This window comes from Neovison vison, chromosome 1 (genome assembly GCF_020171115.1).
Source record: "Neovison vison isolate M4711 chromosome 1, ASM_NN_V1, whole genome shotgun sequence".
NCBI classification, from domain to species: Eukaryota; Metazoa; Chordata; class Mammalia; order Carnivora; family Mustelidae; genus Neogale; species Neogale vison.
The window spans coordinates 121,014,215-121,251,843 of NC_058091.1; the positions used below are offsets into that span (position 1 = coordinate 121,014,215).

The 237,629-nt window shown below is 43.1% G+C and overlaps 2 protein-coding genes and 5 pseudogenes across 2 annotated transcripts; 4 read left to right on the top strand and 3 right to left on the bottom strand.

The window, feature by feature from the left end:
* Positions 1-2,916: 2,916 nt before the first annotated feature.
* On the bottom strand, positions 2,917-41,632 carry LOC122905460 (butyrophilin-like protein 1). The gene is given in 11 exon segments (XM_044247058.1): positions 2,917-3,584; positions 4,008-4,034; positions 7,522-7,548; positions 24,547-24,573; positions 24,666-24,686; positions 24,949-25,149; positions 25,264-25,545; positions 28,585-28,932; positions 29,980-30,157; positions 40,743-40,876; positions 41,557-41,632. Coding segments are annotated over 11 exon segments (1,989 nt in total).
* Positions 41,633-45,083: 3,451 nt separating this feature from the next.
* On the bottom strand, positions 45,084-48,280 carry LOC122905564 (annotated as a pseudogene).
* Positions 48,281-57,322: 9,042 nt separating this feature from the next.
* On the top strand, positions 57,323-68,930 carry LOC122905720 (annotated as a pseudogene).
* An 8,560-nt stretch (positions 68,931-77,490) lies between these two features.
* LOC122905860 lies at positions 77,491-168,005 on the top strand (annotated as a pseudogene).
* Positions 168,006-174,938: 6,933 nt separating this feature from the next.
* On the top strand, positions 174,939-192,883 carry LOC122905917 (butyrophilin-like protein 1). The gene is given in 11 exon segments (XM_044247330.1): positions 174,939-174,970; positions 175,282-175,303; positions 175,786-176,008; positions 178,290-178,637; positions 182,962-183,243; positions 183,358-183,558; positions 183,811-183,831; positions 183,924-183,950; positions 187,625-187,651; positions 191,772-191,798; positions 192,213-192,883. Coding segments are annotated over 11 exon segments (1,881 nt in total).
* Positions 192,884-201,215: 8,332 nt separating this feature from the next.
* On the top strand, positions 201,216-202,997 carry LOC122905978 (annotated as a pseudogene).
* An 11,463-nt stretch (positions 202,998-214,460) lies between these two features.
* LOC122906042 lies at positions 214,461-216,242 on the bottom strand (annotated as a pseudogene).
* Between the last annotated feature and the right edge of the window lie 21,387 nt (positions 216,243-237,629).

The following is a 237,629-nucleotide window of genomic DNA, read 5'->3' on the forward strand; positions in this document are numbered from 1 at the left end:
ATCTCTTCCAGTCCCGTCCATGTTGCTACAAAAGTTGGGTATTCATCCTTTCTGATGGAGGCACAATACTCCATAGTGTATATGGACCACATCTTCCTTATCCATTCATCCGTTGAAGGGCATCTTGGTTCTTTCCACAGTTTGGCGACCGTGGCCATTGCTGCTATAAACATTGGGGTACAGATGGCCCTTCTTTCCACTACATCTCTATCTTTGGGGTAAATACCCAGGAGTGCAATGGCAGGGTCATAGGGAAGCTATATTTTTAATTTCTTGAGGAATCTCCACACTGTTTTCGAAAGTGGCTGCACCAAATTGCATTCCCACCAACAGTGGAAGAGGGTTCCCCTTTCTCCACATCCTCTCCAACACATGTTGTTTCCTGTCTTGTTAATTTTGGCCATTCTAACTGGTGTAAGGTGTTATCTCAATGTGGTTTTGTGTGTGTGTGTGTGTGTTTTTTGTTTTTTTGTTTTATTATTTTTTTATGCTATGTTAGTCACCATACAGTATATTATTAGTTTTTTTTCTCAATTTATTTATTTTCAGAAAAACATTATTCATTATTTTTTCACCACACCCAGTGCTCCATGCAAGCCGTGCCCTCTATAATACCCACCACCTGGTACCCCCAACCTCCCACCCCCCCGCCACTTCAAACCCCTCAGATTGTTTTTCAGAGTCCATAGTCTCTCATGGTTCACCTCCCCTTCCAATTAACAAATAGAATGGAGGACAAGGGGCATTAGAGAGGAGTAGCTAACACATTTTGTATGTAATTTATTAACTTTGATTCTACCCATTCATGGTGGGAGGTTAGAGGCCCTTCCTTAGTATTACAGCAGGTGGCAGAAGAGAATGAAAACATTACTCTAGACACCTTCATAGGAGAAAGGAGAGGCCTGGGGATCAGACACCTTAGTGGCAAAAGACCTCAAGCCAAGCTTTATCTCCAGTTTCATTGGGGTCATATCAATACACAAAGCACAAACACAAAGCAAGGAGGAAAGTGTAGCCTTAATGGTCAGGACAATAATATATGGGGCAGTGTGTGAGAAGGGCAAGGAGGCCAGGACTTTATGAAGTACATGAGCATCACATGTGCCTGTTTCTTCTTGAAATTTATACATATACTCCCTAGATGAGAGCCTTGAACCACAGTAAGAATGTGGCTGCTTTCAACCAAGAAATTTCAATGGAGGCATAATGTTCTGGGCAATCCTCCTTTGTTTTTCAATTAGTCTTATCCAGGGAGGTGTATACAAGTCAGATTTTGTCTATGTAGACACTGAATTCCTACAGGGCACCAGAGGGAACACAACAAGACGTAGCAGGAGTAAAATCTTTTTTTTTTAATTTTATTTATGTATTTGTCATAGAGAGATTGAGTGAGCACACACAGAGTTTGCTGGCCAAACCCAACAGTGCACTAACTGACAAAGGCAGTGCCAAATGTGCCACATGGCAAAAAGGAAACATTTATAACCTCCAGTATCAACAAGTAGGGCACATACAGGGAAGATCAGAATCAAAAGGCAATGAATTGATAAGGGGAAAATTTCACACTTCTAGTTCCTCAGCTTCCACATACACCATTTACTCACACTGGAACTTCCATATAACAACACAACAACTCCACATTTTCACCCATCTATAGGGCTACACTTAAAAGTGAAAAAGTTCTCACTCTTTCCCCAAAATGGAACAAACAGGCAGTCTCAGGCATTGAATCAGTTATATTTATTCCTTAAGTCCAGCCACACTCAATTGACTATTCTGTTACCTAGAGACTGTATTTGAAATATTACCATGGACAACTTGCATAAAATCACACTGGTAAGAAGGGAGAAGGAAAATAGATAATTAACAAATGTCACATCTACATGACAAGATAAAAAAATATGCAAAGAGACTCCAGTCCTTTTCCTGTTTTTGGTCACAGGCAGGAGTTGAGAACTGTGACCCCCTTCTTCCACTTCCAATTCTGTGTCTTCCTCATCTCTCCAGAACCACAACAGATAGGTGTTCTCTACTTCAGGAGCCAACAAACCTTTATTCATTAAGGTCTGAGTCCTCAAAAGTCTGGCTTCCTTCTGTTTCCTGTGGGTTCCATCCACTGTTACAACTGGACTAGAAGTACTGAGAAGCTTTACATAGATCCTGGAACTGTGCTCATGGTCAAAGTTTTCTGCAATTCACCCAGGGTCTGAAAACACTCATCTTCATTTACCTCTTTATTCTGGTAGCAGCTCTGTTCTTTCCAACTGCTGTTGACTCACAAGGAAACCCAAACTCTCATTTTTTCCATTCCCTGAATTAATGCAGCACCAGTATTTCAGAAAAAAAATAAATATTTACTAATGTTCGTTAAGATAAGTATGTCTCATCCATTCCAGAATAGGAAGCATGTATAATAGAATATTACACTCCACTCTTTTTCAAGTCCATTAGCCATACATTTCTTCAGAAATGTTTAGAAGGACAAGGTTTTTTAGTCAGAGTGCACATTACCTAAAGAGAGCAGGTAACCCACCTGTAGTCTCTGGGTTCATCTGCACAACTCAAACTATATAAAATAAAACCCATTTAATTCTTCAGAATAATCAGACCTCATCTCATTACATATCAAAACAATACAAAGACTCCATGAAATAATGTTCATGATCAAAAGAAACATGACTTCCAATACCAAAAATTCAGCCAAACCCATTACAGCTGAAAAAGTCAACAGTTATCTTCTAATACCTGAAAATAAGGCATGAACCAACTATTCTCATAACCTCATCCCAACAGTCTATACGAGAAAAGAAGGGCAAGACACCCGGTCCTTCAGGACTAATTTCAAAGGCTAGTACCCCTGGGAATCTGCAGCTCCAGGAGAAGCCACCATGAGGAATCTGGGACAGGGTTGGAGCATTATGGGGACATAGCTTCAGGACCACAGGGGAGTAATGGGGATTCAGCCCCTGGGACATCACCATCAACACCACAGCCTGAACTGATCCCCTGCCCTGAGAGGCTCACAGGCTCTTCTGAAGAACAAGGAGGGTTGTTAAGGGGTACAAGGGTCTGCACAGGCCCGCCCATCCCAGAGCAGATGGTCAGGGACACATTTCCTGACCTCAACCTGAAGTATGGAAACAGAGTCCCAGAGGAGGAAGAGAGAGGGAAGGAGAAAAGATGGGAACCATCAGTCATGTTGTAGAATGAGACATCCCCTTCCTTCAGGTCCAGGAAAACCCCTACCCTCCGGGGAATTGGCTCAACACGTTCTCCATTAGCAGGGAGGGAGCAGAATCCATTTTCATACATCCCCACAACCCAGAACCCCTTTTCTGGCCCTTCCTGGTACCATTCTTTCCTCTCCACATCTCTCCTACAGACCCCCAGTGCCCACTCACTTTTTTCTGCATTCCTGATCTCCACCTCCCAGTAACAGCACCCTGATGTGATGCCTTCATGACCAAAGACACTATAGACTCCATCATTTGAGCCACTGTATGAGTTCTTGAAGGTCACACTAGTCTTGTCATCAGAGACAGCAAGGTTGGAATGGGCAGACTCTGGATCCAGATTGACAGACACTGCAGAGACAGTTACCAATCATTCAAGGACTTGCCCCACCATAAAGCAAGGCACACAACCACCACCCCACCCCAAGACTCCTAGCTGCATGCAAGGAGGGCTAAACCTCCTGAGATGAGAGCCTTCTGCCTCAAGCACACAGCCTCCAACAGGAAGAAGTAAGCATAAGACTGATCTGGGGGTTAGACATGTCACAGGGCACTTGAGTCCAGACAGGACTCCAACACTAAAGAATACCCATATATATCCAGTATCAGTCACCCAGTAATTACACCCAGTAATCTTAGCTACATGATTTCACCGCCCCATCCCACCCCACCACCACTGATGATGCCAGCATCTGTATCACCACAGCAAGCTGAAGGATATGTCAGCAGCCATGGGATAGCAGTAGGAGCACCCAAACGACAGAAGTAACTCACAGGCCTGGAACTTCTCCTTCCGCCAATCTATAAGAAAACCACATTGCACAAATGTGAACAACAAATTGGAGACTTGAGGAGACTGTACAGACCAGTGTTGGTACCTATCTCTGAAATACACTGAACCAAGAGTTATAGGGAAAAATGTTTTGGAAGCATTCATCTGATGGATTTATTTTTCACTCACAGTCTGTCTCTCTCTCTCTCTCTCTCTCTCCCCTCTCTCGGACACACACATGCTAACACTCTCTCTCATACACCCACCATCATGCTACAGTATTCCCATGAAACCCAAGCCATAAAGCTTAACACCATTGAGGGACTGGGTACTGTCCTAAAAAGAAGACTTTTTGCACATATTTCATTATCAAAATATTCTTTCTCAATCCCTAGCCACATAACCATCCTGAAAACTAAGTTTTCTTGAGAAAGAACTGAGGAGATCAAAATTTCTGAGGCCTCCATTTACTTATAACAAACTGGCTTAACTGAACTTGCAGACTGATTCAAAACCATGGTAGAGCAATAAAACTGGGTGGAGCTGCACTTGGAGGATGACTCTCAGCTATGGGTGAGGAGAACTCAGGATATGGTACCAGATAAATCTTGCCCCATCAAGAGGTAATGGAGAAGATTCAAGGAAGGAAAGAAAAAAGTTCAAAGCAAGAAAGACATACATCTAGTGAAAGAATTTAATGAATTTACTTCCCTATATCATGAAGTATTGCAAGGAGAAACATCCCTGCTTCTCCCTATAATCACCGAGAGAGATCAAAAGCAGCAGGAGACACCACAAATCATCAGCCCCAAAGTATGGCTGTGTCCTATGCCCCAGAAACTGTGAATATGTTTTGGCAGAGAGGACTTTACAGATGTGAGTAAAATTAACAAACTGGAGATATGAATGGGGCAGGGGTAGAATAACAATTTCTTCAGAAACCTAATTGGAACCTCAAACCCAATTATCCTAAGGACTATATCAAGCTACCCTCTATAAAGTGAGGTCCTGAAATGAGCAAGAGAAGAATTCAGGGACCCTGTCCCTCAGTGACACAAAGCATGAACTCCTCCAACCTTCATACTCCCTTTTGGGAAGAAGAAAAGAAATTAACTGATCACAGCAAATGTATATCTGTCATAAGACCCTGAAAAGTCTGCATGATAGAGCTGTTACCTTCAATAGGACAGAGACTCCAGAACAAAATTAGAACGAGTATAAAACAAGAATGGGACACCTTCTTGAATATTTGCTGACAACATGGGACAACTATTCTCCCACAGGTTTATTCAGATAAAGTAGTATGTCCGGCTCTGTTGATTTGCTTATACCAACAGATCACATGAAGTGGGTGGACATGTCACATTTTGAGAAAAGGGAACTTTACTTGTTCTTTTTTTTTTCTTTTTTTTACAGGTAGAGATCACAAGGAGGCAGAGAGAGAGAGAGAGAGAAGCAGGCTCCCCACTGAGCAGAGAGCCTGATGTGGGGCTCGATCCCAGAACCCCAAGATCATGACCTGAGCTGAAGGCAGCGGCCTAACCCACTGAGCCACCCAGGCGCCCCCTTGTTCTTTACTAAGACATTAGCTGACAGCAAACTCTACATTTCTGTATGACAACTGACACAGATTAGCAAACAGGAATCAGGAGGAGGAAAAGAAGGAAGAGGAGCAAGGGAGTTGGTGTTCCATTCTAAGACTCTACAGTGAACCTAGAGCTATGCTTTGCCCTTCTGTGGTCCAAGCACATTCTTCACCTCATTTCCAGAGCAAGCTGCTCGTTAGAAATTATTCTTCCAATTTCATTAATAATATCAGATTAGATATTTGTTCCCATCACATTATGAGCCCACCAATGTGAAAGTGTTGATTCTATTCTAAGTGTGTCTGTCCTTACAAAATAAAAAGAATGCATGAAAGGTATACTTTAAAACACAGGCATTTCAATCCAGTAGAGAATGGGGTGATGCTAAAAGAAGGCTATTTAATCCACATTTTTAACAGGTAAGTCCCAAGATTCAGTGAGTCTCTCTAAAGAATTTTCCTCATACATCTTAGACTCTTAGACTCTTACACCCCTGGTTCCCCCTTTTCTGTTCTCACAAACTGTGTCCCTGATTATAAATACAAAGAGCCAGGACAGAAAAGGCACATGTTATGGATTCAAAAGGCCAAGATTCATAACCCACTCCAGTGCTAGAGGGTGCTCTGGAAAACCTTTCATAGCATTAGCAACCCAAGGATCACATTCCTTCCCCAACTACAACTGGAATGGTGAGATGGCCTCATTATGTGAAGCCAACCCAGTTAGAAAATTACTTCAAAACACCTGAAAATAAATACAAGTCTTTTCAGAAATCTCTCAAACATGGACCAAGTATTTTTTTATTTTTTCCACACCCAATAACTTGCATGTCCTCTGTGTACTTCCCACTCTAACCACCATGGCTGTCATTTGTGGTCTGTCATCTACCCAAAGCCACCCAAAGTATCTCTTCTACTGTCAGCCACCCAAAGTGTCTCTGAGAGGAATCACAGGCTCTCTACTTTCCTTCTCATCTCCTCCTCTCTTCTCCAACCACCTTTTCTTTCCCTGATTTACTCCCAAATTTTCTCTGGTTAACAATTTTCACTCCTCTGAGCTTCTCCTATTGCAGTCCTCACACATTGCCCCTCATAAATCTAACCAGTACTGAGCCCATCAAGTAAACCCAGAATTCTCTTAAAAGGAGAGATAATGGTTGCAAACAATTATATGTTACTATTCTTTAAAAAATTAATTTCTTAATGCTGTAATACAAACACATACATAGGATTTTGTTTATAATGGCGAGCATCTCACAAACCAACTACTAGGACTCCCTAAATATCCTGGAGGCTCTGGACAAAAGAGAATAAGAACAGCTAAGCTAAAGATAACTACTTGCAAAACAACCATGGAGGTTTAGAGGAAGATACCTGGCTTGGACAAGGAGTAAGAGCATGCAGAAGCAAAATGAAGACCATCACTTCAGAGATACAGAAAAAAAAAGCAAAAACAAACAAAAAAAAACAACAACAGGAAAACCAAAGCAAGATCCAAAAAGAGGTAGGAATTTCACAGTGAAATGGATTCAGAAAAAAGGATCCCTTATGGAAGACCTGAGTCCTAAGCAAGCAAGCTTGATTTCTGAAATCTTCCAGAGATAGCAAATTCTGAAGTACATCATCAATGCCATGGTCCAACCGCCCTTACAAATGACCACTCTGTTGTCACTGGTCCCAAAAAACTCTCTGTTGAACAAGGTGTGTCCAGAGGGTGTTGCTAATTCTAAGAGTGACCTACAGTAGAGGATGGGTCAGAAAAGAGGAAGATCTGTGATCCCAAGGACTTTCCCTGCAGTCTTCAGAAGGACACAACAAACATAACAAGGAGATCAGGGACATCAACCCCATCCTGGTGTGTGGTTCAATGAGAGATAAGGTGGCATAGTGGAGGCTGGGGAGGTAAAGCCACATGAAACTGAGTCACTTACCTGCATACAGTTTTGCTTTCTTCAGGGCTGAAAGGGAAGACACCCTGGTGAGACATGAGCCAGAACAAATCTGCATAGTATTGATCTACTGGGACTTGACTCCTCTCTGTGCTACAGGTGACACTATCAACAGAGTAAGGAAAGAGGCTAGAGAGGAGATACCCTTCTGACATAGGCAAAGAATAGGATGTTTTGGGAAATTTCCTGGACCACAGGACCACAGGACCACAGGTCAGAGAGCCGGCATTGGAGGCTGAGTTCCATGCTTGCCTCTTGTTGCTCTATGACCTTTGCCAAGTTATTGTCCTGAGTCTTAAAAACCACAACATTAAAAATAAAAACACTGAGAAACTAACTGAGGGTTTTGGAGGGGAGAGGGGTAGGAGGTTGGGTGAGCCTAGTGGTGGGTATTATGGAGGGCACATATTGCATGGAACTGGGTCTGCTACATAAACAATGAATTCTGGAACACTGAAAAGAAAATTTTTTAAAAAAAGAAAGAAAATGTAGTTGAATAGCAAAACCATCAAAATGACAGTTAAAATAAAAATCAAAAGAACTTTTGAGAGGAGTCAAGATGGCAGAGAAGTAGCAGGCTGAGACTACATCAGGTAGAAGGAGATCAGCTAGATAGCTTATCAAACCATTCTGAACACCTACAAATCCAATGGGAGATCTAAGAGAAGAGCAGAAATTCTAGAAATAGAAAATCGACCACTTTCTGAAAGGTAGGACCGGCGGAGAAGTGGTCCAAAACAACAGGAAGACAGACCACAGGCGGAGGGGCAGGCTCCCTGCAAGGGGTGGAACACAGAGCACTAAATCAGGACTTTTAAAAGTCTGCTCCACTGAGGGACATCACTCCAGAGTCTAAACCATGGTGAAGCCCACGTGGGGTCAGTGTGGCTCCAGGTCCTGCAAGGTCACAGAAGGATGGGGGAATCTGATTGTCTCAGAGCTCGCAGGTATTAGAATGGGGAAACCAGCTACAGAGACAGAGCCAAGGAGTGAGGCTCAGGTCAGGGTTACCTTGAACTGGTCACAGGCTGGGTGAGCTCGGAGCGCAGCCAGAGGCCAGAGAGACGGGAGTGATTGAGCGCTTTTCTCTGAGGGCACACTGAGGAGTGGGGCCCCCGAGCTCTCAGCTCCTCCAGGCCAGAGATTGGGAGGTCGCAATTTTCATTCCCATCCTCCAGAACTCTATGGAAAGCGTTCAGGGAACAAAAGCTCCCGAAAGCGAACTCTAGCGGATTACTTAGCCTGGCCCCTGGTAAGGGCGGTACAATTCTGCCTAAGGCAAAGACACTTGAGAATCACTACAACAGGCCCCTGCCCCAAAAGATCAATAAGAAATCCAGCCAAGATCATGTTCACTTACCAAGGAGAGCAGCGAAATTCCAGAGAAGGAGAAAGCAAAGCACGGAACTCATGGCTTTCTCCCCCTGATTCTTTAAGCTTGCAGTTAATTTTTTTCTCTACTAATTTTTTTTAACTTTTAACCTTTTCTTTTTTAACATTTTTAACTAGTTTACCTTAACATACCTTTTATAAAAAACAATAAAAATAATAATCTTTTTTGAACCTTCATTATTATACTCATATTTTATCCTTCATTGTATTTAACTTTATTTTTTGTATACACATAAGGTTTTTCTTCTAAGAAATTTGGGGTACAACTTATTCTAATAGATCAAAATATACCCTAAATCTAGCTCCGGTCTTGTTCTAGTCTCCAGCCTGAGAAAATTCTCTCCACTTTCTTTTTCTTTATTCTCCCAAAGAACTTGCTTTATCAATTCCTTTTTCAGATATTTAAAAAAAAATTTTTTTCATCTTTATAGGCATATTCCATCCCTTTACTGTATTTACCCTTATATACCTTTTTCATTCTTTAAAATTTGGGGAGGTAGTTTCTTCTAAGAGACCAAAATACTCCCAAAATTAAGTGAGGGACCCTGTTCTGGTCCCCAGTCTAATATATATATTTTTTTCTTTTTTTGTATTTTTTTCATTATTTTTTTCTTTTTTTTAAAATTTTTTTTCTGAACTTCTTTTTATCCTCTTTCTCCCCACCCCCCATGATGTACGGTCTCTTCTGATTTGGTTAAAGCGCATTTTCCTCGGGTCTTTGCCACCCTTCTAGTATTTTATTTTCTCCTTTATATACTCTTATCTGGACAAAATGACAAGGTGGAAAAGCTCACCACAAAAGAAAAAAAAAAGAACAAGAGGCAGTAACAAAGGCTAGGGACCAATAAATACAGACATTGATAATATGTCAGATATAGAGTTCAAAATGACGATTCTCAAGGTTCAAGCTGGGCTCATAAAAGGCCTGGAAGATATTAGAGAAACCCTTGCTGGAGATATAAAAGCCCTTTCTGGAGAAATAAAATAACTAAAATCTAACCAAGTTGAAATCAAAAAAGCTATTAATGAGGTGCAATCAAAAATGGAGGCTCTTACTGCTAGGATAAATGAGGCAGAAGAAAGAATTAGTAATATAGAAGACCAAATGACAGAGAATAAAGAAGCTGAGCAAAAGAGGGACAAACAGCTACTGGACCACGAGGGGAGAATTTGAGAGATAAATGGCACCATAAGATGAAACAACATTAGAATAATTGGGATTCCAGAAGAAGAAGAAGAGAGAGGGGAGGAGAAGGTATATTGGAGAGAACTGTTAGAGAGAATTTCCCTAATATGACAAAGGGAACAAGCATCAAAATCCAGAAGGTGCAGAGAACACCCCTCAAATCAACAAGAGTAGGTCCACACCCCATCACTTAATAGTAAAATTAACAAGTCTTAGTGACAAAGAGAAAATCCTGAAAGAAGCCTGGGAAAAGAAGTCTGTAACATACAATGGTAAAAATATTAGATTAGCAGAAGACTCATCCAGGAGACCTGGCAGGCCAGAAAGAACTGGCATGATATATTCAGAGCACTAAATGAGAAAAACATGCAGCCAAAAATACTATATCCAGCTAGGCTATCATTGAAAATAAAAGGAGAGATTAAAAGCTTCCAGGACAAACAAAAACTGAAAGAATTTGCAAACACCAAACCAGCTCTAAAGGAAATATTGAAAGGGGTGCTCTAAGCAAAAATAGAGCCTAAAAGTAGTATATCAAAAAGGAGCAGAGACAATATACAGTAACAGTCACCTTACAGGCAATACAATGGCACTAAATTCATATCTCTCAATAGTTACCCTGAATGTTAACGGGCTAAATGCCCCAACCAAAAGACACAGGTTATCAGAATGGATTAAAAAAACAAAACCCATCTATATGTTGCCTACAAGAAACTCATTTTAGACCAGAAGACACCTTCAGATTTAAAGTGAGGGGGTGGAAAACAATTTACCAAGCTAATGGACATCAGAAGAAAGCTGAGGTGGCAATCCTTATATCAGATAATTAGATTTTAATCCAAAGACTCTAATAAGAGATGAGGAAGGACACTATATCATACTCAAAGGGTCTGTCCAACAAGAAAATCTAACAATTTTAAATATCCATGCCCCTAACGTGAGAGCAGCCAACTATATAAACCAATTAATAACAAAATCAAAGAAAAACATCAACAATAATACAATAATAGTAGGGGACTTTAACACGACCCTTACTGAACAGGACAGATCATCCAAACAAAAGATCAACAAGGAAATATGGCTCTTTATCTTGATTAACAGTTTTCTTGTGCAATTGGCTGCTCCCATATTGGGGGCATAGATATTTACAATTGTTAGATCATCTTGTTGGATAGTCCCTTTAAGAATGATGCAGTGTCCTTCTGTATCTCTGACTAAAGTCTTTGGTTTAAAATCTGATTTGTCTGATATGAGAATCGCTACCCCAGCCTTCTTTTGAGACCCATTGGCATAAAAGATGCTTCTTCATCCCTTCACTTTCAGTCTGGGTGTATCTTTAGGTTCAAAATGGGTCTCTTGTATCAAACATATGGATGAGTCCTGTCATTTAATCCAGTCGGCAACCCTGTGCCATTTTATGGGAGCATTTAGGCCATTCACATTGAGAGTGATTATTGATAGATACATTTTTATTGACATCGTGTTACTTTTGATGTCTTTCTTTCTGTAGATTGTCTCTATATTTCTGTTCAATGCTATTCTTGGGCTTTTTCCTCCTTTAAAGAAGCCCCCTTAATATTTTCTGCAGTATCGGCTTGGTGGTTGCATAGTCTTTGAAGCCTTGCCGGTCCTGGAAACTCTTTATCTCTCCATCCATTTTAAATGTCAGTCTTGCTGGATAAAGTATTCTTGTGTGCATGTTCTTCTCATTTAGTGCCCTGAATATATCTTGCCATTTCTTTCTGGCTTGCCAAGTCTCTGTGGACAGGTCTGACGTTATTCTGATGGGCTTTCCTCTGTACATAAGGATCTTCTTAGTCCTAGCTGCTTTCAAGAGGTTCTGATGACAATTATAATTCTTCATTTTTACTATTAGGTGTCTCGAGGACTTTTGAGAATCTGTATTCTTGGGGGGAAACCTTTTGGCCTCTAGTACATGAACGCTGGTTCCATTCACGAGATTTGGAAAATTTTCATGAAGAACTTGTTCCACTCTATCTTCTAGACTTCTTTCTTTCTCCTCCCCTTCAGGGATTCCAGTAATTCTGACACTGGAACGTTTCATGGCATCATTTATTTCCCTGATTCTATTCTCGTGGCTTCTAAGCTGTTTGTTCCAGGCTTCCTCCTGATCCTTTCTCTCTATCTGTTTGTCCTCCAGATTACTAATTCTATCTTCTGTCTCAGTTACTCTAGCATTGAGAGAATTTAGATTAGATTGGACCTCATTGAGGGCAGTGTGAAGCTCATCCCTGGTAATTTCAGCTCTTCCCTAATATTAAAAACATGATCTGTGGTCATTTTCAGTTCCACCCTAATCAATTCCGTTTGGTCACCCACGGCTTTCTCCAACCAACTATTGCTTGGATAATTGTTAGCCTGAATTCTCTTTCCGACATATTGTTTACGTTGATAGCCATTAGCTCTGTTGCAGAAGGTCCATCCTCTGTATTTTTCTTCTGTTGGGCATTCCTCCTCCTAGTCATTTTGGTGAGAGATGGCTGAACGGGTGTAGCTGGGTGTATCGACTGTGGTGCAGTCAAGGTGCACCCTGGAATGCTTCTGAGCAATCAGGGTTCCCCACCCAAATGAGAGGGAAAAGAAAAGGAAAAGAAAAAAAAGAGAGAGGGAGAGAGACAGGAAAAAAAGGTGAGATAAAAGAGAAGGTTCAGCCCAAATGGGTCCCAAGTAAGATTTATGAAGTATACAAACAGACACAGACAAACAAAAAGACTGATAAAAGTATATGACAAGAGAAAAAAATATATATATATAATTATATATATATACAAATAAAGGAAGGAATTATATATATATACACATATATATACAAATAAAGGAATTATATATATATATGTATATATTTTTGTATATATTTGTATATATATGTGTATATATATATTTGTATATATATATATATATATATATATATATACACAAATAAAGGAAGAACCTCGTCCAAAAGAACCCCGAGTGTAAGATTTATATACTATCAGGACAAACACAAAAACAGAGAAATACTGGTGGAAGAAAAAGATGGGAGAGTGGTTGTAAATTCTCAGTGTGGGTGAGGAAGTTTGTTCTGATTCTTCCTGGATGTGTCTTGATAGCTTTGTTAAAGGACTCAACTTTCCTAAGATAAGGGGGGATCAGCAATTGGATAACCTATAGGGGTGGCATTGATTGGAGAAAGGGGATTACCTTGAAGTTTAACTCTATATGAATATTAGAAAATAAAAATTAAAAAAAGGAATAAACTAGACTAAACTAAACTAAAATTTTAAAAAAAGAAATTTAAAAAATAGAAATGCAAAAGGAAAACACGGGTGTATGTATCAAAAATTTCAGGTTAGAAGGGTATTATGGAATTTGATGTACTGGACATCTCACTGTGACAGTAAATAGGTTAAAAAATTATCTATATAATAATAAAAAATTAACTATATAAAAAAATGAGCCAGAATAGTGGGATCGAATTAATAATAAAAATTGTCCTATGAAGTAGTAGTGGTTGTTCTCTTGTCTTTTTTTTTTCCTTTCCTGGTTGGTTTTCTGGGGGAGGGGCCTGCCACGTGGGTTTTCAGTCAATGATGTTCTCTCAGTTAAGTCCTCCCACCCCCCTCAAGGGGGTGGGCTCTGAGGAAACTGGGTTTTCAGGCTTTTGTTCTCTGGAGGTTTTTATATTTGTTCACTTTTGTTTTTCTCTCTCGCTTTGACCGCTTTTGATGGTTTTTGTAGGTTTAGAGGAAAGCAAACTGCACCCTGACCTCCGTCTCTGAGAGAAACCTCAGTCTGGTTGCAGAGCCCAAAGAAATCCCCCCTTGGCCGCTGGCAGAGCAGGTTCCCAGTCGCGGTCCCTGGGGATGCAGGATTTTTTGCTTGTACCCAAAACCACGGCAGCGGCGGCTGTCTGGGCAGCTCCAGACCGCCAGAGAAGTTCCAAGCAGTGATCACACACTGAGATATTCCCGCTGGCCCCGGGCTGGGAGTGCCTGGTCTTTCCGGTCGGAGAGCACCCAGCTGGTGTTTGTGTGCACCTCTCTCAGGGGAGGGCGCGGGACATGACTCGGACTCTGATGGCACAGCAGGGCACTTACGTGGGGACTGCAAAAAGGCTGTGCTTCTGTTGGCTGGCAAGGCTCCCAGACCCTCATGGGAGCCAGGCGCCATGCACTCTCAGGTGGCGCTGGTGGTTCAGGGACTGAGACCTGGTTTCTCTGCCGCACTCTCTCTGGCTCTGCACCAGGGGTGGCTGTCCTGGGTCTGGGGACTTAAGCCCCAACCCTATCACCCCGATTCCTGCAATTTCACCCCGGTGATCCTTTGCTCTTTTTGAGTGCTTTCGACCAGACTCCCGAGTTAATGCTGGTCCCCAGGCACAGGGCACTCTCGTATTGGGATATTACTTTTCAACGGGTCACCTCTAGTGGCTCCCTCCCCCTTTGGTTTATCTTCCGATATCAGTCTGACTTTCCCACTCCGCTTTACCTGCCCACTGGCATCTTCTACTCCAGTAGAGATCCAGACGTGTATAATTCTGATCTCAGGCTGATTTCATGGGTGATCGGAGTTCTTTGGAAAGTAATCAGCTCACTTTAGGGTACAGGTTGAAAGGGCGCCTCCTCCTACTTCCCCGCCATCTTGTCTCCAAGATCAAGAAGGAAATAAAGTCCTTAAATAACACACTGGGCCAGATGGACATCACAGATATATTCAGAACATTTCTTCCCAAAGCAACAGAATACACATTCTTCTCTAGTGCACATGGAACATTCTCCAGAATAGATCACATCCTGGGTCATAAATCAGGTCTCAACCAGTATCAAAATATTGGGATCATTCCCTGCATATTTTCAGACCACAATGCTCTGAGGCTAGAACTCAATCACAAGAGGAAATTTGGAAAGAACCCAAATACATGAAGACTAAACAGCATCCTTCTAAAAATTGAATGGGTCAACCAGGAAACTAATGAAGAATTGAAAAAATTCATGGAAACAAATGATAATGAAAACAGAATGGTTCAAAATCTGTGGGACAGGGCAAAGGCAGTCCTGCAAGGGGGAAGGAAAGAATAAATCAAACAAGATGGGATCAGGAGGGTGACAAACCATAAGTGACTCTTAATCTCACAAAACAAACTGAGGGTTGCTGGGGGAAGGGGGTTCAGGAGAGGGGGCTGCGGTTATGAACATTGGAGAGGGTATGTGCTATGGTGAGTGCTCTGAAGTGTGTAAACCTGGCGATTCTCAGTCTTGTACCCCTGGGGATAAAAATACATTATATGTTTACAAAAACAATTTTTTTTTAGATCAAAAGAACTTTTAACTATTAAACTTCTATTCTCCTACAGACAAGTAGACTAAAGGGTGAACCAAGAAAAACAATTTTAACCAGAAGAGACAAAATTTAAAAAATAAATAAATAAATTCAGAAGTGTCCAAAGAGACAAACAAAAATAACATAAAATTGAATGACTTAATATGACATTAAGAATCTCTAAGGTAGGGGGAACAGGATGGCGGGGAAGTAGGAGGAGACGCCTTTTAAACCTGTACCCTAAAGTGAGCTGGTTACCTACCAAAGAATTCCGATCACCCATAAAATCAGCCTGAAATCAGAATTATACACATCTGGATCTCTACAGGGGCAGAAGACACCAGTGGGCAGGTAAAGTAGAGTGGGAACGTTGAACTGATATCAAAAAATAAACAAAAGGGAGAGGGAGCCACCAGAGGCGACCCGTTGGAAAGTAATACCCCAATACGAGCAAGAGTGCCCTGCGTCTGGGGACCAGCATTAACTTGGAGACTGGTTGAAAGCACTCCAAAAGAGCAAAGGATCGCGGTGGGGGGAAATAGTGGGAATCGGGTGGCTAGGTACAGGGGCTTAAGTCCCCGGTCCCAGGACAGCCACCTCTGGCACTAAGCCAGAGAGAGTGCAGCAGAGAAACCAGGTCTTGGTCCCTAAGCTGCCAGGGCACCTGAGATTGAGTGGGGTCCGGCTCCTGTGAGGGGCTGGGAGCCTCACCACACAACAGAACGCGCAAGCCCTGCTATAGAGCCTGAGATGCACACACCCCTCATCCTCCCCTGAGAGAGGCACACAAAGGCCCAGCCGGAGCTCTTTGACCCACGCCATTGTTTCAGAGTCTAAGACGCTCGCCCCAAACTCTCTCCTGAAAGAGATGCGCAAAGGCCCAGCCTGGCGCTTTCGGACCTGCGCTGCATTCTCAGAGCCTGATACGCTTGCACGACCCACAGCCTCCCCTGAAAGAGGTGTGTGCAAGCAGGGCGCTCTTAGACCCAGAAAGGCCAGGAACTCCCAGCCCAGGTCAGCAGGAAAATCTCAGTGTGCGATCACTGCTTAGAACCTCTCTGGCGGTCTGGAGCTGCAGACAGCCGCCTCTGCCATGATTTTGGGTACAAGCAAAAAATCCTGCATCTCCAGGGACCGCGACTGGGAACCTGCTCTGCCAGTGGCCAAGGGGGGATTTATATGGGCTCTGCAGCCAGACTGAGGCTTCTCTCTGAGACGGAGGTCAGGGTGCAGTTTGCTTTCCCCTAAATCTCCAAAAACCATCAAAAGCTGTCAAGGTGAGAAAAAAAAAAAAAAGTGAACAAACATGAAAACGGCCAGAGAACAAAAGCCTGAAAAAATCAGTTTCCTCAGAGCCCACCCAGTTGAGGGGGACAGGGGACTTAACTCAGGAAACATCATTGACTGAAAACCCATGTGGTAGGCCACTCCCCGAGAAAACCAACCAAGAAAGGAAAACAAAAAACAAAAAAAAAACAACAACAACAAAAAAAAACAAGAGATTAACCACCACTATTTCATAGGACAACTTTTATTTTTAACTCATTCCCACTATTCTAGTTTATTTTTTTATTTAGATAATTTTATAACCTATTTAACATCACAGTGAGATGTCCAGTACATCAAATTCCATAATAACCTTCTAACCTGAACTTTTTGATACATACACCTGTGTTTTTCTTTTGCATTTCTATTTTTTCAATTTTTTTTAAATTTTAGTTTAGATTAGTCTAGTTTATTCCTTTTTATTTTTATTTTCTAATATTCATATAGAGTTAAACTTCAAGGTAATCCCCTTTCCCCAATCAATACTACCCCTATAGGTAAACCAAATTTAATCCCCCTTTATCTTAGGAAAGTTGAGTCATTTAACAAAAATATCAAGATATATCCAGGAAGAATCAAAACAAAATTCTTCACCCACACTGAGAATTTATAACCACTCTCCCATCTTTTTCTTCCACCACTGTTTCTGTGTTTTTCTGTTTGTCCTGATAGTATATAAATATTACACTTGGAGTTCTTTTTGATGAGGTTCTTCCTTTATTTGCATATTTTTTTTTCTTTTGCCATAGACTTTTATCAGTCTTTGTGTTTGTCTGTTTTCATTTGTATACTTCCTAATCTTACCTTGGAGCCCATTTGGACTGAACTTTTTCTTTCATCTTCACTTTCTTTCATATCTCTCTCTTTCTCTTTCTTTTTTTTTCCTTTTTTCTTATTCTTTTCTTTTGTCTCTCGTATGGGTGGGGAATCCTGGTTACTCAGAAGTGTTCCAGGGTGCACCTTGACTGCACCATGGTCGATATATCCAGCTACATCTGTTCAGTCATCTCTCACTGAAATGACTAGGAGGAGAAATGCCCAACAGAAGAAAAATACAGAGGATGGACCTTCTGCAACAGAGCTAATGGCTATCAACATAGACAATATGTCAGAAAGAGAATTCAGGCTAACAATTATCCAGGCAATAGCTAGGTTGGAGAAAGCCATGGATGACCAAAAGGAATTGATTAAGGCTGAGCTAAAAGCGACCGAGATGATGTTCACAATATTAGGGCGGAGTTAAAAGCTACCAGGGCTGAGGTTCACAATGCTCTCAATGAGTTCCAATCTAATCTAAATTCTCTCAAAGCTAGGGTAACTGAGACAGAAGATAGAATTAGTGATCTGGAGGACAAACAGATAGAGAGAAAGGATCAGGAGGAAGCCTGGAACAAACACCTTAAAGGCACGAAAACAGAATCAGGGAAATAAATGATGCCATGAAAAGTTCTAACGTCAGAATTATTGGAATCCCTGAAGGGGAGGAGAAAGAAAGAAGTCTAGAAGATATAGTGGAACAAGTTCTTCATGAAAATGTTCCCAATCTTGCGAATGGAACCAGGGTTCATGTACTAGAGGCCAAAACGTCCCCACCCAAGATTATACATTCCAAAAAAAATCAAGGCACCTGATAGCCAAATTGAGGAATCATAATTGTAGGTATAATCTCTTTAAAGCCACTAGGACAAAGCGGCTCCTTACTTACAGAGGAAAGCCCATCAGAATAACTTTCTCAGACCTGTACACAGAGATCTGGCAGCCAGAAAGGGCTGGCAAGATACATTCAGGGCATTAAATGAGAGGAACATGTAGCCAAGAATACTTTATCCAGCAAGACTGACATTCAAAATGGATGAAGAGATAAAGAGTTTCCAAGACCGGCAAGGTTTAAAAGACTATGCAACCACCAAGCCGACACTGCAGGAAATATTAAGGGGAGGTTCTATAAAAGAGGAAAAATCCTAAAAATAACATTGAACAGAAATAAAGAGACAACCTACAGAAAGAAAGACTTCAAAGGTAACACGATGTCAATAAAAACGTATCTTTCAATAATCACTCTCAACGTGAATGGCCTAAATGCGCCCATAAAATGGCACAGGGTTGCAGATTGGATAAAACGACAGGACCCATCCATATGCTGGATACAAGAGACCCATTTTGAACCTAAAGATACACCCAGACTGAAAGTGAAGGGATGGAGGAGCATCTTTCATGCCAATGGGCATCAAAAGAAGGCTGGGGTACCGATTCTCATATTAGATAAATTAGATTTTAAACTAAAGACTGTAGTCAGGGATACAGAAGGACTCTACATTATTCTTAAAGGGACTATCCAACAAGATGATCTAACAATTGTAAATATCTATGCCCCCAATATGGGAGCAGCCAATTGCATAAGAAAACTGTTAATCAAGATAGAGTCATATTGATATGAATACATTAATAGTAGGAGATCTTAACACGCCTCTCTCAGAAATAGACAGATCATTGAAGCAGAAAATCAATAAAGAAACAGGAGTATTGAATGACACATTGGACCAAATGGACCTCATAAATATATATACAGAACATTCCACCCTAAAACAACAGAATACTCGTTCTTCTCAAGTGCAGAACCTTCTCCAGAATAGACCACATACTGGGTCACAAATCAGGACTCAACCGATACCAAAAGACTGACATTATTCCCTGCATATTCTCAGATCCCACTGCTTTGAAACTAGAGCTCAATCACATGGAAAGTTCTGAAGGAACTCAAACACCTGGAAGCTAAAGACCACCTTGTTTAAGAATGCTTGGATCAACCAGGAGATCAAAGAAGAACTGAAACAATTCATGGAAACCAATGAGAATGAAGACACTTTGGTCCAACCTATGGGATACAGCAAAGGCGGTCCTAAGGGGCAAATACATAGCCATCCAAGCCTCCCTCAAAAAAATTGAAAAATACAGAATACAGCAGCTGTCTCTACACCTTAAAGAACTGGAGAATCAACAACAAATCAAACCAACTACACACGTAGTAAGGGAAATAATCAAGATTAGAGATGAGATCAATGAGGTAGAAACCAGAGATACAGTAAAAGGTATCAATGGAACTAGAAGCTGGTTTTTTGAAAGAATCAATAAGATCGATAAAGCATTGCCACACCAATCTAAAAGAACACAGAGAAAGCCCAAATTCATAAAATTATGAATGAAAAGGGAGAGATCACAAGTAACACAAAGGAAGTAGAAACAATCATCAGAAGTCATTATCAACAGTTTTATGCCAATAAGCTAAGCAACCTAGATGAAATGGATGCATTCCTGGAAAACTATAAACTCCCAAAATTGAACCAGGAAGAAATTGACAACCAGAATAGACCGATATATAGTAATGAGATTGAAGCAGTGATCAAAAACCTCCCAAAAAACTAGAGCCCAGGACCTGACGGATTCCGTGGGGAATTCCACCAAACTTTCAAAGAAGAAATAACACCTATTCTCCTGAAGCTGTTTCAAAAAATTGAAGCATAAGGAAAACTTCCTGACTCTTTCTATGAAGCCAGTGTTACCCTGATACCCAAACCAGGAAAAGACCCTACCAAAAAGAAGAATTTCAGACCAATATCACTGATGAATATGGAAGCTAAGGTTCTCAACGAGATCCTAGCAAATAGGATCCAACCGCACATTAAAAATATTATCCACCATGACCAGGTTGGATTCATCCCTGGGCTACAAGGATGGTTCAACATTCACAAATCAATCAAAGTGATACAACAAATTAATATGAGAAGAGAGAAGAACCACATGGTCCTCTCAATAGATGCTGACAAAGCATTTGACAAAATCCAGCATCCATTCCTGTTTAAAACACTTCAAAGTATAGGGATAAAGGAAACATTCCCGAACTTCATCAAATCTATCTATGAAATACCCACAGCAAATATCATCCTCAATGGGAAAAAGCTTGTGTCCTTCCCATTGAGATCAGGAACATGACAAGGATGTCCACTCTCAACACTCTTGTTCCACATAGTATTAGTAGTCCTAGCAACAGCAATCAGACAACAAAGAGAAATAAAAGGTATCCAAATTGGCAATGAAGAAGTCAAACTCTCTCTCTTCACAGATGACATGATTCTTTATATGGAAAACCCAAAAGACTCCACCCACAAACTACTAGAACTCATACAACAATTCAGCAATGTGGCAGGATACAAAGTCAATGTACAGAAATCAGTGGCTTTCTTATACACTAACAATGAAGATACAAAAAGGGAAATTAGAGAATCGATTCCATTTACTATAGCACCAAGAACCATAAGATACCTGGGAATAAACCTAACCAAAGAGGTAAGGGACTGTATTCGAGGAACTACAGAACACTCATGAAAGAAATTAAAGAAGACACAAAAAAATGGAAGACCATTCCATGCTCTTGGATCGAAAGAATAAACATTGTTAAAATGTCTATACTGCCTAGAGCAATCTATACTTTTAATGCCATTCCAATAAAAATTCCACCGGTATTTTTCAAAGAGCTGGAGCAAATAATCCATAAATTTGGAGGGAATCAGAAAAGACCATGAATCGCTAAGGAAATGTTAAAAATAAATAAATAAATAAAACGGGGGCATCACGTTACCTGATTTCAAGCTTTACTACAAAGCTGTGATCACGAAGACATCATGGTACTTGCATAAAAACAGATATATAGACCATTGGAACAGAGTAGAGAGCCCAGATATGGACCCTCAACTCTATGGGCAAATAATGTTCTACAAAACAGGAAAAAAATATTCAGTGGATAAAAGGCAATCTCTTCATAAATTGTGCTGGGAAAACTGAGCAGCTATATGTCGAAGAATGAAACTCTCCCATTCTCTTACATCGTACACAAAGATAAACTCAAAATGGATAAAAGACCTCAACGTGAGACAGGAATCCATTGGAATCCTAAAGGAGATCATAGGCAGTAACCTCTTCAATATCAGCCACAGCAACTTCTTTCAAGATATGTCTCCAAAAGCAAAGGAAACAAATACAAAAATGAACTTTTGTGACTTCATCAAAATCAAAAGCTTCTGCACAGCAAAGGAAACAGTCAAGAAAACAAAGAGGCAACCCACGGAATGGGAGAAGATATTTGCAAATGACAGTACAGACAAAAGGTTGATATCCAGGACCTATAAAGAACTGCTCATACTCAACACACACAAAACAGACAATCATATCAAAAAATGGGCAGAAGATATGGACAGACACTTCTTCAATGAAGACATACAAATGGCTATCAGCACATGAAAAAATGTTTATCATCACTAGCCCTCAGGGAAATTCAAATTAAAACCACATTGAGATATCACCTTACACCAGTTAGAATGGCCAAAATTAGCAAGACAGGAAACAACATGTGTTGGAGAGGATGTGGAGAAAGGGGAACCCTCTGACACTGTTGGTGGGAATGCAAGTTGGTGCAGCCTCTTTGGAGAACAGTGTGGAGATTCCTCAAGAAATTAAAAATAGAACTTCCCTATGACCCTGCCATTACACTACAGGGTATTTACCCCAAAGATACAGATGTAGTGAAAAGAAGGGCCATCTGTACCCCAATGTTTATAGCAGCAATGGCCACGGTCGCCAAACTGGAAAGAACCAAGATGCCCTTCAACGGACGAATAGATAAAGAAGATGTGGTCCATATACACTATGGAGTATTATGCCTCCATCAGAAAGGACGAATACCCAACTTTTGTAGCAACATGGACAGGACTGGAAGAGATTATGCTGAGTGAAATAAGTCAAGCAGAAAGAGTCAATTATCATATGGTTTCACTTATTTATGGAACATAACAAATAGAATGGAGGACATGGGGAATTAGAGAGGAGAAGGGAGTTTGGGGAAATTGTAAGGGGAGGTGAACCATGAGAGACTATGGACTCTGAAAAACAATCTGAGGGGTTTGAAGGGATGGGGGATGGGAGGTCAGGGTACCAGGTGATGGGTATTATAGAGGGCATGGATTGCATGGATCACTGGGTGTGGGGCAAAAATAATGAATACTGTTATGCTGAAAATAAATAAAAAATAAATTTAAAAAAAGTATCTCTAAGGTGATAAAACTCTTAAGTTATTCATTCAATTTTATGCCCACAAGCATTGCAAGGCCAGTTACCTATATGCATTTGATTTTCTGAACAATAGAAGAGACATAACTTCTGTGGAAACACTGAACCTGTAAGAGTCAGGTAGATCTCCTGGGGCCAGTGGAGAAGAATTTTAATCTTTAAAGAATTTTCATGTTTAAAAAAATTGGTAGCAGTGTGAGAGATACTCAGCTAAATACAGTCAACATCTAAATCTGTTTCTTCCTTTTTTTTTTATTTAAAAAATTTTTTTAACTTAAATTCAACCAGCCAACATACAGAACATCATTTGTTTCAGAGGTAGAGTTGAGTAATTCATTGGTTGCATATCATATCATGTGCCCTCCTTAATGCCCATTACCCAGCTACCCCATCCCCCTGCCACCCATCTTCCAACAACCCACAGTGTCTTTCCCATAGTTAAGAGTCTCTTATGGTTTGTCTCCCTCTCCAATTGCTTCCCATTCAATTTTTCCTCCCTTTGAGTGGGTCTTCTTTTTTTTTTCCAATTCATTTATTTTCAGAAAAACATTATTCATTATTTTTTCACCACACCCAGTGCTCCATGCAAGCCGTGCCCTCTATAATACCCACCACCTGGTACCCCAACCTCCCACCCCCCCAGCCACTTCAAACCCCTCAGATTGTTTTTCAGAGTCCATAGTCTCTCATGGTTCACCTCCCCTTCCAATTTACCCAAATTCCCTACTCCTCTCTTTTTTTAAGGGGTGCAGGGGTATTCAGCAATAAGTCAAAATATGTATTTCAATAAATTTTCAATAAAAAAATTGTATTCCTTTAAAGGACAATGCACTATGTCCAACCATTCTTGATTACCAAAAGAAAATACATAATACTAACAAATTTCATCTACAGAATTTTTCTGAAATGAATACCAATATCAATTGCATCCCAAAATAAAGAAATTTTCAATTAAAAAAAAAAGTCAAAATTTTTATTCCATCTGCTTTCAATTTAATTTAAAGGTCAAAAATCATACAATGTAAGAAAATGTTTTATGGAATAAAGTATACATTATTCCGGGAATGTAAGAAGTTATTATTACATCAAATGATTTCCAGAAAAGATAGATATGGGAAATAACACAAAAGGGGAGATGAAATATGGACCAGGATGTTAGGTGAGCTCTAGGGTAAAAGTGGCCAAACGTTCTCAGAAAACTCATCACTGGACCACTGACAACTTATCCCACGACATTCCCACCAAAGCTCTTTCTAGTCCTCTACTCAACACTTTGTGATCAGTACCTCCAGGAACTGCAGAGAAAAGACTCCCACGATGGTGTTATGTGGAGAGAACACACGCCTACATTTAATGACCACATATATTTATATAGTTTCTCTAAAATATTCCAGAGTATTCAGGATAATTGAGAACTAGTTGCATTGAAGGCTGAAAAGCTACAAAGGAGCACGACAGACTCTAGTGACCACCATCATTCCAGGTTTCAAAGCACCATGTGCGAAACAATAGCCCAGATGGGGAAAGCCCATGGAGCAAGTTCTGCCTCCCACCAGTTTCCACTTCTGCACCAGGGATGGGTCCTCACGTCTCTGCATGAAACAGAGAGGGTACACTATGGATAAGGGGGCAAGAGTCCCAAAGATATCCAGACAGTCACTCACCAGCCAGGTAAACAGATTTCCTCCAGTCTGAAAGGCAACACAGGAAACAAGTGAGCTGAGGACCAGAATGTCTCCTACAAATGTGACACAGAAACTACTGGGAAAAGGAAACAATGTACCAAGATTGGCCTGGAGTTCATCTGAAAAAAAAAAAAAAAAAGTGAAAAATACACATAAACTCCCATCACTAAGAGCAGCAAAGACTGCACCTGGAAAACCCACAAGAGCATCTATATGTCTATATGTGTCCATGAAGATCTAACTCCAGACCCCTTGAGCCTCCACAGCCCCACCTGTCCTCTCTGGTCCTCCTCAGTCCCCTGATCCTGGCCAAGGGCCTACTGCCCAATTCTCCTCTGCACCAGCTTCCACATTGTCTGCCTTGGCCCTGTCCTGCCTTACCTCTGGCCTTCAGTGCCTCCTCCTTTATCCGCTGGTCCTCCTCCTTTTCTCTGTGCAGTTTCTCCAATTCCTGCATCTCCTGGTGCTTTGCAGTCTGTTCTCCCATGATGTAGAAGACAGCCCCAAGCAGTAGGAGCATCAGCACAGTCAGGGTCACCATGAAAGCCAGCTTCCAGGGAGAACTCCGAGGGAAGAAGGGTTCTGTGCCCAGCCAGACACCCCATCAGGGTACTGCTCAGAATGGCTCCGCCCAGCACACACAGGTACCCCCAACCAGATAATCCCACCCTTCTAGGAGTGAGAAGTAGTACTGACCTGGGATGAAAAAGGCCATTGCCTTCTCCTGGCCTAGAATGGGGTTAAGGACTAAGCAGGTCACATTCCCTGAAGAGCTGTCCCTCACCACAAGAGTGGCCTCTATGGTGAACAGCCCTTCATCATCTTGGGCTTCAGTCACAGAGAACGTCAGGAACTTCTCTCCACTGAGAGCTCTCCACTGCACTTGGGGCTTTGGGAACCACCCCGAGGCCATGCACACAACTCGGACCCCGTCCTCCTCTGGACCTGTGATGTGCACTTGAGGGGCAGAGCCAACACCTGAAGAGAGAAGCTAGAGAGCACAGGGAGGCCACCCAGAGCCCAGGGATTCCAGCAGAACCTTCTTGTACACAACTCTATGCACAGCACTGCATTTGGGGGGCTCTTTAGGGGAAGTGGTCCCTACAAGGATTAATGTAAGGGGGTCTGCCATGAAACAGAAGGAAGGAAATGAGGACTTGTGGCAGACCCAGAGAGCAGGCTCTTCTCCCCAACCATGAGGGTGGAAATTCCATCACCAAGAGGGATAGAAGGCGCAATTTGGTTCCAGGATCCATCCTTCTCTGCTCTTCTCAACTCGCATACTCTGCAGGGCATCTGCGGGCACACCCACTGCCACTCGGTCATCACTTCCACCAACCTACATACCTCCTGAGCTCGCTCCCTAATATCCACATCTCTGGTTTAGCTGTGCCAGGATTCCTCACAGATGCTTCAGACTCAAATCCTGAACTAATTCATTTTGGCCCCATCTGTGATAGGATAATGTTGAAAATACCCGCAATCTTTCATTCTTCTTTACATCCAGCCAGCCCTCTGCCACCTACTGTTAATGCCTTCACACTCTGCTTCTGGGCTCCATCCTGTGACTTGACTCAGCCCCTGAGAGTTCAGGGAATGTGACTCTAGCAGAGGTTGGAAACTGCTTGTGCCATTGCCCTGTCCTCTGCCACAAGACAGACATCTTCAGGCTTGTGTAGCCTTTCCAGCTGAAGGGTTCCCAGATCAACCAATAGCCACCTGGACAACACCAGCTGAACAAACCCAGCCGAGGTTCACTGGCAGGACAAAATATATTTAAAGTAAGGAGCTTATTGTCCCTGTTGAAAATAGGGAAAGAGAGCCCCATCCCATCCTTTTCCTGTAGCATTTACTTGAGGTGTTTTGGGTGTTTTTTCTTCTCTTTGAAATGTATATAAGTACTTAAAAAACAACAACAACAACAAGGCCTTTTGCCAGCTCTGTGATCCAAGAATGTGTTTCTCAAGGACCTGGGAGCCCTCACTTTGAACTGCTCACACCAAGGAAGACAGCAGCCCTCTTTTCCCCTTCTCTTCCAGGGTAGGAGCCTAACCTCTGTGGACACCACAATTCACATGTAAAATCACTACCTGTCATCATGATGGGAGAACTGTAAAAATATATATATATATACACTACTGAAACTTTTATTTGTCTGGGAAACTCTTCATCTCTCCTTCTATTCTGAATGATTCCCTTACTGAATTCTTGGCTATATATATAATTTTTTTTTTCCTTTTAGCACATTGAATATATCACACCACTCCATTCTGGCCTGCAGAGTTTCTATTGAAATTTCCACTGAGTATATATGAAAATGTTGAATCACTATATTGTACACCTGAAATGAATATAACACTCTATGTTAACTACAATAGAATTATTTTTTAAAATTATTTTTAAGGGAGGAGAATTTGGTTTTTGCCGGAATAAAGCCAATTAGCTAACTTATATGCTCACCCAATTTCCAAGCAAATATAAGGTACACCATCTAGGACAAATAGTGCTGGCAGGTCCACCTACATGAGGGCTCATAACTGTTGATCCTGAGAACATGTATGGGATGAGTTCTGTCTGCATATGGAAGAGATGAAATTTCTTCTGTCCTTGCATTTCTTGATAGAATTTCTGTGATTCACAGCACATTGTAGTTAATGCTAATTTAATAATAAAAAGAAGCTTTCTTCCTACTGTCTTAGGGACAAGATTTTGAGTTGGAAGATTATAGTTTTAATTATATTTCCCATACAAGACTGAAGATTTATGAGTAAGATATGTTAAGATTAGCCAAACACAGCCCAGATGAACTGAACTCCCTGAATGCCAGATTAAATACATGCATGTTGTTATAAGCCACTGAGATTTCTATGTCTGTGTTATACAGCATTATAGCAGCAATCTGCAGCTTACACATAAAATCAATACTTCTACCACTAAACAATCAATTAAAAAAAAAACAACCCTGTGAGTACCTGAAGTCCCTTCTCTCCATGCCTCCAAATTGTCCTTCTCTCCAAATCTCCTCACTCAGCTGGGTCTACTTTCCAAAACTCTCTGATGCTGGAGTGCTCCCTTCCCACCACACTGCCCCTACATGAATGCAGGAGGCCATCCTCTCCACTCCATTACTACATCCAGGCCTCCAGTCTTGCTCACTATCCATACACCGTCCTTTACAGCTGCCAAAGCAAATCTGCCCTCACACACCTCGCTCCACTGCTCTGTTAAACATTCCCTCAGCCCTGCATCTAAATGGCCTAAGAGCACATGAAGCCTTTGATGGTCTGGTATTACCACCCCCACTACCATGCAAACAAAATTCCTATCCACTTCCTTCCCATTAACACCATCTGCACCCTTCAGGGAGTACACACTCCATTCCAAGGATAATTGGGTTGACTGCTCAGACCCACAATCACCACGCTGTGTATGCCCCACACAGATCCATCAACCAGAAGACCATTTCAGAACACTGTCCGCTTCACTCAAATATCTGCTTAAGTGTGCATTACTCATGGGCTTCTCCTGATAAATCCCGTCTCTGTGAACCTGGACCAGGAACAACTCTATATTCCAAATAGTCACTTCTCACCACCTTCCTATTCACCTCCACACCAATCATGTGGCTTCTCTCTCTGGCCAGACTCACCAGCCACACTCCTCCCTCAGGTGTCTCATGTGCGTTGTTCTTCTGCTTAGAACTCTCACACCTAAAGTATTTATTTGGCTAAATCTCTACTCATCACCATCTAACATTGTCTATAACCTATCTATTTGGCTATTTATTGTCTGTATAATATAAACTCTACAGGGCAGGGAACTTTATTTGTAACCCTGAGATATCCAGATGCAGAGAACAATAGCTATCATGTACCAGGAGTTCTATATATTTAACTGAATAAATGAAGAGTGAAAGACCCATTTTTCCCTCTTTATAAATTGAGGGCTATTAACTTAGACCCTGAGGTGGCTCCAAATTCCAATACTGCAGGTCTCTAAATATCGATCAGCACCCACCTGCCACCATCAGTTCCAAACTGGCCTCTTCATAGAAGATTCCCATTCTGAAGAAGCAGGTATACAGCCCATTGTCGAAAGTCTGGACATTGTGGATGCGCACAGCAGCCTCCCCCTGGGTGAGGAAATCCTTAACCAGTGAGGTTCGCCCTCTGTACTGAGCCAACTGCTCTTCTCTCTGCTCCCGCTGGTTTTGATAGATGAACACTGCTTCTGAAAACTTGGAGCGGAACCACCGCAGCTCCATATTCTCCACATCCCTGGCCGGGGACACATGACATGGCAGCGTGATGTCCGCACCCAGCACTGCCACAATGGGTTCGGAAGGGCCAAGCACCATAAACTGCTCTGTGGACACAGACATAGGAGTGAGAAAGCTGGAGAGATGCAGGACAGGGAAGGAAACACGCTGTCAGGAGGGAGGCCCTGACTGAGGGATTCAGCTGTGACAACTCCTAATGGGACAATTTTATCCTACAACTTTGAAACACACAAATGGTGTCAAAGAGACTCCTCAGAAGCTTGTGCTTCTGACTCCAGGCCCTTCCATGAAGGGCTCTCTAACTTTATAGGTCCAACCTTCCACAGGCATCACAATCACCAGGAAGCCCTCTGAAACACAGACTATTGGGCTCTACCCCAAGGCCTCCTGGTTCAGTACGTCTGGAGTGGGTCCAAGAATGTGCATTTCTAAGGAGGTGGTAAGAAACTTATACTGATGTTCCAAGGACCACACTCTGAGAACCACAGCTCTAAACTGCCTCCTCTAAGGACAAGACTGAAAACTCACCAAAGAGCACTACTGTGGCCGGGTGGTAACATCCTATTCATTGCATCACACCTGGAACTTCCCTACACCCACACCTAAAGTTATTGTTTTTGCCCGTGTCTTTTTCTTCTACTGAATTATATGTGGGCTAGAAACTAGACCTCACAGTTACTTCCATTGAAACGTGCCTTCATTCACTGCTCACAGGATACAAATCATGACCTGTGCTCAAAGAAGATTCATCCCATTGCCCCCAGCCCCTAGCAGGCCTTGGTCTTCTGAGACCTGGTAGATATGTCACAGGAGGACACTTCTGCAGGACAAACCCCACCTGACAACCAAACACTGACTTCTCGGCTCCTCGGCTACTCAAATTTGGCTGAGTCACTATCTGTCTCACCTGGGGGATGACAATTACTATTCTCGGTGTGACATGCTCCCTCCAGTCAATGTCTGTGAACCTATAAACCTGTAAGCAAAACCATGTCCCTTCTCTACCAAAACCCTTCAATGATTCTGCAGTTGCCCAAGTGATCCCGAGCCCATTAAGGAAGACCCTCCCTGCTCTCTGATCCCCAACTCCTGCTTCTTTCCCCATCATTCACTCTTCTCTGGCCAACACTCACCTCCTCTGGTCTTTGAACACACAGGTACACCAACAGCTTTTTCTGGCTGCTCCTCACTCTGGAGAATCTCTTCCCATAGAATCCAGACAGGTTCCTCCCACCTCCTCCATGTCTTTGTTGCCATCTAACAGCATACAGTGACCACCTTATGGGGCACTGCTGCCAGCCACTTGCCATCCTGTAGCCCTGACTATCCCAGCTGCTCTATGTCTTTGTCCCATGCTTTCCACTTCTCTAACAGGCATAGACTGTATGCAATTGTGGTATTTCAAACTCGCTGTTCCTGCCAGAATGTAAGCTTTGTAAAGGTAGAGACTGTCTGCTTTGTGCACAGAGTAGCACCTAACATGTACACAGTACACTATAAATATTTGTGAAATACGAGTAACAGTAAATCCAGGAAACAAAAAGCCAATAAAATCAGGAAACAAAAAATAAAGAGAATTATTTTCATACTTTTCATAGTGAAATTCACATTTTTTACTTTATAAGACAGAAACTCATTAGAGAACTGTTATACTTCCCTGCCAGTATTTTGCAGTTTGGGTATTCTTCTATGTGTTTAATGTCTTTTTTTTTTTAATTTTTAAAAAAATTTTATTTATTTATTTTTGTTTGTTTTTATTTCATTTCAGCATAACAGTATTCATTGTTTTTGTACCACACCCAGTGCTCCATGCAATACATGCTCTCCCCAATACATACCACCTGGTTCTCCCTACCTCCCACCCCCAAGCCCCTGAAAAAACATCAACTTATTTTTCAGGGTCTATAGTCTCTCATGGTTCACCTCCCCTTCCAATTTCCCTCAACTCCCTCTCCTGTCCATCTCCCCATGTCCTCCATGTTATTTGTTATGCTCCACAAGTAAGTGAAACCATATGATAATTGACTCTTTCTGCTTGACTTATTTCACTCAGCATAATCTCTTCCAGCCCATTCATGTTGCTACAAATGTTGGGTATTCATCTTTTCTGATAGAGGCATAAATACTCCATAATGTATATGGACCACATCGTCCTTACCCATTCGTCCATTGAAGGACATCTTGGTTCTTTCCACAGTTTGGCGACCATGGCCATTGCTGCTATAAACATTGGGGTACAGATAGCCCTTCTTTTCACTACATCTGTATCTTTGGGGTAAATACCAGTAGTGCAATTGGAGGGTCATAGGGAAGCTCTATTTTTAATTCCTTGAGGAATCTCCACACTGTTCTCCAAAGTGGCTGCACCAACTTGCATTTCCACCAACAGTGTCAGAGGGTTCCCCTTTCACCACATCCTCTCCAACACATGTTGTTTCCTGTCTTGCTAATTTTGGCCATTCTAACTGGTGTAAGGTGATATCTCAATGTGGTTTTAATTTGAATCTCTCTGATGGCTAGTGATGATGAACATTTTTTCATGTGTCTGATAGCCATTTGTATGTCTTCATTGGAGAAGTGTCTGTTCATATCTTCTGCCCATTTTTTGATGGAGAAGTGTCTGTTCATATCTTCTGCCCATTTTTTGATTTTCTGTTTTGTGTGTGTTGAGTTTGAGGAGTTCTTTATAGATCCTGGACACCAGCCGTTTGTCTGTATTGTCATTTGCAAATATCTTCTCCCATTCCATGGGTTGCCTCTTTGTTTTCTTGACTGTTTCCTTTGCTGTACAGAAGCTTTTGATCTTGATGAAGTCCCAAAAGTTCATTTTCACTTTTGTTTCCTTTGCCTTTGAAGACATATCTTGAAAGAAGTTGCTGTGACTGATATCGAAGAGGTTACTGCCTATGTTCTCCTCTAGGATTCTGATGGATTCCTGTCTCACATTGAGATCTTTTATCCATTTTGAGTTGATCTTTGTGTATGATGTAAGAGAATGGTCGAGCATAATTCTTCTACGTATAGCTACCCAGTTTTCCCAGCACCATTTATTGAAGAGACTATCATTTTTTCTGCTTTGTTGAATATTAATTGACCATAGAGTTGAGGGTCCATATCTGGGCTCTCTACTCTGTTCCACTGGTCTATGTGTCTGTTTTTATGCCAGTACCATGCTGTCTTGGTCATCACAGCTTTGCAGTAAGCTTGAAATCAGGAACATGATGCCGCCAGTTTTATTTTTTGTTTTTCAACATTTCCTTAGCGATTCAGGGTCTCTTCTGATTCCATACAAATTTTAGGATTATTTGCTCCAGCTCTTTGAAGAATGCTGGTGGAATTTTGATCAGAATGGCATTAAAAGTATAGATTGCTCTAGGCAGTATAGACATCTTAACAATGTTTATTCTTCCGATCCGAGAGCATGGAATGGTCTTCCATCTTTTTGTGTCTTCTTCAATTTCTTTCATGAGTGTTCTGTAGTTTTTTGAGTACAGATCCTTTACCTCTTTGGTAAGCTTTATTCCCAGGTATCTTATGGTTCTTGGTGCTATAGTAAATGGAATCAATTCTCTAATTTCCCTTTCTGTATCTTCATTGGTAGTGTATAAGAAAGCCACTGATTTCTGTACATTGACTTTGTATCCTGCCACGTTACTGAATTGCTGTTTGAGTTCTAGGAGTTTGTGGGTGGAGTCTTTTGGGTTTTCCATATAAAGAATCATGTCATCTGCGAAGAGAGAGAGTTTGACTTCTTCATTGCCAATTTGGATACCTTTTATTTCTCTTTGTTGTCTGATTGCTGTTGCTAGGACTTCTAACACTATGTGGAACAAGAGTGGTGAGAGTGGGCATCCTTGTCGTGTTCCTGATCTCAACGGGAAGGACACAAGCTTTTTCCAAGTTGAGGCTGATATTTGCTGTAGGTCTTTCATAAATAGATTTGATGAAGTTCAGGAATGTTTCCTTTATCCCTATACTTTGAAGCATTTTAATCAGGAATGGATGCTGGATTTTGTCAAATGTTTTGTCTACATCGATTGAGAGGACCATGTGGTTCTTCTCTCTTCTCTTATTGATTTCTTCTATCACATTGATTGATTTGCGAATGTTGAACCATCCTTGTAGCCCAGGGATGAATCCAACCTGGTCATGGTGGATAATATTTTTAATGTGCGGTTGGATCCTATTTGCTAGGATCTTGTTGAGAACCTTAGCTTCCATATTCATCAGTGATATTGGTCTGAAATTCTCCTTTTTGGTAGGGTCTTTGCCTGGTTTGGGTATCAGGGTAACGCTGGCTTCATAGAAAGAGTCAGGAAGTTTTCCTTCTGCTTCAATTTTTTGAAACAGCTTCAGGAAAATAGGTGTTATTTCTTCTTTGAAAGTTTGGTAGAATTCCCCAGGGAATCCATCAGGTCCTGGGCTCTTGTTCTTTGGGAGGTTTTTGATCACTGCTTCTATCTCGTTACTAGATATCAGTCTATTCAGGTTGTCAGTTTCTTCCTGGTTCAATTTTGGGAGTTTATAGTTTTCCAGGAATGCATCCATTTCATCTAGGTTGCTTAGCTTATTGGCATAAAACTGTTGATAATGACTTCTGATGATTGTTTCTACTTCCTTAGTGTTAGTTGTGAATCTCCCTTATCATTCATAATTTTACGAATTTGGGTTTTCTCTCTTTTCTTTTGGATTAGTGTGGCCAATGGTTTATCAATCTTATTGATTCTTTCAAAACACCAGCTTCTAGTTCCATTGATACCTTCTACTGTATCTCTGGTTTCTACCTCATTAATCTCATCTCTAATCTTGATTATTTCCCTTACTATGTGTGTAGTTTGGTTGATTTGTTGTTGATTCTCCAGTTCTTTAAGATGTAGAGACAGCTGCTGTGTTCTGGATTTTTCCATTTTTTTGAGGGAGGTTGGATGGCGATGTATTTCCCCCTTAGGACCACCTATGCTGTATCCCATAGGTTTTGGACCAAAGTGTCTTCATTATCATTGGTTTGCATGAATTGTTTCAGTTCTTCTTTGATCTCCTGGTTGATCCAAGCATTCTTAAGCAAGGTGGTCTTTAGCTTCCAGGTGTTCGAGTTCTTTCCAAACTTTTCCTTGTGATTTAGCTCCAGTTTCAAAGCAGTGTGATCTGAGAATATGCAGGGAATAATGTCAGTCTTTTGGTATCGGTTAAGTCCTGATTTGTGACCCAGTATGTGGTCTATTCTGGAGAAGGTTCCGTGTGCACTTGAGAAGAATGAGTATTTTGTTGTTTTAGGGTGGAATATTCTGTATATATCTATGAGGTCCATCTGGTCCAATGTGTCATTCAATGCTCTTGTTTCTTTATTGATTTTCTGCTTCAATGATCTATTACTCAGAGAGACATGTTAAGATCTCCTACTATTAATGTATTCATATCAATATGACTCTTTATCTCAACAGTTTTTTTTTTTTTATGTAATTGGCTGCTCCCATATTGGGGGCATAGATATTTACAGTTGTTAGATCATCTTGATGGATAGTCCCTTTAAGAATGATGTAGTGTCCTTCTGTATCTCTGACTACAGTCTTTAGTTTAAAACCTAATTTGTCTGATATGAGAATCACTACCCCAGCCTTCTTTTGAGGCCCATTGGCATGAAAGATGCTTCTCCATCCCTTCACTTTCAGTCTGAGTGTATCTTTAAGTTCAAAATGGGTCTCTTGTAGACAACATATGGATGGGTCCTGTCGTTTTATCCAGTCTGCAACCTGGTGTCTTTTTATGGGTGCATTTAGGCCATTCACATTGAGAGTGATTATTGATAGATACATTTTAGAGACTTTAATTTAGATTGGAACTCATTGAGAGCATTGTGAACCTCATCCCTGATTCCTTTCAGTTCTGTCCTAACATTGTGAACATCATCCCTCTTGGCTTTCAGTTCTGCCCTAATCAATTCCATTTGGTAGTCCATGGCTTACTCCAACCTAGCTATTGCCTGGATAATTGTTAGCCTGAATTCTCTTTCTGAAATATTGTCTATGTTGATAGCCATTAGCTCTGTTGCAGAAGGCCCATCATCTGTATTTTTCTTCTGTTGGGCATTCCTCCTCCTAGTCATTTTGGTGAGAGATAACTGAACAGATGCAGCTGTAAGTATTGACCATGGTGCTGTCAAGGTGAACCCTGGAATGCTTCTGAGCAATCAGGAGTCCCAACCCAAATGATGGAAAAAAGAAATGAAAAAGAAGGAAAAGAGAGAGGTAGAGAGAGATTGGGAAAAAAGGGAAGATAAAAGAGAAGGCTCAGTCCAAATGGGCCCAAGGTAAGATTTATGAAGTATACAAACAAAAACAGAGAAAGAAAAAGACTGATAAAAGTATATGCCAAGAGAAAAAAAAAAAAAAAATATATATATATATATATATATAAAAGCAAAAAAAGGAAGAACCTCGTGAAAAAGAACCCCAAGTATAAGGTTTATATACTATCAGGACAAACACAATTATACAGAAACACTGGTGGAAGAAAAAGATGGGAGAATAGATAAAAAATTCTCAGTGTGTGCAAAGAAGGTTATTGTGATTCTTCCTGGATGTATCCTGATATCTTTGTTAAAGGACTCAACATTCCTATGATAAAGGGGAATTAAAAACTACCTACAGGGATAACATTCATTGGGGAAAGGGGATTATCTTGAAGTTTAACTCTATATGAATATAAGAAAAGAAAATTTTTTTTAAAAAATGGACTAGACTCAACTAAACTAAAATTTAAAAAAAAAATTTTTTTTTAAAGAAAAGCTAAAGAAAAACATGGGTGTATGTACCAAAAAGTTCAGGTTAACAATTTGTTAAGATGTCTATACTGCCTAGAGCAATCTATACTTTTAATGCCATTCCGATCAAGATTCCACCGGCATTCTTCAAAGAGCTGGAGCAAATAATCCATAAATTTGTATGGAATCAGAAAAGACCATGAATCGCTAAGGAAATGTTGAAAAATAAATAAATAAATAAAACGGAGGGGCATCATGTTACCTGATTTCAAGCTTTACTACAAAGTTGTGATCACCAAGACAGCATGGTACTGGCATAAAAACAGACACATAGACCAGTGGAACAGAGTAGAGAGCCCAGATATGGACCCTCAACTCTATGGTCAATTAATCTTCAACAAAACAGGAAATGATACAGTGGAAAACAGACAGTCTCTTCAATAAATGGTGCTGGGAAAACTGGGCAGCTATATATAGAAGAATGACCATTCTCTTACACTTTACACAAAGATAAACTCGAAATGGATAAAAGACCTCAACGTGAGACAGGAATCCATCAGAATCCTAGAGGAGAACATAGGCAGTAACCTCTTTGATATCAGCCACAGCAACTTCTTTCAAGATATGTCTTCAAAGGCAAAGGAAACAAAAGCAAAAATGAACTTTTGGGACTTCATCGAGATCAGAAGCTTCTTTACAGCAAAGGAAACAATCAAGTAAAGGAAGAGGCAACCCATGGAATGGGAGAAGATATTTGCAAATGACAGTACAGACAAACGGCTGATGTCCAGGATCTATAAAGAACTCCTCAAACTCAACACACACAAAACAGACAATCATATCAAAAAATGGGCAGAAGATATGAACAGACACTTCTCCAATAAAGACATACAAATGGCTATCAGACACATGAAAAAATGTTCATCATCACTAGCCATCAGGGAGATTCAAATTAAAACTACATTGAGATATCACCTTACACCAGTTAGAATGGCCAGAATTAGCAAGACAAGAAACAACATGTATTGGAGAGGATGTGGTGAAAGGGGAACCCTCTGACACTGTTGATGGAAATGCAAGTTGGTGCAGCCACTTTGGAGAACAGTGTGGAGATTCCTCAAGAAATTAAAAATAGAGCTTCTCTATCACCCTGCAATTGCACTACTGGGTGTTTACCCCAAAGATACAGATGTCGTGAAAAGAAGGGCCATCTGTACCCCAATGTTTATAGCAGCAATGGCCATGGTCGCCAAACTGTGGAAAGAACCAAGATGTCCTTCAACGAACGAATGCATAAGGAAGATGTGGTCCACATACACTATGGAGTATTACACCTCCATCAGAAAGGATGAATACCCAACTTTTGTAGCAACATGGATGGGACTGGAAGAGATTATGCTGAGTGAAATAAGTCAAGCAGAAAGAGTCAATTATCATATGGTTTCACTTATTTGTGGAGCATAACAAATAGCATGGAGGACAAGGGGAGATGAGAGGAAAAGGGAGTTGAGGGAAATTGGAAGGGGAGGTGAACCATGAGAGACTATGGACTCTGAAAAACGACCTGAGGGTTTTGATGGGGCAGGGGGTGGGAGATTGGAGGAACCAGGTGGTGAGTATTAGGGAGGCACGGATTGCATGGAGCACTGGGTGTGGTGAAAAAAACAATGAACACTGTTATGCTGAAAAGAAATAAAAAAAAATTTTTTTAAAGAAAGAAAGAAAAAGAAAAAAGAAGGAAAAAAAGTTCAGGTTATATGGTTATTATGGAATTTGATGTACTGGACATCTCACTGTTACAGTAAATAGGTTAAAAAATTATAAAACAAATAAACCAGAAGAGTGGAAACAAGTTAAAAATAAAAGTTGTTTTATGAAATAGTGGTAGTTGTCATCCTCTTGTCATCCTTTTTTTTTTTTTTCTTTCCTGGCTGGTTTTCTGGGGGGAGGGGCCCGCCAAATCCGTTTTCAGTCACTGATGTTGCCTGAATTAAGTCTTCCCGCCCCCCTCAAGTGGGTGGGCTCTGAGGAAATCGGTTTTTCAGGCTTTTGTTCTCTGGGGGTTTTTTATGTTTGTTCATTTGTTCTCTCACCTTGATAGCTCTTGATGGTTTTTGGAGGTTTAGAGGAAAGCAAACTGCACCGGGACCTCCCTCTCGGAGAGAAGCCTCAGTCTGTTCTCCTCTGGGTCTCCAGAGCACCTCACATTTCCCCTGGGCTGCTGGCAGAGCAGGTTCTGAGTCCTGGTCCCTGGAGATGCAGGGTCTCCTGCTTGTACCCAAAACCACAGCAGTGATGGCTGTCTGGGCAGCTCCAGACCGCCAGAGAGGTTCCAAGCAGCAATCGCACACTGAGATTTTCCTGCTGGCCCAGGCTGGGAGTGTCTGGTCTTTCCAGGTCTGAGAGCGCTGGGCTTGAGCACACCTCTCTCAGGGGAGTGTGTGGGGCACACACCTCTCAGGCTCTGATAGCAACGCGCCGCATTTTCCCATCTGGCAAGCCTCCCAGCCCCTCAGGGAGCCAGACCCCACCTGTTCCTCCATGTGCTGGCAGCTCAGGGACCAAGACCTGATTTAGCGCCAGGGGTGGCTGTCCTTGGTCCCGGGGCTTAAGCCCCTGTCCCTAACTGCTCCGATTTCCACAATTTCCCTCCACAGTCCTTTGCTCTTTTTGAGTGCTTTTAACCAGACTCCAAGTTAATGCTGGTCCCCAGATGCAGGGCATTCTTCTATTGGGGTAGTACTTTCCAATCAATCACCTCTGATGGCTCCGTCCTCCTTTTGTTTATCTTTTGATATCAATCCGACCTTCCCACTTTGCTTTACCTTCCCACTGGCATATTCTGCCCCAGTAGAGATCCAGACGTGTACAATTCTGATCTCAGGCTGATTTCATGGGTGATTGGAGTTCTTTGGTAGGTAATCAGCTCACTTTAGGGTACAGGTTGAAACAGCACCTCCTCCTACTTCCCCGCCATCTTGTCTCCCCCCTCTATGTGTTTAATTTCCAATAGCATTTGGGGATCTCCAGAATCTATCTAGAGCCAGGGACTCCACCAATAACCATGTGTCCTGATGGAGACACCAGCAGAGCTCCAGGGGCTCTCACCCACCCCGGGGAGACACAGGGAGGGGGAGAGGATACACTCACCTGCAGAGCCCCCAGTAGGCAGTTGGAAGAGGAGAAGCAGGGAGGGGAGATGGGCGAGCAAAGAGCCCCTGCAGCAATCCTCCATTTCCTCAGAGCTGGGGAGACACAGGGCAGAAGGCAAGTCAACACCTCCAGAGAGGAAGCAGGGCTATCCCACAGCTCTAGGCCTCAGAGCAGACAGCAGGGCTCAGGGCTGGCAACTGTCCCCAGCAGGAGCACAGCCTTTCCTACTGCTCAGTATGCTAATGAGGTGGGGGCCCCACAACCTTGGTGCCAGGAAAGCCCGCCCAGCCCTTTGGAAACTTTCCCAGCCTGCTCCGCCCACAGTACCAGACCTTTCCCACCTCAGCACAGAGGCCTCCTTCATGTCTGCATGAGTCACAGGACACAGGACACCACAGACGTCCAGGGACACAAGTTGTAGACTCAGGGCTCTCCACATGAAGGGCACACCAGCTCTGTTGTGCTGTTCTTCTGCTGCCCCCTAATTATGATCACTAATTATGACCATGAGAAGCATGACAGACTGCGTCCTCCTCAAGGACACTGTGGCTCCCACCACATGCACGTTGTTCTGGGGTCCTTTGATAGGTGAATTCACCCTGATTTCTGCTCCTGCCTCCTGCAGCCCTTTTCTGCTCAGGATCAAGGACATGGACTTGCTCATAGGTGAAGCCAGACAATTCCCCAAAAATGGTTAATCCTCATCTTCTCTATCTTTGAGGAGTTTCTGCCTCAGGATAAAGGATCCCAGCAAAGCAGTGGGAAGCACAGGATAAAATGAGGCCTGGTCAGAAAGAAGGGGTTCAAACCATTGACTCTGAGGCTCCAATGTTCCTGGGAAAGACAGAGTCTGGGGCTGACTGCTAAGATCTCCTCCATACTAAGCCACCTGTTGTGAGAATCATCTGAGGCAAATTTCTTGACCTGCTCTGCCCCAGGTCCTATCTGCAATATGGAGAGAGTAATAAGATCTCATCCCACGGTGTAAGAAATATCCTATGAATTTATATATGGAGAGTCAGTGCAATTAGAACAGTGCCTGTTCCTAGGAACACTACACAAACGTCTTTAAGTAAATGAATAAAGTTCAGCCCCCACTGTAGTTGTCCTGGGTCATCTCAGAGCCTCATTATTATTCACACCAACCCTCTATCCCCACCAGGATCTCAGCGTCCTCCTCCTAAGCATCTGTTCCCCACTTACCTCTTCTTGTCCAGCAGGTGTCTTCAGAACCCACTCACCTGCTTGAAAACCTGGGGCTTCTGGAGTGTCTCTAACTCAGTACTGTGAGACCTCAGCCAGCTCCAAATCTGCTCTCAGAGACTGCACATGTGGTTCACTGCTCAAGCCCCAAACCCTGCTTCCAGATCCAACATAGGTGCCACAGGCTCCTCTTGTCTGAGAGGCAGGTGGTTCCCAGGAAAGCGGAGAAGCACAGCCTGGCACAGGTTGCAGAGGTCTCAGCTGAAACAGGGACCTGGGGCACTCAGCACTCCTGGACAGAAGAATCCTGCCCTGACTCCTTCCACCCTTGGAAAGTGAAAACTTACAAAATGCAACCCTAGCAGTGCAACTGCCCCTCAGAACAATGTATTACTTAAAATATAACCCCCAGGAAATTTCACTAGTTACCAAGCACATTTAGATACAGCCTTAAGAAAAACAGATACTGCAACAGGCCTCTGGGGGAGAGGTCGATATATGGCCTTGAAGCTGAGCAGCTGGGGATGCCTGGCCCGCTCAGGGCAGAACGCTGCCTGCTTCATTTTTCCGTTATCGCCCCTTTCCCCCCAGAGAGCACCTGTGGCTACTTGGATACGTCCTTTGAATGTGCCTGTTCAGTAGTAAACTTTATACAACTTGTACAGACATATTCTGCCCTCCTTCTTGTTTATCTACAAGACATATGACTAATGTTTGACCTTCATTGACTCTTCTGTTGGTTACTGTTTCTATCTAATGAAAGCGAGACTATGGAGTTACTCGGGTAGCAGTCTTTCGACTGTTGTCCCCTGCTCCCAATCTCTTGCAGCTGAAGTGTTTGTGCTTAATTCTTCTCCCGTTCTCCAACTGGAAGCGGCATAGCAGACTCTGCCCTGCCCACTGGACGGCGCACCCTAGTTATCAGGAAGGAAACAGCATGATAAGAGCCACAAAAACAGGGCAGGTACAGATACACACACCCACTCTGCAGGGGGACACAGAGACACAGACTCTGTAGTCTTCTGTTGAACAACTTCCAATCTCCAGGTTCACTAGCTTCTAGACCAGAAGTAAGGAGTGTGTGTGGCACAGCCAAGATTAAAAAAGCCCTATACTTGGGGCTACTTGTACTTTCTGTTCACTACCAAAACTATTCTCTTGGTTGGTGAATCCTGTCAGCTGGTGAATGCTATGTGGCAGGAACCTTTGTAAAGCCCCCAGTGCAGCTACTTTGCTTTTCTTCACCAGTAGATAACCCAGGTGCTCCTCACAGTGTGGCAAAGGAGGGGTTAAGCCTGAGCATCACAGAATCTTCCAGGACCAACTCCAGGACACTGGCCCTGCCCCAGCTGAATGTACAGCACCCTGTGGCTTCTTAATACTGTACTATCACACAAGTCCTGGCAGGACCATTCAGCCTCTCACTGCCAGGCCATAGTATGCAGGAGGAAAGGTGGATTCCGTGGTCTCTGAAGGAACAACATGAAGCACTAGGGTTTCCATTCCAGCCCCTCCCTTCCTTCAGTTTCCCATCTCATAAAGGACACCTGGGGTCACCCAGTTATGCCTACCAGAAACTGGAGTGTCATTCTACCACACATGCCACTTTCCCACCCAGTCTGCTGCCAGTGCACCAGAAAGTTCAAGACTTTTCTCTGATCCATATCCATGGCTACCTTCTAGCTCCACACCCATCTCACTTCCCCCTCACCCAGACACGGTGTCCCTGCTTCCCCATGGGTGTCCCCTTCCCACCTCCAGCCTTGCCCTCTCAAGTTCATTTTCCATCCAATGTTATAATCTCTCAAATCATCTTATATCATCTCTGCTTCACTCCTTCCAGGGATCCCCCTGCTAAACCCCTTGTCTGTGGCTCCTGGGTTCTAACTTACTCTCTGACCTCATTCCACTGCTCCCAGTGCTTCCTCCTGGCCGGGCAGCGTTCTTCCAGTTTATGGAGCTTCCCTAGCCTCAGGCCTTCTTACAAGCCCCTGGACGTCCCTGTTCTCTGTCATCCCCCAAACTGGTCACCATTCCAGTCTCCCCTAAAGTGAACTCCCTCAGAGGGGCCTTTGCCAACCTGCTTATCCCCACCTGAGTCCCATACACATGCTTGTTGGGGTTTAGTTATGCCCTGTCCTTCTCCACAGCCCTGACTTGTGATCTTCTGTGGAATGTCCGTGGCATCCACAAAGGGAGGCACTGTGTGCCCTGGTCACGTATCCAGCACTCAGCAAATACTCAGGAAACTTTGCCTGAGCTCATGTGCAGAGAAGTCACCTCAGTAGCATGTTGGCTTCTCTGTCCAATTTGGAAAACACTTCAGTCCACTAGAAACAGGAAGACAACTCTGACCTAACCAAGTCAGCCACTGGGTGGATGCAACAACTGCACCAACTTCCCCGTTCTTTTGTTCTTCCTACCCCAAACATATATGTGGCACCGGGCTAGAAAAGTGTCAGACTCAACCACCTTTTTCCTCTGTCTGCCACTACCCTCTGCTTATGTTTGCTCACTCTCTCTCTGACAAGTAAATAAATGAAGTCTCTTTGAAAGCATAGCAAAAGAAGAAAGTTTTTTCCCCAGTTATGTCTTGCTGTATTCCCTCTGGTGCCCTCTAGGAATTCATAGTGCTGAGACAGCCAAAATCTGACTTGTATACAGCTCTGTGGATGAAACCAACTGAAAAACAAAGGAGGAATATCCAGAACACTGGCCTCCTTTGAAGATTCTTGACTGAAAGTGTCCAGATTCTTACTGTAGCTCAAGGTTCTCATGTAGGGAGTAAATGTTTAAATTTCAAGGAGAAACAGGCACATATGGTGCTCATGTCATTCATAAACTCCTAGCCTCCTTGCCTTTACCACACATGGCCCCACTTATTACTGTCCTGACCATTAAGGCTACACTTTCCTCCTTGCTTTGTGCTTGTGTTTGGTGTATTGATATGAACCCAATGAAAGTGGGGACAAAGCTTGGCATGAGGCCTTTTACCACTGGAGCTTCTTATTGTTGGGGTCCATTATCAAAGGAAAGAGACTGAGACAAAGTGAAAGTTATGCAAAGCCTTATTCTATGCCAAGCATTAGAAGTTAGACTGACTGGCCAGGGGAATGAGACTGAGACAAAGTGAAAGTTATGTGAAGCTTTATTCTATGCCAAGCATTAGAAGTCAGACTGACTGGCCAGGGCTGCCTCAGAAGAGACCCCCTCCTGATCTCACAGGTTGGTTTTATAGGGCATACCTGCAGACCCAAGGTATGTAGCTTCTATTGTTAAGGCGTTTACTCCCAGAATCAATACCCGGAACCACACCAGGAACTACTGGGGTATTTATTCCCAGAATGAAGTCCATGGATGTCAACAACAATATGGCTACCTAGGCAATATGGAGTTGCTCTGGCTAAGCAGGCCCTAATATTTAAACAGGCTTTAACATTAAATTGACCCTAACACTAATCACCATGTCTCTCCTTTCTCCTACAAAGGTGTCTGGAGTAATCTTTTCATTTGCCATCTCGGGGTTTGCTAGTCAAACCTAACAGTGCACTGACTGACAAAGGCTGTGCCAAATGTGCCACATGTCAAAAATGAAACGTTTATGACATCCAGTGTCAACAAGAAGGGCACATAGAGTGTACACCCATCTATGTGGCTACACCTACAAATGAAAAGCTTTGCAAAAGCCTACAAATGAAAAGTCTTTCCAAAATGGAAAAGACAGGCAGTCCCAAGCATTGAATTAATAGTTATATTTAGTTTCTTAAGTCCAGCCACAATCATTTGACTATTCTGTTACCTAGAGATTACATTTGAAATACTACCATGGACAACTTGTGTAAAATCACATTGGTAAGAAGAAGGAAGAACAAAAATACATAATTAATACAAATGACATGACAAGAAAGAAAAAATATACAAAACTAACACAGTCCTTCTCCTACTTTTGGTTACAGGCAGGAACTTCTGTAACTTCCTTCTTCTACTTCCAATTCTGTGTATTCTCATCTCTCCTAGAACCACAGCAGGACAGAGTTCTGTACCTTGGAAGTGGACACACATTCATTCCTGAAGGTCTGAGTCCTCAAGAGTCTGGCTTCCTTGTGTTTCCTGTGGGTTCCATCCACCTTTACAATTGACTAGATGTACTGGAAGCCATACATAAATCCTGAAACTGTGCTCATGGTTAAAGCTTTCTACAATTCATCCAGGCTCTGAAAACACTCATCTTCATTTACCTCTTTATTCTTGTAGCAGTTCTGTTCTATCCAACTGCTGTTGACTCACAAGGGAACCCAAATTCTTATCTTCCTATCCCTGAATTAATGCAGCACTAGTATTTCAGAAATAACAGACATTTATTAAGGTTCATTAAGATAAGTAGGTCTCGGGGTGCGTGAGTGGCTCAGTTGGTTGGGCGTCTGCCTCCAGCTTAGGTCATGATCCCCGGGTCCTGTGATTGAGACCCACATGGGACTTCCTGATCAGTGGCAGACCTGCTTCTCCTTCTCCCTCTGCTCCTCCCCCTCCCTCTGCTCCTCTTCTGACTCACACTCTCTTTAAAAGAAGAAGAAGAAGAAGAAGAAGAATATAACTAGGTCTCACCCATACTGAACAGGAAAGATATATAAAAGAATATTACTCTCCACTCCTCTTAAAGTCCATCAGCCATACATTTCTTCAGAAATGTTTAATAGACAACATCTCTAGTCAGACTGCACATTTCCTAAAATAAAGCTGGTGACTCACTTATAACCTCTGGGTTCATCTGCACAACACAAACTGCATAAAATAAACAACATTTAATTCTTCAAAGTAATTCAGACCTTATCTCATTTCATATCAAGACAATGCAAAGATTCCATGAAGTAATTTTCCTGACTGAAAGAATCTTGACTTCTAGTAACAAAATTCAGCCGATCCCATATACGCTGAAACAGTCAACATTTATCTTCTGATACCTGAACATATGCATGAACTGACTATTCTCATACCCAGTGTATACCCAGAAGAGAAGGGCAAGATGCCAGGTCTTCCAGGACTAACTTCAGAGCCTATAACCTCAGGATTCTGCAGCTCCAGGATGAGCCACCATGAGGAATCTCGAACCCTGTTAGAACCCTATGGTGACATAGCTTCACAGCCCCAGGGGAGTAATAGGGATTCAGCCCCTGGGAGAGCACCATCAATACCACAGCCTGAATTGAACCCCTGCCCTGAGAGGCTCACAGACTCCTCTGAAGAACAAGGAGAGTTGTTAAGGGGCATAGGGGTCTGCACAGGCCCAAACTCCCCAGAGCAGATGATCAGGGACACATCTCCTGACCTCAACATGAAGTATGGAAACAGAGTCCCAGAGGAGGAAGCTAGTGGGAAAGAGAAAAGTTGGGATCCATCAGTCATGTTGTAGAATGAGACATCCCCTTCCTTCAGGTCCAGGAAAACCCATACCCTGTGGGGAATTGGCACAAGGAGTTCTGAATTATCAGGGAGGGAACAGAGTTTATTTTCATACATTCCCACAACCCATTACACCTTTTCTGGGGATTCCTTGTACCAGCCCTTCCTCTCCACATCGCTCCTACAGACCTCCAGCACCCACTTACTTCTGTCTTCATTCCTGATCTCCACCACCCAGTAACAGTGCCCTGATTAATGCCCTCCTGACCTAAGTTGCTACACTGTTTTTCTGGGTCCTTAGTTGTACCCTCCAGGTCACACAAGACTTTTCATCAGAAACAGCAAGGCTTGGATGTGCAGACCCCAGATCCAGAGTGACAGACACTTCAGAGAGAATTGCCAATCATTTGAGGTCTCCCCTTGCCCTGTAACAAGGCACACATCAACCACCCCCACACCAGACACCTAGATGCCTGTGGGCAGGGTTAAACCTCCTGCAGTTAGAATCTTGTGACTCAAGCACACACCCCATCAACCAGGAGAAGTAACTAAAGACAGATCCAGGAGGACAAGACTGGACTCCAACACTGAAGTGTTGCATCCAATATCCAACTGGACTCCAACACTGAAGTGTAGCATCCGATATCATCCACAACCACCAACCCACCTATGTGACTTTTACCACCCCATCTGAACCCACCACCACTGATGGGGCCAACATCTGTGTCACCACAGCAAGCTGAGGTGAGGTAAGCCACCCTGGAGCAGCAGTAGGAGGACCCAGAAAGAACTCAAAGTAAATCACAAGGCAGAAACTTCTCCTTCCACCAATCTACAAAAGAACCACCTGTTTCTTGTTAAGACTTTGAGAAGTCTGAACACACGGAGTCTATAACTAGTCTTCTGAAATACAACGATGTGGGATGCCTGGGTGGCTCAGTTGGTTAAGCAGCTGCCTTCAGCTCAGGTCATGATCCCAGCGTCCTGAGATCAAGTCCCACATCGGGTCCTTGCTTAGCAGGGAGGTTGCTTCTCCCTCTGCCTCTGCCTGCCTTTCGGTCTGCCTGTGCTCGCTCTCTCTCCCTCTCTCTCTCTGATAAATAAATAAAATCTTTTTAAAAAATGAAATATACTGATGCAGGAGTTACAGGGAGATATCTTTTGGAAACATTCCCTGATTCATTTCTCTCTCTCTCTCTCTCTCTCTCTCACACACACACACACACACATACACACACACACACACACACACACACACACACACCACGGCCATCATGCTACAGCCTTCCCATAAAAGCCAAGCCATAAAGCTTAACAACACTGAGAGGCTGTGTAACAACCTGAAAAGAAGAATCTATGCCCAGATTCCACTTAAATTATGATTTCTCAATCCTTAGCCACATATCCATCATGAAAGCTAGGTTTTCTTGAAAAGAATGGGGGAGATCAAAATACAAGTACACAAGGCATACTTTAAAACACATACTTTAAAACAATGGCACCTGCAATAGTCAATTAAGCATCTGGCTCCTGATATAGGCTCAGGTCATAATCTCAGAGTGGTTGGATCCAGCCCCCCTATCAGGCTCCAGATTCAGCATGGAATCTGCTTGAGATTTTCAACCCTCCACCCACTCAAATGACTCTAAATAAATTAATAAATAAATAAAATCTTTTTTTTAAGATTTTATTTATTTGAGAGAGAGAGAGAGATAGTGAGAGACAGCAAGAGCAGGGAGGAGAGGGAGAAGGAGTATCCCCACTGAGCAGGGAACACAATGTGGAGCTTGATCCAAGCACCCTAGGATCATGACCTGAGCCAAAGGCAGCTGCTTAAGAAACTGAGGCACCCAGGGGCCACTAAAATCTTTTTTTTTTTAATTAAAAAAAATAGCCAAACTGTAGAAGTAGCTGAGATGTCCTTCAACAGATGAATATATAAAGCACATGCGGTTCATATATACAATGAAATATTATTCAGCCATCAGTAAGGATGAATACCCCCCATTTGCACTGACCTGGCTGGAACTGGAAAGGATTATGCTAAATGAAATAAGTCAAGCAGACAAAGATCATATGGTTTCACTCATATGTGCAACATAAGGAATAGCATGGGAGATATTAGGGGGAGGAAGGGAAAACTGAAGAATAGGGGTAATAAGAGAGGGAGACAAACTATGAGAGACTATGGACACCAAGAAACCATCTAAGGATTTCAGAAGGGTGGGGGTTGGAGGATGGGATAGCCTGGTGATAGGTATTAAGGAGGGGATGTGTTGTGATGAGTACAGGGTGTTAAATGCAAATAATGAATCATGGAACACTAAACTAATGATGTACTATATGATGACTAACATAACATAATAAAAATATTTTATCAGTATGCATCATGGAAAAATATTTATAATTAATAAATTAATTAAATCATGCTCATCAATTCAGCAGAGAAGGGGAAATGCTAAATATGATTATTTGATCATCATTTTTCACATACATCCCAAGAATCAGCAAGGCTCTCTAAGGAGCCTCACACATCCCTTTCTCTACTCTCACAGTTTATATCTCTGATCATAAATAGAAACAGCCAAAAAAAAAAAAAAAAGCACATATTACACAGGTTCAAAGGGCTCAGATTCTTAACCTACCCCAGTACTAAAGAAACCTCTCAATAACTTTTCATTGTTTTAGGATCCCCAGACCGCTCTGCTATCCCCACACCACTGGAAGATCAAGATGATCTCATTATAACCAGAGGCAAATCTGATTACATGATTACTTTCAAACAGCTTAAAACAAGAATAAGTCCTCTAAGAAATCTCTCAAACAGTTATCAGGAGTTTATTACTTTTCATACATGCAAATAACTTGCACACCTTCTTGTATAATGCCTCTTGTATACATAATGATGTACTATCCATACTCAAGGAACTACAGAACACTCATGAAAGAAGCTGAAGAAGACACAAAACCTGGAAAAGCATTCCATGCTCATGGATTGAAAGAATAAACATTGTTAAAATGTCTATACTGCCATGAGCAATCTATACTTTCAATGCCATCCCAATCAAAATTCTACCAGCATTTTTCAAAGAGCTAAAACAAACAATCCTAAAATTTGTATGGAACCAGAAGAGACCCCAAATTGCTAAGGAAATGTTGAAAAAGAAAAACAAAAGTAGGGGCATCATGTTCCCTGATTTCAACATTTACTACAAAGCCGTGGTCACCAAAACAGCATGATACTGGCACAAAAACAGACAAGTAGACAGGTGGAACAGAGTAGAGAGCCCAGATATGGGCCCTCAACTCTATGACTGACTAATCATTGACAAAGCAGGAAAAAATATCCAGGGGAAAAAGACAGTCTCTTCAATAAATGGTGCTGGGAAAATTGGACAGCTATGTGTAGAAGAATGAAACTTGACCATTCCCTTAAACATACACAAAGATAAACTCAAAATGGATAAAATACCTCAACATGAAGCAGGAATCTGTCACTATCCCTCAGGGAGATTAAAATTAAAACCACATTGAGATATCACCTTACACCAGTTAGAATGGACAAAATTAGCAAGGCAGGAAAAAACATGTGTTGGAGGGGATATGGAGAAAGGGGAACCCTCTTACACTGTTGGTGGGAATGGAAGTTGGTGCAGCCTCTTTGGAGAACAGTGTGGAGATTCCTCAAGAAATTAAAAATAGAACTTCCCTAGGACCCTGCAATTGCACTACTGGGTATTTACCCGAAAAATACAGATGTCGTGAAAAGAAGGGCCATCTGTACCCCAATGTTTATAGCAGCAATGGCCTTGGTCGCCAAACTGTGGAAAGAACCAAGATGTACTTCAACGGACGAATGGATAAGGAAGATGTGGTCCATATACACTATGGAGTATTACGCCTCCATCGGAAAGGACGAATACCCAACATTAGTAGCAATATGGACAGGACTGGAAGAGATTATGCTGAGTGAAATAAGTCAAGCAGAGAGAGAGTCAATTATCATATGGTTTCACTTATTTGTGGAACATAACAAATAGAATGGAGGACATGGGGAGTTACAGAGGAGAAGGGAGTTGGGAGAAATTGGAAGGGGAGGTCAACCATGAGAGACTATGGACTCTGAAAAACAATCTGAGGGTTTTGAAGGGGCGGGGGGTGGGAGGTTGGAGTACCAGGTGGTGGGTATTATAGAGGGAATGGATTGCATGGAGCACTGGGTGTGGTGCAAAAATAATGAATACTGGAGTAATGGAAGATGGCGGGGAAGTAGGAGGAGGCACCAGTTCTACCTGCACCCTAAAGTGAGCTGATTACCTTCCAAAGATCTCCAATCACCCACAAAATCAGCCTGAGATCAGAATTATACACGTCTGGATCTCTACTGGAGCAGAAGACGCCAGTGGGCAGGTAAAGCAGAGTGGGAAAGTCGAACTGATATCGGAAGATAAACAAAAGGGGGAGGGAGACACTAGAGGCGACCTGTAGGAAAGTAATATCCCAATACGAGAGTGCCCTGCGCCTGGGGACCAGCAATAACTCGGGAGTTGAGTAGAAAGCACTCAAAAAGAGCAAAGGATCCCGGGGGGGGGGGGTAAATTGCGGGAATCAGGGTGTTAGGGTCCGGGCTTAAGTCCCCAGACCCAGGACAGCCACCCCTGGTGCAGAGCCAGAGAGAGTGCGGCAAAGAAACCAGGTCTCTGTCCCTGAACCACTAGCGCGCCTGAGACTGCATGGCGCCTGGCTCCCATGAGGGGCTGGGAGCCTCCCCAGCCAACAGAAGCACAGCCTTTTTACAGTCCCCATGCAAGGGCCCTGCTGTGCCATCAGAGTCCGAGTCGTGTCCCGCGCCCGCCCCTGAGAGACGTGCAAGCACACAAATGCCAGTCGGGTGTTCTCGGACCGGAAAGACCAGGCACTCCCAGCCCAAACCAGCGGGAAAATCTCAGTGTGTGATAGCTGCTTGGAACTTCTCTGGCAGTCTGGAGCTGCCCAGACAGCCGCCGCTGCCGTGGTTTGGGGTAAAAGCAAAAAATCCTGAGTCCCCAGGGATGGCTACTGGGAACCTGCTCTGCCAGTGGCCAAGGGGGGATTTATTTGGGCTCTGAAGCCAGACTGAGGCTTCTCTCTGAGACGGAGGTCAGGGTGCAGTTTGCTTTCCTCTAAACCTACAAAAACCATCAAAAGCGGTCAAGGCGAGAGAGAAAAACAAAAGTGAACAAATATAAAAACCTCCAGAGAACAAAAGCCTGAAAACCCAGTTTCCTCAGAGCCCACCCCCTTGAGGGGGGTGGGAGGACTTAACTGAGAGAACATCATTGACTGAAAACCCACGTGGCAGGTCCCTCCCCCAGAAAACCAACCAGGAAAGGAAAAAAAAAGACGACAAGAGAACAACCACCATTACTTCATAGGACAATTTTTATTATTAATTCGATCCCACTATTCTGGCTCATTTTTTATATAGTTATTTTTTATTATTATATAGATAATTTTTAACCTATTTACCATCACAATGAGATGTCCAGTACATCAAATTCCATAATAACCTTCTAACCTGAACTTTTTGATACATACACCTGTGTTTTCCTTTTGCATTTCTATTTTTTAAATTTCTTTTTTTTTTAATTTTAGTTTAGTTTAGTTTATTCCTTTTTTCATTTTTATTTTCTAATATTCATATAGAGTTAAACTTCAAGGTAATCCCCTTTCCCCAATCACTGCTACCCCTATAGTTATCCAATTGCTAATCCCCGGAGCGTTGGTGGTATAGTGGTTAGCATAGCTGCCTTCCAATTGCTAATCCCCCCTTATCTTAGGAAAGTTGAGTCCTTTAACAAAGATATCAAGATACACCCAGGAAGAATCAAACCAACCTTCCTCACCCACACTGAGAAATTACAACCACTCTCCCATCTTTTTCTTCCACCAGTATTTCTGTGTTTTTGTGTTTTTCCTGATAGTATATAAATTTTACACTCAGGGTTCTTTTTGACGAGGTTCTTCCTTTATTTGCATATATATATATGCAAAAATATATGTATATATATATATACATATATATATAATTTTATTACATTGTCATATACTTTTATCAGTCTTTTTGTTTGTCTGTGTCTGTATACTTCATAAATCTTTCCTTGGGACCCATTTGGGCTGAACCTTCTCTTTTATCTCACCTTTCTTTCCTGTCTCTCTCCCTCTCTCTTTTTTTTCTTTTCCTTTTCTTTTCCCTCTCATTTGGGTGGGGAACCCTGATTGCTCAGAAGCATTCCAGGGTGCACCTTGACTGCACCACAGTCGATACACCCAGCTACACCCGTTCAGCCATCTCTCACCAAAATGACTAGGAGGAGGAATGCCCAACAAAAGTAAAATACAGAGGATGGACCTTCTGCAACAGAGCTAATGGCTATCAACATAAACAATATGTCGGAAAGAGAATTCAGGCTAACAATTATCCAAGCAATAGCTAGGTTGGAGAAAACCATGGGTGACCAAACAGAATTGATTAGGGCCGAGCTGAAAGTGACCAGAGATCATGTTTTCAATATTAGGAAAGAGCTGAAAGCTACCAGGGATGAGCTTCACAATGCTCTCAATGAGTTCCAATCTAATCTAAATTCTCTCAATGCTAGAGTAACTGAGACAGAAGATAGAATTAGTAATCTGGAGGACAAACAGATAGAGAGAAAGGATCGGGAGGAAGCCTGGAACAAACAGCTTAGAAGCCACGAAAATAGAATCAGGGAAGTAAATGATGCCATGAAACGTTCCAACGTCAGAATTATTGGAATCCCTGAAGGGGAGGAGAAAGAAAGAAGTCTAGAAGATAGAGTGGAACAAGTTGTTCATGAAAATTTTCCGAATCTCATGAATGGAACCAGCGTTTATGTACTAGAGGCCAAGAGGTTCCCCCCAAGATTACAGATTCTCGAAAGTCCTTGAGACACCTAAGTAAGAATGAAAAATTATAATTGTATGCAGAACCTCTTGAAAGCAGCTAGGACAAAGAATATCCTTATGTACAGAGGAAAGCCCATCAGAATAACGTCAGACCTGTCCACAGAGACCTGACAAGCCATAAAGGGCTGGCAAGATACATTCAGGGCACTGAATGAGAAGAACATGCACACAAGAATACTTTATCCAGCAAGACTGACATTCAAAATGGATGGAGAGATAAAGAGTTTCCAGGACCGGCAAGGCTTCAAAGACTATGCCATCACCAAGCCAATACTGCAGGAAATATTAAGGGGGCTTCTTTAAAGGAAGAAAAATCCCAGGAATAGCATTGAACAGAAATATAGAGACAATCTACAGAAAGAAAGACTTCAAAGGTAACATGATGTCAATAAAAACGTATCTATCAATAATCACTCTCAATGTGAATGGCCTAAATGCGCCCATAAAATGGCACAGAGTTGAAGACTGGAAAAAACGACAGGACCCATCCATATGTTGTCTACAAGAGACCCATTTTGACCTAAAGATACACCCAGACTGAAAGTGGAGGGATGGAGAAGCATCTTTCATGCCAATGGGCCCAAAAAAAAAGGCTGGGGTAGCGATTCTCATAATAAACAAATTAGATTTTAAACTAAAGACTGTAGTCAGAGATCCAGAAGGACACTACATCATTTTTAAAGGGACTATCCACCAAGATGATCTAACAATTGTAAATATCTATGCCCCCAATATGGGAGCAGCCAATTACATAAGAAAACTGTTAATCAAGATAAAGAGTCATATTGATATGAATACACTAATCGTTGGAGATCTTAACACGCCTCTTTCAGAAACAGACAGATCATCGAAGCAGAAAATCAATAAAGAAACAAGAGCATTGAATGACACATTGGACCAGATGGACCTCATAGATATATACAGAACATTCCACCCTAAAACAACATAATACTCGTTCTTCTCAAGTGCACATGGAACTTTCTCCAGAATAGACCACATACTGGGTCACAAATCAGTACTCAACTGATACCAAAAGACTGAAATTATTCCCTGCATATTCTCAGATCACAATGCTTTGAAACTGGAGCTCAATCACAGGGAAAAGTTCAGAAGGAATTCAAATACGTGGAAGCTAAAGAACACCTTGCTTAAGAATGCTTCGATCAACCAGGAGATGAAGGAAGAACTGAAACAATTCATGGAAGCCAATAAGAATGAAGACACTTCGATCCAAAACCTATGGGATACAGCAAAGGTGGTCCTAAGGAGCAAATTCATAGCCATTCAAGCCTCCCTCAAAAAAATTGAAAAATACAGAACACAGCAGCTATCTCTACACCTAAAAGAACTGGAGAATCAACAACAAATCAAACCAACTCCACACATAAGAAGGGAAATAATCAAGATTAGAGCTGAGATCGATGAGGTAGAAACCAGAGATATAGTAGAACGTATCAATGAAAATAGAAGCTGGCTTTTTGAACGAATCAATAAGATCGACAAACCATTGGCCACACTAATCCAAAAGAAAAGAGAAAGCCCAATTTCATAAAATTATGAATGAAAGGGAGAGATCACAATGAACACCAAGGAAGTAGAAACAATCATCAGAAGTTATTATCAACAGTTTTATGCCAATAAGCTAAGCAACCTAGATGAAATGGATGCATTCCGGGAAAACTATAAACTCCCAAAATTGAATCAGGAAGAAATTGACAACCTGAGTAGACCAATATCTACTAATGAGATTGAAGCGGTGATCAAAAACCTCCCAAAAAACAAGAGCCCAGGACCTGATGGATTTCCCGGGAATTCTACCAAACTTTCAAAGAAGAAATGACACCTATTCTCCTGAAGCTGTTTCAAAAAAGGGAAGCAGAAGGAAAACTTCCAGAGTCTTTCTATAAAGCCAGCATTACCCTGATCCCCAAACCTGGCAAGGACCCTACCAAAAAGGAGAATTTCAGACCAATATCACTGATGAATATGGATGCTAAGATTCTCAACAAGATCCTGGCCAACAAGATCCAACAGCACATTAAAAAGATTATCCACCATGACCAGGTGGGACTCATCCCTGGGCTACAAGGATGGTTCAACATTCGCAAATCAATCAATGTGATACAACAAATTAATATGAAAAGAGAGAAGAACCACATGGTCCTCTCAATTGATGCAGAAAAAGCATTTGACAAAATCCAGCATCCGTTCCTGATTAAAACGCTTCAAAGTATAGGACTAGAGGGAACATTCCCGAACTTCATCAAATCTATCTATGAAATACCCACAGCAAATATCATCCTCAATGGGAAAAAGCTTGTGTCCTTCCCGTTGAGATCAGGAACATGACAAGGATGTCCACTCTCAACACTCTTGTTCCACATAGTATTAGTAGTCCTAGCAACAGCAATCAGACAACAAAGAGAAATAAATGGTATCCAAATTGGCAATGAAGAAGTCAAACTCTCTCTCTTCACAGATGACATGATTCTTTATATGGAAAACCCAAAAGACTCCACCCCCAAACTACCAGAACACATACAGCAATTCAGCAACGTGGCAGGATACAAAGTCAATGTGCAGAAATCAGTGGCTTTCTTATACACTAACAATGAAGATACAGAAAGGGAAATTAGAGAATTGATTCCATTTACTATAGCACCAAGAACCATAAGATACCTGGGAATAAAACTAACCAAAGAGGGAAAGGAACTGTACTCGAGGAACTACAGAACACTCATGAAAGAAACTGAAGAAGACACAAAAAGATGGAAGACCATTCCATGCTCTTGGATCAGAAGAATAAACATTGCTAAAATGTCTATGCTGCCTAGAGCAACCTCTACTTTTAATGCTATTCCGATCAAAATTCCACCGGTATTCTTCAAAGAGCTGGAGCAAATAATCCTAAAATTTGTATGGAATCAGAAGAGACCCCGAATTGCTTAGGAAATGTTGAAAAACAAAAATAAAACTGGGGGCATCACGTTACCTGATTTCAGGGTTTACTACAAAGCTGTGATCACCAAAACAGCATGGTACTGGCATAAAAACAGACACATAGACCAGTGGAACGGAGTAGAGAGCCCAGATATGGACCCTCAACTCTATGGTCAAATAATCTTCGACAAAACAGGAAAAAATATACAGTGGAAAAAAGACAGTCTCTTTAATAAATGGTGCTGGGAAAACTGGGCAGCTATATGTAGAAGAATGAAACTCAGCCATTCTCTTACACCGTACACAAAGATAAACTCAAAATGGATAAAAGACCTCAACTGGAGACAGGAATCCATCAGAATCCTAGAGGAGAACATAGGCAGTAACCTCTTCGATATCAGCCACAGCAACTTCTTTCAAGATATGTCTTCAAAGGCAAAGGAAACAAAAGCGAAAATGAACTTTTGGAACTTCATCAAAATCAAAAGCTTCTGCACAGCAAAGGAAACCGTCAAGAAAACAAAGAGACAACCCATGGAATGGGAGAAGATATTTGCAAATGACAGTACAGACAAAAGGTTGATATCCAGGATCTATAATGAACTCCTCAAACTCAACACACCCGAAACAGGCAAACATATCAAAAAATGGGCAGAAGATATGAACAGACACTTCTCCAATAAAGACATACAAATGGCTATCAGACACACGAAAAATGCTCATCATCACTAGCCCACAGGGAGATTCAAATTAAAACCACATTGAGATATCACCTTACACCAGTTAGAATGGACAAAATTAGCAAGACAGGAAACAACATGTGTTGGAGAGGATGTGGAGAAAGAGGAACCCTTTTCCACTGTTGTTGGGAATGCAAGTTGGTGCAGCCTCTTTGGAGAACAGTGTGGAGATTCCTCAAGAAATTAAAAATAGAGCTTCCCTACGACTCTGCAATTGCACTCCTGGGTATTTACCCCAAAGACACAGATGTCGTGAAAAGAAGGGCCATCTGTACCCCAATGTTTATAGCAGCAATGACCACGGTTGCCAAACTATGGAAAGAACCAAGATGCCCTTCAACGGATGAATGGATAAGGAAGATGTGGTCCATATACACTATGGAGTATTATGCCTCCATCAGAAAGGATGAATACCCAACTTTTGTAGCAACATGGACGGGACTGGAAGAGATTATGCTGAGTGAAATAAGTCAAGCAGAGAGAGAGTCAATTATCATATGGTTTCACTTATTTGTGGAGCATAACAAAAAGCATGGAGGATATGGGGAGTTAGAGAGAAGGGGGTTGGGGTAAATTGGAAGGGGAGGTGAATCATGAGAGACTATGGACTCTGAAAAACCATCTGAGGGGTTTGAAGTGGGGGGGGGGTGGGAGGTCGGGGTACCAGGTGCTGGGTATTATAGAGGGCACGGATTGCATGGAGCACTGGGTGTGGTGAAAAAATAATAAATACTGTTATGCTGAAAATAAATAAAAAATAAATTTAAAAAAAATCCTATAGCAGTACATAGGCAGTAATCTCTTCAACATAGGCACAGCAACTTCTTTCAAGACATGTCTCCAAAGGCAAAGGAAACAAAAGCAAAAATGACCTTTTGGGACTTCATCAGGATCAAAAGCTTCTGCACAGCAAAGGCAACAGTCAGCATAACAAAGAGGCTACCCATGGAATGGGAGAGATATCGCAAATGACACTCCAGACAAAAAGACTGATATCCAAGATCTATAAAAACTCCTAAAACTTAACACACACAAAACAGATAGGTATATAGGTATATATAGCCCAGGTGTATAGCCCATTGTGGAAAGCCTGAACCTTCTGGATGTGCAGGATGGCCTCTCCCCTGGTGAGGAATTCCTTCACCAGTGAGGTCCGCCTCGTGTACTGGGCCAACTGCACCTTCCTCTGTTCCTGCTGGTTTTGATAGATGAACACTGCTTCTGAGAAATTTGATCAGAACCACCGCAGCTCCATGTTCTCATGGCTGGAACACATGACATGGCAGCATGATGTCCCCACCCAGCACTGCCACAATGGGTTCTGAGGAGCCAATCACCATGCACTTCTCTGTGGACACAGAAGTAAGGGTAAGAAACCGAGAGAGATGTAGGACAGGGAAGGGAACACATTCTCAGGTGGGAGCCACAAACAAGTGGGGATAAGTGTCTGATAGGAGGTCTTGACTTATAGGACCCAGCTTTTACCACTCTGGGAAAGATCCTCTTACCTCATACTTGAGACCCAGCAATGATGTCAAAGAGACTCCCTCAGTAGGCTATGCTCTTAACTCCAGGCCCTTCCATGAAGGACTCTCTAACTTAGTGGTTCTAACTTTCCACAGGCATCAGAATCACCAGAAAGTCCTGTGAAACACAGAAGACTGGGCTCCACCTCCAGAGCTCCTGGTTCAGTAGTTTTTCTTTTTTTTTCCAATTTATTTATTTTCAGAAAAACAGTATTCATTATTTTTTCACCACACCCAGTGCTCCATGCAAGCCGTGCCCTCTATAACACCCACCACCTGATACCCCAACCTCCCACCCCTCGGCCACTTCAAACCCCTCAGATTGTTTTTCAGAGTCCATAGTCTCTCATGGTTCACCACGCCTTCCAATTTACCCAAAAGCACATATCCTCCCCAATGTCCATAACCCTACCCCCCTTCTCCTAACCCCCCTGACCCCAGCAACCCACAGTTTGTTTCATGAGATTAAGAGTCACTTATGGTTTGTCTCCCTCCCTATCCCATCTTGTTTCATGGATTCTTCTCCTACCCACTTAAGCCCCCATGTTGCATCACCACTCCCTCATATCAGGGAGATCATATGATAGTTGTCTTTCTCCGCTTGACTTATTTCGCTAAGCATGATACGCTCTAGTTCCATCCATGTTGTCGCAAATGGCAAGATTTCATTTCTTTTGATGGCTGCATAGTATTCCATTGTGTATATATACCACATCTTCTTGATCCATTCATCTGTTGATGGACATCTAGGTTCTTTCCATAGTTTGGCTATTTGGACATTGCTGCTATAAACAATCGGGAGCACGTGCCCCTTTGGATCACTACGTTTGTATCTTTAGGGTAAATACCCAGTAGTGCAATTGCTGGGTCATAGGGCAGTTCTATTTTCAGCATTTTGAGGAACCTCCATGCTGTTTTCCAGAGTGGTTGCACCAGCTTGCATTCCCACCAACAGTGTAGGAGGGTTCCCCTTTCTCCGCATCCTCGCCAGCATCTGTCATTTCCTGACTTGTTGATTTTAGCCATTCTGACTGGTGTGAAGTGATATCTCATTGTGGTTTTGATTTGTATTTCCCTGATGCCGAGTGATACGGAGCACTTTTTCATGTGTCTGTTGGCCATCTGGATGTCTTCTTTGCAGAAACATCTGTTCATGTCCTCTGCCCATTTCTTGATTGGATTATTTGTTCTTTGGGTGTTGAGTTTGTTAAGTTCTTTATAGATTTTGGACACTAGTCCTTTATCTGATATGTCGTTTGCAAATATCTTCTCCCATTCTGTCAGTTGTCTTTTGGTTTTGTTAACTGTTTCCTTTGCTGTGCAAAAGCTTTTGATCTTGATGAAATCCCAACAGTTCATTTTTGCCTTTGCTTCCCTTGCTTTTGGCGATGTTCCTAGGAAGATGTTGCTGCGGCTGAGGTCGAAGACGTTGCTGCCTGTGTTCTCCTCAAGGATTTTGATGGATTCCTTTCTCACATTGAGGTCCTTAATCCATTTTGAATCTATTTTTGTGTGTGGTGTAAGGAGATGGTCCAATTTCATTTTTCTGCACGTGGCTGTCCAATTTTCCCAACACCATTTATTAAAGAGGCTGTCTTTTTTCCATTGGACATTCTTTCCTGCTTTGTCGAAGATTAGTTGACCATAGACTTGAGGGTCTATTTCTGGGCTCTCTATTCTGTTCCATTGATCTATGTGTCTGTTTTTGTGCCAGTACCATGCTGTCTTGATGATGACAGCTTTGTAATAGAGCTTGAAGGCCGGAATTGTGATGCCACCAACTTTGGCTTTCTTTTTCAGTATCCCTTTGGCTATTCGAGGTCTTTTCTGCTTCCATATAAATTTTAAAGTTATTTGTTCCATTTCTTTGAAAAAGATGGATGGTACTTTGATAGGAATTGCATTAAATGTGTAGATTGCTTTAGGTAGCATAGGCCTTTTCACAATATTTATTCTTCCAATCCAGGAGCATGGAACATTTTTCCATTTCTTTGTGTCTTCCTCAATTTCTTTCATGAGTACTTTATAGTTTTCTGAGTATAGATTCTTAGCCTCTTTGGTTAGGTTTATTCCTAGGTATCTTATGGTTTGGGGTGCAATTGTAAATGGGATGGACTCCTTAATTTCTCTTTCTTCTCTCTTGTTGTTGGTGTAGAGAAATGCAACTGATTTCTGTGCATTGATCTTATATCCTGACACTTTACTGAATTCATGTACAAGTTCTAGCAGTTTTGGAGTGGAGTCTTTTGGGTTTTCCACATATAGTATCATATCATCTGCGAAGAGTGATAATTTGACTTCTTCTTTGCCGATTTGGATGGCTTTAATTTCCTTTTGCTGTCTGATTGCTGAGGCTAGGACTTCTAGTACTATGTTGAATATCAGTGGTGATAATGGACATCCCTGCCATGTTCCTGACCTTAGTGGAAAAGCTTTCAGTTTTTCTCCATTGAGAATGATATTGGCGGTGGGTTTTTCATAGATGGCTTTGATGATATTGAGGTATGTGCCCTCTATCCCTACACTTTGAAGAGTTTTGATCAGGAAGGGATGCTGTACTTTGTCAAATGCTTTTTCAGCATCTATTGAGAGTATCATATGGTTCTTGTTCTTTCTTTTATTGATGTGTTGTATCACATTGATTGATTTGTGGATGTTGAACCAACCTTGCAGCCCTGGGATAAATCCCACTTGGTCGTGGTGAATAATCCTTTTAATGTACTGTTGAATCCTATTGGCTAGTATTTTGGTGAGAATTTTCGCATCTGTGTTCATCAAGGATATTGGTCTGTAGTTCTCTTTTTTGATGGGATCCTTGTCTGGTTTTGGGATCAAGGTGATGCTGGCCTCATAAAATGAGTTTGGAAGTTTTCCTTCCATTTCTATTTTTTGGAACAGTTTCAGGAGAATAGGAATTAGTTCTTCTTTAAATGTTTGGTAGAATTCCCCCGGGAAGCCGTCTGGTCCTGGGCTTTTGTTTGTTTGGAGATTTTTAATGACTGTTTCAATCTCCTTACTGGTTATGGGTCTGTTCAGGCTTTCTATTTCTTCCTGGTTCCATTTTGGTAGTTTATATGTTTCTAGGAATGCATCCATTTCTTCCAGATTGTCAAATTTGTTGGTGTAGAGTTGCTCATAGTATGTTCTTATAATAGTTTGTATTTCTTTGGTGTTAGTTGTGATCTCTCCTCTTTCATTCATGATTTTATTTATTTGGGTCCTTTCGCTTTTCTTTTTGATAAGTCTGGCCAGGGGTTTATCAATTTTATTAATTCTTTCAAAGAACCAGCTCCTAGTTTTGTTGATTTGTTCTATTGTTTTTTTGGTTTCTATTTCATTGATTTCTGCTCTGATCTTTATGATTTCTCTTCTCCTGCTGGGCTTAGGGTTTCTTTTTGTTCTTTCTCCAGCTCCTTTAGGTGTAGGGTTAGGTTGTGTACCTGAGACCTTTCTTGTTTCTTGAGAAAAGCTTGTACTGCTATATATTTTCCTCTCAGGACTGCCTTTGTTGTGTCCCACAGATTTTGAACCGTTGTATTTTCATTTTCATTTGTTTCCATGATTTTTTTCAATTCTTCTTTAATTTCCCGGTTGACCCATTCATTCTTTAGAAGGATGCTGTTTAGTCTCCATGTATTTGGGTTCTTTCCAAACTTCCTCTTGTGGTGGAGTTCTAGCTTCAGAGAATTGTGGTCTGAAAATATTCAGGGAATGATCCCAATCTTTTGATACCGGTTGAGTCCTGATTTAGGACCGAGGATGTGATCTATTCTGTAGAATGTTCCATGTGCACTAGAGAAGAATGTGTATTCTGTTGCTTTGGGATGAAATGTTCTGAATATATCTGTGATGTCCATCTCATCCAGTTTATCATTTAAGCCCTTTATTTCCCTGTTGATCTTTTGCTTGGACGATCTGTCCATTTCAGTGAGGGGAGTGTTAAAGTCCCCTACTATTATTGTATTATTGCTGATGTGTTTCTTTGATTTTGTTATTAATTGGTTTATATAGTTGGCTGCTCCCACGTTAGGGGCATAGATATTTAAAATTGTTATATCTTCTTGTTGGACAGACCATTTGAGTATGATATAGTGTCCTTCCTCATCTCTTATTATAGTCTTTGGGTTAAAATCTAATATCTAAAATCTGATATAAGGATTGCCACTCCTGCTTTTTTCTGATGTCAATTAGCATGGTAAATTCTTTTCCACCCCCTCACTTTAAATCTGGAGGTGTCTTCGGGTTTAAAATGAGTTTCTTGGAGGCAACATATAGATGGGTTTTGTTTTTTTATCCATTCTGATACCCTGTGTCTTTGATTGGGGCATTTAGCCCATTAACATTCAGGGTAACTATTGAGAGATATGATTTTAGTGCCATTTTATTGCCTATAAGGTGACTGTTACTGTATATTGTCTCTGTTCCTTTCTGATCTACCACTTGTAGGCTCTCTCTTTGCTTAGAGGACCCCTTTCAGTATTTCCTGTAGAGCTGGTTTGGTGTTTGCAAATTCTTTCAGTTTTTGTTTGTCCTGGAAGCTTTTAATCTCTCCTTCTATTTTCAATGATGGCCTAGCTGTATATAGTATTCTTGGCTGCATGTTTTTCTCGTTTAGTGCGCTGAAAATATCATGCCAGCTCTTTCTGGCCTGCCATGTCTCTGTGGATAAGTCAGCTGCCAATCTAATACTTTTACCGTTGTTTGTTACAGACTTCTTTTCCAGGGCTGCTTTCAGGATTTGCTCTTTGTCACTAAGGCTTGTAAATTTTACTATTAGGTGACGGGGTGTGGGCCTATTCTTATTGAGTTTGAGGGGCGTTCTCTGAACCTCCTAATTTTGATGCTCGTTCCCTTTGCCATATTGGGGAAATTCTCCCCAATAATTCTCTCCAGTATACCTTCTGCTCCCCTCTCTCTTTCTTCTTCTTCTGGAATCCCAATTATTCTAATGTTGTTTCGTCTTATGGTGTCACTTATCTCTCGAATTCTCCCCTCATGGTCCCATAGCTGTTTGTCCCTCTTTTGCTCAGCTTCTTTATTCTCTGTCATTTGGTCTTCTATATCGCTAATTCTTTCTTCTGCCTCATTTATCCTAGCAGTGAGAGCCTCCATTTTTTATTGCACCTCATTAATAGCTTTTTTGATTTCAACTTGGTTAGATTTTAGTTCTTTTATTTCTCCAGAAAGGGCTTTTATATCTCCCGAGAGGGTTTCTCTAATATCTTCCATGCCTTTTTCAAGCCCGGCTAGGACCTTGAGAATTGTCATTTTGAACTCTAGATCTGACATATTACCAATGTCTGCATTGATTAGGTCCCTAGCCTTTGGTACTGCCTCTTGTTCTTTTCTTTGTTTTGAATTTTTCTGCCTTGTCATTTTCTCCAGCTAAGAGTATATGAAGGAGCAAGTAAAATACTAAAAGTGTGGCAACAATCCCAGGAAAATATGCTTTAACCTAATCAGAAGAGATCCTAAATCGTGAGGGGGATTTGTCCGGGATTTCTCCCCCCTCACGATTGGGTGAGGGATCTCCTCTGATTGGGATCTCTTCTGATTGGGATCTCCCAATCTCTTCTGATTGGGGTCTCTTCTGATTTGGGGATAAAAAGAGGTTCAAAAAGAAAGAAAGAAAAAAAAGAATTAAAAAAAGAGATTGAAGAGATTAGGATCTCTTCTGATTTGGGGATAAAAGAAGGTTCAAAAATAAAGAAAGAAAAAAAAAGAATTAAAAAAAAGAATAAAAAAAGTATAAAAAAGAACAAATATATGTATATATATTATATAAACTAGTTAAAAAACGTTAAAAAAGAAAAGGGTAAAAGTTTAAAAAAAATTTTAGCAGAAGAAGAGAAAAAAAAATGAAAAAGAAAAAAAATTAAATTAACTGCAAGACTAAAAAATCAGAGGGAGAAAGCCATGAGTTCCGTGGTTTGTTTTCTCCTCCTCTGGAATTCTGCTGCTCTCCTTGGTATTGAAACTGCACTCCTTGGTAGGCGAACTTGGTCTTGCCTGGATTTCTTGTTGATCTTCTGGGGGAGGGGCCTGGTGTAGTGATTCTCAAGTGTCTTTGCCCCAGGCGGAATTGCACCACCCTTAGCAGAGGCCGGGCTGAGTGATCTGCTCGGCTTTGCTTTCAGGAGCTTTTGTTCCCTGAGCGCTTTCCGTAGAGTTCCGGAGGACGGGAACACAAATGGCGGCCTCCTGGTCTCCGTCCTGGAGGAGCCGAAAGCCCAGGGCCCCCCTCCCCAGTGCGCCCTCAGCGAACAGCTCCTAGTAACTCCCGTCTGCCCAACCTCCGGCCGCTCTCCGAGCTCACCGAGCCCACGACTGGCTCAAGGCAACACGGAGCTTCGAGCTTACTGTCGGCTCTGTCTCTGTAGCCGGCTTTCCCATTCCAATATCCGCAAGCTGTCGTTTTGTACATAGAATAGCACCTTACACACACTGGACACCCTGTCAGTATTCGTGGGTGTAATGAATTAATAACAAAATAAGTGGTTAGATACCAATAGAGACAGGAAACAAGAAATGAGGAGAAATTCATTTTCATACTTTTCATAGTAAAATTCACATTTTTTTACTTTATAAGACATACACTCCTCATTAGAGATCTGTCATTCTCCTCTGCCCTAATTTTGCAGTTCTGCGATTCTTCTTATGTGTTTTAATTTCAAATAGCAGTTGCAGATCTCCAGAATCTGTCCAGAGCCCAGGCCTCCACCAATAGCCATCTGTCCTGATGGAGACACCAGCAGAGCTCCAGGGGTTCTCACCCACCCCAAGGGCACACAGGGAGGGGGAGAGGACACACTCACCTACAGAGGCCCCAGCAAGCAGTTGGAAGAGGAGAAGCAGGGAGGGGAGATGGGAGACCAAAGAGCCCCTGCAGTAATCCTCCATTTTCTCAGAGCTGAGGAGACACAGGGCAGGAGGCAGGTCAACACCTCCAGAGAGGAGGCAGGGCCATCCCACAGCTCTGGGCCTCAGAGCAGATAGCAGGGCTCAGGGCTGGCAATAGTCCCCAGCAAGAGCACAGCCTTTCCTACTGCTCAGTATGCTGATAAAGTGGGGGCCGCACAACTGTGATGCCAAGAAAGCCCACCCAACCCTTTGGAAACATTCCCAGCCTGCTCTGCCCACAGAGCCAGACCCTTCCCACCTCAGCACAGTGGCCTCCTTCATGTCTGCATGAGTCACAGGACACCACGGAGGCACAGGGACACAGGGCCCAGACACAGGCCCCTCCCCATGAATGACATGCCAGCTTCTTCATGCTTTTCTTCTCCTGATCCCTCAATATGACCAAGGAATCACTGAGAAGTATAAGAGTCAGATTACATTCTCCTAAAGGACACTGTGGATCCTACCACGCACACCCTGTCCTGCAGCTCCCTAGCATTTTCCTGCTTGGGACCAATGACCTGGCCTTGCTCCCAGCAAAGCCTCTCTCAGCCTGTGTTCACTTTTGATTGTTCTGAATGATCTGCTACATTTATTTTAATGAAACAAAGACTGACCCATCAATGGATGCAGGTTTCTGCCCATATATCTGGTCAGACATATTAAAACTCTGGGTAAACCCAGGACTTCTAGATTTACCTGAACACATCCCATGCTTTTATCCCCAAATGTGCATTTCTGCCAATATCCACTTAGAGTCAGGAGTATTGGGAAAACCCATCTTAAATGAAAAAACAGAAGTGACTCTTAATCTCACAAAACAAACTGAGGGCTGCTGGGGGAAGGGGTTCCGGAGAGGGTGGTGGGGTTATGGACATTGGGGAGGGTATGTGCTATGGTGAGTGCTGTGAAGTGTGTAAACCTGGTGATTCACAGACCTGTACCCCTGGGGATAAAAATGCATTATATGTTTATTTTAAAAATAATTTAAAAATTAAATAAAATTTTTTAAAAATCTTTTTATTTCAACATTAGTCCTGACCATACATAAAATTCGTTCCCAATGATTTCCTTTCATAATCCTTCTATAGCTTTTTTTTTTTTCTTTCCTCATTCAGCTTTGCCCTAAGCTTTTTTCTCTAAACTACGAGTTTTATTTTAGGACAAAATTACCTCCCCCACCTCAACAAAATGAATTCCCATTCCTTATATTTTTCTCGTCAAAAACACATTTTCCCCCCTGCAGAGTTGCTTTCATTATCTCCGTCAGTCTTTTTTTTTTTTTTTTAAAGATTTTACTTATTTACTTGGCAGAAAGAGTTCACAAGTAGGCAGAGAGACAGGCAGAGAGAGGTGGGGAAGCAGGCTCCCTGCTGAGCAGAGAGCAGGATGTGGGGCTGGATCCCAGGACCCTGGGATCATGACCTGAGCCGAAGGCAGAGGCTTTAACCCTCTGAGCCACCCAGGTGCCCCTATCTCCATCACTCTTAATTACATTTAGCAGAATCTTAACACTTAGAAACCTTAGTAATGAAAACTAAGTACAAACCAGTTGTGAACTGTGTGTTACACTGGAGTTCTTTCGACCTGAAATTTATTGATACATTTTCTACTTTGTAAAAATATGTTTTTCTGTGGTACAGTCTTTTGATAAAGCATCAAATATGTTTACCAATAGACCCAAGTATCCTCAGCTTCTCTGCAACTGTGATGAAGTTCTAGAATATACATAAGGTTCAGTGGGGTGATGTCCAGAGCTGATGACCAAAAAAGAACTCTTGAGACATCTTTGGTGCAAAATGGTGGCTTATTAAATAAAACAAGGGGGCAGGACCAGTGAGCAGAAAGAGCTGCTGCCCAGGGGTTGTGAGGAGTGGCAGGTTATGTACCATGGGGGTGGGGGAAGGAAAAGGGAGGTTTCAATAGAACTTTCATATGCTAAAGAGAACCTATGAGGCCTTGAGGCTTTGCCATTGTCAAGGTCATTTTTCCCTCTAGCAAGGTATTAACATTAAGATAGTTGGGAGATTCCTAAAGAATGTCCTAATATGCCCCCACCCAGGAGTGAGGGTGGGAGAAGGTTGCTGGGTGTCAGCTTTTGGTTTGTCATCAGCCAGCCCTCTGTTCCCACAGCAATAGGAAACCAAAAGCAAGTAAACCTTATGTTTAGTAATTAACCTTATGTTTAGTACCACTCCCAGGTAACAAAGCCCAAGTACAAGGGTGGGTCAGGCCAGGTGGAGGTATTCAATCAGGGGGTGCACATATTGTCTCCTAGCTACCAAGGAGTATGGGCCCCTACCTTTTGGGAGTCGTTTGGCGCCAATCCTAACCAAGGTGTGATAGGCTGGTTCAAATGTCTACTAGGGTAAATTGTAATTCAGTTGGTCACCTAGCATCACTGTGGAGTTTCCTGTGTGTGTTACAATCTCATTAGCCACCTGTGTGTGGCCAGGCCCAACTACATGGCCTTTGCTCTATAAAAGTTAGTCTGGAAAGCAGGGAGGGGTTGTCCTCTCTGTAGAGGTGGCCCTGACTGGTTTGTTTGATGGTAGGTCTGATTCCTGATGCTTGGCACAAAATAAAGCTTTGCTTGACCTTCGCTTTGTATCAGTCTCGCTCCTTTAATCATGGACCCATTATTGGGGTACCCAATTTTGGGGGGACCCAACACAAGTAAAACTGTAAAGTTTCAGGTTACCAAAGACAAAGCTGTTTTAGCAATTATCCATAAAAACTTTGAGACAGATGATTTTTTTTAATAAAAACTTTTATTTTTTATAAACATATAATGTATTATTAGCCCCAGGGTACAGGTCTGTGAATCACCAGGTTTACATACTTCACAGCACTCACCATAGCACATACCCTCCCCAATGTCCATAACCCCACCACCCTCTCCCTACCCCCCTACCCCCAGCCACACTCAGTTTGTTTTATGACATTAAGAGTCAAAGACAAATTTAACCATCATTCGAAACCATCTTTTTTTGAAAAATTGCAAGAGATAACATGAACCTATTTGATTTTCAGGAAACCTTTGTAGAATAAAAGTGTTTTATTTAATATTGGGAGCTAATTGAGATAGACTAGCCTATCTTAATTAAACCAACAAACTCAAATTAACTTTAATACAGAATATGTTGCACCTATGTTCACTTAAAAGTCAATCAATTTGTTCCTCATTGTCATTTCTTTTCAACCTGGGGTACCTATAGGGAAATCTGAAGTGGGTGGCTTAAGTCCAAGAGGGTGCTATTTGTTCCCTGATAGGGTAGGTAGGAAAAGCAGCAGCAGATGGATGATGATACCCAGAATGGTATAGGAGCTGGTTGTACAAGCTACACCCAGGGTGGTGCAGATATAGGAGGAGGCAGTGGGGGAGGCAGGAGAGGGGACGGGCTGCCAGCAAGGCTGGAGGTGGATAAAAGCTCAGACAGAAGAGAGCTTTCTTTCTGCCTCTGCTGCTGCTGTTGCATCCTTTGAAAAGCTTGTGGTGAAGGGGGAGAAGGAGGAAGAAGCAAGTTCTGAAGTTTACCCTTGAGTGCTCCCATCCAGTAGAAGATGGAATCCTGGATGCTGCCATTGAAGCATTTTTTTTAAAAAGATTTATTTATTTATTTTACAGAGAGAGTGAGCACAGGCAGATAGAGTGGCAGGCAGAGGCAGAGGGAGAAGCAAGCTCCCTGCTGAGCAAGGAGCCTGATGTGGGACTCGATCCCAGGAGGCTGAGGATCATGACCTGAGCCAAAGGCAGCTGCTTAACCAACTGAGCCACCCAGGCGTCCCTGTAAGCATTTTCTTCAAGAGAGAATCGGTGAGTGGAAAACCTGGGAGTCTTGGTAGTGTTGGGCTGGCAGGAAGGGCTACTTAAGATGGCCACAAGACCTGAATTCGGACAGGAGAACAAAGACCCAAACAGGAATCTGGGACCCCCGCCCCGGGCTCCTGTGGACCAATGAGATCCCGATGAGCAGGCGAGATATCCAAATAAGGGAGACTTGCCAAAAGACCCCTAAGCTTTCCCCAAGACCCCGTAAAAGCCCCCTCCTCCCTGCCTTGGGCGCGACTTCCCCCACTCTGAAAGCTCTCTTCCAGAGTCTCGGAACCGGAACCTCACCTGAGGGTGCCCACCTCCTCCCGTGCAACTTTCTTAACTCCCCTTCACCTGGGCCCTGAAACTTCACCGGAGAGAACCTTTAATAAACCTTGCCTTACACCCACTTCGCCTGGTGTTTTGTTTATCTCTTCGGAAAAACTTTACAGGTAGAGGGGTTGTAACCATTGAAAGGAGCAATAGCAAGATCACTGTGGCTTCTGAGGTGCCTTTTTCAAAAAAGGTATTTGAGATATTTCACCAAAAAGTATTTGAAGAATAGTCATCTACGTGATTGTGTGTACATAGTTGCTAACAGCAAAGAGAGTTGCTAATTGTATTACCTTCCAGATTAACCAGGGTGAGGAAGGGGAAGATTAAAACTCATTTATCTGGAATATTTCATAGGAGTTCTTGTAAAATTTGGGAGCCAAAATGGTAGTTTTCCTTGTGTCTCTGCAGTGTGGGTTGACCAGAAAATTGGACATTGTAGTAATAGAACTTTATTCAGGGGAAAACAAAAAAAAGAAAGAAACAAACAAAATTTTTAAAAAAGAGAACTTTACTCAGGCTGCCATTCTTTTATTTGTGATTACACATTATTTTTCCAACTTGAAAATTTTAGTTATTGTGGTAATAATACCAAAATATTAGTAGAGTCCTTCTAGAGAATTGCTAGCAATTTGACCTTGATCAGATGGATGTTAGGTCCCCCCATAAAATGGGTATCCCAATAATGGGTCTGTGACTAAAGGAGCGAGACTGATACAAAGCAAAAGTCAAGCAAAGCTTTATTTCACAAGCATCAAGAATCAAACTGACCCTCAGACTGGTCAGGGCTGCCCCTTACAGAGAGGACAACTCCTCCCTGCTTTCCAGACTAATTTTTATAGAGCAAAGGCCATGTGGTTGGGCCTGGCCACACACAGTAGCCATGGAAACTAGCCCTTTACCTTGTTAGCTAGGAGACAGTATGCGCTCCCACTGATTGAATACCTCCACCTTGGCCTGACCCACCTTTGTACTTGGACTTTGTTACGTGGGACTGGTTTCCAGGACTTGTTTTTAAGTAAGTTCTGCAGGGGGGGGCGGGGGCAAAGTCAATTGAAGTTTTACTACAAAATGGCAGTTCAGCCAGGGTGGGGCTCCTCTGGCTTAATAGGCCCTTACAGATATGGTGTGCAGCAGCGTGCTCTGTAGTTAGTCACTTATTTACTTTAAAAACTGTGAGCTTCATCTGGTGCTTTTCTCAAAGAGTCACTTATACAGCCATGGCGACTCCTAATTGACTGAAAGCAAAAGCAGTGACTTTTTTGAGGTTCTCTTCTTGCAGGAAATTGCAGGGTTAATAAAAATTCAGGGTTCTGGGGCACTTCATTTTTTTATTACAATTTACTGCATGCACACAATTATTATGTATGCTAAAACTTTTTCTTCCTGTGGAAATAAAGTGTCGTTTTGTGATGCTGTATATTCTACTACCCTCCAGAAAAGACTCAGAAGAGCAGTTGTAGAAGTGCCCAGTGTGGGACCAGCAGCTCTTGTGGTGAATGAATTAGGCCAAGGCAGGATACAGGAAATAAGGAGTTTATGGAATGTACTGCAATTGAGCAGTGGGCAGGACAGCAAAGGAGATGCTTTCCGCCAGGGGGCAGTGGTGGTGTAGCTACAGGGAACTCAGGGAGGAGAAATGGAAAGGTATGGATTTTTCCTTTTTTGGTACCTGACCCCGCCATAAGTAGCCCATTGGTCAGAAACTAGGGCTACGTCCTGTTTCCAGATGGGTTTCCTCATGTGCCTGTTTGTCCTCAGCCTGGCAGTCACTGCGGGCCTTTCTTCCTTACTCAGAGTTCAAGGCTCAAGCCTGCTGCCTGAAAGCGCCCTCTACACCAGGTTTTGAAGTACGTGCAAGTGCACAAAAATGAAGTTATATATAATTATTGCTTGTACAACTCTTCACAACAAACTGTTGCTTTGGCTCCCAGCAGGGGGACCTGGAGATAAGCAATAGTAGAGCTTCCAGCATGGACATCTGTGCAACTTTCTGGGAATCACTGGAGACTTTGACGGGGGATGAAAAGTGAAGGAGAAATGATTGAGAGGCAGTTCATGCTGAGGAGATGGGAGCAAAATGTAGTATAGTATCTTCTGTGCCAGTTAGGCCATGGATTGATTTAATGTCAAGTCATTCTACAAACAGACATTAAGTTGGACCAGACAGAAAGTGGGATTTTGTCGACTGTGTATCTGAAAAGGTATTGACTTGTAAAGATGTCATTGCTGCCAACCAAAAATCAAGAGTATTTGAGAATGACTTTGAAAAGAGACCCTGAGACCTTATGGTGCTCTTGTAAAATCTAACCATTGCAGAAACACCTGTCTTTTATTAAAACTAAAGAGTATAAACTAATGTTTTTTAAGAGCTTGCCTACAGCTAATTTCCACACCTGAAATTCTTGGCCTCTGTTAGAAGCATACCTGGAAATTAAGTTTGAGTTCTCCCCTTGCTTCAATTTAATATTTGGTGCTCCTTGGGTTGAATTTAATATGTTGAATGTTTTCAATTTGACTTGAGGTAGAGGCTTTAGCATTTTCTACTTCTATGCAAATTTCTTAAATCAGAATTGTTTGCATGTTTTTCTGCCTTCACGGAAGGCAACATTTTCTTTTCTTTTCTTTCCTTTTTTTTTTTAATAACAAAGTAGACATTCAATTATTTATTTCATCTCCTCCATACTAGATGTGGGCAGTGTTTATGTATTTCTCATTCATCATTATATTCCCAGCACTAGATCAGTGTCTGGCTTATAGTCACCACTCAAGAATATCTGTTGATTGAAAGATAAACAGACTTCATAAGCACAGAGAAAAATTTGGTGGTTGTCAGAAGGGAGAAGGTGGGAGGAATGGGCAAAATAGGAGAAGGGGATTAAAATTTTAGGATAGGAGCAGATTTCTTAAATAGGACACAAAAAGCACCAACCATAAAAAAAGACCGATGAGGTGGACAACATTGAAATTAAAAACTTCTGTTCATAAAAAAACACATTAAGACAATGAAAAGGCCAGGCCAGGCTGGGAGATGATGGTTGTAATACATAAAACTGGCAAAGGACTCACATCCAGATATATAAAGAATGATCCAAGTCAGTGAGAAATAAAGATTGGCAACCTAAACTTAAAAAAATGACCAAGAGGCTAGAAAGTACTAATGAGGGCAGCAGAAAGGCCTACTGACAGGTGGACAGATGCTCCACCTCCTTTTTAGGGAAACATACTGGAAGCATGAGGAGATGGCCCTGAGTACCACCAGAGTGGTCAAAACTGCAAAGCTGACCAGGATGTGAAGCAGCTTTCTGAAGCCTTGATGGGGTGTGAATGAAAGACCATTTCTGAGTACTGTCCACATTTGCTGTACAGCTAAACAATGGCATACCCAGCGATTCCAGAACTAGGCATGCCCCCAGAAAATGCATTCACATGTGCACCAGAAGACACATACAAGAATGCCTGCAATAACATTATTCATAATTCCATTTGTATGAAACTTAAAAATCAAGAAATACTAATCAGGACAGTGATGACTTTGGGGAGAAGTAGTATACTTCAAAGGTCTAGATGGTGGTCACCAAGGTGTGTTTATTTTGTGATAATTCAGTGAGCTGTAAAACTTGTGACTTGTATACATTTATATATGTGTGTTATATTTCAATAAAAAGTTAAGAGAAGTTTTAAATACTACTTGACTAATGAATGGATTAACAAATACATATTAAGAAAGGATTCTTTCTGATTTAACTGGGCATCAGCTGGACTTTGGCACTGTCCCTTACCATGATTAGTGAGGTTGTTAGTAAGTGTGTGACCTGGGTTTGTAAATTGTACTTGTTTGTTGCATTGATGTTTACCTGTAGTGATTCTTCGTTTGTTTGGAAAATATTAACCTTGGACTGAATTAGCAGATACATTTTTTACAAACTACTCCTAGATTTTAAAGCTTATAAAAAAAATTGAAATGTATGGTTTTTTTAATTTTTTTTTTAAGATTTTATTTATTTATTTGACAGAGAGAGATCACAAGTAGGCAGAGAGGCAGGCAGAGAGAGAGAGGAGGAAGCAGGCTCCCTGCTGAGCAGAGAGCCCGATGCGGGTCTCAATCCCAGGACCCTGAGATCATGACCTGAGCCGAAGGCAGCAGCTTAACCCACTGAGCCACCCAGGCGCCCTTAATTTATTTTTTATTTATTTTCAGCATAACAGTATTTATTATTTTTACACCACACCAGTGCTCCATGCAAGCCGTGCCCTCTATAATACCCACCACCTGGTACCCCAACCTCCCACCCCCCACCCCCTCAAACCCCTCAGATTGTTTTTCAGAGTCCACAGTCTCTCATGGTTCACCTCAGCTTCTAATCTCCCCCAACTCCCTTCTCCTCTCTATCTCCCCATGTCCTCCACGCTATTCGTTATGCTCCACAAATAAGTGAAACCATATGATAATTGACTCTCTCTGCTTGACTTATTTCACTCAGCATAATGTATGGTTTTTTAATGTCTTCTTGAGCTCTCATGATTGAGTTTTGATCACATTTTAGAGTAGCTAACACATGGTAAAAAAAAGACAAAAGAAAGAAGACTCTCATTCTTAAAGCTCATCAGCTCAGACACAGGAGCAGATGTCCATTTCAGGGAGTCCATTTCAGGCCAGAGAAGATAGGGAATGTCCTTGAAACAAAAGGAGTTTTGGCACCTGCATGGGAATATTCTTTCAGGGCCCTGTTCTGAGGTAGACTAACCGATAATTGGCTCCAATTATCATAATCATTAACCAGTAAATAAACGAGGAAGAAGGCCCCACATACAAGAAGAATCACCTGGGTCTATTAAGAGGAAGAACAGTGAAAGAGTCAGTGTCCCCTTTATTAGCTTCATCTGGCAAGCTGTGTTTATTACGAGGAGTAGGCTTATTTAGATATCATCATCCAACACATCACGAGGGTTACTATTAGCCTGCTGAGTAGCTAGACATACTCTGTCAAGGTCAGAATCCTGATTTAAGGTCTTGAAGGCCTTGACATAGGGTCAATTTGCCCTTTTTCCTGCAGAAGAGATCTAAATGGTAGATCATACTGAAACTCAGCATCTCATGAATTGGCCTTTTTCCTCATCTAATAAGGAGTGCTGAGGCCATGAAGGGTTACAGAGAAAATCAGTTTTGTCTTTCTTAAATCTTGTGATCTGAATTGATGCTAGTGGGTTAAAAGACATCCCAAGGGAGAGCCCTTGGGGACTGAAGAAGATTCCATGCTCCTAGAGAAGCAGAAAAGGTCCATTAACAAGAAAATACCCCATACTTCCCTGTGACGTCCTATGCAGGATATGTCAGAGGTTCCCAGTGTCAAAGTGACTGGAGGTGTACCTAGAACAAAATTGCTGTTAACACTTACAGCCTTGGAGGAGGGATGCTGTTGCCCCCCACCTCCCCATAGCATTCTAGACTACAAATCGATGCTGGTGAATTCACTGAAATACCGTGACATGCCGTGAAGTACTTGCCATTTTTAACCTATGGAAAACAATAGACGTTTTATGAGGAGAAATTACCCAAAATTGTGATTCAAGCTGTGATTAGAGGACACTGATTAAAAAATTGTAAAGATATAAATCCATCATGGTCTAAGTAACATCCCAATGCTTGTAGTTTTTACAGCCAATTTCCCTAGGTGAGGGCAAAAGTGGGTGAAGAGAATGGGAGATAGGCTCCCAGTGAGATGATAGGTACACTTTTGGAGAGCACAGAATAATGTTTAACTTGTTGAATCAGCGTATTGACATCTGAAAAATAACATTGTCAATTACACTCATAAAAATGAGTCATAAAAATTAAAATAAATTAAGTTTTAGCTTATTAGAGGTTTTTTAAAAGTGGGTTTAATACTTTCTACCAACTGGCACATTAGAAATTCACAATTATTTTTACCTTACCATTGTTTTAAAGCCTAGTTGTTTGTCTGGAAATGTTTTGAAAGCACTTGAAGGTATTATGTGCTATTATATTATATGCTAACAGCTATTATATGGCTGTTAAAGTAGAAAGTGCAATCTTAACACCCCACTAGATAATTTATATTTTGAGCAAGAAAAATCATTCATGGCCAGTGAATAGTGTTAACAAATAGCTGGACCGTGAGCCTGATGAACTGGTAGTGTGTGGGTGGGGGGAATGAAGTTTGCTGTTTGGTGTCTTTCCTGCAATGTCTCCAGGTGTCTTTCCAGTGTCCTTCAGGAAAATCTTCCCTATGCTTTGTCATTCCTTCCCCTCCTCTTCCAACATGGGATCCAAGGGACAGCATTCAAAGGAGATAAGCTTTCTGGCCCAATCATGCTGGGCCACTGTTGAATCCAAGGTCCCCTTCCTTCTCCTCTTTCATCCTGAGTTGGGTGGAGCTGGGGGCTGGGCTGGCCTGAGGACTGGGGTGTGTGTTGGGGGCCATGCTGGTGCAGCTCCAACACTCCTACTTCTAGAAAGTTCCTGGAATAAGGATTATTACATGGTAGGGCTCATGTCTTCCTTCATCTCTGTTGCATGTGTGAGAATGAAGTGTCATAAGAACAACTTTTTTTTTTCCCTCTGTTCTTGGTTTTTTGTTTTGTTTTGTTTTGTTTTGTTTTGTTTTGGTCCCCCCCCCCTTCTTGTATAGAATTCCCCTAATGTCTCTCAGGCCTTGAGGAGTCTCCCTGTTGGGCAGGGAAAGTTGGCGGCAGTGGGGAATGGACCTGGAGGCTAATATTGGTCCTTGTTCATTATTATTTTTTCAATTAGGATGGGTTTTCTCAATATTCCTGGGTCTAAGTGGATATTGGCAGAAATGCACATTTGGGGATAACAGCATGGGATGTGTTCAGATATATGTAGAAGTCATGGGTTTACATAGAGTCTTAATATATCCGACCAGATACCTGGGCAGATACATGCATGCATTGATGGGTCAGTCTTTGTTTCATTAAAACAAATGTAGCAGATCATTCAGAACAATCAAAAGTGAACACAGGCTGAGAGATGCTTTGCTGGGAGCAAGGCTGTGTCATTGCTCCTAAGCAGGAAAATGCTGGGGAGCAGCAGGACAGGGTGTGTGTGGTGGGATCCACAGTGTCCTCCCTGCTCCTCTTCCAGCTGCCTGCTGGGGGCTCTGCAGGACAGTGCATCCCCTACCCCTTCCTGTGTCTCCCTGGGGTGGGTGAGAGCACCAGGAAGCTCCGCTGGTATCTCCATCTGTCCTATTAGTGGAGGCCCTGGCTCTAGAATGATTTTTGTGATCTTCCAACTGCTAGTAGTATATAAATTTTAAGAGGATTTCCCAAATGTAAACAAGAACAAGGGACCATGATGCTTGTCTAATGAGGTTATGTTTTAGAAAATGAAAAATATGAATTTCACCATGAAAAGTGTGAAAATAAATTTGCCCCAATTTCTTGTTTCCTGGCTTTGTTGCTATATGAGCAGTTATTCTCCAATGAATTCAACGCACCCAGCTATTTACAGGTTATGGAGTATGTGTTAGGTAGTAGTCTACATACAAAGCTGACAGAATCCCTATCTTCACAGAGTTTACATTCTGTCAGGAGACAGCAAACCACAATGCCATATAATCTACATCTGTTAGAGGAGTGGGGAGCATGGGACAAAGAAGTAGAGCAGGTGGGACAGTTGTGGGGGCAGGAGTAGCTGTGGGCAGGCAGAGTGCTCCATAAGGTAACCTGTGTAGGCAGTGAGATAGGAACAAAGATGGGAGGAGGTGGGGTACCAGCCTGTGAGGATCCCAATGGAAAGAGTGTCTCCACAGGGAAGAAAATCCTGGGCAAAGCTGGCAGAGTACTTGGATCATCAAGGAGCAGAAAAGGCAAGTATTGGCTGGAGCAGACTGAATGAGAAGGAGAGAAGCAGGAGTTGAGAGTCAGAGAGCTCTGTGAGGTCTTCCTCTTGGGATTTCAGACCATGTGGGGAACTAGGGAGCCATTGCAGGGCTTTGAGTCAAGTAAGGGCATGGTTTTACCTACAGGTTAAAAGGGTCACACACATGGGGTTGGGGAGAGGATAGTCCCAGGGAGTCTAGTCACTGTCATCCCCCAGGTGAGACCGATAACTCAGCCACATTTGAGTAGCACAGGAGGTGATAAATTGCTCTTCAGAGGTCCAGCAGGGCTTTTCCTACAGAAGATTGTTTCATGGCTTGTCCACCCGTACTAAGAAGGCCAAGGGCTGTCAGGGGTGGTGGTGGAGGGAACCTTCTTCTGTAGCTAGTACTGATTTGCTGCCTGTCACCTACAGAATAGGGGAAGATTTTAATGGAAGCAGCTGTGGGCTCCAGTTTTCAGTGTACATGGAATTTAGTAGAGGAAAAACACATGTACAGAAATAATGAACTTAGGAGCAGGTGTGGGGAAGTTGCTGGGTGTGGACCCATGAGCAGAGAGTTCCCACCTAGGCAACAGTAGTGCTCTTTGGTGCGTTTTCAGTCGAGCCCCAAGAGGAGGCAGGTTAGAGCTGTGGTTCTCAGAGTGTGGTCCCTGGAACACCAGTATCAACATCCCCACCACCTCCTTAGAAATGCACATTCTTGGACCCACTCCAGAACTACTGAAACAGGGGCTCTGAGGGTGGAGCCCAGCAGTCTGTGTTTCATAGGCCTTCCTGGTGATTGTGATGCCTATGGAAGGTTAGAACCATTGTGTTAGAGTCCTTTATGGAAGGACCTCCTGGAGCCAGGAGCACAGGCTGCTGAGGAGTCTTGTTGACACCATTTCTGGGTCTGAGAATTGTAAGATGATCTTTCCCTGATTCAGAATGGTCAGAGCTGAGTCCCTCAGGTCAGGGTCTCCTGCCTGACACTTAACCTCCTCCTACCTGGGAATCCCAGCTGACAGTTTGTTCCCTGCCCCTGGCCTTTCTCACTCCTATGTCTGTGTCCACAACAGAGTTCATGGCCTCACTGGTGAAGACCTTCCTCACCAGGGAGGAGGCAATCCCGCACATCCATAATGTCCAGGCTATCAACAACAGGCTGTATGCCTGCTTCTTTCGACAAGGAAACGTCTGTGAGTCTGTCTGTTCAGAGGTGAAGGTGACAGATGGGTTGTTGACCTATATTAGGTCCTGCAGTATTAGAGTTAGGAGCCACCTCAGAGCCAAGTAAATCAGCTCCTTATTTTTCAGATAAAGGAAAGGAAGTCTTTCACTTATTCAGATTCAGTTATTCAGTATAAATATAGAGAACCCGTACTAAGTACCAGGTTCCCTTTTAGATACCTGGACACATCAGTGAACCAAAGAACGGTCTCTGCACTGCAGCATTTATATTCTAGAGGCAAAAAACAGATACATGGATGGGGGCTAAAGAATGTTAGATGTTAATGAGTAGGCATTTTGAAGAGTGGATATCTGAGGGTGAGAGTTCCAAGAAGAGGAACATGCATGTGAAACACTTGAGGAAGGAGGGTGGACACACAGAGTCCACATAGTTGGTAAGAAAGGTGAATGGGAGGATGGGGAGAAGTGACAATCCTGGAATAAAGAGGTGTTCCTGGTCCATGGGCACAGAGAAGAGATTGATCATGAAAAGCTCATGAGGAGGTCACACTTGAGCAGGTACCTGAGTGAAGCACATAGTGTTCCAAATAGTCCTGCAGGTTGATGAAGTGGACTATCAGGGGCACAGAGAGCATGGTTACTGTGGTTATTACAGTTAACCAAATAGTCCAGAGACTGGAATGCGTGTGCTCCGTGGGGCACAGGTATGGAATTTAGGCTGGAAGTGGACAGGGATTTTGTTGGGCAGGGGTGGAGGCAGTCGTCAGCGTAGCAAAGTCTTTGTGTGCTGTGTAATGGAGTTTCGATGCAGACCTAAGGAGAACTTAAACAGAACTGTGCAGGAGTTTGCTTTAACAGCATGAAGGATGGAGACTGGAGGCATGGATGTAGTTACATAGAGGAAGTTTGGCTGTCTGACTCTGTGTAGGGGCAGCTGGGTAGAAGAGGAAGCGTCTGGTTTCACAGAGGTTTGGAAAGTAGACTCAACTGAGTGTGAAGGTTTGGGGACAGAGTTTAGAGGTGGGACAGAAAACTACAGAGAGTCAGAGGGCTCACAGAATGTAAGGAAGCTGAAGGATTGAGGATATTTTAATCATTGTCCAATCACAGATGGGTCCAATCACGAATTAGTTCAGGATTTGAGTTGGAAGTATCTGTGAGGAATGTCAGACCTAACCCCCAGGGATGTGGATATTAGGGAAGCAGCTCAGAAGGTATGTAGGGTTGTCAATGGTGGAAATGATGACCAAGTGGCAGTGGGTGTGCAAGCAGATGCCCTAGAGAGTGTGTGAGGTGAGAAGAGCAGAGAAGGATGGATCCTGGGACCAAATTCCTCCTTCTGTCACTCCGAAGGATGGACCACTGCCCTCATGTTCGGGGAGAGGAGCCCGCACTCTGTGCCTGCAGCAGTCCCTGTGCACTTTCCTTCTGTTCCCTGAGTCAGGGCTACTGTTTTGCTCCCTGTAGAGGCCACTCCTCAAAGAGACCCCAGAATGCAATGCTGTCTCTGGAGTTGTGCACAGAAAGACTCTGCTGGGATTCCTGGATTCTCCAGCTTCTCTCTTGCAGGTATGGGCTCTACTCCTCAAGTGCACATCCAAGCAGCAGAGGAGGATGGGGTCCAAGTGCTGTGCATGGCCTTGGGGTGGTTTCTGAAGCCTCAGATATAGTGGAGTCTCAGAAGGTAGAAGTTCCTGATATTCTCCGAGATATATGCCCAAGACAGTGAGAGGCTGTTTAGTTTGGAGGCTTCTCTGGTGGGTGAAGAACAGCTCTTCAAGCAATGTGATCTGCCGTGTCTTTAGCCTCATTCTGGGCCAGTGGAAGGCAATGGCTTTTTTTCGTTTAAAGTCAGTGCTCTTTCTGGGAGGGGCAGGTGTTCCTGGGTGTGCTTGGCTGGTCTGTTCTGGTTCGTGTCCCTGACAGGGTCTCTGGCTATGTACAGAGGCCTTCTTTCCTAGGGCCTCTCCTTGGAAGCCAGCTTTCACAGTGAGCCTGAACTCGCTGATGGTCTTAACTCTTGGGACTGCCTACCACACCAAGAGAGAACATACCGCAAAGTGGCAGGAGATGCAGGAACAGGAGAAACTGCATGAGGACAAGCAGAAAGACTAGAACACAAAGGAAAGTGTTATGAATGCCAGAGGTAAGGCAGGAAAGGGGCCATGGTCTGTAAATGTGGAAGCTGGTATGAAGGAAAAGTGGACAGGAAGGCCCTTGGCCTGAGCAGGTGGCCAAGTAGTTTCATAGAGGACAGTTGGTGCTGTGGAGGCTGGAGGGGTCTGGAGTTAGATCTTCTTATAGGATACAGAGAGATCTTCTGGTGGGTTTTGCAGGTGCAGTCTTTGCTGTTCTTAGTGATGGGAGTTCATGCCTATCTTTCAATTTCTTTCAGTTGATCTGCAAGCAGATCTTGGTAAGTTCTGTTCTTTCTCCAGAACTTTCTGCATCCCCTTTGTAGGAGATGTTCTGGTTCTCCGCTCACTGTTTCCTATGTTGCCTTTCAGAATGGAGGAAATCCATTTACCTGGCTGGTGAGTGACTTTCCAGATATCCTTTTGTCTTCCGTCTTAGTTAAGCCAAGAGGTATCCCCTCTCCTTGTTTCATGCAGAGGCATGTGGACCCTTCCCTGGGGGCAGAAGTGGAAGCTGGTGGGAGGCAGACCCCACTCCGTGAGCTTTCCCTAATCTATGCCAGTGTTTCCTACCCAGTGCTAGGGAATCTGGGGTGATGGTGGTCCCTGGAGTCTGTTGTGCATGTTGGCTTTATTCTAATACTGACCTACCCACCATATTGCTTGCTTTTTAGCCTTAATATAACTAGTTCTGTTAGCACGTGGAATCTGAAAGCCAGCTGCTCTGAAATTTCATTAAAGAAGGTATAAAAATAAATGGGGTTCATTAAACAAAGGAGTGGTCCTGACCGCATAATACCAACTGGGTAGAGTGTGTTTTCTCCAGTTCCTGGAAGTTGTGGTCACAAAGTGGTGGGTAGAGGACTGGAAAGACTATGTGTGAGAGTGTGGTGGGATGAATTTTCAATGCCCCCAAATAGCGATGTGTTATCTGAGAAAGATTGGCCACCTTTACCCCAGAGCTCACCTCACATCCTGTCCTGAAGTCATCCTCCCTTTTGACTTCTTTCTTAAATATCTCTGTTATCTAAATCACTGAATGTAGTAATAACTTTTTTACAATTATGGAATAATGTATATTTTATTCCTTCAAATATTTTCCTATATTGTATAATTCTCAGTTAATAGGTGCAAAATCCAGTGCAAGTAGAATAAGTTTTTTTTTTTTTAAGGTTTTGAGGCAAATGAGAGCTAAATGACTTGGCGAAGGACTCAAAATGGCTGTGGACAGGAGTGAAACTCAGCCTGCGATGCAGACTTCCTGACCTGTGGTCCAGGGACTTTCCCTCAATACCCTGCTGTCAGCACGTGGCAGGAGGTCATCGCCTCTCCAGATTTTCCCTGCTCTGCAGCTAGTGTCACCTATATTCCAGAGGGCAGTCAAGGGTCTGTAGATGAATGCTGAGCAGGCTTGTTCTGACTGAGTTCTTACCAGGGTGTGCTCCCTTTCAGCCAGGAGGAAAGCACAGCTATATGCAGGTAAGTAACTCTGGGGTCCTGGTGGCCTTACCTCCCCAGCCTCAACTCTGCCCCATTCTGTGTCATGTACCCCACATCAGGACAGGGTTGGTGTACATGCTGTCCTTGTCACTTCTGTCTTCTCCCTCTGGAAGACTGCAGGGACTGTTCTTGGGAACACAGATCTGCCTCCATTCTGACCCATTCTCTACTATAGGTGGCTGTTGGGGTTAGCAACACCCTCTGAACACACATTTTTAACTGATTATTTTGGTTTGTTCAATGTCAGTAAAGGGGTTATTTATAAGGAGAGTCTGGAAAAGGGTAGTGATTGTATAGATTAGAAATTCCTATGTCAAAAGATTTCAGAAATCATGTTTGCCTGCTTAGTACTTAGGTCTTCCTAAGTGGATTCTTCGTCCTGAATCCATTTTACCCTGAAATTCCTACTTTTCATAGATCTATGTTTGGTTTTCCTGCTTCTTGCTGGTCCCCTGGTATGTTCTTCATTTCACTTTCTCATGCACTGACTCCTTGTCCCAGCTGGGTTTCTTCCTTTAAACTTCTTAGTTGCTGAGGAATTAAATGCTTTAGAATAGGTGTTCTGAATGTGAGATCTAGAACCCCCTGGGAAGTTATGGATTCCTGGGAGTGGGGTCTGTGAACCACCCTCAGTATACACAAAATCTTGTATATGTATTTGTGTAGCTTGAAGAATAACATATTTTAAAATATACTACACTGCAATCTATAGTACATGTTTAATATATAACATTATGATAGATGATATGTATAGATTTCAAAAAACAGTCACTAATGATTGTTCCCAGCCATGTCATTCATTTTAGAATATTGCACTTGCCTGATGGGCTCCACCTTGTTTGGGGTATTAGGGGCATTGTGTGAAATTTATAGAAGGACACATCTAGAGTAGTGAGAATTGTTTACCACAGAAAGGTGGGGAGCAAATCAGGGAAGGGAAAACTGGTAGGGAAGAGAGGAGGAGATAAGAAGGAAAGTAGAGAGCCTGTGATTCCTCTTGGAGAGATTTTGGGTGGCTCAGAGCAGTGGAAGTGAGACCAGAAATCGCAGTCACAGTGGTTAAATTGGGAAGTACTATGAGGGTGTGCAAGGTATTTGGGTGCATGGAAAGTAATAAACTTTGACATCTGTCTGAGCCATTTCTAAAAAGACATATTTATTTTAATTATCTAACTGAGTTTGCTTCTGATAATGGGATCATCTCAACCTTCTAGTGGAATTAGGACCAGATTGTGATCAGGGTGATCCTAATGCAACGAAAGTTTATCCAGAGCATCCTTTAACAATGGGGTGGGTTAAGATCTGGGCCCTTTGAACCTGTGTAACATGTGTTCTTCTGTGTTTGGCTGTTTGTGTTCCCCGTCAGGGATAATGACTGTGACAGCAGAGAAGGGGGAGCCATGGGTGAAGGAGGCCTGGGGGCCAGATGTATGAGGAAATCCCTTCAGAGAGCCTTACTGGTTCTTGGGATTTATTTGTTAAAAATGGGGATCAACTATTCTTCTTTTAGCATCTCTCCCTTCTCTATTGAACTGAAGCGCATGTGTGTCAAAGTATACCTTGTAACAGACTCTTAACTCTAGAGAAGAAAGTGAGGATTACTGGAGGGGCATGGGTGAGGTTGGCTAGATGAGGGGCAGGGATTAAGGAGGGCACTTGTGATGAGCGCTGGGTGTTGTATGTAAGTGATGAGTCAGCAAATGCTCCACTTGAAACTAATACTACACTGTATGGTAACTAACTGGAATTTAAATAAAAACTTGGAAAGAAAAAGAAGCCTATGTGGGAAAATAATGTGAACTTGGTATACCTGTTTATTTTGTCAGGATAGACACCCTTACAGTAGAATTAACATTTTCACATTGATGGACTCATAGTGTGAGGTGGACTAATGTCTGATCTCATCTTATTCATGAAATTGTCAAAATAATCCATAATGAAAGACTTGCTGTGGAAATGAAGTGAAGAATGCACTTAAGCCTCTGAAATGGATAGCACAGCTCTGGATGCATTGTAGAGTCTCAGAATGGAATGCCAACTCCCTTTTTTCTCTTCCTTCTCCTTCTCCTTCTGATTCCTCTTCTTTGCTAATGCGTATCAGTATTTATATAGAAATGTGTTCACTGGGAGTCAACTAATCTCTCAGTGAAGAACAAGTAAACAAAGTTTCTTCTTCTCAAAGGGTGACAGGGGTCAGCCCATTTTTTTAAATTAAATTTATTTATTTTCAGCATAACAGTATTCATTATTTTTTCACCACACCCAGTGCTCCATGCAATTTATGCCCTCTATAATACCTTCCACCTGGTACCCCAACCTCCCCGCCCCAGCCATTTCAAACCCCTCAGATTGTTTTTCAGAGTCCATAGTCTCTCATGATTCACCTCCCCTTCCAATTTCCCCCAACTCCCCCAGTCTCCCAATGGAGACTATGACCTGAGTGGAAATCAAGAGTCAGGTGCTTAACTGACTGAACCACCCAAACACCACCAAGAACTCAGAAATTTTGATTCCTCCAATTCTTTCTTAAGAAAACTTAGCTTTCAGGGTGGATGTGTAGCTAGGGATTAAGAAAGCATGAATCATGAGAGACTGTGGACTCTGAAAAACAATCTGAGGGGTTTGAAGTGGCGGGGGGGTTGGAGGTCAGGGTACCAGGTGGTGGGTATTATAGAGGGCACAGATTGCATGGAGCACTGGGTGTGGTGAAAAAATAATGATACTGTTATGTTGAAAGTAAATAAATTTTAAAAAAAAAGAAAGCATAGTTTGATACTGAAAACTGGGAATAGAAGGGTTTTTTTTCCCAATTTATTTATTTTCAGAAAAACAGTATTCATTATTTTTTCACCACACCCAGTGCTCCATGCAAGCCGTGCCCTCTATAATACCCACCACCTGGTACCCCAACCTCCCACCCCCCCGCCACTTCAAACCCCTCAGATTGTTTTTCAGAGTCCATAGTCTCTCATGGTTCACCTCCCCTTCCAATTACCCAAAAGCACATACCCTCCCCAATGTCCATAACCCTAACCCCCTTCTCCCAACCCCCCTCCCCCCAGCAACCCACAGTTTGTTTCATGAGATTAAGAGTCACTTATGGTTTGTCTCCCTCCCTATCCCATCTTGTTTCATGGATTCTTCTCCTACCCACTTAAGCCCCCATGTTGCATCACCACTTCCTCATATCAGGGAGATCATATGATAGTTGTCTTTCTCCGCTTGACTTATTTACAATTGCACCCCAAACCATAAGATACCTAGGAATAAACCTAACCAAAGAGGCTAAGAATCTATACTCAGAAAACTATAAAGTACTCATGAAAGAAATTGAGGAAGACACAAAGAAATGGAAAAATGTTCCATGCTCCTGGATTGGAAGAATAAATATTGTGAAAATGTCTATGCTACCTAAAGCAATCTACACATTTAATGCAATTCCTATCAAAATACCATCCATCTTTTTCAAAGATATGGAACAAATAATTTTAAAATTTATATGGAACCAGAAAAGACCTCGAATAGCCAAAGGGATATTGAAAAAGAAAGCCAAAGTTGCTGGCATCACAATTCCGGACTTCAGGCTCTATTACAAAGCTGTCATCATCTAGAATCTTATTTTCAGATTGTTACCCAACCTCTCAGTGGTGTTAATTTTTATGGCCTGTCTTTCCTGGGAAGGGTGTAGTAGGATGGCTCCAAGTGTGGTTGCGTGTGTGTGCGTGTGTGTGTGTGTGTGTGTGTAAAAGAAATAAATTCATTGGTTGAATGTTTCCAAAGTATATCTCCCTATAATTCTTGCATCACTGTATTTCAGATGCCTAGATATTGACATTGTTGTGTACAATCTCCTCAAATCTCTAGTTTTTGTTCACTTTTGGGAAATGTGCTTCCCTTGTAGATTGGCAGAAGGAGATGTTCCAGGCCTGTGAGTTACTTTCATTTCTTTCTGGGTGTTTCTACTGCCGCCCGATGGCTGCTGACATGTCCTTCAGCTTGCTGATGATACAGATGCTGGCACCATCAATGGTGGTGGGCTTGGATGGGGCAGTGAAAGTCATGTAGCTGGGATTGGTGGGTGTGAGTGATATTGGATGCTAAAGAGATATCCCTCAGTCCATGGAATATCATCTGATCCTTAAGTGTCCTGTGACATAGCTAACCCCCTAATCACTCTCATGGTTACTTCTCTTGTTTGGTGCGCTATGGGCTTGAGTCACAATGCTCTAATCTCAGAAGGCTTAGACCTCCCTGCAGCTAGGTATCTTGGGGGGTGGTGGGGTGGTGGTGTGCCTTCTTATAGGGCAGGGGAAGGCCTTGCATGATTGGCAACTCTCTCTGCAGTATCTGGCACTCTAGATCCAGAGTCTGCACATCCTGACCTTGATGTCTCTGATAAAAAGACTAATATGATCTGAATGGACACATTTGAGGATACAGGAGAGACACAGCATCCTGGACTGTGAGCTCCAAACATCACAGTGATGTTACTGGGAGGTGAAAATCAAGAGTGGAAACAGAAATGAGTGGGCTCTGGGGGTCTGTAGGGAAGGTGTGAAGAAGTAGGACTGGCACAAGAGTTCCCAGAAAAGGGGTTCTGGACTGTGGGCACTTTGCCAATATATATGATGCCTGCACCATCACTGTGACTAAACTAATCCTTGTGCAAGTTCTACACAGGGTAGGGGTTTTCCTGGACCTCAACAAAGGTGTTGCCTGCTTTTTTTCTTTTCAAATTGCTCTTTTTTTGTTGTTGCTTTTTTGTTTTTGGAATCTTTTTTTTTTCAATTTATTTATTTTCAGAAAAACATTATTCATTATTTTTTCACCACACCCAGTGCTCCATGCAAGCCGTGCACTCTATAATACCCACCACCTGGTACCCCAACCTCCCACCCCACCACCACTTCAAACCCCTCAGATTGTGTTTCAGAGTCCATAGTCACCTCCCCTTCCAATTTACCCAAATTCCCTACTCCTCTCTAATGCCCCTTGTCTTCCATGCTATTTGTTATGCTCCACAAGTGAAACCATATGATAATTGACTCTCTCTGCTTGACTTATTTCACTCAGCAGAATCTCTTCCAGTCCTGTCTATGTTGCTACAAAAGTTGGGTATTCATCCTTTCTGATGGAGGCATAATACTCCATAGTGTATATGGACCACATCTTCCTTATCCATTTGTCCGTTGAAGGGCATCTTGGTTCTTTCCATAGTTTGGCGACTGTGGCCATTGCTGCTATAAACATTGGGGTACAGATGGCCCTTCTTTTCACGACATCTGTGTCTTTGGGGTAAATACCCAGGAGTGCAATTGCAGGGTCATAGGGAAGCTCTATTTTTAATTTCTTGAGGAATCTCCACACTGATCTCCAAAGAGGCTGCACCAACTTGCATTCCCACCAACAGTGGAAGAGGGTTCCCCTTTCTCTACATCCCCTCCAACACATGTTGTTTCCTGTCTTGCTAATTTTGACATTCTAACTGGTGTAAGGTGGTATTTCAACTGGGTTTTTTTTTTCTTTTATTCATTTTCAGCATAATAGTATTCATTATTTTTGCACCACATCCAGTGCTCCATGCAATTCGTGCCCTCTCTAATACCTACCACCTGGTTCCCTGAACCTCCCACTCCCCACCACTTCAAACTCCTCAGATTGTTTTTCAGAGTCCATAGTCTCTCATGGTTCACCTCCCCTTCCAATTTCCCCTAACTCCCTTCCATCTAACACCCCTTGTCCTCCATGATATTTGTTATGCTCCACAAGTAAGTGAAACCATATGATAATTGACTCTCTCTGCTTGACTTATTTCACTCAGCATAACCTCTTCCAGTCCCATCCATGTTGCTACAAAAGTTGGGTATTCATCCTTTCTGATGGAGGCATAATACTCCATAGTGTATATGGACCACATCTTCCTTATCCATTTGTCCGTTGAAGGGCATCTTGGTTCTTTCCACAGTTTGGCAACCATGGCCATTGCTGCTATAAACATTGGGGTACAGATGGCCCTTCTTTTCACTACATCTGTATCTTTGGGGCAAATACCCAGTAGTCCAATGGCAGGGTCATAGGGAAGCTCTATTTTTAATTTCTTGAAGATGGAAGACCATTCCATGCTCTTGGATAGGAAGAATAAACATTGTTAAAATGTCTATACCGCCTAGAGCAATCTATACTTTTAATGCCATTCCGATCAAAATTCCACCGGTATTTTTCAAAGAGCTGGAGCAAATAATCCAAAAATTTGTATGGAATCAGAAGAGACCCCGAATCACTAAGGAAATGTTGAAAAACAAAAATAAAATGGGGGGCATCACATTACCTGATTTCAAGCTTTACTACAAAGCTGTGATCACCAAGACAGCATGGTACTGGCACAAAAACAGACACATAGACCAGTGGAATAGAGTAGAGAGTCCAGTCATGGACCCTCCACTCTATGGTGAAATAATCTTCGGCAAAGCAGGAAAAAATATAGAGTGGAAAAAAGACAGCCTCTTCAATAAATGGTGTGGGAAAAATTGGACTGCTATATGTAGTAGAATGAAACTCAACCATTCTCTTACACCGTACACAAAGATAAACTCAAAATGGATAAATGACTTCAGTGTGAGACAGGAATCCATCAGAATCCTAGAGGAGAACATAGGCAGTAATCTCTTTGATATCAGCCACAGCAACTTCTTTCAAGATATGTCTCCAAAGACAAAGGAATCTCTGCTCCCACTGGTTTTGATAGATGAACACTGCTTCTGAGAACTTGGAGCGGAACCACCACAGCTCCATATTCTCCACATCCATGGCTGGGGACACACGACATGGCAGCGTGATGTCCCCACCCAGCGCTGCCACAATGGGTTCTGAGGGGCCAATCACCATAAACTCCTCTGTGGACACAGACATAGGACTGAGAAAGCAGGAGAGATGCAGGACAGGGAAGGGAACATGCTGTCAGGAGGGAGGCCCTGAATGAGGGACTCAGCTGTGAGAACTCCTAATGGGTCAATTTTATCCTAAAACAACTTTGAAACACAGAAATGGTGTAAAGAGACACCTCAACAGCCTGTGCTCCTGACTCCAGATCCATCCATGAAGGATGCTCTGACTCAGTGGTTCTAAACTTCCACGCATCACTATCACCAGGAAGGCCTGTGAAACACAGATTGCTGGGCGCTCTCCCCCAGGACTCCTGGTTCAGTAGATTTAGAGTGAGTCCAAAAATGTGAATTTCTAAGAAGGTGGTGAGAAGCTGATACTGATGTCCCAGCGACCATACTCTGAGAACCACAGCACAACCTGCCTCCTCTTAGGACAGGACTGAAAACTCACCAAAGAGCACTACTGTGGCCGAGTGGTAACATCCTACTCATTGCACCACACCTGGAACTTCCCAACATCCACTCCTAAAGTTATTGTTTTTGGCCATGTCTTTGTCTTCTACTGAATTATATGTGTGCTAGAAAATAGACCTCACAGCTACTTCCATTAAAACCTGCCTTCACTCCACTGCTCACAGGACCCAAATCACTATCTGTTCCCAAAGAGGGTTCATCCCACTGTCCTGAGCCCCTTGCGGCCTTAGTCTTCTGAGACCTGGTAGATGTGTCACAGGAGGACACTTCTGCAGGACAAACCCCACCTGACAACCAAACACTGACTTCTCAGCTCCTGTGCTGCTGAATTTGGCTGAGTCACTATCTGTCTCACCTGGAGGATGACAATTACTCTCCTCCCTGTGACATCCTCTCTCCAGTCAGTGTCTGTGAACCTTTAAACCTGTAACCAAAACCATGTCCCTCCTCTACCAAAGCCCTTCAATGATTCTGCAGTTGCCCACGTGATCCCAAGCCCATTAAGGAAGACCCTCCCTGCTCTCTGATCCTCAACTCCTGCTTCTCTCCCCATCATTCACTCTGCTCCAGCCAACACTCGCCTCCTCTGCTCCATGAACACCCAGGCCCACTACTAGCTTTGTCTGGCTGCTCCTCACTGTGGAGAACCTCTTTCCATGGGATCCAGACAAGTTCCCCCCACCTCCTCCATGTCTTTGTTCCCATCACACTGCATACAGTGACCACCTTATGGAGCACTGCTGCCTGCCCACTAGCCATCCTGCAGTCCTGACTGCCCCACCTACTCTATGTCTTTGTCCCATGCTCTCCACTCCTCTAACAGACATAGATTGTACAGGGTTGTGGTATTCAGTGCTCACTGTCCCTGCCATAAAGTAAGCTCTGTAAAGATAGAGACTGTCTGCTCTGCACACAGAATAGCACCTAACATGTACTCAGTACCCTATAAATATTTGTGAAATAGAAGTACCAGTAAAGCCAGGAAACAAAAATCAATAAAGCCAGGAAACAAAAAATAAAGAGACAATTATTTTCATACTTTTCATAGTTAAATCCACATTTTTTACTTGATGAGACATAAACTCATTAGAGAACTGTCATACTCCCCTGCCCTTACATTGCAGTTCTGGGATTCTTCTTATGTGTTTAATTTCAAATAGCAGTTGGGGATCTCCAGAATCTGGGTAGAGCCAGAGCCTCCACCAATAGCCATGTGTCCTGATGGAGATGCCAGCAGATCTCCAGGGCCTATCACCCACCCCAGGGAGACACAGGGAGGGGCAAGGGACACAATCACCTGCAGAGCCCCCAGCAGGCAGCTGCAAGAGGAGAAGCAGGGAGGGGAGATGGGCAAGCAAGGAGTCCCTGCAGCAATCCTCCATTTCCTCAGAGATGGGGGGACACAGGACAGGAGGCAGGTGACACATCCAGAGAGGAGGCAGGGCCAGCTCACAGTTCTGGTCCTCAGAGAAGACAGCAGGGCTCGGGGCTGGCAACAGTCCCTAGCAGGAGCACAGCCTTTCCTACTGCTCAGTATGCTGATGGGTGTGGGGTCGCACAACCCTGATGCCAAGAAAGCCCTCCTAACCCTTTGGAAACTTTCCCAGCCTGCTCTGTCCACAGGACCACACCCTTCCCGCCTCAGCACAGAGGCCTCCTCCATGTCTGCATGAGTCACAGGACACCACAGAGGTACAGGGACACAAGGCATAGGCTCAGGGCCCTCCCCATGAAGGACACACCAGCTCTGTTGTGCTGTTCTTCTGCTGCCTCCTAATTATGACCAGAGAATGACTGAGAAGCATGAGAGTCCGATTGCATCCTCCTCAAGGACACTGTGGCTCCCACCACAGGCACGTTGTTCTGGGGTCCTTCGATAGGTGAGTTCACCCTGATTTCAGCTCCTGCCTCTTGCAGCCCTTTTCTGCTCAGGACCAAGGACGTGGACTTGCTCATAGCTGAAGCCAGACAATTCCCCATTAACGGTTAATCCTCATCTTCTCTATCTTTGAGCTCAGAGTTTCTGCCTCAGGATAAAGGATCCCAACAGAGCAGGGGGAAGCACAGGGGGAGCCAATGGTCCTGGGAAGGACAGATTCTGAGGCTGACTGCTAAGGTCAAACCCCACCTGAGCCACACACTGTGGGAATCACCTGAGGCAAGTTTCTTGACCTGCTCTGCCCCAGGTCCTATCTGCCATACAGAGAGAGTAATTAGACCTCATCCCACGGTATAAGAAGTATCCTATCAATTTATGTATGGAGAGTCAGTGCACATTAGAACAGTGCCTGTTCCTAGGAATGCTACAGAAATGTCATTGTGTAAATGATGAAATGCAGCCCCCACTGTAGTTGTCCTGGGTCCTCTCAGAGCCTCATTATTATCCAACACCAGCCCTCCAGCCCCACTATGATCTCGGCGACCTCCTCCCAGCCAGCTGCTCCCCACTTTCCTCTTCTTTCCAGCAAGTGTCTTCAGAAGCCACTCACCTGCTTGTAAACCTGGGGCTTCTATAGCATCTCTAAGTCGGTACTGTTAGACCTCAACCAGCCCCAAATCTGCTCTCAGAGACTGCACATGTGGTTCACTGCTCAAGCCCCAAAGCCTGCTCCAGATCCAACACTGGTGCCACAGGCTCCTCTTGTCTAAGAGGCAGGTGGTTCCAGGAGAGTGGAGAAGCACAGCCTGGCACAGGTTGCAGAAGTCTCAGCTGAACCAGGGTCCTGGGGCACTCAGCACTCCCAGACAGAAGAATCCTGCGCTGACTCCTTCCACCATTTAAAAGTGAAAGCTTATGAAACACAACCCTAGCAGACTCTGCCCTGCCCTCTGGATGGTGCACCCTAGATATCATGAAGGAAACAGCATGAACAGAGCAACAGAAACAGGGCAAGCACAGATACCCAGACCCACTCTTCAGGGGGACACACAGAGACATAGACACCATATCCTTTGCTGAACAACTGCCACTCTCCAGGTTGGCTAGCTTCTAGACCAGAAGTAAGGAGTGTGTGTATCACAGCAAAGACAAATACCTAGCCCTTTGCACAGGGCAGTTCACTACCAAAATACTCTATGTCGGTTTCTGAATACTAATGGCAGGAGCCCTTGAAAAGCCCCCAGTACAGCTGCTTTGCTTTTTTTCACCAGGAGATGACGCAGGTGCTCCCACAGCACGGCAGTGGAAGGGTTAAGCCTGACCATCACAGAATCTTCCAGGACCAGTTCCAGGACAGTGGCCCTGCCCCAAGCTGAATGAACAGCACCCTGTGGCTTAATACTATACTATCACACAAGGCCTGTGTGCACCATTCAGCCCCTCCCCATCAGGCCATAGTGTGCAGCAGGAAATGCAGATTCCGTGTCTCTGAATGAACACCGTGGAGCACTAGGACTTCTTTTCCAGACCCTCCCTCCCTGCAGTTCCCCATCTCAGTAAAGGACATCAGAGGTGACACAGTTATGCCTGCCAGAAACTGGAGGGTCATTCCACCACACACACCACTTTCCCACCCAGTCTGCTGCCAGTGCACCAGAAAGTTCAAGACTTTTCTCTAATCCATATCCATGGCTACCTACTAGCTCCACACCCATCTCACTTCCCCCCTCACTCAGACATGGTGTCCCTGCTTCCCCGTGGGAATCCGCTGCCCACCTCAAGCCTCACCCTCTCAAGTTCATTTTCCATCCAAGGTTGTAACCTCTCAAAACATCTTATATCAACTCTGCTTCACCCCTTCCAGGGATCCCCCTGCTAAACCTCTTGTCTGTGGCTCCTGGCCCCAGCCTCCTCTCTGACCTCTTTCCACTGCTCCCAGCACTCCCTCCGGGCCTGGCAGCATTCCTCCAGTTCACGGAGCTAGATGTCCCCTAGATGTCCTGTTCTCTCTCATCCCTCAAACTGGTCACCATTCCAGTCTCACCTATAGTGACCGCCCTCAGAGGGGCCTTCGCCAACCTGCTCATTCCCATCTGAGCCCCATACACATGCTTGTTGGGGTTTAGTGGTGCCCTGTTCTCCTCCAGAGCCCTGACATGTGATCTGTGGAATGCCCGTGGCATCCACAAAGGGAGGCACTGTGTGTCCTGGTCACATGTCCAACACACAGCAAACACTTGGGAACCTTGCCTGAGCTCATGTGCAGAGAAGTCACCTCAGCAGCACGTTGGCTTCTCTGTCCAATTTGGAAAACACTTCAGTCCACTGAGAAACAGGAAGACTTAACTCTGACCCAAACAAGTCAGCCGCTGGGGGAGATGCAACAACTGCACCAATTTCCCCACTCTTTTGTTCTTCCTACCCCAAACATAATATGTGGCACCGGGCTAGAAAAATGTCAGACTCAACCACCTTGTTTGCTCCCTCAAGCCCACCCAGTGATTGGGTGTTCATGTGTTAAGCAACTGGCGCTAAGACACCAGTTTGGGCTAGAGCCTCCCTGCCCCACTTATGCCAGGTTGTTGTCATTATTGTCTTCATTCTACGGGTGAGGAAACCAATGTCTCAGAGTTCCACAACCACGCACCCAGCAAAGCCTCTAGCAGCCTGTGTTCACTCTCAATTGTTCTGAATGATCCACTCTACTTGTTTTCATGAAGCACAGACTGATGGACCCGTTGGTGCATGGGAGTGATTGGTTTCCACCCAGATGTCTGGTCTGAGATATTAAACTCTGGGCAAACCTGGGGCTTCTACATATACCTGAGTACATCCCACATTATCATCCCCAAAGGTCTATTCTGCCAATATCCACTTAGACTCAGAAATATTGGGAAAATCCACCTCAAGTGAAATAAAACAGACAAGGGACAGAACCACCCTCCAGGTCCACCCTCCACTGCCACCACCGATCTTTGCCCAATGGGGAGATTCCTTAAGGCCCGAGAACATAGTGGAATTTTGCAAAAAGTCAGAGGGAAGAAAGCCAAATTTTATTGAGTACCTACTAAGTGCCAGGAACTGGACTACACAAGTCGTACTTATGACACTTCATTCTCACGCACGCTGAGATGAAAGAAGACAGGAGTCCTGTCGTCTAGTTACCTTTCATCCAGGAACTTCCTGGAGGAGGGAGGGCTGGAACCGCAGGGACAAGGTTCCCCACACCCTCACATGCCCCAATCCTCAAGCCCAGCTCAGCCCAGGCTCCACACAACTCAGGGTGAAAGAGGAACAGGAAGGGGACCTTGGGCCATAAAGCTTATCTTCCCTGAATGCAGCCTCTGGATCTCATGTGGGGAGGGGAGGGGAGGGGAGGGGAAGGAATTACAAAGCACAGGGAAGGTTTTCCTGAAGGACGCTGGAGGGACACCTGAAGCCCCTGCAGGAAGAACACCAAACAGCAGACTTCACTGTCTCCACCCCCCTCAGCGTGCTCAAATTCCAACTGATTTATCCACAAACACTGTTCATTCATTCACTTATTTGCAGAGCATAACAAATAACATGGAGGATGTAGGGAGATAGAGAGAAGGGATTGAGGGAAATTGGAAGGGGAGATGAACCATGAGAGACTATGTACTCTGAAAAACAACCTAAGGGTTTTGAAGGGGCAGGGGCTGGGAGCCTGGGGGAACCAGGTTGTGGGTATTATGGAGGGCACGGATTGCATGGAGCACTGGGTGTGGTGTAAAAACAATGAATTCTGTTACTCTGAAAAGATATATGTAAATAAGTAAATAAATAAATAAAACATTGTTCATTGTCCATGAATGATTTTTCTTGCTCAAAATAAATTATGCTGATGGAAGTAGGATTAATATTATACTTTCTACTTCCACAGTCATATAATACATCATTATGTTTAGTTGCTTCAAGTTTTTTTAAAGCAGTTCCAGAAAATGTGCCATAAAACACAGGCTACACTAAAATGAAGTGTGATTTCATAATGTGCCAGTTGGAGGAATGGATTAAACCCACTTATTACAGACATCCAATAAAACAAAGTTTAATTTAGGTTTGTTGGCTGGAGAACTGTCATTTTCTTTTAGCAAGATCATGTCACCACAATTTTTCATTGTCCTTCAAAGATTTTCCTCCAGCAGATCACTTGAAGTAGCCAACACCTTTTTCATGTAGGTCAAGATTTATTAACTTGAATTCTAACAGTTCCTAGATGGGCAGTTAGAGGCCCTTCTTTAGTATTACAGCAGGTGGCAGAATAGCACAAGTGTTTGGTTTCTCTTCCCAGAGCAGCCCTGGGGTTATAGACCAGGCTCAATATAAAAAACAAGTAGGGGTCTATCAACTTACCAGGGGCAGAATGTACTGAGCTGGGGGCGTGCCCCACACTCCAGGAGGAGGATCCTCAAGTTTGGGAGTCCCAGGGAGCTCAGAGTTCTCTTGCTGAACTCTCAGGTCAGACAGTGTGTAAGGTGTTTCTTCTTCTCTGCCCCCTTGCCTTGCCTTTCCCTTCCCCCACTATCCCTTCCTGGTCCCAGATGTCCTAACTCAGAGGACCCTGCACTGTGGCTTCATAGCTATGGGGTCCTCTAGCCACAGCCCACAGAGCCAAGTAGCCTTCCACTCACCCCTTTCCACCTCTACCCTCTCTGCCACAGGAGTCACAGCTGAGTGTTACCACCACTGTAGAAGCCAGGGTAACAGGCCCCACCAATCTGCCTGGGCTCTGGTCTCCCTGAAAACCAATATACACCTCTTCAGATGTAAACATGGATGGATCACTTTGGCATCTGGTGTGCTGTGCAGGGGAACCTTTGTTGGGTTTTGAAATCCTACTAGTTTTAAATGGAAAGGGGGAGACAAATGGAAGAACTCATTCTGCCATGATGCTGACCTCACTCCTCCCAAGAATGATGGTTTTATCCATTCTTTCTGGAATAACATGGGCAGCTGGTCCACTAGTTTCAAAAGATTCCTTTTTTGTGTGGATAATTTGTATTACATCCATACCTTCCTTTCCTCTCCATTTCATAGAAAATATACCCATAGCCCATCTAACAGTAATCCAGTGTCATAAAACCACAAGTACACACCCCACCAAACAGGAGAACTGATCTGGGAGGACAAGACTGGACTCCAACACTGAAGGGTATCTCTTTAGCATCTGAAATCATCTACACCCACCCACCCACCTACGTGACTTTCACCACCCCATCTGCATCCGCCACCACTGATGGGGCCAACATCTGTGTCACCACAGCAAGCTGAGGAGAGGTAAGCCACCCTGGAGCAGCAGTAGGAGGACCCAGAAAGAACTCAAAGTAACTCACAAGGCAGGAACTTCTCCTTCCGCCAATCTATAAAAGAACCATGTTTCTTGTTAAGGCTTTGAGAAGTCTGAAAACACTAGGGTCTGTATCTAGTCTTCTGAAATGCACTGATGCAAGGGTTACAGGGAAATATGTTTTGGAAACATTCCCTGATGCATTTATTAAACACACACACGCACACACACACACGGGCATCACCCTACAGTCTTCCCATAAAAGCCAAGCCATAAAGCTTAACACCGCTGAGAGGCTGTGTAACAACCTGAAAAGAAGAATCTATGCCCAGATTCCACTCAAATTATGTTTTCTCAATCCTTATTCACATATCCTTCATAAAAGTTAGGTTTTTTTGAAAAGAATGGGGGAGATCAAAATACAAGTACACAAGGCATACTTTAAAACACATACTTTAAAACACTGGCACCTGCAAAAGTTAGTTGAGCATCTGGCTCCTGATTTGGGCTCAGGTCATGATCTCAGAGTGGTTGGATCCAGCCCCCCTATCAGGCTCCAGATTCAGCATGGAATCTGCTTGAGATTTTCAACCATCCACCCACTCCAATGGCTCTAAATAAGTAACTAAATAAATACAATCTTTTTTTAAAAGATTGTATTTATTTGAGAGAGACACAGAAAGAGTGAGAGACAGCAAGAGCAGGGAGGAGAGGGAGAAGCAGTGTCCCCACTGAGCAGGGAGTCCAATGTGGGGTTTGATCCAAGGACCCTAGGGTCATGACCTGAGCCAAAGGCAGCTGCTAAAGAAAATGAGCCACTCAGGGGCCCCTAAAAATCTTTTTTTTTTTTAAATTCAAGAAAAAAATAGCCAAACTGTGGAAGGAACCGAGATGTCCTCCAGCAGATGAATATATAAAGTAGATGTGGTTCATATATACAATGGAATATGATTCAGCCATCAGAAAGGATGAATACCCACCATTTGCACTGACCTGGATGGAACTGGAGGGGATTATGATAAGTGACATAAGTCAAGCTGACAACGATCACATGGTTTCACTCATATGTGCAACATAAGGAATAGCATGGAAGACTTTAGGGGAAAGAAGGGAAAACTGAAGTAAGGGGAATAAGACAGGGGACAAACTATGAGAGACTATGGACTCCAAGAAAGAAAGCATCTGAGGATTTCAGAAGGGTGGGGGTGGGAGGAGGGGGTAGCCTGGTGATAGATATTAAGGAGGGGACATGTGATGAGCACTGGGTGTTACATGCAAATAATGAATCACAGAACACTAAACTAATGATGTACTGCATGATGACTAACATAACACAATAAAAAATATTTTATCAGTATGCTTCATGGGAAAAATATTTTAAAGTTAATTAATGAATTAATTAGATTATGCTCATCAATTCAGCAGAGATGGGGAACTGTGAAATATGATTCTTTGATCATCACTTTTCACATACATCCCAAGAATCAGCAAGGCTCTCTAAGGAGCCTCACACATCTGGACTCCTGGTTTCCTTCACCTCTGGCTTCCCTTTCTCTACATTGACAGTTTATATCCCTGATTGTAAATAGAAACAGCCAAAAAGAAAAAGCGCATATTACACAGGTTCAAAGGGCCCAGATTCTTAACCGATCCCAGTACTAAAGGAACCTCTGGATAAATTTTCCTTGCTTTAGGATCCCCAGACCACACTCCTGTCCCCACACCACTGGAAGATCCAGATGATCTCATTGTCAGGGGAAAACCTGGTTACCTGATTACTTTCAAACAGCTTAAAAAAAGTATAAGTCCTCTCAGAAATCTCTCAAACAGGTATCAGGAGTTTATTACTTTTTATACACACAAATAACTTGCACACCTTCTTGTATAATGCCTCTTGTATACTTCTACTGAGGTAGAAGTGAGACTACAGATTTGTGGTCTCACTTCCACCACTCTTTTCCACTGATAATCTCTCCAAAGGAATCTCAGGCTCTCCACTTTCCTTCTCCACTCCTCCTCTTTTCCTAACACATTTTTTCTTTCCTGATTTGAACGCCACTTTTTCCTAGTAAAGTATTTTAACTCTTCTAGTTTTCTCCTTTTGCATCTTCACACTTTGCCTCCAATAAACCCAACCAAGTTAAGCCCATCAGGTAAGAGCAATATCTTCCTAAAAAGAGAGATAAAGGTTGTGAACAATTATCTGTAGCTGTTTTTAAAAACACATACATATCACATATCATAATGTTAAATATTTAATATATAATATATATTTAATAATTAATATGATTATAACATATATAAGTTATTGCTCTTCTTACACGACAATATACAAAAGATGCTGTATATAATTGCAGGTGATTCACAGACCCCCACCCCCAGGAATCCATAAATATCCTGGTGGTCCTGCATCTCAGATTCAAATCACCGGCTCTGAAGTATTTAATTCCTCAACACCTAAGGAGGCTTAAAGGAAGAAACCGAGTTCCAACGGGGAGTCAGAACATGAGGAAACAAAATAAAGACCAACATGCCAGAGGTCTAGCAAGAAATAGGAAAATCAAAACCAGAGACAAAAAAAGTAAGAATTTCAGGGGAAACTAGATTCAGAGCCAAGAATCCACCTAGGAAGACCTGAGTCCTAAGCAGGCAAGCTTGGTTTCTGAAATCCTCTACACACAACAGTTTCTGATTTAGGAAGTCACTATCCTGTTCCAGACTCTCCTTATAAATGACCTCTCTGTTGTCAATGCACCAATTAAAAGTATGAATTGAGCAGTGGGTTCAGAGGGTGTTGGTAACCCTAACAGTGACCTGCAGTCGAGAATGGGTCAGAATGGAGGCAGAACTGTGTTCCCAAGGGCAGTCCTTACATTCTTAAGAGAAGAAGACAAAAGTGACAAGGGAAGCGTGGACACCAATTCCATCCTGGTGTAGGGTCTGCGACATAGAAAGTGGCTGAGTTGAGCCTGGGGAGATAAGGTAACAGGAAATTGAGTAGCTTACCTGCATACAGATGTGCCTTCCTCCAGACTGAAAGGGAGCACACCCTGGTGAGACCTCAGTCAGAACAAACCTGCCTAGCATTCATCTACTGACCCTTGCCTGCCCTCTGGGCTACAGGTGACACTAACTGCAGAGGGGGGAGAGGCTGGAAAGGAAATGACCTCCTGCCATGTGCTGACATACACTGTATTAAAAAAATTACAGGGATAAAAGATATGAAATTCCATATTATTAAAATATCATTGCTACACCTGGTGATGTTGAACACAGAGATATTTGAGAAATAACCCAAAAAAGAGAGATAATTCCAGGCAGGGATGTGAGGTAAACTCTAGAGTAACAGTGGCCAATCCTTCTCGGATAATACAATCACTATCTGGGGGCATTGACAGCTCATTCCACCACATTCTCACACATAGTCTGTCCAGTCCTCTACCCATCACTTTGTGATCACAACTTCCAGGAACTGGAGAAAACACACTCTCCTTGGTTGGTATTATGGAGCTAAGGTGACACGCCTATCCTTAGTGACCCCATTAATTTATGTACTTCTTTTCTTGAAATCCCAGAGCAACTGGCTTTTGAATTCCAAGTGTTGACAGAACTAGTTGCTCTGAAGGCTAAAGAGTTAGCAATATGGGGTTGCCGGGCGCATGGGTTTCATCAGAAGGTGGAAACCTCTCTGAGAAGCTGCCATCTCCCCACTACCCTCGCGTCCCCGTCTCTTCCTCCCTTCCTTCCTCCCGTCTCCTCTCTGTTCCCTCTGGCTTCCTCCCCGTACCTTCCACTCACTCTCTGAGTTTACTGAGAGCTCAGCCTCCACCTCCAACATTTTCACCCTTTCCCCAGCCCCCACCTCCAAGGATGGAGTCCGTGTTTCCGGAGAGACCAAACTCCCCTCTCAGCATCTTTCCTGTCTGCTGTTGCTAAACTGGCCTGAGAGGAGGGGGGAGGGCGTCGGACCCCCACCTCACACCACCACCAACTACACCACCAACCACCTCCACTCCAGAGCCGGATTCTGCATCCTTGGGGTAGGACAGACCTCGTCCCAGGCTCGATTCTCTTCCTACTCTTCGAGGTTGGTACCTCCAAGAGGAGGAGTCAAGATGGCGGAGAAGTAGCAGGCTGAGACTGCTTCAGCTAGCAGGAGATCAGCTAGAGAGCTTATCTAAAGAGTGCAAACACCTGCAAATCCATCGGCAGATCGAAGAGAAGAAGGACAGCAATTCTAGAAACCGAAAAACAACCACTTTCTGAAAGGTAGGACTGGCGGAGAAGTGAATCCAAAGCTACGGGAAGATAGACCCCGGGGGGAGGGGCCGGCTCCCGGAAAGCGGCGGAGCAACGGAGCACAAAATCGGGACTTTTAAAAGTCTGTTCCGCTGAGGGACATCGCTCCAGAGGCTAAACTGGGGTGAAGCCCATGCGGGTTCAGCGTGGCCTCAGGTCCTGCAGGGTCACAGAAGGATCCCGGGTGTCTGAGTGTCACAGAGCTTGCGGGTATTGGAGCGTGAAAGCCGGCTGCAGAGACAGAGCCGACAGTAAACTCGCAGTTCGAGGTTACCTTGAACCGGTCGCAGGCTCGGTGACCTCGGAGCGCGGCCGGAGGTCAGGCAGACGGGAGTTACTGGGTGCTGTTCTCTGAGGGCGCACTGAGGAGTGGGGCCCCGGGCTCTTGGCTCCTCCGGGCTGGAGAACAGGAGGCCGCCATTTGTATTCCCGTCCTCCAGAACTCTACAGAAAGCGCTCAGGGAACAAAAGCTCCTGAAAGCAAAGCCAAGCGGATCACTCAGCCTGGCCCCTGGTAAGGGCGGTGCAATTCCACCTGGGGCAAAGACACTTGAGAATCACTACACCAGCCCCTCCCCCAGAAGATCAACAAGAAATCCAGCCAAGACCAAGTTCGCCTACCAAGGAGTGCGCTTTCAATACCAAGGAGAGCAGCAGAATTCCAGAGGAGGAGAAAGCAAAGCACGGAACTCATGGCTTTCTCCCTGTGATTTTGTAGTCTTGCAGTTAAAGTAATTTTTTCTTTTTCATTTTTTTCTCTTCTTTTGCTAAATTTTTTTAAATTTTTTTAAAATTTAAAAATTTTTTTAACTTTTACCCTTTCATTTTTAACGTGTTTTAACTACTTTATCTAATATATATATATTTTCTTTTTCATACTTTTCTTTATTCGTTTTCTTTTTTATTCCTTTTTTTTTTCCTTTCTTTTTTTTGAACCTCTTTTTATCCCTTTTCTCCCCCCTCACAATTTGGGATCTCTTCTGATTTGGTTAAAGCATATTTTCCTGGGGTTATTGCCACCCTTTTAGTATTTTACTTGCTCCTTCATATACTCTTAACTGGACAAAATGACAAGGCAGAAAAATCCACCACAAAAAAAAAGAACAAGAGGCAGTACCGAAGGCTAGGGACCTAATCAATACAGACATTGGTAATATGTCAGATCTAGAATTCAAAATGACAATTCTCAAGGTTCTAGCCGGGCTTGAAAAAGGCATGGAAGATACTAGGGAAACCCTCTCGGGAGATATAAAAGCCTTTTCTGGAGAAATAAAAGAACTAAAATATAACCAAGTTGAAATAAAAAAAGCTATTAATGAGGTGCAATAAAAAATGGAGGCTCTCACTTCTAGGATAAATGAGGCAGAAGAAAGAATTAGCGATATAGAAGACCAAATGACAGAGAATAAAGAAGCTGAGCAAAAGAACAAACAGCTACTGGACCACGAGGGGAGAATTCGAGAGATAAGTGACACCATAAGATGAAAAAACATTAGAATAATTGGGATTCCAGAAGAAGAAGAAAGAGAGAGGGGAGCAGAAGGTATACTGGAGAGAATTATTGGGGAGAATTTCCCCAATATGACAAAGGGAACGAGCATCAAAATTCAGGAGGTTCAGACATCGCCCCTCAAAATCAATAAGAATAGGCCCACACCACGTCACCTAATAGTAAAATTTACAAGTTTCAGTGACAAAGAGAAAATCCTGAAAGCAGCCCGGGAAAAGAAGTCTGTAACATACAATGGCAAAAATTAAAAAAAATAAAACTGGAAAAATGAAGAGAAAAAGAAGCCAAACACAGCCTAGATTAGCCAAACTCACTTAATGCCCAAGTTAAATAAATAGCTATCTGCCACTGAGAGCTCCATACTGTGTGTTACAGAGCAGCATGACAATTGGGAAATAACATATAATTATCAATATTTCTACTACAGTTAAACAATTGGCAAAAGAGAAATCCTAGGTTCCTCTGTAGTCCCCACCTCCCCCTTCACCTATCGCCAAATCTACTGACTCATTTGTGTCTAGTTTCTAAACCTCTCTGAAGCCAAATATCTCCCACCCCAGAGCCCCCACATGAAGTCAGACAGCCAAACTTTCTCTGTGTAACACAACATTCATGCTTTCAGTCTCCTTACCTTCCATCTATTCTCCCTCCACACTGTCAAAGCAAACCACCCACCCTACACCATTCTGTTTAAAATTTCCTCACCTCTACATTCAAACACAAAAAGCCTTCAATACTCTCACATCTGCCTCTCCCCAACTAAACAGCCATCCATTTCTCCCCAGTTTCCACTCTTGCATTCCCCTGGAACACGCACTCCAGCCCCAGGACTATACGGTTAACTATTCACAACCACAATCACCATGCTCTCTGGGCCCCTCATAGTCCAGACCACAAACCAGAAAGGCCCTTCAGAAGAGACTAGTGATCCCAAGTACCTTCTCAAGTATGTGCTACTCATGAAAGTTTGTGATCAATCACTTTTGTGTGCACCTGGTCCAGAAACACCTGTTTATGCCAGGATTCTTACTTCTCCTCACCCCACTATTCACCTCTCTCACCAACCATGTGGCCTCCCTGTGTGCCCAGCACACCTGCAACGTGCCTAACTCAGTTATTTCACAGAGGTGTTCTTCTGCTTGGAACTCTCACCCCCAGATAGCCACTTCTCCAAATGCTTACTCACCACTACTAAACATCCTCTATAACCCAACTGTTTACACTTTTATTGCTTTTAGAAAATAAACTCTACAGAGTTTAGTAATGCCTCCCTGTACCCAGAAGGGGAGCTGAGACTTCATGGGGATTCTATATGCACACTGAATTAATGAGTAAGTGAAGACACCTCCTTTCCTTCAGCTGTAAAATGAGGGTCTGATTTACTTGGTCCCAAGTTTGTTCCCAGCTCCAATACTACAGCACCCTAAATATAGGTCAACGACCCATCTGCCACCTTCAGTTCCAAACTGGCAGATTCATAGAAGCTTCCCTTTCTGAAGAAGCAGGTATATAGCCTGTTGTCAAAAGCCTGAACCTTGTGGATGTGCAGGATGGCCTCTCCCCAGGTGAGGAATTCCTTCACCAGTGAAGTCCGCCCTGTGTACTGGGTCCAACTACGCCTCTCTCTGCTCCCACTGGTTTTGATAGATGAACACTGCTTCTGAGAACTTGGATCGGAACCACCAGAGCTCCGTGGTCTCCACACTCATGGACACGACATGGCAGCGTGATGTCCCCACCCAGCACTGCCACAGTGGGTTCTGAGGAGCCAATCACCACAACCCCTCCGTGGACACAGACATAAGGGTGAGAAAGCAAGAGAGATGCAGGATAGGGAAGGGAACACTGTCAGGTGGGAGGCCCAGACAAGTTGGGGTAAGAGTCAGTTAGGAGGTTTTGACCTGAAGGACTCAGCTTTTATCACTCTGTGCCTAGGCAAGATCCTCTTACCACATACTTGAGACCCAGCAATGATGTCAAAGAGACTCCCTCAGCAGCCTGTGCTCCTAACTCCAGGCCCTTCCATGAAGGACTCTCTAACTCAGTGGTTCTAACTTTCCACAGGCATCAGAATCACCAGAAAGTCCTGTGAAACACAGACTCCTGGGCTCCACCCCCAGAGTTCCTGGTTCAGTAGTTTTGGGGTGCGTCTAAGAACATGTATTTCTAAGGAGGTGGTGGGGACTTTCTTACTAATGTTCCAGGGACCACACTCAGATCCATAGCTCTAACATGCCTCCTCTCAGGACAGGACTGAAAACTGACCACAAAATACCTGTGGCCTAGGTGGGTCCTCTCTGCTCATTCAGCCAACTCAGGAACTTACTCACACCTACTCCTAAGTTAGATATTTGTCCCCATATCTTAGTACTCTGGTGAATAAATACATTTACACTAAACCTAGAGTCCACAGGTATTTCTGTTAAAGCCTGCCCCCACTCCATCACCTATAGGACACAAACCACGACTTCTTACAACAAAAGGTTCACTTCACTGCTGCCAGCCCTTCACAGTCTTTGGTCTTCTGAGAACTGACGGACATATCACGACAGGACACTTCTGCAAAAACACCCATGCTGGACCTCAGAAGAGTGACTTCTCACCCCTTGTGCTACTCAACTTTGGTTGAGTCACTATATGTCTCACCTGTGGGATGAGAGTGACTACACTCCCTGTGACTATTTTCTCCCAAACCTATGTGCGTGACTCTTTCAATCCACAAGCAAAACCATGTCCCTCCTCTGCTCAAAGCCCTGCAATGGCTCCACAGTTCCTCATATGGCCCATAGGCCCTATAGGGATGACCTGCTACTGCTCTCCGACCCCCCAAACCTTGCTTCTCTCCCTCTCCCTCCCTCTGCTACAGCTAATACTTACTTCCTTGGCTCCCTGAACACACAAGCACACTTCCAGCTTTGCTCTGGCTGCTCCACATGATAGAATCCCTCAATCCAGGGGGATCCTCACAGGATGACACACTTCCCCACCACGCTTCATTCCCATCTCACTACCTACATTGGCCACCTTATGGAGCATTACAGCCTGCCCACAGCCCTCCTGCATCTCTCCCTTCCACACCCTCCTCCTCTACTTCCTTTTCCCATGCTTTCCACTCCTCCAACAGTCATACATTGTATGGGGTTGTGGTATTTAGTATTCCCTGTCACCTGCCAGAATGGGCTCTTTGAAGACAGAGGCTTTGTCATTTTGTACATAGAATAGCACCTAACACACACTGGACACCCTGTCAGTATCTGTGGGTGTAATGAATTAATAACAAAATAAGTGGTTAGATACCGATAGAGCCAGGGAACATGAAATGAGGGAAAATTCATTTTCATACTTCTCATAGTGAAATTCACATTTTTTTACTTTATAAGACATAAACTTCTCATTAGACAACTGTCATGATCTTATGTCTTTTTTTATGGCTTAGGAACTCTTCTTAAATGTTTAATTGCAATTAGCAGTTCAAGGATCTCCAGAATCTTTTTAGAGCTAGGGCCTCCACCAATAGCCATGTGTCCTGATGGAGACACTACCCACCTCAGGGAGACACAGGAAGGGGGAGGGGACACACTCACCTCAGACCGCCCAGCAGGCAGCTGGAAGAGGAGAAGCAGGGAGGGGAGATGGGAGATGGGAGAGAAAAGAGTCGCTGCAGCAATCTTCCATTTCCTCAGAGCTGGGGAGACACATTGCAGGAGAAAGGTGAAGACCTCCACAGAGGAAGCAGGGCCAGCCCACAGGTCTGGGCCTCAGAGCAGACAGCTGGGCTCAGGGCTGGCAACAGTCCCCAGCAGGAGCACAGCCTTTCCTACAGCTCACTATGCTGATGAGGTGGGGGCCCCACAACCCTGATGTGAGGAAAGTCTGCCCAGGCCTTTGGAAACTTTCCCAGCCTGCTCTGCTCACAGGACCAGACCCTTCTCGCCTCAGCACAGGGGCCTCCAACATGTCTGCATGAGTCACAGGACACCACAGATGCCCAGAGACACAGGGCATATACTCAGGTCCTTCTCCATGAAGAACTCACCAGCTCCTGTGTGCTGTTCTTCTGCTGCTCCCTAATTATTACCAGGGAATGACTGAGAAGCATGAGAGTCAGACTGCATCCTTCTCAAGGACACTGTGGCTCCCACCATAGTCATGTTGTCCTGGGGCCCTTTGCTTGTTCATTTCACCTGAACTTCAGTCCCATCTCCCTACCCAGCCATTTGCTGATCAACAAAGAGTCAGACTGCATCCTTCTCAAGGACACTGTGGCTCCCACCATAGTCATGTTGTCCTGGGATCCTTTGCTTGTTCATTTCACCTGAACTTCAGTCCCATCTCCCTACCCAGCCATTTGCTGATCAATAAAGACCTGGCCATTCACACATCCAATGCCCGGTTAATTTTCCATGATGGGTTTACAATCCTCATCCTCTCTATCCTTGAGGAGCTTTTGCCTAACGATAATGGATCCCAGCAGGGCAGGAGCAGCAGAGGGTAAAATGAGCCCTGCTCAGAATAAAGGGCTTCATACCACTTACACATGGGAGGCAGTTAGTGGTCTTAAAGGACAGATTCTGGACTGCTGACATCTTCCCCTCTCAGCCACTTTCTGTGTGACTTTCTTTGACAAGTTTCTTGATCCACTCTGCCTCATCTGCAAAATGGGGATAGTAAGAGTATAAGGTATACCCCAAGGTATAAACAGAACCCATTCAATTTATGTATGTGAATCCTATGAAATTATGTCATTAGAACAGTACCTGGTTCTGGGAATGCTACAGAAATGTCATTGAATAAATAAGTAAAATGCTGCCTCCATTATTATCCAGCACCACCACCCCAACCTACCATGATCTCAGCCTCCTCCTCACAGCCAGCAGCTCTGAGCTTTACCCTTGTTGCCAAACAAGTATCTTCAGAACCCACTCACCTTCTTGAAAACCCGAGACTTCATAAGCATCTCTAACTCAAAAGTGCAAGATCTCAGCTGACCCCAAATCTGCTCTCAGATTGCCTCAGCAGTTTGCTGCTCTGAGCCCCACACCCTGCTTCCAGGTCCAATATGGGTGATGCTGGCTTCTCTTGTCTGAGAGGTATTGGTTCCCAGATGAGTGAAGAAGGAGAGCCTGGCACAAGTTGCAGGGGTCTCTCCTAAAACAGGCACCTGGGGCCCTAAGCACTTCCAGATAGAAGAATCTGCCCTGTACTGACTCTTTCTACCATTTGAAAGTGAAGGCTTACAAGACACAATCCCAGCAGACTCTGCCCTGCCCTCTGGATGGTGCACCCTCGTTACCAGAAAGGAAGCAGCATGATCAGAGACACAGAAACAGGACAAGTACAGGCACACTGACCCACTCTGCAAGAGGACACACAGAAACACAGACTTAGCAACCATTTATTGAACAACTACTACTCTCCTGGCCACCCAGCTGTTCACTACTAAGATGACACCATGTCTGTGGGTGTATCGTGGATCCAGCAGTGTAGCTGTTTTGACTTTCTTCACCAGGAGACCACCCACATCATCCCACAACCTGGCAACAGACAATTTAGTATTGGGTGTCAGCATCATTCAGTAAACTGTCCCTGCAGAAGTAAATGCACAGTGGTCTGTGATTGCTTAATACTGAATTATCACACATGGTCTGGATGTGCCATTCAGCCCCTCCCTGCCAGGTCACAGTCTGCACCAGGAAATGTGGATTCCTTGGCCTCTGAAGGAAAACCATGGAGCGCTAGGGCTCTTCTCCAGCCCCTCCCTTGCTGCACTTCCTCATCTCAGTAAAGGACACCTGGCTTCACCCAGTTATGTCTGCCAGAAACTTGAAGCACATTCCTGATACTCCACATTCTTAGTCTACTTCCAACAAACTAGAAAGTTCAAGAGTTTCTCAAATTCCTATTCACTGTCAGCACCTACCTACAACACACTTATGTCCTCCCTGGTCCAAACTGGGGGTCCCTGCATCCTGATGAGTTTCCCTACCACCTCCAGCCTTACCACCTCAAGCTCATTTTCTTTTCCTTTTTTTTCTTTTAAAATGAAGGCCCATAGTGTGTGCTTTCACCAATGTCACAGATTTGATATATTCTAAGGCTTGTACAACCATCATCTCAACTTAGGTTTACATTTTCATCACAACAAAATCAATTCCTGTACACATTAGTAGTTACTTCCTATTCTCTCCCCTTTCCTAGGGAACTAAGCAATCAGGAATTTACTCCAGTTCATTTTCACTCCAAGGTCATGATCCTGTCAAGTCAGGTTATCTCAGGTCACCTCTTCCCTTCAAGGGATCCCCCTGCTAATGAGAAGAGAGGGATCCTCCTCTCATATATAGCTCTCAGGTCCTGTCTTTGTCTCTGACATCATCCATCACTTACCCAGTTGGGTGCTCACTGGCCTGGGAGAGTTCCTCCAGTTCATGGAGCTTCCCCAGCCTCAGGCCTTCTCACAAGCCACTGAATATTTCTCTCTCTCTCTCTCTCATCCCTCAAACTGGTTACTCATGCAATCTTGCCTAATGTTGTATTCCTCAGTGGGGCCTGCACCAACCTCCGCACCCCCACATGTGCCCCATACACGTGGTTGTTGGGGGTTTAGTGGCACCCTGTTCTCCTCCACAGCCCTGATGTGTGTTCTTCTGTGAACTGTTTGTGGCATCCACAAAAGGAGGCATTGTGTGCCCTGGTCACATGTCTAACACACAGCACTCAGGAAACTTCACTTGAGCTCATGTGCAGAGGAATCATTTCAGCAGCACATTGGCTACGCAGCCCTATCCAAATTTGGAAAACGTTTCAGTTCACTGAGAAACACAAAGACTGTTAACTCTTTGTGTTAAGTCAGGCCCTGGGCGGATACAGCAATTCCACCATCTTCTCCACTCTTTTTTTCTTCCTACCCCAAACATATATGCTACACTGAAGCATCACCAGAATAGAAACTCAGATTTCACACCTGACCTTTGTTTGCTCCCTCAAGCCTGCCCAGTGCTCAGGTGTTTATGTGTGACTGGTGTTAAGACACTAGTTTGGGCCAGCACTCCATGGCCACACTTCTGCCAGCTTCCTGTCACTACTGTCTTCATTCTACAGATGAGGAAACTGAATCTCTCAGTTTCACAATCACGCACCCAGCAAAACCTCTCCCAGCCTTTTCACTCTCAATTGTTCTGAATGATCCACTGTATTTATTTTCAGGAAGCAAGAACTGACAGATCCATGATGCATGGGAGTCATAGTTTTCTACTAGGATATCTGGACTGAGATATTCTGGGCAGAACCAGGACTTCTGGATATATCTGAAAGCATCCCATGTTGTCATCCTCAAACATCCATTCTGACAATATACACTTAGACTCAGGAACACAGGGGAAATCCTTAATTAAAAAAATATGGGAAATGTGGTCCATATACACTATGGAGTATTATGCCTTCATCAGAGAGGATGAATACCCAACTTTTGTAGCAACATGGATGGGACTGGAAGAGATTATGCTGAGTGAAATAATTCAAGCAGAGAGAGTCAATTATATGGTTTCACTTATTTGTGGAGCATAACAAATAGCATGGAGGACATGGGGCGTTAGAGAGGAGAAGGAAATTTGGGTAAATTGGAAAGGGAGGTGAACCATGAGAGACTATGGACTCTGAAAAACAATCTGAGGGGTTTGAAGTGGTGGGGAGTGGGAGGTTGGGGGAACCAGGTGGTGAGTATTATAGAGGGCACGGATTGCATGGAGCACTGGGTGTGGTGAAAAAATAATGAATACTGTTATGCTGAAAATAAATAAAAGAAAAAAAAAAAGAAAAAAAGTATGGGATGAACAGGAGCCAGTATTTACTTCCAGGTCCAACCCCACTGTACCCACCACACCCTGCCCCACAGAGAGACTCCTCAAGGCCTGAGAGACATTAGGGGAATATTATTAAAAGACACAGGGAATGGGCACCTGGGTGGCTCAGTCAATTATGTGTCTCCCTTTGTCTCGGGTCATGTTCCCAGGGCACTGGGTTCAAACCCAGCATCGGGCTCCCCACTGAGCCTCTCTACCTTCTTGTGCTCTCTCTCTCTCTCTCAATTAAATAAATAATTTTAAAATATTTTCCTATTAAAAAATAAAGACAAAGGGAAGAAAGTCTTGTTTTATTGAGTACCTCCTAAGTGCCAGGAACTAAACTACACAAGTTGTATTCACAAAACGATTCTCACACAGGCAAACAGAGATGAAGACATCAGTCCTGCCATCTACTAACCTTTCATGCAGGAACTTCCCAGAGGAGGGAGGGCTGGAGCTGCAGAAAAACTGCCCCCCAGTCCTCAAGCCCAGCCCAGCCCCCATCTCTGTACAATGCAGTGTGAAAGAGGAGGAGGAAGGGTACCTTGGACCCAGCAATGATGCAGATGATAGGGCCTGAAAGCTAATCCCCCTGCATGCCCTTCCTTGGACCCTATGTTGAGAGGGGAGAGGAAGGAATGACAAAACACAGGGAAGATTTTCCTGAAGGATAGTGGAATGATATCTGAAGACACCATGGAAAGGAAACAAAACAAAAAAAGAAGCAAACTCCACTTCCTCCTCCAGTTTATCAGGCTTGCGTTCTGGCTGTTTTATCTACAAACACTGTTCACTGACCATGAATGAGTTTTTTTGCTCTAAATATAGATTATTCTGATGATAATTGAGTTAATATTATGCTATCTACTTTCACAGCCTTATAACAATTCTTTTTTTTAATTTGTTTTTACTTTTAAAATTTCTTTTCAGTGTTCCAGAATTCTTGTTTATGCACCACACTCAGTGATCCATGCAATACGTGCCCTCCACAATTCCCACCAGGCTTACCCAAACCCCGACCCCTGTCCCCTCCAAAACCCTCAGTTTTTTTTCCTCAGAGTCCACTGTCTCTCATGGTTCATCTCCCCCTCCAACATTTGTTTTAATTCAATTACTGACATATAGTATATTATTAATTTCAAAGGTAGAATTTAGTAATTCATCAATTGCATATAACACCCTGCGCTCATTATGTCGTGTTACCCTTAATGCTCAACACTTAGTTACCTCTTCCCCCCCACTCTCCTCCCCTCCAGCAACCTTCAACTTGTTTCCGTTAGTTAAGAGTCTCTTATGGTTTCCCCATCTCTGATGTTTAGTTGCTTCAAGTGCCTTTGAAGCAGTTTCAGAGAAATACCTAAGCCAGAAAACTAGGGCTAAAATAAAATGAATTATTATTTTATAATGTGCCAGTTGGTGGAAAGGATTAAACCCACTTATTAAAAACATGAAATAAAGTAAAGTTTAATTTATTCTAAATTTTTATTAATGTTTTAATTTGAGTATACTTGACAATGACACATTCATTTCAGGTGTACAACTTAGCGATTCACAAGTTAAACATTATGCTATGCTCACCATGAGTGTACCTCCCATCTAACTGGGAGCCTATCTCTCTCTCTTCACCATGTTGGCCCATCTGCCCACCCCACCTCCCTCCTGCAACCACGGGCTTGTTCTCTGTGTTTATAGACCTGATTCTGCTTTTGTTTGTTGCTTATTTATTTGTTTAGTGTTTTAGATTTCACATATGAGTAAAATCATATGATATTTGTCTTTCCCAGTCTGACTTCTTTCACTTAGCTTAATACCTTCTATGTCTATCCATGTTGTCACAAACAGCAAGATTTCATCATTTTCTTGGCTGCATACATAATATTGCATTGATTATAAACCTCCTCCTCCTTATCCATTCATCTGTCAGTGGACTCCTAAGTTGCTTCCATATCTTGGCTATGATATGCTGCAGAACACATAGGGATGCATACATCTTTTCCAAATTAGTGTTTTCATTTCCTTTGGGTAAATACCTGATGAGAGAAAACAGAACAAAGGCTCTACTTTGCGGCAGCTTGTAGTCTCCAGGCTTATAGATGTAACACTCCTGCAACTCCCTCAAGGACTTCCTTTCATGCTTTACCGCTATAGCTTTGTTCTCAGTGTTGCTTCCCTGTGACAGTAGTAAATAATCTTAATAGTAGCAAGTCCCTCAAAGTCCTGGAAGACTTGCTTCCAAATTCCTTAGAGACTTCACATTATTGCTAACCACCACTAAATAAAAAAATGTATAATCAATTGCATCTCACAATACCCATGCAGCTCTTTCTGCCCATGGGTCCTGTCCCTGTGCTAAGCATCCTTTTGCACCAAAAACATTTCAAGAATTATTTATTCTCTGGCCCCACATCAATATCCATAGTAACACTGTTGGAGCACATGGTCTTTCTATTGTTAATTTTTTGAGGAACCTCCATACTCTTTTTCACACTGGCTGTACTAATTTACAATCCCACCATCAGTGTACAATGGTTCCTTTTTCTCCTCATCCTCTCCAATACTTCTTATTTCGTGTATTGGTTTTTGCCATTCTGACAGGAGTGAGGTGATCATCTCCTTGTGGTTTTGATTTGTATTTCCCTAATGATGAGTGATGTTGAGCATCTTTTCATGTGACTACTGGTGAGCTGTATGTCTTCTTTGGTAAATATCTGTTTAGGTCCTCTGTGCATTGGTTAATTGGATTGACTGGGGGTTTTGGGGGGTTGACTTGTATGGGTTCTATATATGTTATGGATATTAACACCTTATGGTGTCGCTCTCGCCATCAAGAACGACCCGGGGGCACACAGGGTGGCAAGCTTCTTTATTGCGCTCTCTTCATAGCCTCTCCTCCTGCGCCGCGATCTGGGGGCAGCCCTGTCCCTGGGACGCCCCGCTGGAAGCAGCCCCGTCCGGGGGCCCCGGGGGTCTCCGCCACGCGCACCGTGCGGCAGCTCTGGGAACCCATGCTGGTCCACCGCTCCCGCGGCCCCGTGCTCCTCCCCTACACGGAAGTTCACGCATATATATACAGTTTGTAACAGCCAATGAGTAGCCCTTACATGCAGCGAGCGCATGATCATTCCCTTCCACCACCTAAGGGTCCCGCAGTGTTCATGCACCTCTTACATAAGCTGTCAGCCAATCACATCTAGTTCCTCAAAAGCGCATGCGCCATTTTGTTCTTATTCTGCCAGCGTGGCTCCCGACATTATGGGATAGATAATTTCCAAATATCTTCTCCCAAAGAAGGTTACCTTTGTTTTGTTGATGGTTTCCTTCACTATGATAAAGCATTTTATTTTCATGTATTCCCAATACATTGTATTTCTTACTAATATCCCTTGTCTGAGAAAACATATCTAGAAAAATATTTCTATGGCTGATGTCAGAGAAATTATTCTCTATGTTTTCTTTTTCATATATTTACTTGAGTGAATGAGAAAGCAGAGACAGAGCACAAGTGGAGGAGGAGGGGATGAGGGAGAGGGAGAAGCAGACTTGTCCCTGAGCAAAGAGGCCAAAGCAGGACCTGATCCCAGGGCCATGAGATCATGACCTGAGCCAAAGGCAGACTCTCAACAGAGTGAAACATGCAGGCACCCTTCTGTATTTCCTTCTAGGAGTTTTATTGTTTCAGGTCCACTGAAATGTGTCTTTAATCCACTTTGACTTTTTCTTCTACACTTCACCACAAAGTGATCCAGTGTCATTCACTGATATGCAGTGCCCACTTTTCCAAGCATCTTTTTGGAAAAGACTCTCTTTTCCAGCAGTATGTTCTTGCTTTCTTTGTAATAGATTCACGTACCATAGATTAGTGAGTTTATTTCTGTGCTCTCTATTTTCTTGCATTAACCTAGGTGTCTATGTTTTTCAAAGTATTGTACTGCTTTCACTACTACAACCTTGTACTATATCTTGAGACCTGAAATTGTGATACCTCCAGATTTGTTCTTCTTTTTCAAGAATGCTTTGGCTATCAGGGTCTTTTGTGGTTCCATCAAAATTTTAGTATTGTTTGTTCTAGTTTTGAGAAGAAGGCTATGGATATTTTTATAAGGATTGCCTTGAATCTGTAGACTGCTTTGGGCAGTAGGTATGGATATTTTAACAATATCAATGCTTTCAATTCACAGTGTGTATATCTTTCCATTGGTTTCTGTCATCTTATTTTTCTTTCATCAATTTATTGTACTTTTCAGAGTACAGGTTTTTCACCTTTTTGATCAAGTCTTTTAGGTACAATTGTAAATGGAATTGTTTTCTTCATTTCTCTTTCTGCTACTTGTTATTGGTGTAACAGAAACACTACTGAACTGTGGGTATTAATTTTGGATCCCGCAACTTGACTGAATTCATTTCATATTTCTAGGAGTTTTTTTGTGGAGCTGTTAGAGTTTTCTATGTACATTATCATTTCATCTGCAAATAGTGACAGTTTCTTGAACTGAACCAAACTGGACCGGACAGAACCGAACATATCAGTTCTTCATTACTGATATGTATGCCTCTAATTTCTTTTTCTTGTCTGATTGTTGTAACCAGGACCTTAAGTGTTCTGTTGAGTAAAAGTGGAGAGAGTGATCATCCTTGTCCTATTCCTGATCTGAGAGGAAAACCTCTCAATTTTTCTCCATTAAGATGTTATTTGTGGGTTTTTCATAGATGGCCTTTTTTATGTTGAGGTACAATCCCTCTAAACCCACTTTGTTGAGGGTTTTTATCAAAATGGATTTTGAGGGGCAGCTGGGTGGCTCAGTTGGTTAAACATCTGCCTTTGGCTCAAGTCTTGACCCAGACTCCTGGAATGAAGCCCCTGCGTTGGACACGCTGATCCTTCCAGCTTTGTTCTTCTTTTTCAAGAATGCTTTGGCTATCAGGGTCTTTTGTGGTTCCATCAAAATTTTAGTATTGTTTGTCCTAGTTTTGAGAATAATGCTATGGATATTTTTATAAGGATTGCCTTGAATCTGTAGACTGCTTTGGGCAGTAGTTATGGACATTCTAACAATATTAATGCTTCCAATTCACAAGTGTGTATATCAGTGGGGAATCTGCTTCTCCCTCTCCCACTCTCCCTGCTTCTACTCTCTCTCTCTCTTTCAAATAAAGAAATACAATCTTTTTAAAAAGAATAAAAGGGGACGCCTGGGTGGCTCAGTCAGTTAAACAGCTGCCTTTGGCTCAGGTCATGATCCCAGGGTCCTGGGATCGAGTCCCACATTGGGCTCCTTGCTCAGTGGGGAGCCTGCTTCTCTCTCTGCCTCTGCCTGCCACTCTGCCTGCTTGTGAACACTCTCTCTCTTTCTGAAAAATAAATAAATTTTAAAAAATTTTAAAAAGAATAAAAGGATGTTGAATTTTGCCAAACGAGTTCTTTCTATTTCTATTGACATGATCATACAATGTTTTCCTTCATTATGTAGCTGAAATTTATCACATTAATTGACTTGCAAATATTGAACTATCCTTGTATCCCCAAACTAAATTTCACTTCATAATGGTGAACGGTCATTTTAATGTATTGCTAAATGTGGTTACTAATATTTTCTTGAGGATTTTGCCTCTATGTTCATTTGGGATTTTGGCCTGTCTATTATTTTTCTATGATGTTTTTCCCTGACTTCAGTATCAGATTAATTTTGCCCTCCTCGAATTTATTTGGAGTGTTTTCCTCTTCTGTGGTTTGGAATAATTTAAGGAGAAATGTTGATAGCTCTTCTGTAAATGTTTGGTAGAACTCACCCATGAAAACACCTGTCCTGGACTCTTGTTTTTTGGTAGTTTTTTTAATTACTATTTCAATTTCAATTGTAATAGAACTGTTCAAAATTTTATTTCTTCCTGATTCTATTTTGGAGGATTGTATGCTTCTAGGAATTTATCCATTTCTTCTGGGTTGTCCAACTGTTGGCAGAAAGTTTGTCATAGTGTTCTCTTATAATCCCTTGCATTCTGTGCTGTCAGTTGTTCCTTCTCCTCTCTCATTTCTGACTTTATTTATTTGGGTCCGTTCTTTTCCTGAAGCGTCTGGCTAACAGATGTTTCAATTTTTGTGTATCTTCTCAGACAACCAGGTCTTGGTTTTATTGATTTTTATACTGTGCCATTTATTTCTGCTTTGATCTTTATTAATTCCTTCCTTCTAGTCATATTGAGCTTCATGTGTACTTCTTTTTCTAGTTCCTTTATATGAACAGTTGGATTGTTTATTAGAAGTTTTTCTTGTTTCTTGAAGTAGCCTGTATCCATCAGTATTTTCCACCTAGAACAGCTTTCCCTATTTCAAAGACTTTTAGTAATGCGTTTTAAATTTCATTTGTTTCCATGCACTTTTTTTCCTCATCTTTGATTTCTTTCTTGACCCACTAGTTGTTTTGTATCATGTTGTTTTGCCTCCACATGTTTCTTTAGTTTCCAGGTTTTTTTAAATTCTTGTGATTAAATTCTAGTTCCGTCAAAAAGAAAACCTTGTATGATATACTTTCACTCGTTTCCTTTTTATTTTATTTTATTTTATTTTATTTTATTTTATTTTATTTTATTTTTGGAGACAGAGTGCATGAGCAGGGAGGGTTGAGGGGCAGAGCAGATAGAGAGGGAGACAGAGGATCCCATGCCAACTCCATTCCCAGTGCAGAGCTGAAAGGGGGTTCAATCTAATGACCCTGAGATCATGTCTTGTGCGGAAATCAAGATTTGGAAAGTTAACATACTGAGGCACTCATGTGCCCCACTTTCAATCTTTTTATTTTATTTTATTTTAATTTATTTTTTTATTTTCAGCATAGCAGTATTCATTATTTTTGCACCACACCCAGTGCTCCATGCAATCTGTGCCCTCTCTAATACCCACCACCTGGTACCCTGACCTCCCACCCCCGCCCCTTCAAAACCCTCAGATTGTTTACAGAGTCCATAGTCTCTCATGGTTCACTCCCCTTCTAATTTCCCCCAACTCCCTTCTCCTCTCTAACTCCCCATGTCCTCCATGCTATTTGTTATGCTCCACAAATAAGTGAAACCATATGATAATTGACTCTCTCTGATTGGCTTATTTCATTCAGCATAATCTCTTCCAGTCCCATCCATCTTGCTACAAAAGTTGGGTATTCATCCTTCTGATGGAGGCACAATACTCCATAGGGTATATGGACCACATCTTCCTTATCTATTCGTCCGTTGAAGGGCATCTTGGTTCTTTCCACAGTTTGATGACTGTGGTCATTGCTGCTATAAACATTGGGGTACAGATGGCCCTTCTTTTCACTACATCTGTATCTTTGGGGTAAATACCCAGGAGTGCAATGGAAGGGTCACAGGGAAGTTGTATTTTAATTTCCTGAGGAATCTCCACACTGTTCTCCAAAGAGGCTGCACCAACTTGCATTCCCACCAACAGTGTAAGAGGGTTCCCCTTTCTCCACATCCCCTCCAACACATGTTGTTTCCTGTCTTGTTAATTTTGGCCATAATAACTCTTAATGTGAATGGCCTAAATGCGCCCATAAAATGGCACAGCATTGCAGATTGGATAAAATGACAGGACCCATCCATATGTTGTTTGCAAGAGACCCATTTTGAACCTAAAGATACACCCAGACTGAAAGTGAAGGGATGGAGAAGCATCTTTCATGCCAATGGGCCTCAAAAGAAACCTGGGTAGCGATTCTCATATCAGACAAATTAGATTTTAAACTAAAGACTGTAGTCAGAAATACAGAAGGACACTATATCATTCTTAAAGGGATTATCCACCAAGATGATCTAACAATTGTAAATATCTATTCTCCCAATATGGGAGCAGCCAATTACATAAGAAAGCTGTTAATCAAGATAAAGAGTCATATTGGTATGAATACACTAATTGTTGGAGATCTTAACATGCCTCTCTCAGAAATAGACAGATCATCAAAGCAGAAAATCAACAAAGAAACAGGAGCATTGAAGACACATTGGACCAGATGGACCTCATAGATATATACAGAACATTCCACCCTAAAACAACATAATACTCGTTCTTCTCAAGTGCACATGGAACCTTCTCAAGAATAGACCACATACTGGGTCACAAATCAGGACTCAACCAATACCAAAAGACTGAGATTATTCCCTGCATGTTCTCAGACCACAGTGCTTTGAAACTGGAGCTCAATCACAAGGAAAAGTTCCGAAGGAACTCAAACACCTGGAAGCTAAAGACCACCTTGCTTAAGAATGCTTGGATCAACCAGGAGATCAAAGAAGATTGGAAACAATTCATGGAAACCAATGAGAATGAAGACACTTCAGTCCAAAACCTATGGGATACAGCAAAGGCGGTCCTAAGGGGGAAATACATAGCCATCCAAGCCTCCCTCAAAAAAAAAAAAAATTGAAAAATCCAGAACACAGAATCTGTCTCTACACCTTAAAGAACTGGAGAATCAACAACAAATGAAACCACCTCCACACATAAGAAGGGAAATAAGCAAGATTAAAGCTGAGATTGATGAGGTAGAAACCAGAGATACAGTGAAACATATCAATGAAACTAGACTGGTTTTTTGAAAGAATCAATAAGATAGATAAACCATTGGCCACACTAATCCAAAAGAAAAGAGAGAAAGCCCAATTTCGTAAAATTATGAATGAAAAGGGAGAGATCACAACTAACACCAAGGAAGTAGAAACAATCATCAGAAGTTATTATCAACAGTTATATGCCAATAAGCTTAGCAACCTAGATGAAATGGATGCATTCCTGGAAAAATATAAACTACCAACATTAAACCAGGAAAAAATTGACAACCTGAATAGACTGATATCTAGTAACAAGATTGAAGCAGTGATCAAAAACCTCCCACAAAACAAGAGCCCAGGACCTGACGGATTCCCTGGGGAATTCTACCAAACTTTCAAAGAAGAAATAACACTTATTCTCCTGAAGCTGTTTCAAAAAATTGAAGCAGAAGGAAAACTTCTAGACTCCTTCTATGAAGCCATCAATACCCCGATCTCCAAACCAGGCAAAGACCCTACCAAAAAGGAGAATTTGAGAACAATATCACTGATGAATATGGATGCTAAGATTCTCAACAAGATCCTAGCAAACAGGATCCAACAGCACATTAAAAAGATTATCCAACATGGAGAGTAGTCAAGATGGCGGAGAAGTAGCAGGCTGAGACTAATTCAGATAGCAGGAGATCAGCTAGATAGCTTATCTAAAGATTGCAAACACCTACAAATCCATTGGCAGATCGAAGAGAACAGCAATTCTAGAAATAGAAAATCAACCACTTTCTGAAAGGTAGGACTGGCGGAGAAGTGAATCCAAAGCGACAGGAAGATAGACCCCAGGGGGAGGGGCCAGCTCCCAGCAAGCGGTGGAGCAACAGATCACAAAATCAGGACTTTTAAAAGTCTGTTCCGCTGAGGGACATCACTCCAGAGGCTAAACTGGGGTGAAGCCCACGCAGGATCAGTGTGGCCTCAGGTCTTGCAGGGTCACAGAAGGATTGGGAGGGTCTGAGTGTCGCAGAGCTTACAGGTATTAGAACAGGGAAGCCAGCTACAGAGACAGAGCCGACAGTGAGCTCATAGCTTAGGATTACCTTGAAACAGTCAAAGGCTCAGTGAGCTCGGAGCATGGCCAGAGGTCAGGCAGATGGGAGTTACTGGGCGCTGTTCTCTGAGGGCGCACTGAGGAGTGGGGCCCTGGGCTCTCGGCTCCTCCAGGCCAGAGACAAGGAGGCCGCCAATTTTATTCCCATCCTCCAGAGCTCTACGGAAAGCGCTCAGGGAACAAAAGCTCCTGAAAGCAAACCCGGGCGGATTACTCAGCCCAGCCCGTGGTAAGGGCGGTGCAATTCCTCCTGAGGCAAAGACACTTGAAATCAATATAACTGGCCCCTCCCCAAGAAGATCAAAAGAAATCCAGCCAAGACCAAGTTCACCTACCAAGGGGTGCAGTTTCAATACCAAGGAGAACAGCAGAATTCCTGAGGAGGAGAAAGCAAAACATAGGACTCATGGCTTTCTCTCCATGATTCTTTAGTTTTGCAGTTAATTTAATTTTTTTTCTTTTTCAATTTTTTTCTCTTCTTCTGCTAAAATATTTTTAACTTTTACCCTTTTCATTTTTTTTAAAAAGATTTTATTTATTTATTTGACAGAGAGAGATCACAAGTAGGCAGAGAGGCAGGCAGAGAGAGAGAGGAGGAAGCAGGCTCCCTGCTGAGCAGAGAGCCCAATGCGGAACTCGATCCCGGGATCCCGAGATCATGACCTGAGCCGAAGGCAGCGGCTTAACCCACTGAGCCACCCAGGTGCCCCTACCCTTTTCTTTTTTAAACGATTTTTAGTTTATCATATATATATATATATATATATATATATATATATATATATTTCTTTTTTATACTTTTTCTTTATTCGTTTTCTTTTGTTAATTTTTTTTTCCTTTCTTTCCGAACCTCTTTTTATCCCCTTTCTAGCCCCTCATGATTTGGGATATCTACTGATTTGATTAAAGCATATTTTCTTGGGGTTGCTGCCACCCTTTTAGTATTTTACTTGCTCCTTCATATACTCTTATCTGGACAAAATGACAAGGCGGAAAAACTCACCACAAAAAAAAAAAAAGAACAAGAGGCAGTACCGAAGGCTAGGGACCTAATCATTATAGACTTTGGTAATATGTCAGATCTAGAGTTCAGAATGACAATTCTCAAGCTTCTAGCCGGGCTCAAAAAAGGCACGGAAGATATTAGAGAAACCCTCTCGGGAGATATAAAAGCCCTTTCTGGAGAAATAAAAGAACTAAAATCTAACCAAGTTGAAATCAAATAAGCTATTAATGAGGTGCAATAAAAAATGGAGGCTTTCACTGCTAGGATAAATGAGGCAGAAGAAAGAATTAGTGATATAGAAGACCAAATGACAGAGAATAAAGAAGCTGAGCAAAAGAGAGACAAACAGCTACTGGACCACGAGGGGAGAATTCGAGAGATAAGTGACACCATAGGATGAAACAACATTAAAATAATTGGAATATTGCTAGATTAATTAGAAGAAGAAGAAAGAGAGAGGGGAGCAGAAGGTATACTGGAGAGAATTTCCCCAATATGGCAAAGGGAACTAGCATCAAAATTCAGGAGGTGCAGAGAACGTCCCTCAGAATCAATAAGAATAGGCCCACACCCCGTCACCTAATAGTAAAATTTACAAGTCTTAGTGACCAAGAGAAAATCCTGAAAGCAGCTCAGGAATAGAAGTCTGTAACATACAATGGTAAAAATATTAGATTGGCAACTGACTTATCCACAGAGACATGGCAGGCCAGAAAGAGCTGGCATGCTATATTCAGAGCACTAAAGGAGAAAAACATGCAGCCAAGAATACTATATCCAGCTAGGCTATCATTGAAAATAGAAGGAGAGATTAAAAGCTTCCAGGACAAACAAAAACTGAAAGAATTTGTAAGCACAAACCAGCTCTACAGGAAATATTGAAAGGGGTCCTCTAAGCAAAGAGAGAGCCCACAAGTGGTAGATCAGAAAGGAACAGAGACCATATACAGTAACAGTCACCTTACAGGCAATACAATGGCACTAAATTCATATCTCTCAATAGTTACCCTGAATGTTAATGGGCTAAATGCCCCAATCAAAAGACATAGTGTATCAGAATGGATAAAAAAACAAAACCCATCTATATGTTGCCTACAAGAAACTCATTTTAAGCCCGAAGACACCTCCAGATTTAAAGTGAGGGGGTGGAAAAGAATTTACCATGATAATGAACATCAGAAGGAAGCAGGAGTGGCAATCCTTATATCTTATCAATTAGATTTTTAAGACAAAGACTCTAATAAGAGATGAGGAAGGACACTATATCATACTCAAATGGTCTGTCCAACAAGAAGATCTAACAATTTTAAATATCTATGCCCCCAACGTGGGAGCAGCCAACTATATAAACCAATTAATAACAAATCAAAGAGACACATCAAAAATAATAAAATAATAGTAGGGGCCTTTAACACTCCCCTCACTGAAATGGACAGATCATCCAAGCAAAAGATCAACAAGGAAATAAAGGCCTTAAATGACACACTGGAGATGAGATGGACATCACAGATACATTCAGAGCATTTCATCCGAAAATAACAGAATACACATTCTTCTCTACAGCACATTGAACATTCTCCAGAATAGATCAAATCCTGGGTCCTAAATCAGGTCTCAACTGGTATCAAAAGTTTGGGATCATTCCCGGCATATTTTCAGAACACAATGCTCTGAAGCTAGAACTCCACCACAAGAGGAAGTTTGGAATGAACCCAAATACATGGAGACTAAACAGCATCCTTCTAAGGAATGAATAGGTCAACGGGGAAATTAAAGAAGAATTGAAAAAAATCATGGAAACAAATGATGATGAAAACACAACGGTGCAAAATCTGTGGGACACAACAAAGGCAGCCCTGAGAGGAAAATATATAGTGGTACAAGCCTTTCTCAAGAAACAAGAAAGGTCTCCTACACCTAAAGGAGCTGGAGAAAGAACAAGAAAGAAACCCTAAACCCAGCAGGAGAAGAGAAATCATAAAGATCAGAGCAGAAATCAATGAAATAGAAACCAAAAAAACAATAGAACAAATCAACGAAACTAGGAGCTGACTCTTTGAAAGAATTAATAAAATTGATAAACCCCTGGCCAGACTTATCAAAGAGAAAAGAGAAAGGACCCAAATAAATAAAATCATGAATGAAAGAGGAGAGATCACAACTAACACCAAAAAATACAGACAATTATAAAAACATACTATGAGCAACTCTACGCCAACAAATTTCACAATCTGGAAGAAATGGATGCATTCCTAGAAACATATAAACTACCACAACTGAACCAGGAAGAAATAGAAAGCCTGAACAGACCCATAACCAGTAAGGAGATTGAAACAGTCATCAAAAATCTCCAAACAAACAAAAGCCCAGGGCCAGACGACTTCTTAGGGGAATTCTACCAAACATTTAAAGAAGAACTAATTCCAATTCTCCTGAAACTGTTCCAAAAAATAGAGATGGAAGGAAAACTTCCACACTCATTTTATGAGGCCAGCATCACCTGATCCGAAAACCAGACAAGGATCCCATCAAAAAAGAGAGCTATAGACCAATATCCTTGATGAACACAGATGCGAACATTCTCACCAAAATACTAGCCAATAGGATTCAACAGTACATTAAAAGGACTATTCACCACAACCAAGTGGGATTTATTTCAGGGCTGCAAGGTTGGTTCAACATCCACAAATCAGTCAATGTGATACAACACATCAATAAAAGAAAGAACAAGAACCATATGATACTCTCAATAGATGCTGAAAAAGCATTTGACAAAGGACAGCATCCCTTCCTGATCAAAACTCTTCAAAGTGTAGGGATAGAGGGCACATACCTCAATATCATCAAAGCCATCTATGAAAAACCCACCGCCAATATCATTCTCAATGGAGAAAAACTGAAAGCTTTTCCGCTAAGGTCAGGAACAAGGCAGGGATTTCCATTATCACCACTGCTATTCAACATAGTACTAGAAGTCCTAGCCTCAGCAATCAGACAACAAAAGGAAATTAAAGGCATCCAAATCGGCAAAGAAGAAGTCAAACTATCACTCTTCCCAGATGATATGATACTATATGTGGAAAACCCAAAAGACTCCACTCCAAAACTGCTAGAACTTGTACAGGAATTCAGTAAAGTGTCAGGACATAAAATCAATGCACAGAAATCAGTTGCATTTCTCTACACCAACAACAAGACAGAAGAAAGAGAAATTAAGGAGTCCATCCCATTTACAATTGCACCCAAAACTATAAGATACCTAGGAATAAACCTAATCAAAGAGGCACAGAATCTATACTCAGAAAACTATAAAGTTCTCATGAAAGAAATTGAGGAAGACACAAAGAAATGGAAAAATGTTCCATGCTCCTGGATTGGAAGAATAAACATTGTGAAAAGGCCTATGCTACCTAAAACAATCTACACATTTAATGCCATTCCTATCAAAGTACCATCCATCTTTTTCAAAGAAATGGAACAAATAATCCTAAAATTTATATGGAACCAGAAAAGACCTAGAATCGCCAAAGGGTTATTGAAAAAGAAAGCCAAAGTTGGTGGCATCACAATTCTGGACTCCAAGCTCTATTACAAAGCTGTCATCATCAAGACAGCATGGTACTGGCACAAAAACAGACACATAGATCAATGGAACAGAATAGAGAGCCCAGAAATAGACCCTCAACTCTATGGTCAACTAATCTTCGACAAAGCAGGAAAGAATGTCCAATGGAAAAAAAGACAGCCTCTTCAATAAATGGTGTTGGGAAAATTGGACAGCCACATGCATAAAAATGAAATTGGAACATATCCTTACACCACACATGAAAATAGACTCAAAATGGACGAAGGACCTCAATGTGAGAAAGGAATCCATCAAAATCCTTGAGGAGAACACAGGCAGCAACCTTTCGACCCCAGCCACAGCAACATCTTTTTAGGAACATTGCCAAAGGCAAGAGAAGCAAGGTCAAAAATGAACTATTGTGATTTTATCAAGATCAAAAGCTTTTGCACAGCAAAAGAAACAGTTAACAAAACCAAAAGACAACTGACAGAATGGGAGAAGATATTTGCAAAAGACATATCAGATAAAGGACTAGTTTCCAAAATCTATAAAGAACTTAGCAAACTCAACACCCAAAGAACAAATAATCCAATCAAGAAAAGCCCAGAAGACATGAACAGACATTTCTGCAACGAAGACATACAGATGGCCAACAGACACATGAAAGAGTGCTCCATATCACTCGGCATCAGGGAAATACAAATCAAAACCACAATGAGATACCACCTCACACCAGTCAGAATGGCTAAAATCAACAAGTCGTTTCCTGAGGATGCAGAGAAAGGGGAACCCTCCTACACTGTTGGTGGGAATGCAAGCTGGTGCAACCACTCTGGAAAACAGCATGGAGGTTCCTCAAAATGTTGAAAATAGAACTGCCCTATGACCCAGCAATTGCACTACTGGGTATTTACCCTAAAGATATAAACATAGTGATCCAAAGGGGCACGTGCACCTGAATGTTTATAGCAGCAATGTCCACAATAGTCAAACTATGGAAAGAACCTAGATGTCCATCAACAGATGAATGGATAAAGAAGTGGTATATATACACAATGGAATACTATGCAGCTATCAAAAGAAATGAAATCTTGCCATTTGTGACAATGTGGATGGAACTAGAGAGTATCATGCTTAACGAAATAAGTCAAGCGGAGAAAGACAACTATCATATGATCTCCCTGATATGAGGAAGTGGTGATGCAACATGGGGGGTGAAGGGGGTAGGAGAAGAATAAATGAAACAAGATGGGATTGGTAGGGAGACAAACCATAAGTGACTCTTAATCTCACAAAACAAACTGAGGGTTGCTGGGCAGATGGGGGCTGGGAGAAAGGGGGTGGGGTTATGGACATTGGGGAGGGTATGTGCTATGGTGAGTGCTGTGAATTGTGTAAACCTGGCGATTCATAGACCTGTACCCCGGGGGATAAAAATGTATTATATGTTTATTTAAAAAATTAAAAATTAAAAAAAAAAGATTATCCACCAGGACCAGGTGGGATTCATCGCTGGGATACAAGGATGGTGCAACATTCACAAATCAATCAATGTGAGAGAAAAAATTAATATGAGAATATGAGAAGAGAGAAGAACCACATGGTCCTCTCAATTGGTGCAGAAAATCATTTGACAAAATCTAGCATCCATTCTTGATTAAAACACTTCAAAGTATAGGGATAAAGGGAACATTCCTGAACTTCATCAAATCTATCTATGAAAGACCCACAGCAAATATCAGCCCCAATGAGAAAAAGCTTGCAGCCTTCCTTTTGAGATCAGGTACAAGACAAGGATGCCCACTTTCACCACTCTTGTTCAACATAGCATTAGAAGTCCTAGCAACAGCAATCAGGCAACAAAGGGAAATAAAAGGTACCCAGATTGGTAATGAAGAAGTCAAACTCTCTCTCTTTGCAGATGACATGATTCTTTATATGGAAAACCCAAAAGACTCCACCCCCAAACTACTAGAACTCATACAGCAATTCCGCAACGTGGCAGGATACAAAGTCAATGTGCAGAAATCAGTGGCTTTCTTATACACTAACAATGAAAATACAGAAAGGGAAATTAGAGAATCGATTCCATTTACTATAGCACCAAGAACCATAAGATACCTGGGAATAAAGCTAACCAAAGAGGTAAAGTATCTGTACTCACGAAACTACAGAACATTCATGAAAGAAATTGATGAAGACACAAAAAGATGGAAGACCATTCCATGCTCTTGGATCAGAAGAATAAACATTGTTAAAATGTCTATACTGCCTAGAGCAATCTATACTTTTAATGCCATTCCGATCAAAATTCCACCCGTATTCCTGAAAGAGCTGGAGCAAATAAACCAAAAATTGGTATGGAATCAGAAGAGACCCCGAATCACTAAGGAAATGTTGAAAAACAAAAATAAAACTGGGGGCATCGTGTTACCTGATTTCAAGCTTTACTACAAAGCTGTGATCACCAAGACAGCATGGTACTAGCATAAAAACAGACACATAGACCAGTGGAACAGAGTAGAGAGCCCAGACATGGACCCTCAGCTCTCTGGTGAAAGACAAGGGAAACAAAAGCAAAAATAAACTATTGAGACGTCATCAAGACAAAAGGTTTCTGCACAGCAAAGGAAAAGGTTGAGAAAACTAAAAGACAGCATACAGAATGGGAGAAGATATTTGCAAGTGTCTTACCAGATATAAGGCTAGTATCTAAATCAATGCACAGAAATCAGTTGCATTTCTTTACACCTGCAACAAGACAGAAGAAAGAGAAATTAAGGAGTCAATCCCATTTACAATTTCACCCAAAACCATATGATACCTAAGAATAAACCTAACCAAACAGGCAAGGAATGTATACTCAGAAAACTATAAAGTACTCTTGAAAGAAATTGAGGAAAACACAAAGAAATGAAAAAATGTTCCATGCTCATAGATTGGAAGAACAAATATCGTGAAAATGTCTGTGCTAACTAAAGCAGATATAAGGCTAGTATCCAAAGTCCATAAAGAACTATCAAACTCAACATCCAAAAATAAAAAATCCAGTCAAGAAATAGGCAAGATAAATGGACAGACATTTCTGCAAAGAAGACATACAAATGGCCAACAGACATGTGAAAAATTGCTCCACATCCTTTGGCATCAGGGAAATACACATCAAAACCACAATGAGACACCACCTCACACCAGCAAGAATGGCTACCATTAACAACTCAGGAAACAACAGATGTCGGTGAGAATGCAGAGAAGGGGGAAATCTCTTAAACTGTTGGTGGCAATGCAAATTAGTACAGTCATGCTGGAAAACAGCATGGAGGTTCCACAAAAAGTTAAAAGTATAGCTACCTTACCCTACCCAGAAGTTGTACTACTAGGTATTTCTCCAAAGGTTACAAACATGGTGATCTGAAAGGGAACACATATGCCAATGTTTATAGAAGTGGTGTCCACAATAACCAAACTATGAAAAGATCCCAGATGTCCATCAGCAGATGAATGGATAAAGAAGAGGTGGTTATAGATAAAAGAATAGAATATTACTCAGCCATTAAAAGAATGAAATCTTTCTATTTGCAATGATGTGGATGGAACTAGAGGGTTTATGCTAAGTGAAATAAGTCAGAGAAAAAAAATAACATGATTTTAATCACATGTGTAATTTAAAAATCAAAACAGATGAACGTAGGGAAAGGAAGGAAAAACAAAATAAGACAAAATCAGAGAGGGAGACAAACCATAAGCCTCTCTTAACTATAGGAAACAGTGTTGCTGGATGCAAGGTGTGTGGGGATGTGGGGTAAGTGGGTGTTGGACATTAAGGAGGGCACTTGATGTAATGAGCACTGGGTGTCACTTGCAACTGATGAGTCACTAAACTCTTCCTCTGAAACTAATAATACACTACATGTGTATTAACTGATTTTATTTGTTTGTTTTGTTTTTTTTAATTTATTTTTTATTTATTTTCAGCATAACAGTATTCATTATTTTTGCACCACACCCAGTGCTCCATGCAATCCATGCCCTCTATAATACCCACCACCTGGTACCCCAACCTCCCACCCCCCGACCCTTCAAAACTCTCAGATTGTTTTTCAGAGTCCATAGTCTCTTATGGTTCACCTCCCCTTCCAATTTCCCCCAAATCCCTTCTCCTCTCTAACTCCCCATGTCCTCCATGTTATTTGTTATACTCCACAAATAAGTGAAACCATATGATAATTGACTCTCTCTGCTTGACTTATTTCACTCAGCAGAATCTCTTCCAGTCCCGTTAACTGATTTTATGTAAAAATAAAACTATTGTTCTTCCAGTCTCGTCCATGTTGCTACAAAAGTTGGGTATTCATCCTTTCTGATGGAGGCATAATACTCCATAGTGTATATGGACCACATCTTCCTTATCCATTCATCCGTTGAAGGGCATCTTGGTTCTTTCCATAGTTTGGCGACCGTGGCCATTGCTGCTATAAACATTGGGGTACAGATGGCCCTTCTTTTCACTACATCTGTATCTTTGGGGTAAATACCCAGTAGTGCAATTGCAGGGTCGTAGGGAAGCTCTATTTTTAATTTCTTGAGGAATCTCCACATTGTTCTCCAAAGAGGCTGCACCAACTTGCATTCCCACCAACAGTGTAAGAGGGTTCCCTTTTCTCCACATCCTCTCCAACACATGTTGTTTCCTGTTTTGTTAATTTTGGCCATTCTAACTGGTGTAAGGTGATATCTCAATGTGGTTTTAATTTGAATCTCCCTGAGGGCTAATAATACACTATAGAGTATTATGCCTCCATCAGAAAGGATGAATACCCAACTTTTGTAGCAACATGGACAGGACTGGAAGAGATTATGCTGAGTGAAATAAGTCAAGCAGAGAGAATCAATTATCATATGGTTTCACTTATTTGTGGAGCATAACAAATAGCATGGAGGACAAGGGGCGTTAGAGAGTAGGGAATTTGGGTAAATTGGAAGGGGTGGTCAACCATGAGAGACTATGGACTCTGAAAAACAATCTGAGGGGTTTGAAGTGGCGGGGGGGGGTGGGAGGTTGGGGTACCAGGTGGTGGGTATTATAGAGGGCATGGCTTGCATGGAGCACTGGGTGTGGTGAAAAAATAATGAATAATGTTTTTCTGAAAATAAATAAATTGGAAAAAAAATAAAACTATTGTTCTTACTAAAAATAAATAAAAATAAATAGATATAAATGTTTGTTAGAATTCACTAGTGAAGTGATTTGACTATGAGGTTTTATGTTTGTTTGTTTGTTTGTTTGTTACTGATTCAAATCTTGAATTACAAGTTAAAAGTATATTAGGCCCTCCATTGAGCTCCCCAGGCCCACCCCTTGTGCAGAATTTAGGTGTCACCTGGAAAAACCCCTTGCTTTTTCTCATTCTTGGGGTCCCTTGTTCATATTAGAAAGAGGATTTGGAGGTAGAGTCTCTACTGTCTAGGGGAAAGGGATAAAAGGGACAGTGTTAGGACCTGTCCAAGAAGAATGATGCTGAGAAACCCCTCACTGCAGCTACTCACTGCAGAATGAATCCTACACAGCAGGATCACAGAGCAGGGCACAAGGTTAGCTCAGCATGTGGAGCCCATCCAGGCCCAGTTGTTCCATGCCCAGCTCCTCCTCCATCCTCAAACCAGCCACAGCCAGGCTGTGGACACCTCAGTTCAGGCACTCTAGCCAACTCTGCCACAATCTCCTTAGAGAAACCTAGGGAGGACTCTCCTGGGAGGATCATGTTGGGTCCTGAGCCATGGAAGGAATAGTGGGACAAGTTCTGGTGGTTGAGAGCATGGGAGTCCTTGAGGCCATTCACTAGTCCCTCACCCCATAAAAGTCCAGGCCCTTTGGAAAACATGGAAGATCCTGCACAAGCCTAATTGCTGGGCTCTCCCTGCTGAACTGATTCAGCTGCTGGGACCAAGTTGTGCATGCCAGGAAGAGTTTGAGTCAGAGCAGCAGTCATCAAAGAGCATTCTATATGGAAACAGTCCCCAGGCTGAAGTCACTCATTGGCCAGTGGTAAGATTATTCCTTATACCCATGGAGCTGCATGGGTAGTGTCCCATAGTGCCATGGTCTTCTCAGGGGCTGCTCACTAAAAAAACTGCATTGAGCAGGCTTGAGAAGACCGCCCTAGCTAAGGTAGAAGCTTCAGGGTGGGTGGCTGGGTGGTCAGAAACATACTCAGGGGCCGAATGGGTATAGAGGCAGCCATTGGTCAGTGGGGAGTTTGCAGGTATCCAGGGAGCATCCTGAGTGAAGGAGGATGATGTAGGTTACATTATTGGCAACAACTGTTTGGGCAGCTACTGTTGGGACTCTCTGGTGTCAGGTGGGCCCATGAGCAAACTGAGGGGGCTGAGGGGCACATGATGGTGGGGGTATGTCCCAGTTGTAGAACCCGGGTAAGGGGAGGAACCCAGCATAGGAGATGAAGAAGGGGAGGAGGAATTGATGGAGGAGACAGCCAATCCACTGAATGAGAGGGAGGAGTCAGACAGTGATCAGTAGTTGTAGGAGCTTGGGCCTATGGTGGGAAACTGGTCAAGAAAGTCTAGAGGTCAGGACTGCTGGCAAAGTGTTCCAGGATGAGTCGCCGATCAGGAAATAAAGTCATGGATCATCATAGCCCAAGCTCAGGTCCAGACACTGGCCCCCACTGATGCCAATGGGGAATCACATTATGATTCAAATTGGAGGTACCATTCAAATTGGAGTTACCGTTGCCCCACTCAGGCTGGGATAGGCCATCTCCTCAGAGTCCTGTCAGGTGGAAAGTGCCAGGGGAAAGTGCAGGTTGGTGAGATCACGTAGAGAGCCTCTTGTGGTCATGGAAGGTGGGAGGACGGGCACACTGGCAAGCTGGTCAGGAGATGGAAAGATGTTCATTCCACAAAGTTCCAGGGGGTCAAGATGGCAGAGAAGTAGGAGACCATGTTTCAACAGTTCCCCTGAATTGAGCTAAATATCTACCAGAACACTCTGAACACCCATGAAATCAGCCTGAGATTTAAGATTATACACTTCTGGATCTCTACGGGGGCAGAAGAGCATCAGTGGAGAGGTCAGTGGATTGGGAATGCTGGGAGTGATATTGGAGGATAAACAGAAGGGGAAGGAGCCACCAGAAGCAATGTATTAGAAAGTAATACCCCAATATGAAAGTGCCCTGTGCTTGGGGACCAGCTTTTACCTGGAGTCTGGTTAAAAGCACTAAAAAAGAACAAAGGGTCGTAAGGGTCTTAAGGGTCTTAAGGGGCAATTGGTGGAATTGGGCAGCCACAGGAATGGACTTAAGGTCACAACCAGTGCCCACTCATGTCTGAGAGAGCCCGGCAGGGGCCCCAGTTGGTGGTCCTGAGCCTGCTGCTTTCCGCTGCTTGCACCACTGCACAGGCTGGGCACACCCTCATCCACGCCTGACAGAGCCTGGCTCAGGCTCCTGCCATAGGTCCCTGGACCCATACCCTTCTGCGACCTACACTGCTGCCGGTGTAAGTGCACTCACTGTGGGCATGGAACACAGACAGCAATCTCAGCCACAGGAGCCACCAGGATTGGGCTTGCCCAGACCAATATCGATTGTGGTTCTAGTGGCACAAGGATGCAGACAATGGGGGCCTCAGGCAACCACAGAGATGATGGCTGGGGGGTGAGCACCACCTGTGGGAGGTTGTGCTGTTCAGCGGAGTTTGCAGAAGGGGAGCCTGTGTGTTTTGGACCACAAAGAGGGGTGCAGACTGAGGCTTCTCTCTGAAGCCAAGGACTAGGTGCAGACTGTTTATTTGCACTAACCCTCTGAAAAGACACACACAGAATAAAACACGGAAGAACAAAAACCTCCAGAGAACCAAAGCCTGAAAAACTGGTTTCCACAGCCCAGCCCAAGCAAAACTGGCTGAAAAACAAAGAGGCGGGTCCCTTCCCCAGAAGACAAGCCCAAAGAATAAGAGAACAATAACCACAGGGTCTCCATTAAACTACAAAACCCCAACATCAGGGGACAACAATATATTAAGCCTCTGGTATTGTCACAAAACCTGTACATTTCATAGATACAACTTTTTTTTTAAAAAGATTTCATTTATTTATTTGATAGAGAGAGATCACAAGTAGGCAGAGAGGCAGGCAGAGAGAGAAAGGAGGAAGCAGGCTCCCTTCTGAGCAGAGAGCCCGATGCGGGACTCGATCCCAGGACCCTGAGATCATGACCTGAGCTGAAGGCATCGGCCTAACCCACTGAGCCACCCAGGCGCCCGATACAACTTTTTTTTTTTTAATTCATTCTGCCACGTTGCTGAGTTGCTGTATGAGTTAAATTTGTTCTCACAATTCTTCTTCTTTTATTTTTTTAACCTACTTACCATTACAACAAGATGTTTAATACAACATATTACATAATAACTTGAACTTGAACTTTTTTCATACATACACCCATGTTTCTTTTTCTTTTTCTTTATAGCTAGAGAGAGAGAGAGAGAGATAAATGATAGATATAGATATAAGCGTCAAGGTAATCCTTTTTCCCTGTTTTAATTTCCCTATATCTCTGGAAGGTTGAATCCTTTAACAAACATCACAAGATACACCCAGGGAATACTGAAATAACCTTCCTCACCCACATCAAAGCTTTATAAACACCTTCCCATTTATTCTTCTGTCACTGTTTCTGTGTATTTTTTTTGTACTATATAAATCTTATTCTTTGCTTTCATTTTGGCTGTATTTTCCCTTTTTTTTTCTTTCTTGTCTTTTACTTTTATCGATCTTTTTGTCTGTTTTTCTTTATGTATTTTATAAATCCAGGAAATTCACAGGACTGAGGTCAGGAGGAGCATGAAGATAGATTCCTAGCATCCTATGGCTTCAGCAAATGTTTATCTCTAGCAAGTTCTCCTCCACAGCAGGAACTTTTGAGTCCACTTCACCATTCAGAAAACCTCCACAGTGGCTGGGCATGTGCAGGGATGCTTTGGGCCTGGATAAGTGTCCTGAGAGCTGGTTTTGTCACACTGGTGTGAAGGGCAGACTGCAGGATTCCTGTTCAGTGCAGATGGTAGTCAAAACAATCAATCCTTCTGTGTATGGAAATTTCCCCAGGGCACCATTCTCCACCAGCTGCACTCCAGGGGAAGTGACAAATAGGCAGGACCACAGAGACAGCTATCATTGTATTGGGCATAGCGGGAAGTGGGGACACCATTCTTTGGGGATCTTGCTGCACCTGTTTCACAGCCCTGGTGTCCAGTGCTCCAGGATGAATACGGAGGCAAGTGGAGGGGGCTCTGGAACTCAGCCAGGCCAAGCCAATCTCATTATCACTGGGCAGAAAACCACCATAACCAGAGATCCTTGTGTATGCCTGTCACAATTTGGGGACATGTAGGCCCCCACATGTCATAACCCGATGCTCTCTGTCATCTCCACCTACCTCAGCAAGCCTGTCTTCCTGCCCCTCAGCTTCCACCTGCACCTTACAGATGGTGGAACTGGTCTGTTCTGATTTTGTACATCTTCCTAATTCAATCTTGGTTGGTGCATGTTTCTAGAAATGTGTCCATTTCCTCTAGGTATGAAGTTATTGGTATTTAATTGTTCATAGTCTCCTATGATTCTATATATTTCTGTCTCTTCAATTGTAATAGCTCCATTTTATTTCTAATTTTATTCAAATCTTACTTTTTTCTTAGATTAAATAAAAGTTTGCCATTTTCTTCATCGTTTAGAAGAACAACCTTGGATTTCATTAATCCTTCCTGTTATTTTTCTGGTCTCTATTTCTTTTACTTCCACTCTGATGATGATGATGATGATGATATTTCCTTCCTTTTGTTGACTTGGGTTTAATTTGCTCCCCTTTTTCTAGTTACTTGAGTTGTAAAGTTAAATATTTTGTTTGAGATCTTTCTAATTTTTATTGCTATAAACATCCTCTCAGAACTGCTTTTGCTAAAACCCACAGAATTTGGTATGTTGCATTTTCATTTTCACTTCCTTAAGATAATTATTTATTTCACTTTTATTTGTTTATATTTTATTATCTTATGTTAGTCACAATACCATACATCATTAGTTTTTGATGTAGTGTTCAAAGACTCATTAATTCCATATAATACCCTGTGCTTGATCCAACATGTGCCTCCTTAATTTAATACCTATCACCTCTTTGACATATTGGTTGTGTCACCAATATCACATTATTCAAGCACCCAATGCCCAGTAAATCAATGTCTGAAACACTGGTTTTGAAGCCAAGAAAGTTTCTTTATCACAAGGACAGCCCAATGAGAAGACCTGGGATCCTTCCCAAAGTTGCCTTGCCCTGTGGAGCCAAGGGACAGCTTCTATATGTTTGGAGAGGGAGGTGAATACATGAGAGGTGTGTGAGGTGTTTCTAGAAACCTTGGGAACGTGGGTCTTGAAACATCTGGAGCTCTCTGTTCTTCCAGAAAATGAGGCACCTTCAGGACTTGGTATGATTAGGTATGTCACATAGTTTCCAGACAAATGTTTCCATCTGGTTCCCATTCAGTTTCTATAATCAGTAAGAGAATGGGAGCAGAGGTAAAAAAAGAGAAGTTAATGATTGATCATGTGTAAGGCTGAGAGGTACATAAAACATAATTAAGGACAGAATAAAACACAATGTGAAGCTAAAGTGATAATGCAACTAATACAACTATAGTTCTACATATGCTTACAAAACAAGTCAAGGAACCGTGAGTCCACGCTCAGCTGTTTAGAATTATTTTCCACATATTTTTAGGTCTACTCACTTTCCTCTTGTTCATTCCTTTTTTTTTTCTTTTTTTTTTCATTCCTTTTTTTTAACATATTAATTTAATTTTATTTTTTTCAGTGTTCCAAGATTCATTGTTTATGCACCACACCCTGGGTTCCATGCGATACGTGCCCTCCTTAATACCACCACCAGACTCACCCAACCTCTCACACCCCTCCCCTCTGAAATCCGCAGTTTGTTTCTCAGAGTCCACAGTCTCTCGTGTTTCACCTCCTCATCTGATTTTCCCTAATTCACTTTTCCATTCCTTCTCCTAATGTCCTCCATGTCATTCCTTATGCTCCACAGGTAAGTGAAACCATATGATAATTGACTTTCTCTGCCTGACTTATTTCATTCAGCATAATTCCAATCCCATCTATGTTGATACAAAAGATGGGTATTCGTCCTTTCTAATGGAGATGTAATATTTCATTTTATATTTGGACCATATCTTCTTTATCCATTCTTCTGTTGAAGGACATTTTGGCTCCTTCCACAGGTTGGCAATTGTGGCCATTGCTGCTATGAACATTGGGGTACAGGTGCCCCTCTTTTCAGTACATTTATATCTTTGGGGTAAAACCCAGTAATGCAATTGCAGGGTTATATATAGGGTACCACTATTTTTAATTTTTTGAGGAATCTCCACACTGTTTTCCAAAGTGGCTGCACTGACTTGCATTCTCACTAACAGTGTAAGAGGGTTCCCCTTTCTCCACATCCTCTCCAACACTTAATGTTTCCTATCTTGTTAATTTTTACCGTTCTAACTGGTGTAAGGTGGGGGTATCTCAATGGGTTTTTTTAAAAAAAAAAGGTTTATTTATTTATTTATTTATTTGACACAGAGAGAGAGAGAGAGATAACAAGTAGGCAGAGAGGCAAGTGGAGACATAGGGGGAAGCAGGCTCCCTGCTGAGCAGAGAGCCAGATGAGGAACTGGATTCCAGGACCCTGGGATCATGACCTGAGCAGAAGGCAGAGGCTTTAACCCACTGAGCCACCAGGCCCGCCATCTCAATGTGATTTTGATTTCAATTTCCCTGATGGCTAATGATGGAACAGAGTAAAGAGTTCATATATGAGCCCTCAATCTATAGTCAAATAATCTTCAACAAAGCAGGATAAAATATCCAGTGGAAAAAATACAGTCTCTTCAATAAATAGTGCTGGGAAAATTGGACAGTTATTCTCCCACACCATACACAAAGATAAACTTGAAATGGACAAAAGACCTCAACATGGGGCAGGAAGCCATCAAAATCCTAGAGAAGAACATAGGCAGTAACCTCTTCGACACTGGCCAGAGGAACTTCTTTCAAGACATGCCTCCAAAGTCAAAGGAAACAAAAGTGAAAATGAACTTTTGGCATTTCATCAAGGTAAAAAGCTTCTGCAAAACAAAGGGAACAGTCAACAAAACAAAGCAGCAACCCACGGAATGGGAGAAGATATTTGCAAATGATACTACAGACAAAGGGTTGATATCCTCTTGTTCATTTCTACCTTCATACCATCGTTGTCAAAGAAGTTGGTTGATATGATTTCAATCTTCTCAATTTGCTACGATTTCTGTGCTCCATCATATGATCTAACATGGAGAATATTTTGTGTGTGTTTAAGAGGAGTATACATCTAGAACACTGGGGGGGGACAAGATGGCGGGGTACTAGGAAGAGGCGTCTTTTCAGCTGGTACCCCAAAGTGAGCTTATTACCTACCAAAGAACTCCGATCACCCATGAAATCAGCCTGAGATCAGAATTATACACGTCTGGAACTCTACAGGGGCAGAAGACGCCAGTGAGCAGATAAAGCGGAATGGGAACAGCGGACTGATATCAGAAGATAAACAAAAGGGGGAGGGAGCCACAAGAGGTGACCGGTGGGAAAGTAATACCCCAATACGAGCGAGAGTGCCCTGCGTCTGGGGACCAGCATTAACTTGGAGATTGGTTGAAAGCACTCCAAAAGAGCAAAGGATTGCAGGGGGAAATTGTGGGAATCGGGGTGGCTAGGGACAGGGGCTTAAGTCCCCGGTCCCAGACGGCCTCCCCGGCGCGGAGGCAGAGAGAGTGCGGCGGAGAAACCAGCTCCTGGTCCCTAAGCCGCCAGCGCGCCCCAGAGCGCGGGGGTTCCGGCTCCTGTGAGGGGATGGGAGCTGCGCCGGTCTGCAGAACGCGCGCTAGCCCTACCACAAAGCTTGAGATGCGTGTGCACGTCGCTCCAGCTCTCCTGGGTTACTAAGGCCCGGGGGCGCTACTTGACCTGCGCCATTGTTTCAAAGTCTAAGCCGCGCGCGCGAAACTCTTCCCCGGACAGAGGCGCGCAAAAGCCCAGCCTGAGGCTTACAGACCAGCGCCCCGTTCTCAGTGCCCCAGACGCGCGCCCGACCCACAGCTGCCTCTGAAAAGAGGTGCGCGCAAGCCGGGCACTCCCAACCCGGGCCGGCGGCAAAATCTCAGTGTGCGATCGCTGCTTGGAACCTCTCTGGCGGTCAGGAGCTCCCAGACAGCCGCCACTGCCTTGGCTTTGGGGATGAGCAAAAGATCCTGAGCCCCCAGGGTCTGCAACGTGGAACATGCACTGCCAGCGTCCAAGGGGGAATTTATTCAGCTTCTGCACCCAGACTGAGGCTTCTCTCTGAGACGGAGATCAGGAAGTGTTCCAGGGTGCACCTTGACTGCACCAGAGTTGATACATCCAGCTACATCTGTTCAGTCTTCTCCCACCAAATGACTAGGAGGAGGAATGCCCAACAGAAGAAAAATACAGAGGATGGGCCTTCTGCAACAGAGCTAACGGCTATCAACATAGACAATATGTCGGAAAGAGAATTCAGGCTAACAATTATCCAGGCAATAGCTAGGTTGGAGAAAGCCATGGATGACCAAACAGAATTGATTAGGGCCGAACTGAAAGTGACCAGACAGGATGTTCACAATGTTAGGGCGGAGTTTAAAGCTACCAGGGAGGAGGTCCACAATGCTCTCAATGAGTTCCAATCTAATCTAAACTCTCTCAAAGCTAGGGTAACTGAGACAGAAGATAAAATTAGTGATCTGGAAGACAAACAGATAGAGAGAAAGGATCAGGAGGAAGCCTGGAACAAACAGCTTAGATCCCACGAAAGCAGAATCAGGGAAATAAATGATGCCATGAAGAGTTCCAACGTCAGAATTATTGGAATCCCTGAAGGGGAGGAGAAAGAAAGAAGTCTAGAAGATATAGTGGAACAAGTCCTTCATGAAAATTTTCCCAATCTCGTGAATGGAACCAGCGTTCATGTACTAGAGGCTGAACGGTCTCCACCCAAGATTATACACTCCAAAAAAACATCACAACACCTGATAGTCAAATTGAGAAATTATAATTGTAGGTATAATCTCTTGAAAGCCGCCAGGGCAAAGAGGCTCCTTACTTACAGAGGGAAGCCCATCAGAATAACGTCAGACCTGTCCACAGAGACCTGGCAAGCCAGAAGAGGCTGGCAAGATATATTCAGGGCACTAAATGAGAAGAACATGCAGCCAAGAATACTTTATCCAGCAAGACTGACATTCAAAATGGATGGAGAGATAAAGAGTTTCCAAGACCGGCAAGGCTTAAAAGACTATGCAACCACCAAGCCGATACTGCAGGAAATATTAAGGGGGGTTCTATAAAAGAGGAAAAATCCCAAGACTAGCATTGAACAGAAATATAGAGACAGTCTACAGAAAGAAAGACTTCAAAGGTAACTCGATGTCAATAAAAACATATCTATCAATAATCACTCTCAATGTGAATGGCCTAAATGCACCCATAAAACAGCACAGGGTTGCAGATTGGATAAAACGACAGGACCCATCCATATGCTGTCTACAAGAGACCCATTTTGAACCTAAAGATACACGCAGACTGAAAGTGAAGGGGTAGAGAAGCATCTTTCATGCCAATGGGACTCAAAAGAAGGCTGGGGTAGCGATTCTCATATCAGATAAATTAGCCTTCTAACTAAAGACTGTAGTCAGAGATACAGAAGGACACTACATAATCCTTAAAGGGACTATCCACCAAGATGATCTAACAATTGTAAATATCTATGCTCCCAATATGGGAGCAGCCAATTACTTAAGAAAACTGTTAATCAAGATAAAGAGTCATATTGATATGAATACATTAATTGTAGGAGATCTTAACACGCCTCTTTCAGAATTAGACAGATCATCGAAGCAGAAAATCAATAAATAAACAAGAGCATTGAATGACACATTGGACCAGATGGACCTCATAGATATATACAGAACATTCCACCCTAAAACAGCAGAATACTCATTCTTCTCAAGTGCACACGGAACCTTCTCCAGAATAGACCACATACTGGGTCACAAATCAGGACTCAACCGATACCAAAAGACTGAGATTATTCCCTGCATATTCTCAGATCACAATGCTTTGAAACTGGAGCTCAATCACAAGGAAAAGTTCCGAAGGAACTCAAACACCTGGAAGCTAAAGACCACCTTGCTTAAGAATGCTTGGATCAACCAGGAGATCAAAGAAGAACTGAAACAATTCATGGAAACCAATGAGAATGAAGACACTTCGGTCCAAAACCTATGGGATACAGCAAAGGCGGCCCTAAGGAGAAAATATATAGCCATCCAAGCCTTGCTCAAAAAATTGAAAAATCCAGAACACACCAGCTGTCTCTACACCTTAAAGAACTGGAGGATCAACAACAAATCAAACCAACTCCACACATAAGAAGGGAAATCATCAAGATTAGAGCTGAGATCAATGAGGGAGAAACCAGAGATACAGAGAATGTATCAATGAAACTAGAAGCTGGTTTTTTGAAAGAATCAATAAGATCGATAAGCCACTGGCTACACTAATCAATAAGAAATAAGTCAAGCAGAGAGAGTCAATTATCATATGGTTTCACTTATTTGTGGAGCATAACAAGTAGCATGGAGGACAAGGGGAGTTAGAGAGGAGAGGGAGTTCAGGGAAATGGAAGGGGAGGTGAACCACGAGAGACTATGGACTCTGCAAAACAATCTGAGGGGTTTGAAGGGGCGGGGGGTGGGAGGTTGGGGGAACCAGGTTGTGGGTATTAGAGAGGGCACGGATTGCATGGAGGACTGGGTATGGTGCAAAAACAATGAATATTGTTACGCTGAAAATAAATAAATTTAAAAAAATAACCAAGAAAAAGAAATCAAGTGGAAAAAATAAAATTTTGCAGACTCATTCAGCCCTCATTCCCTTCATATCAAGCAGTATAAAGGCTCCATGAAAAAACAAATACACACAAACTAATAAAGAAAAAAAGAGAAACACAAAAGACTCAACTATAGGGAACAAACTGGTGGTGGTTGGTGGATGAGGGTTGGGTGAAATATGTGAGGGGGATTATGGAGTACAATTACCAAGATGAGAACTGAGACATGTATAGAATTGTTGAATCACTATATAATACACTTGAAACCAATCTAATCCTGTGCTCTACTGTAATTTAGAGAACAATTTTTTTAATTATAAATAAATAAGAAATAGACACTAGAACACTTTAAAAATTCATTTTTTGCTGAATTTACATGAGGCATGATAATATAAATGAAATATAAATGATGATTAAAATTTTTTAAAAGAAATAATTTTCATTACCAAAAGAAACATGACCTCTGGTAGTAAAATTCAGCCTACCCCAAATCAGCTCAAACAAGAGTCAACTTTTATCTTCTGCTACCTGAGGATAAGGTATAAACTAACTATTCTCATAACCACACCAGGAGTCTGTATCCAGAGCAGGAGGGCAGGACACCAGCTCACCCAGGACCAGCCTCAATCCTTTTGCTTCAGGGAATCTGCAGCTTCAATAAGAACCACCATGATGGGTCTGAGACTATGTTGGGCCCTTAGAGGGATATAACATTGGGCTACAAGAAAGTAATGAAGATTTGGCTCCTTGGAAAGCACCATCAACACCAGATCCTGGACTGAACCCCTGCCCTGAAAGGTTCACATTCTCTTCCAAAGAAGGATAAAGCACAGGGTCCTCTCCAGGCCCACTAACCACAGAGAAAATGGCCAGGGACACATCTCCTAACCGAGACATGATGTACAGAAACAGAGAGCAAGTGGAAGAAGCTAAAGGGAAGGAGAAAATGTGGAAGCTATCAGTCATGTTATAAAAGCAGACAACACCTTTGTTGAGGTCCAGGAAAACCCTTACCCTGTGGAGAACTTGCATAAGGATTAGTTGAGTCACAGTGATGGTGCAGGCATAATATATTGGCAAAGTGCCCACAGTCCAGAACCCCTTTTCTGGGAACTTTTGTGCCAGTCCTACTTCTTCACACCTTCCCTACAGACCACCAGAGCCCACTCATTTCGGTTTCCATAGTTGATCTTCACCTTGCAATAACATCACGGTGATGTTTGGAGCTCACAGTCCAGGATGCTGTGTCTCTCCTGTATCCTCAAATGTGTCCATCCAGATCATATTAGTCTTTTTATCAGAGACATCAAGGTCAGGATGTGCAGCCTCTGGATCTAGAGTGCCAGATACTGCAGAGAGAGTTGCCAATCATGCAAGGCCTTCCCCTGCCCTATAAGAAGGCACACTACCACCACCCCCCAAGATACCTAGCTGCAGGGAGGTCTAAGCCTTCTGAGATTAGAGCATTGTGACTCAGGCCCATAGCCCTCCAAACAAGAGAAGTAACCATGAGAGTGATTAGGGGGTTAGATATGTCACAGGAAACTTAAGGATCAGACGATACTCCATGGACTGAGGGATATCTCTTTAGCATCCAATATCACTCACACCCACCAATCCCAGCCACATGACTTTCACTGCCCCATCCAAGCCCACCACCATTGATGGAGCCACCATCTGAATCATCAGCAAGCTAAAGGACATGTCAGCAGCCATTGGGCGGCAGTAGAAACACCCAGAAAGAAATGAAAGTAACTCACAGGCCTGGAACTTCTCCTTCTTCCAAGCTACAAGGGAAGCACATTTCCCAAAAGTGAACAAAAACTAGAGATTTGAGGAGATTGTACACAACAATGTCAATATCTAGGCATCTGAAATACAGTGATGCAAGAATTATAGGGAAATATACTTTGGAAACATTCAACCAATGAATTTATTTCTTTTACACACACACACACACACACACACACACACACACACACACACACTTGGAGCCATCCTACTACACCCTTCCCAGGAAAGACAGGCCATAAAATTTAACACCACTGAGAGGTTGGATAACAATCTGAAAATAAGATTCTATTCCCAGTTTTTTTCAGTATCAAATTATGCTTTCTTAATCCCTAGCTACACATCCACCCTGAAAGCTAAGTTTTCTTAAGAAAGAACTGGAGGGATCAAAATTTCTGAGTTCTCTGTGGTGTTTGGGTGGTTCAGTCAGTTAAGCACCTGACTCTTGATTTCCGCTCAGGTCATGATCTCAAAGAGTCATGGGATCAAGCTCTGTGTTGAGCTCTGCACTTGGTGGGGAGTCTGCTCGAGTATTCTCTCTCTTTCTCTGTCTCCTTCTGCCTCTCCTCCCACTCATTTTGTCTGTCTTTCTAAAATAAATAAATAAATTTCTTTAAAAATTCTTGAGGCCTCCATTTATTTAACTGATTGAACTGATCTTGTAGGCTGACAATGTACAGACAATGCTCCTTGGTGGAGCTGCACTTTGAAGATGACTATCAGCCATGGGTGAGGAGAACTCTGGATACTCCATTAGAGAAATCTGGCCCAGTCAGGAGGCGGCAACAGAGAGATTTCAAGGAAGATAGAGAAAGAAGTTCAAAGAAGGAATAACATACATCCAATGAGAGGTCAGACACTAATGAATTTGCTTCCCTTTTCAATGGAGTATTGGGAGGAATATCATTACTATATGTATGGGGAAACCCAAAAGTATTGGGGTTACTCATCTACTTCTCTCTGTAATACCTCACAGAGCTCAAAAGTACCAGGAGACACATTATATGATAGGTTCCAAATATGGCCATGTCCAATGCCTTAGAAATTATAAAATTGTTGCAACAGAGAGAACATTACAGATGTGATTACGATTAAGGAACTTGAGATGGGGTTGGGACAGAGGGAGAAAACAATGTCCACAAACACCTAAATGGAACCCCAAACCCAAGTGTCCTATGCACCAGATCAAGTTACCCTCTGTAGCCTGAGGTCCTGAGTTGAGCAAGAGGAGAGCACAGGGCCCTCCTCCCCCAATGGCCCAAGGACACATATACTCTTACAACCCTCATACTCCCTTTTGGGAAAACAAAGGAAGCTAACTGATCAAAGCAAAACTTACATGTCAGAAGAATGAAATGTCTGCAGTGGGAGAGCTGTTACCTCCAATAGGGCAGAGACTCGGAACAAAATTAAAACATTCATAAAAATAAGGAAATGACATTTTCTTGAACATTTGGGATGTAATTCTGTGACCCCCACTCCCACTTACACAGATTTATTCAGATAAATGGGCTTTTCTGTCTGTGTTGATTTGCTTGATGGAAACAGATCACTTAAAATGGCTGACCCCTGTGACCCTGAGAAAAAGAAACTTTGTTTACTTGTTCTTCACTGAGAGATTAGTTGACTCCCAGTGAACACATTTCTATATAAATACTGATACGCATTAGCAAAGAAGAGGAATCAGAAGGAGAAGGAGAAGGAAGAGAAAAAAGGGAGTTGGCATTCCATTCTGAGACTTTACAATGCAACCAGAGCTATGCTATCCATTTCAGAGGATTAAGTGCATTCTTCATTTCATTTCCACAGAAAGTCTTTCATTATGGATTATTTTTCCAATTTCGTGAATAAGATGAGATCAGACATCAGTCTACCTCACACTATGAGTCCATCAATGTGAAAATGTTGATTCTACCATAAGGGTGTCTGTCCTGACAAAATAAACAGGTATACAAAGTTCACATTATTTTCCCACATAGGCTTCTTTTTCTTTCCAAATTTTTATTTAAATTCCAGTTAGTTAGCATACAGTGTAGTATTAGTTGCAAGTGGAGCATTTGCTGACTCATCACTTACATACAACACCCAGTGCTCATCACAAGTGCCCTCCTTAATCCCTGCCCCTCATCTAGCCAACCCCCATCCTTGCCCCTCCAGCAATCCTCACTTTCTTCTCTAGAGTTAAGAGTCTGTTACAAGGTATACTTTGACACACATGCGCTTCAGTACAATAGAGAAGGGAGAGATGCTAAAAGAAGAATAGTTGATCCTCATTTTTAACAAATAAATCCCAAGAACCAGTAAGGCTCTCTGAAGGGATTTCCTCATACATTTGGCCCCCAGGCCTCCTTCACCCATGGCTCCCCCTTCTCTGCTGTCACAGTCATTATCCCTGACGGGGAACACAAACAGCCAAACACAGAAGAACACATGTTACACAGGTTCAAAGGGCCCAGATCTTAACCCACCCCATTGTTAAAGGATGCTCTGGATAAACTCTCATTGCATTAGGATCACCCTGATCACAATCTGGTCCCAATTCCACTAGAAGGTTGAGATGATCCCATTATCAGAAGCAAACTCAGTTAGATAATTAAAATAAATATGTCTTTTTAGAAATGGCTCAGACAGATGTCAAAGTTTATTACTTTTCATGCACCCAAATACCTTGCACACCCTCATAGTACTTCCCAATATAACCACTGTGACTGCGATTTCTGGTCTCACTTCCACTGCTCTGAGCCACCCAAAATCTCTTTAAGAGGAATCACAGGATCTCTACTTTCCTTCTTATCTCCTCCTCTCTTCCCTACCAGTTTTCCCTTCCCTGAATTGCTCCCCACCTTTCTGTGGTAAACAATTCTCACTCCTCTAGATGTGTCCTTCTACAAACTTCACACATTGCCCCTAATAAACCCAAACAAGGTGGAGCCCATCAGGCAAGTGCAATATTCTAAAACGAATGACATGGTTGGGAACAATCATTAGTGACTGTTTTTTGAAATCTATACATATCATCTATCATAATGTTATATATTAAACATGTACTATAGATTGCAGTGTAATATATTTTAAAATATGTTATTCTTCAAGCTACACAAATATATATACAAGATTTTGTATATACTGAGGGTGGTTCACAGACCCCACTCCCAGGAATCCATAACTTCCCAGGGGGTTCTAGATCTCACATTCAGAACACCTATTCTAAAGCATTTAATTCCTCAGCAACTAAGAAGTTTAAAGGAAGAAACCCAGCTGGGACAAGGGGTCAGTGCATGAGAAAATGAAATGAAGAACATACCAGGGGACCAGCAAGAAGCAGGAAAACCAAACATAGATCTATGAAAAGTAGGAATTTCAGGGTAAAATGGATTCAGGATCAAGAATCCACTTAGGAAGACCTAAGTACTAAGCAGGCAAACATGATTTCTGAAATCTTTGACATAGGAATTTCTAATCTCTACAATCACTACCCTTTTCCAGACTCTCCTTATAAATGACCCCTTTATTGACATTGAACAAATCAAAATAATCAGTTAAAAATGTGTGTTCAGAGGGTGTTGCTAACCCCAACAGCCACCTATAGCAGAGAATGGGTCAGAATGGAGGCAGATCTGTGTTCCCAAGAACAGTCCCTGCAGTCTTCCAGAGGGAGAAGACAGAAGTGACAAGGACAGCATGTACACCAACCCTGTCCTGATGTGGGATACATGATACAGAATGGGACAGAATTGAGGCTGGGGAGGTAAAGCCTCCAGGAACCCCAGAGACACTTACCTGCATATAGCTGTGCCTTCCTCCTGGCTGAAAGGGAGCACACCCTGGTGAGAACTCAGTCAGAACAAGCCTGCTCAGCATTCATCTACAGACCCTTGTCTGCCCTCTGGAATATAGGTGACACTAGCTGCAGAGCAGGGAAAATCTGGAGAGGAGATGATCTCCTGTCACGTGCTGACAGCAGGGTATTGTGGGAAAGTCCCTGGACCACAGGTCAGGAAGTTGGCATTGCAGGCTGAGTTTCACTCCTGTCCACAGTCATTTTGAGTCCTTCGCCAAGTTATTTAGCTCTCATTTGCCTCAAAACCTTAAAAAAAAAAAACTTATTCTACTTGCACTGGATTTTGCACCTATTAATTGAGAATTATACAATATAGGAAAATATTTGAGGGAATAAAATATACATTATTCCATAATTGTAAAAAAAGTTATTACTACATCAGTGATTTTGATAACAGAGATATTTAAGAAAGAAGTCAAAAGGGAGGATGACTTCAGGACAGGATGTGAGGTGAGCTCTGGGGTAAAGGTGGCCAATCTTTCTCAGATAACACATCGCTATTTGGGGGCATTGATAATTCATCCCACCACACTCTCACACATAGTCTTTCCAGTCCTTTACCCACCACTTCGTGACCACAACTTCCAGGAACTGGAGAAAACACACTCTACCCAGTTGGTATTATGCGGTCAGGATCACTGCTTTGTTTAATGAACCCCATTTATTTTTATACCTTCTTTAATGAAATTTCAGAGCAGCTGGCTTTCAGATTCCACGTGCTAACAGAACTAGTTATATTAAAGGCTAAAAAGCAAGCAATGTGGTGGGTAGGTCAGTATTAGAATAAAGTCAAGATGCACAACAGACTCCAGGGACCACCATCACCCCAGATTCCCAAGCACTGGGTAAGAAACACTGGCATAGATTAGGGAAAGCTCACGGAGTGGGGTCTGCCTCCCACCAGCTTCCACTTCTGCCCCCAGGGAAGGGTCCACATGCCTCTGCATGAAACAAGGAGAGGGGATACCTCTTGGCTTAATTAAGATGGAAGACACAAGGATATCTGGAAAGTCACTCACCAGCCAGGTAAATGGATTTCCAACAGTCTGAAAGGCAACACAGGAAACAGTGAGCTGAGAACCAGAACATCTCCTACAAAGCGGATGCAGAAAGTTCTGAAGAAAGAACAGAACTTACCAAGATCTGCTTGCAGATCAACTGAAGGAAATTGTAAGATAGGCATGAACTCCCATCACCAAGAACAGCAAAGACTGCACCTGCAAAACCCACCAGAAGATCTCTCTGTATCCTATAATAAGATCTAACTCCAGACCCCTCAACCTCCACAGCCCCAACTGTCCTCTATGAAACTACTTGGCCACCTGCCCAGGCCAAGGGCCTTCCTTCCATTTTTCCTCCACACCAGCTTCCACATTCCCAGACCATGGCCCCTTTCCTGCCTTACCTCTGGCATTCAGAACACTTTCCTTTTTGTTCTAGTCCTTTTGCTTGTCCTCATGCAGTTTCTCCTGTTTCTTCATCTCCTGCCACTTTGTGGTATGTTCTCTCTTGGTATGGTAGGCAGTCCCAAGAGTTAAGACCATCAGCGAGTTCAGGCTCACTGTGAAAGCTGGTTTCCAAGGAGAGGCCCTAGGAAAGAAGGCCTCTGTACACAGCCAGTGACCCTGTCAGGGACACGAACCAGAACAGACCAGCCAAGCACACCCAGGAACACCTGCCCCTCCCAGAAAGAGCACTGACTTTAAATGAAAAAAAGCCTGGGTGGCTCAGTGGGTTAAGCCGCTGCCTTCGGCTCAGGTCATGATCTCGGGGTTCTGGGATCGAGTCCCGCATCGGGCTCTCTGCTCAGCAGGGAGCCTGCTTCCTCCTCCTTCTCTCTCTACCTGCCTCTCCTCTACTTGTAATCTCTCTCTGTCAAATAAATAAATAAAATCTTAAAAAAAAAAAAAAAGTCATTGCCTTCCACTGGCCCAGAATGAGGCTGAAGACACAGCAGACACATTGCCTGAAGAGCTGTTCTTCACCCACCAGAGCAGCCTCCAAACTAAACAGCCTCCCACTGCCTTGGGCATATATCTCGGAGAATATCAGGAACTTCTACCTTCTGAGACTCTCCACTATATCTGAGGCTTCAGAAACCACCCCAAGGCCATGCACAGCACTTGGACCCCATCCTCCTCTGCTGCTTGGATGTGCACTTGAGGAGTAGAGCCCATACCTGCAAGAGAGAAGCTGGAGAATCCAGGAATCCCAGCAGAGTCTTTCTGTGCACAACTCCAGGGACAGCATTGCATTCTGGGGTCTCTTTGAGGAGTGGCCTCTACAGGGAGCAAAACAGTAGCCCTGACTCAGGGAACAGAAGGAAAGTGCACAGGGACTGCTGCAGGCACAGAGTGCGGGCTCCTCTCCCGGACCATTAGGGCAGCGGTGCATTCTTCAGAGAGACAGAAGGAGGAATTTGGTCCCAGGATCCATCCTTCTCTGCTCTTCTCACCTCACACACTCTCTAGGACATCTGGTTGCACACCCACTGCCAATTGGTCATCATTTCCACCATTGACAACCCTACATACCTCCTGAGCTCCTTCCCTAATATCCACATCCCTGGGGGTTAGCTCTGCCATTCCTCACAGATACTTCCACCTCAAATCCTGGACTAATTCATGATTGAACCCATCTGTGATAGGACAATGATTAAAATATCCCCACTCCTTCATCCTTCCTTACATCCTGTGAGCCCTCTGACTCTCTGTAGTCTTCTGTCCCACCTCTAAACTCTGTCCCCAAACCTTCACACTCAGTTGAGTCTACTTTCCAAACCTCTGTGAAACCAGACGCCTCCTCTTCTACCCAGCTGCCCCTACACAGAGTCAGACAGCCAAACTTCCTCTATGTAACTACATCCATGCCTCCAGTCTCCATCCTTCATGATGTTAAAGCAAACTCCTGCACAGTTCTGTTTAAATTTTCCTTAGGTCTGCATCCAAACTCCATTACACAGCACACAAAGACTTCTCTATGCTGATGTCTGCTTCCACCCCTGCCCAACAAAATCCCTTTCCACTTCCAGCCCAAATTCCATACCTGTGCCCCATGGAGAGCACACGCATTTCAGTCTCTGGACTATTTGGTTAACTGTAATAACCACAGTAACCATGCTTTCTGTGCCCCTGATAGTCCAGTTCATCAACCTGCAGGACAATTTGAACACCATGTGATTCACTCAGGTACACTCAAGTGTGACCTTCTCATGAGCTTCTCATGATCAATCTCTTTTCTGTGCCCATGGACCAGGAACACCGCTTTATTCCAGGATTGTCACTTCTCCCCACCCTCCCATTCACCTTTCTTACCAACTATGTGGACTCTCTGTGTGCACAGACTCACAAACCACCCTCCTTCCTCAAGTGTTTCACATGCGTGTTCCTCTTCTTGGAACTCTCACCCTCAGATATCCACTCTTCAAAATGCCTACTCATTAACATCTAACATCCTTTAGCCCCCATCCATGTATCTATTTTTTGCCTCTAGAATATAAATGCTGCAGTGCAGAGACCGTTCTTTGGTTCACTGATGTGTCCAGGTATCTAAAAGGGAACCTGGTACTTAGTACGGGTTCTCTATATTTATACTGAATAACTGAATCTGAATAAGTGAAAGACTTCCTTTCCTTTATCTGAAAAGTAAGGGGCTGATTTACTTGGCTCTGAGGTGGCTCCTAACTCTAATACTGCAGGACCTAATATAGGTCAACAACCCATCTGTCACCTTCACCTCTGAACAGACAGATTCACAGATGCTTCCTTGTCGAAAGAAGCAGGCATACAGCCTGTTGTTGATAGCCTGGACATTATGGATATGCAGGATTGTCTCCTCCCTGGTGAGGAAGGTCTTCACCAGTGAGGCCATGAACTCCATTGTGGACACAGACATAGGAGTGAGAAAGGCCAGGGGCAGGGAACAAACTGTCAGTTGGGAGTCCCAGGCAGGAGGAGGTAAGTGTCAAGCAGGAGACCCTGACCTGAGGGACTCAGCTCTGACCATTCTGAATCAGGGAAAGATAATCTTAAAATTTTGAGACCCAGAAATGGTGTCAACCAGACTCCTCAGCAGCCTGTGCTCCTGGCTCCAGGAGGTCCTTCCATGAAGGACTCTAATGCAATTGTTCTAACCTTCCACAGGCATCACAATCACCAGGAAGGCCTATGAAACACAGACTGTTGGGCTCCACCCTCAGAGCTTGTTTCAGTAGTTCTGGAGTGGGTCCAAGAATGTGCATTTCTTTCTTTTTTTTTTTTTTAAAGATTTTATTTATTTATTTGACAGAGAGAGATTACAAGTAGGCAGAGAGGCAGGCAGAGAGAGAGAGAGAGAGAGAGAGGGAAGCAGGCTCCCCGCTGAGCAGAGAGCCCGATGCGTGTCTCAATCCCAGGACCCTGAGATCATGACCTGAGCCGAAGACAGTGGCTTAACCCACCAAGCCACCCAGGTGCCCCCAAGAATGTGCATTTCTAAGGAGGTGGTGGGGATATTGATACTGGTGTTCCAGGGACCACATTATGAGAACCACAGCTCTAACCTGCCTCCTCTTGGGACGTGACTGAAAACACACCAAAGAGCACTACTGTTGCCTAGGTGGGAACTCTCTGCTCATGGGTCCACACCCAGCAACTTCCCCACACCTGCTTCTAAGTTCATTATTTCTGTACATGTGTTTTTCCTCTACTGAATTCCATGTGCACTGAAAACTGGAGCCCACAGCTGCTTCCATTAAAATCTTCCCCTTTTCTGTAGGTCACAGGCACCACATCAGTACAGCTACAGAAGAAGGTTCCCTCCACCACCACCCCTGACAGCTCTTGGCCTTCTGAGGACCGGTGGACAAGCCATGAAACAATCTTCTGCAGGACCAGCCCTGCTGGACCTCTGAAGAGCAATTTATCACCTCCTGTGCTACTCAAATGTGGCTGAGTTATCGGTCTCACCTGGGGGATGACAGTGACTAGACTCCCTGGGACTATCCTCTCCCCAACCCCATGTGTGTGACCCTTTTAACCTGTAGGTAAAACCATGCCCTTACTTGACTCAAAGCCCTGCAATGGCTCCCTAGTTCCCCACATGGTCTGAAATCCCAAGAGGAAGACCTCACAGAGCTCTCTGACTCTCAACTCCTGCTTCTCTCCTTCTCATTCAGTCTGCTCCAGCCAATACTTGCCTTTTCTGCTCCTTGATGATCCAAGTACTCTGCCAGCTTTGCCCAGGATTTTCTTCCCTGTGGAGACACTCTTTCCATTGGGATCCTCACAGGCTGGTACCCCACCTCCTCCCATCTTTGTTCCTATCTCACTGCTTACACTAGTCACCTTATGGAGCACTGCTGCCTGCCCACAGCTACTCCTGCCCCCACAACTGTCCCACCTGCTCTACTTCTTTGTCCCATGCTCCCCACTCCTCTAACAGATGTAGATTATATGGCATTGTGGTTTGCTGTCTCCTGACAGAATGTAAACTCTGTGAAGATAGGGATTCTGTCAGCTTTGTACATAGACTACTACCTAACACATACTCCATAACCTGTAAATAACTGGGTGCATTGAATTCATTGGAGAATAACTGCTCAGATACTAACAAAGCCAGGAAACAAGAAATTGGGGCAAATTTATTTTCACACTTTTCATGGTGAAATTCACATTTTTCATTTTCTAAAACATAACCTCATTAGACAAGCAACATGGTTCCTTGCTCTTGTTTACATTTGGGAAATCCTCTTAAAATTTATATACTACTAGCAGTTGGAAGATCACAAGAATCTTTCTAGAGCCAGAGCCTCCACTAATAGGACAGATGAAGACACCAGTGGAGTCTCCCTGGTGCTCTCACCCGCCCCAGGGAGACACAGGGACGGGTAGGGGATGCACTGTCCTGCAGAGCCCCTAGAAGGCAGCTGAAGAGGAGCAGGGAGGACACTGTGGATCCCACCACACACACCCTGTCCTGCTGCTCCCCAGCGTTTTCCTGCTTAGGAGCAATGACACGGCTTGCTCCCAGCAAAGCATCTCTCAGTCTGTGTTCACTTTTGATTGTTCTGAATGATCTGCTACATTTGTTTTAATGTAGCAGACCAGATATCTGGTCGGATATATTAAGACTCTGTGTAAACCCATGACTTCTACATATATCTGAACACATCCCATGCTGTCATCCCCAAATGTGCATTTCTGCCAATATCCACTTAGAGTCAGGAATATTGAGAAAACCCATCTTAATTGAAAAAATAATGAATGAACAAGGACCAATATTAGCCTCCAGGTCCATTCCCCACTGCCACCAACTTTCCCTGCCCAACAGGGAGATTCCTCAAGGCCTGAGAGAAATTAGGGGAATTCTATACAAGAATAGAAGGAAAAAAACAAAAAAACAAGAACAGAGCGGGGGAAAAAAAAGTTGTTCTTACGACACTTCATTCTCACACATGCAACAGAGATGAAGGAAGACATGAGCCCTACCATGTAATAATCCTTATTCCAGGAACTTTCTAGAAGTAGGAGTGCTGGAGCTGCACCAGCTCTGCCCCCGACACACACCCCAGTCCTCAGGCCCAGCCCAGCCCCCAGCTCCACCCAACTCAGGATGAAAGAGGAGAAGGAAGGGGACCTTGGATTCAACAGTGGCCCAGCATGATTGGGCCAGAAAGCTTATCTCCCTTGACTGCTGTCCCTTGGATCCCATGTTGGAAGAGGAGGGGAAGGAATGACAAAGCACAGGGAAGATTTTCCTGAAAGACACTGGAAAGACACCTGGAGACATTGCAGGAAAGACACCAAACTGCAAACTTCATTCCCCCCACCCACACACTACCAGTTCATCAGGCTCGTGGTCCAGCTATTTGTTAACAAACACTATTCACTGGCTGTGAATGATTTTTCTTGCCTAAAATATAAATTATCTAGTGGGGTGTTAAGAATGCACTTTCTACTTTAACAGCCATATAATAACTTAGCATATAACATAATAGCATATAATACATTCAAGTGCTTTCAAAACACTTCCAGACAAACAACTAGGCTTTAAAACAATGGTAAGGTAAAAATAATTGTGAATTTCTAGTGCCAGTTGGTAGAAAGTATTAAACCCACTTTTAAAAAACCTCTAATAAGCTAAAACTTAATTTATTTTAATTTTTTATGACTCATTTTTATGAGTGTAATTGACAATGTTATTTTTCAGATGTCAATACGCTGATTCAACAAGTTAAACATTATTCTGTGCTCTCCAAAAGTGTACCTATCATCTCACTGGGAGCCTATCTCCCATTCTCTTCACCCACTTTTGCCCTCACCTAGGGAAGTTGGCTGTAAAAACTACAAGCATTGGGATGTTACTTAGACCATGATGGATTTATATCTTTACAATTTTTTAATCAGTGTCCTCTAATCACAGCTTGAATCACCATTTTGGGTAATTTCTCCTCATAAAACGTCTATTGTTTTCCATAGGTTAAAAATGGCAAGTACTTCACGGCATGTCACGGTATTTCAGTGAATTCACCAGCATCGATTTGTAGTCTAGAATGCTATGGGGAGGTGGGGGGCAACAGCATCCCTCCTCCAAGGCTGTAAGTGTTAACAGCAATTTTGTTCTAGGTACACCTCCAGTCACTTTGACACTGGGAACCTCTGACATATCCTGCATAGGACGTCACAGGGAAGTATGGGGTATTTTCTTGTTAATGGACCTTTTCTGCTTCTCTAGGAGCATGGAATCTTCTTCAGTCCCCAAGGGCTCTCCCTTGGGATGTCTTTTAACCCACTAGCATCAATTCAGATCACAAGATTTAAGAAAGACAAAACTGATTTTCTCTGTAACCCTTCATGGCCTCAGCACTCCTTATTAGATGAGGAAAAAGGCCAATTCATGAGATGCTGAGTTTCAGTATGATCTACCATTTAGATCTCTTCTGCAGGAAAAAGGGCAAATTGACCCTATGTCAAGGCCTTCAAGACCTTAAATCAGGATTCTGACCTTGACAGAGTATGTCTAGCTACTCAGCAGGCTAATAGTAACCCTCGTGATGTGTTGGATGATGATATCTAAATAAGCCTACTCCTCGTAATAAACACAGCTTGCCAGATGAAGCTAATAAAGGGGACACTGACTCTTTCACTGTTCTTCCTCTTAATAGACCCAGGTGATTCTTCTTGTATGTGGGGCCTTCTTCCTCGTTTATTTACTGGTTAATGATTATGATAATTGGAGCCAATTATCGGTTAGTCTACCTCAGAACAGGGCCCTGAAAGAATATTCCCATGCAGGTGCCAAAACTCCTTTTGTTTCAAGGACATTCCCTATCTTCTCTGGCCTGAAATGGACTCCCTGAAATGGACATCTGCTCCTGTGTCTGAGATGATGAGCTTTAAGAATGAGAGTCTTCTTTCTTTTGTCTTTTTTTTACCATGTGTTAGCTACTCTAAAATGTGGACAGTACTCAGAAATGGTCTTTCATTCACACCCCATCAAGGCTTCAGAACGCTGCTTCACATCCTGGTCAGCTTTGCAGTTTTGACCACTCTGGTGGTACTCAGGGCCATCTCCTCATGCTTCCAGTATGTTTCCCTAAAAAGGAGGTGGAGCATCTGTCCACCTGTCAGTAGGCCTTTCTGCTGCCCTCATTAGTACTTTCTAGCCTCTTGGTCATTTTTTTAAGTTTAGGTTGCCAATCTTTATTTCTCACTGACTTGGATCATTCTTTATATATCTGGATGTGAGTCCTTTGCCAGTTTTATGTATTACAACCATCATCTCCCAGCCTGGCCTGGCCTTTTCATTGTCTTAATGTGTTTTTTTATGAACAGAAGTTTTTAATTTCAATGTTGTCCACCTCATCGGTCTTTTTTTATGGTTGGTGCTTTTTGTGTCCTATTTAAGAAATCTGCTCCTATCCTAAAATTTTAATCCCCTTCTCCTATTTTGCCCATTCCTCCCACCTTCTCCCTTCTGACAACCACCAAATTTTTCTCTGTGCTTATGAAGTCTGTTTATCTTTCAATCAACAGATATTCTTGAGTGGTGACTATAAGCCAGACACTGATCTAGTGCTGGGAATGTAATGATGAATGAGAAATACATAAACACTGCCCACATCTAGTATGGAGAAGATGAAATAAATAATTGAATGTCTACTTTGTTATTAAAAAAAAAAAGGAAAGAAAAGAAAAGAAAATGTTGCCTTCCGTGAAGGCAGAAAAACATGCAAACAATTCTGATTTAAGAAATTTGCGTAGAAGTAGAAAATGCTAAAGCCTCTACCTCAAATCAAATTGAAAACATTCAACATATTAAATTCAATCCAAGGAGCGCCAAATATTAAATTGAAGCAAAGGGAGAACTCAAACTTTTAATTTCCAGGTATGCTACTAACAGAGGCCAAGAATTTCAGGTGTGGAAATTAGCTGTAGGCAAGCTCTTAAAAAACATTAGTTTATACTCTTTAGTTTTAATAAAAGGCAGGTGTTTCTGCAATGGTTAGATTTTACAAGAGCACCATAAGGTCTCAGGGTCTCTTTTCAAAGTCATTCTCAAATACTCTTGATTTTTGGTTGGCAGCAATGACATCTTTACAAGTCAATACCTTTTCAGATACACAGTCGACAAAATCCCACTTTCTGTCTGGTCCAACTTAATTTCTGTTTGTAGAATGACTTGACATTAAATCAATCCATGGCCTAACTGGCACAGAAGATACTATTTCCTGGACATGTCCACATTTTGCTCCCATCTCCTCAGCATGGACTGTCTCTCAATCATTTCTCCTTCACTTTCCATCCCCCGTCAAAGTCTCCAGTGGATCCTGGAAAGTTGCACAGATGTCCACGCTAGAAGCTCTACTCTTGCTTATCTCCAGGTCCCCCTGCTGGGAGCCAAAGCAACAGTTTGTTGCAAATTACAGTTTGTAATTATTTATAAATTCATTTTTGTGCACTTTCACGTACTTTAAAACCTGGTGTAGAGGGCGCTTTCAGGCAGCAGGCTTGAGCCCTGAACTCTGAGTAAGGAAGAAAGACCCACAGTGACTGCCAGGCCGAGGACAAACAGGCACATCAGGAAACCTATCTGGAAACAGGACGTAGCCCTAGTTTCTGACCAATGGGCAACTTATGGCTGGGCACAAGTACCAAAAAAGGAAAAATCCATACCTTTCCATTTCTCCTCCCTGAATTCCCTGTAGCTACACCACCACTGCCTCCTGGCGGACAGTATCTCCTCTGCTGTCCTGCCCACTGCTCCCTTGCAGTGCATTCCATAAACTCCTTATTTCCTGTGTCCTGCCTTGGCCGAATTCATTCACCACAGGAGCTGCCGGTCCCACACTGGGCACTTGTACAACTGCTCTTCAGAGTCTTTTCTGGAGGGTAGTAGAATATACAGCATCACAAAACGACACTTTATTTCCACAGGAAGAAAAAGTTTTAGCATACATAATAATTGTGTGCATTGAGTAAATTGGAATAAAAAATTGAAGTGCCCCAGAACCCTGAATTTTTATCAACCCTGCAATTTCCTGCAAGAAGAGAACCTCAAAGAAGTCACTGCTTTTGCTTTCAGTCAATTAGGAGTCGCCATGGCTGTATAACTGACTCTCTGAGAAAAGCACCAGATGAAACTCACACTTTTTTAAAGTAAATTAGTGACTAACTACAGAGCATGCAGCTGCACACCCTTATCTGTAAGGGCCTATTCAGCCAGAGCAGCCCCACCCTGGCTGAACTGCCATTTTGTTGTAAAACTTCAATTGACTTTGCACACCCCCCCTCCCCCGGAACTTACTTAAAAACAAGTCCTGGAAACCAGTCCCACATACAAAGTCCAAGTAGGAAGGTGGGTCAGGCCACGTGGAGGTATTCAATCAGTGGGAGCGTGAATGGTCTCCTAGCTAACAAGGTAATGGGATAGTTTCCATGGCTACTGTGGGTGGCCAGGCCCAACCACATGGGCTTTGCTCTATAAAAATTAGTCTGGAAAGGAGGGAGGGGAGCGCCCCAAACTTTCGCCATCTTAAGTAGCCTTTCCTACCAGCCCAACACTACCAAGACTCCCAGGTTTTCCACTCACTAATTCTCTCCTGAAGAAAATGCTTACAGGGATGCCTGGGTGGCTCAGTTGGTTAAGCAGCTGCCTTTGGCTCAGGTCATGATCCCAGCCTCCTGGGATCGAGTCCCACATCGGGCTCCTTGCTCAGCAGGGAGCCTGCTTCTCCCTCTGCCTCTGCCTGCCACTCTATCTGCCTGTGCTCACTCTCTCTATAAAATAAATAAATAAAATCTTTAAAAAAAAATGCTTACAATTGGCAGCATCCAGGATTCCATCTTCTACTGGATGGGTGCACTCAAGGGTAAACTTCAGAACTTGCTTCTTTCCCCTTCTCTCCCTTCACCACAAGCTTTTCAAAGGATGCAATAGCAGCAGCAGAGGCAGAAAGGAAGTTCCCTTCTGTCTGAGCTTTTATCCACCTCCAGCCTTGCTGGCAGCCCGTCCCCTCTCCTGCCTCCCCCACTCCCTCCTCCTGTATCTGCACCACCCTGGGTGTAGCTTGTACAACCAGCTTCTATACACTTCTGGGTATCATCATCCATCCGCTGCTGCTTTTCCTACCTACCCTCACTATCAGGGAACAAACAGCACCCTCTTGGACTTAAACCACCCACTTCAGATTTCCCTATAGGTACCCCAGGTTGAAAAGAAATGACAACGAGGAACAAATTGATTGACTTTTAAGTGAACATAGGTGCAACATATTCTGTATTAAAGTTAATTTGAGTTTGTTGGTTTAATTAAGATAGGCTAGTCTATCTCGATTAGCTCCCAACATTAAATATAACACTTTTATTCTACAAAGGTTTCCTGAAAATCAAATAGGTTCATGTTATCTCTTGCAATTTTTCTAAAAAAGATGGTTTCGAATGATGGTTAAATTTGTCTTTGACTCTTAATGTCATAAAACAAACTGAGTGTGGCTGGGGGTAGGGGGGTAGGGAGAGGGTGGTGGGGTTATGGACATTGGGGAGGGTATGTGCTATGGTGAGTGCTGTGAAGTGTGTAAACTTGGTGATTCACAGACCTGTACCCCTGGGGCTATAAACATACATTATATGTTTATAAAAAATAAAAGTTTTTATTAAAGAAATTCATCTGTCTCAAAGTTTTTATGGATAATTGCTAAAACAGCTTTCAGTCTTTGGTAACCTCAAACTTTACAGTTTTACTTGTGTTGGGTCCCACCAAAATTGGGTACCCCAATAATGGGTCTGTGATTAAAGGAGCGAGACTGATACAAAGCGAAGGTCAAGCAAAGCTTTATTTCATGCTGATGAGGGAGTAGGAGGCTGGCTGAGGACAGAGCAAAAGCTGGCACCTTGCACCCCCCTCTCCACCTGCTCCCCTCTGTAATATGTGTAGCATTCCTCAGGCACCCCTGACTGCCATAAAACGATAAATAGTTAACTTGCAGAGATCACAGTCCTGCAGAACAGGAATCTCCCTTGCTCTACAGATGTCCTGGATATCTACAAACAGGGAGGTTACCTTATCAATAGCACAAATTTCCAGAGGCAAATAACTCTCAGTTCCTGAAGCCCTAATATCCCTCCCCACCATAAACTGGAGGAGGCTGAGGTAGAAGGGAATGTAAATGATAGCAGGACCATAACACCCCACCAAGAATCTCCCAACTATCTTGATGTTAATGGCTGACCTAAAGACGACATTGATCAAGCCACAAGGGAAATGCCTCCTCCCGGCACCTTGTAGGCCCTCTTTAACATATGAAACCTCCCTTCCCCTCACCTTCCCACAACCGCAAGGTATATAACCTGCCTACCCTCAACAACCCGGGGCAACAGCAGCTCTTCCTGCTCACGGGTCCTGTCCTCGTGCTTTAATAAACCACCATTTTGCACCAAAGATGTCTCAAGAATTCTTTCTTGGTCATCAGCTCCGGACCTCAGCCCACCGAACCTCACCTAGGTTCTAGAACTTCATCAGTGCCAAGCATCAGGAATCAGACCGACCATCAAACAAACCAGTGGGGGCCACCCCTACAGAGAGGACGACCCCTCCCTGCTTTCCAGACTAACTTTTATAGAGCAAAGGCCATGTAGTTGGGCCTGGCCACACACAGGTGGCCAATGAGATTGTAACACACACAGGAAACTCCACAGTGATGCTAGGTGACCAATTGAATTACAATTTACCTAGTAGACATTTGAACCAGCCTATCACACCTTGGTTAGGATTGGCGCCAAAAGACTCCCAAAGGGTAGGGGCCCATACTCCTTGGTAGCTAGGGAGACAGTATGTGCACCCCCTGATTGAATACCTCCACCTGGCCTGACCCACCCTTGTGCTTGGGCTTTGTTACCTGGGACTGGTTCCCAGGACTTGCTTTTAAATAAGTTCCCCTGGGGGTGGGGGCAAAGTCAATTTAAGCTTTACAGCAAAATGGCAGTTCAACCGGGGTGGGCTGCTCTGGCTGAATAGGCCCTTACACTTGGATGACAAATCAGATTGAATTCGTTGGATAGCTAAGTCTTTTCCAAATTGGACTAAATACTGAATCATTAATTACTAAACATAAGGTTTACTTGCTTTTGGTTTCCTATTGCTGAGGGAACAGAGGGCTGGCTGATGACAAACCAAAAGCTGACACCCAGCAACCTTCTCCCACCCTCACTCCTGGGTGGGGGCGTATTATGACATTCTTTAGGAATCTCCCAACTATCTTAATGTTAATACTCTGCTACAAGGAAAAATGACCTTGACAATGGTAAGGCCTCAAGGCCTTGCAGGTCCTCTTTAGCATATGCAAGTTCTATTGAAACCTCCCTTTTCCTTACACCACCCCCCATGGTACATAACCTGCCACTCCTCACAACCCCTGGGCAGCAGCTCTTTCTGCCCACTGGTCCTGTCCCCTTGGTTTATTTAATAAACCACCATTTTGCACCAAAGATGTCTCAAGAGTTCTTTTTTGGTCATCGGCTCTGGACATCACCCCACTGAACCTCATGTATATTCTAGAAATTCATCACTGTTGCAGAGAAGCTGAGGATACTTGGGTCTATCGGTAAACATATTTGATGCTTTATCAAAAGACTGTACCACAGAAAAACATATTTTTACAAAGTAAAAAATGTATCAATAAATTTCAGGTCTAAAGAATTCCGTTGTAACACACAGTTCACAACTGGTTATTACTTAGTTTTCATTAGATACTAAGGTTTCTAAGTGTTAAACTTCTGCTAAATGTAATTAAGACTGATGGAGATAGGGGCACCTGGGTGGCTCAGTGGGTTAAAGCCTCTGCCTTCGGCTCAGGTCATGATCCCAGGGTCCTGGGATCCAGCCCCACATCCCGCTCTCTGCTCAGCAGGGAGCCTGCTTCCCCATCTCTCTCTGCCTGTCTCTCTGCTTACTTGTGATCTCTGTCTGCCAAATAAATAAGTAAAATCTTAAAAAAAAAAAAAAGACTGACAAAGATAATGAAAGCAACTCTGCAGGGGGAAAAAATGTGTTTTTGATGAGAAAGATATAAGGAATGGGAATTCATTCTGTTGAGGTGGGGGAGGTAATTTTGTCTTAAAATAAAACTCGTAGTTTAGAGAAAAAAGCTTAGGCCAAAGCTGAATGAGGAAAGGAAAAAAAAAAAAGCTATAGAAGGATTATGAAAGGAAATCATTGGGAAAGAATTTTATGTATGGTCAGGACTAATATTGAAATAAAAAGATTTTTTTTAATTTTATTTAATTTTTTAATTATTTTTAAAAATAAACATATAATGCATTTTTATCCCCAGGGGTACAGGTCTGTGAATCACCAGGTTTACACACTTCACAGCACTCACCATAGCACATACCCTCCCCAATGTCCATAACCCCACCCCCTCTCTGGAACCCCTTCCCCTAGCAGCCCTCAGTTTGTTTTGTGAGTCACTTCTGTTTTTTCATTTAAGATGGGTTTTCCCAATAATCCTGACTCTAAGTGGATATTGGCAGAAATGCACATTTGGGGATAAAAGCAGGTATATCTAGAAGTCCTGGGTTTTCCCAGAGTTTTAATATGTCCGACCAGATATCTGGGCAGAAACTTGCATCCATTGATGGGTCAGTCTTTGTTTCATTAAAATAAATGTAGCAGATCATTCAGAACAATCAAAAGTGAACACAGGCTGAGAGAGGCTTTGCTGGGAGCAAGGCCAGGTCATTGGTCCCAAGCAGGAAAATGCTAGGGAGCTGCAGGACAGGGTGTGCATGGTAGGATCCACAGTGTCCTTTAGGAGAATGTAATCTGGAGAAGAAAAGCATGCAGAAGCTGGAATTCATGGGGAGGGGCCTGTGTCTGGGCCTTATGTCCCTGTGCCTCCGTGGTGTCCTGTGACTCATGCAGACACGAAGGAGGCCACTGTGCTGAGGTGGGAAGGGTCTGGTCCTGTGGGCAGAGCAGGATGGGAATGTTTCCAAAGGGCTGGGTGGGCTTTCTTGGCATCACAGTTGTGCGGCCCCCACTTTATCAGCATACTGAGCAGTAGGAAAGGCTGTGCTCTTGCTGGGGACTATTGCCAACCCTGAACTCTGCTATCTGCTCTGAGGCCCAGAGCTGTGGGATGGCCCTGCCTCCTCTCTGGAGGTGTTAACCTGCCTCCTGCTCTGTGTCTCCCCAGCTCTGAGGAAATGGAGGATTGCTGCAGGGGCTCTTTGGTCTCCCATCTCCCCTCCCTGCTTCTCCTCTTCCAACTGCTTGCTGGGGCCTCTGCAGGTGAGTGTGTCCTCTCCCCCTCCCTGTGTGCCCCTGGGGTGGGTGAGAGCCCCTGGTGTTCTGCTGGTGTCTCCATCAGGATAGATGGCTATTGGTGGAGGCCCAGGCACTGGACAGATTCTGGAGATCCACAACTGCTATTTGAAATTAAAACACATAAGAAGAATCTCAGAAATGCAAAATAAGGGCAGAGGAGCATGACAATTCTCTAATGAGGAGTGTATGTCTTATAAAGTAAAAAATGTGAATTTCACTATGAAAAGTATGAAAATGAATTTCCCCTCATTTCTTGTTCCCTGTCTCTATTGGTATCTAACCACTTATTTTGTTATTAATTCATTACACCCACAAATACTGACAGGGTGTCCAGTATGTGTTGGTGCTATTCTATGTACAAAACGACAGAGTATCTGTATTCACAGAGCTTTTTCTGGCAGGTAACAGGAAGTACTAAATACCACAACCCCATACAATCTATGACTGTTGGAGGAGTGGAGAGCATGGGACAAGGAAGCAGAGGAGGGTGTGGAAGGGAGAGACGCAGGAGGGCTGTGGGCAGGCTATAATGCTCCATAAAGTGGCCAATGTATGTAGTGAGATGGGAATGAAGCATGGTGGAGGCAGTGTGTCATCCTGTGAGGATCCCCCTGGATTGAGGGTTTCTATGATGCAGAGCATCCAGAGCAAAGCTGGAAGTGTGCTTGTGTGTCTAGGGAGGCAAGGAAGTTAGGGTTGGCTGTAGCAGAGTGAGGGAGAGGGAGAGAAGCAAGGGTTTGGGGGATCAGAGAGCAGTGACAGGTCATCCCTATAGGGCCTACGGTCCATGTGGGGAACTGTGGAGCCATTGCAGGGCTGTGAGCAGAAGAGGGACATGGTTTTGTTTGTCAATTGAAAGAGTCATGCACAGAGGCTTTGGAGAGAATAGTCACAGGGAATGAGTCACTCACATCCCACAGGTGAGACATATAGTGACTCAGCCAAAGTTGAGTAGCACAAGGGGTGAGAAGTCACTGTTCAGAGGTCCAGCATGGGTTTTTCTTGCAGAAGTGTCCTGTTGTGACATGTCCATCATTTCTCAGAAGACCAAAGACTGTGAGGGTGTGGCGACAATGAAGTGAATGAAGTTGTAAGAAGTAGTGATTTTCGGCCTATAGGTGATGGAGTGGGGGCAGGCTTTAACAGAAATAGCTGTGGAAGGATGCCTAGGCTGCTCAGTGGGTTAAAGCCTCTGCCTTCAGCTTAGGTCATGATCCCAGGGTCCTGGGATCGAACCCCGCATCGGGCTCTCTGCTCAGCGGGAAGCCTGCTTCCTCCTCTCTCTGTCTCTGCCTGCCTCTCTTCCTACTTGTGATTTCTGTCTGTCAAATAAATAAATAAAATCTTAAAAAAAATAGCTGTGGACTCTAGGTTTAGTATTAATTTAATTCACCAGAGTAGTAAGATATGGGGACAAATATCTAACTTAGGAGTAGATGTGGGTAAGTTCCTCAGTTGGCTGAATGAACAGAGAGGTCCCACTTAGGCCACAGGTGTTTTGTGGTCAGTTTTCAGTCCTGTCCTAAGTGGAAGCAGGTTAGAGCTGTGGATCTGACTTTGGTCCCTGGAGCATTAGTAACAGAGTCCTCACCACCCCCTTAGAAATACACATTCTTAGACCCAGGCCAAAACTACTGAGCCAGGAGCTCTGGAGGTGGAGCCCAGTCTTCTGTGTTTCACAGGACTTTCTGGTGATTCTGATGCCTGTGGAAAGTTAGAACCACTAAGTTAGAGAGTCCTTCATGGAAGGGTCTGGAGTCAGGAGCACAGGCTGCTGTGGGAGTCTCTTTGACATCATTGCTGGGTCTCAAGTATGTGGTAAGAGGATCTGGCCCAGAGTGGTAAAAGCTGAGTCCTTTGGGTCAAGACCTCCTATCTGACACTTATCCCCACTTGTCTGGGCCTCCCACCTGAGAATGTGTTCCCTTCCCTGTCCTGTATCTCTCTTGGTTTCTCACCCTTACATCTGTGTCCACAGAGGAGTTTATGGTGATTGGCTCCTCAGAACCCATTGTGGCAGTGCTGGGTGGGGACATCATGCTGCCATGTCATGGGTTCCAGCCATGAATGTGGAGAACATGGAGCTGCGGTGGTTCTGCTCAAATTTCTCAGAAGCAGTGTTCATCTATCAAAACCAGCAGGAACAGAAGGAGGTGCAGTTGGCCCAGTGCGCAAGGTGGACCTCACTGGTGAAGGAATTCCTCACCTGGGGAGAGGCCATCCCGCACATCCACCAGGTTTAGGCTTTCCACAATGGGCTATATACCTGGGCTATATATACCTATATACCTATCTGTTTTGTGTGCGTTGAGTTTTAGGAGTTCTTTATAGATCTTGGATATCAGTCTTTTGTCTGGAGTGTAATTTGCGAATATCGCTCCCATTCCGTGGGTAGCCTCTTTATTTTTTTGACCGTTTCCTTTGCTGTGCAGAAGCTTTTGATCCTGACGAAGTCCCAAAAGGTCATTTTTGCTTTTGTTTCCTTTGCCTTTGGAGACATGTCTTGAAAGAAGTTGCTGTGGCCTATGTTGAAGAGATTATTACCTATGTACTCCTCTAGGATCATTTTTTAATTTATTTTTTATTTATTTTCAGCATAACAGTATTCATTATTTTTGCACCACACCCAGTGATACATGCAATCTGTGCCCTCTATAATACCCACCACCTGGTACCCCAACCTCCCACTCCCCGGCCCTTCAAAACCCTCAGATTGTTTTTCAGAGTCCATAGTCTCTCATGGTTCACCTCCCCTTCAAATTTCCCCCAACTCCCTTCTCTTCCCTAACTCCCCTTGTCCTCCATGCTATTTGTTATGCTCCACAAATAAGTGAAACCATATGATAGTTGACTCTCTCTGCTTGACTTATTTCACTCAGCATAATCTCTTCCAGTCCCGTCTATGTTGCTATAAAAGTTGGGTATTCGTCCTTTCTGATGGAGGCATAATACTCCATAGTGTATATGAACCACATCTTCCTTATCCATTCATCCGTTGAAGGGCATCTTGGTTCTTTCCACAGTTTGGCGACCATGGCCATTGCTGCTATAAACATTGGGGTACAGATGGCCCTTCTTTTCACGACATCTGTATCTTTGGAATAAATACCCAGGAGTGCAATGGCAGGGTCATAGGGAAGTTCTATGTTTAATTTTGTGAGGAATCTCCACACTATTCTCCAAAGAGACTGCACCAACTTGCATTCCCACCAACAGTGTCAGAGGGTTCCCCATTCTCCACATCCCCTCCAACACATGTTGATTCCTGTCTTGCTAATTTTGGCCATTCTAACTGGTGTAAGGTGATATCTCAATGTGGTTTTAATTTGAACCTCCCTGAGGGCTAGTGACAGATTCCTGCTTCATGTTGAGGTATTTTATCCATTTTTAGTTTATCTTTGTGTATGTTTAAGGGAATGGTCAAGTTTTATTCTTCTACACATAGCTGTCTAATTTTCCAAGCACCATTTATTGAGGAGACTGTCTTTTTTCCACTGGATTTTTTTCTTGCTTTGTCAATGATTAGTCAGTCATAGAGTTGAGGGTCCATATCTGGGCTCTCTACTCTATTCCACCTCTCTATGTGTCTGTTTTTGTGCCAGTATCATGCTGTTTTCGTGACCATGGCTTTGTAGTAAAGGTTGAAATCAGGGAACATGATGCCCCTACTTTTGGTTTTCTTTTTCAACATTTCCTTAGCAATTCGGGGTCTCCTCTGGTTCCATACAAATTTTAGGATTTTTTTTTAGCTCTTTGAAAAATGCTGGTAGAATTTTGATTGGGATGGCATTGAAAGTATAGAGTGCTCATGGCAGTATAGACATTTTAACAATGTTTATTCTTTCAATCCATGAGCATGGAATGCTTTTCCAGTTTTTGTGTCTTCTTCAACTCCTTTCATGAGTGTTCTGTAGTTCCTTGAGTATGGATAGTACATCATTATGTATACAAGAGGCATTATACAAGAAGGTGTGCAAGTTATTTGCATGTATGAAAAGTAATAAACTCCTGATACCTGCTTGAGAGATTTCTGAGAGGACTTATTCTTGTTTTAAGCTGTTTGAAAGTAATCATGTAACCAGATTGCCTCTGGTTATAATGAGATCATCTTGATCCTCCAGTGATGTGGGGACAGGAAAGCCGTCTGGGGATCCTAAAACAATGAAAAGTTATTGAGAGGTTTCTTTAGTACTGGGGTAGATTAAGAATCTGAGCCCTTTGAACCTGTGTAATATGTGCTTTTTCTTTTTGGCTGTTTCTATTTATGATCAGAGATATAAACTGTGAGAGTAGAGAAAGGGATGTGTGAGGCTCCTTAGAGAGCCTTGCTGATTCTTGGGATGTATGTGAAAAATGATGATCAAATAATCATATTTAGCATTTCCCCTTCTCTGCTGAATTGATGAGCATGATTTAATTAATTTATTAATTATAAAATATTTTTCCATGATGCATACTGATAAAATATTTTTATTATGTTATGTTAGTCATCATATAGTACATCATTAGTTTAGTGTTCCATGATTCATTATTTGCATTTAACACTCAGTACTCATCACAACACATCCCCTCCTTAATACCTATCACCAGGCTACCCCATCCTCCAACCCCCACCCTTCTGAAATCCTTAGATGGTTTCTTGGTGTCCATAGTCTCTCATAGTTTGTCTCCTTCTCTTATTCCCCCCACTCTTCAGTTTTCCCTTCCTCCCCCTATTATCTCCCATGCTATTCCTTATGTTGCACATATGAGTGAAACCATATGATCTTTGTCTGCTTGACTTATTTCACTTAGCATAATCCCTTTCAGTTCCATCCAGGTCAGTGCAAATGGTGGGTATTCATCCTTACTGATAGCTGAATAATATTTCATTATATATATGAACCGCATCTGCTTTATATATTCATCTGTTGAAGGACATCTCGGCTACTTCTACAGTTTGGCTGTTTTTTTTTAATTAAAAAAAAAAAGATTGTAGGGGCCCCTGGGTGCCTCAGTTTCTTAAGCAGCTGCCTTTGGCTCAGGTCATGACCCTAGGGTGCTTGGATCAAGCTCAACATTTGGTTCCCTGCTCAGTGGGGATACTGCTTCTCCCTCTCCTCCCTGCTCTTGCTGTCTCTCACTATCTCTCTCTCTCTCAAATAAATAAAATCTTTTAAAAAAAAAGAAAGATTTTATTTATTTATTTATTTATTTAGGGGCATTTGAGTGGCTGGAGGTTTGAAAATCTCAAGCAGATTCCATGCTGAATCTGGAGCCTAATAGGGGGGTTGGATCCAACCACTCTGAGATTATGACCTAAGCCTAAATCAGGAGCCAGATGCTTAATTGACTATTGCAGGTACCATTGTTTTAAAGTATGTGTTTTAAAGTATGCTTTGTGTACTTGTATATTGATCTCCCCCATTCTTTCCAAGAAAACCTAGCTTTCATGATGGATGGATTTGTGCCAGTATCATGCTGGATTGAGAAATCATAATTTAAGTGGAATGTGGGCATAGATTCTTCTTTTCAGGTTATTATACAGCTTCTCAGTGTTGTTAAGCTTTATTGCTTGGCTTTTATGGGAAGGTTGTAGCATGATGGCCGTGTGGAATGTGTGGGGGGGTGTATGTGTGGGTGGGTATGTGCATGAGTGTGTGAGAGATAGAGAGAGAGAGAAATGAATCAGGGAATGTTTCCAAAAGATATCTCCCTGTAACTCCTGCATCAGTGTATTTCAGAAGACTAGATATAGACTCCATGTGTTCAGACTTCTCAAAGCCTTAACAAGAAACATGTAGTTCTTTTGTAGATTGGTGGAAGGAGAAGTTCCTGCCTTGTGATTTACTTTGAGTTCTTTCTGGGTCCTCCTACTGCTGCTCCAGGGTGGCTTACCTCACCTCAGCTTGCTGTGGTGACACAGATGTTGGCCCTATCAGTGGTGGTGGGTTCAGATGGGGTGGTAAAAGTCACATAGGTGGGTTGGTGGTTGTGGATGATATCGGATGCTAAAGAGATACTCTTCAGTGTTGGAGTCTGTCTTGTCCTCCCAGATCTGTCTTTAGTTACTTCTCCTGGTTGATGGGGTGTGTGCTTGAGTCACAAGATTCTAATCGCAGGAGGTTTAACCCTGCCCACATGCATCTAGGTGGTCTGGTGTGGGGGTGGTTGATGTGTGCCTTGTTATAGGGCAAGGGGAGACCTCAAATGATTGGCAATTCTCTCTGAAGTGTCTGTCACTCTGGATCTGGGGTCTGCACATCCAAGCCTTGCTGTTTCTGATGAGAAGTCTTGTGAGACTTGGAGGGTACAACTAAGGACCCAGAAAAACAGTGTAGCAACTTAGGTCAGGAGGGCATCAATCAGGACGCTGTTACTGGGTGGTGGAGATCAGGAATGAAGACAGAAGTGAGTGGGTGCTGGGGGTCTGTAGGAGCAATGTGGAGAGGAAGGGCTGGTACAAGGAATACCCAGAAAAGGTGTAATGGGTTGTGGGAATGTATGAAAATAAACTCTGTTCCCTCCCTGATAATTCGGAACTCCTTGTGCCAATTCCCACAGGGTAGGGGTTTTCCTGGACCTAAAGGAAAGAGATATGTTTCATTCTACAACATGACTGATGGATCCCAACTTTTTTCTTTCCCACTAGCTTCCTCCTCTGGGACTCTGTTTCCATACTTCATGTTGAGGTCAGGAGATGTGTCCCTGATCATCTGCTCTGGGGAGTTTGGGCCTGTGCAGACCCCTATACCCCTTAACAACTCTCCTTGTTCTTCAAAGGAGCCTGTGAGCCTCTCAGGACAGGGGTTCAGTTCAGGCTGTGGTGTTGATGGTGTTCTACCAGGGGCTGAATACCCATTACTTCCCTGGGGCTGTGAAGCTATGTCCCCATAGGGTTCTAACAGAGTTCCAGATTCCTCATGGTGGCTCATCCTGGAACTGCAGAATCCCTAAGGTTATAGGCTCTGAAGTTAGTCCTGAAAGACCTGGCGTCTTGCCCTTCTCTTCTGGGTATAGACTGGGTGTGAGAATAGTCAGTTCATGCCTATGTTCAGGTATCAGAAGATAAATGTTGACTGTTTCAGCATATATGGGATAGGCTGAATTTTGTTACTAGAAGTCATGATTCTTTCAGTCAGGAAAATTACTTCATGGAATCTTTGCATTGTCTTGATATGAAATGCGATGAGGTCTGAATTACTCTGAAGAATTAAATGTTGTTTATTTTATGCAGTTTGTGTTGTGCAGATGAACCCAGAGGTTATGAGTGAGTCACCAGCTTTATTTTAGGAAATGTGCAGTCTGACTAGAGATGTTTTCTATTAAACATTTCTGAAAAAATGTATGGCTGATGGACTTTATGAGGAGTGGAGAGTAATATTCTATTGTATATCTTTCCTGTTCAGGATGGATGGGACCTACTTTTCTTCTTCTTCTTCTTCTTCTTCTTCTTCTTCTTCTTCTTCTTCTTCTTCTTCTTTTTCTTCTTTAAAGAGAGTGTGAGTCAGAAGAGGAGCAGAGAGAGGGGGAGGAGCAGAGGGAGAAGGAGAAGCAGGTCCGCCACTGAGCAGGAAGTCCAATGTGGGTCTCAATCCCAGGACCCGGGGATCATGACCTAAGCCGGAGGCAGACGCCCAACCAACTGAGCCACTCACGCACCCCGAGACCTACTTATCTTAATGAACCTTAAAAAATATCTGTTATTTCTGAAATACTAGTGCTGCATTAATTCAGGGATAGGAAGATAAGAATTGGGGTTCCCTTGTGAGTCAACAACAGTTGGATAGAACAGAACTGTTACAAGAGTAAAGAGGTACGGTGTAAGAGAATGGTCGAGTTTCATTCTTCTACATACAGCTGCCCAGTTTTCCCAGCACCATTTACTGAAGAGACTGTCTTTTTTCCACTGTATATTTTTTTCCTGTTTTGTCGAAGATTATTTGACCATAGAGTTGAGGGTCCATATCTGGGCTCTCTACTCTGTTCCACTGGTCTATGTGTCTGTTTTTATGCCAGTACCATGCTGTCTTGGTGATCACAGCTTTGTAGTAAAACTTGAAATCAGGTAACATGATGCACCCAGCTTTATTTTTATTTTTCAACATTTCCTTAGCAATTCGGGGTCTCTTCTGATTCCATACAAATTTTTGGATTATTTGCTGCAGCTCTTTGAAGAATACCGGTGGAATTTTGATCGGAATAGCATTAAAAGTATAGATTTCTCTAGGCAGTATAGACATTTTAACAATATTTATTCTTCTGATCCAAGAGCATGGAATGGTCTTCCATCTATTTGTGTCTTCTTCAATTTCTTTCATGAGTGTTCTGTAGTTCCTCGAGTACAGATCCTTTAACTCTTTGGTTAGGATTATTCCCAGGTATCTTATGGTTCTTGGTGCCATAGTAAATGGAATCGATTCTCTAATTTCCCTTTCTGTATTTTCATTGTTAGTGTATAAGAAAGCCACTGATTTCTGCACATTGACTTTGTATCCTGCCACGTTGCTGAATTGCTGTATGAGTTCTAGTAGTTTGAGGGTGGAGTCTTTTGGGTTTTCCATGTAAAGAATCATGTCATCTGCAAAGAGAGAGAGTTTGACTTCTTCATTACCAGTTTGGATACCTTTTATTTCTCTTTGTTGTCTGATTGCTGTTGCTAGGACTTCTAATACTATGTTGAACAAGAGTGGTGAGAGTGAGCATCCTTGTCGTGTTCCTGATCTCATCGGGAAGGATGCAAGCTTTTTCCCATTGAGGATGATATTTGCCGTGGGTCTTTCATAGATAGATTTGATGAAGTTCAGGAATGTTCCCTCTATCCCTATACTTTGAAGCGTTTTAATCAGGAACGGATGCTGGATTTTGTCAAATGCTTTTTCTGCATCAATTGAGAGGACCATGTGGTTCTTCTCTCTACTCTTATTAATTAGAGAAACTCAAATGGATAAAAGACCTCAATGTGAGACAGGAATCCATCAGAATCCTAGAGGAGAACATAGGCAGTAATCTCTTCGATATCAGCCACAGCAACTTCTTTCAAGATATGTCTCCAAAGGCAAAGGAAACAAAAGCGAAAATAAACTTCTGGGACTTCATCAAAATCAAAAGCTTCTGCACAGCAAAGGAAACAGTCAAGAAAACAAAGAGGCAACCCATGGAATGGAAGAAGATATTTGCAAATGATAGTACAGAAAAAAGGTTGATATCCAGGATCTATAATGAACTCCTCAAACTCAACACACACAAAACAGACAATCATATCAAAAAATGGGCAGAAGATATGGACAGACACTTCTCCAATAAAAACATACAAATGGCTATCAGACACATGAAAAAATGTTCATCATCACTAGCCATCAGGGAGATTCAAATTAAAACTACATTGAGAGTCAATTATCATATGGTTTCACTTATTTGTGGAGCATAACAAATAGCATGGAGGACATGGGGAGTTAGAGAGAAGGGGGTTGGGGTAAATTAGAAGGGGAGGTGAATCATGAGAGACTATGGACTCTGAAAAACAATCGGAGGGTTTTGAAGTGGCAGGGGGTGGGAGGTCAGGGTACCAGGTGGTGGGTATTATAGAGGGCACGAATTGCATGGAGCACTGGGTGTGGTGAAAAAATAATGATACTGTTATGCTGAAAATAAATAAATGAAAAAAAAAGAAAAGAAAAGTCATTCATGGACAATGAACAGTGTTTTATTTATTTATTTATTTATCTATTTATTCATTTATTTATTTATTTATTTTCAGAGTAACAGAATTCACTGTTTTTGACCACACCCAGTGCTCCATGTAATATGTGCCCTCCCCAATACCCACCACCTGGTTCCCCCAGCCTCCCACCCCTCGCCCCTTCAAAACCTCAGGTTGTTTTTCAGAATCCGTAGTCTCTCATGGTTCATCTCCCCTTCCAATTTCCCTCAACTCCCTCTCTCCATCTCCCTATGTCCTCCATGTTACTTGTTATGCTCCGCAAATAAGCGAATGAATGAACAGTGTTTGTGGATAAAGCAGTTGGAATTTGAGCCTGCTGGTGGGAGGGAAGACAGTGAAGCCTGATGTTTACTGTTCTTCCTGCTGCATCTTCAGGTGTCCCGCCAGCGTCCTTCAGGAAAACCTTCCCTGTGCTTTGTCATTCCTTCCCCTCTTCTCCCAACATGGGTTCCAGGAGCTGCATTCTGGGGAGATAAGCTTTCTCGCCCAATCATGCTGGGCCATGTCTGAGTCCAAGGTCCCCTTCCTGTTTCTCTTTCACCCTGAGTTGTGTGGAGCTGGGGGCTGGGCTGGGCTTAAGGACTGGGACAAGTGAGGGTGTGGGGAACCTTGTCCCTGCAGTTCCAGCCCTCCTTCCTCCAGGAAGCTCCTGGATGAAAGGTAACTAGACGGCAGGACTCCTGTCTTCTTTCATCTCTGCATGCATGAGAATGAAGTGTTAGAAGCACAACTTGCATAGTCCAGTTCCTGGAACTTAGTAGATACTCAATAAAATTTGGCTTTCTTCCCTCTGACTTTTTGCAAAATTCCACTATGTTCTTGGGTCTTAAGGAATCTCCCCATTGGGCAGAGATTGGTGGTGGCAGTGGAGGGTGGACCTGGAGGATGATATTGGCCCTTGTCTCTTTTGTTTCACTGGAGATGGATTTTCCCAATATTCCTGAGTCTAAGTGGATATTGGCAGAATAGACCTTTGGGGATGATAACATGGGATGTATTCAGGTATATGTAGAAGCCCCAGGTTTGCCCAGTTTAATATCTCAGACCAGACATCTGGGTGGAAACCAATCACTCCCATGCACCAACAGGCCCATCAGTCCTTGCTTCATGAAAACAGATAAGAGTGGATCATTCAGAACAATTGAGAGTGAACACAGGCTGTGAGAGGCTTTGCTGGGTGCGTGGTTGTGGAACTCTGAGACATTGGTTTCCTCACCCGTAGAATGAAGACAATAATGACAACAACCTGGCAGAAGTGGGGCCAGGGAGGCTCTAGCCCAAACTGGTGTCTTAACACCAGTCACTTAACACATGCACACCTGAGTACTGGGCAGGCTTGAGGGAGCAAACAAGGTGGTTGTAGCCCGGTGCCGCATATATGTTTGGGGTAGGAAGAAGAAAAGAGAGGGGAAGTTGGTGCAGTTGTTGCATCCACCCAGCTGCTGACTCATTTAGGTCAGAGTTAAGTCTTCCTGTTTCTCAGTGGACTGAAGTGTTTTCTAAATTGGACAGAGAAGCCAACGTGCTGCTGAGGTGACTTCTCTGCACATGAGCTCAGGCAAAGTTTCCTGAGTGTTTTCTGTGTGCTGGACACGTGACCAGGGCACACAGTGCCTCCCTTTGTGGATGCCATGGATATTCCACAGGAGATCACATGTCAGGGCCGTGGATGAGAACAGGGCACCACTAAACCCCAACAAGCACATATATGGGGCTCAGATGGGGATGAGCAGGTTGACAAAGGCCACTCTGAGGGAGGTCACTTTAGGTGAGACTGGAATGGTGAGCAGTCTGGGGATGAGAGAGAAGAGGAACATCCGGGGCTTGTGAGAAGACCTGAGGCTGGGAAAGCTCCGTGAACTGGAGGATTGATGCCAGGCCAGGAGCAAGCACTGGGAGCAGTGGAATGAGGTCAGAGAGGAAGCTGGGACCCAGGAGCCACAGACAAGAGGTTTAGCAGGAGGATCCCTGGAAGGGGTGAAGCAGAGCTGATATAAGATGGTTTGAGAGGTTATAACCTTGGATGGAAAATGAACTTGAGAGGGTGAGGCTGGAGGTGGGCAGGGGATGCCCACGGGGAAGCAGGGATAGCGTGTCTGGGTAAGGGGGGAGGTGAGATGGGTGTGGAGCTAGAAGGTAGCCATGGATATGGATTAGAGAAAAGTCTTGAGCTTTCTGGTGCACTGGCAGCAGACTGGGTGGGAAAGTGGTGTGTGTGGTGGAATGACCCTCCAGAGTCTGGCAGGCATAACTGGGTGACCCCAGGTGTCCTTTACTGAGATGGGGAACTGCAGGAAGGGAGGGTCTGGAAAGGAAGCCCTAGTGCTCCACAGTGTTCCTTCAGAGACCATGGAATCTGCCTTTCCTGCTGCACACTGTGTCCTGGTGGGGAGGAACTGAATGGTGCACCCAGGCCTTGTGTGATAGTATAGTATTAAGAAGCCCCAGGGTGCTGTCCATTCAGCTTGGGGCAGGGCTAGTGTCCTGGAGCTGGTCCTGGAAGATTCTGTGATGCTCAGGCTTAACCCTTCCGTTGCCATGCTATGGGAGCACCTGGGTCATCTCCTGGTGAAGAAAAGCAAAGCAGCAGCACTGGGTGCTTTTCAAAGGCTTCTGCCATTAGTATTCAGAAACTGACATAGAGTATTTTGGTAGTGAACTGCCCTGTGCAAAGGGCTAGTTATTTGTCTTGGCTGTGGTACACACACTCCTTGCTTCTGGTCTAGAAGCTAGCCAAACTGGAGAGTGGGAGTTGTTCAACAATTGGTATGGTGTCTGTGTCTCTGTGTGTCCTCCTGCAGAGTGGGTCCGTGTATCTGTACCTGCCCCATTTCTGTGGCTCTGATCATGCTGTTTCCTTCCTGATAACTAGGGTGCACCATCCAAAGGGCAGGGCAGAGTCTGCTAGGGTTGTGTTTCATAAGCTTTCACTTTCAAATGGTGGAAGGAGTCAGCGCAGGATTCTTCTGTCAGGGAATGCTGGGTGTCCCAGGTCCCTGGTTCAGCTGAGACCTCTGCAACCTGTTCCTGGCTGTGCTTCTCCACTCTCCTGGAACCAGCTACCTCTCAGACAAGAGGAGCCTGTGGCACCAATGCTGGATCTGGAGCAGGGTTTGGGCCTTGAGGAGTGAACCGCATGTGCAGTCTCTGAGAGCAGATTTGGGGCTGGCTGAGGTCTCACAGTAATGAGTTAGAGACGCTCCAGAAGCCCCAGGTTTTCAAGCAGGTGAGTGGGTTCTGAAGACACTTGCTGGACAAGAAGAGGAAAGTGGGGAGCAGATGCTTGGGAGGAGGTCGCCAAGATCGTGGTGGGGCTGGAGGGCTGGTGCTGGATAATAATGAGGCTCTGAGGTAGTTGTAGTTGTCAACTACAGTGGGGGATCCACTTTATTCATTCACTTAATGACATTGCTGTAGCATTCCTAGGAGCAGGTACTGTTCTAATGTGCACTGACTCTCCATACATAAATTCATAGGATACTTCTTATTCCATGGGATGAGTTCTTATTACTCTGTATGGCAGATGAGACCTGAGGTAGATCAGGTCAAGAAACTTGCCTCAGGTGATTCCCACAGCATGTGGCTGAGTATGGAGGAGACCTTAGCAGTCATCCCCAGAATCTGTCCTTCCCAGGACCTCTGGCTGCATCCCTCTCCCCTCAGAGTCAGTGGTTTGAAGCCCTTTTGTTTGACCAGGTCTCATTTTATCCTGTGCTTCCCACTGCTCTGCTGGGATCCTTTATCCTGAGGCAGAAACTCTTCAAAGATAGAGAAGATGGAGATTAACCGTTCATGGGGAATTGTCTGGCTTCACCTATGAGCAAGTCCACATCCTTGGCCCTGAGCAGAAAAGGGCTGCAAGAGGCAGGAGCTGAAATCAGGGTGAACTCACCTATCAAAGGACCCCAGAACAACGTGCCTGTGGTGGGAGCCACAGTGTCCTTGAGGAGGACGCAGTCTTCTCATGCTTCTCAGTCATTCCCTGGTCATAATTAGGAGGCAGCAGAAGAACAGCACACAGGAGCTGGTGTGTCCTTCATGGGGAGAACCCTGAGTCTATGCCTTGCATCCCTGGACCTCTGTGGTATCCTGTGACTCATGTAGACATGGAGGAGGCCTCTGTGCTGAGGCAGGCAGGGTGTGGTCCTGTGGGCAGAGCAGGCTGGGAAAGTTTCCAAAGGGCTGGGAGGGCTTTCTTGGCATCAGGGTTGTGGGGCCCCCACCTCATCAGCATACTAAGCAGTAAGAAAGGCTGTACTCCTTCTGGGGACTGTTGCCAGCCCTGAGCCATGCTGTCTGCTCTGAGGCCCAGAGCTGTGGTCTGGCCTGCCTCCTCTCTGGATGTGTCACCTGCCTCCTGTCCTGTGTCTCCCCAGCTCTAAGGAAATGGAGGATTGCTGCAGGGACTCTTTGCTCATCCATCTCCCCTCCCTGCTTCTCCTCTTGCAGCTGCCTGCTGGGGGCTCTGCAGGTGAGTGTCTCCCCTCCCCCTCCCTGTGTCTCCCTGGGGTGGGTGAGAGCCCCCGGAGCTCTGCTGGTGTCTCCATCAAGACAGATGGCTATTGGTGGAGGCCTGGCTCTACACAGATTCTAGAGATGCCCCAACTGCTATTTGAAATTAAACACATAAGAAGAATCCCAGAACTGCAATGTAAGGGCAGGGGAGCATGACAGTTCTCTAACGAGTTTATGTCTTATAAAGCAAAAAATGTGGATTTCACTATGAAAAGTATGAACATAATTGTCTCTTTATTTTTTGTTTCCTGGCTTTATTGGCTTTTTGTTTCCTGGCTTTACTGGTACTTCTATTTCACAAATATTTATAGGGTACTGCGTACATGTTAGGTGCTATTCTGTGTGCAGAGCAGACAGTCTCTATCTTTACAGAACTTACTTTATGGCAGGGACAGTGAGCACTAAATACCACAACCCTGTACAATCTATGTCTGTTAGAGGATTGGAGAGCATGGGACAAGGTGGGGCAGTCAGGGCTGCAGGACCGCTAGTGGCCAGGCAGCAGTGCTACATTAGGTGGTCACTGTATGCAGTGAGATGGGACTAAAGACATGGAGGAGGTGGGAGGAACCTGTCTGGAGCCCATGGGAAGAGGTTCTCCACAGTGAGGAGCAGCCATACAAAGCTGGTAGTGGGCCTGGGTGTTCATGGAGCAGAGGCGGCGAGTGTTGGCCGGAGCAGAGTGAATGACGGGGAGAGAAGCAGGAGTTGGGGATCAGAGAGCAGGGAGGGTCTTCCTTAATGGGCTTGGGATCACGTGGGCAACTGCAGAATCACTGAAGGGCTTTGGTAGAGGAGGGACATGGTTTTGGTTCCAGCTTTAAAGGTTCACAGACACTGACTGGAGAGAGGATGTCACAGGGAGACTAGTAATTGTCATCCCCCAGGTGAGACAGATAGTGACTCAGCCAAATTTGAGTATCACAGGACTGAGAAGTCAGTGTTTGGTTGTCTGGTGGTGTTTGTCCTGCAGAAGTGTCCTCCTGTGACATACCTACAAGGTCTCAGATGACCAAGGCCTGCAAGGGGCTGGAGGCAGTGGGGTGAACCCTCTTTGGGAACAGGTAGTGATTTGGGTCCTGTGAGAAATGGAGTGAAGGCAGGTTTTAATGGAAGTAGCTATATGTGTTTCTAGCACACATATAATTCAGTAGAAGAGAAAGACGTGGGCAAAAACAATAACTTTGGGAGTGGGTGTTGGGAAGTTCTAGGTGTGGTGCAATGAGTAGGATGTTACCACTTGGCCACATTAGTGCTCTTTGGTGAGTTTTCAGTCCTGTCCTAAGAGGAGGCAGGTTAGAGCTGTGGTTCTCAGAGTATGATCGCTGGGACATCAGTATCAGCTTCTCACCACCTCCTTAGAAATGCACAGTCTTAGACCCACTCTAAATCTACAGAACTAGCAGGCCTGGGGGTAGAGCCCAGTAATCTGTGTTTCATAGGCTTTCCTGGTGATAGTGATGCCTGTGGAAGTTTAGAACGACTGAGTCAGAGCATCCTTCATGGATGGGCCTGGAGTCAGGAGCACAGGCTATTAAGGAGTCTCTTTACACCATTTCTGTGTTTCAAAGTTGTTTTAGGATAAAATTGACCCATTAGGAGTTCTCACAACTAAGTCCCTCTGTCAGGGCCTCCCTCCTGACAGCATGTTCCCTTCCCGGTCCTGCATCTCTCCTGCTTTCTCAGTCCTATGTCTCTGTCCACAGAAGACATTTATTTTTTTATTTTTTTATTTTTCCAATTTATTTATTTTCAGAAAAACATTATTCATTATTTTTTCACCACACCCAGTGCTCCATGCAAGCCGTGCCCTCTATAATACCCACCACCTGGTACCCCAACCTCCCACCCCCCCAGCCACTTCAAACCCCTCAGATTGTTTTTCAGAGTCCATAGTCTCTCATGGTTCACCTCCCCTTCCAATTTACCCAAACTCCCTTCTCCTCTCTAACGCCCCTTGTCCTCCATGCTATTTGTTATGCTCCACAAATAAGTGAAACCATATGATAATTGACTCTCTCTGCTTGACTTATTTCACTCAGCATAATCTCTTCCAGTCCCGTCCATGTTGCTACAAAAGTTGGGTATTCATCCTTTCTGATGGAGGCATAATACTCCATAGTGTATATGGACCACATCTTCCTTATCCATTCATCCGTTGAAGGGCATCTTGGTTCTTTCCATAGTTTGGCGACCGTGGCCATTGCTGCTAAACATTGGGGTACAGATGGCCCTTCTTTTCACTACATCTGTACCTTTGGGGTAAATACCCAGGAGTGCAATTGCAGGGTCATAGGGAAGCTCTATTTTTAATTTCTTGAGGAATCTCCACACTGTTCTCCAAAGAGGCTGTACCAACCTGCATTCCCACCAACAGTGTAAGGGGGTTCCCCTTTCTCCACATCCTCTCCAACACATGTTGTTTCCTGTTTTGTTAATTTTGGCCATTCTAACTGGTGTAAGGTGATATCTCAATGTGGTTTTAATTTGAATCTCCCTGAGGGCTAATGGTGATGAACATTTTTTCATGTGTCTGATAGCCATTTGTATGTCTTGATTGGAGAAGTGTCTGTTCATATCTTCTGCCCTTTTTTTGATGTGTTTGCCTGTTTCGTGTGTGTTGAGTTTGAGGAGTTCATTATAGATCCTGGATATCAACCTTTTGTCTGTACTATCATTTGCAAATATCTTCTCCCATTCCGTGGGTTGCCTCTTTGTTTTCTTGACTGTTTCCTTGGCTGTGCAGAAGCTTTTGATTTTGATGAAGTCCCAAAAGTTTATTTTCGCTTTTGTTTCCTTTGCCTTTGGAGACGTATCTTGAAAGAAGTTGCTGTGGCTGATATCGAAGAGATTACTGCCTATGTTCTCCTCTAGGATTCTGATGGATTCCTGTCTCACGTTGAGGTCTTTTATCCATTTTGAGTTTATCTTTGTGTCCACAGAAGACTTTATGGTGATTGGCCCCTCTGAACCCATTGTGGCAGTGCTGGGTGGGGACATCACGCTGCCATGTCGTGTGTCCCCGGCCATGGATGTGGAGAATATGGAGCTGCGGTGGTTCCGCTCCAAGTTCTCAGAAGCAGTGTTCATCTATCAAAACCAGCGGGAGCAGAGAGAAGAGCAGTTGGCTCAGTACAGAGGGCGAACCTCACTGGTGAAGGATTTCCTCACCCAGGGGGATGCGGCTGTGCTCATCCACAATGTCCAGGCTTTCGACAATGGGCTGTATACCTGCTTCTTCAGAATGGGAATCTTCTATGAAGAGGCCAATGTGGAACTGAAGGTGGCAGGTGGGTTGCTGATCGATATTTAGAGACCTGCAGTACTGGAATTCGGAGCCACCTCAGGGTCCAAGTTAATAGCCCTCCATTTGTATAAATGAGGGAAAGGAGGGTCTTTCACTCTTCATTTATTCAGTATAAATATATAGAACTCCTGATTCATGATAGCTGTTGTTCTCTGCACCTGGATAGCTCAGTGTAACAAATAAAGATCCCTGCCTTGTAGATTTTATATTATTATACAGACAGTAAATGGCCAAATAGATAGGTTATAGACAATGTTAGATGGAGATGAGTAGAGACTTAGCCAAATAAATATTCTAGGGGTGAGAGTTCCAAGCAGAAGAACACCATGTGAGACACCTGAGGGAGGAGTGTGGCTGGTGAGTCTGGGCAGAGAGAGAGGCCACATGATTGGTGTGGAGGTGAATAGGATGGTGGTGAGAGGTGAGTCTCCGAATATAGAGGTGTTCCTGGTCCAGGTGGACAGAGAAGGGATTTATCAGGAGAAGCCCACAAGTAACGCACACTTGAGCAGACATTTGAGTGAAGCAGACAGTGTTCTGAAATGGCCTTCTAGTTGATGGATCTGGGTGGAGCATACACAGCATGGTGATTGTGGTTCTGAGCAGTCAACCAAATTGTCCTGGGAATGGAGTGTGTACTCCCTAACAAGTACAGATGGTGGGATTGGGGAGAAAGTGGATAGGAGTTTTGTTTGCGGGGTAGTGGGGGTAGTAATACTAGAACACCAGAGGCTTCATGTGCTCTTATGCCATTTAGATGCAGGGCTGAGGGAATTTTCAACAGAGCAGTGGAGCGAGGTGTGTGAGGGCAGGTTTGCTTTGGCAGCTGTAATGGAGCATGTATGGAAGGTGAGCAAGACTGGAGGCCTGGATGTAGTTATGGGGTGGAGAGGATGGCCCCCTGCATTCATGTAGGGGCAGTGTGGTGAGAAAGGAGCACTCCAGCATCAGAGAGGTTTGGAAAGTAAACTGAGGGAGAAGATTTGGGGACAAGGACAGTTTGGAGGCATGGAGAGAAGGGACTTCAGGTACTCACAGATTTTTTTTAAATCGGTTTTTTAGTGGTAGAAATGTTTATTTTATGTGTAAGCTGCAGATTGCTGCCATAATGCTGTGAAACAAAGACATAGAAATCTCAGTGGCCTGAAACACCAAACATGTATTTAATCTGGCATTCAGGGAGTTCAGCTCATCTGGGCTGTGTTTGGCTAATCTTAACAGGTCCTACTCATAAATCTTCGGTCACATAGGGGAAATATAATTAAAAACATAATCTTCCTGAAGTCCTAAAAGTTCATTTTCGCTTTTGTTTCCTTTGTCTTTGGAGACATATCTTGAAAGAAGTTGCTGTGGCTGATATCAAAGAGGTTACTGCTTATGTTCTCCTCTAGCATTCTGATGGATTCCAGTCTCACGTTGAGGTCTTTTAGCCATTTCGAGTTTATCTTTGCATACGGTGTAAGAGAATGGTCGAGCTTCATTCCTCTACATATAGCAGTCCAATTTTTCCAGCAGCATTTATTGAAGAGACTGTCTTTTTTCCACTGTATATTTTTTCCTGTTTTGTCAAAGATTAATTGACCATAGAGTTGAGGGTCCATATCTGGGCTCTCTACTCTGTTCCACTAGTCTATGTGTCTGTTTTTATGCCAGTACCATGCTGTCTTGGTGATCACAGCTTTGTAGTAAAGCTTGAAATCAGGTAATGCGATGCCCCCAGTTTTATTTTTGTTTTTCAACATTTCCTTAGCAATTCGGGGTCTCTTCTGATTCCATACAAATTTTAGGATTATTTGCTCCAGCTCTTTGAAAAATACCGGTAGAATTTTGATCGGAATGGCATTAAAAATATAGATTGCTCTAGGCATTATAGACATTTTAACAATGTTTATTCTTCCAATTCAAGAGCATGGAATGGTCTTTCATCTTCAAGAAATTAAAAATAGAGCTTCCCTATGACCCTGCCATTGCACTACAGGGTCTTTATCCCAAAGATAGAGATGTAGCCACAGAAAGGCCCATCTGTAACCCAATGTTTATAGTAGCAATGACCTCGGTCGCCCAACTGTGGAAGGAACCAAGATGCCCTTCAACGGATGAATGGATAAGGATGATGTGGTCCGTATACACTATGGAGTATTATGCCTCCATCAGAAAGGATGAATACCCAACTTTTGTAGCAACATGGATGGGACTGGAAGAGATTATGCTGAGTGAAATAAGTCAAGCAGAGAGAGCCAATTATCATATAGTTTCACTTATTTGTGGAGCATAACAAATAGCTTGGAGGACAAGAAGAGATGGAGAGGAAAAGGGAGTTGAGGGAATTTGGAAGGGGAGGTGAACCATGAAAGACTATGGACTCTGAAAAACAACCTGAAGGATTTGAAGGGGTGGGAATGGGAAGTTAAGGAGGGCACGTATTGCATGGAGCACTGGGTGTGGTGCAAAAACAATGTATGCTCTTACGCTGAAAAGAAATAAAAAAAGAAAAGAAAAGAAAAGAAAACAATCCAAAAAAACCCCATAATCTTCCAACTCAGAATCTTGTCTCTAAGACAGTAGGAAGAAAGCTCCTTTTTATTATTAAATTAGCATTAACTATAATGTGCTGTGCATCACAGAGATTCTATCAAGAAATGCAAAGACAGAAGAAATCTCATCTTTTCCGTATGCAGACAGAGCTCATTCTATATACGTTCTCAGGATCAACAGTTATGAGCCCTCAAGTAGCTGGACTTGCCAGCACAATTTGTCCTAGGTGGTGCATCTTATATTTGCTGGAAATTGGGTGAGCATGTAAGTTAGCTAATTGGCTTTATTCCGAGGAAAACCAAATTCTCCTACCTTAAAAATAAAAAGAAATATAATTCCAGTGTAGTTAACACAGAGTGTTATATTCATTTCAGGTATGCAATATAGTGATTCAACACTTTCACATATACTCAGTGGAATTTTCAACAGAAACTCTGCAGGCCAGAATGGAGTGGTATGATATATTCAATGTGCTAAAAGGAAAAAAAAAAAAATCTGCAGCCAAGAATCCAGCAAGGGAATCATTCAGAATAGAAGGAGAGATGAAGAGTTTTGCAGACAAATACAGTAGTGTATTTTATAGTAGTGTATTATTTATTTATTTATTTCCAATTCTCCCATCATGATGACAGGCAGTGATTTTACACGTGGATCAAGGTGCCCACTGAGGATAGGCTCCTACCCTGGCAGAGAAGGCGGAGAGAGGGCTGTCTTCCTTGGTGTGAGCATTTCAAAGAGAGGGCTCACAGTTCCTTGAGAAACACGTTCTTGGATCACAGAGCTGGCAAAAGGCCTATTTGTTTGTTTGTTTGTTTGTTTTAAAGTACTTATATACATTTCAAAGAATAAAGAAAATACCCAGAATGACAAGTTTCCTCAAGTAAATGTTACAAATAAAGGATGGGAAGGGACTCTTTCCCTATTTTCAACAGGGACAATAAGCCTCTTACTTTAAATCTATTTTGTCCTGCCAGTGAACCTTAGCTGGGTTTGCTCAGCTGGTGTTGTCCAGGTGGCTACTGGTTGATCTAGGACAGCTTCAACTGGAAAGGCTGCACTAGCCTGAAGATGTCTGTCTTGTGGCAGAGGACAGGGCAATGGCACAAGCAGTTTCCAACCTCTGCTAGAGTCCAATTCCCTGAAATCTCAGGGGCTGAGTCAAGTCACAGGTTGGAGCCCAGAAGCAGAGTGTGAAGGCATTAGCAATATGTGGCAGAGGGCTGGCTGGATGTAAGGAAGACTGAAAGATTGGGGTTATTTTCCTCATTATCCTGTCACAGATGGGGCCAAACATGAGTTAGTTCAGGATTTGAGCCTGAAGCATCATCTGTGAGGAATCCTGGCACAGCTAAACAAGAGATATGGATATTAGGGAGTGAGCTCAGGAGATATATAGGTTGGTGGAAGTGATGACTGAGTAGCAGTGGGTGTGCCCACAGATGCCCTGCAGAGTGTGTGAGTTGAGAAGAGCAGAGAAGATGGATCATGGAATGAAATTCCTCCTTCTGTCCTGGAATTGCCACCCTCATGGGTGATGGAATTCCCACCCTCATGGTTGGGGAGCACTGCCTGCCTTCTGGGCCTGCCACAGGTCCCCATGTTTCTTTCTTCTGTTCCCCATGGCAAGACCCCTTACATTAATCCTTGTAGGAACCACCCCCCCAAGGAGCCACCAAAATGCAATGCTGCCCTTGGAGTTGTGTACAGGAAGGTTCTGCTGGAATACCTGGGCTCTGGGTGGCCTCCCTGTGCTCTCCAGCTTCTCTCTTCAGGTGTGGGCTCTGCCCCTCAAGTGCACATCACAGGGCCAGAGGAGGACGGGGTTCGAGTTGTGTGCATAGCCTCGGGGTGGTTCCCAAAGCCCCAAGTGCAGTGGAGAGCTCTCAGTGGAGAGAAGTTCCTGACGTTCTCTGAGACCCAAGCCCAAGACAGTGAAGGGCTGTTCACCATAGAGACCACTCTTGTGGTGAGGGACAGCTCTTCAGGGAATGTGACCTGCTCAGTCCTCAACCCCATCCTGGGCCAGGAGAAGGCAATGACCATTTTTATCCCAGGTCAGTATTACTTCCCACTCCTAGAAGGGTGGAATGGTCTGGTTGGGGGTCCCTGTGTGTGCTGGGCTGGGCCATCCTGAGCAGTGCCCTGATGGGGTGTCTGGCTGGGCACAGAACCCTTCTTCCCTCAGATTTCTCCCTGGAAGCTAGCTTTCATGGTGATCCTGACTGTGCTGATGCTCCTACTCCTTGGGGCTGTCTTCTACATCATGAGAGAACATACTGCAAAGCTCCAGGAGACACAGGAATGGAAGAAACTGCACAGAGAAAAGGAGGAGGACCAGTGGATAAAGGAGGAGGCACTGAAGGCCAGAGGTAAGGCAGGACAGGGCCAAGGCAGACAATGTGGAAGCTGGTGCAGAGGAGAAGTGGACAGTAGGCCCTTGGCCAGGAGCAGGGGGCTGAGGAGGGCCAGAGAGGGCAGGTGGGGCTGTGGAGGCTCAAGGGGTCTGGAGTTAGATCTTCATGGAGACATATAGACATATAGATGCTCTTGTGGGTTTTCCAGGTACAGTCTTTGCTGCTCTTAGTGATGGGAGTTTAAGAGTATTTTTCAATTTTTTTCAGATGAACTCCAAGGAGATCTTGGTATGTTGTGTCCTTTTCCCAGAAGTTTCTGTGTCACATTTGTAGGAGACATTCTGATTCTTAGCTCACCCGTTTCCTGTGTTGCCTTGCAGACTGGAGGAAATCTGTTTACCTGGCTGGTGAGTGACTTTCCAGATATCCTTGGGTCTCTTGCCCCCTAAGCCATAGTGTCCCCTCTGTGTTTCATGCAGAGACATGAGGACCTGTCCCTGGTGCAGAAATGGAAACTGGCCAGAGGCAGAACTTGTTCCATGGGCTTTCCCCATCTGGGCTATATTTTCGCACACGGTGCTTTGAAAGCTGGAATGATGGTGGTCACTGGAGTTTGTCGTGCATCTTGGTTGATCTACCCACCTCCTTTGTAGCCTTTTAACTCTATATGAATATTAGAAAATAAAAATTAAAAAGTTATAAACTAGACTAAACTCAACTAAAAAAAAAGAAATTTAAAAAATAGAAATGCAAAAGAAAAACACAGGTGTATGTATCAAAAAGTTCAGGTTAGAAGGTTGTTATGGAATTTGTTGTACTGGACAGCTACTGTGATGGTAAATAGTTTAAAAAATTATCTATATAAAAAAAATTGAGCCAGAATAGTGGGAACAAATTAAAAATAAAAGTTGTCCTATGAAGTAGTGGTGGTTGTTCTCTTGTAGTCTTTTTTTATTTATTTATTTTTTCTTTCCTGGTTGGTTTTCTGGGGGAGGGGCTTGCCACGTGGGTTTTCAGTCAATGATGTTCCCTGAGTTAAGTCCTCCCGCCCCCTTCAAGGGGGTGGGCTCTGAGGAAACCGGTCTTTTCAGACTTTTGTTCTCTGCAGGTTTTTGTCTTTGTTCACTTTTTTTTTCCTCTCTCTCTCTCTCCCCTTGACCGCTTTTGATGGTTTTTGTAGGCTTAGAGGAAAGCAAACTCCACCCTGACCTCCCTCTCAGGGAGAAGCCTCAGCCTGCTCTTCTGTGGTTGTTGCAGAGCCCATCTAAATTCCCCCTTGGAAGCTGGCAGAGCAGGTTTCGAGAGGCAGTCCCTGGGGACACAGGATCTTCTGCTTGTACCCAAAACCACAGCAGTGGCAGCTGTCTGGGCAGCTCCAGACCGCCAGAGAGGTTCCAAGCAGTGATCGCACACAGATTTTCCCGCTGGCCCGGGCTGGGAGTGCCTGGTCTTTCTGGGTCTAAGAGCGCCCAGCTTGTGGGCACCTCTCTCAGGGGAGGCTGTGGGTCACATGCGCGTCTCAGGCTCTGAAACAATGGCACGAGTCTAAGAGCTCCGGGTGGGCCTTTGCGCACCTCTCTCAGGGGAGGGGGCGCGCGTGTCTCAGGCTCCATAGCAAGGGTCGGCGTTCTGCCCTCTGAAGTGGTTCCCAGCCCCTCACAGGAGCCAGACCCCATGCAATCTCAGGCACGCTGACGGCTTGGGGACCAAGACCTGGTTTCTCCACTGCACTCTCTCTGGCTCAGCGCCAGGGGAGACTGTCCTGGGTCTGGGGACTTAAGCCCCTGTCCCTAGCCGCCCCGATTCCCACAGTTTCCCCCCTGTGATCCTTTAAGCACTCTTTTGGAGTGCTTTCACCCATTTTCCAAGTTAATGCTGGTCCCCAGATGCAGGGCATTCTCGTATTAGGGGTATTACTTTCCAATGGGTTGCTCTGGTGGCTTCCTCCCCCTTTTGTTTATCTTCCAATATCAGTCTGACATTCCCATTCCACTTTACCTGCCAACAGTTGTCTTCTGCCCCTGTTGAGATCCAGAAGTGTATAATTCTGATCTCAGGCTGATTTCATGGGTGATCGGAGTTCTTTGGTAGGTAATCAGCTCACTTTAGGGTACAGGTTGAAAAGGCACCTCCTCCTACTTCCCCACCATCTTGTCTCTCAATCTTCTTTGTAGCCTTTTAGTCTTCAGTGCAACTGGTTCTCAGTCAACCTGAATACTCTGGAATGTTTTAGAGAAACTATATAAATAAATGGGGTCATTAAATTTAGGAGTATGTTCCCTCCACATAACACCATCATGGGAGAGTCTGTTCTCTGCAGTTCCTGGAGGTACTGATCACAAAGTATTGGGTAGAGGATAGACAGAACTTGGGTGGTAAGTTGTCAGTGGTCCAGTGTTGGGTTTTCGGAGAACATTTGGACACTTTTACCCTAGAGCTCACCTAACATTCCGGTTCTTAATTCATCTCCCCTTTTCTGTTATTTCCCCTATCTCTCTTTCCTGGAAATCATTGGATGTAATAATGATTTCTTACATTCATGGAATAATGTATACTTTATTCCCTAAAACATTTTCATATATTGTATAATTTTTTTTAATTTTTAATTTTTTATAAACATATACATTGTATAATTTTTTACCTTTAAAGCCAATTGAAAGCAGATGGGATAAAAATTTTGCGTGTTTTTTTAACGTGAAAATTTATGTATTTAGGTATGCAATTAATATTGGGATACATTTCAGAAAAATTCTGTGGATGAAATTTGTTAGTATTATGCATTTTCTTTTGGTAATCAAGAATGGTTGGACATAGTGTATTGTTCTTTGAAGGAATACTATTTTTTATTGAAAATTTATTTGAAATGCACATTTAGACTTATTGTTGAATCCCCCTGCACACCATAAAAAAAAGAAGAAACAGATTTAGATGTTGGCTGTAGTTATGCTGAGTACCTCCCACACTGCTACCAATTTTTTTAAACATGAAATTTCTTTAGAGATTAAAATTCTCCACTGGCTCCAGGAGAGCTACCTGACTCTTATGGGCTGAGTGTTTCCACAGAAGTTTTATCTCTTCTGTTGTTCAGAAAATCAAATGCATATAGATAACTGGTCTTGCAATGCTTGTGTGCATAAAATTGAACTAATAACTTTTTTAAAAATTTCTTTTCAGCATAACAGAATTCACTTTTTATGCACCACACCCAGTGCTCCATGCCCTACATGCCTTCCATAATACCCACAACCTGGCTCCCCCAACCTCCCACCCCCCACCCCTTCAAAACCCTCAGATTGTTTTTCAGAGTCCATAGTCTCTCATGGTTCATCACCCCTTCCGATTTCCCTCAACTGCCTTCTCCTCTCCATCTAAGAGTTTTTTCACCTTAGAGATTCTTAATGTTATAATCAATTGTTCAATTTTATGTTCTTTTCATTTGTCTCTTTAGACTCTGCTGAATTTATTTATTTATTTTTTTAATTTTATCTCTTCTGGTTAAGATTATTTTTCTTGGTTGACTCTTAAGTCTACTTGTCTGAATGAGAATAAAAATTTAAGAGTTAAAGTGCTTTTGATTTTTAATTTAATTGTCATTTTGATGGTTTTACTATTCAACTACATGTATCTTTTTTTTTTTCAATTTCTTTTCAGTGTTCCATAATTCATTGTTTATGCAGCACACCCATTGCTCCATGTAATTGGGCCCTCCATAATACCCACAACCAGGCTCGCCCAAATTCCCAACCCCCCCTTCCCTCCCAGACTCTCAGTTTGTTTCTCAGAGTTTTTATTTTAATATTGTGGTTTTTAAGACCCAGGACACTAACTTGGCAAAGGTCACACAGCAGGAACTGGCAAGCATGGAACTCAGACCCCAATGCTGGCTCTCTGACTGGTGGTCCAGAAAATTTCCCAGAACATCCTATTGTCTGCCCATGTCAGGAGGGTATCTCCTCTCTGGCCTCTCTCCTTACTCTGTTGATAGTATCACCTGCAGCACAGAGAGGAGTCATGTGCCAGTAGATCAATACTATGCAGACTTGATCTGGCTCATGTTTCACCAGGGTGTCTTCCCTTTCAGCCCTGAAGAAGGCACAACTATATGCAGGTAAGTGACTCTGTTTCCTTTGGCTTTACCTCCCCAGCCCCCACTGTGCCACCTTCTCTGTCATTGCACCCCACACCAAGATGGGGTTGGTGTCCCTGATCTCCTTGTTATGTTTGTTGTGTCCTTCTGAAGACTACAGGAACTGTCCTTGGGAACAGAGATCTGCCTCTATTCTGACCCATCCTCTACTGTAGGTTGCTGTTAGAATTAGCAACACCCTCTGAACACACCTTGTTCAACGGATAGTTTTGTTGGTCCAGTGACAACAGAGTGGTCATTTGTAAGGGCAATTGGACCATGGAATTGACGTTGTACTTTAGAATTTACTGTCTCTGGAGGATTTCAGAAATCAAGCTTGCCTGCTTAGGACTCAGGTCTTCCTTAAGGGATCCTTTTTTCTGAATCCATTTTACCCTGAAATTTCTACCTCTTTTTGGACCTTCCTTTGGTTTTCCTGGTTTGTTTGCTTGTTTGTTTTTGCTGTTTCTCTGGAATGATGGTCTTCATTTTGCTTCTGCATGCTCTGACTCCTTGTCCAAGCCAGGTATCTTCCTCTAAACCCCCATGGTTTTTTTGGAAGTAGTTTTCTTTAGGTCAGCTGTTCTGATTCTTAGATCCAGAGCCTCCACGATGTGTAGGGAGTCCTGATAGTGGGTTTGTGAGATACTGAGATACTGTCATTATATACAAAATCCTATGTACATTTTTGTATTACAGTGTCAAGAAATTAATATTTTAAAGGACTGTAACTTATAATTGTTCACAACCATTATCTCTCCTTTTAGGAGAATTTTGGATTTACCTGATAGTCTCAGTACTGGTTATATTTATTAGGAGCAATGTGTGAGGATGGCAATAGGAGAAGCTCAGAGGAGTGAAAATTGTTTACCAGAGAAAATATGGGAGTAAATCAGGGAAAGAAAAGGTGGTTGGAGAAGAGAGGAGGAGATGAGATGGAAAGTGGAGAGCCTGTGATTCCTCTCAGAGACACTCTGGGTGGTTGAGAGTAGAAGAGACACTTTGGGTGGCTTTGGGTAGAAGAGACACCACAAATGACAGCCATAGTGGTTAGAGTGGGAAGTACTCAGAGGACATGCAAGTTATTGGGTGCGCAAAAAGTAATAACTTTCTTGACGCATGTTTGAGAGATTTCTGAAAAGACTTATAATTATTTTAAGGTGTTTTGAAGTAATTTTATAACTGGGTTTGCTTCTGATAATGAGGCCATCTCACCCTTCCCTTAGTAGTTGGGGGAGGAGAGTGATCCTAGGGTTGCTAATGCAATGAAAGGTTATCCAGAGCACCCTCTATCACTGGGGTGGGTTATGAATCTGGGCCATTTGAATCTATAACACATGGCTTTTTTGTCTTGGCTGTTTCTATTTATGATCAGGGACACAACCTGTGAGAACAGAGAATGGGGATTCATTAGTGTAAAAGTCTATGTTGACCAGATGTGTGAGGCAAACTCTTTAGAGAGCCTGACTGAATCTTGGGACTTATCTGTTAAAATGTGGATTAAATGGTCTTCTTTTAGCATCACCCCATTCTATGCTGGATTGAAATGCCTGTGTTTTTAAGTATACCTTATATATGTTCTTTTTATTTTGTAAGGATGTGTAGAATCAACATTTTCACATAGGAGGGCTTTTTTTTTTTAATGGGTGATTATTTTTTTTAATTTATTTTGCATTTATTTTCATCATAACAGTATTCATTATTTTTTGCACCACACCCAGTGCTCCATGCAATCTGTGCCCTTTATAATACCCACCACCTGGTACCCCAACCTCCCACCCCCCGCCCCTTCAAAACTCTCAGATTGTTTTTCAGAGTCCATAGTCTCTCATGGTTCACCTCCCCTTCCAATTTCCCCCAACTCCCTTCTCCTCTTTATCTCCCATGTCCTCCATGCTATTTGTTATGCTCCACAAATAAGTGAAACCATATGATAATTGACTCTCTCTGCTTGACTTATTTCACTCAGCATAATCTCTTCCAGTCCCGTCCATGTTGCTACAAAAGTTGGGTATTCATCCTTTCTGATGGAGGCATAATACTCCATAGTGTATATGGACCACATCTTCCTTATCCATTCATCCGTTGAAGGGCACTTGGTTCTTTCCACAGTTTGGCGACCGTGGCCATTGCTGCTATAAACATTGGGGTACAGATGGCCCTTCTTTTCATTACATTTGTATCTTTGGAGTAAATACCCAGGAGTGCAATGGCAGGGTCATAGGGAAGTTCTATGTTTAATTTTGTGAGGAATCTCCACACTGTTCCCCAAAGAGGCTGCACCAACTTGCTTTCCCACCAACAGTGGAATAGGGTTCCCCTTTCTCCACATCCCCTCCAACATATGTTGTTTCCTGTCTTGCTAATTTTGGCCATTCTAACTGGTGTAAGGTGATATCACATAGGAGGGCTCTTAATGTGATGTGAACAAATGTCTGATCTGATCTTATTCATGAAATTGGAAGAATAATTTCTAATGAACAGCTTGCTGTGGAATGAGGTGAAGAATGCACTTGGACCACGGAAGTGCACAGCATAGCTCTGGGTGCACTGTGGAGTCTCAGAATGGCACACCAAATCCCTTTCTCCTCTTCCTTCTTCTCCTCCTCCTGATTCCTCGTCTTTGCTAATCTGTGTCAGTTGTCATATAGAAATGTAGAGTTTGCTGTCAGCCAATGTCTTAGTGAAAAACAAGTAGAGTTCCCTTTTCTCAAAATGTGTCATGTCCACCCACTTCATGTGATCTGTTTGTATAAGAAATTAACAGAGCTGGACGTTCTACTTTATCTGAATAAACCTGTGGGAGAATAGGGGTCCCATGTTGACACCAAATATTCAAGAATGTGTCCTGTTCTTATTTTATAATTGTTCTAATTTTGTTCTGGAGTCTCTGTCCTGTTGGAGGTCACAGCTTTACTGGTGCAGACTTTTCAGGGTCTTATGACAGATATACATTTGCTGTGATTAGTTAGCTTCTTTTCTTCTTCCCAAAAAGGAGTATGAAGGTTGGAAGAGTTTATGCTTTGCATCAGTGAGGGAGGGGACCCCTGTATTCCTCTCTTGCTCATTTCAGGTCCTCACTTTATAGAGGGTAGCTTGATATGATCCTTAGGATAATTGGATTTGAGGTTCCATCTAGGTTTTTGGAGAAAATGTTATTCCACTCCTGCTGCATTTGTATCTCCAGTTCCTTAATCTTACTCACATCTGTAAAGTCCTCTCTGCCAAGACATATTCACAGTTTCTGGGGCATAGGACACAGCTGTATTTGGGGGCTGATCATATGTGGTGTCTCCTTCTGCTTTTGATCTCTCTAGGTGATTATAAGGAGAAGCAGATGACTAGACCCAATGTTTTTGGGTTTCCCCTTACACATAGAGATGTTTTTCCTTGCAATACTCCATGATACAGGCAAGCAAATTCATTACTTTCTTTCACTAGATGTAGGTCTTTCTTGCTTTGAACTTCTCTTTTTCCTTCCTTGAATCTTCTCCATTACCTCTTGATGGGGCAAGGTTTCCCTGGTGCCATATCATGAGTTCTCCTCACCCATGACTGAGATTCCTTCTCCAAGTGCAGCGCCACCAAGTTGTATTGCCTCTACCATGGTTTTGAGTCAACATACAAGTTCATTTCAGTCAGTTCTTTATAAGTAAATGGAGCCCTCAGAAATTATGATCTCCTCAGTTCTTTGTCAAGAAAACTTAGCTTTCAGGATGGATGTGTGGCTCGGAATTGAGAAAGCCTATTTTGATAGAGAAAGCCTATTTTGATAATGAAATCTGTGCAAAGAGCCTTCTTTTTTGGTCAGTATCCAGTCTCTTATGATGTTAACTCTTATGGCTTGGTTTTCATGGGAATATTATAACCTGATGGGGGTGGGTGTATGAGAGAGAGTGTGCACATGTGTGACTGTGTGTGTGAGAGAGTGAGATAGAATTAATGTGTGTGAAAAATAAATTCATCAGGTGAATGCTTCCAAAACATTTTTCCCTATAACTCTTGGTTCAGTGTATTTCAGAGGATATATACCCACACTGCTTTGTACAGTCTCAAGTCTCTGGTTTGTTGTTCACATTTGTGCAATGTGGTTTTCTTGTAGATTGGCGGAAGGAGAAGTTCCAGGCCTGTGAGTTACTTCAGTTGTTTGGGTGATCCTACAGCTCTCCCATGGCTTCTGACCTCTCCTTCAGCTTGCTGTGGTGATACAGATGCTGGCATCATCAATGGTGGTGGGGTGGGATGGGGCGGTGAACATCATGTAGCTGGGATTACTAGGTGTGACTGATACTGGATATAAATGGGTGTTCTTTAGTGCTGGAGTCCAGTCTGGCCCTCAAGGGCCCTGTGACATGTCTAACTCCAAGATCAGTCTTATGCTTACTTCTTCTGGTTGGAGGGCTGTGTGCTTGAGCCAGAAGGCTCTCATCTCAGGAGCTTTGGTCCTCCCTGCATGCAGCTAGGTGTCTGGGGTGGCGTGGTGGTTGTGTGCCTTAGTATGTGGTAGGGCAAGTCCTTGAATGATTGGCAACTGTCTCTGCAGTGTCTGTCAGTCTGGATCCAGAGTCCGCCCATTCCAGCCTTGCCATCTCTGATGACAAGACTAGTGTGACCTTCAAGGACTCACCCAAGGACACAGGAGATGAAACCTATAGCGTCTTGGGTCATGAAGACATCACATCAGGGTGTTGCTACTGGGAGGTGGAGATCAGGAATGCAGAAGAAAAAAGTGAGTGGGCCCTGGGGGTCTGTAGGAGAGGTGTGGAGAGGAAAGGCTGGTACCAGGAATGCCCAGGAAAGGGGTTCTGGGTTGTGGGGGTGTATGATAAGAAAGTCTTTTCCCTCCCTGATAATTCAGAACTCCTTGTGCCAGTTCCCCACAGGGTAGGGGTTTTCCTGGACCTGAAGGAAGGGGATGTCTCATTCTACAACATGACTGATGGTTCCCACATTTTCTCCTTCCCTCTCGCTCCCTCCTCTGAGACTCTGTTTCCATACTTCAGGTTGAGGGAAGGAGATGTGTCCCTGACCATCTGCTCTGGGGTGGGTGGGCCTGTGCAGCCCCCTGTACCTGTTAATAACCCTCCTTGTTCTTCAGAGGAGCCTGCGAGCCTCTCAAGACAGGGGTTCAGTTCAGGCTGTGGTGTTGATGGTGATCTCCCAGGGGCTGAATCTCCACTGCTTCCCTCTGGCCCAGAAGCTATGTCCCCATAATGCTCCAGTATTGTCCCAGTTTCCTCATGGTGGCTCTTCTGGGAGCTCAAGACTCCCAGGAGTATTAGCCTCTGAATTTAGTCCTGAATGGCTGGGTGTCTTGCCCTTCTCTTCTGGGTGTAGACTGCTGGGGTGAAGTTATGAGAATAGGCGGTCCATGCCTTATGCTCAGGTATTTGAAGATAAATATTGACTTTTTCAGCTGTAATGGGGTTGGCTGAATTTTGCTATTGGAAGTCATGTTTCTTTTGATCATGAACATTATCTCATGGACTCTTCATATTATTTTGATATGAAATGAGATGAGGTCTGAATTATTCTAAAGAATTAAATGGTGTTTATTTTATATAGTTTGAATTGTGCAGATGAACCCAGAGGCTATGGGTGGGTTACCAGCTCTAATTTAGGAAATGTGGACTCTGACTAAAAAACATTGTCCATCTGAACATTTCTGAAGAAATGTATGGCTAATGGACTTTAAGAAGAGTGGAGTGTACTATTCCATTGTACATGCTTCCTATTCTGGAATGGATGAGACATATTTATCTTAACGAACCTTCATAAACATTTGTTATTTCTGAAATACTGGTGCTACATTAATTCAGGGAAAGGAAAAATGAGAGTTCTGGTTTCCTTGTGAGTCAACAGCACTTGGAAAGAACAGAACTGCTACCAGAATAAAGAGGTAAATAAAGATGAATGTTTTCAGACCCTGGGTGAATTGCAGAAAGCTTTGACCATGAGCACAGTTCCAGGATCTATGTACAGCTTCTCAGTACTTCTAGTCCAATTGTAAAGGTCGATGGAATTCATAGGAAATACAAGGAAGCCAGACTGATGAGAACTCAGACATTAGTAAATAAAGGTTTTTTGGCTCCTGAAGTAGAGAACACCGACCTGTTGTATTTCTGGGAGAGATGAGAAGACACGGAATTGGAAGTTGAAGAAGGAGGTCACAGATCTCAGTTCCTGCCTGTGACCAAAAATAGGAAAAGGACTGGAGTTGCTTCGCATATTTTTCTTTCTTGTCATGTAGATGTGTCATTTGTATTAATTAATATATTTTCCTTGTCCCTTCTTACCAGTGTGATTTTATGCAAGTTGTCAGTGGTGATATTTAAAATATAGTCTCTTGGTTAAGGGAATAGTCAAATGAGTGTGGCTGAACTTAAGGAATAAATACAACTGATTCAATGCCTGAGACTGCCTGTTTGTTCCATTTGGGGGAAAGAGTGGGAACTTTTTCACTTGTAAGTGTAGCTCTGTAGATGGGTAAAAATGTGGAGTTGTGTTGTTATATGGAAGTTCCAATGTGAGTAAATGGTGTGTGTGAAAGTTGAGGAACTAAAAGTGTGAAAACTGCCCATTACAAATTCATTGTCTTTTGATTCAAATCTACCCTGTATGTGCCCTACTTGTTGATACTGGATGTCATCAACATTTAATTTTTGCCATGTGGCACAAATGGCACCGCCTTTCTCAGTTAGTGCACTATTGGGTTTGGCCAGCAAACCCTGAGATGGTGAATGAAACGTTTACTCCAGACACCTTCATAGGAGAATGGAGAGGCCTGAGGAACAGACACTCTAGTGGCAAAAAGCCTTCAGCCAAGCTTTATCTCCAGTTTCATTGGGGTCATATCAATACACCAAGCACAAGCACAAAGCAAGGAGGAAAGTAAGTATAGCCTTACTGTCAGGACAATAATATATGGGACATCGTGTGGTAAGGGCAGAGAGGCTAGGAGTTCATGAAGTACATGAGTACCACATGTGCCTGTTTCTCCTTGAAATTTAAACATTTCCTCCTTAGAGGAGAGCCTTGAGCTACAGTAAGAATGTGGCCACTTTCAGCCAGGAAATTTCAATGTAGGCCTAAGGTTCTGGGCATTCCTCATTTGTTTTTCAATTAGTCTCACCCAGGGAGGCGAATGGAAGTCAGATTTTGTGTATGCAGATACTGAATTCCTACAGGGCACCAGAGCAAGACGTCTCAGGAGAAAAAGCATTTTTCTTTTCGGGGTATTTTTTTTTGAACCCTATTTTAATTTATTGGCAAGTCAATCTAGAATGAGATAGGATTTTTTTTCTATGCAGGGAAATTGTTTTCAATCTGTCATAATATGGACGCACACATCTTCACCTTGGAAAATGTACCATTTCAAGCTTTAGCCAGGGAAGATTACTCTTTTTTCAGTTTCACAATTTTTGTGCTGCTGCCAGAAGTCTTAGCATTTGCTTTGAACTCGGCCTTCAGTGCATCTCTCACTGCTTTTGCATGGATCTGGGAGTACTGGATGTAGCTGATGTTGCGAGGGTGGGCACATCAGGTCGAATCACAAGGATGCCTCAATGTCGGCTCGACGCGTGGCCCAGCAGCAGGAAGGACTCTTTTCGTGTTTTTAAAAAAAGATTTTATTTATGTATTTGTCAGAGAGAGATTGAGTGAGCACAAGCAGGGAGAGTGGCAGGCAGAGAGAGAAGCAGACTCCCTGCTGAGCAGAGAACCCAATGCAGGACTCAATCCCAGGACCCTGGGATCATGACCTGAGCTGAAGGAAGAGATTTAACTGAGTGAGCCACCTAGGTGTCCTACTTTTGGTGTTGTTCCCCCTTGATCTTATGATGCTATTGACAGTGGCCTGGAGAAGACTTAGCTTCTCTTGTCTTTGGGTGAGTGAGTATGGCATTGTAGCAGGTTGTGTTCTAGAGGGCTGCCTCCCAGGGAATCTTGCCAGTTCTTTAGTGAGAGTTTTCCTGCCCAACAGGCTTGGTCTACAGCGTGTTGGTGAATTTCTTTCCTTCCTGGGGATTCTGATCCCACCTTGCCCAATAAACAGAATGTCAGTCATATTCTTTCAAATGTATTCCATTTTTTGGATGCTCTACCTCAGCCCTAGAGGTGATGTCTGCTTCGTGTACCTTCTACTTCTGGTTTCCATAGAGTTTTCTTTGATCTCGTTCATAATTAATTACCTCTTTCTTTTTTTTTTAATTTTCTTTTTTCTTTCTTTTCAGTGTAACAGTATTCATTGTTTTTTTCACCACACCCAGTGCTCCATGCAATCCGTGCCCTCCCTAATACCCACCACCTGGTTCCTACAACCCCCCACCCCCCGCCCCTTCAAAACCCTCAGTTTGTTTCTCAGAGTCCATAGTCACTCATGGTTCACCTCCTCTTCCAATCTTCCTCAATTCCCTTCTCCTCTCTTTCTTAATAATTCTGTCTATCAGATTTTCCCTGTTAAAATGACTGATGTGGTTTCTGCCTCCTTACTGGACACAGGCTGATATTAACATCTAAACTGAATTGTATGTTCTCACAGTATATGGGAAACGGTAATGGAGGAATGTTCAAATTTATTTAAAAAAAAAACAATAAAGCCATAAATATACTCATTGGGATCTGTGCATATATTTTAAATACTCTACATGATAATACATTATATGACATGTTTATCTCCTACTTCCATATGGCTTGTGCCTTTATGACAGTGGATTACTTTTAGATGGGCTATGGGTATATTTCCATTGAAATGGAGAGGAAAGGAAGGTATGGATGGGATATGAATTATCCACACATAAAAAAGAGGTATCCTTTGAAACAAATGCACCAGCTGCCATGGTTTTAGCCAGATGGTTTTAACCAGAAAGAATGGTTAAAACCATCATTCTTGGGAGGAGTGAGGTCAGCATCATGGCAGAATGAGTCCTTCCATTTGTCTCCCCCTTTCTGTTTACAACTAGTAGGATTCCAAAACCCAACAAAGGTTCCTCTGCACAGCACACCAGACACCAAAGGTATCCATCCATGTTTACATTTGAAGGAGTGTGGATTGGGCCTCATGGAGACCAGAGCCCAGGCAGCTTGGTAAGGCCTGTTACCTTGGCTTCTACAGTGGTGGTAATGCTCACCTGTGACTCCTGTGGCAGAGAAGGTGGGGGTGGAAAGGGATGAGTAAAAGTCTATTTGGCCCTGTGGGCTGTGGCTGGAGGACCCATATTTATGAAGCCACAGAGCAGGGTCCCCTGAAGTAGGACATCTGTGACCAGGAGGGGACAGTGGGGGGAAGGAAAAGGCAAGGGAGAGAGGCAGAGAAGAAGAAACACTTTATGCACCATCTGACCTGAGAGTTCAGCAACAGAACTCCCAGGTCTGAGGGACTCCTGAACTTGAGAATCCTCTACCTGGAGTGTGGGGCACACCCAAAGCCCAAGGGCTTAGTACATACTGGCCCCTCCAGTGTGCCAGCCTCCTACTTTTTTTTTTTTTCTTTAAGCCTGGTCTATACAGCCACCAGGGCTACTCTGGAAAGAGCAACCAAAAACTTGTGCTCTTCTGCCATCTGTTGTAATACTAAAGAACGGCCTCTAACCTCCCACCCATGAACTGTTAGAATCAAAGTTAACAAAATTTTACCTACACACAAAAGGTGTTGGCTACTTCAAACTATTTGGCAGAGGAAAATCTCCTTAAAGAGCATGAAAAATCATGGTAATATGGTTTTGCTAAAAGGAAATGACTGTTCTCCAGCCACCAACCCTACATTTACAGAGGATTGTGATCTAAGTAATAGAGAATTCAAAATAACTGTCAGAACAGAATTCAGCAAGATACAAGAGAATTGGGCAATTCAATGAACTCAGTAATAAAATGAATGGCTAGAAGGAGTACTTTACCCAAGAGACTGAATTTCTAAAAAAGCACCAAACTGAAATTCTGGAGCTGAACTCAGTAAATGAGATGAAGAATGCATTAGAAACATTGGAAATAGAGCAGATGAGGTGGAAGGGAGAATACATGGTTTGAAAGGTGGAATCTAGAAATGATTCAGGTAGAAGTGAAGAGAACTAAGGTTTATTTTTTTTTAAGTGAAGAAACCCTGGGGTGCCTGGCTGCTTCAGTTAGTGGGGCATCTGACTCTTGATCTTTGGGTTGTGACCTGGAGCCCTAAGTTGAATGTAGAGATTACTTAAAAGAAAAGCAAGCTTAGAAAATGTTAGAGAGGAGTAGGGAATTTGGGTAAATTGGAAGGGGAGGTGAACCATGAGAGACTATGGACTCTGAAAAACAGTCTGAGGGGTTTGAAGTGGCGGGGGGGTGGGAGGTTGGGGTACCAGGTGGTGGGTATTATAGAGGGCACGGCTTGCATGGAGCACTGGGTGTGGTGGAAAAATAATGAATACTGTTTTTCTGAAAATAAATAAATTGGAAAAAAAAAAGAAAGAAACTGTAGAAATTCTGCAACAGCTAACAGTCTCCATTAGGAGAACCTGTTAAGAATGGTGGGTATACCAAAAGGAGAAGAGAAGGAGAAGAGGGACAGAGTTGTTATCACAAAAGTGTTGTCTGTGAACTTCCTAATCCTGGGGAAAGAAGTGGACATAGAAGTCTGTGAAGTTAATAGCTAACCTTTTTATCTCAATACAAAAGTACCATCTCCAAGACACTTTCCAATGACACTGTCAAATGTCAATGATAAAGAAGGAAACTTGAAAGTATAGAAGAAAGTAACCTAAAAATGAGCCCCCATAAGAGAGAACATCAGCAGATTTCTCAGCAGAAATTCTGCAGACCAGGAGAGAGTGGAATGATATACTCATAGCATTGACAAATAAATATTGTCAGACAAGAAATCTGTATCCAGGATTTATCTTTCAGACATGAAGGAGAAATAAAGACTTCCCCAGACAAAGAACACTAGAGGGAATTCCCCACCACTAGTCCTGCCTCCAAGACATATTGAACAGAACTTTAATACTGTAATGAAGAGATGAAGGTAAATTAATACTGTAATGAAGAGATGAGACTCTGAGTTAGCTGGCAGAGTCAGAAACTGTAACCTTATTTTAGAATAGGGCACTGAACACTTAATGATAACAGCAATGGTTAAAATTATTAAAAATAAATAGAGCTACTACAGTTGGTAACAAACCCATACCAGGAAAAGAGTTTGTGACAGCAAAAATGCAAAAGGAGAGAAGGAAAATGAGAACAGCCATGTAGGCATATGAAGAAAAGTTGCCAACAGCAGCAAAAACACCATTTAATCTCTGAGACAGTTTATACAAACCTCAGGGTAAGACAAAACATTATCTAGAGCAGAGAGAACCTTAAAAAAGGGGAAACTCAGCGAATCATCATGGAAAACCAGCAACTGACAGAAGTAGAAACACAAAGAAGAAGAAATAATAAAGATACAGAACAACCAGAAAAGAAAAGATAAAATGACAATAGCATCAATAATCACTTAAACGTAAGTGGATGACTTTACCAATCAAATGACAGAGAGTGCCTGATAAATTAAAAACATAGACCCAAGTTTGTGTCGCTTTCAGAAGGCTCATTTTAGCTGTAAGGACAAATGTAGGTTTATAGTGTAGGAATGGATGTGGATAACCCAAGCAAATGGTACCAATAAGAAAGCAGGTGCAACCATATGTACATCAGACAAGATAGACTTCAAGCCAAAAAGAAGATACAACAGTTGTAAATACATGTGCCCTCAACACCTGAGCATTGAAATACATTAAACAAATACAGATCATAAGGGAGAAATACACAGTGATCCAGTAATAGGGACCCCAGTACCCCATGGTCCACAATGGATGGATCATCCAGATGCAGAATCGGCAAGGAAACAGAACGTAACCACACTTCAGAAAAAAATGACAGACATTTACAGAACATTCTGTTCAGCAGCAGAGGAATGCATATTCTTCTCCTCTGTACATTGATAGTGTAGATCCCCTGATGGAAGACAGAAATCTTAACAAAATTAAGAAGACTGAAATCATATCATTCAACTTCTCTGACTACATTGGTATGAAAGTAAAAATGAACAAGAGGAAACTGAGTTGACCGAAAAACATGTGGGAAAGAGGTGACAACATTTTAAACAACTGAGGCCAGACACCTGAGGCCAGATTCTTGGACTAGTCTTGAAAGCATATGCAGAACTACATTGTATTAGTTGCAATATTACCTTAGCTGCACGTCACGTTTTATTCCCTATTAAGGATGTTTTTGCATCTCTTAACCTCATGCATGATCAATCATTTACTTTGCTTTTTACCCCTACTCCCAGTTTACCCACTGATTATAAAAACCTAATGGGGAGTGGAAAGAAACATTTGTCTCAAAATTATCTGACATACCTGATCATTCCAGGTCCCTAATGGGGTGCCTTATTTTCCAGAAGAATATAGAGCTCCAGATTGTTTCAAGGTCCACCCTCTCAAGGTTTCCAGAAACACCTCATCGTCCTCCTTCACCTACCTACATTCACCTCCTTCCCCAAACAAGTAGTGGATGTCCCTTTCCCACCAGAGGGCAATGCAGCCTTGGGAATGATAGCCAGCCTTCTCACTAAGCTTTCCTTGTGATAAGGAAGCTTTCTTTGCCTCAAACCCATGTCTCAGACATTGGCTTACTGGGCATTGGGTGCTCAACTAGTCCGAGTTTGGTAACACAATCAATAGGTCAAAGAGGAAATCAAAAAGGGAAATAAAATAATGGTCTCAAACAAGTGAAAATGAAAATACAACATATCAAATTTTGTGGGCTGCTGTAAAAGCAGTTCTGAGAGGAAGTTTAGAGCAACAAAAAAATTAGAAAGATGTCAATCTGCCTTTACACTTCATTGAACTAGAAAAAGAGGGACAAATTAAGCCCAAAGTTAACAAAAGGAAAGAGATAATAAAAAATCAGAGCAGAATTAAATGAAATAGAGGCCAGAAAAACAATCAAAAGGATCAATGAAACTAAAAGCTGGTTCTAGAAGATGATGAACACAAACTGGCAAAAAGTTAGCTAGTCTAAGAAAAAAAGAGACATAGTACTGTACGGTGACTAATATAATAAAAAAAGAAGAAATAAAAGAGGGTTATTACAACGGGTGGGACAGGAATATGTAGAATCATGAAAGACTATGAATAATTGCATATCAACAAATTATATATCTAAAGGAAATGGGTACATTCCTAGAAACACACAACTGACCAAGACTGACTTAGGAAGATGTAGACAACCTGCACAGACCAGTCTAGTCATCTGAGAGGCAAAGGTGGAGGCTGAAGGGCAGGAAGACAGGCTTGTAGGGGAGGCACAGACACCAGAAAGCATGGGATTGAGGAACACATGGGGCCTACAGGCCCCCACATTATGACTGGCATACACAAGGAGCTCTCCTTATGGCCATTCTCTGCCCACTGATAACCAGATAAACTCTGACCTGGCTGAGTTCCAAGAGCCCCCTCCACTTGCCTCTGTATTCATTGTGGAGAACTGGGCACCAGGAGCTTTGGAACAGTTACAGTGAGATTCCAGAAAAATGGCATCCCCTCTCCACTGTTATCCCTGCCAGAAAGACAGCTCTCCCTGTGGTCCTGCCTATTTGTCTCTTCCCCCAGGGCCCAGCTGGTGGAGGATGTGCCCTGGGACAATGTCCCTGCTGCGAAAGGGCAGGTCTTTCTACTACCATCTGACTAAATAGGACAAGTACTGACTCTGCCTTCACACCAGTGTGAGGAACCCCAGCCCTCAGGACACTTATCCAGGCCCCACCCCTCCTAGCATCCTGCACAGCCACCATGGAGCTTTTCTGAATGGCAATGTGCACTCCAAAGTCCCTGTTATTGAAGAGAACTTGTTAGAGGACAAAGATTTGTTGAAGCCATGCCATGCTTGGAAGCTGTCCTGATGTTCTTCCTGATCTTAGTCCTGTGAACTCCCTGCAATGAACACCTTTCTGACGTTAATCAGAGCAAAATGTGCTCCCTGACCAGCCTGCCAGTGTGCCTGTCCTTCCACCAGCCATGAACACAGGAAGCTCCCTACCTGACCTGCACTTTCCCCTGGCATTTCCCACCTCCCAGGGCCCTGAGGAGACCTGAGTGAGGACATCCATACCTCCAAATTAAGACACGGCATGAGCCACATCAGGATCAGTGGGAGCCAGTGCCTGGACCAAGCTTGGGCTATGATGAGACAGGACTTTACTCCCTGCTCAGCTACCCATCCTGTAGTCTTCCCTGGGCAGTCCCAACCCCTGGGCTTCCTAGAGCAGTCCCCACCCCCATGTTCAAGGCTCTGATAGCCACCCCTCACTGTCAGCCTCCTCCCTGGGTCACCCTTCACTCAGTGCTCTGGTTCTCTCATCCTCCAATTCCTCCCCCTCTGCTTCATCTCCTGTGCTGGGTAACCCCCTTACCCAGATTCTTCCCCTGGAATCCCTTCCTGCCACCACCATGTTCCTCTCAGCCTCCTGAGCTTGCCCAAGGGCTCAGCTGACACCCAAGAGCAACTGCCCAGAAATTTTGTGACAACAATGTCATCTGCCTTGTCCTGCATCACTCAGGGTGTCCCCCTGGATACCAGCAAACTGTCCACTGTCCAGAGGCTGCCTCCATACCCATACAGCCCCCCAAATTTGGTTCTGCCCACCCAGCCACCTACCCCAAAGTCTCTATAACATCCTGTGATGTCCTCTCTGGCCTGCTCAAAGCAACCTTCAGGTGGGCAGCCCCTGGGTAGCCCACCACACTGTGGGACACTATACCCACCCAGATCAATGGGCATGGGCAAGAATTTTACCATCATCCAGTGAGGGACTTCAGCCTGGGGAACCTGTTTCCTCACAGCATGCTCTTTGATGACTGCTGCTAGGACTTGTTTGTCCCCTGGCATGCACACACTCTGTCTCAGCAGCAAGAATGGTTTAGCATGGAAGCCCATCAACCAGCCTGGTATTGGATCCCCCAGCTTTTCTGAGGGGCCTTTATTTTTAGGAAACAAGGGGCCAATTAGTGGCCTACAGGACCCCCATGCCCTCAACCACCAGAACTTGACCCTCTGTTCCTGCCATGGCTCAGGGCCCAACATCATCCTCCCAGGAGGGTCCTCCCCAGGTTATTGTAAGGAGATTGTGGCAGCTCTGGCTGGAGTGCCTGGCTTTGAGGGGTCATCAACCTAGCTGGGGTCAGGGTTGGGGCTGGATAAGTTGTTGCACATGAAAACACTGGGCCTGGAACGATTCCACATGCTGAGCGACCCCTATGGCTTGCTGTGTGATCCTGCTGTGGAGGACTCATTCCAAAGTCAGCATCTGCAGTGAGGAGCCTTCTCAACCTTCCTCTTCTTGGCCCTGCTCCATCACTGTTCCTTTTCTCCATTCCCCTGGGCCAGTAGAGACTCCACTCTGCCCACAGAGCCTCTGTCTAACCTGAATGAAAGATCCCAAGAATGAGGAAAAGTCAGGGGTTTGTCCTGGTGGCCCCTGAATTCTGCACAAGGGTTGGGTCCAGTGAAGCTCAAGGGGGACCTAACACTTATAACCTGTAACTCAAGAGATAGAGTAAGCAATCAAAAAACTCCCAAAAGAAAACCTCGTGGTCAAATGGCTTCACTAGTGAATTCTATGAACATGCAGTGGAAAACTAACACCAATACTCCTCATTCTTCCAGAATGTTAAGGAAGAGGCAACAATTTTGAATTCATTCTACAAAGGCAGTATCATTTTGATAGCAAACCAGATAAGGACATCGCCACAAGAAAAAAGCAATAAACCAGTATCCTTGATGAATACAGATGCGAAAATTCTCAGTTATCAAACCGAGTTCACACATTAAACAAATTAGGCACCATGGCTAAATGGGATTTATCTGTGGAATGCAAGGGTAGTTGAACTTACAAAGATCAATAAGTGTAATTCAATACACCAAGAAAAGGAAAGATGAAAATCACACAATCATCTCAAAAGTTGCCCAAGGAAATTAGACAAAATATACCATTTTTTTTAATTTTTAATTTTTCATAAACATATAATATATTTTTCCCCCAGGGGTACAGGTCTGTGAATCGCCAGGTTTACACACTTCACAGCACTCACCAAAGCACATACCCTCTCCAATGTCCATAACCCCATCCCCCTTCTCCCAACCCCCCTCCCCCCAGAAACCCTCAGTTTGTTTTGTGAGATTAAGAGTCACTTATGGTTTGTCTCCCTCTCAATCCCATCTTGTTTCATTTATTCTTCTCCTACCCACGTAAGTCCCCATGTTGCATCACCACTTCCTCATATCAGGGAGATCATATGATTGTTGTCTTTCTCCGATTGACTTATTTCGCTAAGCATGATACGCTCTAGTTCCATCCACGCTGTTGCAAATGGCAAGATTTCATTTCTTTTGATGGCTGCATAGTATTCCATTGTGTATATATACCACATCTTCTTTATCCATTCATCTGTTGATGGACATCTAGGTTCTTTCCATAGTTTGGCTATTGTGGACATTGCTGCTATAAACATTTGGGTGAACGTGCCCCTTCAGATAACTATGTTTGTATCTTTAGGGTAAATACCCAGTAGTGCAATTGCTGGGTCATAGGGCAGTTCTATTTTCAACATTTTGAGGAACCGCCATGCTGTTTTCCAGAGAGGTTGCATCAGCTTGCACTCCCACCAACAGTGTAGGAGGGTTCCCCTTTGTCCGCATCCTCGCCAGCGTCTGTCATTTCCTGACTTGTTAATTTTAGTCATTCTGACTGGTGTGAGGTGATATCTCATCGTGGTTTTGATTTCTATTTCCCTGATGCCGAGTGATATGGAGCACTTCTTCATGTGTCTGTTGGCCATCTGGATGGCTTCTTTGCAGAAATGTTTGTTCATGTCCTCTGCTCATTTCTTGATTGGATTATTTGTTCTTTGGGTGTCGAGTTTGCTAAATTCTTTTTTTTTTTTTAAGATTTTATTTATTTATCAGAGAGAGAGAGGGAGAGAGCGAGCACGGGCAGACAGAGTGGCAGGCAGAAGCAGAGGCAGAGGGAGAAGCAGGCTCCCCGCCGAGCAAGGAGCCCAATGTGGGACTCGATCCCAGGACACTGGGATCATGACCCGAGCCGAAGGCAGCTGCCTAACCAACTGAGCCACCCAGGCGTCCCGAGTTTGCTAAATTCTTTATAGATTTTGGACACTAGTCCTTTATCTGATATGTCATTTGCAAATATCTTCTCCCATTCTGTCAGTTGTCTTTTGGTTTTGTTAACTGTTTCCTTTGCTGTGCAAAAGCTTTTGATCTTGATAAAATCCCAATAGTTTATTTTGCTCTTGCTTCCCTTGCCTTTGGCGATGTTCCTAGGAAGATGTTGCTGTGGCTGAGGTCAAAGAGGTTGCTGCCTGTGTTCTCTTCAAAAATTTTGATGGATTTCTTTCTCACATTGAGGTCCTTCATCCATTTTGAGTCTATTTTTGTGTGTGGTGTAAGGAAATGGTCCAATTTCATTTTTCTGCATGTGGCTGTCCAATTTTCCCAACACCATTTATTGAAGAGGCTGTCTTTTTTCCATTGGACATTCTTTCCTGCTTTGTCGAAGATTAGATGACCATAGAGTTGAGGGTCTATTTCTGGGCTCTCTATTCTGTTCCATTGATCTATGTGTCTGTTTTTGTGCCAGTGCCATGCTGTCTTGGTGATGACAGCTTTGTAATAGAGCTTGAAGTCTGGAATTGTGATGCCACCAACTTTGGCTTTCTTTTTCTACATTCCTCTGGCTATTTCTGGTTCCACATAAATTTTAGAATTATTTGTTCCATTTCTTTGAAAAAGATGGATGGTACTTTAGTAGGAATTGCATTAAATGTGAAGATTGCTTTAGGTAGCATAGACATTTTCACAATATTTATTCTTCCAATCCAGGTGCATGGAACATTTTTCCATTTCTTTATGTCTTCCTCAATTTCTTTCATGAGTACTTTATAGTTTTCTGAGTATAGATTCTTAGCCTCTTTGGTTAGGTTTATTCCTAGGTATCTTATGGTTTGGGGTGCAATTGTAAATGGGATTGACTCCTTAATTTCTCTTTCTTCTGTCTTGTTGTTGGTGTAGAGAAATGCAACTGATTTCTGTGCATTGATTTTATATCCTGACACTTTACTGAATTCCTGTACAAGTTCTAGCAGTTTTGGAGTGGAGTCTTTTGGGTTTTCCACATATAGTATCATATCATCTGTGAAGAGTGATAGTTTGACTTCTTCTTTGCCGATTTGGATGGCTTTAATTTCCTTTTGTTGTCTGATTGCTGAGGCTAGGACTTCTAGTACTATGTTGAATAGCAGTGGTGATAATGGACATCCCTGCCTTGTTCCTGACCTTAGCAGAAAAGCTTTCAGTTTTTCTCCATTGACGATGATATTTGCGGTGGGTTTTTCATAGATGGCTTTGATGATATTGAGGTATGTGCCCTCTATCCCTACACTTTGAAGGGTTTTGATCAGGAAGGGATGCTGTACTTTGTCAAATGCTTTTTCAGCATCTATTGAGAGTATCATATGGTTCTTGTTCTTTCTTTTATTGATGTGTTGTATCACATTGACTGATTTGCGGGTGTTGAACCAGCCTTGCAGCCCTGGAATAAATCCCACTTGGTCGTGGTGAATAATCCTTTTAATGTACTGTTGAATCCTGTTGGCTAGTATTTTGGTGAGAATTTTCGCATCTGTGTTCATCAAGGATATTGGTCTATAGCTCTCTTTTTTGATGGGATCCTTGTCTGGTTTTGGGATCAAGGTGATGCTGGCCTCATAAAATGAGAATACTTTATCCACCAAGAATACTTTATCCACATAAGAATACTTTATCCACCAAGACTGACATTCAAAATGGATGGAGAGATAAAGAGTTTTCAAGACCAGCAAGGCTTAAAAGACTATGCAACCACCAAGCCGACACTGCAGGAGATATTAAGGGGGGGTTCCATAAAAGAGGAAAAATCCCAAGAATAGCATTGAACAGAAATATATAGACAGTCTACAGAAAGAAAGACTTCAAAGGTAACTCGATGTCAATAAAAATGTATCTATCAATAATCACTCTCAATGTGAATGGCCTAAATGCACCCATAAAACGGCACAGGGTTGCAGATTGGATAAAACGACAGGACCCATCCATATGTTGTCTACAAGAGACCCATTTTGAACCTAAAGATACACGCAGACTGAAAGTGAAGGGATGGAGAAGCATCTTTCATGCCAATGGGCCTCAAAAGAAGGCTGGGGTAGCGTTTCTCATATCAGATAAATTGGACTTCAAACTAAAGACTGTAGTCAGAGATACAGAAGGACACTACATAATCCTTAAAGGGACTATCCTCCAAGATGATCTAACAATTGTGAATATCTATGCTCCCAATATGGGAGCAGCCAATTACTTAAGAAAACTGTTAATCAAGATAAAGAGTCATATTGATATGAATACACTAATCGTAGGAGATCTTAACACGCCTCTTTCAGAATTAGATCATCGAAGCAGAAAATCAATAAAGAAACAAGAGCATTGGGGAGGGGTCAAGATGGCGGAGAAGTGGCAGGCTGAGACTACTTCAGCTAGCAGGAGATCAGTTAGAGAGCTTCTCTAAAGAGTGCAAACACCTGCAAATCCATCGGCAGATCGAAGAGAAGAAGAACAGCAATTCCAGAAACCGAAAAACAACCACTTTCTGAAAGGTAGGACTGGCAGAGAAGTGAATCCAAAGCGACGGGAAGATAGACCCTGGGGGGAGGGGCCGATTCCCGGCAAGCGGCGGAGCAACGGAGCACAGAATCGGGACTTTTAAAAGTCTGTTCCGCTGAGGGACATCACTCCAGAGGCTAAACCGGGCCGAAGCCCACGCGGGTTCAGCGTGGCCTCAGGTCCCGCAAGGTCACAGAAGGATCGGGGGTGTCTGAGTGTCGCAGAGCTTGCGGGTATTGGAGCGAGAAAGCCGGCTGCAGAGACAGAGCCGACAGTAAGCTCGCAGTTCGGGGTTACCTTGAACCGGTCGCAGGCTTGGTGAGCTCGGAGCGCAGTCGGAGGTCAGGCAGACGGGAGTTACTGGGTGCTGTTCTCTGAGGGCGCACTGAAGAGTGGGGCCCCGGGCTCTCGGCTCCTCCGGGCCAGAGACCAGGAGGCCGCCATTTGTATTCCCGTCCTCCGGAACTCTACAGAAAGCGCTCAGGGAACAAAAGCTCCTGAAAGCAAAGCCCAGCGGATTACTCAGCCTGGCCCCTGGTAGGGGCGGTGCAATTCCGCCTGGGGCAAAGACACTTGAGAATCACTGCACAAGGCTCCTCCCCCTGAAGATCAATCCAGCCAAGACCAAGTTCACCTACCAAGGAGTACGGTTTCAATACCACGGAGAGCAGCAGAATTCCAGAGGAGGAGAAAGCAAAGCACGGAACTCATGGCTTTCTCCCTGTGATTTTTTAGTCTTGCAGTTAAAGTAATTTTTTCTTTTTCATTTTTTTCTCTACTTTTGCCAAATTTTTAAATTTTTTTTAATTTTCTTAAATTTTTAAAAATTTTTTTATCTTTTACCCTTTTCATTTTTAACGTTTTTAAACTAGTTTATCTAATATATATATATTTTTCTTTTTCATACTTTTCTTTCTTCATTTTCTTTTTTTAATTCCTTTTTTTTTCTTTTCTTTTTTTTGAACCTCTTTTTATCCCTTTCTCTCCCCTCATGATTTGGGATCTCTTCTGATTTGGTTAAAGCATATTTTCCTGGGGTTGTTGCCACCCTTTTAGTATTTTACTTGCTCCTTCATATACTCTTATCTGGACAAAATGACAAGGCAGAAAAATTCACCACAAAAAAAAAGAACTAGAGGCAGTACTGAAGGCTAGGGACCTAATCAATACAGACATTGGTAATATGTCAGATCTAGAATTCAGAATGACAATTCTTAAGGTTCTAGCCGGGCTTGAAAAAGGCATGGAAGATATTAGAGAAACCCTCTCCGGAGATATAAAAGCCCTTTCTGGAGAAATAAAAGAACTAAAATCTAACCAAGTTGAAATCAAAAAAGCTATTAATGAGGTGCAATCAAAAGTGGAGGCTCTCACTGCTAGGATAAATGAGGCAGAAGAAAGAATTAGCGATATAGAAGACCAAATGACAGAGAATAAAGAAGCTGAGCAAAAGGGGGACAAACAGTTACTGGACCATGAGGGGAGAATTGGAGAGATAAGTGACACCATAAGATGAAACAACATTAGAATAATTGGGATTCCAGAAGAAGAAGAAAGAGAGAGGGGAGCAGAAGGTATACTGGAGAGAATTATTGGGGAGAATTTCCCCAATATGGCAAAGGGAGCGAGCATCAAAATTCAGGAGGTTCAGAGAACGCCCCTCAAAGTCAATAAGAATAGGCCCACACCACGTCACCTAATAGTAACAGTAATAGTAATAGTAACAGTCATTACAAGTCTTAGTGACAAAGAGAAAATCCTGAAAGCAGCCCGGGAAAAGAAGTCTGTAACATACAATGGTAAAAATATTAGATTGGCAGCTGACTTATCCACAGAGACCTGGCAGGCCAGAAAGAGCTGGCATGATATTTTCAGAGCACTAAACGAGAAAAACATGCAGCCAAGAATACTATATCCAGCTAGGCTATCATTGAAAATAGAAAGAGAGATTAAAAGCTTCCAGAACAAATAAAAACTGAAAGAATTTGCAAACACCAAACCAGCTCTATAGGAAATATTGAAAGGGGTCCTCTAGGCAAAGAGAGAGCCTAGAAGTGGTAGATCAGAAAGGAACAGAGACAATATACAGTAACAGTCACCTTACAGGCAATACAATGACACTAAATTCATATCTCTCAATAGTTACCCTGAATTTTAATGGGCTAAATGCCCCAATCAAAAGACACAGGGTATCAGATTGGATAAAAAAACAAAACCCATCTATATCCAGATTTAAAGTGAGGGGGTGGAAAAGAATTTACCATGCTAATGGACATCAGAAAAAAGCAGGAGTGGCAATCCTTATATCAGATCAATTAGATTTTAAGCCAAAGACTATAATAAGAGATGAGGAAGGACACTATATCATACTCAAAGGGTCTGTCCAACAAGAAGATCTAACAATTTTAAATAGCTATGCCCCCAACGTGGGAGCAGCCAACTATATAAACCAATTAATAACAAAATCAAAGGAACACATCAACAATAATACAATAATAGTAGGGGACTTTAACACTCCCCTCACTGAAATGGACAGATCCATCCAAGCAAAAGATCAGCAAGAAAATAAGGGCTTTAAACGACACACTGGACCAGATGGACATCACAGATATATTCAGAACATTTCATTCCAAAGCAACAGAATATACATTCTTTTCTAGTGCACATGGAACATTCTCCAGAATAGATCACATCCTCGGTCCTAAATCAGAACTCAACCGGTATGAAAAGATTGGGATCATTCCCTGCATATTTTCAGACCACATTGCTCTGAAGCTAGAACTCAACCACAAAAGGAAGTTTGGAAAGAACCCAAATACATGGAGACTAAACAGCATCCTTCTAAAGAATGAATGGGTCAATCGGGAAATTAAAGAAGAATTGAAAAAAATCATGGAAACAAATGATAATGAAAACACAACAGTTCAAAATCTGTGGGACACAACAAAGGCAGTCCTGAGAGGAAAATATATAGCGGTACAAGCCTTTCTCAAGAAACAAGAAAGGTCTCAGGTACACAACCTAACCCTACACCTAAAGGAGCTGGAGAAAGAACAAGAAAGAAACCCTAAGCCCAACAGGAGAAGAGAAATCATAAAGATCAGAGCAGAAATCAATGAAATAGAAACCAAAAAAACAATAGAACAAATCAACGAAACTAGGAGCTGGTTCTTTGAAAGAATTAATAAAATTGATAAACCCCTGGCCAGACTTATCAAAGAGAAAAGAGAAAGGACCCAAATAAATAAAATCATGAGTGAAAGAGGAGAGATCACAACGAACACCAAAGAAATACAAACTATTATAAAAACATACTATGAGCAACTCCATGCCAACAAATTTGACAATCTGGAAGAAATGGATGCATTCCTAGAAACATATAAACTACCACAACTGAACCAGGAAGAAATAGAAAGCCTGAACAGACCCATAACCAGTAAGGAGATTGAAACAGTCATTAAAAATCTCCAAACAAACAAAAGCCCAGGGCCAGACGGCTTCCCGGGGGAATTCTACCAAACATTTAAAGAAGAACTAATTCCTATTCTCCTGAAACTGTTCCAAAAAATAGAAATGGAAGGAAAATTTCCAAACTCATTTTATGAGGCCAGCATCACCTTGATCCCAAAACCAGACAAGGATCCCATCAAAAAAGAGAGCTATAGACCAATATCCTTGATGAACACAGATGCGAAAATTCTCACCAAAATACTAGCCAACAGGATTCAACAGTACATTAAAAGGATTATTCACCACGACCAAGTGGGATTTATTCCAGGGCTGCAAGGCTGGTTCAACACCCGCAAATCAGTCAATGTGATACAACACATCAATAAAAGAAAGAACAAGAACCATATGATACTCTCAATAGATGCTGAAAAAGCATTTGACAAAGTACAGCATCCCTTCCTGATCAAAACCCTTCAAAGTGTAGGGATAGAGGGCACATACCTCAATATCATCAAAGCCATCTATGAAAAACCCACCGCAAATATCATCGTCAATGGAGAAAAACTGAAAGCTTTTCTGCTAAGGTCAGGAACAAGGCAGGGATGTCCATTATCACCACTGCTATTCAACATAGTACTAGAAGTCCTAGCCTCAGCAATCAGACAACAAAAGGAAATTAAAGCCATCCAAATCGGCAAAGAAGAAGTCAAACTATCACTCTTCACAGATGATATGATACTATATGTGGAAAACCCAAAAGACTCCACTCCAAAACTGCTAGAACTTGTACAGGAATTCAGTAAAGTGTCAGGATATAAAATCAATGCACAGAAATCAGTTGCATTTCTCTACACCAACAACAAGACAGAAGAAAGAGAAATTAAGGAGTCAATCCCATTTACAATTGCACCCCAAACCATAAGATACCTAGGAATAAACCTAACCAAAGAGGCTAAGAATCTATACTCAGAAAACTATAAAGTACTCATGAAAGAAATTGAGGAAGACATAAAGAAATGGAAAAATGTTCCATGCACCTGGATTGGAAGAATAAATATTGTGAAAATGTCTATGCTACCTAAAGCAATCTTCACATTTAATGCAATTCCTACTAAAGTACCATCCATCTTTTTCAAAGAAATGGAACAAATAATTCTAAAATTTATGTGGAACCAGAAATAGCCAGAGGAATGTAGAAAAAGAAAGCCAAAGTTGGTGGCATCACAATTCCAGACTTCAAGCTCTATTACAAAGCTGTCATCACCAAGACAGCATGGCACTGGCACAAAAACAGACACATAGATCAATGGAACAGAATAGAGAGCCCAGAAATAGACCCTCAACTCTATGGTCATCTAATCTTCGACAAAGCAGGAAAGAATGTCCAATGGAAAAAAGACAGCCTCTTCAATAAATGGTGTTGGGAAAATTGGACAGCCACATGCAGAAAAATGAAATTGGACCATTTCCTTACACCACACACAAAAATAGACTCAAAATGGATGAAGGACCTCAATGTGAGAAAGAAATCCATCAAAATTTTTGAAGAGAACACAGGCAGCAACCTCTTTGACCTCAGCCACAGCAACATCTTCCTAGGAACATCGCCAAAGGCAAGGGAAGCAAGAGCAAAATAAACTATTGGGATTTTATCAAGATCAAAAGCTTTTGCACAGCAAAGGAAACAGTTAACAAAACCAAAAGACAACTGACAGAATGGGAGAAGATATTTGCAAATGACATATCAGATAAAGGACTAGTGTCCAAAATCTATAAAGAATTTAGCAAACTCGGGACGCCTGGGTGGCTCAGTTGGTTAGGCAGCTGCCTTCGGCTCGGGTCATGATCCCAGTGTCCTGGGATCGAGTCCCACATTGGGCTCCTTGCTCGGCGGGGAGCCTGCTTCTCCCTCTGCCTCTGCTTCTGCCTGCCACTCTGTCTGCCCGTGCTCGCTCTCTCCCTCTCTCTCTCTGATAAATAAATAAAATCTTAAAAAAAAAAAAAGAATTTAGCAAACTCGACACCCAAAGAACAAATAATCCAATCAAGAAATGAGCAGAGGACATGAACAAACATTTCTGCAAAGAAGCCATCCAGATGGCCAACAGACACATGAAGAAGTGCTCCATATCACTCGGCATCAGGGAAATAGAAATCAAAACCACGATGAGATATCACCTCACACCAGTCAGAATGACTAAAATTAACAAGTCAGGAAATGACAGACGCTGGCGAGGATGCGGACAAAGGGGAACCCTCCTACACTGTTGGTGGGAGTGCAAGCTGATGCAACCTCTCTGGAAAACAGCATGGCGGTTCCTCAAAATGTTGAAAATAGAACTGCCCTATGACCCAGCAATTGCACTACTGGGTATTTACCCTAAAGATACAAACATAGTTATCTGAAGGGGCACGTTCACCCAAATGTTTATAGCAGCAATGTCCACAATAGCCAAACTATGGAAAGAACCTAGATGTCCATCAACAGATGAATGGATAAAGAAGATGTGGTATATATACACAATGGAATACTATGCAGCCATCAAAAGAAATGAAATCTTGCCATTTGCAACAGCGTGGATGGAACTAGAGCGTATCATGCTTAGCGAAATAAGTCAATCGGAGAAAGACAACAATCATATGATCTCCCTGATATGAGGAAGTGGTGATGCAACATGGGGACTTACGTGGGTAGGAGAAGAATAAATGAAACAAGATGGGATTGAGAGGGAGACAAACCATAAGTGACTCTTAATCTCACAAAACAAACTGAGGGTTTCTGGGGGGAGGGGGGTTGGGAGAAGGGGGATGGGGTTATGGACATTGGAGAGGGTATGTGCTTTGGTGCGTGCTGTGAAGTGTGTAAACCTGGCGATTCACAGACCTGTACCCCTGGGGGAAAAATATATTATATGTTTATGAAAAATTAAAAATTAAAAAAAATGGTATATTTTGTCTAATTTCCTTGGGCAACTTTTGAGATGATTGTGTGATTTTCATCTTTCCTTTTCTTGGTGTATTGAATTACACTTATTGATCTTTGTAAGTTCAACTACCCTTGCATTCCACAGATAAATCCCATTTAGCCATGGTGCCTAATTTGTTTAATGTGTGAACTCGGTTTGATAACTGAGAATTTTCGCATCTGTATTCATCAAGGATACTGGTTTATTGCTTTTTTCTTGTGGCGATGTCCTTATCTGGTTTGCTATCAAAATGATACTGCCTTTGTAGAATGAATTCAAAATTGTTGCCTCTTCCTTAACATTCTGGAAGAATGAGGAGTATTGGTGTTAGTTTTCCACTGCATGTTCATAGAATTCACTAGTGAAGCCATTTGACCACGAGGTTTTCTTTTGGGAGTTTTTTGATTGCTTACTCTATCTCTTGAGTTACAGGTTATAAGTGTTAGGTCCCCCTTGAGCTTCACTGGACCCAACCCTTGTGCAGAATTCAGGGGCCACCAGGACAAACCCCTGACTTTTCCTCATTCTTGGGATCTTTCATTCAGGTTAGACAGAGGCTCTGTGGGCAGAGTGGAGTCTCTACTGGCCCAGGGGAATGGAGAAAAGGAACAGTGATGGAGCAGGGCCAAGAAGAGGAAGGTTGAGAAGGCTCCTCACTGCAGATGCTGACTTTGGAATGAGTCCTCCACAGCAGGATCACACAGCAAGCCATAGGGGTCGCTCAGCATGTGGAATCGTTCCAGGCCCAGTGTTTTCATGTGCAACAACTTATCCAGCCCCAACCCTGACCCCAGCTAGGTTGATGACCCCTCAAAGCCAGGCACTCCAGCCAGAGCTGCCACAATCTCCTTACAATAACCTGGGGAGGACCCTCCTGGGAGGATGATGTTGGGCCCTGAGCCATGGCAGGAACAGAGGGTCAAGTTCTGGTGGTTGAGGGCATGGGGGTCCTGTAGGCCACTAATTGGCCCCTTGTTTCCTAAAAATAAAGGCCCCTCAGAAAAGCTGGGGGATCCAATACCAGGCTGGTTGATGGGCTTCCATGCTAAACCATTCTTGCTGCTGAGACAGAGTGTGTGCATGCCAGGGGACAAACAAGTCCTAGCAGCAGTCATCAAAGAGCATGCTGTGAGGAAACAGGTTCCCCAGGCTGAAGTCCCTCACTGGATGATGGTAAAATTCTTGCCCATGCCCATTGATCTGGGTGGGTATAGTGTCCCACAGTGTGGTGGGCTACCCAGGGGCTGCCCACCTGAAGGTTGCTTTGAGCAGGCCAGAGAGGACATCACAGGATGTTATAGAGACTTTGGGGTAGGTGGCTGGGTGGGCAGAACCAAATTTGGGGGGCTGTATGGGTATGGAGGCAGCCTCTGGACAGTGGACAGTTTGCTGGTATCCAGGGGGACACCCTGAGTGATGCAGGACAAGGCAGATGACATTGTTGTCACAAAATTTCTGGGCAGTTGCTCTTGGGTGTCAGCTGAGCCCTTGGGCAAGCTCAGGAGGCTGAGAGGAACATGGTGGTGGCAGGAAGGGATTCCAGGGGAAGAATCTGGGTAAGGGGGTTACCCAGCACAGGAGATGAAGCAGAGGGGGAGGAATTGGAGGATGAGAGAACCAGAGCACTGAGTGAAGGGTGACCCAGGGAGGAGGCTGACAGTGAGGGGTGGCTATCAGAGCCTTGAACATGGGGGTGGGGACTGCTCTAGGAAGCCCAGGGGTTGGGACTGCCCAGGGAAGACTACAGGATGGGTAGCTGAGCAGGGAGTAAAGTCCTGTCTCATCATAGCCCAAGCTTGGTCCAGGCACTGGCTCCCACTGATCCTGATGTGGCTCATGCCGTGTCTTAATTTGGAGGTATGGATGTCCTCACTCAGGTCTCCTCAGGGCCCTGGGAGGTGGGAAATGCCAGGGGAAAGTGCAGGTCAGGTAGGGAGCTTCCTGTGTTCATGGCTGGTGGAAGGACAGGCACACTGGCAGGCTGGTCAGGGAGCACATTTTGCTCTGATTAACGTCAGAAAGGTGTTCATTGCAGGGAGTTCACAGGACTAAGATCAGGAAGAACATCAGGACAGCTTCCAAGCATGGCATGGCTTCAACAAATCTTTGTCCTCTAACAAGTTCTCTTCAATAACAGGGACTTTGGAGTGCACATTGCCATTCAGAAAAGCTCCATGGTGGCTGTGCAGGATGCTAGGAGGGGTGGGGCCTGGATAAGTGTCCTGAGGGCTGGGGTTCCTCACACTGGTGTGAAGGCAGAGTCAGTACTTGTCCTATTTAGTCAGATGGTAGTAGAAAGACCTGCCCTTTCGCAGCAGGGACATTGTCCCAGGGCACATCCTCCACCAGCTGGGCCCTGGGGGAAGAGACAAATAGGCAGGACCACAGGGAGAGCTGTCTTTCTGGCAGGGATAACAGTGGAGAGGGGATGCCATTTTTCTGGAATCTCACTGTAACTGTTCCAAAGCTCCTGGTGCCCAGTTCTCCACAATGAATACAGAGGCAAGTGGAGGGGGCTCTTGGAACTCAGCCAGGTCAGAGTTTATCTGGTTATCAGTGGGCAGAGAATGGCCATAAGGAGAGCTCCTTGTGTATGCCAGTCATAATGTGGGGGCCTGTAGGCCCCATGTGTTCCTCAATCCCATGCTTTCTGGTGTCTGTGCCTCCCCTACAAGCCTGTCTTCCTGCCCTTCAGCCTCCACCTTTGCCTCTCAGATGACTAGACTGGTCTGTGCAGGTTGTCTACATCTTCCTAAGTCAGTCTTGGTCAGTTGTGTGTTTCTAGGAATGTACCCATTTCCTTTAGATATATAATTTGTTGATATGCAATTATTCATAGTCTTTCATGATTCTACATATTCCTGTCCCACCCGTTGTAATAACCCTCTTTTATTTCTTCTTTTTTTATTATATTAGTCACCGTACAGTACTATGTCTCTTTTTTTCTTAGACTAGCTAACTTTTTGCCAGTTTGTGTTCATCATCTTCTAGAACCAGCTTTTAGTTTCATTGATCCTTTTGATTGTTTTTCTGGCCTCTATTTCATTTAATTCTGCTCTGATTTTTTATTATCTCTTTCCTTTTGTTAACTTTGGGCTTAATTTGTCCCTCTTTTTCTAGTTCAATGAAGTGTAAAGGCAGATTGACATCTTTCTAATTTTTTTGTTGCTCTAAACTTCCTCTCAGAACTGCTTTTACAGCAGCCCACAAAATTTGATATGTTGTATTTTCATTTTCACTTGTTTGAGACCATTATTTTATTTCCCTTTTGATTTCCTCGGACTGGTTGAGCATCCAATGCCCAGTAAGCCAATGTCTGAGACATGGGTTTTGAGGCAAAGAAAGCTTCCTTATCACAGGGAAAGCCTAGTGAGAAGGCTGGCTATCATTCCCAAGGCTGCATTGCCCTCTGGTGGAAAAGGGGTAGCCACTACTTGTTTGGGGAAGGAGGTGAATGTAGGTAGGTGAAGGAGGCGATGATGTGTTTCTGGAAACCTTGAGAGAGTGGGCCTTGAAAGAATCTGGAGCTCTATATTCTTCTGGAAAATAAGGCACCCCATTAGGGACCTGGAATGATCAGGTATGTCAGATAATTTTGAGACAAATGTTTCTTTCCACTTCCCATTAGATTTCTATAATCAGTGGGTAAATTGGGAGTAGGGGGTAAAAAGCAAAGTAAATGATTGATCATGCATGAGGTTAAGAGATGCAAAAACATCCTTAATAGGGAATAAAACGTGATGTGCAGCTAAGGTAATAATGCAACTAATACAATATAGTTCTGCATATGCTTTCAAGACTAGTCCAAGAATCTGGCCTCAGGCATCTGGCCTCAGTTGTTTAAAATTTTGTCATCTCTTTCCCACATATTTTTAGCTCTACTCAGTTTCCTCTTGTTCATTTTTACTTTCACACCAATGTAGTCAGAGAAGTTGGCTCATATGATTTCAATCTTCTTAATTTTGTTAAGATTTCTGTGTTCCATCAGGGGATCTATCCTGGAGAACATTCAAGGTACACATGAGAAGTATATGCATTCCTCTGCAAGTGGACAGAATGTTCTGTAAATGTCTGTCACTTTTTTCTGAAGTGTGGTTACATTTTGTTTCCTTGCCAATTCTGTATCTGGATGATCCATCCATTGTGGACCATGGGGTACTGGGGTCCCTATTACTGGATCATTGTCTATTTCTCCCTTATGATCTGTATTTGTTTAATGTATTTCAATGCTCAGGTGTTGAGGGCACATGTATTAACAATTGTTGTATCTTCTTTCTGGCTTGAAGTCTATCTTGTCTGATGTACATATGGTTGCACCTGCTTTCTTATTGGTACCATTTGCTTGGGTTATCCACATCCATTCCTACACTATAAACCTACATTTGTCCTTACAGCTAAAATGAGCCTTCTGAAAGCGTCACCAACTTGGGTCTATGTTTTTAATTTATCAGGCACTCTCTGTCATTTGATTGGTAAAGTCATCCATTTACATTTAAGTGATTATTGATGCTATTGTCATTTTATCTTTTCTTTTATGGTTGTTTTGTATCTTTATTATTTCTTCTTCTTTGTGTTTCTGTCTACTTTTGTCAGTTGCTGGTTTTCCATGATGATTCCCTCAGTTTCCCCTTTTTCAAGGTTCTCTCTGCTCTAGATATTGTTTTGTCTTACCATGAGGTTTGTATAAACTGTCTCAGAGATTAAATGGTGTTTTTGCTGCTGTTGGCAACTTTTCTTCATATGCCTACATGGCTATTCTCATTTTCCTCCTCCCCTTTTGCATTTTTGCTGTCACAAACTCTTTTTTTGGGGGGGGGGGGTATGGGTTTGTTACCAACTGTAGTAGCTCTAGTTATTTTTAATAATGTTAACCATTGCCATTATCATTAAGTGTTTAGTGTCCTATTCTAAAATAAGGTTACAGTTTCTGACTCTGTTTGCCAGCTTATTCAGAGTCTCTGTACCTTCATCTCTTCATTACAGTATTAAAGTTCTGTTCAGTATGTCTTGGAGGCAGGACTAGTGGTGGGGAATTTCCTCAAGTGTTCTTTGTCTGGGGAAGTCTTTATTTCTCCTTCATGTCTAAAAGATAAATCCTGGATACAGATTTCTTGACTGACAATATTTATTTGTCAATGCTATGAGTATGTCATTCCACTCTCTCCTGGCCTGCAGAGTTATCTGCTGATGTTCTCTCTTATGGGGGCTCAGTTTTAGGTTACTTTCTTCTACCCTTTCAAGTTTCCTTCTTTATCATTGACATCTGGCAGTGTCATTGGAAAGTGTCTTGGAGATGGTATTTTTGTATTGAGATAATAAAGTTATCTATTAACTTCACAGACTTCTATGTCCACTTCTTTCCCCAGGATTGGTAAGTTCTCAGACAACACTTTTGTGATAACAACTCTGTCCCTCTTCTCCTTTTCTTCTCCTTTTGGTATACCCACTATTCTTAACTGGCTCTCCTAATGGAGACTGGTAGCTCTTGCAGGATTTCTACATTTTCAAAGCTTGCTTTTCTTTTTCTTTTTTTTTAATTTATTTTTTATTTATCTTCAGCATAACAGTATTCGTTATTTTTTCAAAACGCCCAGGGCTCCATGCAATCCGTACCTCTATAATACTCAACACCTGGTACCCCAACCTCCCAACCCCCGCCTCTTCAAAACCCTCAGATTGTTTTTCAGAGTCCATAGTCTCTCATGGTTCACCTCCCCTTCCAATTTCCCTCAACTCCCTTCTCCTCTCTAACTCTCCATGTCCTCCATGCTATTTGTTAGGCTCCACAAATAAGTGAAACCATATGATAATTGACTCTCTCTGCTTGACTTATTTCACTCAGTATAATCTCTTCCAGTCCCGTCCATTTTGCTACAAAAGTTGGGTATTCGTCCTTTCTGATGGAGGCATAATACTCCATAGTGTATATGCACCACATCTTCCTTATCCATTCGTCTGTTGAAGGGCATCTTGGTTCTTTCCATAGTTTGGTGACCATGGCCATTGCTGCTATAAACATTGGGGTACAGATGGCCCTTCTTTTCACTACATCTGCATGTTTGGGATAAATACCCAGGAGTGCAATTGCAGGGTCGTAGGGAAGCTCTATTTTTAATTTCTTGAGGAATCTCCACACTGTTCTCCAAAGAGGCTGCACCAACTTGCATTCCCACCAACAGTGTAAGAGGGTTCCCCTTTCTCCACATCCCCTCGCACACATGTTGTTTCCTGTCTTGCTAATTTTGGCCATTCTAACTGGTGTAAGGTGATATCTCAATGTGGTCTTAATTTGAATCTTCCTGATGGCTAGTGTTGCTTTTCTTTTAAGTAATCTCTACATGCAATGTAGGGCTCCAGGTCACAACCCAAAGATCAAGAGTCCGATGCTCCACTAACTAAAGCAGCCAGGCACCCCAGGGTTTCTTCACTTTGAAAAATAAATAAATAAACCTTAGTTCTCTTCACTTCTACCCGAATCATTTCTAGACTTCACCTTTCATACCATGTATTCTCCCTACCACCTCATCTGCTCTATTACCAATGTTTCTAATGCATTCTTCATCTCATTTACTGAGTTCAGCTCCAGAATTTCTCTTTGGTTCTTTTTTAGACATTCAGTCTCTTGGGTAAAGTACTCTTTCTAGCCCATTTCATTACTAAGTTTATTGAATTGCCTGATTCTCTTATATCTTGTTAAATTCTGTTCTGACAGTTATTTTGAATTCTCTATCACTTAGATCACAATCTTCTGTAAATGTAGGGTTGGTGGCTGGAGAGCTGTCATTTTGTTTTAGCAAAACCATATTACCATGATTTTTCATGCTCTTTAAGATTTTCCTTTGCCAAATAGTTTGATGTAGCCAACACCTTTTGTTTGTAGGAAAAAATTTGTTAACTTTGATTCTAACAGTTCATGGGTGGGAGGTTAGAGGCCCTTCTTTAGTATTACAGCAGGTGGCAGAAGAGCACAATTTTTGGTTGCTCTTTCCAGAGTAGCCCTGGTGTCTGTATAGACCAGGCTTAAAGAAAAAAAAAAAAAAAAGTAGGAGGCTGGCACACTGGAGGGGCCAGTATGTACTAAGCCCTTGGCTTTGGGTGTGTCCCACACTCCAGGTGGAGGATCCTCAAGTTCAGGAGTCCCTCGGACCCGGGAATTCTCTTGCTGAACTCTCAGGTCAGACAGTGCATAAAGTGTTTCTTCTTGTCTGCCTCTCTCCCTTGCCTTTTCCTTCCCCCCACTGTCCCCTCCTGGTCACAGATACCCTACCTCAGAGGACGCTGCTCTGTGGCTTCATAACTAGGGGGTCCTCCAGCCACAGCCCACAGGGCCAAATAGACTTTCACTCACCCCTTTCCACCCCCACCTTCTCCACCACAGGAATCACAGGTGAGCATTACCACCACTGTAGAAGCCAAGGTAACAGGCCTCACCAAGCTGCCTGGGCTCTGGTCTCCATGAGGCCCAATCCACACTCCTTCAGATGTAAACATGGATGGATCTCGTTGGTGTGTGGTGTGCTGTGCAGAAGAACCTTTGTTGGGTTTTGGAATCCTACTAGTTGTAAACAGAAAGTGGGAGACAAATGGAAGGACTCATTCTGCCATGATGGTGACCTCACTCCTCCCAAGAATGATGGTTTTAACCATTCTTTCTGGAATTACATGGGCAGCTGGTGCATTTGTTTCAAAGGATACGTCTTTTTTTGTGTGGATAATTCATATCCCATCCATACCTTCCTTTCCTCTCCATTTCAATGGAAATATACCCATAGCCCATCTAAAAGTAATCCACTGTCATAAAGACACAAGCCATACGGAAAGAGGAGATGAACATGTCATATAATGTATTATCATGTAAAGTATTTAAAATATATGCACAGATCCCAACGAGTATATTTATGGCTTTATTTTTTTTTAATAAATTTGAACATTCCTCCATTACTGTTCCCATATACTATGAGAACATACAGTTCAGTTTAGATGTTTGTATCACTCAATGTCTGGTCAGAAGGGAGAAACCACATCACTCATTTTAACATGGATATAAAGAATTATTAAACAAAGGTTTTAAAGAAGTAAAAGAAAGCTCTAAGGAAACCAGAAGTAGGAGATAACAGGAAGTAGACGCTACCTCTAAAAACAGAAGACATTTGAGAGAATAAGTCTGATGCTCTGTTTATTGGAGAAGGTGGAACTGGGGTCCTCAGGTAGGGAAAGAAGTTCACCAACATGCCACAGACCAAGGCTACTGGGCAGGAAAACTCTCACTAGAGTACTGGCAGTACTCTACTGGCAGAAGATTCCCTGGGAGGCAGTCTTCTAGAACTGCTACAATGTACAACTGTAGCCTGCTACAATGCCATAGTCATTTACCTAAAGTCAGAGAAGCTAGGTCTTCTCCAGGCCACTGGCAGTAGCATCATAAGATCAAGGAGTGAAAACACTGAGAGTGAGACGTCTGGGTGGCTCAGTGGGTTAAGCATCTGACTTCAGCTCAGGTCATGATCCCAGAGTCCTGGAGCAAATCACGCAGGGGGCTCCTTGCTCAGTAGGGAGCCTGCTTTTCCCTCTGCCTGCCACTCCCCCAGCTTATGCTTGCTCACTCTCTATCTCTGACAAGTAAATTAATAAAATCTCTTTGAAAACACAGCAAAAGAAGAAAGCTTTTTCCCCAGCTATGTCTTGCTGTATTCCCTCTGGTGCCCCCTAGGAATTCACAGTGCTGACACAGCCAAAATCTGACTTGTATATGCCTCCATGGATGAAACCAACTGAAAAACAAAGAAGGAATGCCCAGAACGCTGGCTTCCTTTGAAGATTCTTGGGTGAAAGCGGTCAGATTCTTACTTCGACTCAAGGTTCTCATGTAGGAAGTAAATGTTTAAATTTCAAGGAGAAACAGGCACATGTGGTGCTCACATACTTCATGAACTCCTAGACTCCTTGACCTTATCACCCACTGCCCCATATATTATTGTCCTGATCATTAAGGCTACACTTTCCTCCTTGCTTTGTGCTTGTGCTTGGTGTATTGATGTGACCCCAATGAAAGTGGAGACAAAGCTTGGCATGAGGCCTTTTGCCACTAAAGTGTCTGGTCCCCAGGCCCCTCCTTTCTCCTAGGAAGGTGTCTGGAGTAATTTTTTTCATTTGCCATCTCGGGGTTTGCTGGCCAAACCCAACAATGCACTGACTGACAAAGGCTGTGCCAAGTGTTCCACATATCAAAAATGAAACGTTTATGACATCCAGTATCAGCAAGTAGGGCACATACAGGGTAGATTTGAATCAAAAGGCAAAGCACAGATAATGGGCAGATTTCATACCTTTAAATCCTCAGCTTCCCCATACACCATATTGGAGCTTCTATGTGACAACAAAACAACTCCACCTTTTCACCTATCTACATGGCTACACTTACAAGTGAAAAACTTCTCACTCTTTCCCCAAAATGGAAAAGACGGGCAGTCCCAAGCATTGAATTGAACAGTTATATTTAGTTTCTTCAGTCCAGTGCTCGCTTCGGCAGCACATATAGTTTCTTCAGTCCAGCCACAATCATTTGATTATTCTGTTACCTAGAGATTATATTTGAAATATTACCATGGACAACTTGCATAAAATCACACTCATAAGAATAAGGAAGAAAGAAAATACATAATTAATACAAATGACATGACAAGAAACAAAAAATATACAAAACTACCACAGTCCTTGTCCTACTTTTGATTACAGGCAGGAACTGAGATCTGTGACTTCCTTCTTCCACTTCCGATTCTGTGTATTCTCATCTCTCCCAGAAACACAGCAGGTCAGAGTTCTGTACCTTGGAAGTAGAAACACATTCATTCCTGAAGGTCTGAGTCCTCAAGAGTCTGGCTTCCTTGTGTTTCCTGTGAGTTCCATCCACCTTTGAAATTGGACTAGAAGTACTGAGAAGCAGTACATAGATCCTGGAACTGTGCTCATGGTCAAAGCTTTCTTCAATTCATCTGGGGTCTGAAAACGCTCTTCTTCATTCACATCTTTATTCTGGTAGCAGTTCTGTTCTCTCCAACTGCTGTTGACTCACAAGGGAACCCAAATTTTCATCTTCCCTTCCCTGAATTAATGCAACACTAGTATTTCAGAAATAACAGATATTTATTAAGGTTCATTAAGATAAGTAGCTCTTGGGGTGCCTGAGTGGCTCAGTTGGTTGGGCATTTGCCTTTGGCTCAGGTCATGATCCCCGGTCCTAGGATCGAGCCCCACATTGGGCTTCCTGCTCAGTGGGGGACCTGCTTCTCCCTCTGCTCCATCCTCTCCCTCTGCTCCTCCCCGACTCATGCTCTCTTGGAAAAAAAAAAAAAAAAAAGGTAAGTAGGTCTCGTCCATCCCAGAATAAGAAAGATATACAAGAGAATATTACACTCCACTCTTCTTAAAGTCCACCAACCATACATTTCTTCAGAAATGTTTAGATAGAGGACATTTCTAGTCAGACTACACATTTCCTAAAATAAAGCTGGTGACTCACTCATAGCCTCTGGGTTTATCTGCACAACACAAACTACATAAAATAAACACAATTTAATTCTTCAGAGTAATTCAGACCTCATCTCATTTCATATCAAAACAATGCAAAGATTCCATGAAATAATGTTTATGATCAAAAGAAACATGACTTCCAGTAGCAAAATTCCGTCTATCCCATATATGCTCAAACAGCCAACATTTATCTTCTAATACCTGAGCATAGGCATGAACTGCCTATTCTCATAACCACATCCCAGCAGTCTATACCCAGAAGAGAAGAGCAAGACACCAGGTCTTCCAGGACTAAATTTAGAGCCATTAACCTCAGGGATTCTGCAGCTCTGGGAAGAGCCACCATGAAGAATCTAGAACCCTGTTGGGACCCTATGGGGACATAGCTTCATGGCCCCAGGGGAGTAATGGGGATTCGGCCCCTGGGAGAGCACCATCAACACCACAGCCTGAACTGAACCCCTGCCCTGAGAGGCTCACAGGCTCCTCTATAGAACAAAGAGGGTTGTTAAGGGGTACAGGGGTCTGCACAGGCCCGCCCACCCCAGAGCAGACCTCAACCTGAAATATAGAAACAGAGTCCCAGAGGCTAGTGGGAAGGAGAAAAGGTGGGAACCATCAGTCATGTTGTAGAATGAGACATCCCCTTCCTTCAGGTCCAGGAAAACCCCTACCCTGTGAGGAATTGGCACAAGGAGTCCTGAATTATCAGGCAGGGAATGGAGTTTATGTTCATACATCCCCACAACACAGAACCCCTTTTCTGGGGATTACTTTTACCAGCCCTTCCTCTCCACATCTCTCCTACAGAACCCCAGAGCCCACTCACTTCTTCATTCCTCATTTCCACCACCCAATAACAGCGCCCTGATTAATAGCCTCCTGAACTAAGATGCTACACTGTTTTTCTGGGTCCTTAGTTGTATACTTCCAGGTCACACAAGACTTTTCATCAGAAACGGCAAGGTTTGGATCTGCAGACCCCAGATCCAGAGTGACAGACACTGCAGAGACAATTGCCAATCATTTGAGGTCTCCCCTTGCCCTATAATAAAGCACACATCAACCACCCCCACCACCAGACACCTAGATGCATGTGGGTAGGGTTAAGCCTCATGAGATTAGAATCTTGTGACTCAAGCACACACCCCACCAACCTGGAGAAGGAACTAAAGACTGATCTGGGAGGACAAGACTGGACTCCAACATTGAAGGGTATCTCTTTAGCATCTGAAATCATCCACACCCACCAACCCACCTACATGACTTTCACCACCCCATCTGCACCCACCACCACTGATGGGGCCAACATCTGTGTCACCACAGCAAGCTGAGGAGAGGTAAGCCACCCTGGAGCAGCAGTAGGAGGACCCAGAAAGAACTCAAAGTAAGTCACAAGGCAGGAACTTCTCCTTCCGCCAATCTACAAAAGAACCACATGTTTCTTGTTAAGGCTTTGAGAAGTCTGAATACACTGGAGTCTGTATCTAGTCTTCTGAAATATACTGATGCAAGGGTTACAGGGAAATATGTTTTGGAAACATTCCCTGATGCATTTATTACACACACACATACACACACACACACACACACACACACAGGCATCACCCTACAGCCTTCCCGTAAAAGCCAAGCCATAAAGCTTAACACCACTGAGAGGCTGTGTAACAACCTGAAAAGAAGAATTTATGCCCAGATTCCACTCAAATTATGTTTTCTCAATCCTTAACCACATAACCATCATAAAAGTTAGTTTTTCTTGAAAATAATGGGGGAGATCAAAATACAAGTATACAAGGCATACTTTATTTTTTTTCCAATTTATTTATTTTCAGAAAAACATTATTCATTATTTTTTCACCACACCCAGTGCTCCATGCAAGCCGTGCCCTCTATAATACCCACCACCTGGTACCCCAACCTCCCACCCCCCCGCCACTTCAAACCCCTCAGACTGTTTTTCAGAGTCCATAGTCTCTCATGGTTCACCTCCCCTTCCAATTTACCCAAATTCCCTACTCTTCTCTAACGCCCCTTGTCCTCCATGTTATTTGTTATGCTCCACAAATAAGTGAAACCATATGATAATTGACTCTCTCTGCTTGACTTATTTCACTCAGCAACACATACTTTAAAACAATGGCAACTGCAACAGTCAGTTGAGCATCTGGCTCCTGATTTGAGCTCAGGTCATAATCTCAGAGTGGTTGGATCCAGCCCCCCTATCAGCGCCAGATTCAGCATGGAATCTGCTTGAGATTTTCACACTCCACCCGCTCCAATGGCTCTAAATAAATAACTAAATAAATAAAATCTTTTTTTAAAGATTGTATTTATTTGAGAGAGAGACAGAGATAGTGAGAGACAGCAAGAGCCGGGAGGAGAGGGAAAAGCAATGTCCCCATTGAGCAGGGAGTCCAATGTGGGGTTCAATCCAAGGAACCTGGGGTCATGACCTGAGCCAAAGGTAGCTGCTTAAGAAACTGAGTCACCCAGGGGCCCCTATAAATCTTTATTTATTTATTTACAGAGAGAGATACAAGTAGGCAGAGAGGCAAGCAGAGAGAGAGAGGAGGAAGCAGGCTCCCTGCTGAGCAGAGAGCCCGATGTGGGACTTGATCCCAGGACCCGAGATCATGACCTGAGCCGAAGGCAGCGGCTTAACGCACTGAGCTGCCCAGGCGCCCCGAAAATCTTTTTTTTTTTTTTTTTTTTTTTTAAAGATTTTATTTATTTATTTGACAGAGAGAGATCACAAGTAGGCAGAGAGGCAGGCAGAGAGAGAGGCAGAGGGAGAGGAGGAAGCAGGCTCCCTGCTGAGCAGAGAGCCTGATGTGGGACTCGATCCCAGGACCCTGAGATCATGACCTGAGCTGAGGGCAGCGGCTTAACCCACTGAGCCACTCAGGCGCCCAAATCTTTTTTTTTTAATTCAAGAAAAATATAGCCAAACTGTGGAAGGAGCTGAGATGTCCTTCAGCAGATGAATATATAAAGCAGATGTGGTTCATATATACAATGAAATATTATTTGGCCATCAGAAAGGATGAATACCCACCATTTGCATTGACCTGGATGGAACTGGAGGGGATTATGCTAAGTGAAATAAGTCAAACAGACAACGATCACATGGTTTCACTCATATGTGCAACATAAGGAATAGCATGGAAGACTTTAGGAGAAAGAAGGGAAAACTGAAGAGTTGGGGGAATAAGAGAGGGAGACAAACTATGAGAGACTATGGACTCCAAGAAACCATCTGAGGATTTCAGAAGGGTGGGGGTGGGAGGATGGGGTAGCCTGGAGATAGATATTAAAGAGGGAACGTGTTGTGATGAGCACTGGGTGTTACATGCAAATAATGAATCACGGAACACTAAACTAATGATGTACTGTATGATGACTAACATAACATAATAAAAAATATTTTATTACTATGCTTCATGGGAAAAATATTTTAAATTAATTAATTAATTAAATCATGCACATCAATTCAGCAGAGAAGGGGAAATGCTAAATATGATTATTTGATCATCACTTTTCACATACATCCCAAGAATCAGCGAGGCTCTCTAAGGAGCCTCACACATCTGGGCCCCTGGTTTCCATCACCTCTGGCTTCCCTTTCTCTACATTGACAGTTTATATCCCTGATCATAAATACAAACAGCCAAAAAGAAAAAGCACATATTACACAGGTTCAAAGGGCCCGGATTCTTAATCTACCCCAGTACTAACGGAACCTCTGGATAACTTTTCATTGCTTTAGGATCCTCAGACCACACTCCTGTCCCCACAACACTGGAAGATCAAGATGATCTCATTATCAGAGGCAAATCTGGTTACATGATTACTTTCAAACAGCTTAAAACACATGTAAGTCCTCTCAGAAATCTCTGAAACAGGTATCAGGAGTTTATTACTTTTCATACATGCAAATAACTTGCACACTCTCTTGTATAATGCCTCTGTATACTTCTACCACTCACAGATTTGTGGTCTCACTTCTTTTTTTTTTTTTAATTTTTTTTCTCCAATTTATTTATTTTCAGAAAAACAGTATTCATTATTTTTTTACCACACCCAGTGCTCCATACAAGCCGTGCCCTGTATAATACCCACCACCTGGTACCCCAACCTCCCACCCCCCCGCCACTTCAAACCCCTCAGATTGTTTTTCAGAGTCCATAGTCTCTCATGGTTCACCTCCCCTTCCAATTTACCCAAAAGCACATACACTCCCCAATGTCCATAACCCTACCCCCCTTCTCCCAACGCCCCCCAGCAACCAACAGTTTGTTTCGTGAGATTAAGAGTCACTTATGGTTTGTCTCCCTCCCTATCCCATCTTGTTTCATGGATTCTTCTCCTATCCACTTAAGCGACCATGTTGCATCACCACTTCCTCATATCAGGGAGATCATATGATAGTTGTCTTTCTCCGCTTGACTTATTTCGCTAAGCATGATACGCTCTAGTTCCATCCATGTTGTCGCAAATGGCAAGATTTCGTTTCTTTTGATGGCTACATAGTAATCCATTGTGTATATATACCACATCTTCTTTATCCATTCATCTGTTGATGGACATCTAGGTTCTTTCCATAGTTTGGCTATTGTGGACATTGCTGCTATAAACATTCGGGTGCACATGCCCCTTTGGATCAATACGTTTGTATCTTTAGGGTAAATACCCAGTAGTGCAATTGCTGGGTCATAGGGCAGTTCTATTTTCAACATTTTGAGGAACCTCCATGCTGTTTTCCAGAGTGGTTGCACCAGCTTGCATTCCCACCAACAGTGTAGGAGGGTTCCCCTTTCTCCGCATCCTCGCCAGCATCTGTCATTTCCTGACCTGTTGATTTTAGCCATTCTGACTGGTGTGAGGTGATATCTCATTGTGGTTTTGATTTGTATTTCCCTGATGCCGAGTGATATGGAGCACTTTTTCATGTGTCTGTTGGCCATCTGGATGTCTTCTTTGCAGAAACGTCTGTTCATGTCCTCTGCCCATTTCTTGATTGGATTATTTGTTCTTTGGGTGTTGAGTTTGCTAAGTTCTTTATAGATTTTGGACACTAGTCCTTTATCTGAGATGTCGTTTGCAAATATTTTCTCCCATTCTGTCAGTTGTCTTTTGATTTTGTTAACTGTTTCCTTTGCTGTGCAAAAGCTTTTGATCTTGATGAAATCCCAAAAGTTCATTTTTGCCTTTGCTTCCCTTGCCTTTGGCAATGTTCCTAGGAAGATGTTGCTGTGGCAACCTCGAAGAGGTTGCTGCCTGTGTTCTTCTCAAGGATTTTGATAGATTCCTTTCTCACATTGAGGTCCTTAATCCATTTTGAATCTATTTTTGTGTGTGGTGTAAGGAAATGGTCCAATTTCATTTTTCTGCATGTGGCTGTCCAATTTTCCCAACACCATTTATTAAAGAGGCTGTCTTTTTTCCATTGGACATTCTTTCCTGCTTTGTCAAAGATTAGTTGACCATAGAGTTGAGGGTCGATTTCTGGGCTCTCTATTCTGTTCCATTGGTCTATGTGTCTGTTTCTGTGCCAGTACCATGCTGTCTTGGTGATGACAGCTTTGTAATAAAGCTTGAAGTCCGGAAGTGTGATGCCACCAACTTTGGCTTTCTTTTTCAATATCCCTTTGGCTATTCGAGGTCTTTTCTGGTTCCATATAAATTTTAAAATTATTTGTTCCATTTCTTTGAAAAGATGGATGGTACTTTGATAGGAATTGCATTAAATGTGTAGATTGCTTTAGGTAGCATAGACATTTTCACAATATTTATTCTTCCAATCCAGGAGCATGGAACATTTTTCCATTTCTTTGTGTCTTCCTCAATTTCTTTCATGAGTACTTTATAGTTTTCTGAGTATAGATTCTTACCCTCTTTGGTTAGGTTTATTCCTAGGTATCTTATGGCTTGGGGTGCAATTGTAAATGGGATTGACTCCTTAATTTCTCTTTCTTCTGTCTTGTTGTTGGTGTAGAGAAATGCAACTGATTTCTGTGCATTGATCTTATATCCTGACACTTTACTGAATTCCTGTACAAGTTCTAGCAGTTTTGGAGTGGAGTCTTTTGGGTTTTCCACATAGAGTATCATATCATCTGCGAAGAGTGATAATTTGACTTCTTCTTTGCTGATTTGGATGGCTTTAATTTCCTTTTGTTGTCTGATTGCTGAGGCCAGGACTTCTAGTACTATGTTGAATAGCAGTGGTGATAATGGACATCCCTGCCATGTTCCTGACCTTAGTGGAAAAGCTTTCAGTTTTTCTCCATTGAGAATGATATTTGCGGTGGGTTTTTCATAGATGGCTTTGATGATATTGAGGTATGTGCCCTCTATCCCTACACTTTGAAGAGTTTTGATCAGGAAGGGATGCTGTACTTTGTCAAATGCTTTTTCAGCATCTATTGAGAGTATCATGTGGTTCTTGTTCTTTCTTTTATTGATGTGTTGTATCACATTGACTGATTTGCGGATGTTGAACCAACCTTGCAGCCCTGGGATAAATCCCACTTGGTCGTGGTGAATAATCCTTTTAATGTACTGTTGAATCCTATTGGCTAGTATTTTGGTGAGAATTTTTGCATCTGTGTTCATCAAGGACATTGGTCTATAGCTCTCTTTTTTGATGGGATCCTTGTCTGGTTTTGGGATCAAGGTGATGCTGGCCTCATAAAATGAGTTTGGGAGTTTTCCTTCCATTTCTATTTTTTGGAACAGTTTCAGGAGAATAGGAATTAGTTCTTCTTTAAATGTTTGGTAGAATTCCCCTGGGAAGCCGTCTGGCCCTGGGCTTTTTTTTGTTTGGAGATTTTTGATGACTGTTTCAATATCCTTACTGGTTATGGGTCTGTTCAGGCTTTCTATTTCTTCCTGGTTCAGTTGTGGTAGTTTATATGTTTCTAGGAATGTATCAATTTCTTCCAGATTGTCAAATTTGTTGGCGTAGAGATGCTCATAGTATGTTCTTATAATAGTTTGTATTTCTTTGGTGTTAGTTGTGATCTCTCCTCTTTCATTCATGATTTTATTTATTTGGGTCCTTTCTCTTTTCTTTTTGATAAGTCTGGCCAGGGGTTTATCAATTTTATTAATTCTTTCAAAGAACCAGCTCCTAGTTTCGTTGATTTGTTCTATTGTTTTTTTGGTTTCTATTTCATTGATTTCTGCTCTGATCTTTATGATTTCTCTTCTCCTGCTGGACTTAGGGATTCTTTCTTGTTCTTTCTCTAGCTCCTTTAGGTGTAGGGTTAGGTTGTGTACCTGAGACCTTTCTTGTTTCTTGAGAAAAGCTTGTACCGCTATATATTTTCCTCTCAGGACTGCCTTTGTTGTGTCCCACAGATTTTGAACTGTTGAGTTTTCATTATCATTTGTTTCCATGATTTTTTTCAATTCTTCTTTAATTTCCCGGTTGACCCATTCATTCTTTAGAAGGATGCTGTTTAGTCTCCATGTATTTGGGTTCTTTCCAAATTCCTCTTGTGCTTGAGTTCTAGCTTCAGAGCATTGTGGTCTGAAAATATGCAGGGAATGATCCCAATCTTTTGATACCGGTTGAGTCCTGATTTAGGACTGAGGATGTGATCTATTCTGGAGAATGTTCCATGTGCACTAGAGAAGAATGTGTATTCTGTTGCTTTGGGAAGAAAGGTTCTGAATATATCTGTGATGTCCATCTCTTCCAGTGTATTATTTAAGGCCTTTATTTCCCTGTTGATCTTTTGCTTGGATGATCTGTCCATTTCAGTGAGGGGAGTGTTAAAGTCCCCTATTATTATTGTATTATTTTTGATGTGTTTCTTTGATTTTGTTATTAATTGGTTTATATAGTTGGCTGCTCCCACGTTGGGGGCATAGATATTTAAAATTGTTAGATCTTCTTGTTGGACAGACCCTTTGAGTATGATATAGTGTCCTTCCTCATCTCTTATTATAGTCTTTGGCTTAAAATCTAATTGCCACTGATATAAGGATTGCCACCCCTGCTTTTTTCTGATGTCCGTTAGCATGGTAAAATCTTTTCCACCCCCTCACTTTAAGTTTGGCGGTGTCTTCGGGTTTAAAATGAGTTTCTTGGAGGCAACATATAGATGGGTTTTGTTTTTTTATCCATTCTGATACTCTGTGTCTTTTGATTGGGGCATTTAGCCCATTAACATTCAGGGTAACTATTGAGAGATATGAACTTAGTGCCATTGTATTGCCTGTAAGGTGACTGTTACTGTATATTGTCTCTGTTCCTTTCTGATCTACCACTTGTAGGCTCTCTCTTTGCTTAGAGGACCCCTTTCAGTATTTCCTGTAGAGCTGGTTTGGTGTTTGCAAATTCTTTCAGTTTTTGTTTGTCCTGGAAGCTTTTAATCTCTCCTTCTATTTTCAATGATAGCCTAGCTGGATATAGTATTCTTGGCTGCATGTTTTTCTCGTTTAGTGCTCTGAAAATATCATGCCAGCTCTTTCTGGCCTGCCAGGTCCCTGTGGATAAGTCAGCTGCCAATCTAATACTTTTACCATTGTATGTTACAGACTTCTTTTCCCGGGCTGCTTTCAGGATTTTCTCTTTGTCACTAAGGCTTGTAAATTTTACTATTAGGTGATGGGGTGTGGGCCTATTCTTACTAATTTTGAGGGGCGTTCTCTGGACCTCCTGAATTTTGATGCTCATTCCCTTTGCCATATTGGGGATATTCTCCCCAATAATTCTCTCCAGTATACCTTCTGCTACCCTCTCTCTTTCTTCTTCTTCTGGAATCCCAATTATTCTAATGTTGTTTCATCTTATGGTGTCACTTATCTCTCGAATTCTCCCCTCATGGTCCAGTAGCTGTTTGTCCCTCTTTTGCTCAGCTTCTTTATTCTCTGTCATTTGGTCTTCTATATCGCTAATTCTTTCTTCTGCCTCATTTATCCTAGCAGTGAGAGCCTCCATTTTTTTTCCAATTTATTTATTTTCAGAAAAACATTATTCATTATTTTTTCACCACACCCAGTGCTCCATGCAAGCCGTGCCCTCTCTAATACCCACCACCTGGTACCCCAACCTCCCACCCCCCCCGCCACTTCAAACCCCTCAGATTGTTTTTCAGAGTCCATAGTCTCTCATGGTTCACCTCCCCTTCCAATTTACCCAAATTCCCTACTCCTCTAACGCCCCTTGTCCTCCATGCTATTTGTTATGCTCCACAAATAAGTGAAACCATATGATAATTGACTCTCTCTGCTTGACTTATTTCACTCAGCATAATCTCTTCCAGTCCCGTCCATGTTGCTACAAAAGTTGGGTATTCATCCTTTCTGATGGAGGCATAATACTCCATAGTGTATATGGACTACATCTTCCTTATCCATTCATCCGTTGAAGGGCATCTTGGTTCTTTCCATAGTTTGGCGACTGTGGCCATTGCTGCTATAAACATTGGGGTACAGATGGCCCTTCTTTTCATGACATCTGCAAGTTGGTGCAGCCTCTTTGGAGAACAGTGTGGGGATTCCTCAAGAAATTAAAAATAGAGCTTCCCTATGACCCTGCAATTGCACTCCTGGGTATTTACCCCAAAGAGAGCCTCCATTTTTGATTGAACCTCATTAATAGCTTTTTTGATTTCAACTTGGTTAGATTTTAGTTCTTTTATTTCTCCAGAAAGGGCTTTTATATCTCTGGAGAGGGTTTCTCTAATATCTTCCATGCCTTTTTCAAGCCCGGCTAGAACCTTGAGAATTGTCATTTTGAACTCTAGATCTGACATATTATCAATGTCTGTATTGATTAGGTCCCTAGCCTTCAGTACTGCCTCTTGTTCTTTTTTTTGTTGTGAATTTTTCTGCCTTGTCATTTTGTCCAGCTAAGAGTATATGAAGGAGCAAGTAAAATACTTAAAGGGTGGCAACAATCCCTGGAAAATATGCTTTAACCAAATCAGAAGAGATCCCAAATCGTGAGGGGGGATTTCTCTCCCCTCACGATTGGGTAAGGGATCTCCTCTGATTGGGATCTCCTCTGATTGGGATCTCCCAATCTCTTCTGATTGGGATCTCTTCTGATTTGGGGATAAAAAGAAGTTCAAAAAGAAAGAAAGAGAAAAAAAGAATTAAAAAAAAGAGATTGAATTAAAAATTCAATCAAGAATTTAAAAAAGAATTAAGAAAAAAAAGATTGAAGAGATTGGGATCTCTTCTGATTTGAGGATAAAAAGAGGTTCAAAAATAAAGAAAGAAAAAAAAGAATTAAAAAAAGAAAGTGAATAAAGAAAAGTATAAAAAAGAAAATATATATATATATTAGATAAACTAGTTAAAAAACGTTAAAAAAGAAAAGGGTAAAAGTTAAAAAAAAATGTTAGCAGAAGAAGAGAAAAAAAATAAAAAAGCAAAAAATTAAATTAACTGCAAGACTAAAAAATCACAGGGAGAAAGCCATGAGTTCCGTGGTTTGTTTTCTCCTCCTCTGGAATTCTGCTGCTCTCTCCTTGGTATTGAAACTGCACTCCTTGGTAGGTGAACTTGGTCTTGCCTGGATTTCTTGTTGATCTTCTGGGGGAGGGGCCTGGTGTAGTGGTCTTAAGTGTCTTTGCCCCAGGCGGAATTGCACCGCCCTTACCAGGGGCCAGGCTGAGTGATCCACTCGGCTTTGCTTTCAGGAGCTTTTGTTCCCTGAGCGCTTTCCGTAGAGTTCCGGAGGACGGGAATACAAATGGCGGCCTCCTGGTCTCCGGCCTGGAGGAGCCGAGAGCCTGGGGCTCGGCTCCCCAATGCGCCCTCAGCGAACAGCTCCTAGTAACTCGCATCTGCCTAACCTCCGGCCGCGCTCCGAGCTCACCGAGCCTGCGACCGGTTCAAGGCAACACGGAGCTGCGAGCTTACTGTCAGCTCCGTCTCTGTTGCCGGCTTTCCCGTTCCAATATCCACAAGCTCTGCAACACTCAGACACCCCCGATCCTTCTGTGACCCTGCGGGACCTGAGGTCACGCCAAACCCGCGTGGGCTTCGCCCCAGCTTAGCCTCCGGAGTGATGTCCCTCAGTGGAACAGACTTTTAAAAGTCCTGAGTTTGTGCTCCGTTGCTCCGCCGCTTGCCAGGAGCCGGCCCCTCCCCCCGGGGTCTATCTTCCCATCGCTTTGGATTCACTTCTCCGCCAGTCCTACCTTTCAGAAAGTGGTTGTTTTTCTGTTTCTAGAATTGCTGTTCTTCTTCTCTTCGATCTGCCGATGGATTTGCAGGTGTTTGCAATCTTTAGATAAGCTCTCTAGCTGATCTCCTGCTAGCTGAAGTAGTCTCAGCCTGCTACTTCTCCACCATCTTGACTCTGCCCCCCTGTGGTCTCACTTCTACCACTCTTATTTGCCAATAATCTCTCCAAAGGAATCTCAGGCTCTCCACTTTCCTTCTCCACTCTTCCTCTTTCCCTAACACATTTTTTCTTTCCTGATTTGAACTCCACTTTTCCCTAGTAAAGTATTTTAACTCTTCTCATTTTCTCCTTTTGCATCTTCACATTTGGCCTCCAATAAACCCAACCAAGTTAAGTCCATCAGGTAAGAGCAATATTCTCCTAAAAAGAGAGATAACAGTTGTGAATAATTATCAGTAGCTGTTTTTAAAAACACATACATATCACATATCATAATGTTAAGTATTTAATATATGACATATATTAAATAATATAATATGATTATAGTATATATAAGTTATTGCTCTTCTTATTTAACAATATACAAAAGATGTTGTATATAATTTCAGGTGGTTCACAGACCCCACCCCCAGGAATCCATAAATATTCTGGTAGCTCTGCATCTCAGATTCAGATCACCTGCTCTAAAATATTTAATTCCTCAACACCTAAAGAGGCTTAAAAGGAAGAAACCCAGTTCCAACAGGGAGTCAGAGAATGAGGAGGCAAAATAAAGACCAATATACCAGAGGTTTAGCAAGAAACGGGAAAATCAAAACCGGAGACCAAAAAAGTAGGAATATCAAGGGAAAATGGATTCAGAACCAAGAATCCACTAGGAAGACCTGAGTTCTAATCAGGCAAGGTTGGTTTCTGAAATCCTCTACACACAACAGTTTGTGATTTAGAAAGTCACTATCCTGTTCCAGACCTCTCTGTTATCAATGCACCAATTAAAAGTCTGAAAAACAATCTGAGGGGTTTGAAGTGGTGGTGGGGGGGTGGGAGGTTGGGGTACCAGGTGGTGGGTATTATAGAGGGCACAGATTGCATGGAGCACTGGGTGTGGTGAAAAAATAATGAATACTGTTTTTCTGAAAATAAATAAATTGAAAAAAAAGTGATGGAAGACAAATCTTAAAAGAATAAATAGAAAGATTTGAGCTGATCAGACAAATGTAATAGCAGAGAGAATGCATTCAAATATTAGGAGCTTTTTAAAAAAAACTTTCTTCCTTCAAGAGAGCAATAAATAAAGCTGTAATTTCAAAAAAAAAAAAGTATGAATTGAGCAGTGGGTTCAGAGGGTGTTGGTATCCCTAACAGTGACCTGCAGTAGAGAGTGGGGCAGAATGGAGGCAGATCTGTGTTCCCAAGGACAGTCCTTACAGTGTTAAGAGAAGGAAGACAAAAGTGACAAGGGTAGCAGGACACCAACCCCATCCTGGTGTAGGGTCTGTGACATAGAAGGTGGCTGAGTTGAGCCTGGGGATAAAGGTAACAGGAAACTGAGTAGCTTACCTGCCTATCAGATGTGCCTTCCTCCAGAATGAAAGGGAACACACCCTGGTGAGACCTCAGTCAGAACAAGCCTGCTCAGCATTCATCTACTGACCCTTGCCTGCCCTCTGGGCTACAGGTGACACTAACTCCAGAGTGGGGAGAGGCTGGAAAGGAAATGACCTCCTGCCATGTGCTGACATACACTGTATAAAAAAATTACAGGGATAAAATATATAAAATTCCATAAGTATAAAAACATCATTACTATACCTGGTGATGTTGAACACAGAGATCTTTGAGAAATAACCCAAAAGGAGAGATCATTTCAGGTAGGGATGTGAGGTGAACTCTAGAGTAACAGTGGCCAATCCTTCTCAGATAACACAATCACTATCTGGGGACATTGACGGCTCATTCCACCACATTCTCACACATAGTCTGTCCAGTCCTCTACCCATCAATTTATGATCACAACTTCCAGGAACTGTAGAAAACACACTCTTCCTGGTTGGTATTATGGAGCTAAGGTCACACTCCTAAACTTGGTGACCCCATTAATTTATATAGTTCTTTTCTTGAAATCTCAGAGCAACTGGCT